This window comes from Petromyzon marinus, chromosome 4, assembly GCF_048934315.1.
Source record: "Petromyzon marinus isolate PM22_M1 ecotype Great Lakes invasive population chromosome 4, UKy_Petmar_22M1.pri1.0, whole genome shotgun sequence".
In the NCBI taxonomy this organism is placed as follows: domain Eukaryota; kingdom Metazoa; phylum Chordata; class Hyperoartia; order Petromyzontiformes; family Petromyzontidae; genus Petromyzon; species Petromyzon marinus.
In genome coordinates, this window is record NC_133670.1 from 18287944 (window position 1) to 18562676 (window position 274733).

A 274733-nucleotide genomic window follows, 5' to 3' on the forward strand; every position below is an offset into this window, starting at 1 on the left:
ATTAGCATGTTAATGTGAGAGATTAACATGTTAATGTAAGAGATTAGCATGTTAATGTGAGAGATTAGCATGTTAATGTGAGAGATTAACGGGTTAATGTGAGAGATTAGCATGTCAATTTGAGAGATTAGCATGTTAATGTGAGAGATTAACATGTTAATGTGAGAGATTAGCATGTTAATGTGAGAGATTAACATGTCAATGTGAGAGATTAGCATGTTAATGTGAGAGATTAGCATGTTAATGTGAGAGATTGGCATGCTAATGTGAGAGATTAGCATGTTAATGTGAGAGATTAGCATGTTAATGTGAGAGATTAGCATGTTAATGTAAGAGATTAGCATGTTAATGTGAGAGATTGACATGTAAATGTGAGAGATTAGCATGTTAATGTGAGAGATTAGCATGTTAATGTGAGAGATTAGCATGCTAATGTGAGAGATTAGCATGTTAATGTGAGAGATTAGCATGTTAATATAAGAGATTAGCATGTTAATGTGAGGGATGTTAATGGGAGATCGCCGATCAGCAACCTCGAGGATGGCGCGCGATGTGGCTGTGTCAGTGTGAGAAATGTAATCTGTTTATGTAAAAATCAGAGAGCCGAAAATAACAACGAACATCGGAAGGTGGTAGGATGGGAATATCACAGCCAGTTATGACTTAAACTGGTTAATAACGTCCTTCCAATGATTGCTCAGTTTGTACCCATCTTTTTGGTTGAAATTGTGTCTGTGTCTATATATATGGGTGGCTTCATCAATGAATCTTTGTTGATAGTCAGTGGGTTTGCAAATTACCTTCGTCTTAGAGAAATCTATTTTGTGTGAGCCCACCGCATTAAAACAATGATCAGCCACGGCAGAGGTATTGGTCCTACCGTGTTTCAGATCTGCCTTATGTTCACGAACACGGTCCTAGACATTTGGGCTACGCCCTTTTCAAACCTTTACAAACAGTTGCCTTTAGAAGCGAACCCCCCTTTTCCTGATGACGACCGCTTGTGTTGCGATCGAAACGTCGTAGTTTTTTGTTATTTTTGTTATTTCTTTGAACCTACCTACGTGACTTGACCGAAAGACCCAAATAATATATTCATTAATAACCTGCCTTATAGAAAAAAATATCACACGCGACGTTTTGGGCAATGGCCCTTCTTCATTTATGTGCTATGAAGAAGGCCCATTAATTACGCAAAATAAGTATTTTTTTTCCATTTATATATTCTTATACATTGGGCCTGATATACATCCTGATGGATGTTCATCTTTCAATGCTATTTTGTGAAAACACTACGTCTCCATCACCAGAAGTGTGGTCAAGATGTAAGCATCACACATTGTGTGTGAAAACATAATAATTTGGACCTATTATTTTCATTCACATGCGAAGTGAGAGGAAGCAATTTTTTTATTTTTAAAAATGATTAGGTACAGTTGGAGATTGTTGAGAATATATTCCTTACAGCAATTTCACCTTACCCATGACACGTGTACATTGTTGTGGATAGAAAAAATAAAGTCAATACAGGAAGATAGGAGGAGTACATTATGTAATTTCTTGCTGTGACAATAGCTGCAATCTTAAAATAAGGACTGATGTTAAATTTGAGTTACAGCCAAAGGCAAATGTCATTGGAAATGAGGCCTCTGAAGTGTAATCACAGCCTCCAGAGAAACACGTGTCAAGGCTCATCCTGGTTTGTGTGTTTTACTGACATGTAAACACACACACAACACTTTTTTCGAAAATGTTTCTTTCCGAAAATGGTATGCTATATCTAACCATAATAGAAGTTTTTTTGGGTTAGATCGCGTAATTATGTGTCATTAAACCCGCCACCACCCGACACAGCCAAGTTAGTAAGGTTTGTCACATAAACAGAACATGCCAATTCGTTACTAGTACAGCACACCGGTGTGTTGGAGATATATTTACACTGGTGTCCAGTACTAGTAACGAATTGGCATATCCTGTTCACGTGACAAACCTTACTAATTGGCTGTGCCGGGTGGTGGCGGGTTTAAAGACACATTTATATTTACGCGATATAACCCCTCAAAAAAGCCTATATTATGGATGATATTTGTCGCGAAAGCCTACCTGTTAAATTATCTCTAACCGGTAAAAGAAATGTTGATCCATGGCAGAATGTTTTCAATGTTACTTATAATTATTTAATAATAATACAAACTTTTTTTTATATATATATAGCGACCCACACTGAGTCGGAGAACTCTTTTTCAGGAGGGTCATGCATTGGGTTGTAATATAAAGATTTTTTTCCAGCCACTTAATGATGAGTGTTTATGATGCGAGTGGGTGGAAACCCTAGCACCTGGAGAAAACCCACGCGGGCGAGAGGGCAACACTCTATCCCCCGTACACATGGAAACAGATGGCGATTTGTTCACTTGCTGTACCATCTTCTCCTGACGAGCCAGGCTATGGGCAACCTCGACTCCCACGGGAAGGGAGTTTCGCAGCATTTTGTGCAGTGGTTCACTATTATATTTCCCCAATTACATTCCTTAAATATTATCAAATAGAGCAGGTCAAGATCTATAAGTATCTTGGGGTCATCCTGGATTCAAAACTGATTTTTGAAGATCACATTGATTATATTGGTAAAAAGACAAAAATATAAATTGGTTTTCTGTATCGACACAAGCACTGCTTCCCCCCAATGTTCCGTTTGGAATTGATAAAAACTACCATACTGCCTCTACTTGATTACTGTGATATCGTGTATAAATCAGCCCCAAGTACTGTACTGAAGCTTGATTCCATCTATCACTCGGCCTTAAGATTTGCATTGAACTGCCCATATAGGACTCACCACTGTGATCTCTACATTGGGTCAAACTTAACATCTCTTAATGTTCGACGGCTTGTGCACCAGATCTTATTTATGCACAATGTACTTACAAAACAATCCGCAGACTACCTGCTGGATCTCCTCTCTGTTTCAAAGAACAGATTTGACCTCAGGTCTTCGCTCATTTACCAGCTTCACATTCCCTATTGCCGTACAAAAACCGGAAGGGCCTTTGCTATTGATGCCCCCAGGGTCTGGAATGCTATTGCCAATAAACTGCAACTTGAATCACTACCTATGAGATCGTCACTCAAAACTGCTCGAGAGGAGTTGTACATCCCTAGCTGCCACTGCTATTCAGTGGCCTAAAGTAAAATAAAATGTTTCGCTCCGGATGACCGCTACGAAGTATTATCTGTATTTTGATTTAGTGTGCTGATCTTAAAGGTCCATTGAAAAATGTGACACTCCCGACTGTTGTTGTGGAGTGATTCATGCAGCCAGCTATGACTCTAGGGTTTGGTGTTACATGTTATTTATGTAGTTTATTGTAAAAAATGCGTTCACAGTCCCGATGATCACTGTTACATTGCATTTATGGCTTTATTTTGGTGATTTCGAAAACGTTTTTTGGTTTGTTTATTGTAGTACGGAGTTAGACTGATGGCCTTAATCTTAGTTGTCTTGTGGTTGTTGTTGTTTGACTTGCATCCCACTGAGATTTTTGCACACAGCGTTGGTGTACGGTGCTATTTCAGGAATATTTTGATGTTTTTTCCTGGATTTTCTGTTTGCACAGTCACATAGTCACTTTAAGATGTTTTCTTGTTCATGTTTTTGTTTTTTGTTTGTTGCGGTTGCACCCGATTCAAGAGCCGAGTGGCTCACAGGGCTACAGTGAGGGAAAAAAGTATTTGATCCCCTGCTGATTTTGTACGTTTGCCCACTGACAAAGAAATTATCAGTCTATAATTTTTATGGTAGGTTTATTTGAACAGTGGGAGACAGAATAACAACAAAAACATCCAGAAAAACGCATGTCAAAAATGTTATAAATTTGTTTGCATTTTAATGAGGGAAATAAGTATTTGACCCCCTCTCAATCAGAAAGACTTCTGGCTCCCAGGTGTCTTTTATACAGGTAACGAGCTGAGATTAGGAGCACACTCTTAAAGGGAGTGCTCCTAATCTCAGCTTACCTGTATAAAATACACCTTTCCACAGAAGTAATCAATCAGATTCCAAACTCTCCACCATGGCCAAGACCAAAGAGCTCTCCAAGGATGTCAGGGACAAGATTGTAGACCTACACAAGGCTGGAATGGGCTACAAGACCATTGCCAAGCAGCTTGGTGAGAAGGTGACAACAGTTGGTGCGATTATTCGCAAATGGAAGAAACACAAAAGAACTGTCAAACTCCCTCGGCCTGGGGCTCCATGCAAGATCTCACCTCGTGGAGTTGCAATAATCATGAGAACGGTAAGGAATCAGCCCAGAACTACACGGGAGGATCTTGTCAATGATCTCAAGGCAGCTGGGACAAGTCACCAAGAAAACAATTGGTAACACACTACGCCGTGAAGGACTGAAATCCTGCAGCGCCCGCAAGGTCCCCCTGCTCAAGAAAGCACATATACATGCCCGTCTGAAGTTTTCCAATGAACATCTGAATGATTCAGAGGACAACTGGGTGAAAGTGTTGTGGTTAGATGAGACGAAAATGGAGCTCTTTGGCATCAACTCAACTCGCCGTGTTTGGAGGAGGATAAATGCTACCTATGACCCCAAGAACACCATCCCCACCGTCAAACATGGAGGTGGAAACATTATGCTATGGGGGTGTTTTTCTGCTAAGGAGACAGGACAACTTCACCGCATCAAAGGGACGATGGACGGGGCCATCTACCATCAAATCTTGGGTGAGAACCTCCTTCCCTCAACCAGGGCATTGAAAATGGGTCGTAGATGGGTATTCCAGCATGACAATGACCCAAAACACACGGCCAAAGCAACAATGGAGTGGCTCAAGAAGAAGCCCATTAAGGTCCTGGAGTGGCCTAGCCAGTCTTCAGACTTTAATCCATAGAAAATCTGTGGAGGAAGCTGAAGGTTCGAGTTGCCAAACGTCAGCCTCGAAAACCTTAATGACTTGGAGAAGATCTGCAAAGAGGAGTGGGACAAAATCCCTCCTGAGATGTGTGCAAACCTGGTGGCTAACTACAAGAAACGTCTGACATCTGTGATTGCCAACAAGGGTTTTGCCACCAAGTACTAAGTCATGTTTTTCAGAGGGGTCAAATACTTATTTCCCTCATTAAAATGCAAATCAATTAATAAAATTTTTGACATGCGTTTTTCTGGATTTTTTTGTTGTTATTCTGTCTCCCACTGTTCAAATAAACCTACCATTAAAATTATAGACTGATCATTTCTTTGTCAGTGGGCAAACGTACAAAATCAGCAGGGGATCAAATACTTTTTTCCCTCACTGTACACCAAATAAATGGAACTATGAAACTATGGAACTAACCCTCGCCCCCACACTGCGCTCAATTACAGGCGTGGAAGAGAGCCTGGCTTAAGAAGAATCATCTACTATTCATCCGGTATGCGGTAAGTTCCGTCATGTTTCACGTAATAAATTTTAATACTTAAATCAGGCTTGTGAATTACTACTCGACTCCCCAGTTTGCCAGAAGCATAATTGGATGTGTTGTGAGAAAGATTAAGAGACGATCACATCGGTTATGTAAAGTGCCTTGAGCTAACGCGCTATATAAATGTAAAATAAGATAACACTTAATATTCCAAACTTATAATTCCAAATGTATCTTGGTTTGCTTTAAGATAATGAAGGATTGCTTCTGCCACAACCACACAATGCTGCAACTGTGACATGTACACCATTGTGTCTGAGGCTGTAGATGCGGTTTATTGGCAGACATTTTTCGTTTGATTTTTCTCTCGTAAGAAATATTCAGTTGATCCTGTTTGCAGTAAGTTTTTTGCACCTTTTCTATGGATTTATGTTGCGCTTTTACCGTTGTTATTCTGTGCATTCCACCCTGCAATCTCCTGTAGCTGCCCCAATGCCGACAGTCTTGGGCTGTGGTCGTCGTTGTAAAAGAGCTCAGCACTGTAGGCCTTATCACCTGAAATTAAAACTACGAAATAACAATTTTTTTATTTTACCAGGTAAGGCCCACTGAGCTATACAGCTCTTTTTCAGAAGCGACCTGGCCACAAATGATAGGTCAATGGAGAGGCTTATCAAGTGAACATTTATTGCAGCCAAAGACTCTAAACTAGGGAAAAACCAGAGGACCCGGAAAATAATCCACGTGACCACAGGGAGAGGGACACGCAAACTCCACTTATACAGCAGGCATCAGGGTTGGGATTTAACCCACATACAGCAGGCGTCAGGGTTGGGATTGAACCCACGACCTCCTGTATACCAGGCGAGGTAGTTAACATCTCCTAGCCACCGTGACGACGCATTCCGTCTGAATCTGAAGAGCCAACGTTGTTTAAAACCTAGTCGATAACTATTGTAATAATTCCCAAATAATTATGATGATGCGATGATAACAATGTATAATTTAGATTTAAAGCTTTCGTGACTGCAGTAATTCATATTCTTAGCTCTTTCGGTAAAGTCACATTGAAGGGAAACAATAAAATATATATAAAACAATAAAAAATTCTCACGACGTTTCAACCATAACACAAGCGGTCGTCATCAGGTGTGTCGGTTTGCAATAATTTATTTATTTTGAAACGGTGTATTTATTTATAAAAAACGTCAGCGCCACGCGCAGCGATTTGGCAGTTTATTTAGAAGGACTAGTCAATCTATGTTCTGAAAAGAGGAGGGGGGAGACGAAAAATTAATGTATGCTGTCTGAAAACCACTGTAAGCGTGAACAATCAATTAAGACCTGAAATGGTTAATCAAATCTTTCCAATGATTGCTAAGCCAGAATCCATCTTCTCGGTTGAAATTGTCTCTGTGCTTGTATATGTGGATAGCCTCATGAACGAATCTCTCATGGTAGCCAGATGGCTTACAAATAATCTCTGTCTTTGTAAGCCATCTGGCTACCATGAGAGATTCGTTCATTAGGCTATCCACATATACAAGCACAGAGACAATTTCAACCGAGAAGATGGATTCTGGCTTAGCAATCATTGGAAAGATTTGATTAACCATTTAAGGTCTTAATTGATTGTTCACGCTTACAGTGGCTTTCAGACAGCATACATTAATTTTTCGTCTCCCCCCTCCTCTTTTCAGAACATAGATTGACTAGTCCTTCTAAATAAACTGCCAAATCGCTGCGCGTGGCGCTGACGTTTTTTTATAAATAAATACACCGTTTCAAAATAAATAAATTATTGCAAACCGACACACCTGATGACGACCGTTTGTGTTATGGTTGAAACGTCGTGAGAATTTTTTTTATTGTTTTATATATTTTATTATTTTATTGTTTCCCTTCAACGTGACTTTACCGAAAGAGCTAAGAAAATGTCTAATTTACCACCATTCGTCAATCCACTGCTGGATGAAGACCTCCCCGTTGAGAATTGGTCATGGAGGTTGTGTCCCTTTTTATCATCATCTCAATGTGGTTTGGTTCAGCAGCAGGGAAGAGGAGAGCTCTGGACAGGTTTAGACAATACTGATGTTCTCCACATCCTGGACTCAAGCTCAGGTTTCCAGAATCAGAGCACAGTGTGAACAAGTGCACCACCACTCTCTCCGATACCCCTTATTGTATTTAAATATCATGCACTAGCCTTTTTCCCGTTCAAGGACGGGTGTATTGCAGTACATCTGAAACTTGCAAGCGAAAAGCAGACCGTGATGTGATATTCATTGCATTAATACGTGTGCAATTAGTAAGGCCGTGGTGACACAGACCTATTTAATTTTAAGGTTATAATCCCTTGTTCATCGTGACGTCCTTTTTACTTTGATGTCTCAATAGCGTTGCGGAGATCACGTGACGTGAGGGTTCTGCCTTTGTAGTGAGGGTTGTCAGTTGACGCCGAGGAGGGGGGAGGAGGCGCCTCGCCCCCCCCCCCCATGTGGAGTGACGTCACCCGCTAATTATTATTAATGGCGGGGGGGGGGGTCCATTTGAAAGACGTCACCTCTTCATGATTATTAATGAGGGGGGCTGGTCGACGTGGATTGACGTCACGTGCGGGACAGACATTCTTGGCTTATTATAGTAATAAATGATATTTTAAGCACATGTAATATCATATACGTAAGAAGGTACGTTGTTATTTAAATTTGAATATGATTTAGGATAATTTAAATAGAAAGTGTAGTCATGTTAAATACTTTGTGTAAGGGTGGGTATGACTTTTAGGTCAGTGTAAGGTTTATATTGAATCAAGGAGTGGTGTGAATATTAAACTGCACTTAAATCAGGCTTAAGAATAGCCTGACTCCCCAGTTGTCCGAAGCATTATTGGATGTATTGTAAAAAAAGATTAAGATAAAATCACATTAATCATTGAACTAAGTCACTCTTATGAACCTCACAGACACTTAGAATCAGCCCATAACTATAATCAGGTGTCAATATTTGTATCATCAGTACCACCATGCTGTTTGGAATTTTGCACATTTAGTTTCCAGCATGGAATGTGAATCAAAAGTGTTGCGTTATTTATGGTAAATGATACATTTTACTCTCAGGATGGGGAACCTTACCAGCGGAGTATTTACAAAGCCAAGAATGTCATGTTTTTATTCAGTAATTTGTAAAAAAAAACATAAAACTATTTACAAATTAGTATCTCACGAACAATTTCAATGTACTTAAGTACACTACAGCCGCATAGCGGCAATGAGCACATGGGAATTAAACCCATTCTGATTTTTTTTTATACTATAGAGCACAGTTAAAATCCACAGAATGTAAGTTATTGCCAAGGAGGAATGCTAAATAGACCTCAAAGGACCTACGCCCATTAATTTGTGATATAATTTAGTCTATGTCTGTGCAAGCATTTCATGCACGCCAATGTTTGCACGCCAAAAGGCCAGGAGATGCCAGAATTGCACCTAGGGATTTTCATTTGTCGCTAACTCGCTTTTATGCCTGCGATATCTCATTTCGCAGTTGGCTTAGGTTTAGTATATTTGAAGTCCCAGGAACAAAGGGCCTTTCAGAGGGCTTCTCCTCCAATAGCTGGGTGGCTTAGACGACGAGGGCATTTGAATCGTTGAGCTGGTGCTGGGAGGAGGACCTTTTTGCTTCCTGCGTACCCACCACAGAGAACACAACGTAGCTGCTGTGTTGAAAAGCACGGGCACACAATGCCACGTGTGTACACTGAGTGCGGACTGCAGCAAACTTCGTGACATTAACTCCCATCTGTAATTGTGTGATCCAAAAATATCCGAGAATGCTTTGAATGTAACTATGCTTTTAACTTAACCGTTGGCATGCATTATATTTGTTTACGTTGTTTTTTTTCTGATGCCATTTGTAAATGTCTGTGGTTGTAGGTTAACTCCTTAAAAAAAAACAATGTGGCTCGATCCTAAGATTGTTCGTTAAGTGTGTGGAGTACCCTCATAACATTGGGGTGGGGGACTGATTACCCTCAAAGGCTCAGCCATCCTAAAATTGTATAGTCTTATTATTTGATGTACAAACTCCCTGCGATAGTTGGAGGGGGCTAGACAAAATGCAAGATTGTGTGTCGTGTTGTTGTATTCACCCCCTTTCAACGATGTTACACTCCTCCATGCTTGCTGCGGACGACCGGTGTTTTTGAAACCACACAGGGGCATGCATTCGGATGAACGACTTTAATTCCTCTCGTCCGGCTTCCGCCTGCTTCATTATTGGTGCGCATTCCAGTTCATGATCCAGCAAGTCTGTGAAACATTAACATCTATACAATCTTGCAAAATGCAAAGGAGTTTACACGTTTCCTTGCCAGAGAGAACTTACCCATCAACCAAGGCCTCAGCAATGTTATCTCGCCGCTGACTCAAGTCCAGATTCCCCCTTTTGGGATTGTGCCGTCGCCATCCTGGAATCTCATCCAGATCCTAACTGGCGAACTGAGTGGATCGACGCAGACGACCAGAAATAAACACGTGATTTGAGACCCACACATCGCACCTCCTGGCTTTGACATTCCTTGAAAATACGGATGATAACAGTCCACTGCATCAGAATGTCAACAGGCCACTGTGCACATCTCCTTCATGAATGGTAAACAACTAAAGACACGAGCCACAGTGCCATCGTGGTCATGTCAACCCAAACTGTTGACCATAGAGTAAACCACTGTATGTAGTCTGCGCTCCTTCAATGGAGGAGGAACACCAAAACTACACCAACTCTCTCCTAAAGCCCTCTCTCGTTGCTGGCACTCCTCGACATTGGCATTTAGTGCCTACGCATATTGCCATACGCAAGAATAGAATGTACACCCCACGGATACTTACAAAATATTTTATTATTCCAAAGTTCATTTACTTTCAACTGCTTTAAAGAAAAAAAAAGCACACCTTCAATATTGAATGACTTCAGAGTTCACACATTTGACAAATCAATATGTTAGTTTGCAGGGATTACAACAAACCCAAGCCCAGTGAGTGAGGGTGGAGGGGGGGGCACAGGCTGCAACGTGGATACAGTGCAGGAGAAATTTGGAATGTGCGCAGGGAACGTGAGCGCCACATTATGGTGAAGCAAAACAGAGCTCTGCAATTGCTTGCTAAAGCCAATTCTGGCGGGAGGGGCCTCCACTAGGGGGAGCTTTAGAGAGCCTCTGATGGGCATTTAAAACATTTAAGAGCCCCTTTTGTTTCTAAACCTTTATATATGCAGCATTGACACAACCCATTACCAATATTATAATGCTCATGATGTTTTTTTCCCCGTGTTGTTTTCTTCGGAAATGTATTTGGAGAGCGGCGGGTGGCATGCAGCAGGCATTACCACTCGGCCTACGTGCTTTGCCTATGGCAGTGAATTAGGATGCAGCCAAGGAACATCGTGCGAGTGGTCATTCAAAGCGTGTGACTCTAAGCATTATTCACATTCAGCTTCCAAAATAGCATGTCTGTACAAGTGAGTGAAACTATTTATGTCATCTACAGTTGTTTGAGCACAGGGCTAATTTTAACATACCAAAAAGCGAGGAATTAAACTACAAAAACGAGCTTACGGGTATCCAGTACATTCGTACAATGGGAATGTGCAACTTTTTCTCTGTTTCTTTTCACACAGAATCAGAATATTTATTTATCATGGAGAAATCCGTTTAGCTGTGAAGCTCTTTTTCATACATGTCCAGTAGGGGCAGGTCAGAAAGCTATAATAATAATTGCAAAAAGCCATAGGATTGGAAAATAATGGAAAGGTGAGTAAATCACTATATATAAATACATTGTAATAAAGTATATAAGTTCAAATTGCATATGAACATCAATTCACAAGCTTGGGCAAGGAAGCAAAAAACTGCAAAAAACAGTTCCCGACCACACCAAGATAACGTAATGTATCTGGAACAACCCACCGTGATTTAGTTCTTCACTTGTATCTCCAGGGCATAAATGTGGTTATGAACGTTTACCTCATTCACTTTACATATTTAATGGTAAAAAAGCCTCACAACTCTTTGACCCACCACCTCTTGTACGGTCAGCTTCCAACATCGTTTTTTTATATATATAAAGCCCTCGGCAGCGTCTGTGCCTCTTCACACAATTATAGTCCACTGGCAGCGTGCATGCTTCAGATGTGGCCATCGCGTCAGATCTCCCTTCACCGTTGATTACAGTACTTTCGAACGGATCCTCGGCCATTAGAGCTTGGGCAATTGTAGTTTTTGGTGGGGCGGATATTCCATTACCGTATGAGCTGCTGGTAAATGCATCGACTGCATTAACTTGTGACAGAAGTGCAATTAGGTTGACTTGTACTGCACATTAGCTTTTCGGTTAAATGGTGTGACTTTGATATTACACTATTATAATGGTTTTGATGGCTACATGGGATGTACACACGACATTCTCTCTATTGCAATCGTCAAGATTTTAGATATTTAAACATGTATTTACATTTGCAGAAATCAGGTTTTGGATTCATGTCTTAAACAACTCATTTGGAAATGGTTTTGTGTCTTAATGGCCTGTTAATAGACAATATTAAAATTAATCTCGAATAGACATGGCCAGTTTAATCAACCAGCATATCATTGTTTAATGGAAGGCCATATATACTGTACAGTAGTTATAATGGGTAGACTGCATTTTTGTACAATAGAATGTACAATCATTATATAAAAAGAGGACATTGTGTATTTTGCCTTGAGAGGGTACCTTAGTGGTCGAAGTTGCGTTATAAAGTGGAAGAGTAGCTGGGGGACACACAAGAGAGGAAAAAAGATAGAGAGGGGACAGTGTACAAAGAAAAAGGAAGATTGCTACCAGCAGTTTTTAATGAGAATTTAAGCACCGATCACTCCTGAGAGTTGCTGTGGTTTGCCAGAGGCGTTAAATGGGGAATGGTCCATGTAATATATTGGGCTGTTGCAGTAACTGTCCCTGCCCCCAATGGGTCTGCCAGAGCAAATGTTGTCATTTTCACTTAAATAGCATCTGCTAGACCCACTGATACTGTGCTGCGAATCCAATAACCTGTAACTTTATCTTACGCCATCTGGCCTGATCCGTACTGGAACCCCAACTCCATTAGTGACCTTTCAGACCGGCATCTGAAAGCACTGAAATCATAATTATAGTCTCAGAGAGATGACAAAAAACAATCTAGTATTATTACTGAATTATAAAATAAACCTATTTTTGTATTTTAGAAATATTTGTAAAATTTAAAGTAATGCAATACAATTATAGCAAAGTGCTTTTGTATGTTCAAATTACTTATGCTAGGTAGTTTGAAAATATTAATACAGTATCTCACATCTAAAGAGAGACGTTCGTGCTTGCAAAGATTTTTGTCATTGAAAAGCTTCACGAAGGGCAATTTACGAATGCGTGTAATACGTTATTTTCGTTCACCAATAATTATCTGGTCTCTAACTTAACAACAAGCAACAGAGTTACAAGTACTGTATACTCAGAAACAGAGCACGTGGAATGTAATTGAGCAGGGAACATCAGAAATTAACATCTGAGAGTTAAAATTAAGATACATAATAGAGGTAACAGATGTCATTTTACAAAGTGAAAGACTGCAATGGAATTGGGGAGGAGTGATGGGCAAAACTAAAAAATATTATGGAGGCTGTTCAAGAGAAAAGAGAGGTAGATGTAAAATGAGAAAGTGGAAATGGAGGAGTGCAATGGATGGAGGTGACAAGAGAGCAATGATGCACGTGGCAAGAGAAGAGTGGAATACATTAAGGAAAACCTTAGCCCAGCAGTTGAACATTAATGGCTAAGAAAGAAAGAATGGGCGATATTGGTTTTTTTATATTTAAAGAATGCTTCACTGTGCAATGATATGTTGCTCTGTTATGCTATAATTGAACATAATTAATCAGATTTTGATTTAAAGCTTTCATGACTGCAGGGTTTCATATTCTTGTTTTTTTTTCGGTAAAAACCAAGAATATAATTCATCAGGGTAATAAAAAAAAGAATGCTCAACCAAACAATCATGCCGTTGCTACTCCACAATATTCACCCAGAATTCAGAAAACAATTTCAAGTGACAGCAGCCTCACAATCCTGCTCACAGTGTATATCACATAACCCTGAAAGTATTCGTTCAAGAGGTGCCATATAAATTGGACAGAACTGATACGGCGTATTGTTTATATCGCATTGTGGTACTCTACAAAGAATGGAGACTACAATCGTAACCAACTTGAATATGTTTAAATGTAATATAGCATGTGTGTTTGATTCAGGGTATACCGATTTGGGAGCTGCCAAGGTGCAACGGTCAATCCAGAGGTGGACAGTTCGATTCCACCTCCCGGCGTGGCTGCTGAAACAACGGCAAGGTTATTGAATCACAATCTTCGTCCACGCCGCAGTATAAATGGGTAACACCACATTTAGTCGATCGGCAGGTTGATGTGTGGTGGGGTAAAGTGTGGGTATTTACACCTCTTCCAACACGTCTGGTTAGCATGGAAGAGTAGGCCAAATACACTCGAGAGCTCCCTCTAGTACTGTGCAAGCAATTGCAGGACTGACCTTTTACCCTTACCACAATTTGGCTACAAATACAGGACTGCATTGTAGATTTAAAATATAAAGTGTCGTACTTATTACTGATCCTACAAGCCAAGAGTAGACAAGTGATCCTTTATTAAAATTGAAATGAAAAAAACCCCACGTCTTTTCCAATATCAGCACCACAACAGACGACAAACATTATAACGCATATTTTAAATGCTCAAAATTACCATAAGCAAGATCTGTGCAATTGCACGCAGCTGATGAATATGCATTATCACATCTGATGCCACCATCCATCACTCCCCACTGATTAATAACTATGAGGAAGCAGAAGTACTAATAAAAGAAACCTTTTTGGCAGCAGATGTTATAGGGTCTCAATTATGAAGCACCACCTGCAAAGGCAGCTCATCTCCCATTGTTTGTTATTTTAATTATTGCTATCCTGAAAGTGGATAGCTGTGGGGTGCAGGGTGTAAATTAGGAGACTTGTAAATAACATAGATTATGTTATAGGGTGTGTTTGACAGAGTACACTGCCGGCCTAAATGGTATGCCATGTGACTTTACACTTTCTTTAAATACTCTAACCACTGCCAATAATTTTGCAAGATTGTGTGATATGAAACCTAAGACTAAATATAGGACAGGCGCCATGAATAAAGAGCCTTTGCCTGAAACGTCACCTTTTATATATTTATTCCGTTTAAGGCCATAGTGTTATTAACAAATGTGTTGAGTTTTTAATGTGTGCTTGTTCACCACTGCCAATCACGCAGTATCACCAAATAATTAGTTTAAATAAAGGGTAGTCATCTGCATAAAGTATTAAACTAAACTTTGTTTTTATGTAATCAGGTAAGGCCCACTGAGCTATATATAATTATTTTTCAGAAGCGACCTGGCCACAAATGATAGCTCAACGAAGTGGCTTATCATGTGTAAATTTATAGCCACCAAATACTCTAAAGGCATGTTTCTAAATGTGGAGGGAAAACCCAGAGGACCCACAAAAAAAATCCACGGGGAGAATACGCAAACTCCAAATATACAGGCGTCAGGGTCGGAATCGAACCCACGACCTCCTGTATACCAGGCGAAGTAGGCAACATCTCTCCACCGTGGTGCCCCGAGTAGTAACGCCTCTAAGGTGTTGCTCACTGAGGAGATAGTGCAATGAAATCTGCTCATGCACGGGTGATAGGTGGTTTACTCAATTGCAGTATCACAAGAGATGGTGATGGCTTGAGGAGACATTAATACAGCAGTGGATTGAGCACGGCTGCTGCTGATGGTGAAATGCTGAGCCATTGTTTCTGCTGGTCATACACCACTGTTGCCTCGACATTACAGTATTGAATACAAGGTAAGGGTGCAGCTCTTACAATTTTAGTTTTCATCTCGCCACTACTGGCAAAAGGGCCTCCACTTGAGGAAGCTCAAAAGAGCCCCTCTAGAGAATATTTGGCCTACTCTTCCATCCTGGCCAGATATATTGGAACAGGTGGGAGTACTCACACTTTACCCCACGTGAGAGCTGTCTCTCGATTGTTTATATTGTACACCCATGCCAATAAGTTGTTTTTGTAAAACGATCGTACAAGCACCCTACCATTCACTACGATATGAAAAATGTATATATTTTGATTGTACATGTGTTTTTTTGTAAAACCCATTTAAAATAAAAGTATAAATAAACACATCGAGAGTTCACAAGCGATGATAATATTTCCTGCTGCACAAAGCTTACATATTAATCTTTGTTCCATGCCTGCAAGTACACCTTCATATTTTCACCAAATGAACATGTAGCAACCATTATGCGTGTAATTAGATATTGCATTACAGCAATATCTAATTTAAATTAAATTTGGGAACACTGTATTTGTAAATACAAAAAAGTTGGTCTGGAGAGCCAAAAGGACTGTCATTTTACAGACCGTTGTTGCCGTCGATGTCAGCATGTTCGTAATGATTATTCATCGCACTCTACAGGAACAGCACATGAACATCACAGAGCTTATTTGAAAGCACGAAACGAGTCTATATTTTCATTAAATCATTCTACCCAGGAGGTTCTGTCAGACCAGGTATTGGTGTGCAAGCAAGGAAATGGATATGCATTGTTAATTCTATTTTTACATAGTTTTAATTACAATAAAATTAGTGGATATACATTGTTAATTCTATTTTTACATAGTTGTAATTACAATAAAATTAGTGATATTTATGGAAATGCATGTAAGGTATCTATTCACTTTTCAATTGCACTGCAATATATAGTACTCTTGATATTTACTCATCATCAGTCATGATCAATCCAATGCTGGATGAAGACCTCCCAAAGCCATCACTATCGATCACTGCATTGCCCGCTTTCAGATGCGCTTCTGCGGCCATCTTCGAACGCACTTCCGTCCAATATTAGAAAGCCACCGGAGCTATGCACTTTTAAATAATCTATATTAAAAAATTATGTATTTAAAACTGATTTTTGTGTTTAGTTTGTTGTCCTTCCCCTGTTCGCCTTTTGGCGTCCTCTGGTCGAACACTGTTTGAGACTAGGCTCTAGAGAAAGCTGTCTCTGGTGTGGACCAATCAGTTTCAAAGATAATGCATATACTACCAGAGCATGTGTTTTTTCTGCATGTTCACCACAAGTATATGTGGTTAATGCAAACATGATTCCCTGCAAAAGGTTCCAGTTTTATGTTTTAACATTTTAACACCTGTTTTATTGCCAGAAAGGGTTAAACCTATACTTCCCCTACACCTCCGATTAGCACGGTTGGCTCTGTACGATGCGAAAGAAGTTAAATATACGTACATACATTTCCTGAGATGTAACAATTCGTCTATATGTCTATGGGACCTATTTGCCAGTATCCAAAATTATGAAAATTTGGAATAGGTTTTACCCTTTCTGGCAATAAAACAGGTGTTAAGATGTTCAAGCCCTAAATAGATAACTTTTGCAAGACATCAAGTCTGCATGAACCACACATATTTGTGGGAAAACATGCAAACAACCTGTCTATAGTACCTGCACATGAGTTGAATCTCCACAGTGTATTTGTTTAACTCCTTTAAAACATAACTTCTATTTTCAATTCACATCAACATTTTCCACGTTGTTTATTTTACACGTTTTGAAACAGCAATTGGATACTATAATGACATATGACTCGCAAGATATGTCCAGGACTTCATGATCTACCATGTAGAGTATGTGACGAGCTAACCTCTGAAAATAAACTGGAGACTCCCCATCAACGAACAACAGCAGATGTGAAGGATAAAACATTATTTAGCCTTTGCTAGCCTCTAGTGGTGAAAGTGAGATACTGCTTGCGGCGAAGACGACGTCTGGCTAATTTTTGTACGGATAATTAATAAAAACTGTAAAGTACTGTATAATAACGTCAACTTGTCTCGTGCAAGTATTCGCTCAATCTCGTAGAGAGAGGGAACGACTCAAATGTGCAACGAACTACAGACAAGTAGGAAGGAAGCTACGTAACGCACCATCAATTGTCCAAGCTCAATTGCCCAAGATCTGCGGTCCTCTATATATTAAAGTGTAATCGACCCATTAATGAGTGGTTTTACATGTCGGAGGAAAAACCGGAGCACCTGGATAAAACCCATACTCGCGAGGGTGAAATGAAAGGTTGGCCGCACTACCTTCTCCTGGCAAGCCTTGGTGTGGACAACTCCTCAACGCCCAACGAGAAGAGAGTTTTGCAACATTTGTGCAATCCACCAAACCCTTACCTTCACACAGTGCTGGATTTACAGGCGTGCGCCACCACAGCCCGGCTTAAAGCAACGTCTCCTTCAAATATCGGTCCTTCCAGATTAAAAAAAATAGATATTTTTACACAACTCAAATGCCGCACGGCATTCTAGGAGAGAACAATTTCAGCAGAGAGGACCATTTATTGCCTTTAACATCTGGCGGTTCACCACCATTGAGTCAAGCCTGCCTGACTGCTGATGAAACACTTGTACGCTGAAACTGGTCCTAAGCTTGCTTGTACTGAATCAATGCTGCTGAAATTATTCACTACCAGAAGAACGACGTGGGGTCGATCGATGGGTTATTGGAAATAATACTTTTATTTTTTATTTGGATAGGCAGATATATGAGGAGACATTGTCTTTTTATCTACTTTGGTGTTATATTCTAGTCAACAACGTGAATGTTTATTTTAGTTTGGTATGCTCTCTACACATGTTGATGCTGCTATAATTCAACACATTGCCTGAGCAGTATTAACAGCAAGCAATGGCCTGCACGGATGAGGAGTAGAATGGCCCAAAATTAAAGAGACACTGAGAGCGACAGACGGCCATAGACCCAGAAGAGAGATATGTCACAGAGAGCAGACACAGAAACACAGAGTAACATAGAGACGTACACAAAGCCACATAGAAACAAACACAGAGGGTGGCAGACACAAAGAGACGCAGAACATGTGGGCCCTGACATGTGGTGGGGGGGGGGGGGAGTGGTGGTGCATTGGTGAGTACATTGTGCTTATGCATCTGGTCAGCTCACTGCTTATACCAGTGGCAAAATATATCTATGCTGTGCCAATAACACATAGGAATGCTCATTGCATCATAGGCTTGCCTCCTGCTAGACTTTCTATTTTAGCAACACAGGAGATAATATTTGACTTCATGTCAGATACACATTGCGTATCGATACCTCAAACGTCTGGTTTCTCACACAAGTGATGTAACCTAACCACTTCAGCTGAGAGTTACACTCACCACAGTTGTTTCCATTGGGTAATAGTGCAAGAGTAACAATGTCCAGCTCTACCTTCTACTCCCAACCTCAAGCACTCTGTCACCTACTATCCACCAAAGCCAAATTAAAACTTGACGTGTGGCCCTTCTGATCTAACCTCGACCTTAGGTCTCTATGCGTCTCCAGTCATCATTTACTAGTGAATCCAATATTCATGCTGAACATCCATCTGATTGCAGCACAACAACCTCCCAGTCAATCACAGAATCCATAGATCTCTTCCAACTAATCTTATATCCCACTCACTCCCATTACCACACTCACACCTCGTCATCCCCAAACCCAAGGACATTGCTTTTACCAGCATTTCACTTGTCACATTAAGGAACCAACACATCGTAAAATTGTCACTTTCCATTCCTAGGCCACTTCCTTGACAGGTCCCAATCTCCTTTTGCCCCACCATACATCCATCTCCTTTACTTCCGTCTCTGCTTCTGCATTCTGTATATTGATCCCTGCCTCATGCAATGCAACAATCCTTTAATTGAGCACTGCAATACCACATTGTCTACCGCTATAAATGATCTCATGCCTCCAAAGACATGTTGTTGACCCGCCTCTACTGGACATTTGTGGAAAAGACCCTTATAGCTCATCGGATTCCTCCAGTGTCAATACATATTCTTAATCTGATTAATGTGTACCTCTTCTAGAACCTCATTGGCCCCCTGGTACACATCCACCCTTTGTGAGCAAAACAATATATAGCTCATAGACTAAGAAAACAATAGAAACGTCCTGCCTTGAAATCCATTACCAGGCCTGGAAAGCTCACATGAAAGTGACCTCTGACTGATAACAGCCAAATCAGACTTTTACTCTGCTCTGATTTGTAAACAGTGCTGGGAGCCCTCAAACTCTTTTCAGTCTTCTAAATTCCTCTGGCTCCATCCACTACTCCCCCAGCTGACAAGAGGGCGCCACGGTGGAGAGATGTTAACTACTTTGGCTGGTATACAGCAGGTCGTGGATTCGATCCGGACCCTGACACCTGCATATTTGGAGTTTGCATGTACTCCCCATGGTCGTTTCGATTTTTCTCCAGATCCTTCGGTTTGTCCCTTCTAATTTATAATCAACAATGCTTTTAATGTATTTGGCTGCTATCCATTTCCACATGATAAGCCACTCTGATAAGCTGTGATTTGTGGCCAGGTCGCTTCTGAAAAAGAGATATATAGCTCAGTGGGCCTTACCTGGCAAAAAAAAAACTTACCTCCCATTTCCCTGGGAAAGTCAAGAAACTCATTATGGAATTCTGTATTGCTTGTTCTGTCACATAAATATCACTAAAATAACCTACAACCAAAACACATCTTCTTTCATACACAATACACCGCAAACCAAATTCACATCTCACTGCCTACCCAACCCGGCTCCCTGCATTGCCAGCTTCACCAATGCCTCCATCTTGTCTGGTACCTGTGTCTTACTCCCCACTGATGGCTGTTACTCCCACTCTGAATTGTGCCCCAGCTGCCATATGTGAACAACCCCTCGCAAATTGTATACATCATATTGAATGTTAAGAAAATAAGTAGGTTGTGGCAGGTTACGTCACTGCAAGGAATGATGAGTCGTGGTCGAAACTAATGGGGTGGGAACATTCATGAGAGTATATCCAACATTGACATGCAGCAATGAAATCAACTCATGTCCAGGCACTTCACAGATACTTGTATTGCAAGACTATGACAGATGGTGATGACTTGGGGAGGCCTTAATCCAGCAGTGGATTGATCATAGCTGATGGTGATGATAAATTCAAATTGTACTCTATTGTGTCAGGAGGTTTATGGAGGTAACCGTTGAAAGTTGCATTTTTCAGAGGAGTAATGTTATGGCAGGTTTGTGTCTCAGTGATAATTGTAAAGTAAATATTTTACACCCACATTTACATTGCTTTACATTTTTACAAGTGTTGCTCATCTAGAATCAAATACATTTAAATAGTGAATTCAAAGTATGGTTTCTAAGATGGAACTAAACCAATGTACTGGTAGTCTTATCATAATTTTGTATTACATTGGTTTTAAGCATGCGTGTTATTAAAACCAGATTTCTTGCATCTAATGGACGTCTGTGAAAAAGAGCTTTAGAGCTCATCAGATTCCTCAAATATAAATATTCTGATTCTGAATTAAAATGCATTCATACTATTGCAGTATTTAGAATTGCTTTAAATTCAGCATAATAATTTGCTGTATTTAAGACGTGCCTATATAAATCTACATCTTATTATGGGATAAATGTGCTTCATAGTATATACCTAAATTATCTGCCTGGAAAGCAGTTGTTACTACAAGGTTCTCTAAAATTAATGTTTCCGATTTCATAAACTTGCAGATGGGTGACTCCAGATGGCACTGGAGGCTCATCACCATTAGTATTCACAAATACTGCACTGCCTCCTCTCCTCTTAATTAGGCTTTGCCAAGGATTTGTTCAAAAGCATGTTTATAACGGATAGATTAGATGGCGGGTGTTGTCAACATTAAATGTCATGCGTAGGCAGCAGGAGGATGTTCATACAATGAAAAAAAAATCTGGCAAGCCATCATTACCATTCTCCTTTAAGCTGAGATGATAAAAAAGCATTGCAATGGTTCAAACACGTTGCTCACTGAGTGGGTGGGTGCGCATAATGTTGAATTCATCTCAACAAAATGCACTGCTTCGTAGTAACGTACTTACACAATTTACACATACTGGAGGTGGTTAAAACGTGTCAAGAACACATAAAAGACGTAATAATCGAAAGAATGCCCAGTTCAGTCTGAAGCACTGTTATTTTTGTTATACAAATGTGTTTTTTTAAAGTATTATAATGCATTGATTTTGAAGAGTACATGTACAGGCCGTTTTGTCAATCTACTGCTGGATGGGGGACCTTCCCAACCCGTGCGGATGAGGGTGGTATTTGACCATATTTCGCAATGCTGGTCAGTGTGGGATGATGGTGGAGAGGGGGGGGGGTGCAGAATATCCATGGATTTTGCTGCACTCCCCTCTGCTGTCCACAAAGCCTATTTATTTCACCTGTCGTTTGCGCATTGTGGTGGTCACTCATCCTAGCACTACCCAGGGTCAGACCCTGCTTATGTTCTTAGATCTGATGAGACCAGGTGCATTTCGTGTCAGTTGGTCGTAGGCCAAGAGTAATAGATACAAGTTGATGAATAGTAATACATTTATTGTAAATATACTGTATGTTATTTTCATTAACTTTAACAATGCACTACTGTATGTGGTATGCTTTTCTCAAATGTTTTTTTACTGCCCCATCCTGTATATACCATCTTAAATCAGGACGAATCTAAGAGTTTAGCCACTTGACAATACAGCAGACTCTCTGTTATGTACTATAGAGTATACAGGATGGTCCAGATGTCTTATAACCCCCAATTAACTGACCCCGAACATTTGTTTCATTTGCATATTCATTTATGTTTTTAGTAAACCTTACTTAAAATATACGTATGAAATTTTACATTATTAATTAAGTGGGGTCACAATACATCTGAACACCTTGTGGAACGTAATTTTGTGTTTATAAAAAAAAACGACACATAGTAAGACTAGTTCGTGGGCAGCAGATGACAGTGAAGTAAAATCAATTGTGCTGCACTTCTATACTCCCGCGTCTATGACTCCCTGCCTATACCATCCTGCAAATCATGTCCATGACCCACACGGTGTGGGGAGGCCCTCATCCAACAGTACATTGGCAAAAGGGCTGTACGTGCAGTATACATAAAGTATACAAATAGTACTGCTGTATTGTAATATACCTTATCGACTGACATTTCCCAGTGTCTTTCAAGGCAACCTAGCCCTTGCCAGGTGCCTTCCACCCACACAATGGTCCTCCTTCACATTCTGTTCACAGCATTTAAAGCTTCCATCTAAAGAACACTGCACCGGGAGGCAAAATCTCGAATTTATTATCTGTGTGCGAGTGTTTAAACTGTGGTGATGCTGGCACGGCTCCGAGTGAGACTCCAATCCAGTAATAACAAAAAAACTATTAAGCAATCTGTTCTCATGTTGAACGGCTACTGTTTACCTGCACCCAGCCAAGTAACGCACTTGTATAAAATATCTAGGCAAGAAAATGACTGGTCACTATAGACTTCCAATGGAGCTTGGCTCTTTTACTTATCAGCTGTCTTTTCAGTGTGTATCATTAACTTTGATAATTGATTCTTGTCAACACCACTGGGTACAAAGTTAATAAGTAACAATTTTTACAAAAATTAAACAGAAAAACCGCAAAACACACATTTAATTCCGAGATTATAGGAATTTAAAAAGTTACCTGTTGCGGAATTTGCCACTGGCTGGTTTTATCTACTATCAATTTATTATGAAAACCCTGTATATATCTCAGGTGTTGAGATGTTGAAACACCAAACTGAAACCTTTTACAAGGAATTCCTGATTTATATGGTTTACCATTTTTGTTACATTTTAAGCTGAACTTTGGGCTAAAATCCTTCAAAATGTGAGATGTTTTTATTTGTCATTATTTTATATTTATTGTGTATGTTGAGCATCTCTTTGTGAGAAGCCAACAAACGTAAACTGGCCACCATCATAAACGTGGAATTCGAGCTACAATACAGGGTGGTACAAATGTCTTGTGATCTCCATTTAATTCTCTAAAGCTTAATATTTTATTAGGAAGCTTTATTTAAAACAAAAATTAAGAGGCAAATGAAAAATATGTTAGGGGTCAATTAATTTTCGAGTCACAAGACATCAGGACCACTCTGTACAGTACTGTACTAGCTCAGGATCTACAATGGGAATAAGGCGCCACCCAGCGTTGCTTCTACAGGATCGCAGCGAGAGTTGGAATTTAACAACATAGAAACACATTTACCCCTCCCATATCCCAAAGACTGGGTTCAGTCTGTGAAGTTTAACCTGCAATTCCTACAGATGACATATTTCTTCATACATCATCCCACTGTACGTCACCAATTAATCGTGCAGCATTAATCCACAAACTGCACATCTTCTAAGACTCGATAAAGCAGGCTGTAACCAAAGTTGTTTTATGGGCCCATCGTATTGAAGCGAATTTGACAGAATCACTGGTGCCGATTAGACATGGGACATTGAAAAAAAAAGCATTGATTCATCACTCAATTTTTTTAAATGAAAACATCGATTTACACGTACAGATTCAGAATAAAAACATAAAACATTCAATGAACGATTTACAGGAGACAGCAAAGTGATCATTCAGAAGTAAAGTTAATAATCGAAAATAATGAATGATAAAATAGCCAACCATCTAATAATTAATCAGAAGGCTGTGGTTGCAGGGTCAACACAAACGGACATTACTTTTCAAAATATATAGTTAAAAATTATTATAAATGCCTTTACATAAGAAAAATTACAATGGCAAAAGGCTGTTGTTGAAGGGTCAACAATCAGCCGAAACGTAAGGTTTCCCACCCCTAGTTACTGATCCGTGGCCAAATTAGATTGCATGGGTTAAATGGTGCAATCTCGCCTGGATAAAATAAGAATAAATGATTACCCCTGGACACACAGTTTCAAATAGCCCTGTATGGTCATTCTCGGACCTGTATTCAATTGCATAATGTATGGGCAGTTTTCAACATTAACTGCAGATTTCGCGTCCGGATTAAAGGATCAGATTGATGTATGCTCTCGTGTACTGTATCTGTAATTTATATGCAACATGTACTACAGATTTAACTTTCTTTTCAAACGCCACACGATCTCACGTCTGCGTTATACAGGGTGTCCCATACATCCGGAATCATAGGAAAAATAACTAAAAAAGGTAATAATAACGCTTTATTCACACAACGTGCTCAATGTGTCCACTATTGTTCCTGATGCACAACTCCAGACGAGATACCCGGTCAGCAAACACACGGTAAATGGAATCAGGGATAACGGTGTTGTTACATGCGTCAATAATGCGCTGCCGCAAATGTTCAACACTGACTTTTCTCCGCGTTGACCGGTGGCCTTTCAAGTCACCCCAGAGATCAAAATATAGTGGCGTTAGATCGGGGCTTCTCGCTGGCCATATACCACAGACGTCCTTATCCAATGACCAGGGAAATACGAATTGGTTATTTTCCACTGTTGATTCCGGACGTATGGGAACCCTGTAGAATTCGATGCTCGTTTGCGCCCAAAAATTGGCCAGAATGTGTGCCCTCTCGAAAGCTCGGTGAAAAGTTCGAGCCTGGGGACACATTTGCTTGGATGGACGACCATCCTGCGTAACAGGGCGGGTTTTTTGTGGGCAGCAGTTGTCAGCGCATCAAAAATAGACGGTTCGATCGCAGAGCTTCTCGATCGTTCTAGATTTGAAGCTTTCGTGACTGCAAGAATTCACACGCTTTGGTTTTATTCGGTTAAGTCACGTAGGTAAAAAAAAACAAATTAAATAAAAGAACAAAAATTAAAACACGTTTCGGAGGCAACACAAGCTTCCGTCTTCAGGTGGAAACAGTCACAGCAAAAAAAATCGCTGCACCAAGTGGCGAGGCTCTGGGCACCTCGGGCTTAAGCTCCGAAACGTCGTGTTTTAATTTTTTATTTAATTTTAATGTGTTTTTTTTACCTACGTGACTTAACCGAATAAAACCAAAGAGTACTTCTCGATCGTGTTTAATTGTATACGGAGTTTGCTCGACCTTCGACGCACTGCGTGAGGCCTTGTGAAGATGCAGTGGCTGACGGATGTCTTGCTGCCGGGGAATGGGAGAGCAATGCGGAGGGGGAGAGCCGGCTCGGCCACTCAACGGCACGGAGAGTTCGTGCTAAGCCTGCGAAATGAGATTGTCGCCTCCTAATCAGAAGTTAGCAAAGGACGCCGCTTCTACAGAGCCGCCGACGCCGCCGCTGTCGAAGCGGAGGCACTTGTAGTGCTCCAGCACTTTTACCACCCCACAGTGACCCACGTCTGGCGAGGGGTGTCGTCAAATAGCTTCTCCCACGAGCGAGGGTCTCATCTAGCATTGCCTTGAGAACACACGGACCCATTTCTCACCTCCACGTATCTCCCCCCCGCATTGTCTTTATCGGTGTGTTTTTTTTTATTGTGGATTACTCGGGTCTCCGTTGCAAGAAATCCTCATTAACAAAAGAAAAGTCGCGCTAAAGTTTACCTCGTATCATATGGCGACGGACCCCGCACTCGAAGACATGTCAAGAATAATTTGGCGATTTATTCAGGATTCCATTTACATTGCGAGGGGCAGGCTTCCGCAAGTGTTTTAAGCATCTTCATAATTATTAACGGTGGTCAATCCGCTGCTGGATGAGGAACTTCGCCGCTTCCCGCCTTTTTTTTTAACACGCGCCCGTCCGCCGAATCGATTCCTACGAAATACTTTACCGCTCGATAATCGACTATGATTCATACCTTAAACCGAACCGCATACCGAGAGCCGATTTACAAAAATGCATATTCTACAAAAAAAAGCCCTATAACAAATAATTGTAAAATTTTCAAACGTGCGACTGGATAAAGGGGCTCGCGTGAATCGCCGCTCGAATGTCGTAATTAATAATGGAAGCACTTCCACTGGAAATATGGAATCGATATAAATCTGCCGTTCAATCGGGAATCGATTCCTGCGTTGCAAAGCTTCGGGGCATTTGAATTCTCTGCTTCCAGGTCAGAGGATTTTTTTGGTTTATACTTTCAGAAGTTTACAGATCGCCTTTTCTTTAACGAACAAACAAAAAAAACTCCCAGTATAAGCAAAATAAACTTTGCATTCATGAGATAGACTTTACCGGGCACGAAGCAATTTATGAAAAAAATAAGAATAGGTGTTTACCCGTTCTCGCAATGAAACATTTGTGGTAAGATGTTTAAACACCAAATATTTTTTCATGCTGGGAAAAAAAGGTTTCAATTTTGTAGCTGCTCAACCCGAGCTATACATGCTCTGATAGTGGCATTGTCTTTGTACTGTTCGCCTTTTGACGTTCTCTGGTCTGATACTAGCGATAATCTAAAGATCGGTTTCAAAGACAATGTGTATACATTATCAGAGCATGTTTGTTTGCATGTTCACCACAAGTACGTGTGGTTTATAATGCGAACTTCATTCCTTGCAATGGGTTTCTATTTTATGTTTGAACATCTTAACACCTTTTGATTTAAAGCTTTCGTGACTGCAGGGATTCATATTCTTGGTTCTTTCGGTAAAGTCACGTAGAAGGGAAACAATAAAATAATAGAAATATAAAAGAATAACTTAACACCTGTTTTATTGCCAGAAAGGGTAAAACCTATTCTTATTTTTCATACGAAGCAATTTGTTTTGCTGCCGTGCCTTTTTCTGCAGGGTTGGCTTGGGTTCTTCATCATCGTCGTCGTCGTCACGATCCATTCTTATTCTTATTATTCTTTACTTGCACACAAAAAAGACAAGGCAGATAAGCCCCGAGTTAGGCGTCCACTGCACATATCGTCATTTGTGTGGCCACTCTCCTCCGTCTTGTGTCAATGTGCCCAAGCAGGGCCACATCTTGCTGGCACCAATCTCATACCGTGGCAACCCAAGCGGGTTATACCCCGCATTCTTGTACAGGGAAATTGAGTTAACAGGTCCATAAGGCGATACAGCCGTTTCAATACGGGCAAAAACATGTTGTATTTGTGTCTGTTTGTGTTTCTCCCTTGTGATGGGAATTTGTAGGATGAACTTTGAGATTTATAGGGGGCACGGGGGTGACCAATAAGGTCTGAATTGGTCTGTAATAAGGGGTACACAGGCATGCGATCTCTTAACGTCACCAAGCCAAGCTCTGCGAGGTCCTCCTACCTCGCGGGTTGTTTATTCGTCGCCGGCCATGCTCTCTCCACCGCTGGATTCGTGGACTCTCCAATCCGTTTTGTCCTCTCTGATCCGTTTTGTTTTCTCCGGTCCGTTTTGTTCTCTCACGGTCGGCCCGGGTCCTGTTATGTCACCAGTCCGCCTTGCATCTGTGCACGAGCTGACGGCACCACTCCATCTGTGCAGAGGACGGAGGACGACGTTATCTCATCCAGCGTTGGTTTCCGTCCTTTGGCTGCCACTCCCGAATGAGTCTCGACCACCGGGAAATCCATCGCTCATTTCCCACGTTGTAAACTGCTGCCCCAAGCCCATTTGCAGTACGATAGTTGGAATTAAGTGTCAATTTAATGTCCACGTGTTTCTCTTTGAGTGAAATTCCAATCGTGCACCTCTCCCCATGCACTCATTGCAATTAAAAATATATATAATAGTATATTTGGCCCTTATTAAAGACTAGTGTTAACGTATGCAGTGAAAAATATATCTAAAATAAGCCTTGGACTACATTATATAAGATAGATTCCAACGCTATAATGACTAGTTTTCTTACAGATTACTGATGACAAATTAATTATTAAAGCATTAGATTACAGAGTAGAAAGTTGGCTTATGCACTTCACCAATAATGGATGTAACATTACCTTCTGCTTAATAGGCTGCGGCTGATTGCAGGGATCAACTTAATTTGTTTAGGTTTTTTCACATTATATTTAACTGTGATTATAATTCCGTAAAGTTTGCTCGAAGGGTACCTTATAAAAGCTGGTGTAACGTCTCAAATTTCCAAAAATTCCCCAAATTTATAAACCAAAACCTCTCCATACGTACACCGTATAGCCCTCAGTACAGTAATATACTATTTTAAGAACATTGTGACTTCTCTATGTACTGCGGTAATGTGTACTCTACTGTAATTTTGCATTGGTACTGATGCGTTCTGATCTCAAAAATAATATTTTCTAAAGTGAGCATTTAGGCGGCGCTCATCTCCTGTTTAAGAGCTCCAAGTCACGTGGTGGAAATCGAAAATGATGAATGAATGATAAAATAGCCAAACATCTAATAATCAGAAGGCTGTGGTTGCAAGGTCAACACAAACGGACATTACTTTTCAAAATATATAACTAAAATGATTATGAATGCCTTTATATAAAAAAATACAATGGCACAAGGCTGTTGTTGAAGGGTCAACACTCAGCCCAAATCGTACGGTTTCACATCCCTAGTTACTGATCTCAATGGCCAAGATAGGTTGCATGGGTTAAATACTGTAATCTCGCCTGGATAAAATAAGAATGAATGATTGTGACTTCTCTATGTACTGCTGTAATGTGTACTCTACTGTAATATTGTATTTGTACTGATGCGTTCTGATCTCAAAAATAATATTTTCCAAAGTGAGCATTTAGGCGGCGCTCATCTCCAATTTAAGAGCGCTGAGCCACGTGGTGGAAATTCCACATTACTATGGCGGGGGCAAGTAAACCCATAAAGGCAACCACTGTTGACTTCCCCACAGTTACTTATTGTATCTACCCCCGAGAGATAATGGGCTGATCCAGTCTAGGTTGTCTTCATAATTATGCCGGAAGATGCATATACAATACTTTTCGAAGCACTACCCACTATTTTTGTATGTTTAATATTTACCACCGCTGTAAATATGTAATTTTACTCAATGCATTGCTATAATGTTTTAATACAATCGTATTGTGAAGGTCGGGTCAGCATTTTAGAGTACAAGGTATTTCAAAATGATGGACCCGATTTGAAATCGCTATATCTCTGCAACCACTAACCGCCCATGAATGCAACTCTTACCACTTGAAAGGGCGGGGGATAAAGTTTAAAATAATCACCGCTAGATGCCTCTCCCAGCGCACAAACAGCCCCTAGCCTCAGCCATTCGCAAGACAACACTGCCTCAATGTTGGATAGGTCGCACGGTGCCCCAAGACTTGGCGCTACACTCTTGGCCCCCAAGATCACCCCCAGACATCATCACCACACCCTGCGACTTTTTCTCGTGGGGATACGTCAAAGATCTAAAAAAAATCTAGAATACGTCAAAGACCCGTGGTGTTTTGTGCCACCATTAGCGACTAATCTGGATGACCTCAAAAACAGAATCACGGCAGCGGTGATTTCAGTGGAAGAAGACACTTTGAGAGGCGTTTGGGACGAGTTCAACCATCATCTCGATCTTGTCCATACAGCAGGCGGAGGGCCACATAGAGCATTTATAAAATAGTTAGTAAAACTTGATAACTCGTTAAACCGTTTGTAACTTTTTTTGTGTTGTAACATGTTGCCATCGTGAAATACACTGCTTTGAAATTGGGTCAATCGCTTTGAAACAACCCTGTATTTGCGTCCTATAGATTTGCCCACGACAAGCCACTTCGTCGACCTATCATTTGCCATAGCCAGGTCGCTTCTGGAAAGGAAAAAAAGAGAAAGAACTAACATAGCCCAGTGGGCCTTACCCTGGTAAAATAAAAAAAATTAGTTGAGTTTATTAAGTACTGTGCTGCACGAATAAATCTGATGGTTTGTTTGGTAACCCCCCCAAACCACCACCACCACCACCCAGTCGCCCGGAGCTGGCATCAAATCTGAGCCACAGCGGGCGGGGACCCAAGCGGGGAGAGGCGCGGCACCGCCTCCTCCGCCTCCCCCTCCCCCCTGCCGCTCTCATCCACTCCACTCCCCTTCTCTCTCTCGCTCCTCCGCTTCCATAATCTCTCTCCTTCTCTCGCTCATCTGCTCCGTCGGCCCTTCGCACCGACAGGACTACGCAACAGTGACGGGCAAGAGACGGACGTACCGAGGTCCCGGCCCCACTGCCCGTCGAGTTGTGTTCACGCTCCCGCCCGTCCGTCCGTCCGCCCGTCTGCCTCCCGGCTTCCAGGGAGGAGTAAGAGACGGCAAACAGAGGCAGGCAGCAAGCAAAGCAAAGCAGCCTTTGGAGTTAAACAAGTTTTGTCTGGAGACCCGAGAAGACAATCCACGACTATCAACAACAACGACAACGTGACCGCCGCTGGTAATTGCTGCTTTGCACGCTGTTGACGGTTCACCCACCGCCTGTGAGCAGGTTGCAGGTGGGGAAGGGGAGCGAGAGAGAGGAGAGATCGAGGGGTTTGTTTGTTGACGATTTGTACTTTTCTTTTTAAATTATATTAATGTAAATAGGCGATGCTACTCGCTTGCACAGTGTTACGACGCTTGCGGTGCTACGAGGTCGCATTCGTAAAACAAACAAAAAAAAGCCTCTAAAGTTGTGCGTCGTGAGCAGAAACAAGTTTGCGTCGTCTGTGATGATGATGATGTGGTTGTTGTTGTTGATGATGGTAGTGGTGGTGGCGGCGGCGGGGTGTTCTGGCTCCCTTGTTTCTGTTTAATGATTGCACTCCGCGTTGTTGTTTGTAACATCTTTGTAGCCGCTACGTTGAACAAGTCGGATTGATAAGTAACTGATAACTTAGCACAAGTAGTGGTGGACGGGAGGAAGCGTGCGTGGCGTTTGTGGTTTATGTGGCTGTGTTATTGTTTGATTTTTAAAAAAATATATACCTCCTATTGTATTTTGCTGTAATTACAGTACTGTACTCTATTCGTGCGGGTAGTTGAAAGTAATGTGTATAGATTACAAGTCTATAGTTCTGAGTGAACAACTCAGAAACCTACGTGTCTTTTTCGTGGTAACGTTGACTTTATCTCCGTGGTAAATACATGTGGATGCTTTACGACTATGCTCATTTACATAGGTTTATAAGTGCTGTGTTTTACAGTATAAAGTACTACCACCGTGTGTGTGTGTGCAGACGGTGGGAGCGGTTTATTAGGAAATGTGATAGTGACTGACATATTTCTTTGCCTTTTCTACATACATGTAAATCGATGACACTCAAGCGCATGTAAAATAACTTTGCTGAATACAGTATGAGCATGTTATAATGCTTGAACAATGTATTGAGATGTTGTTTTTTTAATAATCACAATGGATGACGTGATTGTTATGGCTAGTGGCTTTTGACAATCGTCGATCCTCTGAGCAGTGTCCGCTCATTCTGGCTGACACGTGTACCATTGTTGTATTGTGTGTGTGTGTACCCGTGTGTGTGCAAGCAGGTTGTTGTTTCCCTCCCACCACCCCCCTTTAAAACTGCTGCCAAGGTGCTTACACATCTAACTTCGGTGTACACCGTACACAGAAGATTGCAACATCTTTCTACAAACACACACACACTTACTCACTGAGCGGTTTACTGCATTACGCCAAGAATGCAGTAAGTGGTCAGATCGTACACATTTGGTTATTCACCAAAAAAAAAATGCTATCGTACGTACTGATCACACACTTAAACTCACTTAGTCATATACTAAGGCGTGCCTTGATAATGTTAACTGGTTACTTGACTGAATGACCACCTCCATATTGATAGATGATTAAAAAAAATGAACGGATTCATCGCTGATGCGATTAATTACTCATCACGTACTAATCACTCATCAACAACCTGTTGTCAAGAGTGATTTTATATAATAACTTCACTGTGTAGTAATTTAATGGCGTTTACTGCACTCATTTAAACATCGTGTATTCGCGGTACAGGGGTTGCAAAATAAGTGCAGATGTATAAAAAGAGCATTGCCCAACTTAAGGAACGTGAAATTGCATGCAATAAAGTAGCAAACGTGTTACGTTGAACTGGCAATTGCAGTTACGTAGAAGTTGCGTTTTACGTAAGCATCACATTCAGCTATTGCCAGGTGCCCTTCACAAATGCATACCTGTCAACCTCTTATCAGTAGCCTACCTTATTACAGACCAAGTCAGACCTTATTGGTCACCTCGTACCTTTATAAATCTCAACGTTCATTCTAAAAAGTCCCATCACGAGGGAGAAAGACAGACAAATAGACAAAATATAGATTTTACTCGTATTGAAACGGTTGTACACTGTATGGACCTGAAAACTTCCCTGTACAATAATATGGGTAAACCGTATTGGTTGACACGGTATGCAAATGTGTGCACAACCTAGATCCATCCACAATTCCTTACACCCAACAGGATTTTGTTTCAAAGCCCTCTTTTGTTTGAGTGACCTGGAACAAAATCTGGAATGAAATGTTCTGGTCGTTTTTTTTCTATTTTGTTGTGTACGTGTGTCAGGTTTTCTCCAATCGGAGTTCTCAAACCCTGCCAATGGAAGCTGCTGCGGTGCCATCCCACGCACGATTGCCCCCCATCCCAGCTAGGTATGGATTTGTTGTTAAAGGGTACAGTACTTGTTGTATTCTTTGGTTCTTTCGGTAAAGTCATGTAGACAGAAAAAAGAATAATAAAAATAAAGTGAATAAAAATATCACGACGTTTCGATCGCAACACAAGCGGTCGTCATCAGGCAAAGGAGTCTGTCTCTAGAGGCTAACTGTTCATAAAGGTTTGGGGATGGGCCTAGCCCAAGTGTATCAGCAGCACCAGGAGCATGGGCGGTGCACCAATGCCATTGGAGCAACAATGCCAATGCAGCAGCAATGCCAATACAGCAAAGGGCCGCCAAGAAATCCCTGCACCCCGCTCCACACACCACAATGCTGACGGTGGAGGTTGATTGGCAAGAAAACTCAAGTCAAGTCATGACCCAAAGTGGTTGATGACATCTTTCCAATGATTGCTGAGTTTATAACCTTCCTCTCGGTTGAAATTGTCTCTGTGTCTGTATATATGGATGGCTTCATGAACGAATCTTTGTTGATAGCCAGTAGGCTTGCAATGTGCCTTCGTCTTAAAGAAAAATTTTTTTCGTGTGAGCCAGCCTGTATGTAACTTGTTTCGCACAGTACGTAGCCAACCGTTTATTTATCGTTGTTAAATAACAACCGCCACACCGGTAATTGTTTTCATTATCACTGGTTCCGAAAGTCAGTAACCGGTTATCGTTTAGAGTGGAATTTTAATGATTATCGTGCAGCACGTGCCAGCTTACAATACGGAACGGTGGTCTAAGCCACCGCTTGGAACATTTGTCCGGGTTTCTCAGTTTAAAAGATAAAGGTGCAACGCTACAATTGCTTGCTCACACCACTGCCAGTGTAAGGGCCTCCACTGGAGGGAGCTGTCGATGGGATTTGGTCTACTCTTACATGCCGAGCAGATGTCTTGGAAGAGCTGGGCGTACCCATACTTTACCCCACCGAACACAACCCGTCGATCGACGAGGCCAGTGGGCGAAGCTATACACCACAGTCAACTCTCTTCGTTTCTCCGTTAAAAAGTAACACTGTTATGTTTTATTGCTACACATTTATATATATGTATGGCAAACAGATGTTTTTTTTTTTCTGGCTTGCAATGCTGTTACGGGCAATGCAAAAACAATATTAACAACCCTAGATATTTTCACATGTTATATGGGTAAACCTTAGAATATGTAATTTGTAGGGTAAGGTATTTTATGCCGTTCATATTTATGTCTGTTATCTGTGTTTATATCTCAGCACATAGTTTATTTGCTTTGGCAAGTAACATGTATAAACAAACTCTTAATGCTCTGCCATGCTACAACAAGATGCCATATGTTTTGTTTGTAATGTAAACTCGTCATGCGATGAAGATATTTCTAACCTGAGGCCAAACGCAATTTTTCAAAAGTTACATTAATATCATTACTACATCCAGTGTATATGTGTGTAATGTAAGGACCCTTAAATTTTGGCTCAAATATGTGTTCTTGTTTTAATATATACGAAAGCTTTTGCATTTCAGCATGTTTCCTCACTCTTATTTTGTTTCAAAGGAATGGGGTACACTTAGAGCCCAATTCATTTGTTTGGAAATTATGCTTTTCATCCAGTTTCTGATGGAAATGTGCCGATGTCTCCCTAACCAACAATGGCACAATTCACCAAGGCAATGTCGTGGTCTGTTTAGTTAAATAGTGAATCTGGGTACTTTTGGTCTTTTAATGTCTGTGAAAACTCAAGGCGTGTTATATGTAAAGTGTCGTGTTTTGTTAATTATGATGTTTACTGATGTATGCCTTGCTATAGCGTATATATGTATTCATGGTTATGCACTTTAACTACTTATTTTATAATGACCCATTCTCTTGTTGAATCATAAGCATGGCAAACAACTGAGGACCTGGTTTTTTTTTGGATGAACACACAAGTAGCGGAATGTGTGGTATTCTCAGAGCAAGCGCTGGCAGGCAGGCAATGTGGGGATTGGGCTGACGGGCAGCATGATCTGATGGTGGTAAAGGCCATGGATGTTTGATCTTCTGAAATGGATGAGCACTGGGTTAGATAAAGGTCATTGCTACATGGAGAGTAACACTCCCTTTGGTGAAAGAGTAGGCTAGCCATGCTGTGGAAGTTTGATTGTTAACATATATATTTTATCTTATTATAAAGTACTGTATTGGTACAATTGTGCGGTGGTTAGTGCGTTGTGCTATAAATCTGGCAGTCTGAGTTTGATTCCTGTCTATGGCTAAGACCTGTGACGAGTGATACCTGAACCAGCCTGGCGCTTCACAAACCATACTGACCAGCATGGTGAAGTCGAGGCAAAAACCTCCATGACCGACATGGCGTGGGGTGGCCTTCATTTAACATCGGATTGACAAAGGACTATAAATATATGTTTAAAGTATCATAGTATATCCTGTGCTGAAAGAAAAACTGACGTGGTCACCAAAATAGAGCCACAGAAACACATTTTACAAGAATATATCCCCTATAAAAAATATTTGCAAAGTTGAACTCTGAAATATGCAATTTGCTTGGGGTATTGGCTTTATTGTCCATAAATGTAAATATTGGCATTTTAACAACTCATGGCATTAGTCGTTAGAATGTGTATACAATACACATGCCAACCTAGCTATAACATTACAATTTTTTTTAAAACTAAAAACTGGACTTGATCGCAGTAAGCTTATTCATTTGCTGTTTTATAGACAGGATGTGGTTTGGGTAGGGCTTTTAATGACCGAAAAATGTCTCCAGAAAGAGTAAACTACTTGTTCGACAAGTTAAACATCATTGTGCACAAAGCAGACATTGCATAAGTCCAGTAACATTGACAATGTTCATACACTCTGTTATTAACGCTTTCCAGTTTTAAAAACGTATACAGCACATCACAGGATATGTATACTGTATTTAGCAGCTCAATGCTTGATTGTTTCGGAGCACTGTCAGTGTGGAAGAGCCAAACGTGCACCTTTATAAATCACTGTAAAAAGTGTGGAACTTTGTTTAAATGCCTCCTGTTATTTAGTCATGGTTTGGACGATGAAGGGAAATATTTGAACGCCATCCACAATTTCGTCTTGTACTGACATTTTCAACAGAAAACAAAAATGCCCTTGTGGTGTGTGCAACTGCGTATGCAATGTAATACACCACGTTGTAGTGTCCGAGTCTTCATGTATGATTTTACTTTCATGTCGGCATACAGTTACAAGCATATTGTGCATATATTTTCATTTACTATTTACAGATAATATGCATTCATTCAAGAATTGTGACACAATTGGTCATATATTTTTCTTGACTAAATGTTCAAAGCACATTTATTGCAGTTTCCTTCCATAGTTGGTAATGGGAACATTAGACATTGTCCCAAAAATTTGACTAAATGGAACATTCGCCAACATTTGAATTGGACTCGTTACCTAAATTGCAGTGTTTTAATGCATTGTGCACTTAAATAACAGGGGTTGGTTTGTGACCAAGTGAGCCATAAAGTAATTTTGCATCATAATAATATCCACACGAATAATTGGTGACATTTCAACACAATTTGTTAATTGTTTTGAGCACTAAAGACAACTGTTCCAACATATGTATATTAGGAACGCATCTATTTTTGCCCAGCAACATAGCAGTTCATATTATAGATGTAAAATTATTTAAAACACCATAGAATTAAACATGCATTATTTATTATAATTTTGTGCTTTGGATGTGAAAATTGCTTTACAGCATGATCTGTAGTTAGAACTTTGTATAAAACAACTCTGAGAACTCTAGGCTTCTGAATATTGAATAATTTAGCTATTATGCAAAGGCTAACTAAACTAAATCTTTACATTTAGTGGCATGTTAAAAGTTGCTGGAGCCTAGGGCCCTAACTGTTATGAAAATATAAGGGAGTGCTGTGGCTGGTGTTGAAGTTTGACCTTGCTAGTGTTTACTTTTTGTAATAACTCGCTGGAACTTCAATGCAACGTTTTAAGTATTTGCTGATCCAGGGCTAAAAGAACACGTAATATAGTTGGACCTATAATACTTTTAGTGTTTGTGTAGTTGAACAGTACTGCATTTAATGTCAAGTGTTTCATTTCTGGAAGGTCTTGTACGATTCTGCTTCCATTTGTTTCATCAGTGTATATGGAATGATGTACTGTAATATAATATTGGTTTTAAAGAGCAGGCTCTCCGATACAGTAGTTCTTATTACAGATGTGTATGGTATTTCGTATTTTACTGTGAAGTGTTAGTGTCGTTTTGAGTAACCAGTTTTTCAGGTCTTCTAAAATATACACTTGGAGTACATTTTTAGCCACTGAGAAAATTGACAATCGTATTTCTAGTCAGAATCAGAACATTTATTTTTACGGGAGGAATCCAAAGAGCTCTATAACTCTTTTTGACAGATGTCAAGTAGTACTTGGTGGATTGAGAACTTTTATCACGTGCGTATCATTCGTTTTAAGACTTTATCTGTGGAGGAAACAAGGGTTGCTTATCGATTCAATGTATTTGAGCAGTTATTTATGGAATTGTCAATTCCCAAAATCATGGCATTGAAAATTTTATCCTGTTTGTTTTTTAGGAGTTATGCAACCAATTAGCATATTCAAACCGCATAATACGTTTTAATTTGTTTGGTCACGTGACAATCAATTGTATTCCATTTAAAAAAAAAACTTACAACCGTCTGAAATTAAGGCCTCACCATGCTCTGTCAGTTATGGGGATTGTTTGGTGATACTTCATCACGCTGGTCAGTGTGGGTTAATGAAGGTTGTTAAATTGATAAGAATGTTTTGCATGTTATTGATAATGCAATTTTTTAAATATATATTAACAACCCAAGAGTGAATTGTAGTGTGAAATATGTCTGCCAACAAATTAAAAGTCAGGAGTTATGGGAGTGTGGCAGAGTGCAGCGGGCTTAGCAGCTAGCGTGTGCATACTTGCCTGCTTCATTCATTCCATTTTATCCAGACACAGTAAATGGCTTCTTTCCAGCCAAGCCTGGTGAGCTCATAAAGTGCATTATGCACTGACAGGCACATTTTAACATGCAGTGCTGCCACTGTGAATTACAGGCGTGGTGTTTGTTTTGGTGCCTTTTGGTGAAATGCTACATCATAACGATGTGCAACTGGCAAAACATTCAAGACCCAAAATTGTGGGTTGTACCTGTGTGTGATGGTTTGCAAATAAAATTATTATTTGCATTATTGACCTGACACATTTAGAAAATATTACAAACAAGGGTTCCAGCGTCACACCTGTAAGTGGTGGATTGCAATAATAGAGGCTTTAAATACCCATACAAGCTGTGCAAAACAGTGTGGAGCAACTGCCCTGAGGCAGGGCTTGATGTTTTTGATCGTGAATTGTTCCAGTCTGGGTTCGGACGGAGGAGAAAGAATGCCATGCAAAGTTCAACAAAATGAGTTTACATTGACGGACGTCCAGTGCTGTCTTGACTTGTACGTCGCAGTCGTCACAAAGTGGATCAAAATTACATGTGAAACCTGGTTGTTTTTAACACTGTAGATCCAGTCTCTTCGTACAGCCAAGCATTAGGTCGTCAATTGTCAAATTAATGGAACCAGAAGCAGGTGTTACCTCATTTGTGTTGTTGATGTAAAAAAACACAGCACTTACAATGCATCTGGTGAATCCAGGATACTTTGCATTGTAATAATCAGCTGATTTTATAATGCATTGGCATACCATGAAAAGAACATGGTAGCAGAAAATACTGGATATATATAATAGTGTAAAACAAGACTCTAACTATAGATGTATGTAAAAAAATAATACCATATATGGTATAAAGAGTTTGTCTGTCAATATAACTGTGAAGTCAGCAGCCAACCAACCACACCCTCTTTCCTCTCACATTTGTTTTAAAAAGTGAAAACAAAAGTTAGGACATGTACTTATCTACCTCGTCATAGGCTACACCTGGGGAGTATACAGTTGTTTTATACTCTTAGTGGGTTTGTCTTTGAGTTTAGTGTTCCTGTCAATGTCAAAAATAAATGCAAGGGGTGAGTGGAATGGTGTGTGAGAAGAATGCTTGGCAGCACATTAAACATGGATGTGATTTGAGTTTGGTCAGAGTTTGAGTAAATGCTCCGAATGCATCAATTATTATCATTATCCATTCACTATTTTACTTTAAATGACAAATATGAAACTGTTCAATACAACAAGACCAGATTGAAGACTCCAACGTCTGGTACCCCAAATGAGCATTTCAGTATTGTGACATTTGTGAACAATGTGAATCTGGATTCATTCAGTTCAGTAAGCTATAGTGTGTGCCTGACTGTCTTGATGTATTATTTTGGAAGGTGGAAGTGATCGGATGTAAGGCGCTTAAGCTGAGTCAACGGAGCTAAGCCTGCGCTAAATTTGTTTTCACAATCTAAGTCGGGCATAGAATGGTACTAATATTATTGTTTTTTTCGGTAAAGTCACGTAGAAGGGAAATAATAAAAAATAAAACAATACAATTCTCACGACGTTTCGATTGCAACACAAGCATTCATCATCAGGTGTTAAAACCACTGTTTTCACACCTGATGATTGGTATAAAGAATGTTTGTCTGGCAAAGTGACTTTACCGAAAGAACCAAGAATATGAATCCCTGCAGTCACGAAAGCTTACATCTAAATTCAAGTCTGAAACGTTTACGATTTCGTTTAATGTTTAAAACCTTGTTAAACAAAAGTACAGCCACCATCGCCACCTAGAGCACGTGGTTTGCAGTGCATGCACACGTTAGGTGGCAAAGTAAAAACCAAAAAAACCTCAAACAATTTTTATTTATTTTACCAGGTAAGGCCCACTGAGCTACATAGCTCTTTTTCAGAAGACACCTGACCACAGGGAGAACATGTAAACTACAAAAATACAGGCGTCGGGGTTGGGATTGAATCCATGGCCACTTGTATACCGGGCGAGGCAGATAACATCTCGCCATTGGGGTGCCAGAGGCAAGATGTATTTTGTAACGGTGTGTAGGTCCATTATCCCTCTATAGCTCTCTCTGTTTTGTGTTTTTTCTTCGTGTTGTGCTTTTTCTCAGTCCGTTTTTTTGTCACTTTTGCTTTATTTTGCTCCATTTTTTTCCATTTTTTATTAATTTATTGTGTGATTTTGTATTCTTTGGGAACATCTACAAACACCTCAACAGTGACTACAGTGCAGCACAACACTACATACATATGGTACTAATTAGTTTTTATAGTGTTATTTATTTAATAACATTTACACTTTAAATATGTTAAATGGAATAGAATCTACCCTAATAGGTGCAAGTGAGAATTCTAGCAACAGCATTTTGTATACATTGGAGTTTGGAAATCAAGAATTTGGGGAGTCCTTAGAGAAGATAATTGCATTAGTTGAGTTGGGATGTACTTATGCTTTTTTAACTTCTATGTAGTCACATGCACTGGTGGAGCCAGTGGGGGGGGGGGGGGGGGGTGACACGTGCCCCCCCAATGATCCGATCGAAATCCCTAATTTCTATCGTATCATTGGGGTTTATTAGTAATAAATCGGAATTTTGCGACCCCCACTGCCACTGTGTAGCATATTATTACGTGCCAGGGACTCTATGAGATGATCGGACAATAGTCTGAGTCCATAATTGGCAATAAGTAACGGCAAAGCAGTAATAAGTGACTCACAAAATTGTGCGCAGTTGCGTATACACCACACGACTTACCTTCAGCGAGCGCGATGCCGATCACACACGGTTCGAATTCGACCCTCGATCGATGGCTGCGCCATCGCCGCACACGCGTCAAATAAAATGCAAGGCACAAGTCCTTACTTACTAACAACTCCTTACTTACTAACAACTCCTCTATCATTTTTCATTGCTGGAGGGGTTGCCCCCCCCCCCCTACCTGAAAATCCTGGCTCTGCCATTGGTCACATGTGGTAATTGGCGGTGTGATGTGGTGAATGCATGGATGTGGGTTTCAGTGGTAATGAGGGAGACACTGTGCAGATGGAGACGTGGGAAGAGAATGAGAGCTCGGAATTAATGACAATCCCAAAGTTTAGCAACATCTTTTCCAGTGCAATTTCAAGAGTTTAGGAGCGTAATGGTCAAACTGTCGTCTCGGGGTGAGGAACCTATGACTCCTAGGTCAGATGGTGTCTGTGATTAATATGATTACACTAGCCTTTTGCCCGTCCAAGGACGGGTGTATTTCAGTAAATCTGAAAGTTGCAAGCAAAAAGCAGACCGCGACGTGATATTCATTGCATCAATTTGTGTGCAATTTGTAAGGCCGCGGTGACACAGACTTATTTAATTTAAAGGTTATAATCCCTTGTTCATCATGACGTCCTTTTTACTTCTATGTCTCAATAGCGTTACGGAGATTGCGTGACGTGAAAGTTCTGCCTTTGTAGTGAGGGTTGTCAGTTGACGCTGAGGAGAGGGGGAGGAGGCGCCTCGCCTCCCATGTGGAATGACGTCACCCGCTAATTATTATTAATGGAGGGGGGGGGGTTGTCCATTTGAAAGACGTCACCTCTTCATGATTATTAATGAGGGGGGCTGTTTGATGTGGAGTGACATCACCTGCTCATGATTATTAATGAGGAGGGGGGGGTGCTACATGTGGAGTGACGTCACCCGCTCATGATTATTAATGCGGGGAGGGGGGGGTGCTACATGTGGAGTGACATCACCTGTTCATGATTATTAATGAGGAGGGCTGGCCGACGTGGAGTGACGTCACGCTCGGGACACAGACATTCTTGGCTCATGGTAGTAAATTAACCTCCCTCTGGTCATCGCACCTGATAGTCACAGTGATGACATCACCTTTATTGAATTTAAGACCGGAAACAGGAAGACTTCTTCACAATTCTGACAAATTGCCTGATGAAGCTGGTTGTAATCACCAACCGAAACGTCATACTCAAATTGTAAATGTTGTGGGTTTACTCTCCAACACACCGGTGTGCTGAAGTAGTAACGAATCAGCACGTTTTGTTTATGTGAGAAACCTTACTACTTGGCTGCATCAGGTGGTGGTGGGTTAACAACACATGTATTTACGTGAGCTAACCCAAAAACAACTTTCATGTCTGTGACTTCATTTCATATGGCAGCACCAAATGATACGTGTCCATCACTGCAGATACCTTAGCTGCACTAATTGGGAATATTTTCTACCTAGCTATACTGTGCTTCAATTATATTATTAGCCACACTCAGTCACTTAGTCACTGCAAGCATCTGCTTATGCTCAGTTTATGTGTGCATACATGTGTTGTGTTATTATATGGTGTGTAAATGTGTGGCACGCAGAAGATATTTTAAAATTCTATTTGTCCCTTAGAAAATGTTCCCCGCCACAGCTTTACTTGGTGTTGTGTTTTGGTTGATGATGAATACTTAGGTTTTGGCAATGTTTTACTTGAGAAAGTAAGAACAATCCAGGATGAGACCATGTGAAGACAGAAGGTTTAGGTTTGGTTAATAGAGTCAATGGCAACGTAGAGCTGGGTGTCGTCACTATAGATGGGAAGTCCTCAAGGATTTAAGTGGCCTATGATGTAAAAGGGAACAGAAACATTTTGGAGAAGTAATTGGGAGAGGTCCAAGGTCTTAAGAGAGAGGAAGGTCATTTACCATCTAGAGGAGAGCCGTTTTAGTAGAATGGTCAGTATAATGTCCTTGGCAACACCCATACTCTACTGGGTCTTGGGAGACCATGGAAGGAGGTGGGAAAACATAAAATTTTCTAGGACTTTACAAGACAATGGGAAGTTTGAGATGATTTAGACAATTTTCAGGGATATTGGGGTACATTGTTATTTTTTTTAGGATGGGAGTGACAGAAGCAGTCTTTTAGAATTGGAGAGGTGGGAGAACAACTCCTCCCAGGACTTTACAAGACAATGAGAAATTTTAGATGGTTTGGACACTTTTCATGGATATTGGGATAATTTTTTTTTATTTTTTTAGGGTGGGAGTGACAGAAGTAGTCTTTTAGAATTCAAGTAAGGGTACCGGATGGGATGGAGGCATTAACTAAACTAAACTGGTAATTTTGGGTGCCAGGGTTGGTAGGTAGTCAGGGATGAGCTTGGTGGGCGAAGGATTGATAAAGATGATTTTAGTGAAAATGTTTCTGGTGGTGGGCTGACGGATGTCAAGGGCAGATTGTGGGGAGATGAGCAGATAGGTAATCGGAGTACACCAGAATGGCATTGCCTGATTGCCTAGACATTTTCAGAGAACGTGTAGCATTCTCCACACTTGGCAATTGATGTAGCAGTGGAGGAAGCTGAAGTCTTGAGGTCGCCTGAGGGAGATAATAGTCCTGAAATAGAATGTAGGTTTTCCAGCACCAACTGCAGTCAAGGCAGAGTAGAAGTCTGATTTGGATGTTGCCATATCTGACTTATAAGCTTGATGTATCTGGTAGTGGATTTCAACCATAATACTGGTCTTTTGGGTTAGATAGCATATAAATATATAAATGTGTCGTTAAACCCGCCAACACCTGGCAGCCAATTAATAAGGTTTGTCACGCAAACAGAACATGCTAATTCGTTACTAATACAGCACACCGGTGGTGGTGGGTTTCATGACACATTTATATATTTACACGATCTAACCCAAAATACCTGTATTATGGATGATATTAGAGGCGAAAGCCTACGTGTTAAAGTGGATTTCAAAGCTGGATTTCTTGTAATGTTTACTATTGATTTTCTGCTCACAGGGCATGAGTTTATATTCATGGTTCTTTCGGTAAAGTCACGTTGAAGGGAAACAATAAAATAATAAAATATATATATAAAAACAGTGGTAATATTTTATTATTTTGTTTCCCTTCAACGTGACTTTACCGAAAGAACCAAGAATATGAATCACTGCAGTCACGAAAGCTTTAAAACAAAATTTAGGGCATGCGTTTGTTTAAGCAAATAAACTGCAGGATCTGTTTTAGCATCCGTGTTAGTACTGTAGCTGATAGATGTGGAGGGATGTGAAGAACATACAAAGCTGTTTAGTATAGAGTTTTAATGGCTTTAGAACCAGTGACATTTCATTTGTGACAAGTGTGCACAAGTCCCCCCCCCCCTCCAAGTATTATTTTATTAAATAATAACGTCCAGCCATTTGAAAAACTGTGAACGAATTTAGAGCCCTGTATGAAGGCGTCCCCATGGCGTCTAGTCCATGGGGATTGTTTGATCATATTTTGCCAAGCAGGCCTGTGCGGGATACTGAAGGGGGAAATGGGGTGACCAGGGCCGATCTACTGATATCAGCGATGGCCGGGAAATTAACTTAGGTCACGAGCTTCATAGTGCAGCAGCTTTTGGCTAACCATCGAACAAAAACGGCCACTGCATTGCGCGCTTTCAGATGTGCTTCTGCGGCCGTTTGGAATGCTCTACTAGAGCCATGCACTTTTAAGTCTAGATTGAAAACTCATTTCTTGAGAGCGACTTTTTTGCGTTAAATTTGTTGTCCTTTCTCATACCTCTCATGAGCATGGCTGGATATGTACGGTGTGAGAAAGGAGTTCTCCATACATAAACTGACCACTGAGTCACAGTGCTTTCCTGTAACTTCATTGTCGACTAAATGCAATGTATTGAATCAACGGTATCTGCCCAGGGAAAATGTTTATTTAATTTCTGGATAAGAAAACAGTGCATTTGCATTATGATACGATGAATACATTTAACCTTTAATTTTCCCTTGCTTGAGTGTAATGCACAATGCTGTATATCAGTACTGTACGATTATCCCAATAAGATTGGTTTTGGGAGTTTGTTGTTACAGTCATTCCTACTTGACAAAACACACAATGAAAATGTTGTGGCTTGCATCGCATGCCATGTGACTTTCATGTGCATTTTTTGTCTGTAGAACTGTTCAGATGCTTCCAACAAAACACACATTGTCTTAGTTATCTCTTGAATTCCACCAGCCATGCATGCTCCGACCACATTGCTTTAATACTGAATTCGTTTGTTTATTGGTGCGCTGTGACCAACCGGCATGAAGCCCACATGATCATATACACCCTTATTGTACTTATTAAAATCACTACATAGAGCCAACAACCAAATATTTATCCAAGTAGCTATATTGTGTTGTATATTCATTTCGGTAACCTGAAAATTCAAATCTTGCTCAAGTAGATTTTTTTTACCCAGTGGAGGGCCTCCCACTTGAGTCGGTGAAATGAGAGCATCAACTGCTGAGCAAGAAGAAAACATTTGAGTCGGTTTGGTTTTCAATAATGTAATGTGTTTACTTTTCTTAATCCACTTGCTCGTATACTTTTAACGTTCTTCTAAACACCTGAATTCCGCATTGTGATATTTTTTAAATTCAAAGTTTAATAATGGTAGTGTTGTGGTTGGCCCTGTAGTGTATGCCATTTTTGTGATGAAATCTCATTTAATTTTTTTTCATAAGAAACCATGTATTTGTCAAATGCAGGCCTGGAAAAAAATATTAGAATGCCTTCTCATTGTCACAGTTAATGGAAAATATGAGATGTGAGCTCATGTTGTGTCACGTGAGAGGGAGGGTCCAAAAAAAAAGGTCACCACCATATAGCTACATTTCAGTCAGATGACACACAGATTGGTTTGAGATGGGCAATTGTCCTTGTCCTCAAGACCGCTGCTTACATATTCAACACAGTTTCCATGATGGGGAAAATACAGCAGCTGTGCATCACGGGTTTTCCATAATGAATGATCATCCATAAAACAGCCCCGAGCAAGAAAAAACAGTGGTCGACAAGGGTAGACGTGGCCATGGCAGCAAAGGCATAGAAGAGTTCGTAATGACAAACAGGCATGCATCTGCCCCTATTTTAAGTGCTTCTGCATTTAATATTTGCCACGCTGATCTCATGTCCTTGCATTTTGTACACAACGAACTGTCCTGTGCCAATTTAGGCCAGACACTATGCATTTACCAGCGGTACCGTGTTCCATGTTACCAGATATTGTGTGCTTAATTTTTGTTAAAGTTTTTGTTACATATAAGCTGGACAAGGTGAAAAATAAAACACTGTCCTCTTGGTTATTGCCTAAATATTTCTGCTCCTACCTGTTGGAAGAAGCTGCATGCTGTAAAATTTTCACGGGTTAATATTCTGAACTCAACTGTTTAAACATATGTCCCCACATAAGCAAGTCTGAATAATACATGTTCGATTGAGACTTTTCCTTATTTATTTTATAAGAGAAACAAAATGCCTTTTCCTTTCCCGTGTGCCCGAGGGTACATTGTTTCAAATACATAATGTATAATCTTAAAATTTGAAAAATGTTTCCATGATGAAGTTGCCTTTGTTACTTTGCTTTTATGAAATTGGCTACAGAATTGTGGAATAACTCACATCATGTAATTAGGCTACAGTGAACCCACTGACTGGAAACACCTCATTGCTTGCATTTATCAATGAATTAATTACATTGATTGGTTGTTTGCATGTTTAAAAGTGCAGTAATATATTGCCTTTACAGTTAACTTAATTTTTTTTGTATGCAATGTAGTGTGAAATGTTAAATAAGCATTGTTAAAAAAATATATCCCTTTTTATATAATTGCACAACAATTTATTTCTGCAAAAATATCGTTCATGTTCTGGAAAATGCTATTTTGTTCTAAAGTATTTTAATATTATAAAAGGTTATTTTAAAGCTATGAAATGTTTTCATTCGCCAGATTGAAATATTTCACTTTATTACAGTATTATTTGTGTAACGTTTTACAAGTCACAATTCATGTGCATGGTTTGGTCATTTCCTCAGTCCGCATGGATTAACATTCCATGCATTCCCAGTGCAGCACTCTGGATATTCATTAAGTAAAATTTACTTGGCACTAAGTAAACGGTTAAGGAATAATCAATAAAGGCTATCTAACAAGCATTTAATGATCAAATAGTCTAAAGGATTAAAAACAACTCCCTAGAATTAATTTCAAGAAGCCTACTGACATCAAATACTGTATTTTAAAAAATTCTGAGAGTATTTTCATACTTTGACCATCACTGCAAGGTACATAGCAATTTGTATTACGTGTAATGTATCATGTTGTGAAACTATTTAAATAATGTACTTAATATGCAATTAAATTGTGGTACATGTCTTTGCCCTGTTTTTAAAACGCATGCTACACACTAGAATTAAGTCAAGAATTAATGTATTTGTTTATATTTTGGTGTTATGAGCCCCTGTAATGTATTATTGCTCTTGAAGAAATGAGTATGGGAACTAGGGTACATTTTTGTAAGGTATATGAGGACACAAATCCAACATTATAATTATGTTAGTCTTATAATTCGTGCTACATCGATAAAAATGTGTAAGTGGTGGCTGTGTATTATTCCGAATGGCTGGGGGCAGTGCAGGTGTTAAGGCAATTACAAATTGCAGAGCCGTGCCATGATGCTGTAGGCAAGTACAACTGAAAACAACAAGGACTACATGTGTGCACTATTTAGTGCTGGATAGTGCAATTGTCAAACTTTTTTTCATTTCACTGATGAGAATCTTTTCTAAATCTATAAAATCCCGTGTTAAGAGATGGCCGGTGCCTCGGTGGTCAGTGCTGAGCTGGCACCGCTGAAAACCTGGGTTGGGATCCAGGCAGTTGCCTGTGATTAAACCTGGTTCTCAAGTGGAGCGAAACTGGCTCGCTCCCAGTCCAGTCCCCAATGACTGGACCAAATATTATTGTATTGAATTTGGCAAAATTCCAAATCTGAGAATTTAAAGGATGAAATGGGGCGCCAAGGTGGCGAGATGTTAACTACTTCACCTGGTTTTCAGGAGATCGTGGGTTCGATATGGACCTTGAAACTTGTATACTGTACTTGGAGTTTACATGTTCTCCCTGTGATCGCGTGGATTTTTCTCCGGGTTCTCCGGGTTTTCCCTCCACATTTTGAAACGTGTGTTTAGAGTCTTTGGCTGCGAAAATGTCTACATGATAAGCCACTTCGTTGAGCTATCTTTTGTGGCCAGATCGCTTCTGTTAAAAAGAGCTGTATAGTTTAGTGGGCCTTACCTCATAAAATAAAAAAAATAGTTTAGTTTAAATATCAGTTTTACTGTCATGTGACGAACACTACTCTCATACAGAGCAAATAGGAATGTCCTGCTGCCTACTCTGGGTCCCGGAGGTCACTTGCTTGAAGTGTAAAATGTGATATCTACTTTCGTTGGTCATTCTATAATTCGATGAGTTGCTCTGCAAGAGATCTGAATGGATACTTCTCATTGTGTGATACTGCCTTCTGTTTTCTTGCACAGTATTGGTCATTGGACTTGGAATGCTGACGATTTTGATACAGTAGTTTGACTCAGGGTTGATAAATAATATGGCAGCACAGGAATATGCAGAAAAATATGAAATATAACCGTTAACAAGTGTATAGTAGTTAAAAGTACAATATTGACCTCGAAATTATAAAGCTTCGGTTAATATGTGCACGTGAGTACAAAAGTCACAAGCGCAACTGAAACCTATTACCTTTTGATTTCCTCAGGAATTCAATCTATATCTTTTCTTGTTTATTGTCCCTTGCCAATGTGATTTGAACTTTGGCCCCACATCATTCCTGTCATCCATTAATAGAGCATTTGGAATAATTCACAGTGGGAGTGCGTAAGTAGGGGGTCAACCCCACCCCACCCCCTCCCCCCCCCCAAAAAAAAAATCGAACACCTTTATTAATTAATTTTCGGTAGTTCACAATTAAGATTCAAACATAAATTAATTCTATGCACCCGCGATTCCTAATGTGACTTACAAAGCGAACCCCTGCCCCCACCCCCCCCCCGAAATATACAAGTCAAACTCCACCTGCGGAGGTCACCCAGCTCATCGTGAGCTCGCTCTCTCTCTCTCTGTGTGTGTGTACACTGTATGGTGGAGTGCTCTAACGTTGCCCGCACTTGAAGCGTCCCCACTTGTAGAGAAATTCGCGTGGCGTGTGGCCCCGTCCGGAACAGGCGCAACTCAAGAGCCTTCTCCACACACCAGAGCAGCCCCCTCCCCGCCGCACACGCCACACCACAGGGGTCTCTCTTCACTTTTAATCATCGCTCAAATGCCACTCGGTGTGCACCGAATAAGGGAATGGGGATGATGTAAGATCAGTTTACGTGCGGCCCAAATTGGTTCTTTTCACGCAAATTGTCCACGCCCTGTTGTAGGAAAGAAAAACGTGTAAGGCAACTTTTTATATATTTATCCGGTGAGCTGTGTCTAATAAAGTATGCAGTTTACAGTGCTGAAACGCTTCTTTAAAGCTTAACATTAAGTTGGTGTGTGTTTTTTAAACTAATCTTTTTTTTACTCTCAAAATTAATTTGAGCTCGATAAAAAATAATTACGGGCTTTTATTTAATTTTACTGCCATCATGCTCCGATAATAAACACCCAATAAATTCCGGCTGCCATCACAACAGAAGCATGGTATTGTGCTCCACTGTTGCTATGGCCACGGCTCTCGTTAGATGATTTTCTAAGCTGTTAATCCAGGCTGGGAGGGCCCTTCATTAGATGTGTTCTCATTGATCTTACTGTTACATGGACAATATACACGAGTGGTCATGTTCACGAGCCAACTTTACACCAAAGCATGCGTGTAGTGTTGCTGCTGATAAGTCAATTGCGAAGATTCTAAATGTGGCATTGCTATTGGCACAATTTCCTTAGTGCTTTGTGTTGGCTGACATATAATTAAAGCCCACGCATGGCTTTGTTTAGGTTAAAGCATGCACGGACAAGCGAACACATGGAGCTTGTGTTGCATTACCTATATACAATATTGGTTATAACTTTGATGGGTTTTTTTTTTCTGTTGTATGTCATAGAATTTATTTTTTTACAAATGTATTAATGCGTTGAAGAAAGTTTGTTAGTCAGACTTCGGAGAAATAAGTTTATACCTATGTCATTGATACATAGACAAACAGCTTTTTTTCTCAATTTTCAATATAGCAAGCCAACGTCAATTCTTGTAGCCCAGGAGTTATCCTGATTTATAATCCGCTTTACATTAGCACTTACAATGCAGAATCGACAATTAGATTGAAACGAGATTAAAGTAGGCTGGGAAATGTATTCAAACAAGTACTAGTTTGTCTTCTGCAATGCTGTGGGCACCCGATAAAAAGTGAAGTTATTTGAATTGTGTGCCAATGGCTGGGGTCGTTTCAATAGCTGCTGCACAGCTGTTGTGGGTTCGTTCCACTGGGTTTGAGGATTGGGGAACAGTTCTGTATCCATGGGCAGCTGGTGCATGGACGGTTTGACTTTACTTACGTGTGAGACGATTAGGATTCGTCACAGTATTGTGCATCTACAGTCGCTTTTAGGAATGCGCGTGCCTCCTTGCCCGAATGCTTTCAGAAAAGCATTGCCTCGCTATTTATTTTCCTGCAAGGGTAAGTGCAGTTAACGAACAATGACCAAGTTCCGGTTTCATTGTGTTTTTTTTGGTTGTTGTAAGGTTTGGCTTATTGTATGTGCATTTTGGGACGGAAGTTTAAATAGTAAATAGATTTACCACTGAGAGGGGCCACCTCGTCTTAAGGTTGTCTTGAAGCATTGTTTTTTTTTCGTTGGAGGCGCTTATGCAAGTAAGTTACTGGTGCTATATTCATCAAATCTTTCCGGAAATAAGGCTAGTAGAGCGGGGAAACGCTATTATTAGCACATTGCATTCAATGTAGCCACAATGGATGTTACACGAGTGAGCCGGTTTTCGCAGACCTTGTGCAAACCGAATTGTGTCAAGTATTCCCTTGAGTGTGGTGCATTACTACACGAGCAGCAAAAACAAATACATTTTTCCATGATTGCTTCCCAATTTTGTGAGGAAGGAATTTATTTCGGTTTTCCATTGTGGAGTTGGAGGCCTTTGGACAACCAGCAGATGATTTTGTAGACAAAATGAGTTTTACAGTATATACATTACATCTCACAACATCTGGTAAGTTACTTTTCAGCTCTTGATTGCATTATTGTTTTTTACTCAGTTTTAGTATTTGTTTGTGATAATCAGACAGCATTGGTTTAATGTAAAAACAATATTGGATTTTTGTGTGCTCAATTATTCGTTAATTTAACCAATATTTCGATTTAAAGCTTTCGTGACTGCAAGCATTCATCTTCCTGGTTCTTTCGGTAAAGTCACGTAGAATGAGAATAAAACAATAAAAGATGCTGCGAATCTTAGCAGCGTTCATTGAAGCGCTGTCGTCCCGACAGTTCTGTTCCTTCACCTGAAGAAGGCTACTTGTGTTGTGGCCGAAGCGTCGTGAGAATTTTATTGTCTTATTTTGTTTTATTCTCATTCTACGTGACTTTACCGAAAGAACCAAGAAGATTAACCAGTATTTTCCATCAGTGTTTTTAATTTAAGACTGAAACAGGAGGGTTTCTCTACAACTCTGGTTGTCGTCTGATGAGGCTCGTGATAATTGGCGAAAAACGTCTGACTCGTGTGCCGAACTAGTAACGAATTGGAATCTTTTGTTTACATGACAAACCTTACTAATAGGCTTAGTCGTTTGGTGGCAGGCTTAATGACACATTTACTCTGATGTTCGCTATTGGCACTATCACCCTTTCTAGTTGAATTAAACATTCGTGGCTTTACAAGTCTATACTCCTATGTATACAATTTTGTCAGTCATGTTTATCACGCAAGACCATAAGTTTACATTGTGAGTCTAAAATTTGATAGAAGCTGCTATATATGTTTTACTTAGTTTCTATATTCAGCCTTAGATATACTGTACATCTTTGTGCGTTTAAATAAAGTACTTATATTTTGTACAAACATCTCTTCAGCTGTTTGTAAAACGTCATATCTCTGAGAAGCATTTAATTTAACAGTGCCTGTTCCAGGATATTTTGAATCACGTGTGATCTTACTTCTGCGACTGCCAAATTTCCCCAGCTTCTGTGTCGGATCAAGCATGCGTGCAGATACTCACAGAATGCCGCTCATGGTCCGAATAGCCATGCATACCTGTTCGGGAACACATTCTGGAGGGCCAAATAGCAAAGCACATGTGTGCTTGTCATGCTCAAATATTTGTTTTCGGCATATATGTATTGTAGGCCCATTGTACAATTGTTATGTGATGTAAAAACATTTTTTGTATACTTCATTCACTTTGATCAGTTAGATGCTATTTTGATGCATTTTTCTTCAAATTACTGAAGGAGATGCTTTAATTTAGAAATGTATTTGTTAAAATATGTTCAGTGACAAGCATGCTAATTACAGGCGTATCCCAGCATTATCAGCCAATCCCTTGCTGGACGAAGGTCTTATGTTAAAATATTGTATATAGCCCCTTGTCCAAGGTGCTTTACACGTAATTAACAATAGTACGTAAGAATGTAATGGTGGAGATGAGGCAAGTAAAATTGATGACAGGAAGCAATGGGAAAATTTGTGATGCGTGAATTCAGTGAAAGCGAAATTGATGGCAGTATGATGGATGGATGAATGAATGGGGAATGAGTGAAAGCCATATAATGAGAATATGAAGAGGGAAAAGTAATGGTGGTGGTCATGAGGTGGAGATTAAGGGGTCTCGGGGTGAGCTCACACAGTCTTTTCTGCGATACAATTATCCACCTGGCACCTGCATGCGAGCCGATTTCATCGTTCCATCTCCGCAATGGATGTTTTCTCAAAGGTCTTCCCTCCTTTGGATAACCACTCCATTGCTAGTCTCGACCAATGCCCCTTCTAGCCGTGACGTGTTCTGCCAAACGCCTACTTTTATATACAGTCGATATGACGTCTCTCACTTGTGGATGTTCTCTTATCAATGCCTTTCTCCGTCTGTCATTGTAGTTCCAAGCGTGTACTTTTCCATGCTCGTTTTCACGTTTTTAAACTTTTGTAAAATTTTCTTCATCAGTGTCCATGTTTCCTATCCATGTCATAGTAGGTAATACATATCCATTAAAACATATTCTTCTTTAGGCACATGGGTATCTTTTTTTTAGGCACATGGGTATCTTACAAAATTAAGCTTTTCCAATAGCACTCAAGCATGTTCTTATCCACCTCTTAATTCATAAATTTGATCCTGGCCCACTTACATAGAGTTTTAAAATATGTTGCCCAGAATGTTGAATGGCTAAAATTGTATTTTTGCAGGCAATAACTAAAAATACACACTTGTGAAATACATCTGTAGGCACGTTGCTCACATCATCCAGAGCAGGTTCTGCTTTTAGGTCGGATTAACAGTGTACATGTCGTATTACTGTGGTGCTCTGTTGCCTTAGTCATTGCATGGTGTGAGCAAATGAAAGGCCTATGGGTTTATTGGGTGAGAGATGTTCGCTTTTCTGGAAACTTTACAAGAAATCTAAGCACTTAAATACATTCTCAGCAGGTGCAAAACAATTGATGCAGTGACTTGGATTTAAACAATATTCCACTTGTCATAGTTTTCATTGTGTACAAAGCCTAGACATGATGGTGTTTGAAATTCCGATGTGCTTTTCTGGAATCTGATTGGTAATATGTATGTGGTCAATGTCAGAAAATACGTTTTTGTTTCCAAACCTGCCTTGCTCATGTGGTTCATTGGCCTCGACATTTTTCTTTGTTCTGTTTGCAATGATCATTGTGAACAATGTGTATTGTACATGTGTAATGTGAGACTAATGGATAAAATACATACTTTTGACTGTAAAGAAAGTGAGTGGACCTGGGCAGGACATGTCGCTATAAGGGATGGTAGCCGGTGGGTTAGAATAAGAACTGAGTGACAACCAAGGAGGGCACACATCCAAGAGGACACCATCTGTGGAGGTTCTCCAATCAGATCAGCTCCTGAGCAGGTGCCGGGTGGATGATTTCGTTGCAGGATCATCAGGCATAGTGACGGCTTGGGAATGCCTTCATCCAGCAGTGGATTTATAATAGCTGATGATGATATGGTAGTTTCATAAGTGGACTTTTAGGTTGATATAGTGTACGAAAGTGCAGTATTCAAAGAAAATGATTTTCGTCTAAATTCTATTTTTAGGTGGTCAAATTTAGAATGCTAACCAATGTGACCATATGACATCGTATGCAACAGTATCATGGAGCAAGCGTAATATATTTTATGTTATAATGAAGCTATACGCTATCATTTATCTGACACTTTGTGGGCTATAAAGTTGTTACATTGTTGGATATGTTCCATTTATAAAATATGCGACCTGGTCGAGAATTAATTTACGTGTTATTGTTTTATAGTTCTATAGTACTTTCAAGGCCACATTGTACTGCATTTGCCAAGGAAACACAAGTCAGAGAATGTCTCCGAAGAACCCATTGTACTGGTAATCTCTTACAATCGCTCTCGTAACCACACCTTTTTTTCTACCACACTTTTTTTTACCTTCATGCATTTGCCCATGCCCAAAAACGTAAATACATTTTAAAATGTCATCCAACAGTGGATTAACATAGGCAGTAATACATTGCCATTCTTAATAATGTAAATATATAAGCTGCAAGCACTGTACATGTTGTATACACGGCTGTGTTGAGATGCAATCCACTGGAAAAGCTTCATGAATGGGAAGTGAACATGATGAAACTGAAGTGCTTAGTTTTTTTTTAATCTTCAACACGCAGTGATCAATCATGTTTTATTTTGATTACACGTATCCTTAGTTTTTAAGCAGTTTATTAATATAGTTAAGCATTGCATTAGTTTGGTGCTTGAGCACGAACGATAATAAATCACGTGTCAGATGAAGATAAAAACAGTCGTGAGTTTGTTTTTTGGTAGATAATATGCACTCACACTGAAACATGTATGATGCAGGCACCTCTACAATGTATATAATATTATCTTCAGTATCTTGATTTCATATATCATAATGTGTATATTTTTATTGAGGGTTGCACTTTTTTGTTGAGGCAAGTCTCTCATGGGGTCTCTTGACCTTTTCAAAGAGGGTCTTGCTAAGTTTTTGCAACGGGAGGCAATGATTGTTGTATATTACCAATTGAGTAATTTGCAGGGAATGTTTGAAATGTGGACCTTGACTCCGACACACAACGGCCGACTCTTGGGAATGACGGTACGGGATCTTTTAATGTCCGCTGAAGAAGACAGCGCGCATCTGTTGTAAGAACCGCGGGTTCTAATGGTGAACCTCTTACAAGTGGCAAACACGCTACTGATACGCCATGTCACCTCCCCATTTATTGAATGTTTATTCTTTTTTATATTAAGGAAATGCGCGGGCCCGTTACATCGCGTTGCGACGCACGTGTACACAAAATAACATAAACCGAACCGGTTATACAAAGCAAGGGGATCGAGAGAGATGGAGATTAAGCCCGCTGGCCCAAACTAGATGGGTCGCCGCCGAAAGGGGATAAGGGTAGTTATTTTAAGTAAGGGAGAGGGGGGAGGGATATAACCGAAACCCGCCTGAAATAAAAAAAACACATAAGAGGCGACCTGGGCGAGCATGTTTTCCTTCCACCCCTTGAATATTTATTCTTAAATGTATTGCGCAGTTTTCAAACTTTATTTTCTATTTTGTTTCCATTATAATCTGCAGTTTTCTATAACCATTTAAAACCAGGTCTCTTTTGGAAAATGTGACCGCTTATTGGGAACTTTGTAAAGGTTATCTACCATTTTGAAGTACAGTACTCTAGTGTAGTTTTAGTGAGGCATACTTATTCAACGCCTAATTATGTGTATCCACAACTATACTTGAAAAATAATCCACATGCACACACATGCAGGTGCAGACACACCCAGCCAAATTCGCCCACAATTGCTGGTTTGACTGAACTTCACATTATTATCTCATATGCAGTTGTATACACTGGTGTCTAATAGAGTTCACAACCTGCAGGGACACGAAGATAATGAAACAGCTTTTTTTTCTCAAAAATTACTATAAATGGACACGGTGGAGCGCATACAAAAAAAGTACAAATTTAATTTCACTTGATTTTAACAAACCACAGATTGTCAGAGATTGTCTCATCCCTGCCAAAGACGCAAGGACACTACCAAGATTTAGTAATTGCTATCTCCCACCGATGTCCGTTCTGGCAGCATTGTTATCTACTAATTGATATCAGTAAATGTTTGGATTGGCCATTGCTTACTCTAACACGCAGGCATCCACTGAATCAACACTTCGCAGCCATATACTGTCCCAAGTGGCCCAAATCTAATTATGTAATAAGTTCGTACAACAAACCTGGGGAATTGTGTTCGTACTGCCATTGTAGGTAGCTTAGAGGCACCTGTAGTTGTAACATGTTGAACTATTGCCCCTAAACATTGTTAAACTAACACGCATTGCTTGCAACCTTATAGGGTCCCCTTCCTCCTCTCCTCCAGTAATTGTTTAGTGTTTACATTTTTCCTTGCCTGGAATGTAATTCAAGTGGCCTAGTTCAGGTGTAGTTTGTCAAGTGTTTATATGCTGATGGGTTTGTGCACATATTGTAGTATTCTTGTTTGAGGCTTTGGAACGTTCACAACTGATGTGTGAATGTGCGGGAGCCCGGGTGACGTGCTTCCAATCATGGGGGATGCCCATGTGGTCCTGGGTCGCAGGGTTGCAGGAGTCGGTAATGTCAACCACAGCTGTTTGAAGGTATGAGTAACCTGAGGAGGTGCAGTTGGTTTCCCATCATCGGGCTGGCCTCTCTTCTTTGGGTTTCTGGTATTTTGTAGATTTTCACATTTCGTGGCCTTGTAGCATTCCCACTTTTTGTGTCGTGTGCTGGCATGAGATATCAATGGGTGTACAGTGGCGTCTGTTGGCATAACACTATTTTAAGGTGATAGACGAACACATTGTCGGCAAAAGCACAGCATTTAACATCAACAATTATATTTAGAAGGTGATCAAATAAAGACTGAGAAACAGATTCCAAGCCATAGAGAGGGAAACATGATATGAATGTGACCACTTTTAAGTATAAAATGACGAGTGTTATAATAGTACACTGAAAGCGTGGAAGAAAGTAATACAGCAAATGGAGAACAATCTTTCTGAAACCAGTCAATGCCTGTTGTAGAAGATAAGAGATCTGAAAAGGGATGGACATTCCTAAACAATGCAATACATAGGTCTGTAAAACCTTTCCGGAACAAATCGTCGAACAATATGCAAACTTTCGTGAAGAAAAAGTGCATTTATACTGTAATTGGTAAATCATGAATAGTAGCTTGTGGAGGGCAAGTTGGAAGCATAATGCATGATAGACAAAATTCTAAATCTAGCAGTGATATACTGTGTAGATGTATTTTGCCAAGTAAACAAAATTTCAGAAGCGGCAGAGGAAATTCCGGGTGTCACACTTTAAAGAAGTAACCCACTGTCTTTTGCAGTATGAAAATAGGGAAAGCTCAGACTAGGTTGAATAACCATGGACTTTATTTAACAAGCACATATTTTTAAGGTATTTCATTTGTTTCTAAACAGAAATAAAACGCATGAATTTTGTATTGATCATTCTCTTTAAAAAGGAAGACAACTGATTTGAATAATTTCAGACCCATTAGCCTATCTATCACTCATACATCACATGTTCACAAACATCATAAGAAATTGAATGATTGACGATTTACAGGCTAGTCATCCAGGTGGACAAGCTTGAATTATGAAATGTGTTTGTACCATGAACCATATATACATACTCTCAATTATTAACAGTATATATGGTTTCCAAAAAAAGTGATTGGATATATAAAGGCATGAAACATAAATGAAGATAATATTATCCACCTCGGATTTGCTGATAAGATAGTTATTCTAACAACAAAAGGAAATGATTAACCCAACATGGTTGAATACTGAATAAAGAATGCTTCATAGCTGGGCTCAAGATAAAAAAAAACAAGTAATACAAAAGTGAACAATAAGTTAATTCAACAAAAGAAGATACTGTAATTGTTGGGAGCATGACGGGATGGAATTGACATGAAGACACCTTTGCCAAACGGTAGATTAAGAAGAGCTGCATGCTGATAATTCTAACTTTGGTCAGGTTGTCAATGTTCGTCTTCGTATTCGCCCCTAATTAGACATAATTGGGCTTGTTGTCGCCAGACCCACTCGTCCTTGAACTCTGCTACTTGCTCCAATGTTGTGTGGCCTTTGAGCGCGGCGTGATGTGAGCCACACCCTTCAATACTGACGTCAGGTGTGGCTTGTGCTCGGAGCACTGCTGGCTTTCGTGTGCTCACCACATGAGAGGAAGCGCCCCACAGTGTATGTGCGTGCGTGTGCGCGCTTAACTCTTCTACAGCTTCACTGCCAGTAGGGTTTTTATTATTATTATCCTACAATATATTTTGTTTAAAGCATAATGTCCTCGGCAGATATAAATGGAGAAAACAGGTAAGGGTAAAATCATACCTATCTTAAGTTACAGCAAAGTGTTGTTTTTTGGAATTCGTATTGAAAAAAGGGCTTTTTCTATGCTATCATAAGTCTCGTGTACGAAGTGTAGCCAAATGCCGCTTTCGTGTATGATCTTATCTTTAATTGGAACTAGGCTGTACAGAGGTGCAGCTGGTTTTGGTATTGTGAAAGCTAGTCTGCTCATAGTTTCCATAATATTTTATGAAATCAAAGTTAAATTGAATGGTGGAGCTGTGTGGAACATTTGGTTGTGCTATGAACATGAGCTGGAATGCAGGCCACAGCTAATTAATTAACATCAGCTGCGAGTGATATAGCTGAACAGGTTATGGGCCTCTTTTACCAATCCACAGTCAGTTTGGTGAAGTATAATCAAACAACCATCACAGCTGACAGAAAGCGATAGGTTGGCAAAGGGCTGTAAATTTGAGTTTGTTTTAAAACTGAAAATGTTCAGCTCTGTCGATTAATTCTTAATTAAAAGATACAGTTTTAGAGTGATATTTATCTTGTTTAATTCTAACAAAAACCCAAATAAATGCTTGGGTACAAGGATTTACATGATTGTGTATGCTCTTAAACTTTGACCAAATAGTTTGGGATTAATAGGTAACCAGACAGCAAATTTGAAGAGTTTTGTGCCGGTCATGGATGATCGTAAAATATCTGCACAGCACGTGTTGCTGGTTGACAGCTGATGTGAAATGCGTCACTTTGTCAGCGTTGTGAAGAACTACGTATTAAACCGCAATCACTGAATTAGACAATCAACGAAAGCAATTTGTCACTGAAGACATTCCAAAGCAATTCCTATTGGATACGTTCCTGTATTTTGACGCAATCGCTCAATGCACCTGCTCACATCACATCTGAAAAGCTAGGTAGCGTTGAGCATGTAGATTGCTTCAATGGGCACCCCTCCGTGAATAGCACAGGCGTTGTAGGCTGCTGCAGGGCCGCGTTGTCGTCAGGGGGGAGTGCAGATAAATCCAGTCGTGTATTGTGCCATGCTCGTGTGTACGTGCTGCCCGCCTTCACTCGCGTGCACTGACCGTGGTGGCGACGTATGGTCAAACAACGCTCATGACTCGCAAAGCATGAGGAGGTCCTCAACCAGCACTGTGCATTGGCTAAAGAGCTGTGCATGCACATACTAACTTGCGTTATATTCAACATTCTGTTTTACGTCAATGTTACGAGTTCAGTATATGTCGTATGAACTTGGGCTTTCTAACTTATTTTCCTGTCCTGGATCTTTTTCAATGGCACCTCATGGTATGATAATATGATTGTGGGTTAATGTAAAACTAAGCAGTGTATTTCAAATATGCGTTGCTTACATTGGGCTTGCGATAGGGACTTGGACATGGTTGCAATCTACAAGTGCACTAAAGCATTTCTGGAATGTCTCATTTAGCCTTCTTGAATCACTTCCATGTTTTTGTTGTTTTGTTTGTTGCGGTTGCACCCGATTCAAGAGCCGAATGGCTCACAGGGCTATACCAAATTAATTAAACTAAACTATGAAACTTCTGAACCTCGAGGCCAAACTGCACAGCTGGTGTGTTGCAATGATGCAGTTTACACCACCAAACACTTGGATTCCACCAGGACCTGCAGTATATCATTAACCTGTTTCATACCGTGCTTAGATCATAGTGTTTGTCAAACAAATCGTGTTACTTTCATGGCAGGCCGGCTAAACAACTCATGTGGGTCCCTTTATGTATCTGAATTGTTCTACTTAAAGTACGCGGTTAAAAAGTTATGTTATCTGTTATGGCATTTCCAATTAAACCAGTATACTGTTCTGTACATAGTACATTACTGTATTTGTAATATAATGGTTGCATCTGCTTCATTTATATGAAATGTTTTTTTTATTTAAAGCATCATGATCATACATTACTGCTACTACCTCTAAATTGATACATTAATGTCCTTTCACTTTGTGGATATAGTGCACATGGCCATGTAATATCTGAAAGTGATGTGTGTAAGGGCAGTCACATGCCTATCACTTGATGAATTGCAGTTTTAGGTTAGGGTTACATGTAGATGCACTAATCCCGATTTGCTTGCGATCTCTTAGTGGCTGATAATTCGTTGTTCTGCCAAAACACCAGTCGATTTAATTGGAGAATGAGTGGCTTCGCCTTGACCTAACAAATGTACCTGCATTATCCCTGAATGGAAACCAAACTCCCTTGTTTATTTAACAATAAAGCTTGAACAGCCTAGCAGCGCAATGTCCACTGCTTTTTATTTTGTTATTCTGCAGCCGGAAGATGAAGCCCCGTGCACCGGTACCACCGCTGATGCGGTCCCAGTCCGAGACTGGGCCCCCAAACTTAGACCCACCAGACCATGGTGGTGGGGGTGATGGTCTCTCAGTGGAGAATGTGGAGCTCAACGTTATTCTGCCGGGTGGGGAGCACCACATGGCTCGAGTCGACGGCAGGTGCGTGTCATGTGTGCCCGGCGATGTGCATTTGGATTTCCACACACACACACACACTCATTCCATTCCTGCGGGGATCAAGTGATGGATGGGTAGGGACGTAGGAATGTACCAGTGTGAGGCGAAGTGTGCTCGTATCGAGGACAATATGAGATAGATGTTCAATTGATTAAATTCAACTCTGGCTCCTCCTGCGTATATAGTTATAAACACCGCCTGTGTGGGAAATAATTTCAATGTACACTTCAGTTTTGTGTTAACACATCGTTTTAATGTTTTTATAGCATCCTCCGTTATTTTCAGTGTCTTACAAGGTTGGATGCTAAAAAAAACTCTGCGTAAATAATTGGTGATTGTGAAGCTTAAAGTCAGATGGTGCTGAGCACATTCATATCTCTACTTATATATAAAGATTATTAAAAATAACTGAAGCTGTGCCAAAAAGTAAATTAAAACTGAAAAAATGCCTTTCAGCTGGCTCATTGGAATCAGCAAGCTTCAAGCAGCTGGTGTTTAAGAGGCTTTGTTAAGTGGAGTTGGAGATGTGGGGTAGGGAGGCATATGTTTGCCCTTTAAAAAAGGTATTTTATGGTCTCCCAAGTTTGGCACAAGCATTGAAATGGCAATTGGAAAGGCGTGAGCATGGAGTTTAAGAGTGGTGAACGTGCTGTGGGTGGGCAATGATCCCAGGAAAACTGGCTCCATGTGGAAGGTTTCTGTGCTATCATAGCGAGTTTTAAATGCATTAAAATAAATGTTTATTTTCACGAAACATTATCTTCATGGCTGCGAGGTCAAATTGCCCTCTTTGCAAGCAATTTATAATAAACTATTTTCAGTTGTCTGTAATGTGGTCATCTTTGGGTGATTGCATCTGCCAGTGTGTTATGTTTTTTTGGATTTGTTAAATGTGCAAATAATCGCTATGAATATAATAAACGCACAATTTTATTTTTGATTTAAAGCTTTCGTGACTGCAGGGATTCATATTATTGGTTCTTTCGGTAAAGTCACGTAGAAGGGAAAGAATAAAAGAATAAAAATATAAAACAATAAAATTCTCATGACGTTTCGACTGCAACACAAGCAATCATCATCAGGTGTGAAAACCACAGCAAGAAAATTATTTTATTGTTTCCCTTCTATGTGACTTTACCGAAAGAACCAAGAATATACACCATTTTCTTTCTTGGAAACATTTTTGGTCATTTTAAATACATTAAAAATATATTTTGTATTCATGCAACATGTTTAACTTGTTAAGCCGTGTTTGAAATCCATGAGTGTGAACAAAACGTATAATTGATCCCCCTCCTTGTAATACATTAGGATGATGAGTGTTTTGAAGATGCATTGTGTACGATTTGTGAGATCAAAATCAATAGGATTTAACTTACATTCCATACTCATTGCTATGGCCATAAACAGTAATTTAAATTACACTCCACATATTCAATGTAAATATGACACAAACACATCTGCAAGTGTTCATAGCCATACTGTAAGAATATTATGCTACATCTTTTAACTGTTTTTGGTTTCTAAATATCGAGTCATGCCTCAATCAGGAACAAAACATGTCCTGTGTGGTTCACAGTTTGACGTTGACTTGAGCTGTGGTCTGTGCTGCTGCCCACGTGTTGCTGTGTGTGGTGCGAGCAGCAAGCCGGTGATGGACCTCCTGATTGTACTTTGCGGTCGCTACCGGTTGAGCCCTGCCGGCCACACCCTGGAGCTGCTTTCGAGGGATAATGCATCGCCTCTACAGTACAAGCCCAACACACCCCTGGGGGCCCTTTGTGCTGGGACGGCCCTCCTCAAACCTCGGCCCGCCAGTGATGACCGACTCAAGAAGCCGATGCAGCCTGTTGTCCCGGAGGTAAAGCGTTGAGCCGTTGGCGTGGCCTCATTGTAAAATAGACTTTGACAGTCGAACACGCTAATCCTGTGTAGAGATTTTGGAGTGACAAAGCTGATTAGAAAAAATGGACATGTAAGCAAAGTGGCCCGGTTCATGCATACATGCAAATAACTATTATTAGATTAATTATAAGAGTTTGAAACTACACTTAGAGCTAGGTGTGTCTATGGGTGTATGTTAACACAGCATGTGTGTACGTTGTCAGTGCACAATTTTAGTTAAATACTCCTTAAGTACATTTTAGACGTCATTGCCTCAATTGGTTAGCTTCTACATTACGCGTCTTTCACACATTTCCTCGGGCGTGTTGTGCTTGTTTACACTTTGTAGAAAGTCGCATGTGTTGTTACAGGTAAAGGATTTTGTACAGTTTTGTATTCGGGTCCATCTGTGGATTACCATGTTATATATGGCTCTCTGATTTGACCTTTGTTTCAATGTGCTGGATTCATTTCTGAACCTTGCACGCATGCTGCGGACTACACCATCATGTGATGAGTATTATCAGAAACCTTGACGCTTCGGTCAAATCTACTTATGAATGGAAATATTTGTGAGACTGGATTGGTTGGATTTTGGTATCTTAACTAATGAAACATGATGAAATGCCATTATCACGTCATGCCTCACTGGATGCACCAGTTGGTGTTACCCGCCAGTTTACAACTACATTTTGCTTTGGCTCAGTTCGCCTGCAGATCATGTTTTTACCAGGCTATACTTAGCATTCATCCAGTAGAAAATTGATACTGAATGATGATGAGGATGATGATAATACTTATCCATGGGTGGAATATGCTATACAAACATTCTTATTTATATAAATGTTTTTTTTTACTTTTAAGCATCTTGCATAAACATTGCAACCTAATTAATTCTAAAGGAAAATATTTCCTTTCATTACTTCACCGGCTGTAATTATATTTATCACTTGCATTCAGTGAAAAGGATGGATTGCTTTTAGATCAAAGTATTTATGCGCCATACTTGGTTTTATTGAGAAAAGAGAGTTGTACCATTCTGTTCTTCTGTGCAAAGTTGCTTCGAAAAGCATACAATGCTTTTTGTTGTTAAATCTTTAAATTTGACTGCCTCATTACTTGGTAGTAATGAGGAAGTCAAATTTACTCTTGAAATATGTGAATGGTTGGAGTAAGATTTCAATTGGAAAAGGGACTGGCAGTCTTATGAATACGAAGGGCTAAGATGCAGCCACATTGTTTGACTATTTAAGTGGGACTGTGGTCAGGCAGAGTTAGAGTTGATCAGTTTAACACGTAGGCTTTCGCGACCAATGTCCATAATAGAGGTTTTTGGGTTAGATCGCGTATAAATATATAAATGTGTCGTGAAAACCGCCACCACCCAACACAGCCAACTAGTAAGGGTTGTCACGTAAACAGAACGTGCCAATTCGTCACTAGTACAGCACACCGGTGTGTTGGGGAGCCAAGCCACAACATTTACAAACTGAGTAAGACGTTTCGCCAGTAATTACAACTAGCTTCATCAGGTGACACCCAGATTTGTGGAGAAGTCTTACTTTTTCGTTCCTTATATAGAGGCGTAGATGTGTTTACTTTTGATTCATAGCCAGGTCAGCCTATACTGTCATAGTTTTATGCAACTGTTTACATGTTTCCTACTTTATTGACACCAACACAAGTACAATTCAATTCCAATAATGAAATGCTCTTAAACAGAGGTATGCATAGATACTGGTAATTAGAGACATGTTGTGTTTTCTATGATATTCAAATCTATTACGTATTTCCAATTCGACTCTGCATTGTTTAGTCTGAAATATAATTTAAGCATGCTTAGCAACTACAGGTACTTTAATCCTGGGGATCAGTGAACAAGGTCTTGATCTTCTCTCCTGTGGTGGCTTTGCATTGTATACCAGGATCAGAGGCTGGTTTAGAATGTTTAGTGAGTATGTAAATGTTGTGAAGGCCCAATTGTACCAGAGGCCATGGTACCTTAGTTGCTATTCTACCAAATGACAAAATGTCTTAGATTTTATCTTGTGATGGTTGTTTATTGTACGCTAGACACAGAGGCATATAGCTGGATACAGACAGATAACCTTTGGTGCATTTATTTTCATCATACAAGTTTAACACGTAGGCTTTCGCGACCAATATTATTCATATTGAAGGTTTTTGGGTTAGATCGCGTTATTTTTAAATGTGTCGTAACCATTATTATTAAAATTAAATATATTACAACTACAATTCCCTATAGGGGAAACTACTACTGATTAATAACAATTGAATAATTACCAATCTATTATATAATTACAATACCCTCCCCCTCTCCGCCTCAAATCACTGCACCAGATTGGGTTATATGATGACGTCACCGTGCTGCTCTATTTTAGACCGGGAGCAAGTGGAGGGCTTCACCATTCTGGCAAATTGCCCGATGATGCTGGATGTAATTACCAGCGAAACGTCGTAAAAAATGTTGTAAATTATGTTGATTCACTCTTCAACACACCATTGGGCTAAAGTAGTGAACTTTTGTAAACGTGACACATGTTTACTGTTTGGCTGTGTCGCGTTACGACACATTTATAAATAACGCGATCTAACCCAAAAACCTTTATTATGAATCATACAAGTTGCACGATTAATTTGCTTAGTTACAGGCTCTCCCCAGGGGTACAAATGCATGCATCCTGTAAACCAGGATATATGGAATATTACACAGCAGCATTTGTTAAGTAGGTTATATACTAGTGATGTGACCCAGAATTTCGAAACCAGCTTACTTTCTGAAATCATGGTTTGTCTGCACTGCTGGAAAATATTGGTCTGGAAGGTCCATAGGCAGAATGGATGAAACATCATTAAAAAAGGTTTTTGTTGCGACTGAGCACGACCCCAGTACAGAGCACCGGTCACAGTACAAGGGGGGAACAGAAAGACAAAACATAATTTTTCAGTCTGTTTATTATGTATTCATTACCCATGATCCTCCACCACAAACTGAGTTTGTGTATAGTTTTTCTGTTTTCTGCTGCTGAATCCCGCATAGCTTTAATGGTGCTGTTGTTCATAACAGCTGGAAACACAGCATTTGTTTAAAAGGGCTAGCTCTGCTGATGACATCCACAAGGTTGAAACTGGTGCAGAGTTTTCCTGCAAAGGCAAAGGCCCATTGGGTGAGAGACAAATACAATAACATTGTAATTTGTGTGAAGAGGCGGGCTTCCTGTCCCATTGAACCTCCACTACAGCACATCGTGAGGTTTTATACTGTAATTCAGACAAGTGTAACCCAGTTTCAGTCCCCCTTAATCCATAGCCTAGCCCAGTATGTCATTTTTAAATGGAGAAATTTGATAAACGTGGACAGCTGGATCCTAAGAGGGTAAACAAAGGCAGGATTTTTAACTACAGCATTCAATTCGTCGATCCTCTACTTAAATCTCTCTTAATTTGTTTTTCAGCAAACGGTGCGGCTGATGGTGAACTACTTGCGAACGCAGAAGACCATGGTTCGGGTGAGCCCACGTGTGGCCCTGCAAGTACTGCTGCCCGAAATCTGCAACAAGTGCGAGTTTAACGTGCCCCACACCACGCTGTTCCGGGACGCCAGCGAGACGGAGCTGCTCGATATGTCGTGCTCGCTGTCTGAGCTCGGTATCAAGGAGGTGTACGCCGTCGACAGAAGCAAAGGTTTTTTATGTTACTTTTGAGCTGTTACTTTTGAGCTGAAAAATAGTTTTTTTTATCACAGCGGTCCTTTATAAGGCTGGCTTAAAGCCTACCTTCCCTGCAGTTTATTTTAGATTTGTCAATAGAACCTCCTGGTTATTGACCTAGAATTGTTTATTTGATCAGTATGACTTTTAAGATAACAATTTGTTTTGGACGTCTGTATATATGTGTGTGTGTGTTTATGTGTGACTATTTTGTACATTACAGGCCTATATATAACTCGTAAAATGGTTTCTTATATTATCATGCAATATTTTTTTTTACATTTCATTTTGATGCTTTCCACACTACCCTGATATATCTGGAAATAATTCTGTTCTCGTTTCAATCGTTATGATGTACAGTCTATGGTCTGTTTATGGCTTTTTTCTGAGATTCCAAATGCAATGACATTTGTCTTCCTTTCACATACTTTTATCATTATTACAGTTCATTTGGAATCGCGACCCCATGTGGTGATGGTTTAAACTGTGTGCACCTTCTGAAGTTTTAATTTTTGATATTCTACTCTTTTTTTCACCTCTAAAGTTTTCAGACATCATCGCACGGGTTCTTCGGTATCTTTTGGGTTTCAAGGTATTTTACTTGTCAGTGTCCTGGAAATATGCCCTAGTCATCTGACTTTCAGTTTTGATACCCCCCCCCACTATAATAAATGGTCTCGCTATCCACGTAGAGGTCTCTTACAAGTATATTCTAGTTGCTGTGCCTACTTTTAACAGTGTTCATAACTACTAACATTTTAAAAGTAAATAATGCACATGGTACTTGCACAAATATCTCTAGTAGATGCTGATGTGAGCATTGCTTGAAATCAGTCCCCCAGCATACTCTCTCAGTCTAGTTGCCTCTGCCTCGTGCTTTTTTGTATCAGTGGGCAAAGCGCATAAATTGGCTTCGAACCTAAAGCCCCCGTGATTGGATTTCTTTGTCGTTCCTTTGGCTACCCATGCATAACAATGCAGAGGATTGTTCGTGCTTTGTGTGTGTGTGTGAGTTTATGAGCTGCATGTTGGGGCTTGCTGGCTGCTGGAATCGAGCACGGAATGTTTACATGTCCCATGTGCAGCCACCATGTGGGTAAACTGACTTCTTGGCCGCATTAATAATGGCTTGGGAGGCTAAGAATGTACGTGCTTGGACAACTCCATGGTTTCCGTGACGGTCTGCATGTTTCAAACCCTTTGCACAACCAGCGCCATTCTCTGCTGCGTGTTTTGCTGCATTTGTGTGCCACCAGCGCCCCCCAGTGGGAAATTAAAGAAGTGTAAAATATTTTTCTTTTTTTTACAATCCTGCCATCTAGTGGAGAAGTATTGTTACAATGAACAATGTGAACGCTCTGTAGAGGTGTACTTAAAAATTATGTACACAAGTATGGTGTAAATATGCATGTTTATATCAACATTGAATAAACACCTCAATCATTTTGGTACGTGTATGAAAATAATTAATACAAAAAATAGACCACGTACTGACCGGCTTAATTAATTTAACTTTGTATTGCATTTGCAAAACTATGGACCATTCACTGTGAAGCGAATGCGCTGCGTGTCATCCCTGTTGCTATTGATATGCATATTAACGCTCAGGTAATGGAAACCATCACCTGTGGATGTATTGAGTAGCTCTCTTTGTATTACAGAGCTGAGCCATGGCCTTAACGACAACGCAGACCTTCCTGAGAAGGAAAACAAAGGGCTTTTGAGCTTTTTGCGGCCAAAGAAAAAGAAGGTAAATACGTAATATACCTGTACCCCTGTGTATTTGCGATTGAGCAATGTTTTTCTTGCTGTGGTGTTCTCTTGTAACTTTATTAAATGGTATATTATTCTCTTATCGAGAGGAGTGTCATATGTAGATACACGGAGACATGTTTGTAACAAGTTGGTGTGTTTATAGTTCAAATGTATTGTGGAGGCATTTGCTTTTTTTTAAATATATATTTCCGCTTATATTTGAATATACTAACACGTTGCATGCAGAAGCTTGCTTTGAACGCTGTTGGGACATGTTCTTGCTGTTGATACTAACGCATGTAACTAGCTACTTCTAGCTGTTCCCTGTGCGCATTGTTGAGTTTTTGCTGTCTTTGCTTACCCGTGTGTCATGTCCTCTTTCTGCTGCTATGGCTTTCCCAGAGTGATGATGATGTTTCCGAGTGTGGTTCCAACAGTTCAGTGCATGGTGACAGTAGCAGAGACGTAAGTACTAACTCTGCTTACAGCCCTGCTGACGATACTAACAGCAGTGCTAACAGAAAATCATTCCTCATGCTTGTGCTCACAGCAGTAAATGTCGCACAGGCCCATCACTTTTTAGCGCTAACCCTGTTCACTTTTAATACTCAGTTGCCCTTGAAGAACTGTCTTGAATTATGGTGCTATGATTCAAATTAAAGCTTGCACTCAGCGTGTATGTGGAGGATGAATAGTTTACTTTGATGTTTAGAAGCCTTTGGCAAAAAAAACCTTTAAACCTGTCAACATGATATCATAGCTTCAAAGCTAAAGCAGACTGTCATTAAAATGTTACGCTTTGTTTTGCACATCAAACTGTTGAAAAAGATAATTTTCCATCATGCCGACCTTATAATTCAATGTGAAAGACATTTTTTTTTATAATAAAACACTCATAATTACCCTTTTTACATTTTATAATGTGGCATTGATATTTTGTGGGGAGCTTATAAGGTCCCCACAAAAATATCAATGTGTTATGCAGTGTAGTCCTATAGTTCGTTATCTTTGTTTTCTGGTTCACTTTATTGTTACAATCATATTGGAAAATAATTTTAGTTATCAACTAAATCAGTTAATGCCATTGTCAGAATTTGTGTAAGTTATCTTGGTGGAATAAGTTGTATACTTCCCCCACTTTTAGTGAAATTAGTCGCATGTAGTGGACAGGTGTAAATTGCAAAACAACAACTTTCCAGAAATTATTCACTGGTAAAACATGTTTTAGACCAATTTACCTGACAGTGCACCCTTTTGGAAGAATTAGCAATTTATTTAGCTGTATCGTATGATTCATGCTGATTCCATTGATGTTGAGAATCATCAAATTCAGGTAAGTACTGTTAATTCAGTGATCACTGTCCAACTGGATTGTTGAATGATTAAATTACAGCTGATCTTTAAGTTTATATTTATCACATACCTTGATTTACTTTTGAAATGTTTAAATTCAAATGTATCAGTTTATTTAATGCAGATGTATCGTGGTTGCTGTAGGTGTCACTCAATACACGTTTAAATTGTTGGTGCAAAATGTTTTTGCGTTATTACAATGTACTATTTAAAAGTTTAACACAGTGGTTCTCAACCCGGGGGGGGGGGAGGTATGCCCCTCTATGGGAAGCACAAAAGACTTTCAAGGGGGGTGCAGGCTGTGGCATGAATACTGTGCATGATAAATTTATCATGTGCAAGGAGAGGAACGCCATCGCCATATTTGCAGCAACAAAACACCAATACACAACATGAAACAAATGCTTTACCAACCCATTGACTAGAGGCCTCGTCGATATATGATCTTCCTATCATGGCATTTGTATACGAAGTTGTATTTTTGGGGCAAAGGGTGTGGGGACCATCGGTCTTAATTGGGTGGCCTTCATATTCTTAGTTCTTTCGGTAAAGTCACGTTGAAGGGAAACAACAAAATACCGAAAGAACTAAGAATATGAATTACTGCAGTCACGAAAGCTTTAAATCAAAATTTGGGTGGCCTTCATTTCAAAAAGGTTGATAACCACTGGTTTAAGACATCGAGTCGGCAAATTCAAAGTTCTTGATGTAACATGGTCCCAGTTGATGCACTTGTAGTTTTTAATTTTTAAACACTGGCTAACTTGTCAACGTTTTCCACAGACTTCCATGCCTGGAACACCATTAATGGGGCAGCAGCACCATCAGCGACCCATGAGCATGCCGTGCGTGCCCTCCCCTATGCTGGGCGCACTGCCCAGTGGCGGTGGTGGCGGTGGTGGCGGTGGTGGCGGCAAGGGGCCTGGCAGCGTGTCGGTGTGCCCCGAAGGACCGAGGAAGCGGAGGGCCCCGGCACCCCCTGTCTCACCCACCAACCCCCTGGCCACCACACCCCCCATCCCTGAGGACGGAGAGCCTAACAAAGACAAAGAAAACCTTCCGTCCATCTCTCCTGGCAGCCAGGATAGCGGTTTCGAGCAGGTGTGTCGGGATCACTTGCAGGTGATGCATTCGTTTTACATTAATGTTGTATGCATGCAGTACAATGTACATTTCAATTAAAAGCATGTGCATGCTTTTAATGCCAAGATCTATCTGGGTTCTCCAGTTTGTTATTTACAGAACATGACACAAACTGAGACTGGTGCAGTTTTAAGTCCAAATTTCAGAATATGTTTGAATTTGCTGTACTCTGCTCTCTTACACTTACTCTTGTATTTAGTGTAAAAGCAGGAGACTTCGTAGCAGCATATCTCCCTACCCCCACTACATTATAGCACGTAGGCCTTTGCACTTCAGTTGTAGGGTGGGGGCCATGTAGCCAGGTGCCACTTGCCCCACCCATCAGAAAAAAAAGTGAGTCATGAGTAATACTTTGGTAGATGTTATCATTGCTGACCACTAGCAATCCTGTTTTTAAAGCTTTTTCTCGATTTATATGACATTAAGTATTTTTAATGAGCTTTTTTTGTACCATCCATTTCAGTTAACCGTTTTAAGTAATAGCCTTTGCTTTTTGGAAATTATTAATAACCTTCGCTATGGTTGCGCTGCTCTTAAAAGTAAGGTCGTAAAAAAAATGTGCATGGGTCCACCAGCAGAAAAGGAACCTTTATTTCCCCACATGCCATAGATGAGTTGTGAGCTGACTTTTGTTTATGTTGCGAGCTGTTAATAAAACACCTCTTATATTTGCCCTCCAGCAAGATTTTTCAACGGTGACATAAAGAAAGTAAATAGAAGGGCAGTACAGTATCTTTTTTCTGCTTTGACTGTGTACATTGGCTGAACAAACAGCACTTTAATCCTGGAGGTACATGCAACCCCACCCCCCTGTATAAAGCATGACACAACTTATCGTGCTATTCCAAAATGAACTATACAATATCCCATACTGCTGCATCCCAAGCTATATCATGCCGAATAACTTTCAGGGCCTTCTAATGCTGTGCAAACATGTAGGCGACGGAATGGGTAAAGAAGCACATCGGCAAACGAGACTTGGGCAGCACCACATCACGAGGGGTGAAGGGGCGTTTGGCATGAACTTTATTGTGCAGTATCGTGCCAAACAATGCAGATCGGGATATGAAGGGGTAATGCCATTGTTAGCTTGCATTAGCTGTACAGTCACGGTATGGATATACAGTATGCATATAAAATAAACCTAAGGCTTTAATTGCTTAATCTCTTTGCTTTGTTAACAAAATTGTTATCGCAAACACACTTCAAAAACAAGCTTATGAAGCCTTTTCAGGCTGCTTCAAAATTTTTTGTGGCATATACATGTTCTTTTATTGTAATACTGCATATGTTTAATGTATTGGAAGTATGTTTAACGTCTTTCACATTGTGCATAGCCAACCAATAACGTAGCGTCTGGTATATAAATAGCTTCCATTATTGGCATGATACTCGAGCCTGAGTATCATGAAATAAAAGACGTTCTTTGAAAATGACGACTTCTTTTATACCTCTACCTAATATTTAACATCATTAAAAAAATTAAATTTCACTTAAATTCATCAATCCCCACTGACCAGCATGGCAATGTATTACACTAGTAAGAATAATTACATATTCAGGAAAGTCGCACTGAGTCTGAAGACTCTTATTCAAGAGGGTCCTGCATAGGGATGTTTGGCCAATAGCTATGACATGTACGGCTATTTTAGCTATAGTTCCATTAACTTTCGTTCTTCACTTCCTGACCTCTCTCAAAAAAATAAATTTCAACGAATTAGTTCTTGTATTTTAATAAAGTTCTTTGTTACATAACACACCACCATTGGTAAATAGTTGTACAGTATTGTGCTGGGAGACAGGTTTGGCTTTGTCGGATATCTCTGAACAACTTTGTGTTTCTTGCTCAGAGCTCTCCAGACCAGCCGCGCCTCGCACAGGAGGCCAGAAGAAGCCGGTCTCCCCCTGCTGCACCATTGGCCTCATCTTCGACTGAGGCCGCTGGAGCTACGTCGCCACTCGCCATGCTGCAGCATCGCACCAAGCGCCGTGCACCTCCCCCTCCCCCATCCACAACCGCCCAGGGTACGCAGGCCGCCGCCGAGTCGCCGCCGCCGTCGCCACCTCCGAGATCTGCCCCAGAACAGGCCTCGGCAGCGTTGTTGTTGTTGCAGCCTGGATCCCCTCCTCCTGTGCAGCCAAGCGTGGAGAACCAGCATCGAAGGCGGAGCAGCTCCACAGGTGAGAGAGCTCTCGCGTGCTCACATTTTCAACTTCGATTTTTTTTTTTTAAATCAAGTGCTCATGTAGTTGTATCGATTCAAGACTGATTTATTTTTTGCGATGGGAGTGCTTTTGGCTCTGTTCAAATGTGGGAATTTTAGCCGTGCCATCAACCAACCAACATTTTTATTTAATCGAAAAAGTATGTTTGAAAAGCTTCTGTTCGTTTAGTGCTTGGTGACAACCTGCAAGCATCTTGGGGAGCAAAAGTGAAATTCCATTGCTTTTAGTGCAGTAGAACTGCTTAGGCACAATACCTAAACTTAATCATCACCTAGCCGATTTGTCAAGATCATGTTTACACAGGGGAGAAGGTACGCAAACATGTTCCAATTGTGCATGCAGTTTTGTTTGGCTTCAACTGTCTTCTTTCAACAAGACCTCTGCTCCTATGGCATTTGCCTTGTGAGTCCCACTATGTCAGTTGTCAGTCAAAGCACCTTTTATAATATGATGAAAAGGTGAAATATTTAATTGGCGACTTATTTTTGAGGACATAAACATAGAATACATTATCATTGTTATGCTGAATGAAGGGTGAAGTCGTGGAATGTTAAAGTGCCTACCCAGTAATATTTTGGTGTTTAAGAGATTTGGCCGGAATGAATTGTTCATCGACTAAACAAAATTTGTTTTTTTAATTGTGAAGAGATACACTTGGCAATTTTGGTGCCATCAGAATCTTGATTTTAGACTGGAGGAATCCGATGTGTTTGAAGCTCATTTTCACAGATGGCCAGTAAAAGGGATGACATTGTCGTAGTGATAGATTACACAGAAATTGCCGCACAATGGCATCATACCATGCAATGTGTTGTGATGAGGGTTGTATATTGTCAGTTGTGTGTTTTTTAGTCAGGTAACGTCACAATCCAACAGTCATCCAATCAGTGAGCAAGTTGGTCTAGTGAGCATGTAGATAGTGTGTATATATGTGATTATGAGTGAGTGTATGTGAGTACTTATGTATGTGTGCGTGCATGCATGTATGTTGGGATCGATAGCAGTGGTTATTGCACTCCACTATAAATCCAGTAACCTGAATTAAATTCCCAGCCACAGCTAACATCATTGTCAGATCATGTTTAATTCAGTCTGAGGCCTTCCCCATGTTGACTCGGCATGCAAATAAGTTCTGGTGTGGTGTGCGAACATCATCACTGGAACAACAAATGTAGCTAGCCGTGGTTCTGGCCACACCACACCCGCTCCTACACTGTTCCGGCCTTCATAGGTACTCCCCAATAATAATAATTGCCTGAACATTCTGTAAAAGGCTAAATGGGGGAGCTTATGTGTTTGTGGGTGTGGATATGAATGTGTGTGTGCATGAATGCATCTTTGTGTGAGGATGCACACACATACTTGTATATACATATGTGTGTATATGTGTAATGACAGTGCGGAGCGATAGCGGGACAGTGTGGCTCCCCGTGACCATGGTTACTAATGGACGAGCTATTAATGAGACGGAAGCCAATGGTGGGGAAGGACGAATTGGTGAGGATTCATGAGACGGGATCCAATGGTGGGGAAGTGTGAGAAGGACGTGAGCGGCAGGGCCAGGTGAGGTGAGGAGGATTGAGACTTAGGGTGTGGCCGGAGCGGGCGAGCATAAATAGCAGCACGAGTGGCTGCTTGGTGTGGGGAACTGCTGTCGTCGTCACCTGGGATCGGGTCGTCTCCATCGTCCGCAAGTTGTCTGGAGCTTGGAAGCTAGGATTGTCTCCGAGTAGGGTTGTGTCTCATCACCCAAGTGTACAGTCACTCGTGTTACGTGTTGAGTTGTTGGACTTTATTCTTAATAAATATACGGAAGACAAGACGGCGTCTCTGAGAGCTACATTACATATGTACAGATGTGTGTCTTTCTTGTTTTTCTGATTCATACCATCCTCTGTGGTAGCACTTTTGCATAGTGTTGCACCTCGGACATTTTCTTGAAATTGATTGAGTGCAATCCAACACAATATGGTCATCCCCATATTGACTGTACTAAAATAGCATATTGCATCTAGGCCTAAAGACATTGTGCTTTGCTCCTAGTTCCTATGATAACTGTCATGTGAAAATGCAAACCTTTTCGTAGCGAATGTTATTATTTGGCATTCCATTTTTCATGTTTTTTTTATGCTGTCGTTTGGTGATGCACTCTTACAATTACTCATGCGTGGCTGTACTTTGGCTCTATTGAAAGTTTATACATTATGCTTACATCTTAGATGTTCAGACAGGAACAAAAAGTAATTCCCCGGACAAGTCTTAGACGTTCATAACTGAAGAGCATGTTTTATATTAACAGCCAGCTGCTGTTTGAACCTTAAAGAGTTCACTTGATCAGTTATGGGTAAGTAAAATCTGCTGATGCTAATGAATGCCATTCATATGTATGGAATGTTGTTGTTTTTCTCAGCCTCCACTCAAAGTTCTGGGAGCTTACCGTTAAAGGATGAAAATAAAGAAGGTAAATATTTAAATCATACTTGCACAGATGCCACCATGTACAATATTAGTCATATGTGCTGAATGAGTATCGATTAAGGATACTGTTTTTATTTTATTGGAATGTAGTAGTCACCCTTGGAAGTGCTAGATCCCCAAGATTCTCGAATTCTAGAAAGTCCTTGTGCCAACCGCCATCAGGATTGAGCGAGTTGCATTTGTGGCTTTGTATAAAGATCAGGGGGGCAACCATCTCGCCCAATAATTAACAGATTCCTGAAAGGAGCCATTTTTAAGATTCACTACATTTGGATTCACGTTGCCCATAGTCCCTGATGCTGTCTATGGGGACTCGACTTGAGCCCATAGCCTCGATGAGGTTTGCATTTATAGTATGGAAAGTCACCCTGATTTTGGCATTTACCTCTGCAAAAGAGGTTTGGCATTTTGATCCCCAAAAGCTAATATTGACTATCTTGAATGTGGTAGTTTATTCCAAGTTGGACACTGGTCTAACTTCCTGGGTGGCTATCTCTGGAACGTAAGCATTTTGTTGTCTCAGTAAGTGTTGCATACAATTTGTTCGGGTACTCGTCGCCTCCTGAAAGTTGTTATGCTAACACAGAGACACCACAATGTGCTGAGCGTCCATCCACCGGACACCTGGGTTTGTGGGTATGCGTTTGTGAATTTACTCTTGCAAAGCAGGACACGTGAGTTGGTGACACGATGGGCTTGTGCCCTCCAGTTGGCTGGACACCTTTGAAATTAGAAATCCTTTGTAGTGCTCCAGTAGCACTCCAGTTATGGCACGGCTCTCATAGACAGGTGATCTAAGTTGTGTCCGCTCCTGCGGATTATTTTGGCATAAAATATTTACTTGAAAATAGTTTTAAAAGCATTATATAGCAATAACCAATGCTGCTACAACTTTTCGCGTACTGTACATTGTGGCGTCTGTGTTAGTTGAGTGGCAGCTAGGGCCCCAACAAATGTTAAAAGAAATCTGCATAAAGTAATTTCTGTGGAAATATTCCAAAATAAATTTGCCTTGCGTTTACTTTGGGAACTTTTTTTTCCTCACAGCCTGAAAGTCCCGTGTGATGTACATACATGTTAACGCAAATAACTCAATTATTGCACATTCTACATACGATGTGTCACGTGTGTGGATTTACATTGCCTTCACAATAACGATATACTGCAAAACAATTCACTTTGGCGTGTACTACCTCGCGTTCATCAATATCAATGTTGCCACAACCTTAGGAGTAAGTGAACGGCCTACACCTGTAAAACCCCCACGCGGGTCCCAGGCGTCCCCACCTCTCGTGGTTCCCACCTCGCCGCCACCCGGCATCGCACGGGATCCTCCACAGTTCCAGGCACCCCCTCCTCCACCATACCCTCCTCCTCCTCCTGAGCCGACCACTCCGCCCCCTGAACCTCCTCATGCCGTCCCATCAGGTGAGGAGGGTCTGTGTAGCTCCTCGTCATACCGCACTGCCGCCCCACTTGTGTTCCCACACGGCTATTCAAAAATCATACACACACCCCGTTTCCATTTCAAGCCAGATGTGTGTCACGCGGTGTAGCGGGTAATCATTGCAGGGAGCTGTAAAATGCACGGCTTCATTGGAATAGATGGCTGTATAAGCAGTATGGAGGCCAGAAGTAATTTTAATCCAATAAACTGTTTCTTTAAATGGTTGTTCATTTAGATATCTTGTGATCAAAATTGTAATCATGTGCCGACAATTGGCTAATTATTACACTACTTTCATAAAATATGTTATTTATCAAGAGTTTTAGGCACGTTAATTCAGATATAAAATTTTCTTTCATACTGTAGAATAATGCTTACAAGTTGAAACAACTGCATAACCTTGCAGCCGGGGCACCATTTCCTTTGAAAGTGTGTGGATTAAATGAAGGGTCTTTTTAAAGTCCTTTACCCTTCATGGTCCTCATTTTCCATGAAAATGTTGAAAGGCTGCGTAGCAAACAGCTTGCCAAAATATAAAAAAAAATCTAATTTATGATTTACATAGTATTATTATTTTACATATGTTCCATGCAAATTCAGACTAACTTTATTTCAGCTGGTAAAACACCACGGAGCTAAGCAGCTCTTTTACAAGGACAACCATTGACTTTTTCTCTCTTTTTTTATTTGGCCTGCACATATAACTGGCTGTCAAACATCTCTTGTGGAATTTCATAAGATATATCTTACAAACTGTTCATACATATGTTGAACACGTACATATGGTGTGTTTTAAACTTATGTTTGAACTGTGAATCTTTGTTTAAACGGCAATTGTGGTGCTTATAACGTAACATTTTCAACCTGTTTAAAGTGGTAGTGTGAGTGTACCCATATGTTTGCATGTTATAGATTTTTGAATTAAAGCTCTTAGATACTCCACCAAGTGCTCTACTTTTTAATTTCATTGGCTACCTATGTTCTAAACGACACCCATACCGTATTGTTTATTTGTTGATGTTTTGTAAAACTGGAATTTGGACTTCCAATGGACAAACAAGTCGAACTTTGTATGTTTGACATTAACGTGACGTTCTTTAGTATCTAAACAATATTTAATGTATGTATGTTGAAATTAATTCGCTCCGTACGGAGCCAGGCGTGATAATGTGAGGTGCTAATCAATTGCGCTTTTGATGAAAGCATTATTGATTTAAAAGATAACAAGTAAATTCTGAAATCTTGCACAAATCAAATTTCAAATGCATATACAAGTTTATGTTTATTATGTTAAAAACTCACAAGCAATTTCTTCTGCCAATGTTGGACTAATACTCTTGCTTACTGTTCATGTAAGGGACTCTTTCATCCACAATTTGTACATTTGTGCAAGTCTGTTCTCACCAGATATAATCTTTGGCTATGGTGTTTATTCTGGTTGTTGTACAGTATATGTCTTCTGTTGGCCAAAAGCTCTTTTTGTTTAACAAAAACTTCACACAAAACCCAGAGCAGATGCCCTGAGATTACGGTGGGAACGTCTTTATGCGTCATTCATGGAGCCACAGCCTTGCAGTATAAATATTGCCTCGCTGTTTACTTTTCTCAAAACACCTGCGCACTGATGACACGTATATGTCGGAGAAAATCCATTGGTTGCAGATACTTGCTCATGGAGGAGATGCAGAACAGTACGGTGAAAAAAGGGCATTCGTCTGTGTTCAAAAATACTATATGCTTCACATTTTGTGGTTTTAATAAGAAATCTCCGTGGTATTGAAGACATAAATGAAAATAACCCTATTTTTTCCCCCCAAGTGCTCTTACATACCATAATAGTTTGAGTGAACTTTCACTTTTGTCTGAGAAAATGGATTCACGTCACTCGTAAAAAAAATAAACATTGTTCAACGTTTTGAAGTACATTATGGTGTTCATATCCACAATGTTTAATGGACCTTATTCATATGTTGTTTGACAGTTATTACTGCTGTAGAAAAAACTTTGAACGAGGGTGGTGGAATGGGCAGTGATTCCAATGTCACAAAGCAACAGTGCATGCCTGAAGCGGCACCTCGTAGGCTTGAACAAGGAACCACCGCCAAGTCTGAGACACAGAAGACTTTCTGTGGCGCATCTCAACAAGCTCAGTAAGGCATCGTAACCCATTGCTCTTCGAACAGATATGCTATTTTTACATGTGACACCTTGCTTTATTTTAATTTATATGCGTTGAAATGCTCAGTTTGTAATGTCAAGTGTCCTGTTATGCTAAAAGAACACGTTTCCTATGTAATTTGTGCTGTTTATTAATGTTGGTGCAGGGCCTTAGCTGATAACATGGTGCAAGAATGCTCATCAGACCTGGTACAGGCTGACAATGATGCTGCAGCAACTGCTGAATTCGATGAGTTAATTGCTGAACTTGAAATGGGGCTGACGGGTGAGTGCTTTTATACACAAAATGGTTAGTCATGGAAATAAGAATAATATAGCACAATACTTAACATGTGACAAAATTCTGTGTTATTCACAAAGCGTGCAAGAAGTGAAAAGCAAATTAGTGATAATATAACCATTTTCAGAAATATTTCCGTGGCATAATTGGTGTGGAATTTGTGATTTAAACATGTATGCTTTTGTCTTGTTTGCAGATGATGACTTGAAGTCTAAGAGTAGTCCCCCCAATGTGGAGACTGTAAAAAATATTAAAGCAGAGGCTGACGTTAATTTTATTGTAGAGCCGGTTAAAAAGCCAGAGCCAGCCCTTCCAGATTCAACAGTGATAAAAGCCACTGCAGACAGCACCTCCAATAGTACTGATAAAGTAGATATAAACAATGAGACAAAGTATCATGTTTTATCGGCAAATGCCAATGTGGCAACAGATGTCAAAAGAGGACCTTCAAAAAAAGCTTTGCAGTTTCTCAAAGCTTATAATGATATGCAAAAAAGGGAAGCAGCTGATAGAAACAAGGCTGGAAATGTGCAACAGGTTTCTGATAAGCCACCTGTTACTCAGAAAAAGGATGGTAATGAAGTAAAAGTCGACTTTCTTGCCAAGGTTCAGAAATCTGCCTTGGCCCAGCAACGTGACAATAAATCCAAACCTACCCTTTGTGGGTCTTTTTCTGGGGCCACTGCAAAAGCATCTGGTTATGTAGTGGGTGAACAAGACCCCAGACATAAAAGGTTATCTATGGCTTTCCCTGACATATCCACCAAACCAAATAGTGAGTTAAGCAGGGCAGAAAGGCATGGAGGAAGCCTAAAGTGTCTAGATAAAATGCCTGTTAAAAACGAAACCTTTCTAAATGCGCATGTGGAGAAAATCCCTGTAGTACATGCCAAATCTGTGGACAAGCAAGTAAATAGTATACCTGTGGAACGACAGAATGCATCATCCGAACAGTATAAAAAACAACTGGTAACACAAAAACACAAGACATACGTGGAAGAGTCTGTAATGATCCAGCCAGTAGAAATCCATAAAGAAATTGCAGGAGCTATAGAAGAAATAGTTGAACCAAACAAAGTTTGCAAGGTTATTGTCGAAGAAAGGCCAACTAAACCATCAGAAAAATTATATCTTTCAGAAAGCATTAAAAGTGAAAAAGTATATAAAACTTCACAGCCAGTAATGGACCAGTCAAATGAGCCTGAGGCTTTGATGCAAAACAGCATTTTTTACAAGACACCATCAATTTCAAAAGAGACATGTGCACCTGAAGTTGAATATCAATATAATTCTGCTGAACCATCTTCTCCAGTTCTTCCTATCTATAAGCAACCTTCAGATCGGTGGAGGTCCACAAATGAAATCACCAGAGATTATCTTCCTAAAGTGGGATTGACCACTTACAGAATTGTTCCTTCCAAGCCAGTCATAAGACCAAAACCTGAAACAGCTGATGTCCCATTCCTTCTACCACCTTATGAAACAGAACCCATCAAGACTGAGAATGCTACTGCAACCGATACTACAAAAGAAATCAAAGAAAAGTTTAAATATGACTCAACAGCGAAGATCAGTGACATTACAGCCAATCCACAACAGCATACAGCACATCAGTCACCAGTGATTTCTCCACCATTAATTCCCCCACCATTGATTCCTCCACCATTGATTCCTCCTTTATCAGGGCTCTCAAATGTGGCTCGCCCATTCCAGAGGTCCCATTCCCTCCAGTGTACTACAGAGACAATATCTCAGCAACACTCTGCTGCTGTTAAAGCCACCGAGCCACTTGCCAGCATTGCCACATCTCCACCATCTAGCTCAAAGCAAGATGCATTTTTCCGTCCCGGCAGGAGAACCTCCAGCCTCTATGTGGCATCTGCCATTGCCAAGAAAACAGCCTACAAGTCCATTGATGCTCCAAATGAACCTTACAGTGGCACAACCACAATAAAGACAACACCTGTGGATGCTTTGCCACCACTTCAGGTAAATTGTGAACAGGATGAGCTCATAATTCCACCACCACCACAGTTTTCTACAGAAGAAAATGCCAACATTCCAAATGCTCCAGGTGACCCAGGGAAGGTGATTATAATTGAGGCACCACGAGTTCATCAATGGAAGCCAAAACTATTTAGACCAGTCAGTTTCCCAAGCGTCATGTTCAAAGATGACAAACCATCTAGCATGAGTGTAGCGTCGAGTCATTTAGAGTCTAAGAACACCGTTTTTCCTGTCAAGTCACAACCTCCGGTGATTTCTCAACCAAGTAGTGGAAACCATTTTAATGTAAAATCAGCATCTAACTCATCTCAAATTCAGTCTGTTCTCAGTTCTCCAAAATCCACAGATGCAAGTCCTTTCTATCAGCCTCCCACAGTTTTAAATACCACTGGAACTGCACTGGAAAGTCCCAGTCTTATTTATGAGCAGAGAAAACCATCAGGTGAAGATACTGGTCTGTTTGGACCGATGCTGAAGTTAAAACCTGTGGTGCAAAAACCAATTCTGAAGGATAACAATCCACATAATTCCCTAATGGAAGCGCTTCAGTCTACAGACAACATGGGCAGATTGAGAAAGGTCAGACTACTTTGTCTACATCGTCACGTTTAAAATATTGTAATAAATATGGAAAATTTGTGTCTATCGTAAATTAAATGTAATTCATTTATTTTAAAACGTATTTATAGAACATGCATTTTTAACTTATTGCATATGTATAATTAAAGTTATCTTAAACATTTACCTTGCTAATATAAAACGTACACATTTCCATAAATGTTCTGGTTTCATTATATTCTAGGTTTCAGGTGAAAATCTGCAGAAAATACCAGCAGCTGTTGAAAGTGAGACGGAAAGAGATGTTCTCATGGCCGCTATTCGATCAGGCGCAGGAGGGAAACGACTGAGAAAAGTAAGTGGGAATGCAAGTGACAACTGTGTATTTAATTTTGCAGATAATTGACCTTTCAAGAGGATAATCATTCATCGTCTTAGACGTTCATAATTCCTTATAATGGTCTGAACAAATAATATTACAACAATTCTTTATTACTTTGACATCAATTCCCATCCCAATAGATGTCCTTACACATCTTCTTTCATATCTGTGAAATGTTAGTTGATTTGTAAAGCTATACATGCTGTATAGTATAAAAAGAGATTGTTTTTGTCTCAGCAATACTGTTCTTTTCAACCAAATGATATTAAACCTCACCATCATAGTGAGGTGTCTGGACTTTTCATATTGCAAATAGTTTCTCATGTGCCCTCTGTAGCTTGAACGACTGAGCCACATTATTGACTATTCAAGGCACTTATTTTTACGTGGCGATTAGTAATTGTAAGCATCACTAGAATACTCCTTAAATATTACTTGCAAAGAAAAGTAACTTGCCTGTTGTGAACAAAAAATTACATTTAAAATGTGTTTTTTCACCATCCTCTTGTGAAATCAATTAAGCTATTTGTAGCAATATTTATGAAGTATACTTTGCATTTGTTTTATTTCATTAAAGTCTACACACCTTGGTAACTGGATACTGGATGAAGTGCCTTGAACGTTTGATAGGTCAGTTTCATCTGTATAAACATTTTGTGACCACGCGACAGACACGTGCATGCACTTTGGGGGCTGTTCTAGGAATTGTTTATTTGTATTTTGGTTTGGTCCCTATGACAACAAGAGCCACGTCTGCTGTTGCAGTATCTCCTGCACCAAATATTTAACAGGCATTTGCATTTGACGGGATATACACTTATTTAGACCTCTTTCACCTTATTTATCTATTGGTACTTATGAAATCCAGTTATCCAGTTCACTTTTGCAAAAAAACCTTTGTTTTCACAATTCAGTAAATAAAAAAAACATCCAAATTGGTTTAAATTAAGTTTGTGACGCGTAACCTTGTGGGCCAGCATCTAACACTGCAGATGTAGTACTTGCTTGTTAAAATAATAAAATTACACATTATTGAGGTGGTGACATCTTGGCAAATGGCTTACACAATTTACCTTGATGTATGCATTCATGTAACCCAAGCTCATATCGTGACGACTTTGAATAAGTTCAGCTGTTAAGGTTTCTTGGCAGTGCAAACCTGCAAAACCTAAAACCAGCTGTCACCTACCCCCCCTCCTCAATCCCCCTGGCTCTACAACCAGTTCTCATTTCGTGCTGACACTTACTAGTTGGGGCTTTTTGCTTCTTTGGCCTCTTGCAGCAGTAGTAATTAAGGTTGGATTAAATTCTGTGTTTGTAGAATGTTGACACATGGATGCATTTATTTTAGGGAGGACTGATAAGGTTGTTTAAACATCCTAAGGCCAAAAGTAGGGTGGGCAGAGTCTGTGGGAAGAAAAAGCGCCAGTAAAGTATACCCATGGCGCCAGTGGGACAGTGGTGAAGGAAAACGGCATGCCTTAGGATGGTCTATGAAGCCATGTTATGGCTATAAACATTAACAATGCTCCTCATTCCCATTATTTTCTCCTTTTATTTTTTTTCACTAAATTGTTTAATTTTGTGTTAATCAAAATAATGAACTAATTCTGAACTTATGGTTTTCTAAAACCTTTGCAATTATTATTTAGCAATGATAAACTTAAGATTTGTAAATAGTACATCTCGTAATTTGTCAATCAAACATATGCACATTTTAGTTATATTTTATCATTAGACTGCCCACTTCGTTTTGGGTTAATAAAACTATTCAGTGATACTGCATTGCCAGTAGTGCACAAGTACAATTAACAAACCCTCCACATTAGGAAATAACACTGCCTTAAATATATGTAATCAGCGAAGTTTTGCTCAATGGCCCTTCCTCATAGTACATAATTTATTCGCTATGAAGAAGAGCCATTGCACAAAACGTCGCCTGTTCCACATTTAAATTTCATAATTTCGCAGTGACATCACCTTGACGATGTCACAGTCACACTTTCCTGCCAAAAGTGCTGTAACATAATGTAATGTTTGCTTAAATTAGAAAATATGAAAATCTTCACTTGAAAATTATTATTTTACAATTGGAACTGTATGTTAAAATAAAAAAAATTGGTGATTAATATTGAAAGTAGTATAGATTATTAAATGAATTGCATAAACAATGAAAAAGCTTCACATTTAATATATTTAAATAAAATAATGTTAAATACAGTCCTGGAATAGGCCTAAAACCCCAAAAATCGGATTTCTGACCAATGAAATCCGAATCTCATGCTTGATGTACGTATCATATCTCATCATCAACCATACGCCTTGCCAAACAATTTTGTTTAATTTAAATTCAAGCTTAAGCTGTCCTCTAGACGCACAATATTTTGTATTTACTTTTACATGTTTGCAGTTTTTTTTTAAAGTATGCCTCATCTTATTCAAGTGTTGCCATTCCATTTTTGGTAATAAGTGTTTTTAGTTTTCAAATATTTTCACTTCGGCCTTCATTTATAAAAACTTGGATTACTTCATCAATTCCTACTAGGTCAAATGCCTCTTCATCGTCTACACAGGCTAGCCATTGTGGTATTTGGTATTCATTAGTCTTTTCCAGAATCAGAATGATAGTATAGGACTGTGCGTTTAATGTTGGGAACCCATATCGCAGATCTTATTATCCGAGGGGTTATCTGCGATTTTGCCCCTCTTATCCCCGAAAAATTGTGGCTTATAGAAGTAATGACACAGTGCATGCTGGGAAAGTGACTGGTCAGTACCTGCGAATAATAGGCTGGCCGGGCAATTCCTCTTGTCTGAAAACAAATCTAAGCTAATAGGAGTATGTGAGGGGTGGGTCGTCTTTAAAAAAACATCAGGTGTTTGCGTACGCTCACACGCTTGAAACACATCTCTGAAGTATCTCTGTACGTCTGCTGATCTATTTATCACTTTGTGTGTTTGTAATGTACTTTCCCCTGTCCCTATCTTCACCTATGTTTGTATGTACAGTGCACGTATCTCCATGTGTTTCTGTGTCTGTCTCCATCACTCTGAATCTCCAAGTCTTTGTGTATCTCCCTCTGTGTGTGTCTTCATGTCTTTGTGTCTCTGGGTGTGTCTCTGTCTTTGGGGAGTGGTAGTGCAGCGGTTTGTGCGCCGTGCTGTGAACCGAGATACACCAGTTAAATTCCTGCTCACGGTCAAAACAAGTGACGAATATTTAAACTGGTTCTGGGCATCTTCTAGGTTGACTCGGCCTCAAATGAGTACCTGGTGCGGTGTGTAAACATTAGCACGAGGGAGACAAAGGTGGCCGGGCGTAATGCTGGCCACCCTCGTGTACTGTTCTTGCCTTCATAGGTGCTCGTGCTAACATCACTTGCTCCAAGAGTCAGTGAGAGCTATACAGGGTGGTGGGGGGATATTTGTGTCTCGTGTGTGTGTCTCGTCTTTGTTTTTCCATGCAATGTAAAACAAAGCAAGTGGCATCCGTTAATTTGCTTTGGCCAAAGTGATTTTTTAAAAATAAAAAGTTTCGGATAATAGGATGTATGTGCCGTGGGACTCTTATCTGCAAAAATCTCAGATTATAGGATGCCATTCCGCAATGACTAATGAAAAAGTCGGGGATAATCGAGGATAATAGGAAGAATAGGGCCGTGGATAATGGAACTTTTGTGAACCTGACAGCTGTTGCAAATTATACAAATCACGGATATTAGGGCCTATTTATCTGCTCCCATTAATACATACATTAACAAAAACATCCTTTAATATATTTATCTTGAGCTTAAGGATGTACGTTTTTACAGCATCGAACAATGGCACGATTTGTCTGAACTTGAAGAGTGTTACCTCAGCACACTTCTCGGTGTCTCATTCACTGGTGTGTTCTACTGTCTTTTGGTTTTCATAGACCTCATCTGCAGCAGCAGAAGAACTGGTGTCTCAGCAGTTGAGAGAAGCTGACTCGGGCGATTCAGCCACAGTGCGGCCACGGCTTGCATCTGTGCATTCTCCTCCGGTTCCCATAGCCCCACCTCCTCCTGTCATCCTTATGGGTAATGGGGCCACAAGTACAGAGCGTAGTCCCGAGGATGCACGTCTGGCCATGCTTGATGCCATCCGATCCGGCAGTTGTGCTGGCATGCTTAAGAAGGTGGGCACAAGAGCTCAGTTGATACACATGCATACATATATATTTACTACACACACATTTTTTAATTTCTTATATGTGCATTGAAGTTAAGGTGGCAAACATTTTAACTTTCAAAAAATTTCCATTGCCGCATTGCAATATAGAGAAATATATACTGTATTGCAATTAAAATATACAGGTGGTCCTCAACTTAAGTCCGTTCGACTTGCGTCGATCCGCACTTATGACAGGTCACCAATTGACACCCTTGTTACTTTCGGCGGTCAGTCCCTTACATACGGCGTAATGCTGACTCAGGTGCTGGTTCTGTGCACAAACAAACAATACAGTACGTCACCCAGTCAGTCAGCCTCCCAACGTGCTCCGGTGCTAAACCTCTGTGCATTCTTCGTGCTGTTGAAGCATTTTTTTTATTATTTGATTTATTTCATCCTTTAAAAAAAGGTAAGAACTTTCTAGACACTAATATTGTACTTTATATATAATTGGTAGTTGATTAAATATGCTACTTGTATTCATATCTATTAAAAGTGGCATATCGGATCCTTGGTCAGGAACGTGACCCCCTATTATATCATTGATTATCTGGGAAAATCTGTCTCGGCATATGTCGCTTCGACTTGCGACACCTTTTCTAGAAATGTGACCTGATGTAGATCCGAGGACTGCCTGTACAATTTAAATGCGATATACCTTTCCCCCTCCCCCCCCCCCCTGCTCGATTTCTATAGGTGCCAAAGTCTGTGAAGACCATCGAAGTAAATGGAAAGTCAGGAACCATCAGGAGTTCATCGTCATAGGAAGGCGATTGACACATCCAACCTCCCATTGAGCGCCTTACTGTAGACATTAGGAGCACTTTGCCTTTAGACTGTGGAACAAATACAACATGAAAGCCTACTGGAGACCATATTGTTCATGACCAATGAAGTACCATGTGTACTGATGGTTGGTGCTTTACGTGTGTATTTTCTTTGTGCAAAATAATTATGCACACCATTAAATGTGTGCAAAAGAATGTGTACACTTATATTTTGTATTGACACCTTTTTATTGCATATTCGACCTTTCTAAAACAGGTTTTTTTCCCCCCCTGGCAGCTTGTGTTTTTGATGGGGAAGTAATGGGGACTCTTAAAATGCCTCTTGATGCACATAATACATGTTATGTACTAGAATTTACATGACATTATTTCTCATATACTTACGTGCAAGTTTGTACTTTGTCTATCAATAGCATATAGCTGGAAAAGGCAGTAATTTTGCTTGGAGCATTGTGTCAAAAGATCGGTGGGAAACTGTAAACGTGGCTCCATTAAATGAGATGTGTGCCTTTCCCCACGTTATTAGAGCAATTGAAAATAATTAAACATGCTCGTGATTATCATTGTATATTATGAATTAACAAATATTACTAATTTGATGCAGTTGAAAAAGCCGATGAGGAATTCCCGCATGTGTACCAGCATGCAATGAGCGATCTATTCGGGGACAAATTGCACTTCTTGCATGGAATAGAGCCACGTTGACAGTGATGCAGGTACTCGAACCTAGCAGATGGGACGGTTAAAGGCTGAATGGCTTGTCAATGGATGTCAGTATTATTGTTGCCCTTATTATTCATTCAATGGTTTGCTTTGTTTCTGTATTTCTTTAACGAGACCAGCGTCTCTTATTTGTCATTTAACCACTGCTGTTCTAAAATGTACTTTGCACAGTATTTTGTTTAACGTCTGACATTCCAATAAACGTGTGGCATATGTTATACTGAAATTGCCATGAAAAATAAGTATATTTACTCCGCAATATTATTTCGAGAATGGAATAAAATAACACTGACATGCCACTGTTTATAAGGCAAGCAATGTAATGTAATAATAGGCGTTCTTGAGCAGCATACCTTGATGGCCTTTGTGCTAACTACTGTTTTCTTGTGGCGGTGGCAGCAACATGACTACATTTATAAAAATATGGAAGATGTGTCCATTACGTTATACTATACTTATATTTTCAATAGAAAAAATTGGGAGCACTTGTCTTTTTACATTCTGGAGGTTTAATGATGTGTTTCGTGTTGATGTACGAATAAACACTTGGTGCAGCCTGTTTTTTTATGCCCTGTATGTCGGTGCGTATAGAAACCAGTGCGTACGAGTATTGTACAGTATACCCATTGCAGAGTACAATGTATTTGCATTAAGCGACAAAGTTGCATGTTCATACTGTTGAACATATACGGCAATGCAGATATTGGGGATGTTTCTTTTTGGGTGCATCCGTGTGTAAATGTTAGTGAACTGGCACACAAGCATATACGCAGTTCTACAGTATTGCATTTGCCACTGAACTCTTGGAACGCCTGTGACTCCGGCAGCAGTCTGGAAATACTAAAATGTCACTTTTGTAGCTTGAGGGAAGGAAATGGAAATGGGCAAGGTGTGTTTGCAGCCCACGCCTCGTCACTTTGTCTCAGAGACAAGCGCATGCTAGCAGCACTGAGTCCTCGCATCTGTATGAAGACTTGCAATGCACAGAGTATATTATAGGAATCGAAGGAATGATAGAACTTTAGTACACATTGTCATGGAGTTTATATTGTCCAATGCCCGACTGTACTTTAAATCCGCATATAACCTATTGCGTTTTCTTACGCTGTAGGTGGAGGGTGGGCATGCATTTAAATGTCCCGCGTCTGCTGTGACGTGTCGGCCCCTTGGCACACAAAGGCTCTTTTGTGTAGTTGACCTTGGCGTTGTCATGCTTTAGCCGTGCCCTCACGTCCCCCTGCCTCAATACGTTAATTGGGTGTGGAACATTATAGCTCGCAATAGGTTTTTTTATATATATGGTTTTGTTGTACTGAAGACGAGGAAAAAAATATTTGGAACAAGCTAGACTCGATACAAAAATAATCACCTGTGCTTTTGCACAGGACGGAGCGTGCAACGATCGGCGTTAATTGTTCCAATTAACGCATTACCGTAGGCTCTTACGTCAAAGCAAAGTGTCGCTTTTCATTCAGCACGGGGTAGTTATTTCGGTGTTCGCTCGGTTTGCAGACACCCCCGGTGATGGCTGTCGCTCTGCGGTTTGCACGATCACGGGACGCTTAATTCCGGTCAAAATGTACACGTTTACCCTGCAATTAAACAACCATAGGTGTGATACATGGAGACTTAAGTTTTACGTGTAGGGCATGCGCCCATAAAAAAGGGGTAGGCAGAACAGAATGTCCTTTTTATTGCGGGGTGTCGCAATTGCCACACAGTCGGTGATTAATGATTTACACCGGGGGGCAGGTTTTCTTGTTCTGGCAACTTTAAGCCCCTGAACATGTGGTTGCTCTCTTTCTCCAGAGCACCCGATAAGCCGTGACAATGATGCAACAAGTACACCGCGTGGCGAGGCGGAGAGTTTGACCAAGTGTCACTTTTATTGCCGAGGCAGACACGGGCAATGAAAGGCCCACCGGGCGTGTTGGGAGTGCCACGGTGGCTAGGAGATGTTAACTACCTCGCCTGGTATACAGGAAGGTCGTGGCTTCGATGCCGAACCTGACGCCTGCTGCTGCTGCTGTATATTTGGAGTTTGCGTGTCTCTCTCTCCTCCCGTGGTCGCGTGAATCTATCTCCGGGTTTCCCCTCCACATTGAAAACTTACATGAATAAAAAAAAACTGGCTTCTATAAATGTCCACGTGATAAGCCACTTCGTTGACATACAACGTGTGGCCCCAAGTCGCTCTTGAAAAATAACTATATATATAGCTCGGTGGGCCTTATCTGTTACAATAAAAATAGTTGTAGCTGCAGCAGTGGCGATAGACAGCGGGTTGGTGGTGCTGGGGGGGGGGGGTCGAGTCGGTTTGTTGCGCACGCAGCGAATGAAACGACGCGAGTGAATGAGCGACCCTACCGCTCTTCTTGCATCATTCATCGTACCTAAAGCAAACAGCAAAGTTAAGGGGGTGGGGGGGGTGAGTGGTTGGCCAGGTGGGACAAGCCGAAGTCGCAGAGGGAACTACTTGAGCGTGAAAAAGTATAACAGAGGAGTTTAAAGGAACGCGCGCACGCGCGCACAAAGTCAACCGCGTGCTAATGAAGAAGTGAAGCTAACCCGTGTACCGCCCCACGGTAAACACTGCTGATGTCATGCTCTCACGCCCCCCCGGTACGCGTCTCGCTCTCTCTCTCTCTCTGTATGTGTTGAGTGTGTATAAATGTATGTGGCGTGTCCGTATGCGTGTGTGTGAGTGTGTCCGTGCGTTTATCCGGCCGCATCGGGGTCCACGCGTTCCTCCGCTGTCGTGGGGGGTAGTGGTTGGGGTGGCCAAGCAGAGCAAGCAAGAAGGATTCGGCAGTGAGTCGCTTGCTGCTACCGGCGGCGGCTGACCACCAGCGGTGCTAAAGCAGTCCCGTCTGACTGACCTCCTCTGGTTGACTTGTGGAAAGGGGTAAGTTCAATCCGAGGCGATGTTTAGCCACGGCAGACCACTGCTGCCTCTGACCCAGCTCGCGTTTCGTTGAGTCCGTTGTGCGACACCCGGTGTTTGCTGATCCTGGGACTTTGATGCCGCTGCTGCTGCTGCTGCCGCTGTTGTCCTAACTCGTAACTTATTGTGTTTAAGCGAATGGACGCGAGTCGTCGGTGATTGACGACGCGTAGAGGATAACGCAATTCTCTTGACTCTGCTCGGCGTGTCGGTCACGACGCGCATTGTCCGGTTGCTGAGCTTGTCAGCCGCAGCTCGGCGTGAGCGGTATAAGCAATGTGCGTTGTAAAGTAACGTGATTTAATGTACACTACAAGGCCGTAGCCATAGAGTCAACTTTGGGGGGGACCAAATCTTAAAGGGGGTTTGGGGGTTCCCCCCCCCCCCCAGAAAAAAATATCTCTATTTGAAAACGAATTTCCTGCCTAAAATATTCTAAAATTCACTAACCTCTTATTTATTTTACAATAATGTCTAATAGTGTATTGTATTACATTGTTCTGTTTAAAAAAACATTTTTTTACCTTTTCTTGTTTCATTGTATGTAATGGCAGAGATTAGGGATTAATAAAGTACAACCATAACCACAATCATATCAACCGAAATCTGTGTTATAGCAATATATTGGGGGGGACATTTTGAGCATATTTGAATATTGGGGGGGGGGGGGAGCATGTGTCCCCCCCCCAATATATTATAATTACGGCCTTGCTATACTATGTACTCTGGTGGGAAACCACGTTATAGCGGTGTAAGTACACACAACACTGGTGCTTGCGTTGTGACGAGAATGCGTTTCACGCGTTTGCTTTTACTCCCAGTTTAAAGATCCGAGGCTTATTGACTATTCACGCAGTTGTCACCACCGCGACACAAGAGAACACGGCGATAATAGACAGGCGCCTGCTGCTGTCGACACGAGACAATTTGTAGTGTTTGTGCACACGGACTTCGGGGGGGGGGGCGGGGGGGGGGGTCGCCTCTGTTACACTCAATAACTTTTACAATCACAGTCGTGTCTCGGTTTCCAAAGTCATAAAACAAGTCACGGAGCATCCTTTCCACCCCCCACAGAACTACTAGGGTACATTCAAACTGCTGGTCCATGTCTTGTGACACCCCCCCCCGCCCGCCCCATGTAATTCTGTAAAACGTAATATATTTTTAAACGTGTATATGAAAAGGATTAACAAAAATGTTAGGAGCCAATTCATGGGGGGGGGGGGGGTGGGGTCACAAGCCATATTGGACCATACCCCTTGTAAGTTGCCATAAAACCAATGCTCATTGCATCTCCCAGCCATGCGAGTTTAAATTTCGGGGCTGGAGGGGTGGATGAGCCCCCCCCCGCACCCACCACCAACCCCCTCTAAACGATTGTAGTCAAGTAAAAGAATGTCAGCAGAGCTAGAGGAGCGTGCACGACATAGGTGGGTGGGTGGGGGGAAGGTCGTTGTTCTGTTTAGCGTTCAACGTTTGCTCAACGTTTGTTTAACATTGTGTGGTGCCCCCCATCTCTCTCTCTCACCCCGACCTCCTCCTTCCCCACCCCCGGAGTTCGTGGGGGTGCCAGCTCTTGAAACAAGGTCACGCCACGGGGCTGCCAGATACCAACGCTATTACAGTTTCTACAATCATTAAACGGGGCAGCTCATTTCCCCCAACACACACACACACACGCATTATACGGTGTGTGCAACTTAAGCGGAATGCTTCGTCCTATGCTACCAGGTGTAGACCTACGCCGTTCCCCGGGTCTCTTTAGCACCGAGGCAACCGCACACTTTCTAAGGGCGGAGAGGCATTGTTGGCTTTGCTTGCCACGTTCCTAAAGCGGTTATGGGACGGTCCAAGTTTTAGTATTGCAGCACCGGTAATGAAAAGTAAAAGGTCTGTTAGCTGCGGAGTTGGCGATTCCCCTCTTCCCACGTCTACTGAACGCGTGTGAAAAAGAGCGTCGGAGCTCGTCGGATTTCTCCAGGGTGAACACAGATTCTGATTCCAACGTCGATTAATGTGACCGTACGTGTGTGTAGACAGACATATGTAGACACTGCTAGATGAGGGCTTTGCCCGCGTCGTGTGGTAAATCGGCGTTATTTGGCCATACTTCTCATCGCGTTGGTTGAGTGCGGGTTGGTGAATCAAGGGGACATAGACGTTGGACAACAGTGTAGCACAACTATGGATATTGGTGCACTGACCCCTGTTGACAACGCAGCCCCCCCCCCCCCCCCCCCGCAGCAGCCTATAGCACCTGCTTGATGCTTGGTGATCGCCCATACACGCGCTGTCAGACCTGCTTCACCTTCCATAGCCGAAGAGATCCCATGTCTTCCCAGGTGATTGGAAGAGCGAGACAATACCGCAATCTTTGCAATGCAACTCGTGTGCTCACGCCCATGCATTTTATATAGAAAACAGTTTACTGGTGCCGTGCAAAACAAAACGGGACGAAGCATAACCTCGGACAAGGTCGCTTATGAACGCATAACTGAGTGAAGGTTGTTTAGACGGACGCGTGAGCTGTAACATGCACTGTTTGTTCACTTGCTACTCGCTCCAGGCTCCAGCAAGCAGCTGTGCGATATTCATATCAACATGCACCGCCAATGGAGTGTCTGGTAATCGGTAAAGAGCCCTTTAAACTGTAGCTGAAGCGGTGCTCGGTCGCGCACCTTCGGTGGACAATCAGGTCCAAAGCTCAGAAAGACTGGTCAGTAGACGTTTTCATAAAACCACCTTAAGTGATTTCCTCCTCCCCCCCACTCCCATAACGTGTACAATACCAGAACTTACAGGTCGATCCAGATGTCTTGTAACCGCCATTTGATTATCTAAAACGTGTATATATATATTTTTTGTTAAAAGTGAGGTTTATTTAAAACAGAAATGAATATGCGTAGGGAGAACACACATTTTGATTTAAAGCTTTCGTGACTGCAGGGATTCATTTTCTTGGTTCTTTCGGTAAAGTCACGTATAAGGGAAAAAAAATATGTTTTATTATTTTATTGTTTCCCTTCTACGTGACTTTACCGAAAGAACCAAGAATGAGAACACAAATGTTCGCGGGGGTCAATTCATTGGGGGGTCGCAAGTCATCTGTACCACCCTGTACATTACTGGTAAGTACACCTGGTAGTACATGTTGGTGTGGTAGAGCACACGTTGAGAACCCCTTTGTTTTGAGCTTGGCTTGCAGAGAGTTGACAAACTTGCCAGCTGCAGACTCGGCCTGGACCGTTCGGGTTTGTTTGTAACCCTCTGGGACCCGAGACGAAAACCAGGTTCCTGCAAGTCAACAGTCACACTAGCCTATCTCGGTGAGTCTGGTTTTTTTGTGCTACTGTTTATGTAATGTTGGTTTTACCCAGATCTTCCTTGAGGACCTGCATATACCAACATTTGCTGTGAAAGCTACAGTACTTTAATAATAAAGTGAGCACTTAACATACAGTAAACTATTGCTTACAGGCACTGACTGGCGAATTGCAGTAATATATGCAGTGTGTATCTTTTTAGAACGAATACACGTTTGTGTAAGTTCAATCACTGATGGGCAATTAATGGCATGTGTAATTCATGTTCCGCAAAGCATGTGGAAACAAGTCATTCGAAGTGATGATGGCATTTAATTGGTATATTGTTATATTGTCCACCCACCCAAAATGTCGGGTTAATAGATTACTTTTCTAAGATAGGAGTGTAATAAATGTATCATTTAACGATCGTTATATACACTTTGTACAGACTATCAGTAGTCATTTGGCCATTGTGTAGGCAGGTCTTATGGACCGCCAGGTTGTGAAGGTTGTCCAGGGTTTATTATTATTATTGATCAAAAGACAGCCCGTACCTTTAGGTTCTGTTGATTTCAGTGCCGGAAACAGATTGGGAATTGAGTTGCATAACACCAAAAATCAGGCACAGGAAAGCAATGATAATGGCCAATGTAATTATTTTATGAAATAGTTTGGAACATTAAATAGTACTGCAGATAAACACTCCCTCCCATACTTATTGTAACGATAAGACAGTAAGAGAAACCAGATTTAAAAAGGCAAAGCACGCTCAACGCATGCGAGGGTTGTGAATGCCGGAGTTCATTTCAAAGTTATTCCGTATCGTGCAAGAGCGTCTCTTAGAATGTTGACTGCTCGTTTATTGGAAGACATAATTTCTAAACCGATGTTGTGAGTTGTAGGAAAAAGTGTGGCCTGTGTGGCAAAGTTTCACTCTCCGAATGACTTGTCTGGTTGACCGTTGTGCGGCACGAGGACCTCAAAGAACTGTGAGGCCAAGCCGCAGATATCCTCGTCACTTTGCGGGGCTGTCTAGACAGTCGACTCGCGTGTTACTCAAGCATGCAGGTGCGCTCCGTTGTCAGTCCCAGTGTCTCACGCAGATATTTATACTGGTAGGAACCTCCTGGTTCCACCAGCCCACAGGGGATTATTGTGTCCGTCCGTTGTGCATCCAAAAAGGGGAGGGGAGGGGTGGGGCTGGGTGGAGAGGGGAGGGTGGGGAGGGGCTTGGTGGGGAGGGAGGGTGGGGAGGGGCTTGGTGGGGGGAGGGAGGGGTGGGGCTGGGTGGGGAGGGGCTGGTCACCCCGTGGTGCCCTTATAAAACTCAACGTTTAACCTACTCACGCCGGCTTATGCCCGCCCTCACAGTCGGGCATATTTGCGGAATACACCACGAGGTGGTGCCACCGTTGACCCTGGCCATTGAGCGAGCAACCCAACGTTCCTACCAGCTCCCTCCGCAGGAATATGTTCTCTTGGCACGCGGAATCTTTGTAAAGGTAAGGAACTCTAACGTCACGCGCTTTCGACAGAACTCGAGCAGATTGATTGAGTGTATGTTAGTCACGAGTTTGTCCCGTGACATGGCCCAGCGGCAGCGCATTTCCCACTCGTTGCAGTGTTCCGCGGTTCCAATCCCTCAGGCTACCCTGGTTATTACTGTGGGTGTAATAACCACACAGATATACGTCGTTTGCTTCACAGCAGACGTTTAAGACCCCGTTGATGTCATTCCAAATGAGTAGGCATATTTGTGCGATAGCTTCACGGTCCAAATTTGAAAGTTGCCTACAATTGGGAGTACAAATAGCAACATTGCTGGCTGTTTACTGGCAGACTATATCTGTCTGTGAAACATAGCGCCTTTGTGATTGCTAGATATGAAATTGATTACATTATTTAGTAAATTATTTAGATTGCTCACAGCTGCTGTGGTCCATTCATGACGATGAGATCCAATGTCCGAAAATCGTGAAAATGTTTCATGAAAACATTAAGGTAGCATTTAATTACACTTTGCAAAAGAATTACAAAACATGTTAGCAAACTAACTAGGCAACCTCGTTGAGTAAGTTCACGGTCAGCTCGTCCTGATATGTTAATTCAACAAGCTATATGTCTCGACGCTATAGTTTTATACTGTACCTAAAAATTGGAAATTAAGTAGTGTGCCTTATGCACAAAACGTTGAATAATGTTAATAATCTTAGGAGTATCTAAGAATACTGCCTTATTTAAGTACAGTAATACATATTTAGTTGTCTCAGTTTATTTCATTTACAGCTTTTTGTAAGTCCACTCCTGGATGAAAGCCTCTCCATGCTGCGTTGGTCATGGAGATGGTTTGACCATACTTCTCCACGTTGGTCACTTTGGGTTTGATGAAGCCAAGTGGGCAATGGTGGGGGAGGGGAGCAAGACTCGATTCATGCATCATTCGGGACACTTGATGTTAATTGTGGTCAGGAATCGAACTCGGGGTTACTGGGTTCGTTTGCGCAGGGCGTGAACCACTGTGCCACCTCTCTCCTACTCCCTCCTCCAAAAGAATGTCTTATAAAAGTCATAAATCTCTCCTGCGTATAAACCTTTAATTGCCCGACATTGAGACCCGTGAACAGCCAAGGTCTCGTGTTTAAAAGAGAAACTGGTGGCACGTAAACTGTAACAATGTTTTTTTTAAATATACCATACCTAAAAAGAACAGCCAAACCATAAAACAGAGGAGTGCCAGTCTAGTATCTCGACCTGTATTACGCAAATCACTCACTACCTTTCTGCTATGACCGTCTCCCCATAACAAACATATATTTGCCGGGACATGCAGTTCCATTTTAATCTTTGTACACACATCTCTACATACAGTATTTACTCGAAATCGCTTAGTAAGCAAGTCATACATTATGATACATATTCCAATAAGGCTCCCATCCAACGAAGCTTTGTTTTAATATTGTGAATTGTGTTATTTAATTGCAGAGATGGAATAATGAAATCAGCTCGTGGACAGGTGCTAAGTGGATCGTTACATCGCAGGACCGTGAGAGATCCAACTGCTTGTAGAGGCCCTTAATCCAGCAGTGGATTGATCATGGTTGATCATGGCAATAGTAAACAATTATTTTTCTAGGAAAGCCTCATTGAGTTTGAATATATATATTTTCAGAGGGTTCCTGCAAATGGAATGTTTGCAAATTTGATTTTATGAGTGTATAGCATGAGGGAGGAAATCCATACGCATGAAGCAGCAACGTTCAAAAGTCTGCACAGATGAGTTCACAAATACGCTTTGCTGGCCGCCTCACAGCTCCAGTGCTATTTTCACAAAATGTGTGATCCACTGATCCTTGTCTCCAAATGTCGCACTGTATTTCAGAATGTTTGTACAGAAAAGCCATATATGTAGGCAATGCCTTATTAATCAGTAATCTGGGTGTTTATATAACACTCTAAGTTACCGATATACTGTGTTTTTTTAATGAGGGTGGTGACATGACCCATGGAGCGTGACGTTATTTGCAAAAGTAGGCCATTGTGTGCCGGTGTCTTGGTCCAAATTTGAGAATTAACCTTCAAATTACTGAATTAGGATCATCGCTCCTACTACTGAAACTTGTCACGACCCTCCTGATAGAATCACGTGAGACTCGGTGACGTTTTCCTGGGTAAACAAATGTAAAAACATAATAATGTAGTCCTTGAAATAAAATGTAGTTCCAATTGTATTTTTTATGTTTACAGTTTATATACTGTACGTACAAATTAGTTGTAAAAAAAAAGCCAACATTTCCCACAGACAATAGTTTCAGCAATCCTTTGCCAATTTTCATGACAGAAAGGTGATTGTGATGTAGCTGCCCTAAGACATCTGTACATCTTCCCAGGACTTTAAAAGTCACGATTTCTGTCAGTCATGTAATAACATATCTCTCAAGACAATGCAATCACGTGTATTTCTCTCCTCGTCTCACGTTGAGAAATAATAGTCCTTCTCGTGATGTGTCCTGGTTTTTTTTTTACACCTTAAGAGGTGACAATCGTATCACCCCATGGACAAAGGCCAATGATGAATCTCGATTTGAAGGCTTGCGATCTGAACAGATGATTGTTGTACGCTTATTATATATCACAGAGTTGCACTGCATTTGTGACTTCTGCTTGTGTTGATAGACCTAGGTGGGTGGACAATCCCATGGAACCGTGCGACACTTATAGCCGGCCATTTCCTGGAGTAATGAAAAAGAAAAGATTGAATCGTAAAAATAGCACTAAATCAATTGGTGACATTCATCTGTGAAATTTTAAATTGGAGCAACAATTTATGGCTTGCATATCAATGCCCTTCATAACTTTAGGGAATGCGGAGTTCTCTGCCTCTGAAATTATGTTTTATGCTTGAGTTTCCCTTTGTATACCAGCGTCATATCGTGCTGTTATATAATATAGTGTGTGTATGGGTGGAAATGTACGTGTTGCGTGCTATGCACACACATCAGTTTAACAATGTTTTTTTGGCAAGTTTTCAATCGTTCTTCATAACTTGATAATGGAGCTCCATAACAAAACTGACAAACTGTAGTAGCTGCTGATTGCATAAAATACTTAGGGCTCAGTTTTCTTTCTCGAGCGTAGTTTTATTTTTTTTAAAATCAGCATTTCTCGCCAGCCAAGAAAACACACAATGGGGGATGTCTAAAAAAGACTTGCACCATTTCACCTGTTGCGCCAGAGAGCTTGCGAGTCCAGTGTGCTCACCATTACACAAAGGCAGCCTCCCTCCACAGTGTACATTCGTACCGATTTAAAACATTTCATGTGAGATATCAATCTCCTTGTGTTTCCAACCAAGACCAAAGAAGAACAAGACCATAGTGTTTAGAAACACGATTACACAAGAACCAATTTCATAGTGCATTAACCCTCATAAGGTTGGTAATATGCTTTTGCACAAGAGGTGTGCTTTGTATAAATAGAATATATAATACTAATTTAACCCTTTGTTAATGCAATGCTGAACGAAGACCTCCACACACCGTGTGGTCATAGAGATTGCATTAACATACTTCACCATGATGGTCAGTGTAGGTTAATAATAAGGGAAGGAAGCCCATGACCGGTCTAGATAGACATTTTTCACTGATGTTAGCCATGGCTGGGAATCGAACGCGGGTCACTCGATTCGTAGCACAGTGCGCGAACCACAGGGCCGTTGCTCCAGCTGATCGTATAAATACTTAATAAATACTCTATACTCTTTGGTTCTTTCGCTAAAGTCACGTAGGTAGAAATGAAATAAAACAAATCACGACGTTTCCATCGCAACACAAGCAATCTTCATCAGGTGGAACAACCACAGCAAGAAAAATGCTGAAGTAGGCGAGGGAGCTGCCGTGGCTAGAGGTTATATAGGTAAGAAAAGGGGGAGGAGCCAGGGGGGGGAGAGAGAGAGCTGCCGTGGCAAGAGGTTATATAGGTAAGAAAGGGGGGAGGAGCCAGGGGGGAGAGAGAGCTGCCGTGGCAAGAGGTTATATAGGTAAGAAAGGGGGGAGGAGCCAGGGGGGAGAGAGAGCTGCCATGGCAAGAGGTTATATAGGTAATAAAAGGGGGAGGAGCCAGGGGGGAGAGAGAGAGAGCTGCCGTGGCAAGAGGTTATATAGGTAAGAAAAGGGGGAGGAGCCAGGGGGGGGAGAGAGAGCTGCCGTGGCAAGAGGTTATATAGGTAAGAAAGGGGGGAGGAGCCAGGGGGGAGAGAGAGCTGCCATGGCAAGAGGTTATATAGGTAAGAAAGGGGGGAGGAGCCAGGGGGGGAGAGAGAGAGCTGCCATGGCAAGAGGTTATATAGGTAAGAAAGGGGGGAGGAGCCAGGGGGGAGAGAGAGAGAGCTGCCATGGCAAGAGGTTATACAGGTAAGAAAAGGGGGAGGAGCCAGGGGGGAGAGAGAGAGCTGCCATGGCAAGAGGTTATATAGGTAAGAAAGGGGGGAGGAGCCAGGGGGGAGAGAGAGAGAGCTGCCGTGGCAAGAGGTTATATAGGTAAGAAAAGGGGGAGGAGCCAGGGGGGAGAGAGAGAGGGGGGGAGGGGAAGGTGGGCTGGGTGAGCGCTAGGGGGAGAAGTGAGACTGGAGGGGGGGGAGTGGGCGGGGATAAAAAATAAATGTACAAAGTAGTAGTTGAGTAAGAGATTCCATTGGGCAAACAGATGAATAACATTTAGTTTGATAGCAATGCATTTCCAATGCACTTACAAAGACCCATAGTGCTCGACTCACAATCAGAATATTAAGTTGTTCAAATCCCAGTCCAGGTACAACTTGGCCAATTGTCATCTGTACATAGTTGATGGAATGAGTGCCACTTTGTGAGACGTCAACAGTGGTCACCCAGTTGAGAGACAGCCATGGGAATGTGGAATTTCAATCATGGGCTTAGGGAGATGAGTGCTGCCCTATTTCCTGTTTAAGCAGGGAGACAACAATTAAAACATTGAGTATATGTTCAGTAGCTTTTGCTTAAGGGGTTGTTTGGTTTTCACAGAACATGATAAAATGTATATTTAGGCACTAAGACAAAGATAACCTCTTTGACCTGGATGGATTATTGCGATATGTGCTCTCAGCAAATATCTGTTAAAGCTATCTTGGCATACGAGAGGTGATGAGGCCAACAGCACATCCGCATGGCCACCTGTGTCTCTCCAGTGCTAATGTTGACAAATCACCAAAGCATGGTATGTTGCATGCACATCGAGCAGACTGAGACCAGTTGTGCACAGCATTCGCCCTTGATTTCCATGGCCAGGAATGAAACCAAGGTCACCGAGAATGTAATGTTCTCACCTCGTCACCAAGGTAAGGCCCACAGAGGTAAACAGCCATTTTTTCAGAAGTGAGCTGGCCACAAAATGATGGCTCAAAAAGTGGATTATTATGTATACATTAATAGCAGCAAAATACTCTAAATGCATGTTTCTAAATGGGTCACGTGGATTTTCCTCCAGTGGATCTGGAGGAAAATCCACGTGACCACAGGGAGAACATGCAAACTCTAAATTAACAGGCTTCAGCGTTGGAGTCGAACCCACGAACTCCTGTATACCAGGCGAGGGAGTTAACATCTTGCCACCTAGTGCATATGCATGAGCATATATACTCGCCACGTAACAATGGATGGAAACATTGATTACATTTAATTATGGATTGAGACAAAGAGAAACTGCAATCAACTTCCTGCTGCCTCCTGAAGGCAGGAAACCCCCTACAAGCCACACCCAGTGCGGCGCGGATGATGATAACGATGATGTAAACAAACGCGTGCTCATCACCTCCCATGCAGTGGCACACGTGTGGACAGAGGTGAGACATTTTTCCAACTATTTTTGTATTAGTCGAGTAATCGAACCGATGATCGACTGCGTAGTCCATGAGTTAAACAATAAGATGACTCAGCTTTGGAGATGAAAAGAGGGCAAAACAAAGCCTTGATGAATGGAAACCAGTTGTGCATGCAACTGTTGGATCAGACCTTAATCTACGCGACTTAGAGGTATGGGTCACTGTGGAACGATACAACGGAGCTGCTCAATTCGCTTGCATTCGTTTGCTGTAGTTGTTTCCAACATAAACAGTGCAGTGCAATAAAACGGTCTGCCCAAATATTTTCGCCAAACAGAACTTTTAAAATGTCTCAGAGAATAAAGTGGTGACTCACGTTTTACAATCCAGAATAAGCAAGATGTGCATGATTTAGCAATAATGCTCAGTACAATAAATAATGCTCGGCTTTGAAAACAATGACTGTACTGTATATGGTTAAGTAATAAACGATGGACAAATGTGAGGTTGTTGGTGGAACATTCATGGATATGTAATAATCATAAATGTTTAGCTTTATATTTTGCGTCATTCATGCAAACTGAATTTCGCGCAATCTGCATCTCGCGATCACTGTGGAACTACAGACAAGCAGGAAGGCAGCCAAGTGGCCAACGGCCGCCAACAATTACCCAAGCTCTGCGGTTCTTTTTTTATTGAGATGTTTTGAGCCATTGAATTTGTTTATACATAATAGATTGTATGCATTTTTCAGTATTAAATTGTGTTGACTTGATTATAGCCATTCAGGAACCTCTGAATGGATCAATACTATGGCCAGATGTTGCACATTTCAACCAAATTTGCCCTTGAATATATCCCTGCTTACATGAACGGAACACAGGGACACTGTCGTAGTGTAATTGAAACAAGTTAAACTAGCAACCCAAAAGTGGTCTAAAGGTTAGCACACTGGACTTGCAAATAGAGGTTGCCGGTTTGATCTCCAGGCATGGCAGTTTAAATAAATCCCCCTGCATACTGTCCACCCAACAGTTCTGGTAAAGTGGGGAAAAGTGTGGATACTTCTGCCTCCGCCAAGGAGTCTGACAAGCATGTAAGAGTAGGTCAATTACAGTAAAGAGGAGTTCTCTAGAGGGGCTCTGTATAGCTCCCTTGTGAATCAGTGGTGTGAGTAAGAAATTGCAGGACTGCACTTTCACCTTTTACCAGGATTTAATTTCTAAAACAAATTTGGTCAGAAGCAGAGCGGATGGGAGCGGCCTCTTCTGTTTTATTAAGGACACTCCGGGGTCACAATTCAAACACACAGGGACGCTCTATTTCCTGCATTGGGGAAGAACCCCTTTCACGCAATTTCGAGTCGTGTTGGAGGACATGGCGTGTTCTTTTGTTGTTGCAGATGAGCAGTTAAACAAAATATCGTATGAACAATCGGACCTGGTACCTTAACATTTGGACTTTGCAAAATCTAGAATTAAAACTAATTTCTTTAAAGCGTATTTTTGTGTTTAGTTTGTTTTCCTTGCCCCGCACCTCCGATTAGCAGGGTTGGCTACGTATGGTGCCAAAGAAGTTCTAAATACAGTACATACATTATCACGTTCTTATTTGCATTGGAATTGAGGTAGATAATGTAATAAATCTTTAGTTAATAACTAGAAGTGGTAGATGAAGTGAGGGGGGCGGGTGATGGAAAAGGAGATTTAGCATTTCTTGGGATTGTTAGTGGGTCACCATCTCATTTATTTGGAACACTTAAGCCTTGTTTCCATGGGTATGCAGTTGTGTTCTAACCTGCGTTAAATGTGGGCCAAAGGCAAGCCAGCTCATTGCCCCTGCGTCAGCCTCCAAACACCTGATTGCACTTCATAGCCTCAACACAACCAGTCTCTCTGTAAATGCATTATGATATATCAGCCGTGACGTGTCCACTGGTGGATGGAGCCCCACGCAGGCTGGCTCCATTCTCTCACGGTCCTGCCTGCGCACGATCTGGCACCATCGCTCCGTCTTCACGGTGGTCGTGCTATTATATTCCGTTGAGAATGTATACAACGCAAACCGACGGCGGTACACAAAGGGGCAAAAGGGGACGAACGGGTGGAGGTGGAGCAGCTGTTAGTGAGGGAGGTGACGGAACGGACGGAGGGACGGTGGCTGGGAAACGAGTTGTTATGTTGCAGGGGTAGGGAAGGAGGAATAAGGTGGAGTGTGATGGTGATTGAGGGTGACAGATGGGTGCAACGTGAATGAGAGGCAGCGGGGTATGAGGCACATGCGTGAAGTGATAAGATAGGTATTTCTTGCTGTGGTTTTCACACCTGATGATGATTGCTTGTGTTGCAGTCGAAACGTCGTGAGAATTTTATTGTTTTATATTTTCATTATTTTATTGTTTCCCTTCTACGTGACTTTACCGAAAGAACCAAGAATAAGATAGGTATTGTTGGTGGACATGGATGAGGGTAAGTGAAGGGTGATAGGTAGAATGTCTCATGCATTATACCCTCCTTTGGATGCCATTCAGTCACCGGTCTTGTCCAACAGCCACGGTCCCTTTTAGCGATGTGTCCTGCCCAAGCCCACTTGGCTTCCTTGACAGCAGCCAATATGAAGTTTGTGTGTATTTGTGTTTGATCCCAGAAGCTTGAATTAAATTCTCAACATGCACCACCAAGTCGTGCTTCTTTGCGTAATTTTCCGCAAACATTTTCTGTCTTTCTGATCAGTACGTCATGGCTGTGAATATGCGCGGATTGAAAACATTATTCTTTAAGCGACAGATTTGAATCCCTAGAGAAGGAAGTGATGATATATGATGTCACCACTTTACAGCATGAGTTAGCTAGCATTGTCATAGAAGGTTCACTGAAAAGTGGGGGCAAAGTGATAAAAAAACAGATATCAGTTATATGATACCACAAACATCGTAATGAAAAGGACATATAAGAAAGGGATAAAACATACCAAACAAAAATAGAACTTAAAGAATGTTATTCAACCATCAAGAAAGGAATTAGAAGACAAATCAGATAACATAACTAAAGTGAATGAAGTGTAATGCACATTGCACAGTTCTGTGATCAATCCTTGTGTTGAAGAGAGACACATTTGACATTCTGAGGTTTGCCTCGAAATGAAATTGATTGACCTTGATACACTTTCTCCATACAGTCTTTTTCATGTCCATTTCATTTACATTTTACAACAGAGAATGCAGTGTATGCTAATTTTGTACCAAATTAAGCCCATCCGCCATGCACCATTATTTAAAGGTGTCATGTTCTTTGTCTTTTGGTGAAAATCAATGATCTGTCACTTGTGAAAGCATCTAAAAAAATATGAATAATGTCTGGCCTCTATATAAAATGAATGTTGCCTTGGAATTACAGTGTTTTTGAGTTCATGAGTGTTAATTGTATTTACCTATGTAACTTCATCTAAATTTTCCACCATTACCGACCCCAGCACATGGCTGGACACCTGTGCTTATATATGCTTATATATGGTTCATCGCGTTCCCTCTAGCATACATCAAATGTCTATATCTACAGCTTGTAATAGTTATCACGTTGGGTAACAGGTGACCTGAACTATGTTTCGTACGTTTGTGCATCCCTTTGAATGGACAAGGTGACGTAAAGGCTCACCTGACGCCACTCACCGGTTTACACAACACGGTGCGGAGAGAAAAAGGCCACCGAGAATCAACGGCTCTCTTGCAACGCCTATCCATTGTGTTATTTTGAAACGGAGCTTGCATCACGTTCTGGGCTTGTGGGTCCTACCTTGGTTGGTGAGGCAGTGAGCCCAATCCCCCCCTACCCCCTAAACCCAGGAGTTTTGAGTCTCTGGAACTTTTGCCCGTGGAGTTTCTGCGCCCCCTTCCAATGTTGCGGTTAGTTGAGTGGATAAAATGGGCTGAGGTTGATAAACCGAATTATTAAGATCAGAGTAAAACAATATTAATATGAACTTAATTTGTACAACCGACATATCATAAAGCTTCCAAAACTACACCTCATCCATTGAAATTGGTGGAGCGGTCTAGGAAGAAGTTCAGCATGCATATATAGGAGGAGTTATCTTGACAAAGATACAAGCGTAGTACAAATTAGCCACTTATTAATAGGATTCTGGATTACATGTAAATGTGACTACGTGGAAACATGTGTTTGTTCCATGACCCAGATTAATCCTTGACCTCGACTAAAAGTGTATCTGGACTAATCCACGTCTGACAGTTGTCCAATGGCAGTGTGCGTTGCGTGACTCCCCAGTTTCCACACAAGAACGATACTATCGGTTTAATGGGAAAAACGTGAGCGAGGCACCCTGGACTCCAACATACAACGTAACTTAGGGGTCTTAAAGTAAGATAAATGGTGATCGTTATGAATGTTATCTTATCGTTAGATATGTACAGTCCAAGACAAACTTCCGAAAAATAGACCGCTCAGGACTATGCAAACCGTTTGTTCATTTCGACACATACACTGCAATATTTGATGTTGGGGTTGATGGAAGTTAATGTTTTTCACAATGGCAGGTAAAATATTTCCTTTAAGCATGGCAGGTTTTTGTTTATTTAAGAAATCCATTTGTAAATCAAATAAAGTAATGGGTATGGGTTAACATTAAATATTTACAGTGGTGGGTGTTGGGATGTGTGACCACGTGGAAACTGTGCTGAATAATGGTTATGTCAGGAACCCTGCTCTATATATAGCTGATTTACAGCAGCTGTCACTTGGCCTCGTGTCCCCTGTGGGTAAGGAAAAAGGTATGTCTAAGATCGTATTTGAAATACCCACTAACATTTTTCCAAATACCTCTTTTTTTAACCACTTTCTTTTTTAAGCACGTGGTTTTACAGAAAAAAACTCCTCTTATCCGCAAACTGCAGCTCCTATTATCTATGGATTGCTGTAGGGTGCGTTAAATCGATTTATCTGGGGCCCTATTCTTCCCATGATCCTCGGTATATTTTTGTCCCGCGTTGCAGAATGGCTTTCTATTGTCCTATATTTTTTCATTGATAAGTGGCGTCATGCAGCAAATTCAACCAATTGTCCACGGGTTATACACAATTTCCTTCCGTGGATAAGCAAAGTCAGTTATGCCGATGACATCACGGAGAATAGGATCCATGATGCTCGTCCCATGCATGGTCGCAGATAAGGGCTCTGCTGTATCTGAAGTACTTGAAAGGTTTTCACATATACCGTTTAACATACAATGAAAAAAATCCTTCACCAAAACTAGATTTCCACCTTCCATGAATGATGAATAGGCGTTCGAATCGGTGGAAACTGATGCGGGGCTCACACTATCAATTCACTCTGCTTGGGAATCCGCTTTGATTGTGAGTGGCTGCCCAGACTCGACCTTGGCTCTGAACCCCTGACCCCTGAGCCACCCGGCCACCTTTAATACAAAGTAATTTTTACATAACTTAATTTATTACAATTTACAACTCTTATTACAATATACAGTACTGTATACCTTACATAGACATTTTTATTTTGTAAGTATGGCAGGGAGAGGGATTAACGAACGAAGTTGGCAAGTAAATAGTAATACCAAGTGGTGTAATGTTTTTTCCGCCCCCCCCCCCCCCCCCCATTGAAACTTTTTAAAATGTCTGTCTGCTGAAGCAGCATATGGAATTGCACGTTTATTTTTTAATGCTTCGTGTGTTATTTTACACTGATTGCTTTGCTTTTTGTTTTGGGGCAAATGTCTGCCTTGTTCCTTTGCTTAGGGACGATGACGTGGCCCAGCGGTAGCGCTCTTCGCAGACGTTCACGGTTCTAATCCAGCGGCCGCCCTGGTTATTACTGCGGGTGCATTGACCATAACATTGTTTGCTTCAAAGTGGACGTCAATAGATCGTCCCGTGACGTCAATTGTAAGAGTAGGTCACTGTGTGCCGGCTTCATGGTCCAAATTTTTAAAATTACCCGCAATTACAAAATTGGGATTATACGTTGCGATCACCGCCCCCTACTGCAGAAACTGGGCAGTGCCCTCCTATAAAATAGTCATGAGACTCAGTGAGGCTTTCTTGAGTAAACAAGTTCAGTGATAATAATAATGCTATTTCCTGGTAATTACACTCGTACCCGATGAAAGTCTACTTAATGACTGCATTACTCTATCACGTCTCTGTTACGAGCAACATTATTTACTCAGCTGAATCACATGCATTAGCTTCTCAAACGTTTAATTCAGTATTTCTTGTATAACAAGTTAAAATACACTAAATACACTTGTTTTACCCATGCTGCATTGTTAATATGCTTTCTATACTGATTCAGTAACACACTTTTTTTATTCGACTTTAGACATTTTTTAAATTAATATTTACAGTACATTGTCAGCCCACTGTGGGATGAAGACCTTCCAACGAGGGGATGTTTGGCCTTGGCCATACTGGTTGGCAAAGGGTAGTGAAGGGGTGGGGGAGCAAGACTTTTTCAAATATGACTTCGCCACTGATGTTAGCCGTGCCTGAGAATCAAGCTCAGGTAGCCAGGTTTATAGCGCCAGTGAACTCACCATTGCACCACCACCTCCCACCTTGCCTTTATATACGTGCCTTCTTGTTCTAGCAACAGTATGAGAGCTGTGTGTGTCATTTGGAAGAGCTGGAACGAGGGCTGTTCAGGGAGAAGGCCAGAGCACATTTAGCTCTATATTCATGTTCACACAGCAAAAACGGCATCATAATTTCCTCTTCCATAGCTAAGGCAAATCTAGTGTACAGCATTCTGAAACTAAACGTATATGCAATAATTGACAGCTCTTTGCTTGATGATGGCCTACTCACACAGTGTGTCGCTCATTGCTTTTCTTTTACCATACTTCACCACGCTGGTGAGTGCATGTTGGTGAACAAATTGGCTGTAGCCGGGAAACCAACTCGGGTCACCGGGTTCATAACGCGGTGCGCTTCCCACCATTGTCCCTCGAATACACTCTGAAACATTCCAGTGCAACGTTGAGATAAGGACCATGAGGCTAAGCCCTCAACTCCCATGCAGTTAAACTCAAACACTGTAGTTAATGGAATCTATTTTTCAGAGGAATGTAATCAAAATGAACTTCAGATAGATTTGGTTGGGATCCAAAAGTCATTGGTTGCCAGTTTTGTAACCTTTTTGAAAAGAAGATAATTTGAACTGTTAAAACCTTGGACAAAAAAAGAGTTGAATGACACATGTAACCAAAGAGAAAATCCAATTACAATACCTAAAAGTACATCGCATTGCACGTCCACAACTAAACTGCGTTTCTATCAATTATGTCATGGGGAGTGCACATCAGGCAGATTACATTTATAATAATGAACTGTTGATCTTCCTGACCAGGCCTTTTTGGACAGCTAATAAAGATCCAAAGATCTGGATTCAACACACTGTCTTCATACATTTTATCCTGTCAAGGAAGAATCAATTGCAGTACCGTAAATTTTAGCAGCAGCCTCTGCATTTGTGTCCACCGATCTCACTGAATGGAATTTGGTTGCTCAAGGTAATGGTCATCTGCTACGTTAAGCGATGCTGCTGTGGTGCAATGCTTTTTCTGATAAACGTAACTGACTGAATACATTTCCATCCCTCTCAGATGATACCCAACTTCCCTTAGATGGTAAATGTATGTAGAGCTTCTTTTGCACCGTACATAGCCAACCGTGCTAACTGGAGGTGCGGGAGAAGGACAGTGATCTTCCTGTCCCTTATCACCACTGCGTGGTGACAAGAAAGACGATAATGAAATTGGCTCCAAACTTGACAGTGATCGATCACCCCTCGTTTGGGGGGGGGGGGGGCAGGTGGTACAGGATGTGAACCAATTCTCCAGCTTTTCCCAAATATTACTCTCTTTAAAGAGGTGCTTGTTAGCTCATCTCGTTGATAACTTAGCTGTACTGAAATTGGCTGAAACAAAATTGGGAATTCTGTCAGGCCGAATACTTACTTCCCACTCAGATTCGGAAAATATGGGCAGGCAAGATTGCTGGATGTAGTGAACGTTAAATGGGTACAGTCGTTAATCTGTCTTCGGCGGGTTTTGTTGCACGTGGATGCTTGGCTGGATATTAATGGACAGTCGTTTTCTTGTCGGTGGCGAGTTTTCACAAATGAAACATACACATTTGAAATCATGTGGATGTTAAGCTCATGGCAGGATGTTTTTTTAAATTTTCAAATAATGTATTTGGTCTTATTACATGTGGAGTGTTCTCAACAACAATGTAAATGCACATGGTAGAAGTGGGGGGGGGGGGGGGGGGTAACGCAATATCGTGGTAGAGCCCGGAACAAAGCAACTAGGGCCTAGCACCAGTGAGCCCCAGGTACAGCTGGGACAGCCAGGGCAGTGACAGTGAATCCCAGGTAGGGCCAGGGTAGCAACGGTGAATCACAGGTACAGCCAGGGTAGCAACAGTGAATCCTAGGTACAGCCAGAGTAGCAACAGTGAATCACAGGTACAGCCAGAGTATCAACAGTGAATCCTAGGTACAGCCAGAGTAGCAGCAATGACTGACAGGTACAGCCAGAGTATCAACAGTGAATCCTAGGTACAGCCAGAGTAGCAACAGTGAATGACAGGTACAGCCAGAGTATCAACAGTGAATCCTAGGTACAGCCAGAGTAGCAACAGTGAATCCTAGGTACAGCCAGGGTAGCAACAGTGAATCCCAGGTACAGCCAGGGTAGCAACAGTGAATCACAGGTACAGCCTGGTTAGCAACAATGAATTCTAGGTACAGCAAGGGCAGGGACAGTGAATCCTAGATACAGCCAGGGTAGCGACGATGAATCCCAGGGCATCCCCTACTATTCTGCGGCATGTGCACTGTCTTCCCCTGCCCAAGTGCAGCGATCAGTCGGAGGTGGAGTGATGAGATCAGTCCATGTGCAAGAGTGATGTAGATTGTGCCATCGTTGGACCATGAGGGATGGCCACTTCGTCGGAGGCCTTCATCCAGCAGTGGATAGACAATGGCTTATGATAATTTTGACAGAGGAAGGCGATAAAGGTGACATTTTTACCACTGCTGTGGTAGCCATCACTGCTCATGAGTGCCACAGAACACAAGACTGCACGATTAGCACGGTTGGCTACATGCGATGCGGTGCGAAAGAAGTTCAACATACATACAAACATTTAAAGTCTACTACACAACGACAGCACTTCCTGTTACTCTACTTTTTAGTGGATTCAAAGAATTCGGTGGCAAATTCATCCCGTCCATGTTTTTTCTACAATTAAGTACAAGGATAAGAGGAGTACTTTTGTGGAGAATAGAGAATATAAGAGTAGTATTTGGGTCTTTCGGTAAAGCCACGTAGATAGAAAAAAATCTAATTCACGACGTTTCGATCGCAACACAAGCAATCGTCAGTGAATCCCCCTCTCTGTTTCACCTGAAGACAATTGCTTGTGTTGCGATCGAAAGGTCGTGATTTTGATTTTATTATTTTTTCTATCTACGTGACTTTATCGAAAGACCCAAAGAATATGAATTCCTGCAGTCAGGAAAGCTTTAAGTCAAAATATAAGAATAGGTTTTCCCATTTTTCCTGGCAACAAAACAGGTGTTAAGGAATCATGTCAGCATTAACCACAGATACTTGTGGTGAAAATACAAACAAAAAACATGCTCTGATAGTATATGCATTGTCTTTGAAACTGATTGGTCCACACCAGAGACAGCTTTCTTTAGAGCCTCATCTCAAACAGTGTTAGACCAGAGGATGCCAAAAGGCCAGAAAAAAGTGGAAAACCTACTCTTATATTTTGACACTGGCAAAAGGAGGTCCCGTGATGGAACAGCGAACTAATTTGTATCCACAAATTTGCACATCCACCAAAAAGCTCCGTTAACTTCAATGCGCACGAGAGGAATTTTACCTCGTAAAGAGTGGTAAGTAACCCAATGGCCCTTCTTCAGAGCAGAGCGGAGGGGTTAGCCAGTGCGGTGGCGTGGCTTGTGCTCGCATGACATTGTTAACTTCTGCCTGACCCCCCCGGGGCTTCAATGTTATGATCTGCACGACGATTCTTCATGCTTCTGTGAAGTTATGTTGATAGAACGCATTGTTTGATGTTAAATATGAGAGTGTCTGTTTTTGAATGCCGTTGAAAGCCGTATTGACTCATCGCCCCTTGCTCCCCCGGATTCACTACCAATTCGTACCATGTGCTTTAGAAACATAATTGATGACATCACTGTTGCCATAAAACGATAAAATAGAGGCCCTAACATGGGTTAACTCGAACCACGTGTCACGTTGAGAAGCTCTTGCGTTGCATAATGATGCTGTGTTGTGTTTCTCCCGGGTAAAGTCTCGTAAATCGAATGACCTTCAGCCGTGATTGATCTACTGCTGGATGAAAGCCTCCCCAGCTATCGCAATCTCTCACGATCCCAACACAGGATTCTGGGACTTGAAAATCGCTCCAAAACAAGTAACAGAAGTCCCAATTGATCGTGTTCTCAGATAAAAATTGCCTGAAAACACTGCGATAAAAAGCTCTACAAGCAAGCGATCCGACACGTGGCATAGGTGACAGCTCCAATATCTCTCCCCACCACCGCGGCAGCTTCTGTTGGATCAACTCTCTTACCAAGACCGGCCAATGTCACATCCCCCATTAGTCAATCTCCTTCGCTAGCCATCTCGACTTGAGAGCTCCGCTAAGATGGATCCTCTCGGGGCCATAGAAAGTCAAGTCAAAGCGTCTCACTGCTCGAATGACTTTAATTAGGTGTACTCATCGACACTTTGCGGTTCTGAGCCCGTGGTGAAAAATCCACATTTCTATGGCTAGGACCACCATACTTTCAATAAAACAGACACTGCTGACCACTGATGGACAAAATGTATCAATTTGATTCCAAACTGAGATGCCAAGCTCTCTTACCACAACACCTTGATCGGGAAACAGATGTGTTGTTGCCGGTAAAGGTTTTCATCGCTGTTGGGGGTTTGTTTTCTACTGCACACTGAACTAAAGTTCAGATAAGAATGAAAACACGACAACTAGTGTTTTAAAATTCTCTTTTCCAAATATCAATACAAATCTGAAATAGAGTCGAAATATATTTTAATTTAGTGAGAGGAAAGTACTCCATTGAAACATATAAGAGCCCATTCTTGTTCACTTTATATCTAATTTAAGCTGTAAAAAGAAAATTAATCACAAAATAACAATTGAATTACGTTGCAGAACATTCACCAGATAATATTTTTTTCTTGCACAACAGCATTACTAACTGGTCACATATCGAAAACATTCTGGAAGCAGTTATGGCCATTTCAGAGAAAGTGTTTTTTGTTTGTGCTGTCGAGGGATTTCCTTGCTGTCTGTACCGAGTGAGGCTTCCAGTACTCTGCGTGAGAATAAGGCGCGTGCATTCATGAGCATTATTTTTGGAATGGTCACATGCCTGACCTGTTCCACCAACACCCATCCTACCACATCACACTCCCTGACACAGCTTGCGGCGGGAGAGGCTCGTGTAAAGTTACAAGCTGAAAATACCGCGTAATGATGGCGCGTGTATTGCTCTCATGCTGCATTGCAGCAGTGTAGTAAACATTAAAAACAAATAGCACAGGAGTAAAAAATGTTGATCTTAGAGTCTCATTCTACCGGGGTAAGATATCTATGACACATTATCGCATAACCGTACTGTAGCTTAGGTTGATGTCACTTAGTGCAGGTGGTCGTGAGTGCTGTGATATCATGTTATTCCATTGGGAATTAATTTCAGTACATTACTGTATGTTGACAGTGATATAAAATGTAGTATTACTGGAATGCCATTGTCGGTTCACATGCCTCTGCCCTGCTTGATAGTATACTCACTAGCTCATGCTGATATACAGTGCAATGAAAACATAGTCTTAGGATGCTTCTAGAAGAGGCCACTATTGTAGTCAATGCATAACGTGGGTAGGGTTGAGTTTCTTGCAATGGGAGAAACTATTTCCCGTGATTATTTTGAATCCTCATCAAATCCGGCTGATTTGGTACCACTATATTAACGAGGCTCACCCTCGTGACTATAGCTGGTACTATCTGTATCTGTCACTTCCTTTTGTAACACATATCCTCGTCTGTTTATATACTTGTACAACAATAATAATAATCCTAATTCCGATTTGAAGTTTCAATAACTTTAATTTTGAGTGTTAGAAGTATATATTTGTCCAAGCAAACTTTTGTTCTTGTAAACATATTTATCATTGCTTATTTTTGTGCACTTTCTTTGGTTGTTTTTTCCCCCTCCCAATTTCTATTTGGTTACTATACTCTGCTTTCTACTCTATTCACTTCTTTACTTTATCCATTTTATTTTATTTATTTTATCCTTTTTCAGACCTAGGACACTTGGTCTGTTGAGCTCTGGTTACCTAAACGTGCGTTTACTTGTACATGCTGCAGCAACAATAATAAATTAACTTGCCGGGTAATTTTACTTTCTAGGAAAACATCATTTTAGGAGTGTCACCTGCAGCAGAACATGGTTACCTTTAAGACAATGATGTATTGCGTACTCACTCATCCGCGCGAGGCACACTGCGGTCCCATTTACATACAAGGTGCTGCACGTGTGATCCTCGCCAAAAACGTACAATAGTCAACCATAGTAGGTAACCCATCATCTTCGTCATCAGTTATCAACTGCAGCCTTTCAGCATTTCATTCTAGATATGTTGTTCTATCCAGCACCTTTGTTCTCGACGATACAAGTGATTAAATGCACGGTAGGCTACGCGAACGAAGTTCAACATACACACAATGCAGGTGACCTACATGATCATAACACCTGGGAAACCATTCAAGAAGGGATGTTAAACAAAAGATGGTGCAGCGTTTGTATTAAATTAATCATCATCATTTTGAACCGTGGTTTATCTGCCGAATGATGAACGCCTCTCTGACACCATCTCTTATGAGCCTGTGATGCCTTAATTCATTGTCCTCTTGCACATGAACTGGGAAATAATTTGTCATGCGTCAAATGACTTGTTTTCCTATCGATCTGTGTAAAACTCCTCCACTCTTTGTAATTCTCTATCCTGCATTATATGTTTTACTTGCCCCACAAAGAATTAACATTTGTGATTTGCATGCATCCTTACTGCTTGCAATCTTCCATTGTTTACCATAAGGGGCCGTCCATAAATGACGTCACGCGATTTTGGACGATTTTTGACCCCCCCCCCTCGTCATACGGCGTCACAAAAAATCAGACCCCCCCCCCTCAAATGTGACGTCACAAAGCTCTGCCCCCCCCCCCCCCAATAAATAAAACATGCTTCAAATCGCTTTAAACTATTATCATTGTAGTGCGTATTTAATGTGGCGCTGCACTCTGATGTTGTAGGAGTGTTATAACAATTAGTTTTATAACAATTCTATATTTATTTAAAGTTGCGCATTTTGATGTGACGTCACATTTCTCAACCCCCCCCTCCCCTCGTCACACATCGTCACAAATGTCTGACCCCCCCGCCCCTAGGTGCGTGACGTCATTTATGGACGGCCCTTAACATATTATGACATCTTCAATCACTTTGGAGGTTTTGTTCTCTTGATTGATTAATTATTACTAGACGCTACTGTCCTGTATTAGTAATAGCAATTACAAATGTACGTGACAGAGAAATGTATATGTACGTGGCACAGAACGAAAGGTTAAATATCGGTAAAACCAATTCTGAATTGTGAAAGTCGGGTGCGGCTTACGGTAAATAATTCAATTACCCTATACAGTACTGGATTGTAATTCTATTTTGGGCCACACTATTGCATCGGTATTGGGACATTATGGTATTTCTCACTTCATTTCAATAAGCTCAAAAATAGATCCTAAAGCGATGTTCTTTTTGTTTTGTCTGCGCAAAGTCTGCCTTTAGGTATTATGAAACTATCAAGTTATCAGAAAAGTATAGGGCACGTTGCAAAGATGTAACCGATGTGCTGGGAAGTGTAAAGGCGCGGTAGCGAGTGCGCATACGCACGCGGGTTCGTGTTAAGAACACATCTTCGGTTCTGCGTTCAGCGTGTGGATATTAAACCGCGCTGCATTTGTACTCCTTGAATAAGCGCAGTATCATTACCGTCCTCTGTAACTCTCAGTCGCGATTCGAGGTTCTTCCAGCGTGATCTCTCAACGGTTCTCTCTGGGTACTGGGGGAGCCGCTTGTCGTGCCAGGTATATATATAAATGTCACAAACAACGCAAGTCAGGGTCACGCTCAGCGGGGTGCGACGGAGTGCATCAGCATCGACCGACATCACGGCGCAATAACGAGGCGATTGTGCCCGACGGCGATACGATCGATAGAGCCCTCGATAAGATCGCACCAACATCGCAGAGCGCGTCCAAGCCCCAAAGACTTAAGCCGCTTTCATTTTAAATAAAACTGCTGTGCATTTTACAGCGTTTCATCGCTTGTAGTTTCGACGTGAAAAATGTTACTTGACCTGCGAAAGTTTCACGAGCGCATATGCATCAGGCGTACACGCCTTTAACGCACGTTGCGTTATGTAATTTCCGGCGTGATACCGTCTCCTCCGAGTTTAACATCACGCCGTGCAGACGTTGTGAATTTGTTTTGGCGATGTAAAAAAAAAGGGGGGCTTGTTTGGATTGAAAACTTTTAGATTACCCGTACATTTTTTTATTTCATGAAAATGTTGGAAGCCTATGGTCACACACAAAGTCCGAGAGCACTGTATGTATACGTTCTTGATCAATAAAGAATGGAGGAAATAGTAAATTTAAGACGTTTTATTTATTTGTCTTCAGTGCCGACTTTGAGCCTATGGCATTTGATATGGGAACAAGTGTAAGTCGATCATCGTTTTCCCCCGTGACCTAGCAGTCTTATTATTTTTCGTCATGTCTCCTGTCCAACCTATATGGTCGTTTCCCAATGGTCTCCACAGGGCACTGCTTCCGGTGTTGGTATTGCCAAATCTTGAGGAGTACAGTGGTGCTGCAGGGTATCTCAGGAGATGATCCATGGTTTGCTTCTCCTGACAAGCACGCTAGTCGGTTGTGTAGAAGTCCCCCCCCCCCGCTATGATTTACACGCGAGACTTGCTTCTGCCGAAACTCACTCCTAGTCTATTTAGGCTCCGCCACGTGAGACGTGGAATCGGGAGCCAGATGCGAGCTCCTCACTGAATGTGATTCCTCGCCGGCTCCATTCAGCAGCTTTGTCGCTTGATTTTTCCCATTCTTTTTGCCAGAGGGAAGTTCTGGCAGATTCCGGTGATGTGGTCAGTGGAACGGTGTCTTGGTGCTCGGTGGCCGTGATCTTTGAGCTCTTGGGGGACTGTGAGCGAGGGTAACGGAAGGGTCATTTTGGATCAGGTGCTGCCAAGTCATCCCTGCCACTCTCTTTGTAAACAGAGCCGTGCCCTATTATTGCATTGTTGTGAAACCTCTAATCCCACTTAAACGTGCGGTTGAAACTCTGCACATTAAAGTGGTAAATGTGGAACACTTCTGGTGGAACTGGGAGATAAATAATGTGTCGTGTTAAAGTTTCTGTTCACGTTATTGAATGAAAAACTTCTACCAATAATACAGCAATCTGTATTATTGGTACATAATACAGCAATCTATAATACCTTACTATGTACGATTATTGCAGTCCTGGATTATTTAACGTACCGGGGTGACACAGTTGGTTATGAAGATTGATATTAACCTGATGAGTTAGATTCTGGACGCAATTATCATTTGTGACGAATGATATCTAAACCGGTCGTGCACTCCCCATTGCACTGCCCACGACCTCCTCACTGACCTGCACTATAGCAGCGTGGTGAAGTATGGTCAAGCAACCCACATGACTGACACGGCGTGGGCAGGTCTTCATCCAGCAGTGAATTAATAAAAGACTGAACATCACTCTTATCACATTGTAAAAGTCATTCACCTTCGAAAAAATATATTGTGACCTTTATTTTACATGAAGGCAAACTATATTTGTCATTATTCCTTAATTTTTCGTTACCAGCAACTACCAGAATTAGTAAAGGGAAAAAACAACAATGACATTAATGAAGTTTAACATCCTCGTACTGTTTGGATAACAATGTTCTTAGTTGGAACACTACAGTCTACATGTACATGTAGACTGTAGTCTACATGTACATGTAGACTGTAGTGTTCCATTTGCTATAAGGTTTTATTTGCATTAATTGGCCATGTGTGTTCATAAAGTACACTAATTGCTACCCGGGCACGTAACCGCTCCCTAATGACCCCTAGTGGTCACAATATTACGTATGAAATGTTGACCGCTGTTAATGGACATTCCAGGTGGGAGGGATTGGGGTGGGAGCAAAAAGTATTGGGGTGACATATTGTACCGCTGTGCTGTCTGTGTTTCCTTAGAGGTATTTGAGGTGGTGTCAGCATGGAAATCTCGCCCACGTACGATAAAGTGACCGAGAAAGTGCAGCCGGGAAAGGTTGCTCTGCCAAGGCCCTACTGCAAGGTAGGCACTCCCATAGTGTGTGCATGTTGAACTTATTCCGGGCACCATACGTAGCCAGCCGTGATAATCGGAGGTGCAATGCATCCCAAGTAACAATGCACTGCGACTTTTTCCGTTAAACAGGTTCTGTCATTTATTATTTCACGAGTAACTATTTATACATTTTATAACAATTGCACAGTTTGTTGAGTCAATGCTAAAACAAAACTTAACTTACTAAAATTAAGCGATGGTTATTGTGTTTGAAAAACTGCAATTCGATACTGCATGTATGATTCCTGAAGTATATGACAATCTGACTCCTTTAATTACGCATATGTGTAGTCCTAGCATTACAGTAGACACAGTGTTATCACCAGGGTTGTCACCAATTCTTGGTTTTTCCAGGATTGTTCTCTTTTTGAAGTAGCTGTCCTGAGAAATATGTAAGACTTCGCCGGATTGTTTAAAATCTCGGTTTTTGTCAGTTCCATAATAATACTACACCTCTAAATGATGGCTTTGCATGTAGATCTCTTCTCTTCTGGTATTTCAAGATATTTGTCTTCCCAAGATATGTGTCCTTTTTAAAAAACACTGAGATGGCAGCTCTAGATATCACCGTATAATTTATCCTAAAATCTATGTTACAATGAAGCAAATGTTGGATCATAAAATCCAGTCTTTATGTTTGGTGGCCTAAAATTTTATTTTTGTGATACTGTTAGTGGGTTGTCTTTGTAGTTTTATGATTAATGGCTTTCCACTCAGAGTACAGTGACCAAATGTAAAAATAGCATAATGTGCAGAAATTCAAAAGCTGTGTTAAACTTCACCTTGCCAGAAGGCTGAGATATAAATAACAGTTTAAAAATGTCAAGAAATTCATGGGTCAAAAATTACTTTATTAAATATACAAAGCTATAACAAGGGAGTCTTGTAGAATGACTTGGAACGTTTCTCCTGGTAGTCTTAGCATCTTCATTAACTTTAGCTTGTTTGGTTTTTGAAGCCATTGAAATATGCAATGAACTTTAATAATCTTAACATGGTCTGTTGTAACTTAAGAAAACTTTAAGCTATCCATTGTTCTTCAAAACACTTGTTGCTATTTTTGTACAGTAGTGCATGCCAATTTTCTACAATATAATTGACTCCAATAACAACTACTACAATTATAATTGAAACAATATAATTACCGCTCTTTGTCAATAAAAAAACCTCCAGGAGCCAAGCTGTGTCGGTCATGGAGGTTGTTTGACCATATGTCACCTTGCTTGTCAGTGCTGATTGATGGAGGGGTGGGGATCCAGGACTTGTTTAAATATCACTTGCCACTGATGTGACCCATGGCCAGGAATCAAACTGGGGATGGGCTGGGTTCATAGCACAGCACATTAAACACTGCGTCCTTATGTCACCCCCAATTACTACCAGAACAACTACAACAGTGACTGACTACAAAGTATTACCGTATTTACAATTTACTACAGTAATTGTACAACAATCACAACTACAATAGATGTGCTCATACAATAGGTTGCAATGGGGGCACGCTCATGCTGTTGACTTTTTCTAGGTGGTATATATATTGGTATATATGTATTCATTTAAAACTGCAAATTTTTGATAGTTACAAATATTACGTGTTTTTTTAGTTCTTGCATAGCTTTAATGTCCTGCCAACATTTTATGGTGCGGCTTGTGGTTGAGGTGGAGATTGAGAAACAGAGAAATATATGTATCTGCACGACCAATATTAGTAACTTTTACCCCTGGGGAACATTCGAAAACTGACATGTAAATCAACTTTTCCCCCATTGGGGATTGCATCAATGCTGTGATTATTGCCCTATGCCCAAGGGGTTAGCTGGCATTATAATGAGCATTAACTTGTATAGCAACGAATTTCTCAAATTGTGCTGAACCTTGGCCTATGATTTGCCCTTTGCTGTCAATCTCACAGATTTGTTCTGCACTTCATCCGCGGCCACTTTATAAAATGCGTTTGACATGCTGGCAGACCTTTTTTAAGTAAAGGTTACACAGGGCTCAGCATATTAGAGATTGAAGAGCTGTTTCAAACAAACGGAGCCATTAATCTGGCGGAGCGGCCCCCACACCTCAGTATCTGTCTAGGATCAGTGGTGGATGAACTGGTTTGTAAACAAATCTGTGTTTTTTTTAACACGGATATATTTTCACTCACTTGCCAAGGTGGTGGTGTGGTCGTCTCACTGACTGACATCTTGGTCCGACGAATGAGAACATAGAAATATCAGTTCACTTTGGGGATGTGGCCATTGCATAAGGCCATACATAATATGAGACTTGCTAATTCATTTACTCAAAGCTGTTAATAATAAATAATAACGTGTAACGCTACGTAAACATGCACACATCTGCCAAGCAAAAGTGTCACGTAATTGCATTTATTTCTTGCACAAAATTGCTATGCAAAAGTGCCACGTGATAGCATTGATTTATTTCTTTACCAATTGAATTACCTCTGGCCCTGATTAATGTTTATATCTGTAAAAGTTCCGCAATATTATTTATTATGTATTAAAATTATAATACAAACACACAAGCGTGGCTTGTTCACCAGAAAAATACATGGTTCAAAAGTCAAGTGCTACCAAATGTTTTCAGACACTATTCTACTACTGTGTGGCAGTTTTAATAAATCAAAACATCCCCTTATATAAAACAAAATTCACTTTAAAAAATATACAGCCGTTTGATGATGCACTGCTGGATGAAGGACTCCCCACACTGTGTAGATCATGGGGGTTGTTTGACCATACCTCGCCTCACTGGTTAGTGTGGTAGTTGTGGGGTGGAGGTGGGGTGGAGGGGTGAGTACAGGTTGAGACATCACTTTTCACTGATGTCAGCCGAGGTCTGAAATCAAATTCACATTGCTGCTTCACCAGACTGCACTCAATTGCATGGTGAAGTACAGTAAATCAGCCCCGCGTGACTGACACGGCATGGGAAGTCCTCCATTGAACAGTGAATTTACAAAGCACGGCATGCGATTAATTTATTTAAGGTAATACGCACGATGCAGTACAGTACTTTAATATCGCAACATATCACCAACCTATAAAGAACCCATATAAATATACTTATTGTTGCTGCTAACCGGCGACCTTTGAGTATTGGGTATCAGTGCCGTGACTGGCCAGTGTGTGACCCAGAAATGCACGTGCTCGCCAAATGTCTGGCGTAGCACAGTGGCCGATCACCTGTGGATGGAAGGCATGTTCTTAAAAAGGAGTTTACCGCTTTCAATACAAAGTTGCATGGTGTGAGGTCCAACCCTTGCATCACTTTTTGCCAAATGATGTGGAGGTACTGCGATCTTCTCTCTGACTTGGTGAAGTTGCTGGGGTGGTTTAAATACGCACGTCATTGGTTGATGAATCGAGTATGCTTGTTTTCATATGGCACACTGTTGTGCAAGTCATCACACTTGGTCGTGTTAAGGAACTGCAACGTCATATGTAAATAGGCTTAAGCTATTTGTGAGCTTCATGAGGAAAATTTTACGTTGGTAAAATGGAAAAAGGTGCACTAAACTGTGCGTGCGCACCTCATTGTGAAAGACTAAATTCGTGATGTGTCTAGGATGCTGGACAATGTGAATTTCCGTTTAGTCCAACGTGAAGCATGCACCAAACCGCATTTGCTGCTGATATCTAAATACCTTCATCAGTCTTAATTCGACGAAATTTGTCTGGAGATGCTCGCCTTGTGTGTCACAATTTACACAATATGACCCCTTAGGCAGGTTCAGGACCTATTAATCACATTTTAAATATTGCCGATTTAAGTGAATGCATGTGTAGTGACGTAGAATTGGTCACTACATAGCATAGCGCAGGCTGCTGGCAGGGAAGGGGATCTGCAGCTTGTAGCAGCCCTGACTAACAGCAGGCCACGTGGTAGACCCGAGAGGGATCTAGGATAAAGGTTATAAAAGGGGCACCTGAGGGGAGCGCGGGAATCCGCTAGTAGGTTCCAGAAGGGAGGCGTGGCCGGGGCGGAGCGAGGCCATGCTGGGAGGGTAAAAGGGGACCCCGAGCGGGAGCTCGGGGCTGTCATTTGGAGTGGGATCCCTGTCATCGTTGCTGCTAAAGATCGTCACCATCATCGCTGTCGTCTCGTGCCTTCGTCGCTGTCGTCTCCACTTGATAATTGCGCTGCTAGACGTAGTTTGCTGTCTTAGTTCAGCGCCGTCAGTGTCAGACGGCTAGCGTTGTGTGTAGGTTAGTAACAAGTGTAGAGTTGCGTATAAGCGAGAGACAGAGAGTGTGTAACAGTGTCGCCCTTGCAAGCATCTACCGCAGGGCCGTATTATCCAACAGGCACAGTCGGCGCTGTGTCTGGGGCCTACGAAACTAAAGGGCCTACGGAAAAATAATTTGGCCATGTTTTTGCGTGTGATAAAACATCTCGCAAATATGTCTTCTTAAATACATATATTTCTATAAGATAGGCACAGTATATACACAAAGAGACAGAGTCATGTCAATCGGTTTTTATTTCATAAGGTGAGATAAATTAACAGCGGTGATTAACTTTTCGAGATTTTTTTCATCGCAAAATTAGCAATAACATCTTAAAATGGCGTTTTTCGCACAACAGAGAGTAAGTGCAAGGGAAGGCAAGCGTTATTGTCCTCCTGTTGATCGGAGACAGCTTAAAAAAAAATTCAGCTGTAGCGAATGCCAGCGGCAGTAGTCGTGACATGAGGCAGCAGCAGCAACTAGAGAAAGTTACCACCGAAGGCCTACGAAACAGAAGCGCCTGGGGGCCAACAAGAACCCTAAATCCGGCCCTGGGACACCGCACTGGGAAGAGAGCTCCGGCAGACGGCATTGGGCTGTGGCGAAACCCCGCTTATTATTATTAATTATAATAATGCGTTTACAAAGGCCTGCGACGTGATTACACTGGGTCATGTCTCCAGAGACATGACCCATCTCTCCTCTCTCTGTCTTCCCCCAACATAGAACTCCACCCCGTGTGGTGAAATGAACATCGGGTTTCCATCACGCAAATATCATTACAAGTCACCGCTAATTTGATGCATTCACGTGAAATCATTTGCCTCGCAGCTAAGGTATTACTCAGATTTATTTCGAATATCGGAACACGGTTCATCGCATCTGGGTGCCGCTACATTGTAAGCTGCTCTGAGCCGAACGGTTTCAATCGCAAACCAGTGCTTATCCACTTTGCCATCACGCAATTCCAGCACGCTCGTCACTAGAGGGCACGATACTGGGCACAATTTGTCACAAAATATATGCAACAGTACACACACACACGTGCATAAACCCACGTTTTATGCACGGGCAGTGAGCACTCACAACTCAGCAAGTGCACAGAGATCATTGTATGAGTCCATCAGTCACCAAGCGAGGGTTAAAATATGTGGTCTTCCGAAGGACTACAACAAAAGTATTTACCTGTCATTAAGTGATGACCATTTACCAAGTCATCCTTGCAAACTGGATAATGCATCTCATTTGGCCCCCACCTTGCTAAATGAAGGACATTGGAATAGCTTACTCATCCTATAATTGCTTCAGGGGTGATAACACGAGTACCATTTTGTGGTTTGTCCTTATGATAAACTAAGGGATGTGGAATTTCAAACACCAGCTCAGGACCACCAGGAGAGATTAGCTCGATTGTGCATGTACTACTGCGTTGGCTCTCACATGGGATGACATGGCATTGCGGGCTGGTTGGGTACATAGCGTTCCTGCTGGGATTAGATCAGGAGAGCCCCACGTGGCGAGAGGAGTGGTATTATTGATTTGGGCTCGTGTTGGCCTGGAGGGTTGGCAGAGCAGCATGCGGCGTGTGGGTGGAGGCCGTTATCTGAGTGTTTTGAAGCAGTATTTTTGTTGTAGGGAAGGTCATGTGGCAGTTCCCAGTTCTTGATTTATTGTTTTGGTTTCACGTCGGCGATGCACCGCTTGCACTTTTTCCAGCGTGTGGCTTTCGCGGTGTCGCCACCTCCCAACTATAATGCAGTGTTTTGATAAAAATAGCCCCGTGCCAAAGGCCCTGTGCCCTGCAGCTGGTTGCGGCCATGGGCCAGCAAAGCAAGGCGAGGATATTTGAGCACATGAAACGTGAAATAGCGACTAATAAATAATCCATGCAGCGTTTTTAGTTTTTATTTTGGCCGTTCTATAGTTATGTTACAACCACCTTTCTTGCTGAAGTAAATGGGTACCTGGCTTATACACAAAGCAGTCTGCTCACTCATCTACACAAAGATAACATTAGAAACCCAGTGTTGATGCATTACATGTCCTTTTATAGCCCTATCTTTTTGGATATTCCAGGGACTTATCTTGTACACGAGTACATTATTGCTTTTTTTACATTACGTTAATAACTTTTTACGATTTCACTCTGTAATAATTGTATTACCAATTCCTATATCCACCATTGTTCATAAATTGAAATGTGATGCAATTATGCTTTTTTTATGTACTGCCCTTTGTTTATCCTCTGTTGGATGAAGGCCTTTCCACGCTATGGCCATTCCACGGTCAGTAGGGGGTGTCTGACCTGACTTCCATTGCCTTGGTGACGCGGAACAGGGGGCGTTCAGGACCGGTTTAGATATCACTTGCCAAAGACGTTAGCCATGGCCGAAAAACGAACTCTGGTCGCGTTCATAGGGCAATGCGCTAACCACTGCGTTACTGCTCCACCCTGGCTATCTTCTTAGAAACTATAATCAATCATTCTGTCAACTATGATTTACGGGATGGTATATATATGTATTTTGACCTGCTTAGCACTGTACGTAGCCAACTGTGCTCATCAGAGGTGCAACGATCCTGGTATCTTGACTTCTCACCTAGTTAAATTAAATAAAGTTAAAACTTTTTATTTTTATTTCCACTTTGACGTGCATGAAATGTGTAGTATAATCTCCCAAGTGTGAGCACTGACTCCATTGCCCCGTACGTCTGTGTCTATCTCTCCATGTTTGCCTCTTGAATTCCCACTGTGTGCAAAGAGAACCTCATTGGTCAGAGACAGCTTTGATATTCCCATCATTGACACCATTTGCAGCGCCGCAACCACCACACCACAGCCAAAGTCATCACTATTACACCACAGGCACAAGCAGTACCACCACAGTGACCAACTGCCATGTGCGAGGGGCTTATAAATAGCCTTCATGGACCAATGGCGGAGCCAGGATTTTCAGGTAGAGGGGGGTGGGCAACCCCTCCAGCAATGAAAAATGATAGAGGAGTTGTTAGTAAGTAAGGACTTGTTCCTTGCTTTTTATTCGATGCGTGTGTGGTGATGGCGCAGCTATCGATCGAGGGTCGAATTCGAACCGTGTGGTGTGATCGGCATCGCGCTCGCTGAAGGTGAATGCCTTCAGGGAAGTCGTGTAGTGTATACGCAACTGCGCATAATTCTGTGAGTCACTTATAACTGCTTTGCCGTTACTTATTGCCAATTATGGACTCAGACTATTGTCCTCGAATCTCATAGAGTCCCTGGCACGTAAGAATATGCTACACAGTAGAAGTGGGGGTCGCAAAATGCCGATGTGTTACTAATAAACCCCAATGATCCGATCGAAATCCCTAATTTCGATCGGATCATTGGGGGGGCACGTGCCACCCCACCCCACTCTGGCTCCGCCAGTGTCATGGGCCACACTGACTGCCCAGCATGGGTGATCCATAGCTACTTGTTAAATGTCATCCCACGCCTCTGTATCAGGAGCCAAAAAAGATACCTAAATCCTCCTACACTTAATTAAATTCTCTACCAGAGGGTGAGGTAGAAACTTAATAATAATCGTTCAAATTCTTTGGGTCTTACGGTAAAGTCACGATCCTTATGACGAACGCTTGTGTTGCGATCTAAACGTCGTAGTTTTTTGTTATTTTCTTTGGACCTATCTACGTGACTTTACCGAATGACCAAAAGAATATGAATTCCTGCAGTCACGAAAGCTTTAAGTCAAGATTTAATCGTTCAATGTATAATGCGCTTTCCATCCTAGGACCCCAATGTTCAAAATAAGTAGTCGAACTTGATGGAGATGTGCTTTGTAATTAAATTCAAATGCAGCGCAGTATTTGATTCACTTCCGTTTCCATCACACAAGACACTTGTTTCACTGGTTCAGCTTGCAGATAAATTGTGTTATTGTTAAAACGTTATATACAGTACTGTACTAGCACATGACCGTATTTTGCAGTGGCAGCAAATCGTAGTTACAAAAACGTATTTGATTTCTATATTTTTTACAACAAATACTCATTTAAGTTACTTAAATTTCAAAATCAATGTCCATAGAATAGGCAAAAAAAATATCATTGGCCGATTCAATCCACTCCCCTCCCCCCTATTTAATGTGGGCTTCATAGCCGCAAGCCAACCATCGCCCCATGGCCAAACACAAGTCGCCGTTGCAAATTAAATTTGAATAATCACATCCACTTATGCAAATAGCCTTCATCGGTGCTCATCACGTGCCTTTTAGTAGTCTCTGAGAGGAAATAATTCATGTTGGTGGCGGTAGCAATGATTGTGAGAATACTCGTGACGGTTATTATGGTGATGGTAGCGGTGTTTGTTACGATGGAAGTGATTTGATGGTGTATTAGTGATAAACTGAAGGACGTATTTATTGTAATTAGTTTATGTATTGTGCAGTACTCTCTATCCCCCCCCACCCGCCGTTGCTGGCACCAAACTTACCAACATGTTGAGCAACTTTAAATTTTGATTTAAAGCTTTCGTGACTGCAGTAATTCATATTCTTAGTTTTTTCGGTAAAGTCACGTTGAAGAGAAACAACAAAATAATAAAATATATATAAAACAATAAAAAATTCTCACGACGTTTCGACCATAACTCAAACGAGTTATGGTCGAAACGTCGTGAGAATTTTTTTATTGTTTTTTATTGTTTATATTGTTTTTTATTGTTTTATATAATATTTTGTTGTTTCTCTTCAATGTGACTTTACCGAAAAAACTAAGAATATGTTGAGCAACTGTTGAATTGTGCATCGTAGACTCAGTTACGTAAGGTTTATACTAATTATATGTAAATAGATAAGAGCCAGAACAATTATGTTATACATCAATTAAATTAAAACTTTAAATAATCGATAATACATGCATCGAATCATGTATAGAGCGTCATTCATGCACTTGCATCCCACAACGCCGCATCATACATTAGCCAGTCCCTTACACAGATGACACCAAAAAAACCCCACTACTTAGCAAATAAAAAAACTAAAAGATGAATACATAAATAGCAAGACAAAATGCATAAAATAAGAAAATTGTCATCATAGAGAAGATAAGTTAAAATAAATAAATCCGTTCGGTCTCCATACCCCAAACGCCAATCCCAACATTTCACCGGATTTAGGAGAACTTTCACATGAGGGATGGTGGAGTGGCCAAAAAGTTATGAGCCAGTTTTACCATAATATAAATGCCTATTTCCCAGCATATATTTCTGGGCAATTAATTAGGATTTTAGGTCAGATTTGAATAAGTTCACTGATTTTATTTGTCGGACGTGTAACGGGAGAGTGTTCCAGACTGTGGGGGCTGCACACGTGAACGTTCGTCCGCCAATCGATTTGTATAAAAACAATTTTGGAGTGCCCAGCAAACCCCTCGGTGGAAGAAGAGTGGAGACCCGGAGCAGCGGGCAGGGCCTACTAACAGTGGGCGGGGCCTACGACCAATGGGCGGGACCAACATCTGACCGGAAGTCCCTCCCCCTGCCTGTGCGGATGGGGCTAGTGAGTGGGTGGGCGTGGCTATGGCAGAGGGGCTACCCACTCACCGTGCATCCCAGTGGAGCTACCCAGACATATATTGGTAGCCTTCAACGGGTATGCATATTTACCTGTGATTGTGTGTACAGCATGTTGAAGTTCTTTCGCACCGTACGTAGCTAACCGTGCAAATACTAGGAGGTGCGGGGCGTAGGATTAAATCTGCAATAGCAATTCGTCCTCATGTGTTTTTGTCAGATTGATTGGATAATGAAAAAAAAACTAAGTGAACCAAATGACCCGATATGACCCACGCTTAGCAGGACACTTTATTTGTATTAAACAAGTATGCTTGTGTGCAAATGCAGACATTTACCAGAGACGGGGGGAAAAAAAAACCTCGTTTACCGAGAGAACATTGGCATGACTGGCGAGTGTCATTCTACTTTTCTGTGCCATATCCTGCAGTGATTCCTCTTGGAAAACGCTTGAGATGGATGCGTTATTTTTAAATGCCAAATTCGTTGACAGCGAGGTGAGAACCTGGTTACACTGGAGTGATGGATACTCATGCGCCCTGCCTCGAGATCTCTGTTTTGTTTGTATTGATTTCAGAAACGCAGTACACAATGTCGTTTGGTTCAAGACGTAGGCTTCCGCGACCAATATTATTCATAAAGGTTTTTGGGTTAGATCGCGCAAGTATAAATGTGTTGTAACCCTCCACCAACCGACACAGCCAATTATGGATTTGTCACGTAAACAAGACGCCAATTAATTACTATTTCAGCCCACCGGTGTGTTGGAGAGTAAATCCAAATTCATAATTTAAGTAGTACGACGTTTCGTTGGTAATTACATCCAGCATCATCGGGCGATTTGACAGAATAGTGAAGCAATCCACCTGTTTCCGGTATTATGAGTATGTCTTCTGATTATTATTAAAATTGTTCATGTATATAACACTACAGTACTGCATATTGAGTTTTATTTGTAGTTGAAAAGTGTTCCCTTGGTTTTTTTGGTTCTCACGATAAGCAAATATTTTATAAACACTTTATATCCTCTGGGATTGAGTACTGACAATGTAAATAATCATGTGCGTGTGTGTCTGGACACGTTTAAAGTAGCTTTTGTGAACATCTGTGTTTTTGTTTTATGGTTACAATGCCCTTTATTGCACTGTTAAAGACTCATAAAACTGGTACTACCAGACATACACATAAAGTACTACTCTTTGTTTTTTTCGGTAAAGTCACGTAGGTAAAAAAAATCAATAAAATAAATTAAAAGAACTAAATCAAATCACGACGTTTCGGAGGCGACACAAGCTTCCGTCTTCAGGTGGAAACCGTCACAGCAAAATTGCTGTATCAAGTGAAGAGAGCTCTAAGAGATTATATACAGGTTAAGGGGGGGGGGGAGCCAGGGTATCTTAGCTCTTCACTTGATACAGCAAAATTGCTGTATCAAGTGAAGAGAGCTCTAAGAGATTATATACAGGTTAAGGGGGGGAGCCAGGGTATCTTAGCTCTTCACTTGATACAAGAGAACTCGAGATTAAATACAGCAATTTTGCTGTGACGGTTTCCACCTGAAGACGGAAGCTTGTATTGCCTCCGAAACGTCGTGATTTAATTTAGTTGTTTTCATTTATTTTAATGATTTTTTTACCTACGTGACTTTTTACGAAAAACCAAAGAGTATGAATCATTGCAGTCACGAAAGCTTCAAATCTAGAAGTAAAATACTGATATCCATGATACATAAAAATCTAACCTTTTCACTTTGTCGGAACAAAGTTGGCTTGTCAAAGCTTGATAATATAATTGAAGGACTAACTTAGTAAAATTACATTGTTGGATTTCAGCCAATGAAATCATTGCAATAGGTAGTTTACAAAGCATGCATCCAGCTTTGTATGTTTGCAGGATTGCAAACATACAAAGCCACCACGCTAAGACACTCCAAGCATGAGCCTATAGATATGTATGAAGGGCTACACTTTGTGAATAAGAAGACATTTTTACCTAATTCACAGAGAGGAAACACTTTGGTTAACCACGTATAGTATCTCCCTGATAATTGCGGATAACAGGATACATTTTGCCGCAGTGTAGGAATGTGCAGTACTTCAGGGCTTTGGTGGCAACTGTGGTGATGGGGAGACATCGCACATTCCATTTGGAAGCCTTTTCTGGAGCCAAATCTAGTCCTAAATTCACTTCACTGTAAGTAGTTCAAATTCAGGACCAAGCGGAAACCACTCTGAGCCAAAACGTCAGACATCATGCCAAAAATCCATCATACAACTGCGAAAACTGATCCGGTATTTTCTTTGAACCTTTCGATGTGACTATACGACGTTTCACATTTTCCACTGAAAGCATAATATAAAGTTTAAGCTGAATCATAATATAATGCAAAATGTTGCTTGGGATCCTTCAGCCCTTGACATTTTGTCTACGTTTGCCACCAACGAAAACATCCTACTTCGAAATAATACATCTGTGAGTGCTGTTTTATGCTTAACAATGTTGTTATGTTTGAAAACTGCATTAAAATGTACGTACAAAGCTGTAAAATAACCATTATAAGAGCACAAAGAGTGCCGTAGCTGTGATTGAGCGAGGTAAAACGCAAATTAAGAAACAAAGTTTAGGGCCCCAGATAGCTCAAGGGGCAACGGATTCATGAAAGAATAGGGAGGCGCCAAATATCAGCTGGAATTCAGAGCTTAATGGGCATTGACAGCCAACTCCTTTACAAACGAATTGACGTCTAATTTACATTTTGTATGCAGCTCTCTTCTCTCATCTCACTTAATTTGTCTCATCGGTATCTCTTTTTTAATGACACCACTTTTTTTCGTCCACAATTCTCTCCTCTCTTTAATTTTTTTGCCTGTTTTGTATTCATCTTGTCATTTCACTTGGATTGGAAGGGAGGGTTCCAAAAATATATATATTCTACTGAGGGCCCCCAATGAGCCATCACCACCATCACTGGTAAACGGTAACCATACATGCATTTCCTGGTGAGGTTCTTAGAAATATCCTTTGCAGCAGTGATATGTCACACGGAGGCACGGTGTGGTTGCAGTTAAGGGAATGCATTGCCCTGGTACATTCTTCGGGGCTAGAGTGTCTGTAACTACAAACCAGCATGCACCACGTGCGGCAGTAAAGGCCGGTTTTAAGGAGCTGTTTATTAAAAGCCCTTTTAACTGTGTTGTCTTAAAACCCCAATGAGGCATTGAAAAGTCACCGGTGGTGGAACAGCTGCTTGGAAGAACCTCGCCATACTTGGCTGCGACAGTAAATTATAGTAGTTACCATTTTAAGTGAGAATATTGTGAAAATGTAATTTTGTGACTTACCTTTTGTTTGACTGTACATTATAATAATTTGACATTGATTGCAAAACTTTACAATGACAAGTGCTTTCAATGTGAGGTCTAGTTTGCCAAGATATAATTTAAAGCAAGAGTGACCTTTTCGTTGTGGTCCATGCAATAGTTACATCACGTCTATTTGTTTATGGCCTAAAACCCTTCAGTTCAATGAGAGCTGGACACCCATTCAAAAGATCACATATCTCCGGCCCGTCTAGAGGAGATAACTGGATGTGAGATCGTAATGTGAGCCGAGCCCTCTTGTGTTTTAAATCCTGAAACACCAATTTGTAAACTTCAGGGCCCTGTTAAGCGATTGTTTAAAAAAATAGATTAAGAAACCAGTAAACTATTTGTTCATTTTGCATTACATGTCTTTAAAAGTGCAGTGTCACAACCTAAATATTGTACCAATTAAATAAACTGCAGGGATAAAGTGAAATAAACTCACAACGTTGCCTTTTAGCCTCTTTACAATTGAAGTGTGTGGGATTTGTCTTTAAAAAGGGCACTTCTAATGGGGAGGTAAATCAGTGATGCCAAGGTATACTGTCTGTTCACGGGGGTCATAATGAATAGACCCTTTTGTACAACTTGGTTATACCATGACTTGCTAGGTGGCTATGTAGCCAAGTGGTTAGCTCAAGTTGCCAACTAGGCAGTTTGCACGTAGTGGACACTCAGTCCCATGGGTGCCCCTCTAATTCAGTTGGAGCATTCAAAATAATATGACTACGTAAGAAAATAGTTACAAATGAAAACCTTCGTCGCACAAAGTCAAGGAATGAAGACGATAGTGCTGGTCTCCCCCAGCTCCAGTGGGTGCGTGAACACCACTCATGCAACCCCCGCTGACTTGGCTGCCCAATTGAGGATGTCCAGATGCCAGAAGCAGGCGAACACACAGATTTATGTGGGCCATCATAAACCGACCCATTTGTCCTGGCACCGATGGGTGTGGCAGCGTGCTTGGTGGACCTCGCCTGAAGCTCCATGCATGAAAAAGCAATCCGACCCAATTTGAAGTGCAGCCCCAGGCAAGCGAAGCATTTGGGTGGATTTGGCTGCTTTTTGTGATCTGCCACACTCGGCACACTCTCGCCTGCCTACCTGTTGCATGCTCCGGTGTAACAATTTGACACGGCGTCTTGCGCTGAACGATTTCCTCCGCCACAAACGAAGTCCCATCAAAGGTGGAAAATGTGCGCTGTGATCCCAGCGAAAATATAACACCGGCGAATAAACAGCAGCCACTTAAAAGAAAAACGTGGCACTCACTTCCTTGGAGCACAAATAAATATGTGGAGCAGATCTCTAGAACTGTTTTTCGTGGGAGCAGTATGGAAGAACAGGATGTATCATTGTTCAGGCGATGTAGAGACAAAGCTGTCAAACCCTAGTGCCTTGACCATGTGCAATGAGAATGATCACTTTGGTTGTTATTTGCTTTGTAATAATGTGGTTGATCATTGCTGTCGTGTTTGTTTTGTAACCTTCTGGATGCCATTTCAAACCCATTGGCATCTGATTGCGTGTACTCACAAGTGGGAGTATCATTGGCCAAGATTATTTTACGAGCTCTGTAGGCTGAGTCTTCCCACAGCTAAGCAAATAAACTATCCCCTTGGTGTGTGCAGACAAGGAAACATATTTGAGACAATTTTTGAGTAAAAAATTACTGCAATGAGTTCCTTCTTAAAATGATACATTCACTGGATTGACGTGTATCGTGTGTCGACCTGTGTGTGTGTAGTGACATAGAATCGGTCACGTAGCAGCTTAGCGCTGCCTGTTGCCAGGGAAAGGGATCTGCAGCTTGCAGCAATCCTGACTGACAGCAGGCCACGTGATAGACCGGAGAGGGATGTAAGGGAAAGGTTACGGAAGGGGCACATCGAGAACCCGCGAGTAGGTTCCAGAAGGGGGATGTGCCTGGGGGGCGGAGCCAGGTCGCGCTGACAGTATAGGAGGGGCCCCGGGAGGGGACCTCGGGGCTGTCGTTTGGAGTTGGATCCCCGTCGTGCTGCTGCTGGAGTCTTCACCGTCGTCTCCGTCTTCACCATCTCGGCGTCGCCAGTCAGGCAGTCTGCCAGCTGTCCTGACTGGGAACTTTAGTTACTAAGTGTTACTGTCAGGTCGTGTTAATAAACCAGAGTGCCTACTACTCTTAGTGTCGCTGAGACACTACATGTGTATAAATTCGCGCTTACGGCCAACACCAGTGACGATTATTTTATTCGGTCCTGGGTCTCCCCTAGGTCAACTCAGCATCAAATGAGTACCTGGTACGGTGTATAAACATCGCCACTAGGGACACAGAAGTGGCCGGGCGTGGTGCTGGCCACCCACCCCCTCGTGTGCCATGCTGGCCTTCATAGGTGCTTGCTAACAGCACTTTCCCCAACAGTCTGTTAACGCTATACGGGGTATCTTTGTCTTTGTATAGACAACGCCATGTATTCTGCAGTGCCCCACAGCTGAACAATTTTTTGCCCATATATAAATATGGTACAACCTCACATGTCCATCCGATGATCACCACTCTCCAATTCCCGTAGTGTGAGGGCGCATTTAAACCCAGTTTCAGAAACAGCTGCAGTGGGGGAGTCCACTAGTCAAGCGTTACGACATCAGCTGATGACCGCAGTGGCAGCAGGCAGCAACAGCAGGCACCTCCCAATCATGCTGTCATCCGCCCACCTTACCATGCACCTGCGACTGCACCAGGTGACCTCCGCGGCCACCAGCTGGAGCAGAAACAGCTGCAGGCACAGCAGAAGCAGTCAACTCACCTGCCACAGTCTGCTCCAAGCAATCCGTGTTCTGTTCGCAGTGCTTTTCTCTGAATGGCGCCACTAATTTGTTGAACGTTCACCCTTGCTGTATTTATCTGCTTTCGCAGTTTTCAAATTTCTATATCTTGCAATTGATCTTGATTTAAAGTTGCAACCTCTACATCTTCCGCTGTCAATACAGGTCTTCTGGCTTCATCAGCTTCCCATCTCTCTCCAGTTGCTCTTCTTCGTCCTTGCTGGAGGTGGTGGAGAGAAGTTGGATCTAAGGCGCTAAACTCAAGATCAAGCGAGACATGGAGTACACACGATAATTTGGCATCCTGTACTCCATGTCTCGCTTGATCTTGAGTTTAGCGACTTAAATCCAACTTCTCTCCACCGCCTCAATTTTCCTGCTTTACCCGATGTGTGTTTTTCCCCCATTGGTCACAACAGTCTACTTTTCCTCTTAGAGTCCTGATTGCCTCCACGGCTGTAATTCATGACCAGATGAGATCACTCTCCGATTTCCATGACATCATTCCCCATGACATCGCGTACCTTCGACGTCATGTCGTCATCAACTTGTAATGATATTTTCAGCTTGGTTCGTGAGAACCGATAACCATTCCAGTAACGCTCGACAAGCAGCCAATGTACTCGTTTTATAGATGGGTTCGCGGAAGGAGGCATCACAGAATTGCTTCTGAAATTCTTTAAAGTGACTTCCTATCTACACTAGGGGGCAGCACTTTCCCATCTGCCCTGCTTTAGAGGACTTCAATTTAACCAAGTTTAGCAGAAAACCATGGGTGGAGTTTGGGGGGGGGGCAATAATTAATAAAGGTGTCCAGTTCGGGGCAATACCCCCCAAACTGGGCACCTTTATTAAATTATTTTTAGCCGTTTACAATTAAGATTAAAATAAATAATTTAATGATATGCACCCGCGATTCTTCATGTGAGGCACAATGCAAACCCCTGCTCCCCCCCCCCGCCAAATATAGAAGTCAAACTCCGACTATGCAGAAAACCACATTTAAAGCTTATTTTGTGTGTGAAGGCATTGGTGCGTTTTTTGAGCAGTCACTGGTAACTGGGCTGAGACCATTATGTCGCAAACACTGGGAACTTGGTTTAATCGGAGGCTCCTGCCGAGATTCGAACCGAGAATTTCAGTGTTGCCAGCTCGGCACTCTTAACCTCTAAGCAACCTGGCCGCCTCATGAATTGAAATTTACGTAGAAAATAAACAAACACCTTAAATCAATCAGAGTACTGTACAATATATAAAATTGAGTGTATAAATCCTGCTGGCAATTTCCATCATGCATTAAATGCACAGTTGCTGCTGATGGAGCACACACGCTAGATCTGCAGCATGCGTGCTGCTTATCTGTCAACCTCGTCCCACGTGCTTTCCCAAGCACCGCAGATGTGTGCCACCAAAGTAAAAGCGCATGCTTTCAAAGTGTGCGCTTGTGGATTCCACTTTTAATAAGATACGACACTGTACGGTTTAGTTAAAGTTAATCTAAACCCGAAGCAGTAACTTTTATAAAAAAGTAAGTACGGTATTTGAAATATTTGATTACATGTGGTCAGCATCGCGAAAATGTATTCACACGATTGCCGCTTACTCGTGCTTAGGGTCGCCTGACATGGCTTAAAATAACCTTTGGGGATTAAGCATTGGGATGGCAAGGAGAGAAGGAGAGATCACGTGCGAGTGTAATTATGGGATAAGGTTTCCGGCGATTTAAGTGTGATATATTCATTGTCTGGGGGGTCAAGTGGTGAACCATTGGTGGGTGTATAGTGCTACAAACCCGGTGACCCCAGTTCGATTTCTGGCCACAGCTAACATCAGTGGTAGATGGTATCTGAACTGGCCCTGGGAGCCCCTAACCTCCTATCATTACACACCCGTACTCACCAGTGTGGCACTGCGGTGAAATTGTGGTCCAACAACCCCCACAACTGACACAGTATCGGGAGGCCTTTATCCAGAAGTGGATTGACTAAAGGTTGTAAATAGTTTTCATTGTTTATATTCATCTTCTGTATTTATTTTAGACGAGGTAGGCTGTGTCATAATAAACTTCTAAATTACATTGTTTGGCATGTAATGCTTTTTAAAAAAAATTGGTACACTTTAAAAAATACAGTAACATACCGTACAACGTAAATTTAGATATATTATGATTTCATAATAAAGTATTTTGTACCTAAATTTCCATTTAAAGCTTTCGTGACTGCAGTAATTCATATTCTTAGCTCTTTATTGTTTCCCTTCAACGTGACTTTATCGAAAGAGCTAAGAATATTTTGTACCTGTTCACTGAGACTGATATTGATATGACGGAGATGACGGCACTTTGAAGATATGGAGGTTGCCTTTTATATTTATCTCACAGTTGCGTCTATTTTTGCATCGTGACTGCACGGTACAAAAGTTTTTTTTTAAACATTTTATTTTCAAATCAGATTATGGTCATGGAAATGTCTTCTTTCCTGACGACTGACGAAGCACTCGCACCGCACTTCAAGTGTAGTCCTCTTGCCATGTTGAGTGCTTCATAGTGATGTGTGTCTTCACAGGAGGATGCCGGTGGCATGTCCAGCCAGCCTCCACGCGCCCTTCTCTCTGTCACCAGCTGCTTCGAGCCCTCGCCACAGCACAGCTCATACGGGCAGCCAGGTGCGTTGAGGGCCAGATCAAAGTTGGATGGGCGCTGTTATAATTTTAAGTGCCCATCGTTGTTTACCATTTAATCACCACCCGTACCGCATGCCAAACATTGTTAGTGTTGTTGTTGTTGTTGTTTACTTTGGTTATATCAATTTTGCTTTTTAAACGTGATGTGCAAATTGTAAAGCTAAGTCAAAGTTAAAATGAGCAAAACCTTGAATTTAGGCATGCAACTGATAGGCACGAGTAATACACTTTATTGTGATGCTACGGTTTTATTTACCAAATTATTCACGAGGAATTTCCAGTGCTACAGTTTTGCGCTTCAGCCATTGTAAAGCAGTATACGTTTTTGTGGGCCCTCAAAAACCCGAGGCCGTGGGCTGAAGCCCTTGAAAAGCCTCTCCATTAACCCAGCCCTGGTTGTGTTCCTCAGTCACTCCATGCCACTACCCCGCTACTTCCCACCCCCATCGTGTACACTCAAACCCCTATCAATATTGGCATGTGCATATTGAACCACAAAACATTTTTCACCACCTTGGATATTGGTTATCTTCTAGACTCTGCAGCAATGATGCCAGCTGTGTAACCCGGACGAGGGGTAATGGAACTTTTTTTTTCTTATCACAGTGGAAGTTATTTTAATGTGCCCTCAAAAAGCAAAATTATTTTTGTGAGCTGCAGGACAATCTGCAGCCACTTCAAGTAGCAACAGCATTCCACTCATCCTTAGCATAAATGTAATGTTGCTACTTGTGTGCTGTCTGCTTTAAAATATAAACTTTAACAGGGAAGAGGAACACATTAACAATGGACATTTTAATAACAGACCCATCGATATCCACCTCTGCGTTTACCCAAGTCTGCTTACTCGAGCACAGACACCAGAAGTAATTTTGTGGAACTCTATACGTTCTTTCGCATGCACCCCACAGTCCAGTGTCCCAGGGGCTTCATCAATGTAAAGTTGTGGGAACATGAGGCCACTTTCAGGATCAGTGGCTTGAAACTTGGTTGCAGGAGACCAAGTTTCAGCCAGATTTGGTTTTGCAAAACATTGCCAAGGTACGTAAATGTTCTAGGATTTAGTCACGTGTGTATCCATCAAAGTTTCCAGTGAAGATCATGATGCCTGCAGTGGAGTTTTATCAGTTAAAGGGAGTATGGGTCTATTACATACCTAAATCCATGCAAGTTGATTTATTGGTGAAAATATACATTGCAAGCTGTTATTATTATGAATGATTTGTTACCATTTACTTATTTTTTTTATCACGAATGCTGCACATGGGCCCATAATGCAAAGTGGCCAGGAATGAACAGCACTCTTGAAAGCATTATACATAGTTTGTGTTTCTTGAATCGAGCAAGATTATAAGAACTTGGAGAAAGACAGACTATGGGGAAAAGGATTCCAAGGTTGAGCATTGTGAGGAATGTTTAGTCCACAATCTAAAAACCACTTTTCTTGAAAAGTGTCATGCTGTATCATGGCCCTCTGTTGCATTTGCTCGAGGGATGAATTGCATGATTGTCACGCCCATATAACCGTGCATGTGGTAACATAAAAATTTCAACTGCGTATGTCAGTGAAATGGTGACTTCAAGCACAATGGTTTCAAATGATACCTCAGGACAGGAGAGATCAAAGATCGTTCCAAACCATTAACCGATCATTTTTTCACAATTGTCTGTAACCCGTATGACAAGACAATTTCCGTTCAGTTTTACGAGCATCAAAATGACACGGGCCTCTCATACCAGGCAGAGGTGAGAATAATTTTGCAAACGAGCTCTCAGCAAGGTCCTGGCCTTAACCACACTTTAATAAATGTGTTCTTGAAATACACAAATCTTACCGATACATTAGTTGCTGTAATTTAAGGGGGTACAGTGTATTGAACATTTTATATCGCCCATAAACATTTATCACGATAGGCACGTTGTTAACAAATTAAGAGTTAAATCATGGTATTATGGATTAGAAATATAGCCTTTCTTGAAGGCACTGCTGGATAGTACATGTTGAGAGTTAGGTGAGAAAATACCTTAAACAGTGCTAAATGTGTTTCCCTTTAACTGTCATTTTAAATACCATGCGAGCATCTTCACAGTGGTTAGTGACACTCCAACTTCAAAGCCTGGAGGTCTCGCCTCCATAGCCTTCCCAAATGTCACCCGCGCTGCTGTAGTCAACGAATGCTGTTTGTGCGACACAACCATACACAGTGACATTTACAGCGGTGACAAGCCTCCGATGTGTTTTCGAGTCGAACTGTGCGTTTGTTCGGTACGTCGTCTAACGTTTCGCTCCAATGCGTGCTCGAACCGAGTCGGTTCAGGAACTGTGAATTGCTCCAAGCTCTGAAGCAGCTCCCAGCGTGTGGGACCAAATGTCGGGACATTATTCCGAGCAACAACACCGGGAACAAGCTTAGGAGAAAAAACACATCAGAGGACCACACAGCACAACCGTAAAAGAAAAACCCTACTACAGTAATTTTACTAGAGCGATGCCAAATGGTACTACATTCTCCCAAAAAATATTATGCAAAATTGACCACCCAACATGTGCCCTTACACCAACACATCCCACTTTACAAATTATTTACTTTTAATTTAAAATGTTTTTTTTACAATATTTAACTCCGAGCTGTGTTGACAACGTTACTTTTGCTCAGTCGTAATTAAAATGCAGCAGTTTCTGTATGATGAGAAAATCTATCATAACAGGAATATGCACACTAATGGTGTGCTCATAAAGCAGGAATGCACAACTCCCATCATGCCTTGCATGCATGTTATGATGTGATCACCACAAAGTATCCAAAATACTATCAGCCTTATGTAGGCCACCATCTCAAGAGCTGAAAGTGGGATCAAATTAATAGTTAAGACCCTCAATTCAAAGGGTTTTAAAAAAAAAAATATGCAGCCTTCCTATGGCATGGCAGCCGATGGTCGAGCCTAACGGATGGAGTGGCAGCCAAAGATGTAAACACAACTGAGGCCATTTCCACCGCAGACATGGAGACATGAGTTCAACGGACAGGCAGAAGGGATGTGGATTGTTGTACTTGTATGAGCGTGATGCGGTGGCGTCGAATCGGGTAGGCCTTCATCTAGCAGTGGATATATCTTGGCTAATGATGATAATGACTACACTATAGCATCATATTTTTCATGCTTTAGCTGTACAATGATGCGAGCGTTTATTTCAGCAGCATAGGTAGAGGAAAACGACTTTGGTTACTACTTTTCACGAGGGAGACACACAGAATGCAGTATACAGTATGTCAGAGGTTTTTTTTTCGTTCACATGAACGCCACGTGTGTATGTGTCGGGGATAAACAATTATCGAACTGGATTTTAATGTTTAACAGCAAGTTATGCATTTTAACTTGGCCACACACTATACCCACATGAAACATTAACAGAACATTTACTCGGACTAGGGTTTACAGAAATATTCTACGTGTCTTGGATAAAAGCCAAACACTGAGGATGGAAAAGTACCAGCTATCTTATCATTCATACCAATCTCAATTGGGCTCATTCCAACCGACCTGCTTTTACCTCTTCATGACCTACTTCTCTCCCATTTGACATGTGTGCACGCCAAGTCAAAAATAAACTGCCCGTGCTTTTGATTCACCTGGCGATATGAATACGTGATGGCCATCGACTTAGCACAACATTCAATTGTGTCCATTGTCCAGGCTTGCTGATCCTCTGAGGCCGGTGGGACAGGCTTCCAGAGACCATACTCCTCGTTCTAAGTCCAGAGGTTGCAAATGTAAATGTTTCCTGTAAATTTTTACTCATTAACTTTGCATCATAGCAGTGCAATACAGGGTTTGGGTTTATTCAAAATCAGGCGAAAGGAAAATGCGATGGCACGTCATCCACTGTGGAATGGAGCTAAGGATGTGGTGGGAGTGACAGACTCGAAATCTTTCACGGAGTGCAAGCACTCATCCACTGAGCTGTCGACACCACCTGCATCCGACAGTGAAAACCATGCACTTTGTACGTCAGCTCAGTTGTGGACGAGTTAAAAAAAACTCTTAATAGAAACTCCATCTGCATATATGTAGGCAGAAACGATTATCGAACTATGTTTTAATGTTAAGCTGCATGTTGCGTCAAGACCCTAAACAGTTACTGTAAGTATTCAGTGAGTTGAACATGTAATCAATGTAATTAATTTCTCTCCTGTAGTTCCATTTCTCTCTCACCAAAATATTTGTATTATCAAAAGAGTCCTTAATTTTGTAGTTTGGATGTGCAGCTCATTAGATCCCGCAAATGGTTTGAGTGGATTTAGATCGTACTGTCGTGTTACTTGAAGCATCGATGCATCATCTCGTGTTACTTTAAGCATCAATGCATCATCCAGTGGCAGAAGCAGCAGTAGTAGCAGCAGCGTCACATCATCATCAACTGCATAATTGTCATCATCCGTCAAAATCGACATCCCAAAAAGGGTGATTGATATGATTCCGCAATTAAACGGAAAATGTACACCATCATTACCTCTGCTTTGACCCCTGCTCATTTTGCAATGAACAGTTCGACCGAATTGGTGGCTTTCTGTGTGGAATCCGTTGCAGGTGACAAAGGAAATGTGGATTTAAAAAAAAAAGTTGATTTTGCAGGAAAATGGCCATGATTCTCCCAAAAAGGCTTGGAATGATTTCAGTTTATTTTATTTCAGTTTATTTATTTGGTATAGCTCTGTGAGACATTCGGCTCTTGAATCGGTGCAACCACAACAAACAAAAAACAAAAACACGAACAAGAAAACATCTTAAAGTGACTATGTGACTGTGCAAACAGAAAATCCATGAAAAAAACAGCAAAAATATTCCTGAAAAAGCACCGTACACCAACGCTGTGTGCAAAAATCCCAGTGGGATGCAAGTCATGTCGCTATTCTGATGATGATCAGAATAGCGACGTGAATCGGGTCTTTCATATCCCTTCCATCCACCGTTGTTTGGGATGAAATAGATCACTATCAGTGGGTGGCAGTGCTTCAGCTTTAAATGAAATGGCTTCATATTTCCATTCACAGTACTTGTACTGTAATGTATGTTGAACTTCTTTAGAACTACGCGTGCGTAGCCAACCGTGCTAATGGCAGGTGCAATGCATCCCAAGTAACAATTCACATGTTTGATGCACTGCAACATTTCCCGTTAAACAGGTTGTGTAATATGTTATTACAGAAGTATATATTGATACATTCTAGAACAATTGCACAATTGTTTGGTCAATTTCTAAAAACTTAACTTGCAAAAATTAAGCGGTGGCTATTGTGTTTGAAAAACTGCAATTTGGTACTGCATGTACTGTATGACTCCTGGAGTAACTGAGAATCTGACTCCTTTAATTACGGTACCTGTCAACTCTCCCTCACTGATAAACCAATGAACAAAGATGGTCACTGCATCGCACGCACGCTTTCAGATGCGCTTCTGCGTCCGTGTGGAACACTCTTCCTTCCGATATTAGAGAGCCACTAGGGCTATGCATACTCTTTGGGTCTTTTGGTAAAGTCACGTAGATAGAAAAATAATTAAAAAAAATCACGACGTTTCGATCGCAACACAAGCAATCGTCCTCAGGTGAAAAGGACGATTGCTTGTGTTGCGATCGAAACGTCATGATTTTTTTTCTACCTACGTGACTTTACCGAAAGACCCAAAGAGTATGAATTCCTGCAGTCACGAAAGCTTTAAGTCAAGATAGAGCTATGCACTTTGAAATGTAAATTGAAAACTCTTTTCTTTCAAACTACTTTTTGTGTTTAGTTTACTGTCCTTCCCCCGCACCTCCGATGAGCACGGTTGACTACGTACGGTGAAAGAAGTTCAACATACATACATTAAAAAGGTTACCACATTACATTATGGGATTCTCTCTTTGTTCTCGTATTCTAATTGTCTCAAATTGGCGGTGCCTCGAGAACGAGAGGAGGAGTAAGCCTCACCACTCGTCTCCTTCTTTGTTTTTATTACTAAATGTTGTGGATGTCCGCCCCTGTGCAATGGTCGTGGATGGCCAGGGATGGTAGCGAATGATGGGATCCGCGGATTTTTGGGAGTGTCAATGTATGTGCGGTAAACTCCAGTTGAGTTGTTTGTGCTTTCTCCGGAAGGATTTTAGTTTTTCATAGATGAACATGCCGTTTGTAAAAAATACATTCAATGATGAACATCACATTTACTTCACATAAATATGAATTACGCTTTATAGCATTGATTGTTGGCATAACACTTTGTAGATGGGACTGATTATTTTGCAATATACAAGCATGTTTAAATAATTATTTACTTGACTCTGCTCGTGATCAGTTCCTAACTTACAGGAAAAGGTGCAGCCCTTGAACTACTTGCTCCACGAGCTAGAGCCCCCCTAGAGGGTATTTGGCCTACTCTTCCACACCGGCCAGACCTCTTAGAAGACGTGAGAGTACCCGCACTCTTCCCCCACCACGCATGACTTACCAATCAACAAGAGATGATGGTGCGGGCGGGGGGGAGGTCATTTATGAAATGTGTCCATTGTTTCAACTACAACCCAGGAGCTTAAACTAAACTTTTTACTTTACCAGGTAAGGCCCACTGAGCTTTATAGCTCTTTTTCAGAAGCGACTTGGTCAACAAAGTGGCTTATCGTGTGGAAATTTAGAGTCGCCAAATACTCTAAAGGCGTCATGTTGATTATAAATATGGAGGGGAAAACCGGAGAAAAACCACACGACCCCAGGGAGAACATGCAAACTCCAAATATACAGCAGGCGTCAGGGTCGGAGTCGAACCCACGACCTCCTGTATACCAGGCGAGGTAGTTCACATCTCGCCACTGTGTACTAAGCATTACTACATCACTGCAGCGGCTTCTCTTCACTTATAAGACTGCGTATTCCACCCCTTCCCTCCCCTTCCTTTTACGAATCCCACGTGGGCGCTTGGGGGGTGATGGGAGGCGGGGGGGTAGGATGATAAGTGGTGTGTCGGCCGTGCCAAGTGGCTGCGGTGTGACACCACCACGCCGTCCGAGTTTCTCCCGTCTGGCACCGAACTCGGCACTACGTGGCCTCACGTACACACACCCACCCCCCCACCAACTCCGGTACGCTCCTGGCAACTGGATCAACTGTAACCCGAGAGCCCCACGTTGGAGGTGTACCTTCACCTGAAGGCGGAGCGCTCTGTGGTGACATGTTCTCATGGCGTCACCCTGCGAACAGTGATTGACGGGAATTGTGTTTTCTTTATTGACCTCCTCAAGAATGCCGTCTTGTTTAACTTGCCCGCTCTAGAGCGCCTGTCTCAGGATGCAAATGTTGCATGTTTGCACGAGGTGCGTGTATGACACCTTTTTGTAAATTGCATTTTAAAAAGCGCCTGCACCAGCAGGATTTTGTGTTTATACTGGATGTGGTATTTTGACTCGAGGTTAGTTTGACAATATTGGAGAACATAAACCATAATAATAATGTTTTCATGACTAAAGCCACGGGTACCAACTGTTGCAACAGAACCACCAGTGGAATATTATTCCGTAGGGACATTGCTGTACATGTGAATTCACGATTGTGTTTCATGGCGTCTGCTTTTAGATTTTACAATGATATTTTTAGATCTGATATAACTTAAATGTATATTTGTGTAACTTTCGTGTAATTTTATTGCTGTAATCGTGTTGCGAAAATGTGCGATTTAAATGTCAACTTGAATGAGACACCAAGACGGCACTGGTGACAAGTGAATGTTTAAAGTGAATGTGTAAAGCAATGTGCAGTGGATTGCAAAGGTTTGCAGCAAACAGCAAAGCCATTGCATAGCAGCACAAGGTCAGGGTAGATCCTTTGCATTTTATACTTTCTCACTGGTGTATAAAATTAATTCCCTTCTTACAACTTTGATGTCCTATTTGGATTCATCTTCCATTGCATTTACATTTGTAAACATCGTTTACCCAACTTTGAACCATTTCCACCCCCAAACTGTTTACCACTGGCATGCACACAATGGATGCATTGGATACAGTGTTGTCTATTTTAAGTAAGAGCCCATTGCATGGTATTGTAATTACAGCCGCAATGGCGAGGCTGGCTTTTAGCAGATTATGAAGACCTCTTCTTTGTGCTGTGTTTTATAAAGGAAACCTTTATCCCCCACGTAATAGCCAGGCCACCGTCTAGCCAGGTCGAACGCACCGCCACTTTTAAGGGTGATGGCGCCAGTGTGGTGCCGCTCACAGCAGCAGCAGCAGCGTCTGTCTCAGCCCCATCCCAAAAAAATGAGGATAATGCAATTGTATACGTGTCTCATTAAATGTTGGGTTGTAAATGGCACCAATTATGCTATTTATATTAATGTTTGCATGTCCTAAGCTCTCTTTGGAGCCGTATACTTTTAAATGTGTGCATTTCATTTACTTTTTTTTGCCGAGCAAAGAATATGGGACGCAGATGGTAAAGTATTGTACTGCAAAGTTTTGACAAATTAAAAACAATTCCGAACAGAGCACTAATCTCTATTGATATAATTTATGACTCTAAATGGCCCGCGTAAAAAAAAAAAACTACACTTTAAAAACTCCACGTGGCACTGTAATAATAACAGAGGGGTTAGTACTGTTTAGGCCTGCCACTTTCAACGCCGAAACCGCCGCTCTCCCATGCTCACGCGCAAAATATTTTTGTTTTGTTTTTGCTAACCATTCCCTCAAAAGCTCACGCAACACGCGAGCGTTTCTCGGCCAAAAAACTACTATCCACACTTAACCGGCTAAACGCGGACCGCCGCTCGCTCTCCCGCCACGCTCGCATGCAAAACGCGCGCGCCAGTCTCGCGCGTTAGCACGAGCCGTGAACGCACAACGGCGCTCGAGATGCTGATGGCCCAAACTATTCGCAAAGTGCCCCACTCCCAAACTCCCCCTCCCCCCCCCCCTTGATTTGTGTCCCTACTGCCACTGATGGGCGCAGGCGGAGGTGCCGCCTTTTCATTGGCGAGCACCAGACTTGACAGCTCTTCGCCACCACCAAGGTGTACAGAGTGCCTGTTGTGTGGCGCTTTTCGCCTCGGTGATGTGTGCGCCAGCGTGCGTGTCTATATGTTTCACACCAGATTCTGGGAGCTTCAATTGAGGTCAGTGGAATTCAGTGGAATTCGATCTCCGCAGGCGCTGCCAGCACGCGATGCGAACTGACGCTCATGCTAAACAACATGCGGCACAACCTGGCGACATCCGATGGCTGCACAACACAACCACAAAATCATACAGAGTAGAAAGTACTGTTATGTCCCACAGCTTCCGAAGTAAGGCGATGCAACCACAAGTTTTCATCTTCTTTTGGTTATTTCGGTTAAAGTCACGTAGAATGAGAATAAAATAAAACAATAAAATTCTCACGACGTTTCGGCCACAACACAAGTAGCCGTCCTCAGGTGAAGAAACAGGACTGTTATTTTATTACTTTAGTCTCATTCTACGTGACTTCACCGAAAGAACCAAAGAAGATGAATCCTTGCAGTCACGAAAGCTTTAAATCGAAACACAAGTTTTCATTTACGATACACTAACGCAAACATCCTTGTTTCGTTAAAAGTTATACTTTTTACAATACACTGCACGTTGTATACACACGCGATGGTTTGCCAATTGTTTACAATATATCAAAGCTTTAAAATTCAAATAATGCACATTATTAATATGGCTCCAAGTAAATTTCCAGCTAAAAGTAATTCTAAAAGTGCACACCAAAAAAAAACACCCGTCATGAAATACGAGTAGTCCATTGTTTCCTAAAGCCGATCGTTAACGCCGAGAAATGAAGTGCAGGTTTCAATGGAAAAACGTTGGTATAAATATGATGAGCAATGTAGGAGACTTTTACCCATGACATACACGTGCCATGCACCCCTCTGGGCTGTCTTTGCCCCTTCCTTGTGCTGTGTCTGGTGGGGAAGCGCAGGCGCTCTGTGGGTGTGGGCGGGGGTACAATAAGTGAATCTCTCCGCCGCCGCCTTACGAGTTGTGTTTCATTTCAGCTGGCGCCACCCGAATGCGCGTGTGGGTTTCCGAAGAGCGCGCAACGCGTTCAATTGTGTGTACGTGTGCTTGCGCGCGTGTGTGTGGGCGCGTGTGTGTGTGGGCGTGCGTGTGTGTGAGCGTGTGTGGGTGCACGTGTGTGTGTGGGCGTGTGTGCGTGTGAGCGTGTGTGTGAGGGCGTGTGTGTGTGAGCGTGTGTGGGTGCACGTGTGTGTGTGGGAGCGCGCGTGCGATTTGTCTCGTACTTGCAACGGTTTTAAAGTAGGGTCGTAAAAATAGTATTTCTTGATGTTGTTGCTGCAGCACCAGCAATACCGGTAGCCGCGTGAAGAAGGGAAAAAAAACACCGCTCAATTTTCCGCACATATAGAAATGTCTCCTGCATTGGACTTGTAATCCAGAGGTCGCCCGTTCGATTCCATCACCCCGCGCCACAGTTGAAACAATAGGACAAGTTTTTCAAACTCCTCGTCCTCTGCATGTCAATGGTGACACCACGGTTTGTTTGTGGGGTCAAGTGTGGGTATGCCTATCACCTCTTTCTAAAAAAAGTTCCGCAGTAAACGGTTACCGATTACTGACTTTCGAAAACCCGTAATCGATGCTCAAAAAGATTTCCGGCTAACCGGTTACCATTTAACTACTAAAGTCGAAAGTGCTACATTTGCTCAAAACTATTGGTTAAACTTATAGTGAAATTGAGGCGTCGTGGTGGCGAGCTGTCAACTACTTTACCGAAAGAACCAAAGGAGTAGGAGATTGTGGTTTCAATCCCGACCCTTACGCATGTATATTTGGGAGTTTGCGTGTTCTCTCCTTGGTCGTGTGGATTTTTCTATGTGTCCTCTGGGGTTTCCCCTCCACATTTAGAAACATACGCTTAGAGTATTTGGCTTCTATACATTCCCACACGATAAGCCACTTCGTTGAGCTATCATTTGTGGCCAGGTCGCTTCTGAAAAGAGCTATATAGCTCAGTGGGTCTTACCTGGTAAAATAAAAAAATAGTTTAGTTTGTCTAGAGCAGCTGTACTTTTGAGCTTTGACTAATCGCCTACCGGATAAAGTTTGACGTCAGAAGCAGAAGCGTGCTAGGTTTTCAGTGGCCGGGTGCACAGGACAACGATGTTAGGTCAAGTCCTAAATGCAGGGCTGTAAACATTAATCTGCTGTAGAGTCACGCTCCTATGCGGTCACCACAACCGCACATTAAAGAAAGAGAGAATATTGATAAACCGGCTCAGAAAAAGTGAAATTTTATGGAAAATTGCATTTCTCGTGGAATTTGCAATGGGAACATGCGTGTGCATGGTTTGTGTTTGCACAATATACAAAATCAGCAGTACGGGTAATATAAAATATGACAGAGTACAGAAGTGTGGGTGATAAATTTGTTTAATACCCGAAGAGTGGGTTACTCTAGGGCACATTAAGACTACGTATATAAAAAAGAAATACCTGGCATTGCAACACACCCAACGTATCGGAAAATAACCAAGTTGTTCATGCGTCTCTCAGTGTTATGGGTACTTGAGGCGGGTGTTATACGTGTGTGCTGGTGCAGATGAATCGGTGTTTTGTGATTTCACGCACAGATAAATATGTGCCAGTGTTAAATTTCATTTCACAGTGGTGGCAACCATGCAGTTCTTGTTGAGCCACTTCTACAAAGCACTTTGATTGTTCACTTGCTGCACACACACCATTCACTTGCTGCACACACACACATCATTCACTTGCTGCACACACACACATCATTCACTTGCTGCACACACACACATCATTCACTTGCTGCACACACACACATCATTCACTTGCTGCACAAATCATTCACTTGCTGCACACACACACATCATTCACTTGCTGCACACACACACACACCATTCACTTGCTGCACACATCATTCACTTGCTGCACACACACACATTCACTTGCTGCACACACACACACATCATTCACTTGCTGCACACACACACACACATTCACTTGCTGCACACACACATTCACTTGCTGCACACACACACATCATTCACTTGCTGCACAAACACATCATTCACTTGCTGCACATACACACATCATTCACTTGCTGCACACACACATTCACTTGCTGCACACACACCATTCACTTGCTGCATACACACACATTCACTTGCTGCACACACACATCATTCACTTGCTGCACACACACACATCATTCACTTGCTGCACACACACACACATCATTCACTTGCTGCACAAACACACATATTCACTCGCTGCACACACTCACATCATTCACTTGCTGCACACACACACCATTCACTTGCTGCACTCACATCATTCACTTGCTGGACACACACACACATCATTCACTTGTTGCACACGATTCATTCACTTGCTGCACACACACAAATCATTCACTTGCTGCACACACCATTCACTTGCTGCACACACACAACTCATTCACTTGCTGCACACACCATTCACTTGCTGCACACACACACATCATTCACTTGCTGCACACACACACACCATTCACTTGCTGCACACACCATTCACTTGCTGCACACACACACATCATTCACTTGCTGCACACACACACACCATTCACTTGCTGCACACACACATATTCACTCGCTGCACACACACACATCATTCACTAGCTGCACACACACACACACATCATTCACTTCTATAGGTTTTCCCTTTATATTCATATCGTTTTTTCTAAATTTTCTTGAAAGCATGTCGTATATGTAAATGCATGATATTTTTGTTTCTATTTTAGTTTTCCGCATGAAAATTAAAACTTTCTTAATTCTATATAGGGAACTTGTGTCAAATACATCAGATTAATGAAAATTGATAATGTGATCGAAATTATACTAAAACTATTAATACGTTTACAATGTAGTACAATAAATCAATTTAATTTTAATGCAGTAAATGCATTATGAAAATGTTATAACGTATACGTGCAGTGTATTTAACAAACTTTTGCCTATTGACAATGCAAATTTAATTTAAGAAAATAACAACATACTAAATTGTGGGCTGTAGATATCTGTTAGTGGGACACAACTGAAAGACATACCAATAAATATACACCTAGGACAGTTATTGAAGGATCACTGGGAACAAAGTGAGGAAATAGAGACCGGTGAAAAGCAGGTTGCAGTGCTTTTGGAAAATTCCACTCGATAATGAAAAGCAACATATCACAAGACTATATATATTTTTTTAAAGTACAGACACCTGTTGTGACAAATGGATCAGAAACGTGCACACTGAGAAAATGTAACTAAAGGTTCAAAAGTTTTCAAAGAAGTGTGAGCAGTGCATAGCCTGCAATTACAAAAATAAACAGAAGGAAAAACACGTGAAAGTAGAGTGAATGCACTTTAGAGGACATTGCATGTTGAACTTCTTTCGCACCGTACGCGTGCAATCGTGTTAATCGGGACTGCGGGCTAAGTACAACAAACTGAACACAAAAAGCAGTTCTGATTTTTTTTAAAATCTAGACTTATAAAGTGCATTGCTTCCAGTGGCTTCCTAATATCAGAAGGAAGAGCGTTCCAGACGGCCGCGGAAGCACATCTGAAAGGGTAATGCGGTGACCATCTTTGTTCGATGGCTATCCAAAAGCCGCCGCTGCGAGGATGACCGGAGTTCACATGATGGTTTATGCTCCTTGATGAGCTCGCAAAGATATTGTGGTTCGTTTGTGGCAAGCACTTTGTGTGTAATTAGTGCGACCTCATAATGTATTGGATTATATTGAGAAAGCACGTGGGCTTGGTGATGACGATGGCTGGTGGTCCAGTCTAATGGAGTGGCAGCCATAGGAGGGGTCTCACCTGAGAGGACTTCGACTGAGGAGATGGAGCGATGAAATTGCCTTGTGTGCAAATAGCTAAATGGATTGTTGCATAACAGGACGTGAGCAATGGCGGTGATGTCAACCAGCAGTGGATAGATCATGGCTCCTGCTGATAATGATTCGTGCAGTTTGCCTGTCCAAGTATAAAGCAGAAAGTTATGATTATATTTTTGGCACACAAGGTGTACAGTATGAGCATTGGCAATACTATATGCCATTGTTATGGGTGATGTTGCGCTCAAACTTAATCTAAGTAAAGAACAGATACGAGATCTGTGTCAGCATTTCCATGCATAGCTCCTCAAGGACACAATATATGTTTATATCTTAGAGCGGTGGTTGACAGATGGATTGGCTCATGAAACAGTCCATTATAGCACCATAAAGGTATACAAAAGTTTTATGGGGATAAATAAGAATGAATCTGAGTATTTAAAGGTCTTTGCAAATCTGCTTTATAAAATAATATCATCGAACAGCTAATCTTGCTTAATCTTGCTGCTAACGTCTCTTTTTTATTTCCCCCACAAACGTTTACTCACGCTAATATTGTTTTGTTCAGCCAGAGGATGTCTTCACATTACTGCAACTCATCTGAAAGTGCACGTTGTGTTGGCTCAGCTGTGGATTTAACCTCCTTCAAATCTGGTAACAATGGTCAAGCAAGCTGAGAAGGTTTGCTGAGAGGGAACGGATAAAGGGCCTTTCCTGAAGGGGGCAAAGATAACATTTGGGCTTCACTGTGTGTGCATTGCTGGCAGCAAGAAGTGGGATCAGCCCAAAAAAACGATGCCCCTTAAGCCAGTCCTGAAACAGACACTCGGCAGATCTTTTGATTCGCTCCAGTGTATTAAACGTAGACTCCTCAAAAGTTTGAATGTGATGGCAATGCTTGTACATAGTTCTAGTCATGCAATTTAAACTATTGGACCAAAAAATATATTTTTGTTGAATGGAATCCTGCTCTTTACTATTTGCATGAATTCTAAGTTATGTTATTGATTGCCTCAAAAGTAGTGGAGACAAGACGGCTGTCGTAAGAAGACAGACCTCTTAAAAAAAAGACCACACACATGTGTGTATGTCTTGGAGCAATGCCTAAGATATCAAACGTGATTTTAATTAACTTAAGGAGCGCACAATGTGCATACCATGTGTGCTATAAAGTTATGAAGTTTGGAGCCCTGTCCATTATACTCACTCCTAGTCGGTCCATATAATAATACTGTTAAGAATTATTTTTTTTAGAAATGGCAACAAATAATCAACATATCCTTAACTAAGATAACTTTTAATAAACTGGCCTGGTGGTGCAGTGGTCGAGTGTGCGCTTCGCAATTGGGAAATTGCAAAGTTCAAATCCTATTGGGGGTTGACTCAGGCACTCAGCCCTATATCCGTCTGGTCGAAAAATAAGTGTGACCTGGTGAGGAAGTAAAATAATACTAACCCCTGCCATATGAATGGGGAATTGTTTCAACTGGCTCAAAGCTGTAAATAGGAGATAAGCAACAACTTACACTCAATCGAGTGAGAAACCACCTTTATCTTTTGTGAAAAATGCTGGAACCCTGAACTGTCTTCAATCAGCAGCTGTAATTTCTGGCTGTTGTTGAATTTAGCTTTATTGAGGAGTACATTTACAACAATTGTGCCATGCATGTGGCATGTATTGATTTGGTAATGGTGATATTTCTTTAGTGTTCTAATTTACACACTATTGTAGACTGTAAATTATATTTTCCCACGAACAACGGTGAAATGTAGGTATTTTGTCATTGCAGTCTGTTCTCCTAGAACACGGTAGTTGCGTTCCTGAAGAACTCCGTGTTATGCAATAATTGCGTTATAACATAGGGTAAAGCACAGTCCGAGATAACACGTGAGATGCATATGCAGGCCGAACAAAGACTGAGGTGCGTGGGTAGCATCTAGAAGCATCCAGCAGCATCCCGCCTTGCATGATGTTATGCCGAGGCAGTTGTAGAGCCTTATATTCCTACTTGCATGACATAGTTCTGTTCATTCAATTGCGTCGTATTCAATTCACGTGCGCGTTATACAATAATGTGTTCCCCCAATTCATTCATCACGTTATATACAATTTTTGTTATGAAAACACGCATTATAGGAGAACGGACTGTACTTTTTGTTGCACGTTGTATTATGGGTGTTAATGTTGATATTTAGTGATTTACTTTAATTGCAGTAATGACCAGAACTTCCGCTTGGAGCATCATGTTGTCTCAATTGGCTCAGAGATTTGTTGTGGTTGCTTGCGAAGCAGCTAGGGACGTTTGCAACGGCCATCCGTTAGTCTGCGGCTCTGCAAAGTTTTTCGTTTATGCAAGGCATCCAAGTGATGACTCGCTTGCCAGAACCGCTGTGCTCACGAGCCGGGACATTCTGTCGTCTCAAAAAGAGATTCATGGGACCACCAAAGTGGCACTCGTCTCTGTGTTCAGGGGAGACGTCGAGTCTGCGCCGAATATTCCGCGGACCGCTTGTCTTGCAATTCTACGAATTCCGTGGTGCAACAAGGACACCCAGAAGAAGACTTAACATTTCCTGTCCGATGTTCTCACGGATAATTGAGCACGTAAAAATGCCTTTCCTTCCGTTAGATGCATGTGACTTAATTAAACTTTCATAATGTTTCAAAACACAACACATTTGTCAATAACATTGCACGAAAAGGGAATATATATTTGGTGACATTTAGGGACGAGAGATTACGTGCAAACTGAATATTGCCTGAAATGTCACCTATTATATATTTTCCTTTTGCTGTTGTGTCGTTGATGAATGTGCTTGGTTTGGTGCTTGTGCACAAATGCAGTGTCTCGATTTGTTTTGCATGTTGTTTGTGCCTCATTGGAATGAAGATGATGGGTGTAAACTAAGAGCATGTAAATAAGAGATAAAGCCCTTTTAAAAATCGAAGATGGAGCATATGAAATGTTTGCACTAGTGCATCACTAGATTTTTTGTTTCTTGGACCGTGGGGTTTAAAAATTGACAATAAACATATCACTCTTTGGTTCTTTCGGTAAAGTCACGTGTAGACAGAAAATGAATTAAATAATAGAGTACGACGTTTCGATTGCAACACAAGCAATCGTCACCCTCTGTGTGTCTATATTGTCTGTCTCTCTCTCTGTGTGTCTCTGTGTTGTCTCTCTCTCTCTCTGCTTGTGTGTATGTCTGTGTGTCTCCGTGTCTGTGTTTGGTCTCTCTCTCAAATTTGGCAATCTTTGGAAGAACGTTAATCAGCCAGGTAAGGTGCTGGCTGTTGTGTTAGCCGACTCTCTGTGTTGGATTGCATTGTATTTCTAAGTTCACTAGCTTGGTTTTCTACCCGATGACGATTGCTTGTGTTGCAATCGAAACGTCGCATTCTATTATTTAATTCATTTTCTTTCTACACGTGACTTTACCGAAAGAACCAAAGAGTAATTCCTGCAGTCACGAAAGCTTCAAATCAAGTTTCATAAACATATCTTCAAGGAAGCAGCCGGTGCAGGAGCCACACGTGCTGCAGACACCTATCACAATATTCCCTGGGGTTTCTCATTGTTCGTTAACAAAAAACTAATTAATTGTTTTTTTTTTATATAAGTTGGACAAGTAAAAAAATGTAGGCATCGTTCCAAAATCTTGTCCTACTTGTGGACACAATAAAAGATGTAAACATGTATATTTATGACATAAGTGCATTTTGGATGCAGTTCTTGTATTTTAATTAGAAATGTGCCACGCTTGTCGAATTCCGTCCAGTTGTGATTTAAAGATACTGCAATACGCGCACGAACAGTAACTGTTCAATTTAGAAAAATGGCATGTCATTTATTTTATTCAAACCAAAACGGGGCAATTTTGATTAAAATAAATTCATTTCTACTCTGACTTCTCAACACAAACTCGAGTACCTGCAAAATGTTGCCTTGGTCTCTCTATTCCAGCCACAATTTCCACGTCTACAGATTTAAGTGTATAACAAGAACTTTTATTTTTTTATTTGAAGCTTTCGTGACTGCAATAATTCATATTCTTAGCTCTTTCGGTAAAGTCACGTTGAAGGGAAACAATAAAATAATAAAATATATAAAACAATAAAAATTCACACGACGTTTCGACCATAACACAAACGGTCGTCATCAGGTGTGAAAACCAACGGCAAGAAACATTTGAGAATTGTTATTGTTTTATATATATTTTATTATTTTATTGTTTCCCTTCAACGTGACTTTACCGAAAGAACCAAGAATATATCTCTCCCCATTTATCTAACTTTTATTGTTTGTGGATCGCATTTGTGGCTCGTTTTAAAAGGTAAAATCAAGAACACGTAAACTGTATAATCTGTAATGGTTTAGATCGATGGATTTTCAAAGCAAAATTGTCCTTCAACTCTTTTGGCATCGTGGCATAACCTTTTTTTCCAATTGCATTTCAAAATCAAAATTACATGTTTTCAAGGTTGCCCCAATTACAGTAATCAGTGCTGGAGGATTCAGCATGACACTGGAGAAGTACAATTAAAGAAGAGGTTAGATATCACACGCGTTAATTATTGAGGAATAATACATTCCAAAATATAATATATATATCCCTATGGTTAAATATTACATTCCGCATTGTACATACTTATAACGTACATTATTCGCAAACATAAATCACGTGGTCAGCGTTAAAATATACAATGAGCAAAGTTGTACGAAATTAATTGAAAAATAAAAAAAAATCATGTCCATGACAGACGCAAATCACGATTTCATACCATGCCTCCACTCTGTTTTACACCACTGATAAGAACAAAAGAGTTATTGTACATTCGTGTTTGGTCATATAACGTCAGACTATTCAGACAAAGATCCCCCATATAGCCTTAACAGACTGCTGGGGGAAATGCTATTCGTGAGTACCTTTGAAGGCCGGAATGGTACACGAGGAGGTGGGTGGCCAGCACCTCACCAAGGCCGCTTTTGTCTCCCCAGTGGTGATGTTTACACACCACACCATGTACTCATTCGAGGCTCAGTCGATCTAGGGTAGGCCAAGGTTCGGTTGAGATATTTCTCACTGGTGTTGGCCATGAGCGGGAATCGAACCCGGGTCGTAGGGTTCGTAGCGCAGCGCGCTAACCGCTAAACCACCGTTCCCCGTCAGAATATACACACACACACATTCTGGCATTGAGCTAGGCGACGAAAAATGTTTTTTTTCCCCATCATTCTTCTGCTTGACTAAATGTTTACTTCATTAACGTTGTGTTCAATGTGCATTTGTAACACGTTAACCAAACAAACAAATCCTTGACTGTCTATAAACTATGTCAGGCTACATCACGTGTAGTGTATGGCTATTTTGATTGGACTGTGATGCAAGATGGACAATGGGTCCATTGTTACAGAGGTCAAAGAGGTTTCTGTTGTTATGACACATTCTAGCAGATGCATTATTTTCAACAACTCATTAAAATAGGATTTATCTGTCATGTAGTGTACTCTAAGCGGACATGAGACACGCATTGATTGAAATATTATGGTATACCTTAATGCTTATCTTTGCTCACCATGATTTGTATTTACTTTTTATCGTGAAGTGGGATTATTTACTGCAAATTAGTAATTAATAATTTGACCTTTAAACATGCCACAAGTGAGGAATTGTGTTCATACAGATAAAGTGATCATGGCTTTAAAAGGTTGCAATTATCGATGATTTAATTAACATTTTGATGGGATTGTATATGATCACTTTACCCTAATTTCATCCCAATTGTGATAACGGTGTCATATTGTGAGACGAAGTATCCTTTCGGATCTCTCCAGGTTAGTTAAATTCTTTGTTGGAGATTTACCCGCGGAAGTGGCTATCACAGAGCTACCTATGAGATTCCTCCAAGCGAATTCTGGTCCACACACAGCATAGGGCAGCACTTCTCACTCGCTTTGCATATGGTAGTTGAACCAATATTTTAATTTCGCAGTGTGTGTTTAAAGGTACACAATCAGCTCCATTGATACGATGTATTTTTTTATTCATCGTGGAAACAACGTGTACTTTGTGGCATTGCTTGGCCTGAATGTACATCAAAGTTAGAGCAGGAATGGCATCATTGGCACGTGTAACCATACTTGCACACCTGGTAATGTGACCAATGTACACAGACAGGTACAACACAGAATGTATTATTGTAACATCATCTCATCCTCTTAAAAGATGACATGTCAGTCAAAATGTAGACTTTAGAATTATTTGCTGTAAATTAATTATATATTGGGAGCGGTGGCGTAGTAGTAAGTGCACTTTGTGCTTTGTACCTAATTCCTCGCCATGGATAAAATCAGTGGTGAGTGATATTTGAACCAGTCCTGACGCCCTATTTCACCAATCTGCATTGCCCACTGTGGTGAAGTATGGTCAAACATGAATGGAAGGTGTTGGGAGGTCTTCATCTAGCGGTGGATTGACAAAGGGCTGCAAATTATCATTCTGAGAGTTCGAATCCCTTTTTGTAATTGATTAAATGATGCATCCTCATAGCCATCGTTGGCTAAACCACTCATTGTCTATGCAGTTACAGTATTTATAATACAATTAAAATGGACCTTGTGATTTTAATATTTAAATTGGATTTCAATAGTAACTTCTGCTTTCAGATTACTATTTTCCTGTCATCAACGAAATCAGTAGAAGTTAAATTTTAACCGCATGTAGTTACTGACTGACTCTCTACAGACAACTGTATGCCCACCGTTTCTAGACATGTGGCCCCTTTTAGGTTCTACACACATCCAAATTGGACTGTGTTGTATTTCGAAATAATTTCTAAAACTGCAACCCTGAAATTGTAGATTTTTCGGAAAGCGCTTTGGTCCGTCTTGAGATAAATTTAACTGCAGTTAAATTTTTTCGTGAATTGCAAATGCTGCTTGTCGGCTACCACACCGCAATAAACGTCCCTGAGTTTGCACATTTTGACAGTTTAAAGTTCTTTTATACGACTGCTATTTGCGGTCATGCAACTGATCTTCGGATTTGTAATCAGTGAGGTAGACTGCAAACGTAATAAAAACTCAAAATGTAACCACGATATTAATCGTAGCATGGCGCCCTAATATCTCATTATCAATCGCCACTGCTTTTTAGAGACTATGGCGAAAGCCAACCCTAATTTTTTTAAAAAATATTTACGATTCATCATACCGCATTTCACTCCGTGCTCAAACAATAATAAAATGCTTCAAAGTCCACAAAGTGTTTTCGACAACAATGTCAACCTTTCTTGACCGTAACAAAGAGAGGGGACATGAAATGGTGCTGGCAAAGAGCTCTTCCTGATGTAACCTAATTTTTAAAAGCATTGACAAAGTCTCACAATTTCTTGCATCTGATATTCCGATATTGCAAACATTCAAAAACATCATAACTGTATTTCAAACTTCTTCATGCAGAACAACACTTGATTTAAATAGCCTTACTATACAGGGGATGCGTGTGAAATGAAAGGGGAACTTTTGACTAAGTGTGTGAAATACCTATGCACGTATGTATTAGACACATTTTTTTTGTCAATTGTCTTTAATTTCATCCCTTCAGAGCATATTGTTTCCATGTACATTTGTTTTCTATTGAAATGTAAATGATGATGGTTTGTCCTGCATTGATAAATATTTAGTTTTGGTTCATAATAAACATAAACTATGTATGGACACAAGAAATGTGAATTTTAGAACACTGATATAATCGTACATTAATGCAAAATTAAGTCATCATGTACATGTTGAACTTCTTTCGAACCATATGCAGACAACCGTGCATGGCCAGGGATCGAACTTGGATAGCCAGGTTCTTAGCACAGCGTCAATCGCAACACAAATGTTCCCCCATGTAATTAATCCTCATATCACCAGCAATGTCAATCCACTGCTCGATGAACACTTCCCCAAAGCTGCCACTATCACTCACACAAATCCTGTCATGTAATACCGATGTCATCAGTAACCAGTTTAACAATTGAGTGTACAATTGAACTGACATCTTCGTGATGTGGTATTCTCGTCCAATTGTCATGCATCTGTGTGAAATCAGTGCACTACCTCTGGTTTTATTACATACATGAAGGTGCTTTCTGTTACATTGATTTTGAGCAAAAATGTATGGCTTTGTGTATCAGATGACAGAAGATATAAAATATCAGTTATGAAATTTTGAATGTCCCCAGTGCCAAGTCTCTCCATTAAAATCCTGTGTGTAAGCAGTGACAAATATGCTTGGAAAATACCATAAATGTAGGGTACACTATTTACAACTATTTTGTTCACATATATAACCACAGTACATGTTTATAACAATGTTTTGTTACCATGGCTAGAGTGCAACATCCGCAAATAATAATATTGTGCATTGTAGATTTAATATAAAGTGGCTTTGTGCCAAAATGTATTGTTCTGCAAATTGTCACAAAATATATGTGATGCAGGCTGCACAAGGGATGCTTCAGTGGCCTTTTTTCTGCCCACATCGCAACATGTCATGGCTAGGCATGAAAACTGGGGCAAAAATTCCATGAGAGTGGATAGAATCAGGTCATTGCTCACAAATATTTTACGATAGTGTCGTGAAGCTGATGAAAAATGTACCCTGGTTGTAGAAATGTCACATATATACACACACACACATACTGTACTGCTCTGTACTATAAAATCTAGCACAGCAAATATTGGCGAATGTTGTGACTCTAGACCAGCTGAGATTTCACATAAAATTTGAATGAAATGGGTGTACTGCAAGCTTAGCCGTATAAGGCACAGTAGACTTGGTCCCATGTGATGTGTTAAAACGAATGGCACCAAATTGTTATGCCCAATGACAGTGCATAAATGAGAAACATTAAAACGTCTCAAATGCAAGTGTATGATGGTATAGACTTTTATTTAGAATACTAATTACATATTTGCTAGCTCAGTTGTTATAGAGAAAGAAGATGTATGCTCTGGGCCCATGGAATGTGTGGTAAGGGAAATGAATATGTGAATGAAATGTTAATATATTGAATGAAAAATCTTTCTAAGATCAGTTATTGGGAAGAAAGGCGTCTTCGAGTTGTTGAAGATAAGGTGAATTAAACATATTTTTACAATCGTTTTTTATTTCACTCACATCCCATAACATATTTTTCGAATACACATTGATCATGTCTCTGAGTTCCGCAAACTGTGCATGTTTGCATGTATTTATTGAAATTTCCATATATGGTTTTGCTTCATTTCACAATTCAGTGATTTGAAATGGTAACCTCATCTGCTGGACATTCCCAATGCTATCATTTCTTTTTCACAGATGCAATCAATTGGCCCTAGTACACTTGCTGAGAATAACTAGTTTTGTAGCAATAAATCAGGGACTTGATGTAACAACTAATTCATTACGAATTTGGATTAATTGAAGCAGGATATGGAGCCTCTTGTGACTACGTTCCAACACCATAATAATCTCGCAACCTCCGATTAGCGTGGTTGGCTACGTACGGTGCGAGACAAGTGCCGCGTGCATACAACGTACAAGCACAAGCTATTGTTCGTAATCAAGTAGTTCCGATTGGCGAGAGGACACAAGGGGTGTGTCTGGCAATTTCATCCACCCATCCATGCCCCACCCATCCTTCCCGTGAACCCTGCATTATCTTTGGGTACGTCGGAGCTCACGCGTGCAAGTGCTGCCATTGGGTGAAGGCGGTGGTCACGTGAGTTGCAGCAATCTCTTGTGCAGTAGGTCTGCGTGTGTCTCAGGGTAGTTTGACCCAGAAACCATTTAAACGTTCAAAACCAGATCAACTGTGCACAGCGTGGCTAAACGCCTCTTTTGGGATGGACTGATCTGTAAAGTGTTTTAATGCAACAATTAAGGTTGGTTATATTTCATGTTTGCTTTATAATTGTCTTCCTTTAACAAAAAAAATGTGTTGTTTTTATCAAAAGAGTCATTTGAAAATGTAAATTCCACATTGGTGTAAGAGATAGCAGAAAATGGACAATAACATTCATGTAACAATATACCCTAATTAGATATTGAAAATACTTTTTAAAATGTAAATTTGGATAATAAGCAGCAAATTAATTATTTGCAAATGAGAAAACATGTGTTCAGTAATCCAATTCCACTTGGCTAATCGTGGGCTCACTCCTTAGCATCGTATGTATGTTGAACTTCGTTTGCACCGTACGTAGCCAACTGTGCTAATCGGAGGTGCGATTAATAAATGATTGCTGGTTTCACAATAAGGGCTGATTTCTGGAGTTTGGAATGCAGTGATGGTTCTAGTCGATTAAGGTGATCGATTTATGTTAGTCCATTACCGTATATCAAACTGCAGACACATTAAATTGGATAACGGGAGGGTGATACTTTCTGGTCAATTATTGCCTTTACTGCTCATAGAGCTTCACATGAATGTTAATTTCCCATTTTCTATAATCGCCGTACAAACAGCCTGGAACAGTATCTCGAAGACAAAGAAGTCCAAGATGCTTGAGTATTTAGTTGAGGGATGTATGTTTTGTACATTCAACCTGCGGCAATTACGGGACATTCAAAGTGGTCCGTTTTTAGAGACCTTTAATTCGCCGTTTAAAAAAAAATCACAACGTGTATACTCATAAAAAATAAATAGTGTGCCGCATAAAAAGAATGCCGTTTCTTTAAAACTCTTCATTAACGATTAATGTCATTGCCTACCTTATCACTCCACTATTGCGTGTTTTGGAAGCGCGCGTGGATATGCCTCGTGGTCCACTGACTTAAAATGTGTATTGAACCAATGTGGCAGAGATGTGCAATATTTGGCATCTACGGGATAGTCCAAGGTGCCCTGATTTACGATCGCTGGTTCTTTGCTTTGCGTGGAGTGACTTGCTGCCCATTCATACCTCGAGCAAGGAAGTTTCAGTTTCTCCTTGCGTAGGGATATTACCGCAGTCACTTAGGGTTACATTTTAACAAGTTGGTGAAAAAAGCTTTCCCCCAAAGAGACGGGTGGTGGGGGGATACTGAAGGTAACAACACAGCACACTCCTTCGAATTGAGCACTCTCGTATGTGTGTGTCATTGACGTCCTTGTAAGTATTACGGCTCAGTGACGAGGCTTCCCACAGCTGTCCCACGCATGTTGGGTCGAACACGTGGAAACTTGGCCGGGAGGGTAACGGCTTCCCACGCGTTTTACGTGCCTCCCGCCCCGCAAGGAGTGGGTGGGCATGCTGTTCCATTTGGCACTGTCGCTGTCTTGTCAGCACCTAGTTCGACGCGAATTAGTCATAAGCAACTGCAGCGGTAACATCAGATTGTGAATCATTGACTTGACACTGCTGGTTAAGTTTAAAGTGACTTAGTTGCGGCCGAGACGGTGTGCCAGCATATTCGTCTTTTTGAATGCTGCACAATTTGTGAGCACGCCGTGTTTCATCTGTGAGTGATCCGTGTGAGCTCTGCGCCATGAAAGATGACAAAAAGTAACATTTCAGTGTCGAGATGTTAATTACCTCGCCTGGTATGCAATAGGTCGTGGGTTTGATCCCGACCCTGACGCCTGTATATTTTGAGTTTGCATGTTCTCACCGTGGTCCACAACCAGAATTCTGGAAAAATTGCCCGATGATGCTGGATGTAATTACCACAAAGTGTAAATTTCGTTGATTTACTCTCCAACACACGGGTGGGCTGAAGTCGTAACTAACTGGCACGTTTTGTTTACGTGACAAACCTTACTGTCGGGTGGTGGCGGGTTAACGACACATTTATACTTACCCCAAAAAAAAGCATCATGAATAATTTTGGTCGCGAAAGCCTACGTGTCAAAATGGAAATGCCGGTTAAGTTGGCCGTTGGCTGAAGTTTTAGGGAGAAATCAGGCCGACTCGAGTTGCCTGTGGGAAATTAAGTGTAAAGGCTGAGTTTGAGGCAGTCATTTCCTCCTGCCCATGTGTGATTTGCTCCCTCCCCTGCAGCTCACCTACCCCACAGCATTAACCCTTCCACCCTCCCCCCATGCTTTGCCAAAGTGAGCACATGTTTTGCAAACACAGACCGCTGAGGTTGTGCTCCTTGCATGGGTGAATGCTATTGTAAGCAGTCAACCTTGAATGCCTAATGGTGCTGTTTCTTGCATGAGTTACAACTTGTAATTTATGTTTAACAGACCATGTTAAACAAAACAATCATATACAATGTAGTTCTGGTTTAAATTTCTTCGTGCTGTTTGCGCACTACTGTATAATTAGTATGGCCGAGGGATTATTTATTTAACCTCACAAGTGGGTTTGCGGGACAGACAGTGACCACGTTGTTCTCTTCTCTGGATTGTGAGTGTGATGGTTTAATACCTCTTGGGATTCATTCTGGAGAAACTAGAAAATAAGCTGTTGCCTCCTGGCAACTTTTGCAAAGCACAATCTAGTTTTGTAAACTTGAATTTTGGAGGTCAATCAATAATCTAGGTTGAATATCTAAATAATGCAAGGCGTCAATCATGGTCAAACTACAGCCCTGAAAATCCTAGCTCACTCCACTGCTGGTCACTAGACAGAGCTCTCGAGAGCCCCTTGATCGGGTATTTAGCCTACTTTTCTATGCTGTCCAGACGTCTTGGAAGAGGTGGGTGTGCTCACACTTTACCTCTTTTCATATCCTATCGATCAAAAGATAGCCGTCCCTTGGTGTGGACCAATCAGTTTCAAGGACAATGCATATATTATCATAGTATATTTTTTGTTTGCATTTTGACTGCAGATATTGTGGTTAATGCAGACATGAAGGTTTCGGTTTTGTTGCCAGAAAAAAGGGGAAAAACCCTATTATTAAACCTTGCGGATTGTTTGAATTGCCCCACCGGGTGATCAAATCAATCCAGGGACCTGCGGTGTGCTAACCATTACGCCACGGCAGGATACCAACTCATGGCTATACGGCACAAAACCTGGTGGTCTCATAATGGATCGAATAGTGGCCATCTGCCAAGAGGTTATTTCTAAAAATGCGTAGGTTCATCAGACAAGATATTTTCATCTGCTGTAATCATCTTTAATGTGCCGTCTGTCAGAGACTTAGAACTATTTTAAGCCAGGTGAAATTAATGAATGCAGCCAAGGAATTTTAATAATAATGCTGGTGCTGGTAAATTGTAAATCTGTGTGCTCTCAAAATAACTGCAACTGCCCCCCACCCATACATGAGGTGGTACAACATGTTCTGTAAACACATTTGGGAGCATACAATTGGCACATTGTACACAGAATCGCAGCTACATAGCTTCATAGCCATAAAGGCCATATTACATAGGGTTGCGCATTAGTTGCATCATGTGCCGCCTGTGCATAGCCTAGAGTAACAGCGAGCAGTTACTGGTTATGTGCGGCTTCACATTGCCAACACTTTGATTCTAGACTCTTTTCAGGCTTAAATTAAGTTCACATGACTTATCAGCCAATTGACACACGTGGTGATGACTCGACATTGTCAACTCGAAACAATATGAAATGACAGAATAATTTGGGAGAAATACAGTGTTAATAAAGCATCATCATTCAATATTCATCATCAAACATGATAGATCCACTGCTGGATGAAGGCCTCCCCAAGTACTGGTCCTCAGACCACCTTGAATTAAGGATACACCCTGCGTGGACATTCCTGGTTCAGGAGGACCTGCAGTAGCAGGTCCAGACTTCAGGCATTTTCAGTTGACTACGTAGATGTTTAAAGGGTAAGGTTTACCAACCGGGGGTTTTATAAGTAGGGCCTCCTGCTGAAATCAAGGATAGCATCCACATACAAGGTCTATGCTAGCCATTTGAGGTCTTTCTGCTGTCAGTGCATCAGGATGGGACACGATCATTTGTCATGCGGGTTACCAGCTATCGCTCACCTGCAGGAAGAGTTTGAAGGTGGTGTCTCCTTTTCATTTGCAGTCGGAGCTGCATTGTGTCCGGCTTTATTTGTGTCGGATACAGCAAGAACTCTAAAGTTATCTCTCCAGACAGTGGGCTGGTGAGGATCTCAGCGGCTGTTTGTTTTGTACAGGAACGCTGTCCCGGTGAATGCCTCCTCAAATCTCCGGATATTGGACTGGCTGAGAGAACGCATCCGACATTGCTACGAGTTAGTCGAGAAAGTTTCCCTTAAAGGTTTAAGGGCCCGTTTCCCCTTGAGTGGTGGCAACATTGTGGACTCAGGGCCTCCCGCAAACATCCTAGCGGAGGTCAACTGCAGAGCAGCGACTTGGAAGATTGCGGCGCACGTTTGCTGGACACTACAGACTGGACACCTTGGCCTGCTTAGGTGGGCGGTTATATCGGCAGTCGTTTAAGGAGTGGCCTGTCCCTCCTACAGTTTACCAGATTTTGGTATTTTTCTACCCGTTAAGACTAACTAGTAACAAGTGGACAGCAGTGTAGACTGAAAAAAACATGAATTTTTCTATTTATTAAGTGCAAACCCTTATTTATGAATATTTGGGAGAAAATCAAACCAGCTGGAGAAAACTGACGCATGCAAGGGGCAACACTGTCCGATACGGATGGGGCAGACGTCGATTAGTCCACACTTGCTGTACCATCTTCTGGCTTGCCAGGATATGGCAATTCGACACTCACAGGAAGGGGGTTTCACAACCTTTGTGTGATCCGCCAACCCTGTATCACCGTCCTGGAATGTAACATTTTCCATTTTTTGAAGGATTCAAATGAGAGAGTAGTTTTGAACGGTCTAGTTAAATGCCTTTGTTATGAAAGCGATACATTGACATATAAATGTCCAAAAAACACCAGAAAGCTTGAGCAACTTTCATCAGCACATAACAGAAGCGTTCAAAATGATCACGCAGTCGAGATGTTTGTAAAATAACCGTGACCCTCTCAGATGTCGATGCAATGTGGGGGTCACCAACGCCACGTCGGAAGCGTAGAGGTTTAGAGCAATGAGACTTGTACGAGAACACCACTCGTGTGACTGTAGTTTGATTGACGTAGCTCAAACTGCTGTCTTAATTGTAATTCTTTAATAGTGCGTGATGGGGTGGAGCAGTAGGCACAGTGGTTAGCGCTACTGCACCGTGACGACGCAGCAACTTTAGTTTTAGATTCCTGGCCAAGGGCAACATGAGTGACGAGTTCTGAGAATCGATCCTGGGCTTGCCCACTTTACCAACCCACACTGACCATTTCGGTGAAGTATGGTGCGGTGAAGTATTTTTCCAGCAGTGGATTGACGAAGGACTTTACAAGAATGCACGCTACCTTTCATCGGCACCCTGTATACGGCACTAAAGCTCACACTACAGCCCGTGAGTTCGCGTCAGAATGGCGTGCTGGCGGCGTTAACTGAAATGATAGGTGGTGGTGCGACGGGGGGGGGGGTCAGAGGGAAATTGCAGTGGCTGCAAAGCTGCCTGCGATATTATAGCTGCAAAGCAGCTTCTGTGCAGCCTGGCTTAAGAAGGCCCTCATACACGGTCAGTTTACTTTGTGTCCCAGTGCACAGTTCAATAATGATTTCCTTCACTCGGGTTTCTTGACCTTTTCCCCATCACGACTCGCTGGAATGGCTTTGGTCACAACTAGCGAGATGAAACAGCTGTTTCAAGAACCCCATGCAGGGTTTTAACATTGAGGTGCATCTGTTTCAGTAAAAAAAATTATGTAAATTGCTTTTTTAGCGCACGTAATATCAATGCATACATTGTACTGCGTATGAATTGCTAATTCCTCTGACCTCCCCAGGGTAGGTAACATGTATGATCAGTTACGCATGCACGTGTGTGTTCTCATGGGAAAGGTGGCGTAATGGTAAGCACACTGCCCTATGCTCTCAGTGACATGGGATTTATTCCTAGCCAATTATAACATCAGTGGAATTGGGTTGTGAATTGGCTGTTGCTTTCTCCTAGATCAACCTGACCTCAAATGAATGTCTTATATATGATTTGGTTAACAACAGCACTCAGATGAGAAGGTTGGCCAGTTATGATATTGGCACCCATACTCCTTGGTGTGCTTTACGAGCATTGATACAATTAAAATTTAAGGTAAATATACAGCCCTTGTCTAAATCCACTTCTGGATGAAGACCCCCCCCCCCCCCCCATGTCGTGCTGTTTGACCACATACTTCATCACACCATGCGGTGCAGCTTGGTGAAAGGTGGGGGAGTGGCCAGGACCGGTTGAGATATAATTCGCCACTGATGTTAGCCGTGACCAAGAATGGAACTCGGGTTGCTCGTTGCATAACGCAGTGCGCTAACCACTGCATCACTGCTCGACTCCCAGCAGGCTGAATAGGTACGAACAGTGCTTTGCACTCGTTACATTTTAACATATGAATTGGATATATGATTAGTAACTGTATTACGTAAAAATACGAAATTGGTTATTCATGCGTTTCTAAGGTATTGGTGCATGCCAAAGGTTCAGAGTTCAAATGCGATTTAGGGGGTGAACTCAGTCCTTCACCTCGAGTGTCGATAGAATCAGCATCACTTTGTGGCCAAGTCAACAGTGGTTGTCGAATAGGAAATACTAACCCCTGCCATAGGAATGTGGAATTTCCACTACTGGCTCAGGGCTGTAAGGAGGAGATGAGTGTCGCCTCGGGCTCAGTTGAGCTGGAAGCCTCTCTTGTCTTTCAAAGAACAACGGATATGCTTAGCCTGTGCTTAACACAGCTGCCAAGTTCATATTCCATATGCTGTATTTTCTTATACAATGCATTCCAATGGCACTTATCTGTAGATTAGTTGCATTTCTGCTCGTGGCAGATTTGAAGAGAAGCTACATGAAGAGCACAAAGTCCCCTCCCGGAAAAGGTTGTGTAAATAAATAAAGACAAGTAATAGTATACCATGGAAACAAAGACAGTTAACCCTTTCAAGATTTATATTTAAAAAAAAATTAATGAACCATAATTGAAAGGAATAAAAAAACTCACCAAACACACACATGCCTCATCTGTCATTTCATGGAAGATTTTGGGGAAGCTTTAAATCTTTCAGCAGAAGTCTGAAAAATAGAATCGCACATTTCACATGTGGAATAACTGGTCTTGTAACCCAAAAGGAAAACAAATAGTGCTCATAGTTACAGCCGTGTAATTGAAATAACCCTCTAAAGTGCAAGGGAACTGCTTAAGAGAATTGGTTCGTCTCTCTCTCTCTCTCTGTCCACTTTAACATTGCACTTTCATGTCTAATCGTTTATTTTTGTAATAATTCAGTAAAAAAAAATCTTCGTTAAATTATGATTGTTAAATAAAATTGCGGTATTGTACAGAACAATTCAGGAATGGTCTTGCTCAAATATGATGTTGAATCTAATTGTGCACATAGATATGAGAATAAGGTGTATTGTTATCATTGACAATTGCATGTTTTTGCTTACAAATGCTGATATGGTAATTAAATGTATGCATTGGATACAAAAGAAATCTGCTACAATTTTTGCATGTGGTACATGGCACCACGATGAAATCAGAACGAATTATTAAAAGTTCAAACAGCAACTCTGGTTTCATTCGACCTTTTATCGGCGTCAATTTAAAAAAAAAAACATATTTTGGCTCTGCCACACGTTCTTTTGTTTCAGTTGCATTCAACTGTAAATACGTTACACTCATCCAAGAATGTTTTTCCTTAAAATGTCGAAATATTGTTCCTAGAATTTTGCAAATGATATTTGACATATTTGAATTATTAACACACCGCACAATGGCTGAATAGAAAAAAAAGGCCAAAACATGAAATTCAAGTAAGGACAGAAGCAGTAGTGTTTTGCAAACCCACTGTGTATCTGGAGGGTGTTAGTGGCTATCAAATGGCCACCCGGGCCTGGATCCCAGCCCACAGTTGTTGCATGACACTCGTGTCTGATGTCGCTGTCGTCATATAAATGCTCTCGTTTATATTGCCCGTTGCCCGGGAAATGGGGCCCGCGATGCTTTTTTTTTTGCATTTGCATGCCACGCCGCGCCGCCCACTCTGGCCGCGGTGGCGAGCGGCCTGCTGTCTTTGTCACCTTGGGCTTGGCACGCGGGTTGTTCGGTGTGAGGCACGGTCACGCGTCCCAGGGGCGTGTAAGCACAATGCGGCCGTTTGTGCTCTGCTCGAAGGTAAAAAAAAAACCACCCCACCCCCCCCCCCTGCAAAATGCAAGCGGTGCTTTGGTTGGGTCTTTTGTGAACGTTTTAGCCGCCTATTAATTTCACGCGGCCTTTTGTCAGAGCTGAGAGCGACGACGCACTTTCATTCACCCAGGTTAATTTATGTTGCTGCGGGGATGGGGTGCTCACGCTGGAAAATTGGATCGATTTATATGACAATTTTAGAATGTTGTGCAGGGGTGTAGAATCGCATTCTCTCCCACGAATGCAGGGTGATGAGTTTAAAAAATAATTTGTATTTACGTAAAATTGCTATCTCTGTGTCTGTGGTTTGTTATATTTCGCTCTCATATTTTGAAAATGTATTGAGTGGTATAAAATGCGTATATTAGTCTTCATATGCAAATAATATAATTTCTGTACGGGATTTCAGTGCACGTAAATTAATGGGAACAATTAATGCAGAATGAATGGGTATTTCAGTTTCCATGTCCTTTGAATGCAAACGTTTCACAATGCTGGAAAAACCCCCAATGAATTAATTAGTTAATTAATTAAAAATTCAAAGCAGCCCGACAGACATCAAATTCAACATACTGCAAAATCCAGAAATGTTAGCATATATTTTATACATCATCATATGTGTAACCATCAATAAGTGTAAATATAAGCATTGATAGTCTGACAAAAATCAAACCTCAAGAGCAGTTGCAACAATTCCCTCTTACGGTAACATCTGTGACAACTTTGATTGTGCCGTTCGTTGCTTGGTTCGAAGATGTTTTAGGCCACTGGGTCTGTGCTTAGTAGTTGTGTAAAAAAACCCCAAAATACACATTCATTCCCAAACATTACAAGAGCAACACATACAAACACCCCCCCACCCCCCAACTTGTGTCGTTCAATGTCTCATATGAATAAGCCCGTCTTCTTCTGCCCAAATTCTACAGATGATGATGTGGACCTGGAGAATTTGGTCAATGACATGAATACGGCGGAGTCAACGGGAAGCACTTCGAGCAGCCCTGCCGACTCGGTGCCTCTCCTGCAGCCCTGCGCAGGGCCTGACGGCAGGGAGACGCTCGCCCACGCTCTGCCTCCCATCGCCGCCGCCGCCGCGGCCGCCGCGGCCGCCTCTTCCGCCGTCACAGCCTCTCGCCCTGGCATGTCACGTGTCGCTCCGCAACCGGGCGACGCTCGTGAGCTTGGGGACACCTCCTCCCTGCTGCACCAAGGCGTCCGTCGTTCTCAACCGGTCCACATTCGAGCAGTCCGGTATTCATGCTCATATTGCACAAAAGCTACGGAGACGTATTTTTTCTTTGCGGTGTGCGTCAAAACTAGGTAGTTTTTTTTTATCAACACGGGTGTAGGCTACGTGTGTACGGCAAAAAAATAACCACGTAATATTTGGAAAAGGGATATTTACAGTGTGCACCGATTGAATTTGGTTATATAAGTCATAGAGTGGTAAAGAGGCCAGTGACTTTGTTATGACTGCACCTGTTAACAAAACCAAGATATTTATTTGAAACTTCCTGCCGATGGCTACCAAATGAAACACTTCCTCTGCTATGGTAGCAAAACTTTAATTATGGAAGTTGATTGTGACGTTATATCTCTGCCGACGTGGACATGGAAAGTATTTATCGCAACGGAAATGTCAGGCCGTTGTCCTCTTGAACCTTTGTCGGCCTTCCATCGGTGTACGGTGACACGTAGTTGACAAATTTCCAGAAAAAAATTGCCTGCATTCGAATGCAGGCAACGTTCACAGATGGAGTAGTTGACAAATTGTTTAGGTTATGGGTCAATAGTTGCTTCAGAGAGCTCTCTCCAATAAGTGCATGTACAAGGTTGGTTTCCCATGTATCTCCTTATTTTGAAGAAGTAGTATGTTCATTTATACATTGCCATGAAACAATCACATATGCCGGACAATAAACTTGTCCAGATGTATCTTTCTCCTCCTCTTTAATCCAGGGCTTAAGCAAATAGGGGAGGGGTGCTTGTGGCAACTCGCAGATGATGGTTAAACCACAGACTGTGGTCAGCCTTAAGTGGATGTTACACAAGTTTCCAGACTTAGAAACGGCAGGATTTGTAATAGATTTTCATAATCTCATTTTCTTTTCAAGTTTCTTTTTACGTCCACTATTGCAATTTATGCTTTAAATTTCACAGTAAGGCTACGTTATGAAAAATAATAATAAATAAATCTATTTTAAAACGTAGTAATAAAAAGGACACGTGTATAGCCGAAATGCCACCTTTATACATTCTGCATTACCTCCAACTAGACCAGTCACCTGCCAAACATACACTCAAACTTAGTGTTCATCTGGAAAAACAAAATATGAATACTTTTGTAAAACTATATCTATTGACAAATTCCACTTTATTAGAGGCTGCCATTATTTTGTGCCAAAAAAGTCAATGTGCTTCCTCTTACCACAATCGGGCATTGGATACAAACTGGAATTTTCTCATCAAATAGTCTCTGTTGCAATGAGGCCTTTGGCAGCGGGGATGGCCGACATTCCCCGGAAAGTATTAACAGGGATCAAATTTGTTGTTCACCTTTGGAGCCATTTCCATGAGAAACACATGTTAATACTGTACGTCCTTACTATGGTAATTATTTTTTATTCAAAATAGAATTTGAGGAACGCGTTAAAAATAACTTTTTTTCCAAGGTCTTACATGTTAATTGAAGGTGTTACATGTTGCCATTACTATCTGTCCCAATATGTGGCATCATCATTCTTAATGGTGTAAACTGAGTATGATGAAATGGACTAAATTACTTAGTCCAACTCTGTTGTTGCTACATTGCTAAATTCTTTAGATCTCAAAAAGGATTCAATTACAATTATAATTTATGATCTGAGCATATACCCTGGGTGTATGCTTGGCATGGAGGGTGAAAAATTTCATGGATGATTACCTCTCCATCTTTGGTATAAGGCTTACTCAGTCTCTTGATCTCGTGTATACAAGAATTTAATATAAACTATCGGAATCATTTAGTTACATATGTGACTAACATAGGATACATTTTTGTACGTATTTACTTTTTTAAAGTTTTACATGACTTGTAGATTTTCATCGGAGTACCAACTGCTACGGTTGTAAGAAGGTGACAGAAATAAATTAACTCCCTCTCGTATATGAATAGGAATGCAGTAATGTACTGTAGTAGAAAGTTACATGACGAATGGCAAACACAAACCTTCACTGATGCAGTGAACTGGCAGATTACATGGCTGCTTTATATTGAAAAATGTTAAGTGACTTGAAAGGGGATCTTTGATGTTGTGTATATTGTGTGCAACTATTCTGTTATCAAATGTAAGGGCACTTCAGACCAAATGTTATGTTTACACGTGCATTCCTTTTTGTAAGTACTGGATGAGGGTTGATGACGGTGGGGGGCACAGACGTTGGAGCATAGTACAGTACAACTATTGATTTTACTGTACTGCCGTCTGCTGACGCAATAGCCTCACAGCGGCCCGCAACACCTGTTTAATTCCATAAATATTCCAACTTTTCTAATTACTATATGGCAATGCAAGTCAAGCAATTGTGTTGAACATTACATAATTGGCTATGGCTTAATGTCAATTTTTTTTTACCATTTAATTTGCTAAAAGATTCACCACTGTGAATGGCATGAGGTTCGTAGGTAAAGCAGGATTTACCTGTTGGTGTGTGTGCATATTTTAGTTCAGTGTGCACACATGCACACAAGTGTATGGTTTGCATGCAGCACGTTCGTGAAGAAGTCTTGAACACCATCCGATGCCTGTACCCAGGAAACTAATAATAATACTACAAACACAAGCTCCTCCAGCGCATCATCACATACACAACAGCCCTGTCATGTGACCCCAGTGCAACCATCTTCTCACTATCACAGGGACATGTTGCCAACTGATTAGCACGGTTGGCTACAGAAGTTCAACATACATACGTTAGGATCGAACCCACAACCTCCTGCATACCAGGCGAGGGAGATAACATCTCGCCGCCGCCGGCACCCTCGGACACCGTTGACTATCGGAAAAGTGGCCAACCAGCATGACCACCTCTGTCGTGACCTTTGTTACTGGTTAATGGAAACCTGTCCAACTTACGTTCAGCGCATGTTTAATAGAGAGCTTGTCATCACGTTGCTCACCTACCCTGCAAAATGGTCATTGTTGAATTTGGCTGAATCAGAGATTGTGCGGGGGATCTTTTCTGGTAGACCTACAGTTGGTTTAATGGGTTGTTTGTTTCCATTAGTTTTCCACGGTAGGTGATTTCAGGTGACTGTTGTATATGCCGGGTCTTGGAAATTTAATGAAAATAATAAAAATTAAATGAAACTTGGAAAAATGCGTAATTATCCGAAATTATGTTAATTGGTGCATTTATGCACATAAATTATGCTAATTGGGAATGTTTAATCGTATTAAGTTATGTAATTGCATGCGATTATGTTAATGACCACCGCTATGATAATTAAGCCCTGCATCGTTGTCGAGGATAGTATTATCAATCGGGATCATACAATTGTATGAAGTTATGCAGGTGTGCTGTAAGTAAGCTAGATTAAGCTCGGCTTCGTTGTCTAGGTTTATATTATCAATCGGTATAGTACAATTATTCTCGCTTTAACATTTACTGATTATGTATTAGTGTGTTTATGTCAGGTCTCCAAATTCAAATCTCACCGCAGGATACAGTTCTTATAATTAAGATTATTATGCATGAACTTAGGAAGGCACCACTCAGACACTTCTGTGTTAAGCAATTTTAATTTCTAAACAAAACCTTAACACTCTAATATGCGAACTCTTATGCTTGGAATTGTCAACACAGTACTCCTGGAGATGTTCCCCTCATTGATCCATACATTTAACCCTCAATGATCACGTTTGTTAACTGGGTAACAGAACAATTGATGACTTCCTCAGAGTAACACCAGCATATACGGCGATAGGAACAAAAAGTCCTTAAAAATTAATGCAACGATATTCATACGAAGGCAATAAAGAAACATGTCCCGAAGGCAAAAGTATACGGCAGTTAATTAATGGGCAAGATTACGTAATTAACTAAATGTTTGGAACAATGGTGTGCGGCAGTACGCCTCCTTCAGCAATTACCTATCAATTGGCTAAGGCTTCAATAATTTCGCAGGCAGATTCTGTGATCAAAAGAAAGATTTCAACACAATAATCTCCCTGTGAGTGTGTAGATTCGTAACTTAGGTTTATAAACGTTTAGTTTTCATCGATGAATTCATTGATAATATTTATGCAAATCAAAAGAAACATAACTAGTAAAATACTTCTAAACGACCGTTTCCCCGTAACCCAACGGCAGCCGTGTTCTTCGTTATCAGTTGATACTTGACGCACTTATCATGAGTCTTCTTATTAATTTTCGTTCGTGTATGTGTTGAGTGGGGGTGTTATTTGTCTTCTTGATCAATTATTTGCGTTAAGCAGACGCCGAGGTTGGGCATCCCTTGTATTAAAATGTGTTTGTTCCCTGCGGAGCGGTGAGGGTGTGAGGGTGTGAGTGTATCATACGGGCAGCTTGGCACTCCCTCTTTCACACGGGCGGCCACAGTTTCTGTCCCCAGCTGGTTGGAAGAGTCAGCACAACGCTCGCCGTCGGTGCGCGATGATCCCGTCGTCACATAGCGCCTGCAGCTCGTCCGCTCGCTGGCAGCTGGCACCCTTGCTTGGTGACGCTGGTGGGAGTGTGGGTCGAATCCACAGGGCTCTCGCCGGCGTTCTCCTCTTCTTCACGGGCGGCCGGTCAGGCTCTTTTCCCTGCTGGATGAGCCGAGTCGGCACAACGCTTGTCCGCTGGCAGCTGACACCCTTGCTTGGTGGCGCTGGTGGCGCTGCTGTGCACTCTCTCTTGCTCCGTCTCTCTCTGGCGGAGCCGATTGCGCGTGCAGCTGGTTCTCTGCAATGCTGGCTTGGTCGATGCTTGGCCCTCTCCGCCCTTTCTCGAGGTTGATTGCTTGACACTACTCGCCAGTTCAACTCGAGCTACAGCAGCTGCACGTGGGAGCTGGTACTCACTATAAAGGTGGAATAACTTTCAGCGATACTCTATCGGTCCATGCCGAACTCAGCACAGAGCGTCACCTCGCCCCTCTTCTCTTCGAGACACAGCACCCATTGTTGATCTCGAGGCCATGCCCCGGAGCCTGCCCGTCGCAGTACTCGTCCTTGTTCGCAGCACTTCGATCCTCGCAGAGCTGTCCCTTGCCGAGCTCATGTGTTGAGTGAGTGTCGCTGGTTATATGTGGAATTTCACCCACCTCGGCTCGCCTTCTCACAAAGGACCGGAACTTCCTTTGATTTCGCTCTAAGCCTGTGGGAACAGCTGTTTGTCCGGCCTGTGTGTGTGTCATATTTATTGAGTAATATAAGTTTCATCAAGGCATGGTTCCTGTCGCCTTCCTCAAGCCATCCCGCCATCAAAAGGAAACAGATGCTCTAGATTGCCCCTGAGTGCGTCCTTCTTCTCCACCCTCTGCACTATTGCCTCTCACAAAGGGTGTGTTGAGGCTTTTGAAGTTAAAACATTTTATTTTACCTCATAGTTTGATACCGTACCACTTGTAGTTATGATTCTGTACGTGACTCTAGGTATGTTGTAGTAGTGTTTCCATCGTGGTGTTTGATTTTTATTTTTAAGAGGAGATGCCCTCTGCCTGCGTGTGCAAATTCTATCACGTGCTGCTGGAAGATAAAGGCGGCCAGGAGGCTCTCTTTCTCTCTGGGATACATTTATCTTGGTCACGTAATCGACCCAACTCGCCTAATCTCTTCTGGCTGGCCCCCCGGTTTAATACTTCATAATTATTATTTGGTTTATGTTTCCCAATATTCGTGAATAACTTTAGTATTAAACTCATATATGAGTGTTGATAACCCACTACTGTAGATTGTAGGCTGGTTCTTAATCGGAGTGAGTGTGTTGGTCTATGATGATAAAATAACCAAAAACGTGTCTGTTAATTACAATAACCAAAAACTTGTCTGTTAATTAAAATAACTAAAAACGTGTCTGTAAATTAAAATAACCAAAAACGTGTCTGTTAATTAAAATCACCAAAAACGTGTCTGTTAATGAAAATAACCAAAAACTTGTCTGTTAATTAAAATAACTAAAAACGTGTCTGTTAATTAAAATAACCAAAAATGTGTCTGTTAATTAAAATAACCAAACACTTGTCTGTTAATTAAAATAACCAAAAACGTGTCTGTTAATTAAAATAACCAAAAACGTGTCTTTTAATTAAAATAACAAAAAACGTATCTGTTAATTAAAATAACCAAAAACTTGTCTGTTAATTACAATCACCAAAAACGTGTCTGTTAATTAAAATAACCAAACACTTGTCTGTTAATTAAAATAACCAAAAACGTGTCTGTTAATTAAAATAACCAAAAACGTGTCTGTTAATTAAAATAACAAAAAACGTGTCTGTTAATTAAAATAACCAAAAACTTGTCTGTTAATTAAAATAACCAAAAACGTGTCTGTTAATTAAAATAACCAAACACTTGTCTGTTAATGTAAATAACCAAAAACTTGTCTGTTAATTAAAATAACTAAAAACGTGTCTGTTAATTAAAATAACCAAAAACGTGTCTTTTAATTAAAATAACCAAAAACGTGTCGGTTAATTAAAATAACCAAAAACGTGTCTGTTAATTAAACTAACCAAAAATGTGTCTGTTAATTAAAATAACCAAAAACGTGTCTGTTAATTAAAATAACCAAAAACGTGTCTGTTAATTAAAATAACTAAAAACTTGTCTGTTAATTAAAATAACCAAAAACGTGTCTGTTAATTAAAATAACCAAAAACGTGTCTGTTAATTAAAATAACCAAAACGTGTCTGTTAATTAAAATAACTAAAAACGTGTCTGTTAATTAAAATAACCAAAAACGTGTCTTTTAATTAAAATAACCAAAAACGTGTCTGTTAATTAAAATAACCAAAAACGTGTCTGTTAATTAAAATAACTAAAAACTTGTCTGTTAATTAAAATAACCAAAAACGTGTCTGTTAATTAAAATAACCAAAAACGTGTCTGTTAATTAAAATAACCAAAACGTGTCTGTTAATTAAAATAACTAAAAACGTGTCTGTTAATTAAAATAACCAAAAACGTGTCTGTTAATTAAAATAACCAAAAACTTGTCTGTTAATTAAAATCACCAAAAACTGTCTGTTAATTAAAATAACCAAACACTTGTCTGTTAATTAAAATAACCAAAAACGTGTCTGTTAATTAAAATAACCAAACACTTGTCTGTTAATTAAAATAACTAAAAACGTGTCTGTTAATTAAAATAACCAAAAAGGTGTCTGTTAATTAAAATAACCAAAAATGTGTCTGTTAATTAAAATAACCAAAAACGTGTCTGTTAATTAAAATAACCAAAAACGTGTCTGTTAATTAAAATAACCAAAAACGTGTCTGTTAATTAAAATAACCAAAAACGTGTCTGTTAATTAAAATAACTAAAAACGTGTCTGTTAATTAAAATAACTAAATGCTTGTCTGTTAATTAAAATAACCAAAAACGTGTCTGTTAATTAAAATAACCAAAAACGTGTCTGTTAATTAAAATAACCAAAAACGTGTCTGTTAATTAAAATAACCAAAAACGTGTCTGTTAATTAAAATAACTAAAAACGTGTCTGTTAATTAAAATAACCAAAAACGTGTCCGTTAATTAAAATAACCAAAAATGTGTCTGTTAATTAAAATAACCAAAAACGTGTCTGTTAATTAAAATAACCAAAAACGTGTCTGTTAATTAAAATAACTAAAAACGTGTCTGTTAATTAAAATAACCAAAAACGTGTCTGTTAATTAATATAACCAAAAACTTGTCTGTTAATTAAAATCACCAAAAACGTGTCTGTTAATTAAAATAACCAAACACTTGTCTGTTAATTAAAATAACTAAAAACGTGTCTGTTAATTAAAATAACCAAAAACGTGTCTGTTAATTAAAATAACCAAAAATGTGTCTGTTAATTAAAATAACCAAAAATGTGTCTGTTAATTAAAATAACCAAAAACGTGTCTGTTAATTAAAATAACCAAAAACGTGTCTGTTAATTAAAATAACCAAAAACGTGTCTGTTAATTAAAATAACCAAAAACGTGTCTGTTAATTAAAATAACCAAAAACGTGTCTGTTAATTAAAATAACCAAAAACGTGTCTATTAATTAAAATAACTAAAAATGTGTCTGTTAATTAAAATAACTAAAAACTTGTCTGTTAATTAAAATAACCAAAAACGTGTCTGTTAATTAAAATAACTAAAAACGTGTCTGTTAATTAAAATAACCAAAAACGTGTCTGTTAAATAAAATAACCAAAAACGTGTCTGTTAATTAAAAGAACCAAAACGTGTCTGTTAATTAAAATAACCAAAAACGTGTCTGTTAATTAAAATAACTAAAAACTTGTCTGTCCGGTTTTCGCCGCCCTGGAAGCTGGCGAGGCTTTGAAGCCGTGTTGGGATTTTTCCAGACTCTCATTAGGAATTCACCCCCCCCCCCTCTCTTTGTTTGGGTTTTATTACCTTTTATGGCTTACCTCCGGTTGCCTGGTTGCGTGTGAGGGCTGGGGTGTTCACCTCACCCCCTCTGGCCTCCAAGCGACACCACGATTGATTAAAAAAAAATATTGGCAAAATCATTCTTGGTATCAAAATGGAAAAAGGCCTAATTATATACAACATGACTCCAGGGTTGTCTTTGGCTTGGATAATGAAGTAGCTTGAGATGGCAGCTCCATTGTCATTTGATCGTGTATTTATGCCCTATGGGAGTTTTTTTAAGTTAAATTTTTGGATCCAGACACTAAATAGTCTTCACATATTCCTGATGAGCGTGTCGATGGCCGCCTTCAAGGCCTGGGGATAACTTAAACGTTTAAGCCCCGATGTCCTGCACGTCCCTGCTTGCGCGTGCATACAAATGTGCTCCGTGTGATCACCGACTTTACAGTGCTTTGAACCTTTTGCCGTTTTGCAGGACCCCGCTGGACAGGAGGGCAAACGAGGAGGAGGAGCTGCAGGCCGCATCTTGGCCCAACATCCCCAACCCCTTTCCCGAGCTGACGAGCCCAGCTGGTTCACCAGTGCTGACGGGGACATCGCTTCCCCCGAGACAGCCCGGCGCCAAACCAGTGAGTTCCACAGACCCCCCAAAAAAAGTATAAATAAAAAAATAAGCATTCTCATGAGCACGCGCATGCTATTAACATATGTCTTGACTGTGACAGCACAATTTTTGGTTTGCTGCTAAAATCCAGTCTGCTTCGTGGAACATTCCATATTTTTTTGTTTGCTATATACTTTCTTTTGTTTGGCGGGTCTTATTGCGGCAGAATTTGTGCTCATAAACTTCGGTGACCCTGATAGAATACTTAACTCAGGCACACATGTCGTCCCCACCGTTTGGGGTGGGGGGGTGGGGGCGTTTGACTGCCTTTCAGTGGCACAGAAATCGAATCTGTATTCCTTTCCTCCAGTACTCGAGCATGCCAGTAATGCCAATGATTTTTTGTTTGTAATATGTTAGATTATACTCGTTTATTAATTAAAACCACGCTTGTGTTTTTGAGGATGTGTTTTTTTTCTGCTGGTTGAGACGTATTGTGGACATTTAGCCCTTGCCAGATTCCCAAAAAACAAAAACAAAATTGAGCACGTAGATAAGCGGACACCGTCACCTTGTGCCGGGGATCGCACGTGCCTCGGGGACGTGCTCGCACGCACGTGCGATTGCACTGCGGTGGCCCTCTTGGGTTCCTCCTGTCAGCTTTGCCAAGTCACACTAAGATGGGCAGACAGAGACATCGCGGTGGCGAGGTAACGCTATTCCCACAGCAGAATGCGTAGTGAATAGGCCACATCGGGTTACATTGTTTGCCCTCTTGGAATGCTGTAAATGGAGCAAGTGTGCGGGGACCTTTGGGAATTTGAAACCCCTCAAACCGACACTTGAGGCATGTCATGGACTTAATAATGCACTCGCTACTCAGGAATGTTGTCGAAAATTTGTTTTACCGCATTAACATTTCCCCCCTTAAATGTTATTATTACACGTATTGCTTTAGAATAGCGTGCTTCATCCAGCCTGGTTGTTCAGTGGGAGAGTGAACGGCCACAATCGGAATGTTGCAAGTTCTAAGCCCGGGTTCCCGATCGGCTTGGTCCATCATCCCTCTGGAGTGTATAAAATGGGAAACCACTGTGTGAGGCTGTCCTGTGGATATGACTCACCCCGCTGCGATCGGCTTCGGGCTGTAGAGGGGAAATGAGCACCACCTTAACGCTCATTGAGCAAAACAGCTCCTTAAAATTGCATACAGTAATTTGCTTCGGTAAAAGTATGATTATATTGGCAATTTCAACATCCCAGGCTGAATATTTTAGATGAACATTGAATGTTTAATGACTAAGTTACATACCATATTAAGCATATATCATATCTGTTTTTTCCTTCTTGAAAAAAATAATCTGCTCTTTTGCTCTGAATGACAGTGCTACACTGGAAGTGTAATACACCAAGTTTCCGACATCATCTTCATCATTAGGGCATATTTTGTTTTTACTATTACGGCCACTTTTGAAACGAAATGTATTTTCACGCACTCCCACAGTATGCGATGCTGCCACGTGCAATTGCAAGCTAGAGGTCGCCAGTTCGATTTCATATACCGTACTCGTGTGACAGTTAAAACAATGGCCAATTTTCTGAAATCCCTGCTCCCCCCTCCCACCCTGTCTTATAATAAAAATGGGTTCATCACAGTTGGTCATTCGGCAGGGTCGGCAGGTCCCGCGTGTGTTGGCTGTAAAGTGTGGGTATTCCCACCTCGTTCAAGACCTCTGGCCAGTATAGAAGTAGGCTGAAAAAAAAGAACATCTCGAGGGATTCTCTAGAGTGGCTTTGTGGCGTTTCTCTCGAGTGGACGCCCTTCCGCCAACAGTGGCGTGAGCAAGTTATCGCAGGGTTGCACCTTTACCTATTTCACCCCCCTGTATGTGTGAATCAGACAAGAAGCCCTTCCCAACCCTAGGTAATGAATTGCCTTGTGTGCCTGCAGCAGGTTGCTATTGCAAACAATGTCCCATTGTTGCCGGCTTAAAAAACTAAAATCTGTGTTTGCAGCATTCGCTTGAAGCGGGCTATTAGGTGCTTGTAATTGAGGTGGAAAGTAACTTGGCACTTGGGAGCCTATTAGACGACCGACCGTTGCTTGAGCTGTGGATTAAGTTACACTCCCAAATTACTCAGGATTTCAGCTTAGGAGTCCATGGCCCTTTGAAAAAGCAAAAAAAACCTCGTAAATGATTCTTGTGTATTAATGCTTTAAAGTATTTTTCAGAAATTCTTGCAGGATGTGTTTAGTACCTTGATTGTCACAGATATAGATTATCATACAGTATTGTAAATAACGAATGGTAAGAATAATATCAATCATGATTTATATAGTGCATTTTGCATGAATAATGGCATCTCAAAATAGCTGCTAAATAAGGCAATCACACTCAAAGTTTAGCCCTGATGGATTTAATATTGTGTTGGTCTATAAGCATCTCCAGGCTACCTCACAGCTTAACCCTGTTTCCAGGTAGTCTCCAATACAAGTGAAGTACTAACCAGACTCAATGGCATATAGATTAAAAGATGTACACTGATGATAATTGAGATGTGTTTATAATATTCCTTCATAGTTAACTTTGGTTACAAAGCATGCATCTATATGGCCTCATGAACTTTCACTTGACAAAATCCCATGTGCTGCAACTGGACAGTTGCAGAGGTGTCATAATAAGTTATATGCGCACACACACTGGAAAGTGGTGCAATTTCTTTGGAAAAGATGCAGTGGGCAAACATTCCACAACTGTGCTCTTTTGGGAACATGAGAACAGTCTATGGGGACTTAGTTATATGTATTTGAGTCAGTCCATTGGTTGTGAAGTGTGGACAAACAATAGCCACGACATGGTGCGTGGAGGCCTTCATCCAGCGCAGTGGATTGACAAAGGGCTGTAAATTACAAAACATTCTTACGTGAGTCAAAAAAGTCAGCAGTGCTGCGGTGCCATGTTTATGCTGCTAACAGCTAACACGTGCATCACTATAGCTGTATGGCAGCTGAGGATACAAGAATGCGGAGTCACAATGTTGCTTAAAACTTATTTTCACGAGACCAGATATGAAGCCCCAGGATGCCAAAGCAAACACTAGTAGCTCAGTTCCATGTAATTATAAATGATGCATTCTACATTTAAATGTCCCTACAGATCATAGCAGCCGCATATTATGGTGCAATATTTGAAGGGCCCATTTAAATGGGTTCAATGGATAAATATAAAGCACTATATTATTCTTCACTTATTACATGACATCATTGCTCTGGTGTCTAGCACAGTGCTCGGATGCATTTTCCAAACAATTATTACCATGATAATTGTATATATTAATGCCACTAATTAACAACAACAACAATAATAATTCACTTAACCAGTTAGAATATTGAGATTGTATAGTCTGGCCAGGGCGCACTTGATCCAATATGCATGTTTTACCCAGGACACCTCACTGGGTCTCTTGACTCTTTTCAGGAGGATCCTGGCCAAGTTTTTTTCATTAAGGGGTAATGATTGTTACGTAGATTCCAAATGGGTAGTTTGCAGATACATTTTTGTTGTAAAATTTGGAAAGTTTGTGCCGTGACGCTGGGACACAATGGCCTACTTTTGTGAACGGTGCCCTGGTCTTAAGAAGGGTGGCAGTAAGGAGTGGAGCCAGGTTTTTGACTTTGGGGGGGGCTGACTTCAATATTCTGAGATATCCAGTGTTTATCTTTTCCAATGGGCGCCACAAATGTATAAACCACATTTTATTGGATTTGAACGCGGAGTTTATTGATAGGTCGGAGCCGCTGATGTGGCTAATAATTTCGATAAGTTCGAAAGGCTGCCGCTCAAGCAGCCTGCAGGGCAGCACAAGGTGGCAGCCTGCATTTTGCAGCAGCCGGATATCCGGTTATCCCGATTACCGATTGTCCCAAAATTTCAGGGGGGGGGCTGAGCCCCCCCCAGCCCCCCCCTGTGGCTCCGCCCCTGGTGGCCGTTGGCTTTGAACTGTGAACTTCTGCAACAGGCGGCAGAAGCACTACAGCTAGGCCATGTCACTGCTAGTTGTGTGCTTTAACCACGTTATTCTTACCACTCTAAAATAAACATATTAGGTGACAACTTTGGGTCTGTAATTTCAGACTCAGAATCTGAATATTTATTCATACTGGAGGAATCCGATGAGCTATAAAGCTCTTTTTCACAGATGTCCAGTCGGGGCGGGTAAGAACGTTACAACAACCAACAATACAAACACGATAGGAGTGCAAAGTACAAGAACGGTAAACAAATCACCCAAACACGTACTAAACCATCCTTATTCTACCAGACAAAGCCCACTGAGGTGTTAACTTATTTTTCAAAAGCAGCCTTGGCCACAAATGATCGCTCCAAAAAGTGTCTTATCGTTTGGACATTTCTAGCAGCAAAAAAATATCTAAATAGTCTAAATGCAGGTTTATGACATATTAATAATCAATTCAGCCGGACAAATGTAATTGTATATATACACACAAAATGTGTGCCTTGTGATGTAATGGCCTACTTCTGTTAAACGTTTGCTGAAACATTGAAGAAGGTTTAATGAAAAAAAAACCGAGCAGAACGCAGATGTCGCATTCATCATTGGGCAAGTTGTGTGAAGTTTTGAAACTGACATAAACAGATCAGTTTCAACACATTGGTGCAGCATTCACATGAATGCTTTCTGGTAATTAAATGATTATTCACCGTGCAGTCACACATTGGCATTTTCAACATCATTTGTCACTGAAAAAGCAGTAACCAGCCATACGATGTTGCTAAAACTAGACCGAGTGACTGGCATCCATCATTCGCGGATTTGAGGCTTTGCATCTAGATTTGGAAATTGCATGAAATACAATTTTAAATTCAGCAGTTTACAGAGGCTTTATAGAGACGATACTTAGATTATTATACAAATCATGTAGAATTAGTTTTGAAAATGTATGATGTTTTAGTAAATACTTTTCTAAATTTGTTTATATTTTCGTCCATTGATATATACATTTTTTTAGAAACCCAGATATGAAAATGGCTCCTTGGCACGGTCATGTTTTATATTTACTTGCTCCTATCATGCCTTACATGTCACAATCATGCATGCGGCTTTGTATTGTGGCACATTCTCACCCTTTTAATGTTACACTTCACGAAGCGCATTTCCAACAACCTGTAATAAATCAATCACCACACTCCTCTACTCATAACAATGTGAATAAACCTAGAGTGCAATGATTCTCAGTTATACAACACTGAAACAATTCGATTCTTATTATTGTTATAACCATGTTATATGAAGAAAAACATTACGTCGTAAAAATGTGGCTTTTACATGCATTCAGATTTGTGCAAACATGCTTCCATGTCATGTGTTTGAGTTAGTATTTTCAAGAACCTTTAAAGCTTCAGCACTTGAATAATAACCACTTAAATTTTGATTTAAAGCTTTTGTGACTGCAGGGATTCATATTCTTGGTTCTTTCGGTAAAGTCACATGGAAGGGAAACAATAAAAATAAAATAATAAAAATATAAAACAATAAAATTCTCACGACGTTTCGACTGCAACACAAGCAATCATCATCAGGTGTGATAACCACAGCAAAAAATAATAACCACTTGTTAAAATATACTCACCATATTTATACTACTGTCAATTATTATACTTATAGGTTAATTTGATACAATACAGTGAGGGAAAAAAGTATTTGATCCCCTGCTGATTTTGTACATTTGCCCACTGACAAAGAAATGATCAGTCTATAATTTTAATGGTAGGTTTATTTGAACAGTGAGAGACAGAATAACAACAAAAAAATCCAGAAAATCGCATGTCAAAAATGTTATAAATTGATTTGCATTTTAATGAGGGAAATAAGTATTTGACCCCTCTGCAAAACATGACTTAGTACTTTGTGGCAAAACCCTTGTTAGCAATCACAGAGTTCAGACGTTTCTTGTAGTTGGCCACCAGGTTTGCACACATCTCGGGAGGGATGTTGTCCCACTCCTCTTTGCAGATCTTCTCCAAGTCATTAAGGTTTGGAGGCTGACGTTTGGCAACTCGAACCTTCAGCTCCCTCCACAGATTTTCTATGGGATTAAGGTCTGGAGACTGGCTAGGCCACTCCAAAACCTTAATGTGCTTCTTCTTGAGCCACTCCTTTGTTACCTTGGCCGTGTGTTTTGGGTCATTGTCATGCTGGAATACCCATCCACGACCCATTTTCAATGCCCTGGCTGAGGGAAGGAGGTTCTCACCCAAGATTTGATGGTAGATGGCCCCGTCCATCGTCCCTTTGATGCGGTGAAGTTGTCCTGTCCCCTTTGCAGAAAAACACCCCCAAAGCATGTTTCCAACTCCAAGTTTGACGGTGGGGATGGTGTTCTTGGGGCCATAGGCAGCATTCCTCCTCCTCCAAACACGGCGAGTTGAGTTGATGCCAAAGAGCTCCATTTTGGTCTCATCTGACCACAACACTTTCACCCAGTTGTCCTCTGAATCATTCAGATGTTCATTGGAAAACTTCAGACGGGCATGTATGTGCTTTCTTGAGCAGGGGGACCTTGCGGGCGCTGCAGGATTTCAGTCCCTCACCGCGTAGTGTGTTACCAATTGTTTTATTGGTGACTATGGTCCCAGCTGCCTTGAGATCATTGACAAGATCCTCCCGTGTAGTTCTGGGCTGATTCCTCACCGTTCTCATGATCATTGCAACTCCACGAGGTGAGATCTTGCATGGAGCCCCAGGCCGAGGGAGATTGCAGTTATTTTGTGTTTCTTCCATTTGCGAATAATCGCACCAACAGTTGTCACCTTCTCACCAAGCTGCTTGGCAATGGTCTTGTAGCCCATTCCAGCCTTGTGTAGGTCTACAATCTTGTCGCTGACATCCTTGGAGAGCTCTTTGGTCTTGGCCATTGTGGACAGTTTGGAATCTGATTGATTGATTGCTTTTGTGGACCGGTGTCTTTTATACAGGTAACAAGCTGAGATTAGGAGCACTCCCTTTAAGAGTGTGCTCCTAATCTCAGCTCGTTACCTGTATAAAAGACACCTGGGAGCCAGAAATCTTTCTGATTGAGAGGGGGTCAAATACTTATTTCCCTCATTAAAATGCAAATCAATTTATAAAAATTTTGACATGCGTTTTTCTGGATTTTGTTGTTGTTATTCTGTCTCTCACTGTTCAAATAAACCTACCATTAAAATTATAGACTGATAATTTCTTTGTCAGTGGGCAAACGTACAAAATCAGCAGGGGATCAAATACTTTTTCCCTCACTGTATGTTCCCAGATATATTTATACTGGTTTGAATTGCAAACAAGCATGTAAAGTTTAAATATAGTATTTGAAGGGGACAATTTTCCGTGTAAACACGCAAGCAATCTTCCTTGCTTCTGTTTATAATAAATGTTCAGTGTTATTTTCCCTTTTCCCTTCCAGAAAGATAATTTCCTGCTGTTACAACATTTAATATATTACATTTAAATCGAATTAATACATATCCCCAAATAAGAAGACTGCATTTTCCACAAACTTAATTTTGCTCAAATATTTTTGTTCAGGTTATGGAAATACCTACATAGAAGTCGGTATTAATGACCATGTAATTCCAGTTTGTTTAGTTTCCTAATGTCTCAGAGTTATTACAGTACACAACTTAATTTACATTTCCGAAAACACTTGGTGAGTTCCAAGAAATGTTATTGCGAGAGTTATCAGAAGAAAACCTCTGAATGTGGAAAGGGGTTTAAGCCAAAGGGAGAGATGTTATGTGTGCCAGTCAGCGTTGGCATCCTACCAAAAAAATAGAAGACATTAAAAGAAACACAGTGTAACATAGACTGCCTTTTATATTTTCAGATGGTGCTGCCCGAATGAATGTTTGGATTTAAACATTATTTAATAACGGTAATATTTACTAATATATAGTGAAATCTAGTGTGTGCAGGGACCCGATGTCTTCCAACTTCATAGTGAAAAAAATTAATCCTAAATGGAAATAGAAATTACAAGCAACAAGAAATACAGCAATCAAAAACGCAGTGCAAACTGCATCAGCCAAGCCATGCATGCGTGATGTCACAACCAGCTTTGACGTTACCGAGCAATGTAACATTAATGAGCACAGGGTGTGTACACCCTGTGTCACTCGTGGGCGTTGTGTGAGCATACTTCACCACGCTGGTCAGTGTGGGATAGTAAAAGGGGAGCCCCAGTACCAGTTCAGATATCACCACTGATATAAGCTGTGACCAGGATTCAGACTAAGGGCACCGGCAGGTTCATAACACTGTGCCACCACTCTAAAGTTTTCAGAACTTAAGAATAAGGCCACTTGTTCAAGCTTGTTAATATTTTATATTATTTGTTTTTTTTATGGATACGTTCACTGAAGCAGCCAATTGACTATTTACATTTGGAATGTATCTTGAATAAGTATTAAGGGCTGGTAGTCAAAAGTTTTAATTATATTACAAAAAATCCTTTTAATGAAATATTATTAGTAAAACAAAAAATTGCCATGTATTTTTATACGTAGTGTTACACAGATTTAGCTTTCCTCTTTAAAAAAAAAGTAAATTTCCATTTTATTTTCAGCAAGTGGCCTGGTCTCCAGGTTCCTGGAACCCAAACGGAGGCCTTGGTACATCTCCATTATTGGACGTTAAGGTAAAGCACTTCATCACATGATACCCTGTCAATATGATGTACTTCAGTGGTAACAAAACAGAGAGGCAAAGGACCTTATTAATGGCCACTTGTGCGTCTGCATTCTTCCATCAGTCTGATGCCGTCTGTCTCCTATAGTAACCAGACATCAACACTGCGGTCACCTGCTGTTAATTGTCGGATGTTAGTGATTGCTTCGGACACAAACGAGCTGGGCTAGTATAAACATATTTATTTAAATCTGCATATTAAAGCAGGCTTTTTGTGGAAATAGCTGAAATGTGGGTCACGGTAAAAAAAAACCATTGAATTTTTTGGCGTTCAGGGCTGCAGCGTGCGCTCGTATTGTGTAGTTGCATGCCGATTGTATGTTTTTTTTTCGTAAATAAAAAAAATACCTTGACAATGCATTTAATATTTAGATTTTTTCCTCAAAAGCAATTCTATATTTTTACATTTGTATTGTGTGTGTTTTGCAAAAGTAAGCCACACGTAATTAATGAAACAGGGACATGAATAACCCAAACTTGTTGCTACTGTGCGCTTACATATATATGCTGTATTGAATTGTATGTATTTACATATTGCTTATTGCCAAATAATAAGGTATTACATCGGCAGTAGTATTAAAACACTGTCTACTTAGAAAATAAATCTAATTCTATTTTATTAAACTCCCTCTTATCCTTGCATTTGCTATCCTTGATAAGACACCAATTATAGAATAAATTTGGCACGATGTACGGTTCAGTGACTTATCTGTGGTAACCATACACAATTCTATGTATGTATTACAAAGTACAGCGCTGCAGTGTAGTGTAATACGCTGTACCTCTTGGCTATGGTAGATGACAGTGGAAATGTCTAAATCGTCAACATCAATCATCGCGCTTGTCATAATTTTCTTTATCCTCTTTAGCAATAATTAATCCGAGATTATAGGATCCATTTGCAACACAGTGCAACGTACTGTGCTCTCTGGTGTGTTTGTCGGATAGTCCCTTGTATTGTTTGGTATGATATTAGACGTTTCGCTCCACATGCCTCTTTTTGAATTGAGTTCATTCAGAATCAGAATCTTTATTTATCCTGGAGAAATCCGACGAGCCATGAAGCTCTTTTACACAGATGTCCAGTAGGGGCAGGTCAAAAAGTCCAAACAACAAATCTTCAGTACCTGAAAAGAAGGCCCCAGCGTGTGGAGTGAAACGTCTGACATGCCGAGCAACATGCGGTAAAACACGTCAAAGAGCAATAGCAGTTCAAGTGAGAACACTTGCGCAGAAAAGTTTCACGCGCTTGCGGTGACTTTTTTGTGTTTTTAAGAAGATAGCAGTAGAGGAATACGACGACTTGGGTGTCTTGAAGGAGACATATTTATTTTGGACACAGTGAGCTGAATTAGGCTTTATTCACGTTGCCATCTTTGTCAGGAAACCCACATTTTATTTTGACTAATTACATTGGGTTATAAATCAGTGAGAAATGGGTAAAAGTGGCTTATGTGCAAAGGCGGCTTGCGTGGCAACACGGCGGAAGGCTGGCAGTGCCAGCCATCACATGTTGCGTGGGTGACTGGGTTTTGCCTTTCAGCCCAAATGCATCATGTTGCAGTGCCCGCAAGGTTAATTATAGTGAGGAAGGGCATCCCAGTAACTGGATGGCGTGGGTGTGGGATCACTTCCCAGTAACGAGGCCAAGAATCTGTTTCGTGGCTAGCCGACTGTTTTTAGTTATATAAACCAAACTCGCCACAAGTGTGTGTTTGACACATTTTGACACATTAGTTAAAATGTTATTGTTTTTCGGGTTTTTTTAACTTTCATAACAGAAAACCTGATCTTGACAAAGTATGTAACCTTTTTCATTAATCAACAAAGGAAAGTTTGTCATTTTAGATTAGCTTCAGAACGTTGAAAATGCTTCAGTTACAAACATGTTCAATTGTGCTGTTCTAAAACATTTAGTTTATCTTCTCTAACTGTTTACAATCATTTAGAAATGTAGGAGTTTTGACACTATCGCGTTTTCGACATGGAACCGAATGACCGAAAGGAAAATGGTAGTTTATTCTAGCATACCTTAACTTGAAGTGAATTGTGAATACAGTATAATGTTAAGGCCATGTCACCGTGTCCTGATTATCTATATAACACTAGACTATCCATACACTTTATATGCAATGTATTTCAAAGATGAAGCATTGCAATTAAGACATTACACTGCATTTAAGCTGTGCATAATTTAATAATGATTCATAATAGAGTTTTTTGGTGAGATCGTGTAAATATAAATGTGTTGTTAAACCCACCGCCACTTGGCACAGCCAATTAGTACGGTTCGTCACGTAACAAAACGTGCCAATTCGTTACTAGCACAGCCTACCGGTGTGCTGGAGAGTAAACCCACAACATTTACAATTTAAAATCTACTCGAATTGTAAATGTTGTGGGTTTACTCTCCAACACCTCTCCAACACACCGGTGTGCTGTACTAGTAAGGAATTGCCAAGTTATTTGTTTACATCACCAACCTGACTAATTGGCTGTGTCGGGCGGTCACGGGTTTAACGACACATTTAAATTAACGCGCTCTAACCCAAAAAACCTCTTATGGATCATATTGGTCACGTAGGCTTAAGTGTTACATTTAATCATGATTGTCCGTTCTTTGTCAATCCACGGCTGGATGAAGGCCTCTGCACGTCACGTTGGTCATGGGGGTTGTTTTTTGCCATACTTCATGCTGCTCAGTGTGTTGAAGGGGGAGCCCAGGACCAGTTCGGATATCGTGTGTCACTCACGTTAGTGCAGCCAGGAATAAACAAAAACACAGATCGCCGGGTTCATAGTACAGTGCGCTCACCACTGTGCTACAGAGCCACATCTGTTGATAAACAAACTACATTAAACATATCGTAGTTAACAAAAACATTAAACAAAACACATTTGATTTTAGTAAAATAAATATAGTTAACCTTTTATTTCCCAGTTCAGGGGGGAAAAAATCCCATAGTGGATCTTCTGCGTACAACCATCTGGTAGCTATTACCATTGTCAATACACAAATAATTGTTTCTCTCTGTCAAAAATATGTTTTCATGGCCCAGGGTTGCCTGCCCTAGGAAAAACAATGTAATCTGCTAGTGTTCTCTGGGTATTATCACCATCATCAGATTATTTCTGGTAATGGTCCCCTGAAGGGCTACACCAAACCCTAATTAATGCCTACCGGTTTTTCTTCCTCCCAAATCAAGAGTAACATTTCAAGGTCAACGAAATCCCAAGTTGATTTTTGCAACTCCATTTACACAATGACAACGCTCTTAACTCTGCCAGTGAAGCCTTCATTCATGGCTTTACTCGTACAGTACGAGTGTATATTTGGCTAAACAACGTTTATTCGGAGTAGACGGAGGGATGACTTCTACCGGTTCCGAATATCTTGGGTCCCAACCGTGGATTCGCTCGGTTCACCCGGGGGGGGGGGGGACGTGACCATTGATAACGCGCCCCCCCCCCCCCGCCTGATAATTGGAAGAATTTCCTTTAATAACCCTGTTTATCTGTGGTCCCGACCCCGAACGTTTGGAAGTGCCTCGCTCACCTGAGACGTGAAAAAAACGCCACCAAATGGCACGCTGCCAGCAGGCGAGGGCACGGAGGACCCTCGAGGGCCATTCTGTGACAAAGTTTACGTCACAGAGCAAGGTGGAAAACACCAGGCGCTTGCCCCTCAGGCACCAATCCTACTGGGTCTCTCCTAACAAGATGGCAAGCAAGCTCCCTCCTCATACCCGTCCCTAAGATACTTGAATACAGCAACGTGCAAAGCACTCGGTGGCACAGCAGCATTCTTTGTTACCATGTACAGCACTGCATGATATATTCATTTTGACAGATTTTGTGGAATAACTCTGTTTATCCATGGTCCCAACTTCAGGAACGTGTTAGTATTTGCTGAATAAATCCGTTTAACCATGCCCCCAGATATTTGGAAGAGAGAAGTAGGTTTTGCCGACCCTGGATCAACAAATTAATGGATAATCAGGTCACAGATAAATGGAGTTTGACTGTAGCTGCTTTTTGCATTAAAAGGTTACTCTGACGTGCAGTGTCCAATCTGTGATTTAAACCTACATCCCAAATCCACTCGAATGTCTTTAAGCCCGCAAAGCAAAACATCATACTCTTTGGACTACCTGCAAAAAGGGTAAGCGATTCATACACAAATCAGTCACACTTGTACCAAATGTGGATTATAGCAGCTACAGACATCTGACCTAATATCCCCCCCACCCGCACTGCAGTCTGAATGTGGCTGCTTTGTCAGGATTTGCTCATTTGAAAGGATTATTTATAATTATACAGCTGCTGGATCAGCCTTCATTCTTTGAGCACTGAGGGGAAAAGGTGGCTTTAAATCCCGTGTGATTGTATAAAAAATATATAGGTGGCATTCAAGACTTACTGCTATAAGAGTGGTTTTGATGACATAGACAATGTTGGAATCAGTGCCCTTAAAAACCTCGTTTGGCAATAGTGGTGTAAAGTTATCTACATCATAATTTATTGTAAAGTTATTGTACAATGAGTCTCAAAACATTAATTTTCTAGTTCGAAATCAATATTTCTTTTCATGATTTGGTTACATTTAGAAAACAAATGTAAAACTGTTTTTTGATGGTGGACGGATTTAGCATTTAGAGTTTTCCTGTAGTTTTTAGGATGTATTCATTAGTATATTCCATAGATATGGGTTCTTTGACGATTTTTTTCAGTGGACCACAGAGTAAAATTATCTTGTCCTGGCGGGCCTCATGAGGTCTTCCGTCACGTGTACAGGTGTTATGACGTAAGGTCATTTGACCACTAATCTCGGCCACTTGTCTCCAGGTCGCTTATCTCAAATTCGTTATCACCCTTTCATCTTGCAAATCTTTATCTCTTGCCGACCACTCTCTATTATTGCTCGTTTAACTCGGATTTTTTTACTCACCAATACGTACATCTATGTCTCAGTTATGGTAAGGCCATGTCTCTCTTGGGTCACAGCAAGAACATTTGTGAATCTAATGCCTGACGAACCCTGCTGTTGTTTATTTTTTTTGGAGGAAAAATAACGTAAAAATGAATTAAATGTAGTCCCCTGCATAGCTTGAATAAACAGTACCTTTTATTCGAAAGTTACACTTTTTTGTCCAAAAAACTTACTTCATAATATTTAAACAACGGATATTAATCCATAAATATACCTAGAACATTATAAACACGTAATATTAAAATAAACATGGTTAATCAATGCATTACTTCATATTTACTGTACCTCCAACAGCCCGTTGTTAGCAGGGGAATGGTCGGTAAGCGATCACATTGGGCTCTATGGAGACCCATCGGTAAGCTTTTTGTCGTTAACAGGGGTGGTCGTTAAGAGGGGGTTCGACTGTGCGTCTAATTTGAAAGTTAGTGGCAGATCTCGCCTTCATTGGTGGCCCTGAGTTAGTGGAGATTCTATATTTCCATGGTGGGGTACCACTTTATAAATAACAGGAGCAATAAACTGCTGTACCAGTTACAATGAGCAAAACAATGGGTGCATCGTCATAAAGGGGCCATCCATTTAGGACGTGACGCTAAAATCTGTCAAAACTTGACCCCTCCCCGCCTCCCTGTACACACGTGGACTTTTTACACCCCCCCCCCCACCTGCGTACGTACGCCTGACGCACCCCCCCCCCCCCTTCGAATCCTATAGAACGGCCGATATTTAATCGACGCAGAAACGATCAAGGATGAATAATATTAACGTGTTTAAGCAAACAGATAGTTCACCTATCTAACTCATTTGAAGGCCAATGTAGACAAATTATTAGCAATGCTTCACCCCCCCCCCCCCCCCCGTTTCCTATGCGTACATAACGTGTCAGTAGACCCCACCATACGCAAGCGTACGCATTTGGGTTAACCCCCCTTCCCCCCTCCATGTGTACGTACTAAATGGATGGCCCCTAAGCCTTGGCCAATCCACCACTGGATACAGACTTCCCCAAGCCACTGCCATCTTTCGCAAATGCAGGATGTTACTACTCACCCACCAAGCGCCTGGCACATGGGCTGATTTCATTGTTGCTTCTCCATGGAGGGCATAATCTCAGAAGCTTTCCATTCCTTATAAGTGCAATCTTTAATATGCACATATAATTCCTTGCATGCAGGAAAAATTATTCGCTCAACCTACGCTTGCATTTATATTTATAGAATGAATAAAATGTTGTCTGCAATGCTGCCCAGCAAGTTTGAACAAACAACCCTTGTATGCCTGCTCCGGTAACGCCCTTACACACTGCTATGCTAGGCTCTGCAGAAAGGATTGAGGGAGTGGCTGGCCGTGTTAGATGCTGATCCAAAGCATGGTTAAGTTACAGCTTACCATAGCAACTGGACCTGGGCAGAATGATGCAATGATTTCGGCAGCAGAGGGTGATTTGAATAACAGAGCATTTATTTTACAATCGTAAACAATTAATTACTGTACATGGCTTAACCTTCATAATCGACCAGATTTGACAGTTCAAAATAAAAAATATACGTATGATTTACGCAGAGAAAATGCTATTATGATGGGGCACTGCACCACCCAGTTATTGAGAACAGTAATAATGACTTATCCTTACCGTACAATAATCTTGTCAATGCTTCCATGTACATGTTATGCAACCTCGCAGTAGCTTACTTTGAATAAAGCACACAAAGGTATACAAGCACTTACTGTGTATTATAGGCTATTAAGCTGTTGTGTACGCTGCTCGATGTGCATACCAAAACCACTTTCACTCAACAACAAATAAAGGTTGCATTTACAATATGGCCTTTGCCTGGCTTTGGAATAGTCGGTCAAACATTGTCGACTTGTACTCCACCAAAAAGTATTGGTATGCATAGTTCTCGATTGCAATCTCAACATCTATATCCCCTGATGATTTCACAACATAAACGGTTAAGCCATCAAAAGCTGTGCCACATCCCCTTGCCCGTGTTGAGGGTGTTTAATAATTAAACCTTTTCTTATAAACACGGGCAAAATTCCCCAAAGTCAGGCTGCAGACGCGTTGGTAAGTCTGACATCAGCGCGAACTGGGCCGTCTCCAGTGCCCCAGTTATGTTTTAAATTAGTTTTTATTTCTCTCTCTCCATATCTACCAAACGTTCTTTATGTTTAAGTCTAAATATACGGTGTGCATTTTGTAACATCAAAGGCGGATTGTCCGATTTCCATAAATCATTGTACAACAATGATGCTATTCAGTTAACAGGTAAAAAAAATGCATTAATCATTGTAAAGCCAGTTGTTAATTGACTTTGACAAGAAGAGACAGACGTAGCGTATACTTGAATCTAGGCAGAAATCCCCATACATTTTTTGAGTTGTCTCAAGGGTTGCTGGAGAGTGGGTCATCCAGTCACCCATCAAAATCACCCCAACTCTAAACGAAAGGCCTAAGGTAGAAGAGCCCTGCAATTTCATTCTCACGCCACTGTTGGTGGAAGGGCCACCACCAGACGGAGCTCTGGAGAGCCCCTTAAGATGGTATTTTGTTGTACTCTTTTATGTTGGCCAGACATCTTGGCATAGGTCGGAGTACCCACACTTTTATCCCACCACACACACACACACTCTGCCAATTGACTTACTGTGGTGGTGTACCCATATATATACACTGCTGTGTGGACAGGCCTCTGACAAAGCAAATACTGGCACAAATAAAATAAAAACTCACCGTTGACAATGCCTTGCAACAGAAACATAACACGGAGTAAAGAGGGAGCATAGAGATTTACAAAATGTAGTATGCATTGGCCTTATAAAGTCTTCAATAAAACCAAACAAATGTGGCCCTGTTAATGCACTTTCACTCCTATTCAACACATACAATGGAAATTGTTAGTACTGTAGGTAAATTCACAACTATGAGAAGTTACTTAAAATTTGACAAAGGCCTACATTGTAGAGTGTGATGGGCAGGTACCCTTATGCCTGCCAGCCCTCATCGTCAAGTATTTTACTTTCTGCCAGCACTCAACCTCAAATTTCCGACTCTCCAGTTTGATGTCTCAGCAAGTCTGCAGTTAACGGTCACATCTGTGTATATAGTGTAGATGATCCACCTTTATCTTGAATTATTGTTGGGGGCGCTGCGGTGGCGAGATGTTAACTACGTTGCTTGGTATACAGGAAGTCGTGGGTTCGATCCCAACCCTGACGCCTGTATATTGCGAGTTTGCATCTTCTCTCCGTGGTCATGTGGATTTTCTCCCGGTCCTCAGGTTTTCCCTCCACATTTCGAAACATGCGTTTAGAGTGTTTGGCTGCTATAGATTTCCACGTGATAAGCCACTTCGTTGAGCTATCATTTGTGTCCAGGTCACTTCTGAAAAAAATCTACAGTATAAGGCTCCGTGGGCCATATTTGGTAAAATAAAAATTGTTAAGTTTTAATATATTTAGTTTCTTGTCTTGCTTTCCTCAATGTAGATTTTAGTTAATTATTTCTGCTTAAGGGGGGAGGAGCAGTGGGACAGTGGTTAGCGCATTGCGTTATGTGTGCTATGAACCTGGTCACTGAGTTTGATACCCGGTCTTATCCCTTGTCACATCTTAACCGGCCCAAGTCCCTTCCACCCTTCACCAACTCATACTTACCAGCGTGATGAAGTATCGTCATATAAACTCCTTGACCAAGAGTGTGGAGAGGCTTTCATCTAGCAGTGGATATTATGTAGTTATTTGTATATTTTTACGTATTATTTCAGGGTATCTTACCTCTAGTAAAACATAAACTTTATCACATTTGTGATAAAGCTAGCTCAACAATGATAACTATTAAATTTAGATTTAAAGCTTTCATGACTGCAGGGATTCATATTATTGGTTCTTTCAGTAAAGTCACGTAGAAGGGAAACAATAAAATAATAAAAATATAAAACAATAAAATTCTCACGACGTTTCGACTGCAACACAAGCAATCATCATCAGGTGTGAAAAACACAGCAAGAAAATTAAATAAAATGCAATTACAATGGCTGTATGTTAATAAAATAAGTTATTATTGGTGCAATAAATAACATGTTAATGAATGCTTTAACAGGGCTAATCATTCATTGCTGTTGTCAATTATTAAATCTACCACAAGATAAATAAGAAAATCTATTTATAATTAATATTGTTAACGCTGAGTGCTTTCTTCATGCATGATTTGCAAGAATTTAAACTTTAGTAACATGTTTTGCACAATGAAGTGGTGCCGTGCACCCAAGTTGGTACACTGAGAAATAAACTCACTGACGTTAGCTTCATTCCTGGAAACGGCTAACATCAGTGGTGAGTGATTTCTGCACCGGTCCTGCCATCCCATTCTGCTACCCGTATTGACTAACATGGTGAAGTATGGTATAAAGTTTCTAAACATTATTAACATTTCCTACTAGCACATGCCAATAGGACAACACTGATGACAAGATTTGAAATGTAATTCCCTGTATTTATAAAATGGGCCATGTCACTGCTCATAAAACATAACCTGGCAAATTTGTGTTGCGGCTGGCAGTAGCCAAATTGTCTGTTTTTCATAAAAATAGTGTTTAATACACCGTGGGCTATTGAGATGTAGTTTACGTCAAAAAAGCATTGACGCATAATGCCATTCTTGTATGCATATACCCTGCGCAGTATCTATGGTGCAACACACTGATGCCGTGGGAGCGAGAAGTATGAGTGTTCACATGCTTATGGCTCGGATAGCCCAGATTACCCCCACAGCCACGTTCAGGCCTGATTCACCATGTGTCGGCACATGCCTTAAATGTGCGATTTTATTTAGTTTGAGATACCAAAATGTACATGAGTGTTTGTTGCGCAGTACTATGGTGTAGTGTGGTTTGCATGGGCCCAGGTTGAAGGATTAAAATGGAGGCCACCCGAATGTCCAATTCCCCTTCCCCTCTTCCTGAGCTGATGCCAGGGACCCTCCAGTCCATTGCCTTCGGTGCAGTTGCACCGCCCGCACACTCAACATCTACACCACTGATGCAGTTCCGCTTGAAAGTTTACACGTAGGTGAAGGATGATTTAGCGACAAAATATTTGCATTGCTAACATCGCGGCGCCATCACACAATGACTAGATTGGGAATAGTGCCATGGAGCTGTTGTCATCTGCAACCGGTTAGGAAAGCAGGAATTTGGAGCTAAGGGCTGTTATCTGGTGCATGTGTAGCGAATGTAATTGTGCATGCTTACGAATGCCCCGCATGCAAGTTTAGTGTCCCGAAGAATTCCGTTAAAGGGGCCAGCTGTCGGGTGCAAGCTTAAATTTAGATAGGCAACAGGCACTGCAAATGGTTAGCAGTTAACTCTGCACGTCACACACCTTCAAGTGGCTGTGTGACCAGGGGCACACAACTTTCAAGTGGAGGCTATGTGCCCTCCCTTTCTCAATGTCTACAGTATAAATTAACATTACACTACACTCCAGGCATTCCCAATTAAAGCCAGTCGATGAAGGCCTTCTTACCACACCTTGGCTTCATCTTCTTTGGTTCTTTCGGTAAAGTCACGTAGAATGAGAATAAAATAATAAATTAATAAAATAAAATAACACAATAAAAATCTCACGACGTTTCGGTCACAACACAAGTGGCCTTCTTCAGGTGAAAGGAACAGACCTGTCGGGACGACAGAGCTTCAATGCATGTTGTTAAGATTCGTAGCGTCTTTTAAGCTGGTTTAGAGAAGTGAGGCACCTTGACAAAGGGGTTTACATATAAAACAGGAGAATTTATCATTGAAATAGCTGAGTGATTAGCTTGTGACTGGTCATAGAAATAGCTATGTTAAAGTCAAAGCTTACACATCCACAAATTCACACCTTGGCTGTTATGTTTTTTGTGACAGTGCTATGCAACATCTCAGACCGTGCAATGCATCGTGAACGGCTGCCCAATCAGATCATTCAACGGCGATCTGAAACAAATACACGTGGCTACTCCTGAAGCAGTCGAATGGATGTCAAATCCCCAACATCAATATGTAATCTGTTGCGATCCCCCCAAAATGCCGTACGAGAGAGGAAGATTTTTTTTGTTCAAACATACCTTTTATCACCTGGTCAGTGCAGATTGGCGAATGAAGAAGGAGAGAGCAGGGTCAGTTTTGATATCACTTGCCACTGATGTTAGCCGTGATCTGGAATTGGGTTTGCCGGGTTCATTGCAAAGTGCACTATCCCCTGTACCACCGCTCCTTGTATCCTTCTCCCTACATATACCTACACAAATGTTTGCCGTAAACATATATGCATTGATAACAGTAATTTGCATTTTCTTGCTTACGCATAGCAAATGCACATTCTCGTATTTTTCCATGCAGTTTTGCACCTGTCAAGTTGAGTCACACATACATTATGTAACACTAACATTTTGCAGAAATATTCAAAGTGTATTATAATAAACATACTGTACTGTAGTAATATTTCAGAGGAAAAAAAAATCAGGTCAGTAATGGTACATGTTATGCGTTGTATTATCACACTTGTCACTGAATGGAGTGCATTCCTGATGGATGGGGTTTACACAGAAGTACAGTAATACAGTCTAAAGATGCATTGGTTTGTGGCAAAACCTTTCTCCAAAGTGTACATGGATGATTTAGACTGACACCTGATCTCTACGGCTCGTGGGGACTGTATTGGCTCAGTGCACCCATGGCAGCTTGGCTGATCCCATCCCTTGTCTTCTAGGCTCATGTCACGGCCCGAGCCACACACTTACATTTGCACGACTGCTGGAAGTCATATCCAGCCTGGGTTTGCAAAACCCAGATAGTGGGCATGGCCCGGATTCCCTTGGCAATCTTACCATCTCATTCAAGCTCATAAAGTGCAATGCACAAACTCCCACAGCAGTATAATGGCTAAATCACTCGCATGTGAATCTCTGATAGTTTCTCTTTGTAGGCCATATGAAAGTCTAATAAGATGTGGGGAGAGCAGTTAAAGCTAAAATATGTTTATTTTACCAGGTATGGCCCACTGAGCTATATATCTCTTTTTCAGAAGCGACCTGGCCACAAATGATAACCCAATGAAGTGGCTTATTGTGTGGAAATGTATAGAAGCCAAATACTCTAAACGTATGCCTCTAAATATGGAGGAAAAAAAGGGAGGACCTGGAGAAAAACCCACACGACCACAAGGAGAGAGACACGCAAACTCCAAATATACAGGCATCAGGGTCGGGATCGAACCCACGACCTCCTTTATGCCAGGTAAGGTAGTTAACATCTCGCTACAGTGGTGCCCCTAACAATTTCTAAGCGAGATGCATGCTTTCGCCTGGGCCGCCCTCCAAAACAATTCAATAGGCCGAATGGCCTATAAAGGTGAACTTCAGTGCTCTGTAAAAAAAAGTGTGGGGATTGTATAGGCCAATACAGTATAATCCAACCTGTTTGCTGCGGGGGGTAGAGATAGGGGGCATCAGCAGAACAGAATGGAACTGGGATGAGATCCGTGCCATGTTGTTGATCCTAGAATAGTCCAAGTGAACCACTGTTCCCACCTGCTAGTGGCCATGGATATGCAGCATCAAAGCTGGGTCTGTTCCAGTCATTGTTCTGCACTCTATGTGGAAGCGAGACATGTACCATGATGTTACGTGATTGAACTAACTTCCTGGTCACGTTAGTATTTAAATACATCATGGCAATTTGAAGAGTATCATTGCTCTTTACATCGAATGGGCTTACATAGTTTTTACATGTGTAGTGTACTAATTCAGAGACACTAGTAGGAGGCACTCTCTCTTGTTTATTCCGGCCTTCACAGCCATAGGGGATAACTACATACCGGGTCAGGCCAGCCAACATGCTGCCAGACCCACAGCTTGAAGAGCCGAAGACCACGACGATGGCAGCACGACAAGTTCCACTCATGATGGCAGCAGCCCTGACTGTGAGTCGGAGCTCGCCTTTTATCCTCCCCAGTATGGCCAGGCTCCGCCCTGGGCCACGCCCCCTTCTGGATCCCCAAAAGGCTCCGGGCTTTACCCACGGGTCCAACTGGTAGAACGGGGTGCTACCTCCAATCCCATTGTCTACCAGTCCCCAGCGCGACGCGCTCCAGTGAGTCATTCTACGTCACTAGACATGGAATGCTCATGCCAGTAATATGGCAATCCAGCAACATAGGTTTAACAAGCCTGACATTGCTGATAAGACCCAGAGTATGTAAATCAATTCAGGGGTTGCTCACTTAAAGAAATGCTGATCGACAACATTGGTCTGGATATCTAATAGGCTGATGGACTAAAATGTGTTTCATTATACTGTATGTGAAGAGACAGGATGGAGGTCTGCTTATTTATGATTTTCCTCATCATGCTCTAAGGCATCACATAATGAGTTTGTGTACATGCCGGTATTGGGTCATTATTGTGCTGGTGGAGCCCAATTCCCAGTGGAAACAATGCCAGATATGGTGCTGTCTCTACTGCCCTCTTGTCTTCCCACATGAAACTATATAGGTGATCACTCACACAGCACTAACCGCCATCATATGTCCTAACCAGTTTAACAAGAGTGGTAGCATATGTACGCATTTTGCAAATGCAGAGCTGTTCAGCAGCAGAGTAGAAACAAAGGCCATGAGGGGTTAATGTTGCAATGTCAATGTTTATTTCCACTGACATTGAGGTTCCCCACTGCTGAGCTGTCATTCCCTGTGGATCTTGGTCTGTTTACTAGCAAGCTTATCTTGGTCACATTTTGGAAACAAACACATTTTCCAGTTTATGAACCACCACCCTTAAGCCAACAACTTCGACGGTAGAACTGTGCACACAAGCGTAATGTTGTAGAAGCACAAACGTTGCAAGATGCCATTGTTGAGAAGCACTCGTTAAAAGCAGCTTAATTTCAAAGATGGTGTCGTAAGTAACAAAGTACGCAGCTTGCAGACTGACAACTGTGCAAGCTGTTCTCTCATTGATAAATGTGTATTGTGACGATGCCAGTATTAAAACTGTATCCGGTTTATATCATGGGTGCTGTGGTGGCGAGATGCTAACTACCTCGCCCGGTATGCAGGAGTGTGTGGGTTCGATCCCAACCTTGATGCCTGTATTTTTGGAGTTTGCATATCTCTCTCCCCGTGGTCGTGTGATATTTACTCCGGGTCCTTCGGTTTTCCCCTCCTAGAAATTTCCACGTGATGAGCCACTTTGTCGAGCTATCATTTGTGGCCAGGTCACTGCTGAAAAAAAGCTACACAGCTCAGTGGGCCTTACCTGGTAAAATAAAAACGGTTTAAATATATCATTAGACATCCTTTGCCAGTACCAAAATATAATAATAGGCTTTTTCCCCTTTTTTATGGCAACAAAACTGAAACCTTTTTACGAGGATTCATGTCTGCATTAACCAAAAGAAAGCCGTCCTTTGGTGTGGACCAATCAGTTTCAAGGAGAATTCATATATTATCATAGTATGTTTTTTGTTTGCATTTTGACTGCAGGTATTGTGGTTAATGCAGACATGAATCCTCGTAAAAAGGTTTCAGTTTTGTTGCCAGAAAAATTAGGAAAAAAGGTTTAAATATACTTTTTTAAGTCCTGGGAGGCTAAACTAGGACATGGTGAACTGATAGCCCCTTCCTCCATCAGCCCCATCCACACTTTTCCGTATCCAAGCCCAACCCAGTCACGAGCCCTGCCCATTATATTGTGACCTTGCTGTTTCCCATAAAATAGGATTTTTTTTAATATCGCAAATCTGTACAAAAAACGTCACTTGCAATTAATTAGAATTTCAAATTTTCATAATGAAATGTCAAGATCTTGTCATTTGATATACAGCTTTTGCAGTATTTATATATGTGGATGAAGGAGATTGTATCTACACATTTTTATGATCGCCGACTGAATATATATGAAACTCCTTACGGGAATTTTTTTTTAAAAAGGGCTCAAATGTATAAAATGTTTGAGTAGTTGTGTTTTATAGTGGCCAGAATGTTAACTCCTGCATTTTGTCACAGACTGAGAGGAGGCACTTTGTGGACATATGTACCGTATACAGTGCTGCATTGAATTCGTGTATGTTTGTGCACATGTGGTAAAATAAATATTAAACACTCATCTTTTATTTACGTAGGCTCACAAATAGAAACGTGAGGTTACTTTATTTTTTTGCAAGTGGAAAGAGTGTTACATGGCGTTGGATTAGTTCTGGGTCATCCACAGTTTATTGGTCAGTTTTCAGAAAATGTCGGAGCATAATTTGAAATTGTCTTGAATAAACCAAGATTAATTACATCCATTAAGTATTTTTTAAATACATAATTCCTTCAAGATCCCAATAGCTAATGTACCTTGAATGCAGAGGAAAACAAATATATTTAGTATGAATCATTGTACAGCATACATACTTACTGTAATACACACGGAGGCTTAAAACAATGCACATATAACAATGTTTTCAATCATCCATACCAGCTGTGTATGCACAGAGTTTGGATGATTTTAAATGGCAATTACCCACCGTTTGCGCATATTTTCGTTGACAAATCTGCTTACCGATAACTGTCCCGCAGCATATTAGCCAAGGCAATGCTTTTAGAACTGATTTGCTAAAAGTCAAGTCAGCTATCCTGATCTGGTCAGTTCAGCTAACATTGCTCAAAGAGCCATTAGTTAATACCTCATTCGCTGGCATGCTGCCTCTGTTTTCTTGAACACAGTTATTACATTTCTTGCAAATGTTTTTACTCGATGAGGACTCAAATAGTATGCCTTGAGATTGACATGTAATAGACAGATGATTCTGTGCATTGAGAAAATGATTATCTTCATGTTACTTTTTATTTAAAGCTTTCGTGACTGCAGGGATTCATATGTTACTTCTCCAAAAAAGTCCACATTGTTGTGTAAAACCCATACTGTATTCATGTTTTTCTTCAACCGGGAGCGTGTACATTTTCAGCAACATCCAAAGTATTTTTATAGCAATGATACGAGAGAATTGGAGCCTTGGGAGAAACAGCCATAAACTGCCCCATGTAACCGCCTTGTTTTAAGTGAATTCAATCCCTTCACTCTTTCTTATTTGCCTCATGACTTTGTTACCACTGTACCATGGATTACTATAATTTTGTATGTTCCTTTACTGTGCTTCGTTTTTATCAAAAGAATACTTTAAAAAGTCTTCATTCCAGGCTTCTGTAGATTTGCTTTGCATATAATGTTTTAATAATGTGTAAAAAAAAGATGTAGCTGTAGCTGGCTTGATATTGCCGTGATGAAAATTCAGCAGCTCAAGTTTCAAGTTTCATTTATTAGGTATAGCCCTGTGAGCCATGCGGCTCTTAAGTCGGGTGCAACAGCAACAAACAAAACTCAAACTCAGTAACAAACAGATGGGGAAGTGGCCTTGTATTTTATTCATATCTTGATTAAGTCAAGCCTGCATTTTGACGATGAACCATTGTTGCAAATGCACCGATATTATGCATTCCCATTGACACAGTTGCTAAGGCTTCGTTGTCGAGAGACTAAAGAAACGGAAGGAAAGAAAGAACATGTGATTAAAGGAAAAAATATTCACGGGCATGCCTTGAAGACTTGTTAAAGCAGATTGCACAGGAGCTAATTGGTAGCACTGGTGTGAGCAGAAAGTGCCCATTACGGTATGTGTATATATACTGTACTGAATACACATGTGTGAAACAAGCAAGATTAGAAACATAATAGATGACGATTGCCTGTGTTGCGATCGAAACGTCCTGATCTATTATATTTTTTTATCTACGTGACTTTACCGAAAGACCCAAAGAGTGTGAATTCCTGCAGTCACGAAAGCTTTAAGTCAAGAATTCAGATGAGCTCAGTCAGTCCAGGTCTGCTCTTAACTTGCTCAAGACGTACGGCCATGCAGCGCCCCTTCTGTCGCATTTTGCCGAGGGGGGCAGTAGCTGCGATGCAAACTGTGAATACATAAATAAATCCCACACAGGATTTTTAATCGTATACATTTGAAAATGCATGTATAAGCTTTATATCAAATGACATCGCACTTGGCTGCACTAAGTGCTATGCGTGACATCCAGGCTGCAGAATTACTCCTCTACAGCATGGTTGTGTCTAGGACTGTTGACAAAGCCATTGCTAAGGTGACACATGCACATAAATACTATGCAGTGGTACATTATGGTAATCCAACAGTATGTATCTCAGCTAGTGACCGCCTCATCAGCAAATGCAGCAAGAAAGGGGTACTGTGTGCATTGCAGACACTTTGTTTCAGCGGCCTGGGCGCTTGCAATGCAGGGTTTGGTTCTGTTTATTGTCGTAAATCCGAAAGAGGGGAGTACGTACACCTTCGAGTCTCAAGAACTCCTATTATCGGCATTCCAGTGTGAAAAGCAGTGCAGAACAAGTCATCCTGGCAGCCAGCCAGCCAGCCAGCCTTGCCTGGCTACCATAAATCTTTACACAGACAGGCTGCATCAAAAGCGCCTAAACATGTATTTAATAAATACTTCAGACGCGTAAATAAATATGTACAGTCGTTACCTCATACCATTCATCAATATACATCACAATATTTATTAATCTCAAGGTTTTCAATAACATCAGTGTTAAATGGCAATACATTTTAACATGTAGGCTTTCGAGGCCAATATCATCCATAATACAGGTGTTTTGGGTTAGATCGCGTAAATATATAAATGTGTCGTTAAACCCGCCACCACCCAGCTAGTCGTAATTAGTGGCGAAACGTCGTACTCAGTTTGTAAATGTTGCGGCTTTGCTCTCTAACACACCGGTGTGCTGTACTCGTGACGAATTGGCCACGTTCTGTTTAGGTGACAAACCTTACTAGTTGGCTGTGTCGGGTGGTGGCGGGTTTAATGACACATTTATATATATTGATGCAATCTAACCCAAATAACATGTATTTTAACCATGTTTCGCTCCATTTTTTTTGTGACTGCAAAGAAGATAACATTGTAACAAAATTATAATCTTTCTGATGAAATTACATTTTCCATTTGATACAACACAAGTGGATATTGTTGGCCATAAAATATAAAACTGCTTCACAAATACTGAGGTATTTGACACCAACATTAAAACAAATATTGGCACTGGGGTGGGGTTTAGTTGCATTTGATGATGTTGCATTTTGGAGTATGCTTATTGCAGTTCTTTACGACCTCGTATTTGTATTGTGCTGCGTTGTCTACCAAGGGTGGGTCGGAGGCTGAGAGATTGGGCTATACGCAGTGTTGACATTTGCGCGTCTAACCCGGCGTGCACGTGAGCGTCCACACACGTGTCTTTGTGAGATGATGAATAATAGCATGCTGACACAGAGAGTCGATTCCACAGGTGAACCTGAAAAGCCTGTGGCCTCAATAACACTCTTAAATTCCCTACACGGAGACTGGCTATCTTCAGGACCTAAATCCCTTGTTCCACCCATTAACAAAAAAAAACAAGCAAGGGACCTTCTGGTAATTCCCTCTTCCTCATTCAGGGGAGGCTTTGTATCGAGGCACATGTGTGAAGATCAGTTATTATTTTTACATGCTGTTACAATTCCTTTAAAAAATGTTTCAGCATTGCATGCAATTTTAATAATGAAGTTGTGTTTTTTTCCTGGAAATGGGTTTCAAAATGAATTGAACTGAACTGAGATGGTGCTCGCAAAAAGTTCACGTTTTGTATGTCCATACATTTCCTTGCACCTCGTTGCTCCAATTGGCAGTTGGGAAAAAAAACCCCTAAAAAATGCTTATCCGTTTATTAATCCACTGCCATATTAAAACCTTCCCACAGCCTTTCGTCTTGGGGGGTTGTTTGACCATACTTCGCCATGCTCGTCAATTTTGGTGTGTACAGGAAACATTTTATGAAGTTCCTTGCTAGCTTTTCACTCATCAAGAAAGTGAAAACGTTCCAGAAAAAAACAAGCTTTGCTGTATTATATAGCATGATATATGTTGCCATTTGTCAAGGAGAGGCTAATATCAGTCATTGTGGTACTGTAATTTAATGCATGCCATTTTTTTACATGTGCAATTTGTAGCATCGAAAGATGCATGCTGAGAAATACATTGAGAGAGAAACAGAGAAGCACATGGATTAGGGATATATAATCAGGTTCAAGACATGGCCTTGGGAATGACACGTCGCTAGGAAGGGATTATGGCTGGTTGTCAAGACTAACGACGGGAGTGGCAGCAAAGAGAGGGAACGTTGTTGATAGCACGCCCACCACAGAGATGGAGTGATGAAATCAGCTCGTGTACAGATCCTGGGTGAATTGTTACATCGCAGGGCAGAAAGATAGCAGTAGCTCGAGGGAACCTTCATCCAGCAGTGGATTGATGACTGATGGTGTATGACGTTTCACTCGGAGCTATTAATGGGAGGACAAACATTACCTGATATAGCCCACTAAATATGTTCACAAGTAAATAACAACACATAAACAAAATGTGCAGATTTGAGAGCATGACGTGTTTTATTGCCTCCAAAATCCCCGTGTCAGCAGAATGAATAATTATTGGTTAATTCCACCATGTGATTAGCAGTACCTGAAGGACCCCCAAGAGAAAAGTAGTGCACTTAATAGCTCCACTTGCGCTGAATGACAGCTCAGAGGAAAACGGTTTAGTGAGGGGCAAAGGGGTTTGTGTTACCATATGCCTTATTTAACAATTTTGGGCACATGTGTCTCTTGGGGATTGAATAGACATTAATAATATTTACTTAACATGCTGGGAGTTAGTTTTGGGGTGGAAAAAACTCATGCAGAATTGAGACCTGGGAAAATGAAAGTGTCTTCTTTGTATAATTGAATCATGCTGACAGCTATAAAACATAAGTGTAATCAACTCAGTGCAGTGTTTAACCTGAGAAAGGAAAATACTTGAGAACAAAAAAAATTGTTTTTTTAGATTGAGCTTTGATCCCCACTAGGGCTGTATTTATTCAGGGTTTGTCATTTTTTTAAAAGTCAGTCGTAAGTAAACTATATAATTCGTGAAAAGTATAATTTTCCTTTTAAGGCAGTGTTATTGAGAAATATGGTGTACAGTTTTGTATATTTGCTTTTGGGCCACTGCCAATGTACTATCACCAAACAATTTGTTATCCTATCTGTTTTTGGCTTGCAGAAGACTATTTTCTGAATCTCATTGTCATGTTTAGTTGATATGGCAGCCAATTAAGGAAGTCACTATGCACATTATAATTCACTGGACAATTACATTTTAATATGCCAATCGTATTTTACAAAGGAACGTGTACAAAAATGTAACAATGTAAGAATTGAGAATGAACACATAGAAAACGTGTTTTGATTGCAACTTTTGAATTGCTACACTGAAAATGTGAAAGTTAAATTATGCTACATGAAGGAGATAAAAAAGTACGAGGTCAAAACCAAACCAGTTGAAAATATCACAAATACAAGCAATTGCTGCAACGTGATCCTATTTCCTCTTTTCCCACAACTCTCATGGGAACTGACAGCATTGCAGCTGAGCATTTGTAATACAACAGCTCATTTTAACCATAGCCTCGCAAAAACCCATTTAATACAAGACCGTTTTCCAGTAAAAGGTGAGTTATTAGAATCCGCACTGAAGAGATCTGACAAAAATGTTCTTAGGAACGAGGATTAAAGGAGGTGATTTTTAAGACAGGGCTCTTTGCCTGGCCATGGTTGTGGCTTTGCTTATTTTGCATCCCACTGTGCCGTACGTAAAAGCCCTCACTGCAGCAGGACAGCTCAGCTTTTCTTGGGCTTGGCCTCATTTCATTGTGCTGCTCGGCATGGGGCAAAGAAATTCCCGTCAGCAAGTCATTGCAGACTCCGGTAATGAATGGTCTGTTGGGCTTTTTTCTAGAATATTTATTTTGTTCCAAATCAGCACTGGCCTTTTGTCCTGTAGTTATGGTCTCTCAGAGGTTATTGGGGTGGTGTTGGGATGAGAGGTCTCACAGAGGTGTGGGGGAGGGGCGACGGCCTTTTAGTGCCTGCAATTGCTCTGTAAACTCTCTCTTGGCTTAGCAAAATATTTGTAGACTGTTTGCTGTACCCCTCCAGTGCTCTATGCCCTGCTTTGCTGGAACATAAGATTTGCCTGTTGGTTTCTCAAGCTGCCTAATGGAAGGGTTAAAGTTATGATTGCCAACAAGTTATACTGTCACAATGTGCACTGATAAATTATAACATGAATATGTGCGCTGTAATCCAAAGTACGAATATAATTGTGTTACTTTGGTTAGCTGGTCGCGTTGGATTGCAAACCTTAATTATGCTAAGTCAAAATGGGGCAATAACATAATGCAGAGCAGAGGGTAATTGGAGACAAATACACAGATAAGGGTTGGGCATGTGGAACCCAGTTGTAAATCATCTTGAACAGGCGCTTTTCAAACGAGATACTTGAGCTCGTACTGTTTGCGTGTACGGGATATTAAAAAAAAGACTCAAATATCACAGTCGTTTGATTTAATTCACGATTCTCATGTTATATATTCTTAGCTCTTTCGGTAAAGTCACGTTAAAGGGAAACAATAAAATAATAAAATATATATAAAACAATGCAAATTCTCACGACGTTTCGACCATAACACAAACGGTCGTCATCAGGTGTGAAAAGCAACGGTTTGTGTTATGGTCGAAACGTCGTGAGAAATGTTATTGTTTTATATATATTATTATTTTATTGTTTCCCTTTAACGTGACTTTACCGAAAGAGCTAAGAATATGAATTACTGCAGTCACGAAAGCTTTAAATCAAGATCCTCATGTTTAAAAAAAAATGCACTTCACCTGTCATACCATACGCATGAAGTGTCAGTGTCCACGGGCGTTACATTCATAGCCAAACATTGTTGACGATTCGATTTTATTATTTTTCAATCCACACTGCTCACCACTCCCATAACCATTACTAACTCTTGTATTGGCCTAAATTGAATTTTGCATTGGCCATCCTTCAGTTTTCTATAATAATTGTTCTGAAAATGGGAATTTGTCAGTGACTGGCAAAGGTTTTCACCCTGCAGGTGTCACAGAGACCAGAGGAGAATAAAAGACAACTGCCGCTTTGTGCAGTGCACTCTGTCAATCCATAGGTTCTGGGATTCCGCAATAGTAACCAATGCTTGAAATGTAGCGCTAGTGTTAGCTGTGATTACAGGTAGATATTGTACACCAAATAATGTGCGTGAATGTTCCTTCATTACTAAAGAAGGCAATATTGTGGTATTACAAAGGAAGTTTGTAAATGGGCATTTTTAAACATGCACATTTAAGTATAATTATGCATTGATTCATAAATTAATATTCTTAAGCTGCTGATATAGCCATCAAATCACGTGTGCAAGAATTCATGTTTTTTTAAAATTTCTTTTCGTTGTATGTACTGTTAAAATAAATGCATCTATTTTTTAATCACAGCTTGACCATGATTCGTAGTTTATAAAATCGCTCTCCTGTACTGTACATCAAATGTTGTTTGTGTTTATTTTTCAGGTAGCCAAACTTGTTCCCTGGTGCAACATAACTTTAAAAAAAGATTTAAACAACGCACATCAGTTTCTGCACTGGCATACTGTTATAATTGACCGAAGCTGTGTGTGGTAAGTTGTTTAAAGTAACTGCAGGCCAGTTAGAAATACTCATAAATTGAGGTAATCAGTACTGTTAAATATTTGAACTGGTTGAGACTAGGGATGAAGAAAAAATATTTCAATGCAAATAAAATTGTCTCTGTCATTACCTGTATGGAAATATAAACCATTTACGAGGACACACATGTTTATGACTAGCAGTAGAATGCACTACATGCTTGGATTTCATATCACACTTTCATTCCAATTTATTTGAACCATGTTAAAATATAAAATGAAATCTGCTTTCGGGTAATTGAGAACAATTAAACAATTAATGGAGTGCATCCAGAAAAGTTCAACATGAATGCAAAGTAGTAATACTAGATTACTTGAATCTGGGTCAGTTTCTGGGTCAATCTTCCTTTGTACACAAACTGGCAAACATTTACAGATACAATACTGGATCTGTTGTAGTTCTGAGAACTGAGGGAAAACATGTTGAGTAATTTAGGAGTGGAGGACTTTATATGATTTGAGCAAACACATAATTTGGTTTAGTTTAACAGTCATGGGGCTTTTTAAGGACAGTCATGCACTTTTTTTAGCCAGGTACAGTGAGGGAAAAAAGTATTTGATCCCCTGCTGATTTTGTACGTTTGCCCACGGACAAAGAAATGATCAGTCTATAATTTTAATGGTAGGTTTATTTGAACAGTGAGAGACAGAATAACAACAAAAAAATCCAGAAAAACGCATGTCGAAAATGTTATAAATTGATTTGCATTTTAATGAGGGAAATAAGTATTTGACCCCTCTGCAAAACATGACTTAGTACTTGGTGGCAAAACCCTTATTGGCAATCACAGAGGTCAGACGTTTCTTGTAGTTGGCCACCAGGTTTGCACACATCTCAGGAGGGATTTTGTCCCACTCCTCTTTGCAGATCTTCTCCAAGTCATTAAGGTTTGGAGGCTGACGTTTGGCAACTCGAACCTTCAGCTCCCTCCACAGATTTTCTATGGGATTAAGGTTTGGAGACTGGATCAGCCACTCCAGGACCTTAATGTGCTTCTTCTTGAGCCACTCCTTTGTTGCCTTGGCTGTGTGTTTTGGGTCATTGTCATGCTGGAATACCCATCCACGACCCATTTTCAATGCCCTGGCTGAGGGAAGGAGGTTCTCACCCAAGATTTGACGGTACATGGCCCCGTCCATCGTCCCTTTGATGCGGTGAAGTTGTCCTGTCCCCTTAGCAGAAAAACACCCCCAAAGCACAAGGTTTCCACCTCCATGTTTGACGGTGGGGATGGTGTTTTTGGGGTCATAGGCAGCATTCCTCCTCCTCCAAACACAGCGAGTTGAGTTGATGCCAAAGAGCTTAATTTTGGTCTCTTCTGACCACAACACTTTCACCCAGTTGTCCTCTGAATCATTCAGATGTTCATTGGCAAACTTCAGACGGGCATGTATATGTGCTTTCTTGAGCAGGGGGACCTTGTGGGCGCTGCAGGATTTCAGTCCTTCATGGCGCAGTGTGTTACCAATTGTTTTCTTGGTGACTATGGTCCCAGCTGCCTTGAGATCATTGACAAGATCCTCCCGTGTAGTTCTGGGCTGATTCCTCACCGTTCTCATGATCATTGCAACTCCACGAGGTGAGATCTTGCATGGAGCCCCAGGCCGAGGGAGATTGACAGTTCTTTTATGTTTCTTCCATTTGCGAATAATCGCACCAACTGTTGTCACCTTATATTCTTGGTTCTTTCGGTAAAGTCACGTAGAAGGGAAACAATAAAATAATAAAAATATAAAGCAATAAAATTCTCACGACGTTTCGACTGCAACACAAGCAATCATCATCAGGTGAGAAAACCACAACAAGAAAATTTGAAAAAAGTGGCGGTTTTTTAACGTTAGCACCACGGATAGCGATTTGACAGTTTGTTCAGATGGACGAGTCCATCTATGTTCGGAAAAGAGGAGGGGGGAGACGAAAAATAATGGATGCGGTCTGAAAGCCACCTTAAGCGTGATCAATCAATTAAGACCCGAAATGGTTTATCAAATCCTTCCAATGATTGCTAAGCCAGAATCCATCTTCTCGGTTGAAATTTTCTCTGGGTTTGTATATATGGATAGCCTCATGAACGAATCTTTCATGGTAGCCAGATGGCTTGCAAAAAACCTCTGTCTTGGAGAAGTCAATGTCATGTGAACCTACTGAATTATAACAGTGATCTGCCACGGCCGAGGTGTTGGTCCTACCGTGTTTCAGGTCTCCTTTGTGTTCACGAATGCGGTCCGAGACATGTCACCAAGCTGCTTTGCAATGGTCTTGTCGCCCATTCCAGCCTTGTATAGGTCTACAATCTTGTCCCTGACATCCTTGGAGAGCTCTTTGGTCTTGGCCATGGTGGAGAGTTTGAAATCTGATTGATTGATTGCTTCTGTGGACAGGTGTCTTTTATACAGGTAACAAGCTGAGATTAGGAGCACTCCTTTTAAGAGTGTGCTCCTAATCTCAGCTCGTTACCTGTATAAAAGACACCTGGGAGCCAGAAATCTTTCTGATTGAGAGGGGGTCAAATACTTATTTCCCTCATTAAAATGCAAATCAATTTATAACATTTTTGACATGCGTTTTTCTGGATTTTGTTGTTGTTATTCTGCCTCTCACTGTTCAAATAAACCTACCATTAAAATTATAGACTGATAATTTCTTTGTCAGTGGGCAAACGTGCAAAATCAGCAGTGGATGAAATATTTTTTTCCCTCACTGTATATGTTTCAGGATTGTAATATAAATTCAGTGTAAACCCAACAGTAATTTACTCCATAATAATTTACTACTCTATTTACCCAAGAATGTCAGTGTTTAACGCACGTGACGTCACTCCACGTCGACCAGCCCCCCTCATTAATAAGCATGATCAGGTTACGTCCTCCACATGGACCTGTCCCTCATTAATAATCATGAGCAGGTGACGTCACTCCACATCGAACATACCCCCCTCATTAATAATCATGAACAGGTGACCTCCTCCAAATGGACCCCCCCCACCGCCATAATAATTAGCGGCTGACGTCACTCCACATGGGTGGGGGGGCGAGGCGCCTCCTCCCCCCTCCTCGGCATCAACTTACAACCCTCACTACAAAGGCAGAACCCTCACGTAACACGTGATCTCCGTAACGCTATTGAGACATCAAAGTAAAAAGGACGTCGTGATGAACAAGGGATTATAACCTTAAAATTAAATTAGTCTGTGTCACCGCGCACTTACAAATTGCACACGAATGGATGCAATTAATATATCAAGTCGCGGTCTGATTTTCGCTTGCAAGTTTCAGATTTACTGCAATTCACCCGTCCTTGGACAGGCAAAAGGCTAGTTAATAGAGAATGTACAGTGCCGTATTTAAATCATGTAGGAGAGTAGAGGGACAGTGCTTGGTGCAGTATGGCCAAAAAATCCCTGTGATCGACGTGGCATGGCTTTCATCCAGCTGTGGATTAACAAGAGGCTCTAAATTATTTAACATTCTTTGCAATTGAAATAATACTGCATTTAGAATTCTGAACATTTAACAAGTAATGTTTAATATTTAATCCAGGAGATACATTTTCAAGAAGCTGTTCGTTTAGATGCCTTTAAGCTATCACTTTAGAGAGCTTGGCTAAGAACATTTAGGTGAAAAAGTGATATCATTTGAAGCGCCCAGTGTGAAAAGAATGAAATAAAATACATTGTGTAACATAGCCCTTTGTTTGGATTGATTTGCAGACAAATCAAGAGTACATGTATTATATTTGAAGAACGCTGTGCCAGGCTTGTGTAACATAATATGCATCAGTTACTGAACGTTCTACAATGAACGCCCGTTTTAAAAAGTTTATGGGTCATGAAGGGGACACTTAGCCCATCAGTTGGCTGCACCATGGCTTAAAGGCCAGATTCACACGAACATTACTTCTCACGTAAATTATTGACTGTACAATCCATTTCAACCCATGTAAAGTAGAATTATGTACGCCTTATAGCTCTATACAATTTAACTGATGCTACCATAATGTACGATTAAATTACTGCATTGTCTACTACGTTGTCCATTGAACCAAAATTACACTAATATTGAGTTACTATAGATCATTAATAGCATATAAACTCATATTTAGGTATTATATTATTAAACTGCTTGAAATGTTTGATGTTTACATCCCAAGTAAAGAAATGTAAATATTTTCCAAGTTTCAACAACACTTGTAAATTGGGTATTTTCATGGGATACATTCCTCGTTTCAGATTATATCTGAGGCTTAAATAACCATGCAAAAAAAACACATCAGTATTAATATGTGTGTGGTTATGAAGTTTACATCACATAATATAGACCATCTGTAATGTACTCTCATACCCAGTTGTGCAACAGCTGAAACATGCACTAGAACTCTCCTTTAATTTAATGAACACCATAAAGCCCTGGCACTGTTATTTCTGAGGCCTGGACGTTTGTGTGTGATTCATTCATGTGCACAAGCCTATAAGATTTAGCTCCCTGACTTACATCGGCAACTAACGTTATAGCCTGAAAGAAATGTCTTCTCAAGAATGCTTTCGGGAACCTGTTTCTCCAGCAGTGGAAATTTCCAGTTCGGTGGGTGGGGGGAGAAACGTGCAATTTTCTATTCACGAGCTGACATGGAAGCACACAAAATGGCCAAAGCCTTTTACAGAAAATGTTATACCTGGCACGAAACGGAGTGGGACTGATTTTCAAAAATGACAAATTCTGCAAGACATTTTCGGAAACCGTGTCAGTGGACGGGTTTCGGTTTGATGAATCACTAGCCAAGGAGACAAAGTATGTTGCCTTAGCATCAGCACTGTAAAATGCCTTGTCTTTTACGAGCTCATGCAAACTTACAGAGCTGAATAAGCCAGTGCTTTAGGCGTGGGTATGGGGCATGTCAGGTTTTATGGCCCAACAGGGAATGCTTGAAGTAAAGCAGCTTCCACAATTTAATACTGTTGGATGGAAGGTGGGGGAGGGGGTTAACTGAGTTGGGGTTGATCGAGGTGGGGAGGACAAGGGATAAGGACATGATTGTAGGGGGAGGGGTAGAGGTGAGAGGGTGTGCAGAACCATTCCTGAAATTAAGCTGTGGGAGCTTGGCGTTGCATCATGTAGGGGCAGTGTCCGGGAGGGTGAAGGGTGAAGGGAGAAGGGTGGGAAAGTTGGGGAAGGGGGGATAAGGTCCAAGTGGAGAATAGGGAATGAGTGAAGGAAGCATATACCCCAAGCCTGATGGGTCTTTCTTTTGTTTTATTAAAATAACACAATAGTTCCGTTTTTGTGTAATAGTATTTACAGGATTTAGTAATTATGCCTACGTTATTTGTGAGAAAGGCTCTTATCCTTCGTAAGTCATTACTAAACTATTAGTTTAATGTTATTGTTAGGAGTGTTAATTATGGAGTGATGTATTATCAATATGTATAGTACTGTATATTGTTTCAGTGTTTTGCAAGCGAATGCGGTTCGATGATTAAATTACACTTGGCTTTAATGTATTAGAAGGCCGTATATGCTTGAAAAAAAACGATTTGGTCGATGTTAACTTGTGACTTTTTCATGGAAGTATGTATTGTTCATTGTATTATCTAAGCCAGGGAATAGTTAACCGTTTTACCTAACGTTGCCTGGTTTGGGGAAATCACCAAAAGTAAACTGTGTGCAAAGAATAATGGCTGTAAATGGAACAGTAAAGAACGCTGGCAATAAAAGAACGGTGATCTATGCGTTCAGTAAAAAAAAAACACCCAAAGCAGTAAAGCATTTTTATAGGGGTGAGAAGAAATCCAGTTCTGTCGCATTCACATTGCCAATTAGGAATTGTTTAACCCTGGAGGCCCACTAATGGTTACAAAGGCTGATTAGTTTCATTGTGTACAATTGAATCTAATCCTTCAGCTTAGCCAACCAGGGCCGTGTGTTGTGTGTGCGTGTGGGTCACACAGCTCCACTGCTTTCCAGTTGTCCGGCCACAGCTGGGTCCACAAAGGCCTCGTGCTTAAGGGTGGGTGGGGATGGGTGGATGGGGCCCTCTTTTGCCGGAGGCGTGACCACTCGCCTCGCTCACTCTCTCTCTCTCACGTGGCCTTTGCTCCCGAGGTGATGTCACATCGCAGCTCGTGGATTGGTCGCAAGTTCCCCCCAAAGGGGGCGTGGATATCGTAACGAGGTGGAGGAAGGGGGTGGTGAGGGTGGTGGTGGTGTGGGGGGAGGAGGAGGAGGAGGCGTCAACTTTCCGACGCTCAAATAGCCCCGCGACTCTGCCCCCACCCCCAGCAGAGCCGCACTCCCCAACTCGTGCGTGCGTTCGTGAGCTCTTTGCTCGCTTGCTCGCTTGCTGCTGCTGCTGTTGCGTGTTGGCTGTAGTTTGTAGTACCAATAATAAAAGTTGCATTTTTTTTGTTAACATTTTGTCAGGCGGTGGGTTGTTGTTGTTGTGGTTCCTGTTCATAGTTATGGAAGGACTGCTGTGCATGTAAAGCCACCTGTCGTCCAATGGGGAATTTTTTTTGTTGTTGAAATAATTTGACCCGTCAGGTGTATAAAGTTTATTTTGTGCCGTCGTGGTTGGGCAACTTTGAATGGTGAAATCTCGGCAATAAAAGGAAGGCGAGCGTGGTTTTGGCGATTCATGTGACCGGGGGAGGGAGGGAGGGAACGCGTTCGCAAGTTCCCATAAAGACTACAACGCAGGGCTTTGCCTTGAAGCTTGGTAATGACTTTAGAAACGAAAACTTCCGCAGACTCCGTTTCTCCCACGAAACTCTCCAAGCCCGGATCTATGGGGTCCTTGTCCTCACCTTCCAAGACACCCACTTGGCAAACAGACATCCCGAACGTGTCGCTTTGCCCGTACGATTGCAGGGCATGCGAATCCAGTAAGAAGCAGCAGCTCAGGCTGGTAGGTAACCTACCGACTTCACCACCACCATCATCATCACCACCACCTCTAAGATGCCTCTTATTCTATTTGGCTTCGCTTCATTTGCCGGGGCTAAAGTTATTGCGGCGCGCGTTTAATAATTTACATGGTTCGCTTTGCACAATAGGGGCGCTGTAAAGCGATGTCTGCAGGTGGCACGGCGTATATCTTTATCTTTGTTTAGTACGTATTGTCGATTTGTATTGATCCGGATCCGTTTGATCCCGTGTGTGTGCTGGGAAGTCGAGGACTTTGAGGTTGGGAACGCCGCTGAGGAGGTGTTGAAATGCATGGGGTTACAATGGATGTTGTGTGTCTTTGTGTATCGATATGCGGGCCTTCTTGCAAACGGAGTGCGTGCGTAGCTGATATCAAATTTTGCGCAATGCATTTGGTGGTCGAGCTTTTTACTCGAAAGGCAGTCGGGGTTTTTCGTTGTTAAATACAGCTGTGGGCATTGAGTTAAATGCATCGCGGCTTGTATGAAGGGACGTACAGACCAGAGAGTTGTGTAATACGGCATTTTTTTTTAAACCATAATTTAATGAGTAAAACATGAGTCAAAACTGTACAATGTCAGGATACATCTTCTTTGGTTCTTTCGGTAAAGTCACGTAGAATGAGAATAAAATAATAAATTGATAAAATAAAATAACGAGACTGTCTGGTAGGACAACGCTGTCCTACCAGACAGTCTCGTCCCTTCACCTGATGAAGGCCGCTTGTGTTGTGGCCGAAACGTCGTGAGAATATTGTGTTATTTTATTTTATAAATTTATTATTTTATTCTCATTCTACGTGACTTTACCGAAAGAACCAAAGAAGATGAATCCTTGCAGTCACGAAAGCTTTAAATCGAAATTTAATGTCAGGATATTTCGCTATAATACAGTGTAACAATATTATAGTCCATCATAATTTGAGGGTTTTAAGCATAGTTTTTTTTTTGGTGGGAGGTGGGGTGGGGGCATTGTTTTAAACACCAACAATATCTTTGCCGTATTTTGTGTGCGCGTTCAGTAAACGCATCGAGTACACTGCGCACTGCATTTTAGTTTGTCGTCGGTGTATTCAATAGTCTATGACAGGACCTCGTGTGTTTGACATCTTGGGAAGGCTTTTAACTAGTGGATTAACACATGCCCGAGTATCATTCCGGATAGTGTTTATAGTAATTAACAAATACGGTAGCCTGGTATTTTTGTTTTTCTTTTACCCCATTCCGACACCGATTGTGATGTTATGAGTCGAGGGAATATTCCTCCACTGGGATGATTTAATCGCAGGCATCAGCCTGGATTTTAACTTGGGGCTCTCTTGTTGTGTGGCGTGTGCCCGGTGCTGCTCTAATCACTTAGCCGCCTGGTAATTGTAAATATTCATCTCCCACTTTCATTGATCCTGTATGTCAAGACGATTTCGCTTCCAGCATCTGGTAGATTTTCACATTGACGTGTGGACGTGTTTGTACGCCAGTGCCTTGTAGCATCGCGGTCTTGTGAATTGTGTGCTGTGTCACGACGAGGTGTTCCTACACAATACCTTGTTTTCTTGCCAGCGCATGAGAGATGTGTTGTGGAATAGTGAATTCCTACACGGGCATGGTGCCGTGGTGTAATGGGTTAGTTCTTTGGGCTTGCAAATCCAGAGGTCCCGCCGGTATTATTCCATTTGCCGGCGCACCGATTGAAGCAATGGGAGAGTTTTCTAAAATCCTTCCGCTATCCATCCACCAATATAATTTAGTAGCCCACAGTTAGCCAATTGACAGGTCACACGTTGTGTAGTAAAGCGTTGGTAAGACGTCTGGCACATGTGGAATGAGCCAGTGCCGGATTATCCTCGTAGCAAAAGTAGCTACATATGCTACGGGGCCCTTCAAGCTAACAATTCCGGTTCAGCGATTCTGCACTTGCTCTATTACTCTAGTTCTATACCGCCTTCGACTTTTATGAACGACGACTGGGTGTTTTAAGGCTAGCGATTGGTCGTATTATCTGGCTGTATAGCAAATGAAAAAATACAATTACTTTACTATGCAAGTAAAAAAAATGTGTGTTTGAATATTTGTGGGTTTTTTAAAAAAAATTAGGGCCTCTTTTTAACATATGTTACAGGCCCCGCGCTAGTTTAAAACGGCACTGAGAAAGAGCTCACCAAATTCCCTCTTTAGAGGGAGCAGGGGGGGGGGGGGGCTTTTTAGAGCTTCCTCGAGTGGGGGAGGCCCTTCTGCCCGCAGTTGGTGTGAGCAAGAAAAATGCAACGCTCCACGTTTTGCCTAACTTGCCAAATGCCCCCCCCCCCTCCCACCGTGTGTGTGTGTGCTTTTTATGATTACCAGGTGGTCAAACTGTTCAGCGAGGATGGCACAAGCAGGTCACTGGAGATACCGGCGGGGACGAGTGCGCGTGACGTTTGCCAGTCGCTGATCCTCAAGAACAACTGCGTGGACGACAACAGCTGGGCACTCATAGAGCACCTCCCTCATCTCAGCCTGGGTATGTGTGCAAAATAATGACCGCTATATTTGTCATTTTGACGTCCTTTGTATACAAAACCCCACTCCTCTCTCCTTTTGCTATTCTTCAGCAATGTCTGTCTAATTTGTCACAAGTCTGTACGTTATTATGATAGTCTTGTACCTTTATCTCCAAACAGTCAAAATACTGCAGGAGAGTGGTGGACTAGATACATTTGTATTTGTTTATAGGCTACAGTGAAATAATAAAGATGGCCTTTCCATTTCACAGTAGACACGTTGAACATTTAGCCTGGCTTGTCCTATAGAATGCATTTTTTTTGGTATAACTTCTTCCACTGGATGGCCAGGCAAATGGTTATCTGTTCAATTTATGAGTCCTAGAAAAGTAAGTGTACAGTGAAGAGAAGAAATGTAAGAATGGACAAGAGAAAATAATTTATTCTTCCAAGTTTTTATAGATAATACTGGTTTTACACATTTTGTTTGCACTATTATCATCCACCATACACTATCAACTGCTGGATGAAGGCCTCCCCAATTTAAGTGTTTTATTTTTCAATGCACGTGAATAAGTATATGTGCATGGTGAAAATGTGTTATCTTCATCGTTTGATGAGTAATTATTTACTTTGTACTCATGGGTGGTTGATCTTGACGCATTAGAGAGGACGTTGGAAGACCATGAACTTGTGGCGCAAGTTCAATCTACATGGGGCATTGACTGTGACAACAAGCTTTTCTTCAGAAAGAATTACGCAAAATACGAATTCTTCAAGAACCCCTTGGTAAGGAAAACTGCCGATGTACTTCAAATAAGTTACAACATCGCAAAGGCATCTGCATTGTATGTTTTTTTCATTATTTGGCAATGCTATTTTTTGTTAAAGCTATGTATATTATTGACATAAAATCCTGTCTCACATTTAGTGTTTTTATATATATACAGAATTGTCCTTACAATACTATAACTGCATATGCTTTACTAAATATAGGCATGCCCTGTGAATGTTGTATGCAAGGTAAATTAACAGTGATTTTCTTCTGCATTTTCTTCAGCAATTTTTTCCGGAGCACATGGTCTCCATGCCTTACGAGTCGAACGGCAGCATCCCACACTCACAGCTGATCCAGGTACTGTCTCTACTGTTTTGGCTCACGTGGCTTTGCACGTGCTAAATTAGTTGGGTAAGGAGTTGACTGTATTTTTTTATAGCGCAAATGCTGTTGAAGTCATTACAAGGGGTGGGAATACACATGTCAAATTATCGCGTGTCTATTTCACCTTCCTCCCCCACCTCTCCCCCAAGCCCTCAACCCCCTCACGCGCGATGCAGCTTACGTGACTAACCGCACGCCAGATTTTAATGTGGTGTTTGCTCACATGTAGGAGTGCCAACTTCAGGACGTGTGTGTCAATGGAACTCTTAAATCGCATCGTCTTTACAGAAAATTCCAAGCTGTACCGTTTTTGCTCATGAAGGACTAAATAATGTGATGGATTTGCATTACAGAACTTCATGAACTCCAGCAGTTGTCCAGAAATCCAGGGCTATCTGCATGTGAAGGAGCCCGGTAGGAAATCGTGGAAGAAGCTATACTTCTTTTTGAGAAGATCAGGGCTCTACTTTTCCACCAAAGGCACATCCAGGGTGAGCCTTGTTTTAAAGGTTGTGTACATTTTTTGTTTGAAATTGTAAAGTTGTCAGCCCAATTTGTAAAAAAAAATTAAGTTGTCTACTTTCTAGACACTGTTAAATCTCAAACTGCTGGCAGGGTTTTAGAATCACAATGAATGGGGAAATGGCAGAACATAATTAAAGAAACCCATTGCCCAAATCTACCACTCATCACTGTGTATATATTTAGCCTTTTATGTAATCAGATATTCATGTGACATTTACAAATTTAGATGTAACCTGAAAACATTTTTCAGGAAACTGTTTGCAACATTGTCACATTATACCAGGAATGTGTATCTTTGTTGGGTGACCATACTTTACCGGGAAAGAATGGCGGTTTCTGAGAGGGGCCACATTTGAGGCAACTAAAGGCAACATACAGTGATGACTGGAGGGGCAGATGCAATAGTAAGGTGTATTTTATCTGTGCAAGGCTAGAGACTAACTTCAACCTGATAAAGCCTGCAGTATGAACTGAGAATGGATTGTAGTAATGTTGTTGCAACTGGATTGCTGTGTATACATTTGGGTTTCCTGTACACCTCACAGAATGTGTTTATTGATACATTGCAGCATCAATGGCTGTTGGAGTAAACTATCTTTTACCAGTATTTAGCTTGAATCGACACACACCCCCATTGTTCCATAGACTTTGAGCTGCAATCCTGGAATGTGTTAGTACAGGATCTAGTTTCATCTCTCTCAGTTCCAGGAATGAAAACCATGGAACAATCAACAAAATCAATGAAATTATTATTTTGACAATTTTAATAAATCCCATTTTTATAGGATAAATGTCCAAATTGTGTAGGGGGAAAACGCTATTTTTTAACTAAAATTGCTCCTGAAAATATGTTTGGCAATAGCATGCAATAGTTTAGGGAAAGTGACACTAAATATATATTTTATGTGGACGTGCAAATGTTTTTTCCCCCCAACACATTTTAATATGTACATATAATATAGTAACAACACAGAAATACATGATTAATTTAGTTTGTTATTTTTCCAAAGTCATCCATGAATTACTTAGGAGGTTATATGGGGCAAATCAAAAGAAATATCAGCAGTGACAGCACAGTTTTTTCTCTAGTGGAACAAAGATTTTCTTGTTAATGACAATGCAAACAAAAGGAGAGGAAGTGAGGTAGGGGCCTGGATGAAATTCAATCAGTTCCGTCTTTGTTGCCTTTCTTTTGTCTCTAAAGGAAACCACTTTGTGGGAAAATCCTTTCTTACCATCAGTTTTAGGCTATTGCCCTGTTGTGCCTTGCACAAACAATGAAAATCTGTTTTTGGTAATATATTCATTTATGTAAATTGGGACAAAGGGGATGACTTTGAATTTGTGCATGCCATATAGGTCATAACAGTAGGATAGTGTTACTGATCTAGTGTCCTCGAATGTGCAAATATGTTCCAAATGTCATGATGCCACTGGCCAAACAAATTCAGCCACGGGACGGTATAGTACAAAATAAAGGGTATATTTCACGAGACTTTTTTACTCGATGGAACAAAACGTGCGGCATTATTTTATAAACTCTAGCCAGAAATCGATCAGCTTAGACCAATATCTCCTTGTCATTCACTAGCATTTAACCTTATTTAAAGTCAAGTTTAATGTTTTCTAGAAGTTTATATGCACAATAGTATTAAATAGTGTTAGGTCAAAATTACATGGGTCCTTTTTAAGATAAAGCATTATTTTTAGAAATTTGAGGCAAAAATTAAGTATTTAATTGTACACAAATTATATAAAATGGGGATAGTTAAGATTGGCAATTATATATTTTATAAAAAAATTGGTACAACTCGTTTAAATACAAAGTCTCTTTGTTTTATAACTATTATAGGTACTCATTATGGTGTATAATTAACATAAACACATTTTACATAATTTGAATGGGTTGGGAAAGGGGCGGGTAGGGTGGTGCTACAGCATAAAACCCAATTTGCCTGTCATTTTCTGTAATGGAGGATGGAAGATGTGGCTTCCAGGGTTCACCAAGAGGGCATATGAATGGCATTTAGCATGTGACACAGATTGTACACACACAATGTTTGTTCTGTTGGTAAGGATGCACAGTGGCTGCAAAATAATCAATATTAACAAATCATATTTGCTCTTAATATGAAAATCTGCTTATAAAAAGTAGTAATTTCATACACTGCACCATTAGCAGGTTATGAAAACACAGGCATAAGCAAATGTTATGTGTTCATTTATAAAAGTCTTCTAGAGATTACACAATTTTTCATAGTTTGCAATAGTGTCGATAGGGATTACATTTTAAATAATCTAGCTCAATCCGTGTTTTTTTGTAAATGGTGGGAATGGCATGAGATAACGACAATTCGAAGCAAGTGTTCTACGTATTTTTTTGCACTTGGTGGGCATATTTGGTGTTGGTCATAAAACCGGACCATCGCTAAAGACCTGACAAAAATATTCATTGTTCTTACTACGACATAGAAACGCACAACTTCAGTTTTACATTTCGGAGGGAGAATGGAAGAACTTTGTAAACAAATTATTCCTAAAAAACTGACAATAAGCACATTTTTAATCACACTGTACTTGTCACATTGAATTGGAGAAGAGATAGGATGCTTGAGGTGGGTGGCAAGGGGGAAGTCGGGGATTGAGAATGCTGGGGTTATTCATCCTGCAATTCTGAACCCTTGGATTAACCCCTTTACATGAGAACATTCTGCACTTTTAAATTGATAGCAAGTGCATTGCACTTAGATGCTGCATAATTGTATTTCTAGTGCTCAATACTATATATATTTTTAAATCAATATAGGCATAAGCTTATATCCTTCCCATCAATTAATAATTTTGTTTTAGGAGGGAAGATTATAGGCCAAAGGATACATGTATTGGGAAAAAAGCATGCATTTTCACACACCTATAAACTTACACGACTGGAGTGGTAATTGTATTGCTTATAATCAATACAATTCCAGTTGGAGCCAGATGTTGGAGCACATCTCGGTTTGGTTGGCAAACATATCCCATCTGTTTTAATGGTACGGTAATCACGTCACCCAACATGGTCGTTTGAGTTAGAGCTATAAGAGGCAGTGCAGGCATTTATTTATCGTGGGGTTAAAGGGGCTATTGCCCTCTTTGACGCAGCATTTCATAACCTCTGATCTTGCAACATATTTACAAAAGCAGAGACGCCCCGTATAGCCGATGATAGACTTGTGGCAAGTGCTGTTATCGAGCTCTTTTTAAAGTCTGCACGGCACATGAGTGGGTGGTGTGAGTCCCATAGCATTGTTCGCTAACCACTATGCCACCACTGCCCACACACACACATGCGTATACACACTTCCGAGGTAACATAGCTCTTCAGAAGGGTGAAGAACTGAAGGGCAAGCATCACATTACTTTACCTGTACACATGCTACGACTACTTGAATAGGGAATAGAAATAACATTTAAGTTTTATTCCGAGCTTTACTTTTCATACCTTTTTTTAAAAATCATTGCAGTCTTTACAGCTCGTGGATTAAAAAGGCAGCCAACTATGCAACGATCATTCTTGTTGCCTTGTTTTTTTCTAGTGTCTGAACATTATTTAACTGAAGGCATGTATTCTGTTTTGTTTATATATATTTGAGGTGGCTTTTGTAAGTAAAACAGAGGAAGCTGACTCAAGAATATATTTTAAATTTCACAACAATTGTATTGTTAGGCAGATGGTGTGTGTGTGTGACTGGATGCATTGTTTATTCTGTTGTGAATTAACAAACATTGTTTATCATTAATAGTGATCTTTTAACGAATAGTTTATTCTTCATTTTTCATTGCTAAACATTTACAAAACCCTCAACAAACATTACGTATTTAATGGTATTAAAATAAAAATGTTAAATAACATTCAAATGTTGCACTTGTCACATGTGAATTAGTCTCATGTTTATCTAATAGTAAACCAAATTCACTGTGTTCAAACAGACCTTTAAAAAGGTGTGTTTAAACAAAAAAAATTGATTCTTAAGTAGGTAACTTGAAAAAAAAATGAGTATCCAATTAATTCACTGTTGGGGGATTGTATGTCGACAGGAACCGCGGCATCTGCAGTGTTATGCAGAGCTAAGTGACAGTGGTGTGTACACTGTTCTTTCGGGACGGAAGATGTACGGGGCACCCACAGACTTTGGATTTTGCATAAAAGTAAGTGAAGCTTGTCATGATGGTGGCTTTGCAAGTACGTATTGTAAGGCAATGTGTTCAGGGTCAAACACAGTCGTGGTTTACTACTATGCTGTGATACTTGAATATCCTGTGTCATGAACCTTGAGAATAAAATGTGCAGTACTGTATATAGATTTTTCTGAGAGCATGGCGTTTGTGTGATGTATTGGTTATGAAAGGACATACTGCATGACCTGTCACTTTCAGTATAAATAAGGCTACTCTTAGTCCTCTGGGATAATTTAATGACCGAGTAGGAATTAAACGACTGTTTTATATCTACCATAAATGATTCTACAGAGGTAGCAATAATGCCATGTACTATATTAGGAATGATTGAAATTTGGATAATAAAATTGCCTGTCACGACGGCGTGTGCAGATATGTATGCACATGCATAAGATCTGCGATTCGTTCATCAGCATTTTGCCCAGAGTGAGTTTTCTGCACACTTTGGCGTAATTAAAGGGCACAATTGTAACAGAAAACCCTAATTAATGGATTGGCTATTGTGCAGTCCAACAGGGCAAGTAGTGCCAAGGAATTGAAGCTATTCTGCGCCGAGGAAGAAGCAAGCCGGACCTGCTGGATGACTGCAATGCGGCTCTTCAAGGTGATTGACACGGTGCAGTGTCACTTTGCCCCCACAATTCCTTCCTCTTGCTCATTTTTTAAAGGAAGATGTCACCCAAAACACACATACACACCACCTCTCATAATTTAGGTACGTGCCCAGGAAGCATGTATAACCATTCACCAATTCAAAAATTCAAATAGATTATTACGCTTGTGATAGATGCATATAATATTGAGTGTGAGTCTTGGTTGTGTATAATGTACGCAAATGACATGTCAATTATATGCTCGCATCACATTTGGGTGAATTGAACAAAAAATATTGTCACAAATGAGATGTAACAGATGGGAAACAATTCAAATTAGATGGCAACAACAGGATTACAAATAAGAATATTCATAAAATTTCTCCGAGGGTGAAGTTGCTTCATGCTTATTATCTTGACTGTGCCTCCTCAGGCTGTTTTTAACATGAGTTTTGAGACAATTTGGTCTGCTCATGAAATATGTCCACTGTGCTGGACAGCTATAAAATATGACTGATGTCAAGTTATACAACATTTTTCAACATATTTGGGGGTTGGGGTGGGGGTGGTTCCTTTGATACCCAAAATGGCATTAAACTCAAACCGTTTTTTCATATTTTAAGAATTCGTGCATGAGGGTTAAGGAACATGTAACGGTTGCTGCAGTGGCGACATAAAATGTACATAATTAAATACTCCTGTGTCGCTGATGCACTACAGATGCAGTGATGTTACCGATTTTATATCTCTTTTCCACCAACAAAGCTTCATGCTTGTCGAGACAATCTGGGTTACAGCCTATACAGATACATAGGCTGTAACCAAGATGAGCTATCTTAATATTTTGGGGCATTGTCTTCCTTTAAATATTCTCCACCTTCGCTTTAATCTAAACTGACACATTCGCCCATGTGACTCAGCAGTCAAAATTCTAGGTCAACACTGGAATGGGAGATATTTTATTGGGATAATTGCCACTTCCCTGGGCCGCTCTTAATGGATGATGGTGTCTTCATGTTGCCAAATGTGTTAGCCTATGCTACGTATGTTGAAAGATGTCAGCCGCCGGTATGCATTAGACAGCTCCCAATTCCCCCACCCATTGGTGGTCGGGGTCACAAGCGTTCATGTTAGTGTATGTCAGTGATATTTAATCCCAAAAATAGTTCACACATTTTCGTGCAGTGATTTAGCGCACTGCTTTGAATCTGGTGACCGGAGTTTGATTTTCCCTCCACATCCTACCAGTAACAAGTGATGTGTAAACCAGTCCTGGGTGCCCCCTCCACTTTCCTCCCCTTCACCAATTAGCACTGATCAATGTGAAGTATGGTTCATTAACCCCTGCAACGATGGACAATGTGGGGGGCAGGTCTTGAGCAGTTGACACAGGGTTGTAAATCCAATCAAATTACAGTGCTTACCATTTTCCAGTTTCATTAGAGCCGTCGATGCATTTCGCGGGCGCTTTTGAATGAAAGAGCTGGGCCTAAATGCCTAATTGTTCTTGGTGTGTTTTTCTTTTTGTTTAATCCAGCATAGCGTGCAGTTGTTCCAGAACTACAGGCTACTGCAGCAGAGACGAAACCACCTTGGCCAGCTGAATGTCACCCCCATGGTATGCTTAATTCCCTTCATGTGCTTCACACATGCAAAAGCATTGAGGCAGCTTGCACTGTTGGTGTTCAAACATTCCATAACCACCAAAATAAATGAGGCCATACAGCATTCGCACATTTTGTAAACTGTATCCTTATTTGTTTCATTCAAATTCAACATTTGAGAAGTTTGGCTTAACTAAACAAGAGTGTACATTTAATAACGAATCTCAACATAGTTTGGCCATACCTTTCACGCTGCACTCTCTGATGTATTTTGGGTTGTACCGTGTGTTGTCCGACGTTTTGCTCCACGTGCTCCCAGCATGTGCTGCGAAATGTCGGACATCAGCACATGTACGTTAGAGCAACAAGTGGAAAAAACTGGAACACGGAGCGCTATGCAAAGCAACCGCGAAAATCTATGCAGTAGATATGTTTTCATCTTTTATTCCCTGCTTGCTCACAAGAATACGGAGTAACATACTGTTTCTATTTGGCAGAGAAACATCTCCGAGAACACACTGGTGGCGATGGATTTCTCTGGGCGCAAAGGAAGAATCATTGAGAACCCAGCAGAGGCCCAGACGGTGGCAGTGGAAGAGGGCCAGGCCTGGCGGGTAAATGTGCAATGCAGTCATGTTTACTAATTTCTACTTGTGGTTTTCGTCAGCCTACATTTCTTTTTTTGTGCTTCTGGGGAGGGTGGTGGTAAATCCTATGTGCCTGTTGGCATCTCTGATGTGAGATTTCATGCGAGTAAGTTCTCCCTCCTACAGTATTATATTGTGATAAAATGTCTAATCTGTTTTCGCAGAGGAGAGGTTGCCAGAGACTTGGTGTGGTGGGAAGCCCCAGCCCCTGCCAACCATCTGCTATGAGTATAGGTATGCTGAGACTAACAGAAAAGACTATGATCCCCCTTATAGCCTTAACAGACTGTTGGGGCAAATGCTGTTAGTGAGCACCAATGAAGGCCGACAAGGCACACAAGGCTGTGGGTGGCTAACATCATGCCTGGCCGCTTTTGTCTCTCGAGGTGATAATTACACACTGTAACACGTATTAATTTGAGGCTGCGTCGACCTAGGGGAGGCCCAGGATGGGTTCAGATAAGTCACTGATGATGGCCATGAGTGGGAATCGAACCTGGGAATCTGGGTTAAAAGTGCACCACGCTAACGGCTACACCACCACTCCCCATTAAGAGCACACACTGTTACACACACACCACACTTTCAGAGAGATTTTACCGTGAGGTATGTGCATTATTTATGTACGAAATGGTATATTTTATTATTCACTGCAGAAATTTCAAACAGATGTGAGCTTGTTTTTTTTATTTTCTTCTTGCAGCGATTCACAAGACACAGCCGTGGTTCCATGGACGGATCCCAAGAGAGGAGGCACACAGGATCATCTCACAGCAGGGCCTTGTTGATGGGTACAGAGATTCAGATTTAATTGTACACGCAACATATATTTGTATCATTAGTCTTGCACTCCTGAAGGGCATGAAAATAACTTTCACGCAGTGTGATCTAAACGAACGTTACAACAAAGCATCCTGTAACATGGTAAACAGATTTTGCATAAAGTGAAACATTGTTATTAGCAGTTTCAGCTTAAATTATACAGAATATTCAAATATTTGTTGATAGCATATTATCACTGCTTAATAAGTCAGTAATTTCAAATATTATACAGCGCATCATATACCTTTTGTCTGCCACAAGAAGTAATTCCAGTTTTCTCCTTCTGATCATCACAGGTTATTTCTTCTTCGAGACAGTCAGAGCAACCCCAGGACATTTGTGCTCTCTCTCTGCCATCATCAGAAAATTAAACACTTTCAAATCTTACTGGTGCGTAACAGTTAACATTGTTGCTGAAGGAAAAAGCACTTTACACTTGAATATTATGAATATAACTTGCATTTAAAAAGAACATTGCATGTTATTATTTGTTTAAACTTGCTTTTAAATATACTTGGTGCTACTCTAACGTAAAAAATCTGGCAGCACTGCAATAAATTCAAAGCGATATAAAAAGAGGGGAGGGGCAATGGTGCAGTGGTTACCACACTGCCCTATAGACCATGCTTCCTGAGTTCGATTTACTGGCCACGGCTAACATCAGTGGAGACTGACATCTAAATCGGTCCTGACCACCCCCTAACCCCCCCTCCCCCCCTCACAGCCCCCCCCCCCCCCCCCCAACGTTCACCAGCTCCTATCCACCAGTGTGGTGAAATTTGGCCAAATAACGTCTGCAACCGACATGGTGCGGGGAGACCTTCATCCAGCAGCAGATTGATTTAAATGATTGGTGTGTAAAATTGTATAGAGAGAGTACTTATCTCTTTCAATTAACTTAATTTACGTCTGCGATTTCTTGTTTTTTCGATGTAAGTGCAGTTTGAAGAGGACTCAAAAATGTTCTTCTCGCTGGATGATGGAAACACCAAGTTCTCAGACCTAATCCAGCTGGTGGAATTCTATCAGCTCAACCGTGGAATTTTACCCTGCAAGCTCAAACACCACTGCAGCCACGTGGTGCTGTGAGGGGCGGCAACGCATGGCTTCACTAGCCGCCTGCCCCGATTGCTTACATGAAGTCATCTTCGGCATTGCTGCACTCGCGTGTCCCCCTGCTTTAAACTCCATGTGTGTCGATTTGATTATTTAAGTGGAAGAATGTCTTTTTTTAAAATATATAAACACTGAAAAGGAATGCAGACCGGAGATGGGGGATCCATGTTTGCGTTGTATGTACCTGTGGGTACAAAAAGAAGACAAAATGAAAATCCACAACTTGAATTCTAATGCAACACCTCCAATGCCCCAAATGGCCTTTTAAAATAAAAAGAGAGCAGACATATAAAAAAACAAAAATATTGAACAGTGCCGAACCGGGAGCGCCTTGTGAACTGAATGTGACTGATCAGAAGCTCTAAGGACTGCAAACCTCACTGTGTTCTATCCACAAAAAAGTGCAGACTCAATCTGCTATGCAGAACACATCTCTGGCTTTAAACGGCAATTCAAAACTCGAGTTGCCTCAAAGCTACACACCGAAGATGACCAGATGTGACAGAAAAATGTAACAACGTGCACTTATTTCTCTGTATGCTGTGGATGAACAAAGACTGTTAATGGGACTCTTGAAAGCCTTTTGTACAGCCAGCTGTGTTATATTGAAGCATTTAATGATTTTATTGGTTCTGTTTTATTTTCTGGTGAAGTTATACAATATTGACGTTAAGGTTATTATTCACAATGAATTAGATGAAATATAATGTTTTATATGTAGCTGTATAATGCTTTCTGCACAAATGGATACCCAGTGCAAGTAGTCGAGTGATCCACATGTCATGTACTTAAACATTTGAGTTAATAGTAAACTGTGTTAATGTTTTTTTTCTTCACAAATTAACTCCTTAACCGTAACATTCTGCGCGTGTTGGAATTTCCCAAGCATTTGCTCCAGTCCGTGCTGTATGATGTGTTGGCCCATGGATTGTATGACGGGATTGGTTGGGGAAGGACACTGGTTGTTATCCCTTGTTCAGCGTGGTCAGTGAAGTGTGCCTGTTCGTTTTCTGTGAAATGGGAAGAAACATCTCCATAGTTACTGGATGTGATCATCAAGCAGTGAATATGCAGTTTCCTATGCAGGCCCCCCTTTTCCAGAAAGATTGCTATGGCATGTACAGTATTCACGTGCATTAATCAATTTGTCCCTCGACACATTGTGTGTTCTTCATAAAGAAATTGATAAAAACCATCGTTTCTCAACAATATGTCGTTGATAAAGAGCACCACACTTTGGAAGCGTTCTGCAGTTTCTGTCAATTGATATTAACGTTACTGCTTAATATCATTAACTGCATCAGAATATAATGTGTTAAGATGGTTCAGAAGTCTTTAGCTTTAATTTTACCACATGAATTGGCCAAGTGTAAAGTACATTTGTGTAAATTTTAATTCTGTCTTTCACTTTACAAAGCACAAGTAAAAAAAACAGCGTTAAAAAGAATGCTGTTAATGTTTCCTGTTGGCTGGCACTGCATGAGTGACCAACTGCTTAAAGCCTGTCTTTGTTTTATTATGCCTTTGGGAATTCAGTAATAACTGCCAGTACCTATAAAGAGGGAATGTTATACTTGAAATAAGATATTGCAAAACTTAAGATCTACGTGTCCTGATTGAAACTGCTAAAAGATTTAATTTAAAATCTTGAACCGGAAATTTAATGGATGCCTGTTGTATCTTAAGTTTGCCTATATGTATTAGGATTTTTAACGGATAAGACTTTTTTTCAAAGACAGATTTATTTGTACTGTGTAGTGTATTTATAAGTGGGTAATTTATAAAAAAAATCATAGGTGATTTGTCTATATAAGCTCTAAAGAATGCCTTAAATTTAGCATGTACACATAGATACATTGTTTTTTGAAAGCAAATCTTAATGATGTGCATTTGGCTTGCTTGTTTGCAGCACTGTTAAAGAACCTAAGCACGTTACAACATACTGGAATCTCTGTTCTCAGGACGATTAAATAAATGTATCCCATGACTATCCACAGTTATGCTAACGGAGTCCAAAAAGTACAAATTCTGAAAATGCATTTACAAAAGTAGTTTTTAAAGAAGCAAACGGCAAGAACCTAGCAAAGTATACATGTTCAAAATAATTTTACGTCAAAATACAGAATACCCAAAGAAGTTCAATCAAGAAGGTAAAATGGACTTTTGTAACCTTTAAATGTCAACCCCATATCTCAAAAATAACGGCAACAAACACCTCGATCAGATTTGAACATTAGTGGAACCAAATCTAAAACCATGAAAGTTTTAAAATGTAGGGCATGGATATTTTGCGAATGAATTGTTTTTGTAGAATTTTGTTATTGCTTTTTTGTAAATAATGAGCTGTAAATATTTTCTGAAAGATTTACGGGCCTTTTATGGTTTATTGTTGCACAAGCTGTTTATATATCGCATGTGATGGAGAAAAGAAAATAGATATTTTTTTTGGTTTGGCTTTATGACATTGTAATTTGTAAATACATAAGCTTATGAAAGCTGTATACTGTATACCTGTCAGGAATGTTTTGTATAAAATGAGGGAATTCATTTACTGTTCATATTGATCTTGGGAAATAAAAAAACCAGGTGTTTAGTTCAGCTGTCATCTGTTTCCTAGAATAATAGTGGAACAAAAACTACACTGCTGTCTTTCTCTTACATCTGCCATCCTGTGACCCCCTTTTTACGGAAGACATTCGTCTGAATTTGATTCATTGGCTGAGACGAGTGATAAGTCCTGTTAAATCGTGAGTCTGGAGTTGACTCAAGCCAAGGTTAGAGTTTATCCACGAAGGTGAGAAGGGTTCTATTTTGTAACAGTAATACATGAGGAAATATACATCTCTCTGTCGAAATTGTGTTTTTTTTTGCAAGACGTGCTAATCATTGCAAGTGTTTGCTTAATCAAGAGCTATTGTGATATCCAAATGTGTATTATCCAAAGGCCACGGTGTATTGCATGGGTCATGACACCCCTGCCCACCACCTACCCCATGAATGATACATATTGGCACACCACAGGCAGAGGCGTTACAATGTTTTGAAACAACCGCGAATATCACGACTGATGATGCAACCTATAGTGCTAGTGACATCAGCCTGTGGTCACTGAATAATATTCTCATTTCATGTCCCTTTGCTTGTTGCAGCACGAAAACTTACGAAGATTATACTCTTGTCGTTATCTGCGTGTGACCCGTGACATGTTCAACAGTGATGGCACATTCAGTTTGTTTAATGGGTCTATTGACTTTTGCCCCCCCTCCCTCGTCCTTGCACCATCAATACCCATCGTGAAGTCTGGTGTATTGGCTCAAAGCCCTCGTGTCAACTCTTTGAGCCACGACTTAATGAAGCAATAAGTGGTCAATGCTAAGCAACAGACGATGGAAGGGAGAGGAAAGCTTGTAAGCCCGAATTTAGCATAGTTGTCTGCGGCCTTAATCTTGATATATTTTTTAAAAAAAGTTAATTTAATTAACATTCAATTTGAGTTTTGTTGACCCCTATGAAGCCCGTTAAAATTGTATTCGCATGTTTATTAAACAATGTTTTAATTGGTGCTGTGCCATGAACTCAAAAACTACAGTCCAATTCCCCGCCATCGAGAATGAGTGGCATCCAAGCGGGCTCTGGATCTCCTCTTTTAACCAATCCACAGCCAAGTATGTAAAGGTATAGTCAATCAAACCCCATGTCTGACGTGACATGGGAGGCCTTCATCTAGCAGTGGATTGATGGGGGCGTACATTTATTGAATGTATTTCATTTACAGCAACCATACACTTGCTTTAAGTATGATGGTTTAACGTAGAGGTAAATGATTTGGCGTTTATAGTTAGCCATCTGAAGGGCATTGCTCACCAGCACAGCATTAAAATCCTGAGAGCGACTTGGTATAATTAGAATCGTGCAGCCCTTAAATGTCTCGTGTCCTTTCCCAAAATTTGGCGCTGAGTTCTTGCACGTCATATGTGCAAGAAGTTGGTGAACTTTTACGATTGCCAAAAAGAGTTTGTATCGTGGCCCTTGTACAGAAGAAAATGTATGAAGTGTAAAATTATGCCACGGCAATGAGTCGGTCTGTTTTGACCATAGGATGTGGATGATGAATAGTGGCGCCCGGACCATGGAGCAGTGAAAGTGACAGAGAACTCTCTTCGTGGAGACATTGGCGAACGAATTTTGATTCCTGACTTATATCTAAAGTGTTTTAATTCCCCAGGTGATATAAAGTGTACGCACATAACAGTCACACTTGTGCTGTGGCCTACCTGTCGGGTATTCTTCCTGCAGTCACGAAAGTTTTAAGTAAAAATTTACCTGTCGGGTAACAATTGATTGTTTTGGTCGTAGGTCTCTCGAAACTCATTTTGACGCATGTATGTGCTTGTGTTGTGCCAGTGGGGAGCACAGGTGGTGCATCTGGCAGTCATTTTAGTTAATCCACAACAGCTGGAGCTGTCCTGTGACCTCTTGCCAGCAAGCTTTTGACACTTCACATTGCCTCAAAGTGCACCAAGCCTGGTGCAAGCACTGTGGTGATGTCACCATCACTTAGTTGTGAATGGCAGCTGTTCAGTGTCTCCAGTGGTTCGCGGTGGTGCAGTGGCAACCCGAATTTTGAACATCAGCGGCGAGTGACATCTTGAACTAGTTCTGAACCTCCCCTAGTTTCGAATCGCCCTTAATTGAACAGCTGGTGCAGGCGAGACAAAGGTGGCCAGGCATAATGTTCACTACATACTCATCGTGCTTGCTAATAGCACTTGCCCTAACAGGGTGTAAAATAGTATACAGGGGATCTTTGTCTTTGCGGTGTCTGCAGTTTTGTTTTCTCGTGGGTGTGTGTAAAAAGGTGTGTAATGTAACCCAATATGCACGCATATCTGCAGTATATTATGTATAATACATTTACTCTTGAACACCGTAGGCCAATTATTTTCTTGTAAATTAACTAATTATTTTCTTATTTTACGTGTTGACACATGTCACAATCCGTGTTTCCCAGCTGAAAATAGGCATTGATAATGAAATTATGATTTCAAAGTACGATATTTCGATGACACATCTTGTAAATGCTGGGGATGAAATAGGAGTTGTGGTTTACTTGTTAACAGTGCTGCAACATCATTGTTTTTTTGTTTATACCTGTTGCTGAGCACAGCTCCAAAGGCTTAAACCGCAAAGCGACCAGACACCAAACACCACTATTGAAAATGTAAACGGTATAATTATACGTTGTTTAAATTGAGCAAGCTTATAGGAACTTTGGAAAACCCAACCTACTAACCTTTTTATTTTACAAGGTGAGACCCACTGAGCCAATTGCGCTCTTTTTCAGAAGCTTATCGTGTGGAAATTTATAGCAGCCAAATACTCTAAACGCATGTTTCTAAATGTGGAGTGAAAAACCCGAGGACCCGGAGAAAAATCCACGTTACCACAGGGAGAACATGTAGATTCCAAATATACAGGCTTTTGGGTCGGGATCGAACCCACCGACTCTTGTATACCAGGCAAGGTAGTTAACATCTCGCCACCGTGAGACAATGGGAGGGAAATCCACAGTGAAGCAGTGTGAGGAAAGACGCAGAAAGAGAACGGCGTTTTCACCTGCAGTGTGGTGATTTCACACAGGAGGGATAGATAAGAGGAGTAGAACATGGGCGGAGGAATCGATGAGCGAAGTTCATGGTAACAGTAACCATGGTACCAGTAACAATGGTAGTAGTGAGAGAAGAGTGATAAGCGACTGACGGCTGGTGCACGAGTGACTTGGAGTGAATCCGTGAGTGCTGGATCCAACAATCAACTTGAATGCTCTACGTGGAAATATCTCAAGAAATGTTGATATGAAAAAAATCCTTGATGGTATGGATGATTCTTTGTGTTTAGTTTGTTGACCTTCCGATTACCACGGTTGGCTACAGAACGGTGGGAAAGAAGTTGAACATATTCTTGGTTCTTTTGGTAAAGTCACGTAGAAGGGAAACAATAAAATAATAAAAATATAAAACAATAACATTCTCACGACGTTTCGACTGCAACACAAGCAATCAGTCGAAACGTCGTGAGAATTGTATTGTTTTATATTTTTATTATGTTATTGTTTCCCTTCTATGTGACTTTACCGAAAGAACCAAGAATATAAATCCCTGCAGTCACGAAAGCTTCAAATCAAAAGTTTAACATACTGTACATTCTAAAAATGTAGAAATGACATGAAATTTTACCTCTGCTTCTGAGAGCTAAGAAAAATACTGTCAGTTACGACTGAATAAAATGTCTACCAAAGCTAGGCATAATGGTATTTAAAACATAAAAACAATTCATTTCTAGAATCTCATTTCTACATTTTGTTATTCTAAAACCATGTTCATGTGGTTGGTTGGCTTTTTAAATCGTCCACGACAGTATTTGGTTTCCTATGATTTCACGAACAATCTATATACGTGTGACCGAAGACTCATGGGTTTGTAATCATTGAGATGTTTTGTCATTAAATAGAAGGATGAGGCATCAATCCACGACTGAGATACTGTTTCGTTGCTGCATAATCATTAAATAGGTCCACTGATGATGATGCAACATCTGGCCCCGCTTTAATAGTGTCCACAGTTATTCTATTTAGCCTAGGAGATTTCCCTGTTTTCAAGTAAGACTGTCTCCCTGCTTAAACAGGCAATGGGGCAGCACTCATCTTTATTGGTAACCCTGGACCAGTGGTGTAAATTCCACGTTCCTTTGGTGAGGGCCACTTTATTAATAGGATGACCACTTGGCATCCCACGGGTAGGCGCTCCTTTAATAATCATAAAAAAAACAGCTTCGAGGGATATTGGACCTTGTCGACCCTTGATTTTAATTTAAACTTGAAACCTTCCATAATAGAGGTTTTCGGGTTAGATCGCATGAATATAAATGTCGTTAAAGCCATCACCACCGGACACAGCCAATTTTTAAGGTTTGTTATGTAAACAATGCATGCCAGTTCGTTACGAGCGCAGCACACCAGTGTGTTGGAGAGTAAACCCACAAAATGTACAATTCGAGTATGACGTTTCGTCATCAGGCGACAGCCAGTTATGGAGAAATCACCCTGTTCCGCTCTAACCACAGTGCCATCTAGCTAGATACAATACGACAAATATTTCGTGCTGTCTTTAAAACAAAAACAAAATTGGAAATGAAAAATATCTGTAGATGAGAAATTGAGCTTTCAAGTGCAGTAAATAAAAAGCTCACGTGTAAGAATAGGCCAAATACCCTCCAGAGGGGCTCTCAAGAGCTCCCTCGAGTGAAGGCCCCTTTCTACAGCAGTGGTGTGAGCAAGCAATTTCAGGGCTGCACCTTTACCTTACATCAATAGCATGCATCATTGTTTGTTGCCAAGCTTAGTGTCACGAGTCTGAATCCCATGGTCAGTCCTGCCCTGCCAACCCAGTGAACCGACTGACAAAACATTTGCTTGTCTTGATCCATGGATGGCAGAAACTAATAAACACATAGGTCAGTCGTGGTGTGCGAGAAAGAATGCGAAATGTACTCTTCTCTTAATCCTTGTATACGAATGGCTGACGTGAGCTCACCTGAGCCAGTTCACCAATCATCAGTGCCAGCCAAGCGCCGTCATGTTTTGCCTGAGCTCATGTTTGCTCTGTCGCAAGATGCGTGAATGTATTACACCTATACATTTGAAAAGATCGTTTTTGTTCTCGGTTTCCCACCAAAGGAATGTGGAATTTCCACCATCCGGCTCGTTAATACACGCAACAGAGACATGTGCTGCCCCAATACTTGTTTGAACAAGTGGACACCTTTGTCCATTCTTAAGGGAATTTGTCGATATAACTGTTCCGAAATCTGGAATTTGACTTTTTATATCCATTTTATAGCCAACGAAAATATATCCACAAACATTTGCAACACTGCACAGACACTTTGAGTAACATTTGCGTTATTCAACAATAGGTTGTTGTGGAACACACACAACTTGCGCACGCGTTGGGTCTGTACGTGGCCCTGGACTCCTCCGAGCATTAGATTTACAGGTGTGTTTAAAGAGCTATCAGTCTCTGTCACTCAAATTACACACTGGAGGTTTGCCGTACTAGCAACAGGAAATAATTTATGTCTACAATAAATATTGTTGTTTCTAAGGCAGTAAGTGTGTGTGAGCTTTTGCAGAGTTGAGAACGCCCTTTATACAATAAACCTAACATTTTCATTGTGGCTACACAGACATGGCCTCGGGAAAGAGGACTAAAATAGATACTTGACATTTGGTGACTCATCTTTCTTGGTAAAGACTGCCCAACGTATGTACCTATGTTCAATTCCGAGTTCTTGTGTGTTACGTTTCCCAGTGGGCAAATTTTTTTCCCATTTCAGGGGATTAACTCCATCATATTGGAGTCAAAGTCATTGGTTGGAAATTAATTACTGTGAATCTATTAGTATCTTGGAAAGGTTCTTGACTCTTCACACATGGAAGGTATTCCAACGTAGGTAAATTTTTTTTCTAAACTTTATACGTCAAATAATGGAAACATTTCTTTGTACCATACATGGTTATGAAATGTGCATGCCGGGTATAGTGCTGTGTTGTGTAATTACAGTATTTAACACTGCATATGATATCATGCACGTGTTTAATCATTATTCATTTAAACCTACACATTTTGGATGTGATCATTGAGTGTTTAATAATAACCATTAACTCTATGTTATAGTCTACATTGTGTACACTGGAGATGACATTTGCCGAGAAACAGGGACTCCTCTACTTGCGAACATTCTACTTACGAACTTTCAGATGTACGAAGAAACCAGTTCATATGCCCAGTTAGTTGCCTGTTCAGACCGAGAATCGTAAGTTCAACTGCCGCACAGTAGATGGCGGTGGTGGCATCTACATCTGCAGAACATTAATAATTAGTAACATCTACATCTACAGGTATTTAGTGTACATGCCGTACAACATGTTTGGAATTGACAGTAGTAAAGTTGGACTTCCAAACAAATCTACTTGCGAACAGACCTTTGGGACATTGTTTGTTCGTAAGTAGAGGAGTCCTAAGTTAAACACATTGGTGACTCAGTGCATACATAGTTTAAATGTCATGTACACTCGGCTGTACAAATCAATCCAACATGGGCATCTGGGGAGAAACAACTTCTTTATTAATTTGATAAAGTGAAATACAAACTCATTGGCAGAGGAAAAGAGGAAAGTCTTGACCCTGGACATGGGTAGGGGAAGGGAGTCAACAGCATGGATCGCTGGAATGTGTTCCAGAGAACAAAGGGCAGCGGAACAGAATGAGTGACTATCCTATAAGGGAAGGTTGACAACGGGGATTTTATAGAGGCCTGTTTAGAGAGAAGAGTGTACGGGGGGAGGAGAGCGAGATGAGAGAGCAGAGGAGGCAAGGGTGAGTCTATGGTGGATCTTAACAAAGGTGAGGGCGATCTTGAAGTTGAACCCCGATTGGATTTGGAGCCAGTGGAAGGATCAGGGTATTGAGATGATGTCACATTTACCGGTGCCGTTGAGAAGTCTGCCATCAGCATCATGAGCACCTCGAGAGTTTGGAGGTGAGGAAGCAGTAGAGGAGGGAGTTGCAAGTCGAGTCGGGATGTGACAAACGCACGAATGAGGTCTTATCAGTAGCTGGGGTAAGGATCCACGAGATATTGCACAGATGGAGGTGTGTGGTCCTACAGACTTTAGATATGTGGGAAGAGAGTTAAGAATCAATGGCAACTCCAAGGTTCTGCAAAGTCTTTGCTATTGTAATGTCAGAGGTAAGGATGTGTGGATGTGTTTCTAATTGAGTGATTAGGTTTTTAAAATGTTGATCTGTAAAAATTAGAACCAATTAAATTCGAGACTGCATGAAGGCAGGATGTATGGACAGCGAGGTTGGTTTCATGGAGTTCGTGACGATGTATAATAGTTGGGTATAATCAGCACAATCAATATGAAAACAAGATATGCTTTTTGCCAAATGGGAGGAGATCTATTATTTGGGTCTTTCGGTAAAGTCACGTAGATAGGTTCAAAGAAAATAACAAAACGTAACAAAAAAACTACGAGGTTTCGATCGCAACGCAAGCGGTCGTCAGGAGGTAAAAAAGAGAGGAAAGCTGCTGAGGCAGACTGTTTTAACATGATAATTTCTCTCTCATTAACATAGCCACCTCTCGCTCTCATCGTGGAGGTCGTCCTCCGATTTTACATTAACATGCTAATTTATCTCACATTAACATAAATAGCCCCGCCCATTTAAAACCTTTAAAAGAGTCTGCCTCAGCAGCTTTCCTGTCTTTTTTCCTCCTGATGACGACCGCTTGCGTTGCGATCGAAACGTCGTAGTTTTTTTTATTTCTGTTAAATTTTCTTTGAACTTATCTACGTGACTTTACCGAAAGACCCAAAGAATATGAAATTCTACAAATATTGTCGTGTCAAAAAGTGACGTTTAACCAAGAGGGCTCCGCAATGTGTCGCAAATGTTAGTAATCCTGGGTGTTCTAAATGATGCACATGGCGTGTGTGTCATGACAGTGATTAATGCTTGGTCATTCTTCGCGTTATTGGTATTAAGCGTATTAGCCACACCTGACGTGGGTATTGCAACGAGTGGAGTTTAATTTTGAGGGCAGTACTGCATACATGCAACACCCATGAATACAATACTGTGTCAAAACTAGCATGGCACACACGTTACACATTGTGGTTTTATAGATTATAAACGAGAGATGGGTTCCTGCTTTTGAGATGAATTCGAGAAATCTGAAAATTGGGTCTAGATAGGACATTTCTGATGATCCCAATATTTTTTTCAGATTTATCTCTTGGTGTCAAGTCATGTCTTCACTTTTCCTGCCAAAAGTGGTGTCACGTGACAAATGGTGATGTAACCTTTGTTAACACGAAGACACTGTATACTGTTACAAAAATGAACCAGAAATGTGTTTTTTTTAAACCTCCAAAAATAAAATCAGAAACTCACACTACTTTAACATTACATACTTTGTATGTGCTTGCACAGTAAGAATATTCTGTACATTTTGCTAAAAGTTATGTTACCTTACAATATTTGGAAACTCATAAGGATGACAACTAGGAATATGAGCCGCATGTGATCGCTTACACGTAAAGTTGTATTGCTTTGTCATTAAAAATTATATATATAACCACGCTGTTAAGCTGCGTGTGTGTGTGGAATGATGAGGGCAGATAGGGGAGTGGCGGGTGTTGGCAAGTGGCAGCAATAGCATTCAAGCACAGCTTATATCTCGTGAACAATTACATTTAGTTGAGTCATGATGAATTCAGCACAGGTATGGTTGACATTCAAAGCACTTTATACGCAATTGCTGCATGATTGCATCAGGCATATTAATTGTACCTGCAGTGGTGCTGTGTTCACCTTTAACGCAACTCCTCTCTGCTGAAAGCAAGTACCGTAGCCATGCTGCCAAGACAGAGCATTGGTGATGTATCAAGTGGCTTCTTCACATTGCCGTGGCAGTGTGATGACCCAGTAACATATGCCTAGAATACCAGATAGCAAAATATTTAAGTAATTTGAATTTTGAGCCATTCCAGTTGAACACTGTTTTGTACCACGGATAATACTGTCGTGTTCTTTTAAAAGAACATTGTGTGCCTTTATAAAGTTCCCGCAGCAGCAGATCACGTGAACTCATTGCATAAACATCATCAGCCATGACCGATCTACTGCTGGATGAAAGCCTCCCCAAGCCATCGCCATCTCATTTTCCATAATAATCTACCGAGCATCTGCACACAAGCTGCTTTCCATGTCCTGGTTTGATATCTTCTCATCCCTTTACGTCTCATAACAGTTTGAATTTTGTCCATAATCCACATATTCGTCTTAATGTCTCTCAATTTAATTCTAGGCATGCACCTCTCTGTGCTTATTTGCAAACTCTTCAGTTTTTGTTCCATTGTTATTAGTTGATTAATCGACCAAAACATAGAATCGGCTACTTTTTGTGGAAGGTTACTTGGGCCACTAAAAAAACATGGTAGCCAACCCAATGTCCTGCTTCATGAAGGTGGGAAACCCCAATTAAGCCACGCCCAGCGTGACGCGTTTGAGAATGTGAATGACGTCACCAAGCCCCGCCCGTCACCTCCCGTCTGGCACCACGTGTGGGAACAGAGGTGGAACCAATTGTCTTTTTCACAGTTGGTTTTAAAGTTATTCAAATAGTCTAGTAATCTGCTCGTCAATTGGTACAGTGATCGATTACTTACGTAATAAGGAGAGCCCAGCTCTACCCGTGTCTATTGGATGTGCCGACAGAAAAAAAACTCTTATGTGGATTAACGCACTATGACATTTGGTTTTCATCCTTTTTTTGGCTACTCTACACCTTGTTAAAATTAGTTTTCAACCGAGTAACCCCCCACCCACCCTTGCCTGACCCAACATGGTTCTGAGAAATGAATGTATGAAGAATCAACGTCAGTAGTTTAACGAAGTGTGCGTGTTGTGAGGTATCCCTGCTTGCCGGTAAGTGCAAGCCAATAATAAAGAAATTCAGCGGACATTGTTTACAATTAATGAGTTTAGAAAGGTCTTTCATATCGTTCTAGGTTACCATATTGATTTACATTTTCATCGTAGATATTTTTTTATTGGCAGATTCATACGTGATTATTCACCAATGACTCTCACGTGTGATTTCATTTTACACGTTTATAAATCACCTAGCGTACCCCCCCCCCTCCCCCGTTGAGAACCACTGCTCTATGATGAGTCACGTGAAGCCTGTGGGGAAGGCCATTTAGTGAAGGAAATAAGAGACATATGTGCCACTGGGGTTAGTGTAGCAGTTTCCTGATAGCAAAGTCCGAATCATGCATTCATCACAGATACATAATGTACCAGTGGCCTATTTGCCTAACATATTTAGTAACTCTATACACACATTATTTAAGGAGGGAACAGAATGTTTTTACGTCAATGAAAAGAGCATTGTACTGATATGTATCACGCTTGGCTTAAAGTCTGAGATCTCATACATAATCAAATAGGAAAGTGGGTTACAAAGAATACATTCAAATCTTTGCCCCTTGAATATACTATACTGTTTTGTGTTTCCCGTAATTGAAATATACTCATGACACCTCTGGATTTTAAATTCAATTACGATTGATTTCAGTAATTTCTGCACACTTAGCAATAACGTTATGCAGATAAAAAACACGTTATTGAATTATGTGAAAATGGTAACTGCGTCATATTGGCGAAGTTGTAGCAAATGATGTAAGGTTGGTCACCTACAATTTGTAATGCAATAGTAAAATTACACAATGCCCACATTGGCATTGCATACATACCTGTGCACGAGGGTGCACAATAAGAGTAAGTGGTAAGTGCTCCCTCCATTTGGTAATTACGCTGTCCATGATTTGTCCTTAATTTCAGGAAGTCACTACATTCCGAGCAAAGCATACCATGTACAATGAGGACCGTGCCACCGCTGAATTTTGCACTGAATGTTACAGTTGTCTTCGACAATCATCCATTCATACGATCCCACTTGTGCAATGACCAGCTTGAGTGCTCTCACTTGTGAACGCATGGCAATTTTCAAGGAATGCTAATGACGTTGCGAGCATGAGGACAACGTCCCGGCAAGATCTACTGCTTTTGTATGTTGCCCTGATATATTGGATTGAGATTTTTTGTTGTTGTTGCAATAATGTAGTTTGAGTTGTTCTTTTGTTAACAGCGTTGCGAGTAAATATGTAACAAAAATAAAAAAGAAGCGTCAGATAATTTTAAATGAACTATATTTAGGAGTTTTAAATTTTGATTTAAAGCTTTCGTGACTGCAGTGATTCGTATTCTTGGTTCTTTCGGTAAATAAAATAATATATATTTTATTATTTTATTGTTTTCCCTTCAACGTGACTTTATTTTATTGTTTTCCCTTCAACGTGACTTTACCGAAAGAACCAAGAATATATATTTAGGCGATTCATGCAAGCCTGACAATGCTAATGAGACACTGCATGTCGAAACCAGTCCAGAGTTTGCTTGTATTAAACTAATGCTCCTGAAATTATAGACTCCAAGAAGACAATGTGCTTGATGGGAAGTGTAAACAATAATTGTATTGTAAGAATAGGTTTAACCCTTTCTGGCAATAAAAACAGATGTCAAGATGTTAAAACACCAAACAGAAACCTTTTTGCAAGGAATCCTGTCTGCATTAACCACATGTACTTGTGGTGAACATGCAAACAAAAAGCATCTGGCCCTCCACGTGAAATAAGTGTATTTTAAAAAGTTTTTAGCTTAACATACATCAGTGCTTTCTTGACTTAAAGCTTTCGTGACTGCAGGAATTAATATTCTTTTGGGTTTTTCGGTAAAGTCACGTAGATAGGTTCATAGAAAATAACAAAAAACTACGACGTTTCGATCGCAACGCAAGCGGTTGTCATCAGGCTGAAAAAAGAGAGGAAAGCTGCTGAGGCAGACTGTTTTAAAGGTTTTAAATGGGTGTAGCCCAAGGGTCATAAACAAAGTGGGCGGGGCTATTTATGTTAATGTGAGATAAATTAGCATGTTAATGTAAGATCGGAGGGCGACCTCCACGACGAACGCGCGGAGGTGGCTCTGTTAATGTGAGAGAAATTAGCCTGATGACGACCGCTTGCGTTGCGATCGAAACGTCGTAGTTTTTTGTTATTTTTGTTATTTTCTTTGAACATATCTGCGTGACTTTACCGAAAGACCCAAAGAAGATCAGTGCTTTCGTTATGATATTTGAATTGTAAATCGATGTTTTCGTTAAAAACATTGAGTTTTCTATATATATCAATGCTTTCCTTTTGATGTGCCACCCCACAACAGCACACTGCACTATTGTAATTACAATAGAGCCTGCATGCGGTGTGAGTGGACTAGTGGCCAAGGGAGGTAATGACAGGGGAGTCAGCCTGCAGTGCGAATGCACTAGTGGCCAACGGGAGGTAATGACAGGGGTATCAGTTGTAAGCGCGAAGGGACTTGTGGCTACGAGAATGATCGAGAAGGGAGCGTGGTCAGGTGACGGAAGAGGACGGTGGAGTCTGCCGGTGGAACAAGCTTCCAGAGTCAACGAGAAGGTTCTGGAAGTGGGGCGTGGCCTCGGTTGGTATATAAGGGAGATGCCTGGGAGACTCAGGGCTGTTGCAGTGGGGTCTCTGCCTGATGTCAAGTGAACGTGCCTTCAATTAAGTGCCATCTCAAGAGAAGTGTGTCCAGTCGTCATTACACGATGAACTCAGCGAGCTGAGTGCGAGTCTGAGCTGCCCCTGGTACTTCCCCATTCACCAAGCGTTGTTGTTAAGTACGGCCACAACCTCCATGGCCCGAAGACACAGGGAGGCCTTCATTCAACAGTAGATTGGCATACGCTGTGTTTAAAAAAAAAAACATCGCAAAAAAATGAATGTAGCATAGGCAATTTTGTATTGCCCATAATACATTAACATATATGCATACAAACTAACTTAGGCGTGGGATGACTTAATTATTGTATGTTTAGACCAAAAAAATGTGTTACTGTGCAAAGAAGCATGGGAAGATGTATGCTTGGAGTTACAAGAAGAGACAGAAAGAGGAACACGTGGATTATGGACTTGGGCAGGACATGTCCCAAGAAGAAATAGCTCATGGTCAATAATAACGGAGTGGCAGCCAAGGATTGGAACATGTACAAAAGGACTCCACTGTGGAGATGGAGCAATGAAATCAGTTCAGAATCAGAATATGTATTTATACTGGAGGAATCCGATGAGCTACAAAGCACTTTTTAACAGATGTCCAGTAGGGGCGGGTCAGAACGTTACAACAACAAACAATACAAAAACACGACAGAAGCTCAACAAAGTGGCTTATCATGTGCACATTTATAGCAGTAAAATAATCTAAATGTATCGTGTGCAGGTGCTAGGTAGATTATTATCAAGGTAGTGGCTTGGGGAGGCCTTCATCTAGCAGTGGATCGGGCATGGCTGATGATGATGATGAGTTACCATGCTTGAGTTATTTACCTTTGTACTTTTTAATAATAGAAAATGTGTTATATAACTGTGAGGCTGTAACATCATTGAAGAGATTATTGAGTGTAAACTATGGAATGGCTTTCAAAAGAACATCTTGTTCAAGGTTAAGTGAGCATCTTATGGACCACGAGGTTTCCTGGTAGTGGGCTGCAGACTGGTAAAACCACCTCTGGGGGGGGGGGGGGGTTACAGGTTGCATCTGATGTCATTGTTTTCCCCTTGAGTCCATTAGTGACGCGCCGAGTATTTGATTAGTGATGAGTGCTGTCACTACTCATGTGCTCTGCGTGTTCTTTGGGTTTTGCTCAAGAGTGAGGTCGTTTATCGATGCCAATCTGATACAGGGACTCCTCTACGTACGAACGAGCTAGGTTCCATAGGTCTTATCGTAAGTCGATTTGTTCGTCAGTCCAACTTTACTCCTGTCGATTCCGAACATGTTGTACGGCATGTACACTAAACACGGGGAATTGCTTTAGAGGTTGTATAATCTCCTGCAGATGTAGATGCCACTGGTTCTTCAAGTGGCATCTAGATGACATACAGACAGGCTTGTTCGTATCTCTGAAAGTTCGTAAGTAGAGGAGTATGTACATACGTCATTTTCAAGGTTCTTCAAAATCTATATGTGGCGCGTGTGTGTATTTCCCCCCCTGTGGGATATTTTCACACAGCGTTGGTGTACGGTGCTTTTTCGGGAAGATTTTGCTGTTTTTTCCTGGATTTTTCTGCTTGCGCGTAGTCACTTGAAGATGTTTTTTTCTTATTCATGTTTTTGTTTTTTGTTTGTTGCGGTTGCACCCGATTCAAGAGGCGAATGGCTCACGGGGCTATACCTAATAAATGAAACTGAAAAAAAAACTGAAACTGAAAAACTGTGTAACTCAACACTGAATACCATGGACTGATGTTGAATGGCCTGTTGGTTTCAAAAGACACTTTTGTTGAAAGAGCTCACATGACCACCTTCGAAACATAAAAAAAAAATTTGGCTTTATATATAAAAAAAAAGAAACCACCATTTCAATTTAGAATATGCTAGATGCATTTCTCGTCTTTTAAATATCACAGTCAGTCAAATTCGGACTGTACAAACAATTATTTGTATCAGTTGAGTTGAATATTCATTGTTAATTCGTTATTAATATGAATTAAATGTATTTTATGCAGTTGACTCGTCTGTGTGCTCATGATGTGTGAATGTTTTACTCACTGAGGGCATCATCCATCAGGCTTTTTTTTTAAAGGCCAACGCCGCCACTCGATACGACCGAGCCCCACACCCATACTAATGTCACATGCAATTGCAAAAAGAGACAACACACTCGTCAAAAATACTGTAGCCTTAAGGGAAACATTCATTTAAGTAAATAATCGTCGATGTTTTGGGCAGTGTCCCTTTTGGGCCAATGATTATATATTCTTATGTTTATTTTAAGGCAACGGTGTTGTTAAGGAGTGTGTTGAATATTTCGTTAATCGTGCTTTTGGACCACTGCCCAACGCAGTATCACCTAATAACTTTGTTTCGTTATGGACAGAGCTTATTTTCCAATTTGACCCAAGGAGCGAGTTGAGATGCCAGTCCGTAGATAACGCACGGGGAATTAGCATTGGAGCCCTTTCGCATGAGCTGTTGCAGCTGGTAGCCTGTCGTGATGGTGGGGCATTTCAGACTGATGATGACGATGATTGCCTTACTGTCGTTGAAATATCTCACCCGTCAAATAATATAATATTGAAGGCTGGTGTGGACCAAGCTGCCGTGTTACCTTAACACGCAATAGGCTTTCGCGACCAATATTATTATCTATAATAATAGCCCAGAAATGTGTGTAACGCACGTGACGTCACTCCACATGTCGCACCCCCCCGTCATTAATAATAAAATAATCATGGATTTTTACACTCACGCCGAAGGTCGAGCGGAAATACATTTTTTTCGCAAAGTCGCTTCAAATATGACGTTTCTTTACAGGGGCCGTCCATAAATGACGTCACGCACCTAGGGGGGGAGGGGGGTCAGACATTTGTGACGATGTGTGACGAGGGGGAGGGGGTTTAGAAATGTGACGTCACATCAAACTGCGCAACTTTGAATAAAAATAAAATTGTTATAACAATACTAATTTTGATAAATTTTCATTATTAACTATTTGATTATTTAAATTTACTAAGGTCACCTTTTATTTATTCCATGAAGGAGCATTTGGCTTCTCCATGGGAGAATGGAGAAGCATACATTTTGAACATTTTTTGAATTATTGTTATTAAACATTTTGATTTTAATGATTCTGCCAGGGCTTTTCATTCTGTGGAATGAATATATGATTGTTATAATTGTACTCTCCATTTTTCTTCGTTCTACTACAAAGTTTAAAGTATTTTTTATACTTATAATTACTTTTAATATTTTACAATTATAAGATAATTTCAATATAATATTCTGAACATTTGCAGTTTTAGTTAGACGTTGAATATTTTCAAGTGAATTTTATGCTAAATTTAAGCTTTCCAACGCCTCCTTTTTAATACGTGTTTTCTCCTACAACATCAGAGTGCAGCGCCACATTAAATACGCACTACAATGACAATAGTTCAAAGCGATTTAAAGCACGGTTTTATTTTCAAAATGGAAATGTGGTTTTGGGGGGGGGGGCTTTGTGACGTCATATTTGAGGGGGTCTGACTTTTTGTGACGCCGTGTGACGAGAGGGGGGTGGTCAAAAATCGTCCAAAATCTCGGGACATCATTTATGGACGGCCCCACAGAAAGTCAAAAATAAATCTACGCAGCACAGTGCTACATCCGTACGTGACGTCACTGCAAAAGAGCCCCCCCCCCCTCCCGTCATTAATAATCATGTGCGGGTGGATTTTTACACTCACATGCCAATTGGTTACCAGTTCAGCACACCGGTGTGTGGGACAGCCTGATGATGCTAGTTGTAATCACTGGCGAAAAGTCGTACTCGAATTGTAAATGTTGCGGTGAGCTGAACTCGTAACGAATTGGCATGTTTTGTTTAAGTGACAAAACTTACTAATTGGCTGTGATCTAACCCAAAAACCTCTATTATGGATAAATGTTACCATTTGTGTTATTATTTGTGATGAGTAGCCAATGTTGATAGTACTTGGTACTACTTTTTAATCTTGATTTTATAACAAACTCTGAGATAAAAAGACATGCTTTTTGGATTTTTTTTTAAAGAATAGCATCGTTATTTCATTGAACATCTGATGCAGAGAATAGTAACTAAATGAAATAATTTGAGGTATCAGGATTAGCTGTTGACATTTCCAGAGATGAACATGCTGCAGTTGGAGAAGTACAGTATCTCTCGATGAAATATTTCCTTGTCTGTAATTGTTTGGTATTAGATCTAAATTCCAATAGCTATGATTAATAGTTTTTAATCTTCCTAGTTGCAGACCCTGTGTGTGACGTAAACAAGGAAGCTGGATCTTCTTGACCTGTTGATAGAACCTTGAGTCTCAGCTCCTGAGTACCAAGGCAAGTGATATCAAGGTTACTGAGGCAGCACAGCTAACCTCTTCAACACTTTATTTTTTCTGGATTGAATTTTTAGACTGGTAACTCATTATTGTCGGTATAACGTAATCGACAATTATACTTTTCAGTTGCATACAGCTAAATGTTCCAACGAGTGTTCATTTGCATGTTCAAATGATGAAAGGGGTGTTAAATAATTACGTCCATTGAAGGTATGAGTATAAAGGAAATCGCCTGAGTACCGTACACACATGTTGTACCAAACATTTCATGAAATACATACAACAATGCTAAGGTTTTTAAACTCATTTTAGCCCTGTTCTTTTTGTATTGTGTAAATCTGTTTTACTTAATTATTCCTTCATTAGTGCACTCTACCAATAATCCAGGAACCTCAGTTTGATTCCTGGCCATGGCTAACATCACTATAAACTCCTCGAGAAATTACAAAACACATATTTGGAAAATATAGTGAGATTGAGGACAAAAGATAGTGGTCCAAAGATAGAAAGCTGTAGACAAGATACAGTCATTCGATTTTTTTTTGTAAGCGAATTGCATTTTTAATGTAACTTTATTAGGATCTGAATTGTCGCTGATAATCGAGGCATTCATTTTATTAACGAATCTGGGACACCTACAGATATTTCGGACCGTACGCTTTTACTTTACGTATGGTGCTCATGGCTAAGCGTCCCCACTTGCTCTCTTGGCAGCAACGAGTCAATGGGATGATGCCATGAAACTGCACAGTTTTGAGTTTTCTGTTGCCCTCTGATGGAAAATACTGAAAACGCAGTCGTCGTGAAGGTCCACCAGCAGAGGGCGATAATTTCCGTTTCATTTCAACCATAGCCCTCATTCATGTGGCACATCATGTCACCAGGTAAACTGCAGACATTAATACTGCAAATATTGCAACTACTCTTTAATAGGCGTAATGCTTATTTTTTTTTCACAATGTCACACACACCCTGGGCAAGGCCTTGCACATAATTAATTCTCGCAATTGTTGCCGCCTGGATAGGATTTTATTTTTTTAAAATACTACCCACCTGCTCGATGATTACACCAGAGCTATTGTGACTGAACAGGTGGTGCTGGAGTCACGCGTGGAGTCGGCCACACACCCCAGCTATACCGTCTCACTAATCCAACCTTTGAAGCGTGGTAGGCGCTATTGTTGTACGATGCAAGTCATTTTATTTCGGGTACTGATGGTATATTTCTGTGTTCCGTTGTTACATTTTGTAATTCTTATTGTTGAGTGCAGTATTTCATGAATAACGGATTCAGAACTCCGCTGCTTATTTTGCTTTCGCTCGGTAACTTCTCTGTAGTCAAATTTGTCTCTCCCCTCTTTTCATATTTAAAAAAAAGATCAAGAATTACAAAGGGGCTGAGATAGAAAAATAATTTGATAATTGTCGGATTCTAAAAAAAATAACATAATTGTGAGCAGAACTTTACCCTTATTGGGGATTTAAAAAAAATATAATCTTTCATACGTTTATCCTCAACTCAATGCAACAACACTGCATTAAACATATTGCACCTGCAACGCCGCATAGAGGCAAGTTTGGATTATAGCCGTTAGGGCATTCATTCTTAGGCACAGTATTTAATGTTTCACATTGATAAAAACAAGTTCCATCAAATAATGATGGATGATTATACCAGAAAACATCTGTTTCCAAATGAAATATTTTACGTCACTTTGTGCGATAAAAAAAAATTCCTATTGATTTGTGTGACAGATTATGTTTCATTCTCTTCAGCTGTACATAATTTAACCGACTCGGGACTTCAGATAGTGGCTAAAAAAGGCCAAACACAGGGAAAAAAGGAAACAAAGCAAACATTTTTTTCTGCCAGATAGCAAATGAGACAGGATTGTGTCTCTCGGATTAAAAAAATAAATACACTTCACTGGATCAACATTTGGATCCAAACGTGCCTTAGACAGACTCGGCAGTGTTTGCTCGGCTGCTTTGCACACCTGACCTTGAGTCGGGGTCACTGGTGCCCCAGCCTCCAGCCCCAAACGGTACATGATCGATGCACGCTGGACACCGCCCCCTTGCAGGTTCATGTTTGAGCGGTAGTGGAAAATAATTAAGGGGGCCACGAGGAGAGTGAGTGGTTACGGAAAGAGGATGTAAGTATAACTATTACGATGCCATTGCAGTGGATGATGCGCTTACAAAAATGCTGCACAATATGGGTGTACTGTATCTACAGTATCGCTTTGCTCTATTTTACAAAGCCTAAAATAGGTGGATATTTGCACTGCACGAGTGGAAATTAACCACTCATCGGAGTGCAGAAAAGCATTGTAGAATTTATAACCTGGAAGAATGGTTTACCAGGTTGTCTTAAGAGGGGTGACGTCAAGCAAGCATTCAGAAACCGACAAAAATACTAATAAAAAAAGTAAATTATTGGAGATAATTTTGAGATTTTGCCGATTATTGTACTCAGATTGGAAAATAAAACAGAGGCAAGGCCAATCACTTGCGCTGCTTCGTAAGAATCAAAATACTGAACTGTCACTCATTGGTTTTTTCGGTAAAGTCACGTATGTAGAAATACAATAAAATTATATTCTTCCAGGTTATATCTATGCTGGTATGTGCAATCCAAAGGTTGAAGACGAAATTTAACACTCTTCTGAAATTCGTGGTCCGCCAGGAAGTGTCTAACTGTGTTGTTGGCCTGACTGGATGTGCTTCACATAATGTTTTTTCAGGTTTGTTGAATTCTCGTCTCTCATCTTTTTGTTGTATTTACCTCCGTGATTTGTTCTTGACACCTGATGAAGATCGCTTGCATTGTGATCGAAACGTCGTGATTGTTTTTTGTTTTAATATAATTTTATTGTATTTCTACATACGTGACTTTACCGGAAAAAAAAACAATGAGTAATTTTATGCAGTCACGAAAGCTTTAATACTTTATTATACTGAACTGTGTATGGTGGATGCTTGTACAACTGTACTCGTCTGTGCCTACTACTGTGGCTGATTTCCATCAGGAACCATTTCCATTCACATTCACATATGAATAATAGACATCACTGTCTGTCAAATTAAACATTATGGTCTTGAGGCCAGCTGTCAGATGAAATATAAATTACAGGTGTCTTAGAGGTAGAGTGAGTGGCTTGCAATCGAAAGTTTTCTAGTTCAAATCCTGGTTGGAGCTTGACGCAGCCCATTATCCCTCTAGGGCAGATAATATCGGTTCCACTTTGTGAGGAAGTCAACAGTAGTCCTGTGGAGAGGCTCGCCATTGCCATAAGAATGCAGAATTTAACACCACTGACTCAGGGCTGTAAACATGAGATCAGCACTCCATAAATGATCATTTGAGCAAGAAATTACTTTTGACTTGGCTCTCAATTTTAATAATAATTTAGTGGTTTATAGAGGTACAGGAAATGTAGTCGAGGTATTTTGAAATGTATTGTGTGTGTATTAATGTCGTGTTGCTGTGTTAGACTTGGTTATCCATAAGTAACAAATTACTTCAAACAATACACCACCATAGAGCGTAATAATGTGTGATTGTTTCTGCAATGTGCTCACGTGATCTTACCTATAAGATGAGATACCCCAGCAAGCAGCATTTGTTTGGCAGTCCACACTCCACTGATGAGACCTAAATAGTTGAAAACAATGCTCACTTTGTCTGCTTTAACACATTTACTGCTGGGAAACGTATATGGCAAAAGTTCCATAGGCCTAGGACAATTTTTTTCTGTTGCTAAACAAACCTTTATCTTTTATTTTACTACCCGTAACTGTAAATTGCCCATTACCAAATCAACCAGAATTTCACCTGGTGCCATCAGACATCGCAAGCTTATCAGGCTTAAGTTCGGATAGTGCTTGAAATAAGCCAACCATAATTAAAACAGGTGTAGTAGGCATTGTGGGCAGTAGAGGACAGTGCAGCAACCACCACTGCTTACCTTTATTCTCTCCACCTTTACCATTCCCTCTCGAACTACCGTGGTGAAGTATGGCGAAATAATCCTCACTGCCTGCACGGCGAGAGGCAGGCCCTCGTCCAGCAGTGGATCGAGAACAATCGGCTGTAAATGTACCCGAACATTAACTCTAATATATCATGCAAGTAGGCCTTCAGTAATAGGGCCGGTCCACCACCCATCCCCGCAGCATCAACATTTAACAAAAAAAAAGATCATTGTATGAACGGCACACAATGCCAAGGGAGATAACTCGAACCAAGAGAACGTTGTTACATCATAGGGTTGCGAGAGGTGGATCATCATGACGGCACACATTGGTCACAAATCGGCGCTTAAGCTATACTCTGCAACTGTCAATAGGTGGCAGTCGTGCTCCAAACTTTATTTTTTACAAAGATTTTATTCAGGATTCGCTGGTGCTCTCTGGAGGACAAAGCAACGTTTCAGAAAGAGTGCTTGTTGGAATTATATTAATGTCATGGCTCATTCTTATCAGTTCAAGAATGGAGATTGCAACATTAAAAACGGAAAGAAATCGACATTAATAAACAATCCATTGTCCGCCTGGTGGAGCAAATCGACCTGCGTTTGACAACATGTCAATTAAAAGCAAAAGACGTGTGCCGCAGCTTAAAAAATAAATACCCTTTGTGTGCACAAGCTTTGTTGCAATCTAAGCATACAACATTTGTAAATAAAAAAACGCAAATGGTTAACACCATTCCGATGCCTCTTGACAACCATTCGAATATGCATCGATAAGAACGTTAATGTAAGCAATGATTCACTTGGACAGTGGCACCCCTTGGATAACTATGGCGAACGAGCCATCAAGATAATAATTATTTAACATTCGTAAGCTGTCATTAATCAGTACGCGCGGACACGAACAAGGGTTTTTTTTTTGGTGCCAATACAAACACTTTCTGTCCCGCGCGTTTCAGTCTGCGAGCGTTACACACTGCTTTTTTGTTCCTGCAGTGCCGAGCGTCGCTCTTCATTCGGGCCCACTCGCTCGCAACCTGCTGGGTTTTGATTCAGAAGTAGCGGTGCAGGGCAAGGCGTTGGGGTCCGTGCTTTTGGTCGTAAACACTCCCGCTATTGATCAGGCGCACAGGGAACCCTCAAAGCTGGCTTTAGCAGCAGCAGCAGCAGCTGTGAATGCCGGGCCAGATTAAATTGAATATCACCGTGAGAGCTGGCGGACTTGGAATTCCATTAAGGGGCCTGTCAGGTTTTTACACAAAAGTAATTTCAGCATAGATGTTTTTACTTTAATAAAAAATAAAACAAATACTCACTCCAGTTTTTTTGTGATTCATATGCATTTTAATAGGTCGATGTGGTACAGCTGTTACACTGTAAATAGTATTACGTATATGTTACAAAAAAAGCTAAATAAAAAGGAAAAGAATACAGAAAATTGTACACGTAAAAAAAATCCTGCCTGTAACCATCAGTGTGTCATGTGGTGTCTTGAGAAATAAAGGCAGCTAATTTTTTTTGTATGTTGCTTTTTAGCTTAATCTTGGTGCACCCGTGTTGGCAAGCACATTCCACTTGTTAACAGTGCACACCCTCCATTGACGATTACATAAAGGGGATGCTACATATTGACAAACAACCGGACATTATCCAATTAACATTGAGCATAGCTTAAAAGGTGTAAAATATGCACTTGTAATTACTAAAAGAAATCATTATTTCCCAATCAATTTTCAGCATTGGCTTCAGACCAATACTGACGATCAATGAACAAGACTGTTTAGAAAAGGGGGAAAAAGGTTAGTGTCAGAATTTGCTGTCTGTATTGAGGATAAGCTATGCAGCTAATGCCGGTCAAATGTTTAACCCGAATGGAGCTTTGCATCCAAAATGTGAGGGAATTTATTGGCTTCTTCTGCATTCAGAAAAGCTCTTGTATAGAGCCTGTAAGTGGTAGGGTTAAAGCACACACGAGTACACATCAGATATACACAGGAGTTCGCATTGCAGTATAGATAATCCTTTTCCTGTAATTAACAACCCTAATTAATTTGAGTGACTGTAAATTTTGACCGAAGCTGTGGATTGGGAGCTGATGAAAATGTTCTGCTTGTTGGAGGTGAGTGTTGCTTGTCTGGAACCCATTAAATTAGATTATATTAATACACAATTGAATTGATGAAAAAAATGATTTTTAATTTGAATTGTTAATGTGTGTGTACATTGCATACTGATTGTCTGGGTTTGTATAGTCTTCATTGATAATGACGAAAATTTAATATATTTGCTTTTCTACACAAACTAATTTCCTTAAAACAAACACGTGTGGATTTTTGATTTAAAGCTTTCGTGACTGCAGGGATTCATATTCTTGGTTCTTTCGTGTGGATTTGCTAACAATCTAAGATAAAATCAATGCTTTGTTATTCTGTCATCCTCATGCCATTGTGACTTGATGACAAACTACTAGTTCAAAACACATTGTTTTAATGATGTGTTTAGACCAAACAGCAGTTCAGTAACTTTTGGTTACCAGACCGCTGTACAGCAAGTTCAAAAGTCGTTCATCAGTTGTGTTTGCTCTATTTTGACAGCAAAAAGTGGCCTTGTTAGAGCAGGAAAGAGAAGCCTGGAGCAGAGTCGTCAAAGCCAGTGCGTGCTGGCCTGCAGGTGGATGATTTCCTTGCTGAGAGACGTACCAGACATTGATATAACGATGTAAACAAAAGTTATTTAGCAGTGTTTTTGAGTCACAGGAACTGCATATCTCAGATCGTAATTGGACGGCACTGTTTTAAAAAGTTTTCACAGATAAATGTCAACATAAAAATAGAATGTTTTTTCACACAAATCTTTAAGTTGCAAAAGACAATATAAATAAATGAGGCACTCCCTTAATAGAGGACAGAAAACATACATAAAACTGATCACAGCACTCTCTCAAACTTCCAATGGATAGCAACAGAAGTGTTTGAAATTGTCCAGCGATGCATCAGAATGTAGATAATTCCAATATTTTGCATTTGCAGCTGAAACAAATGGGCAGGTTATTTGTTGTTGTTGTTGCTGCAATGTCTTCTTTTATCCGCTTGGTTGTTTAATGTTGGACTGAATGTTTCTCTTCTGATTAATTGGGTGCCTTATGGAGAGGGAGTTGGCAGTTCGTTTCCTAACGTGCGGCTTTGCAAGGGACCAGCCAAGAGGCACGCAGGAAATGATGGAAAGGGCCGGCAAGGTGAAACGTGGTGTAATGCAGCCCAGGAGAGTAATGAGCATGGCTCCTAAACTGTCACACAGTGCTGTTTGTACACACATGGGGAATTGATTATGAGGGGCGAAGAGAAGCTCATGAATGGCTGCAGCGGGCTCAAAAGGGGATTCATCCGCCGTGATTTAAAACATGAAAAATACAGCTGCTGTTATGGGCTCTTTTCAACCACTGGCTTCAATAGATGATCACATTTTATCTTTCTCCCCTTTTATGTGGTGCGTAAGTGATCGATCTTTCCAAGGTGGCTTATTTGTCAAGAAGAAAATTCCCCCCAAAGCTGCTTTACTTGAGGTAACTGCCTCCATGTGGATGGACGCCCCAGCCGTGCCCGTCAAAGTCCCCCGGTAATTATACTACACATGCTTGACTTTCAAGCGGCTGTCCTTCCAAATCACATCTCTGTTAGTCCTTTGGACAATAACACTCCTCTTGCATGAGTGCCTTATCCGATTGTGAAAATGCAAAGTAAAATTTAACCCACAATACCTCGGTATTAAAGTAATTGTAAGCATAACGGGCAATCTATTTACCGAGCTCACTTGGGAAATCATAAGCAAATGGAAAGTGCATTGTTAGCCCAGGGTAATTACTTTGCAGGGATGGGTGGGGGAGACGGAGGGAGGGGAAGAGGTGGTGCAGAAGGGGGGGTTTGTAGGCTGGGGGAAGCTCAGGGCACAACAAAAAAAACTGCCGAGCAATTTTTTTCCAGGTGGTTTCAATCACACGAGGTAACGGCAGAGAGGCTGGGGCAGGTTTCTAGTCATTGACACACACACACGGTACCTATCATAACCGCCTTCTTAATTAGGCGTTGCGCTCCAAGAGGAGCTTAACTGCAAAGATTTGTTCAGCTCAATATATTTTTTTAAATGCACCTTGTTTATTAATGAAAACTATATGTTTCAAGTGAGCATTTTTAATGATGGAGTTTAAGCACTGAGGCAGATTGGGAAGTACACATTACTGTATAATGAATTGCCAGTACTTAAAATTAAATTGGTGCATTTGTCACGTGAAGCGAAATTATTTTGTCAAATAGTTTGGTTAAACATACTTTAATATGGATCGTTTTTTTTAAATATTAATCCATTACTTTACGAAAGGGGGTGGAGCGGTGGTGCTACGGTTAGTGCACTCTGTAATGAACCCAGAAACCTGGGTTTGATTCCCAGCAAAGACTAACATCAATAACGAGTGATATCTGAACAGGTCTTGGGTGCCTACTTTACTCACCTGCATTGACCAGTATGGTCAAACTACTATGGTGTGGGGACACCTCCATCCAGCAGTGTAATGACAAAGGGCTGTACATTATCCATTATATTTTCACAAACACAAGGTTATGTACACGTTCTAGTAATCTTTAATCATCATCAACAGCCAAAAACCGCCAGCTGAATTTGATGCATTTCTAGATTTCACGTTCATACCGAGGTTATGCAAAAGCGTGAAAATAAAATCTACAAGAAGCAGGTTTCCTGGCTCTATCATGGATTATGTTTTACCAATCGGCAGCTTCCTTTTGCTATTTCATGTTCCCACATCTTCGTTAAAACTTGCTGAACCATTCTCTCATTATATTACCAATGGATTTGGAGAGTTCTCCGTGTCTTTTGTTAAGTAGTTACAATGTTAGTTATTTTATTTATAAGGTGATGGAAGCCGCTTGCTCATTTTACTTCTCGATGGATTTTAATCCATTCCTTAGAATATATTAAAATGTGAAGTTAATATTCAAAGTAGTGAGTCAAATGTAACATATACGTTTTAGCAGCCAATAATTGATTTTTGGGTGAGGTCAAGTCATGATCTGGCCAAATATATGTCGTAAGATCCTCCACCACCTTACATAGCCAGACACGTAACATTGTCATGTGTATAAACTAAAAACGATTAAACTATATTTTTTCTTTTACCAGGTAAGGCCCACTGAGCAATATAGTTATTTTTCAGTAGCGACCTGGCTATCTCAAATGCTAGCTCAAAAAAGTGGCTTATCATGTGTAAATTTATAGTAGCCAAATACTCGAAGCGCATGTTTTCTAAATGTGGAGGGAAATAAAATCCACATGAGCACGGGGAGAACACGAAAACTCAAAATATAAAGGGGTCTGGGTTGGGATCGAACCCACGACCTCCTGTATATCAGGTGAGGCAGTTAATATCTCACCACCATGGTGCTCATTAGCATTTAATGCACTAATTATTATTTTAGCTCACTGCTAGGTAGTAAAACAACCTCACAACCAAATTATTATCTCTTTAAATTCAGAATTATGCACGCGGGAGTCAAGCGGATTTTTCCCCTGATCGTGAAGAAATTATCGTATAACAGTAAAACTTGGTACACGTACCAAATAGTTATTCTTAAGTATTCAAGTGAAAATGTGGAGCTGTGGCCGTGTGGTTAGTGCACTGCCCGTCAAAACCCGAGGCTAACATCAGCCGCTCCCGATACCTGGATTGGTCTTGGACTTGTGCATTCACCAACCCGCACTGACCGGCATGGTGAAGTATGGTCAAATAACCCCCATGACTGAAAAGTATGGAGAGGCCTTCATCCAGAAGTGGATTGACTAAGGGCTTATACTGTACATACGTCTTTGTCCTTTCGTAGAGCATCACAGTAATTATTGTGCAGCTGGAGAAGGCTCCATTTTTAGGGTTAAATCCTGGTCTCAGAGCCAAAAAGTTCAATTTTCTCGATTCCAATGTCATCAGAAAATGCATCCACCACGGGGGGGGGGGGGGGGGGGGAATGCATGACACCAGTTATAGAATATATAGAAAAGGAGCACGCAGTGATGACACTCGTGCCTCACAGTAAGAAGGACCTCGGTGCTATTCCGAACTCGGGTGCTTTTCTGTGGTGGGGTTTGTATGTTCCTCCCGCTGGTCTGCATGGTCTTCCTCCCGGCTCTCCGGTTTCCGGCCAAAGCTAACAAAAACACCATACAAAGTAACTGGTGTTGGCCAAACATCCCAATACTGAAAAAAAAACCCTGCAAAAGACTCAATGAGGTTTATACATAACAACACACTGCATCACCGTTGCAGGACCCTGCTGAAAAAAAATCTCTCGAGACTTAGTGAAGTTTTTCTTGGGTACACAAGCATAATAATATTCGGTGAAGTTTCGCAGGCACAGGATCATTCATTCATGCTGAAGGGAAAACACGTTTTGAATCTTTGTTAATCCACTGCCTTCCCACACTGTCAGTTGTTTGAACGTACTTGACGGATTGGCAAAGAGGTGGGGGGCGGGGGGGTGCCAAGGACCGGTTCGATATCATTCGTCAACTTGTTAGCCGTGCCTGGGAATCAAACTCGTGGCAGAGTGTGCTCGACCACGGTGCTATCGCTTCCTTAGTCCCCGTCTCACGGGTTGATACATATTGAATTCCCTTACGTGACTGGTATGTTTCTTCCACTTAAGTTTGTGTAACGCCCCTGGTATGCACGTTGCACATTTTACAACATCCAAACAACAATACATGAATGTTACATGACGTCTCGTGCTCAAATTTTATGTAAATTTCCCTTCACAGTTCATTGCGATTGTATGTGTGTGTGTGTGCTTCAAATGAGTAGCAGGTGTTATGTGTAAACATCGCCATTTGGGAGACAAAGACGGCCGGGACTGATGCGCCCCACGCCACAACCTTGCGTGCCGTGCCGGCCTGCATAGGTGCTCGACTTGACCGAACAGCCCATTAAAGGCTATAGGGGGATCTTTGTTGTTGTTCTGTTTGCACGCACATATGTGCATTTAGGGCGTATGTATGTGTGTGTGTTGAACTTCTTTCTCACCGTTCGTTGCCAACCGTGCTAATCCGAGGTGCGGGGGAAGGACAACAAAAACTAAACACAAAAAGCAGTTCTAGAGAAATTAGTTTTCAATGTTTGTCTAAAAGTGCAGAGCTCCAGTAGGCTTCCTAATACGAGAAGGAAGAGCCCTCCAGACGGCCGCAGAAGCGCATCTGAAAGCGCGCGATGCGGTGACCATCTTTGTTGGATGGGTAGCCAAAAGGCCGCTGCTAGGATGACCCAAGTTTGCCTGATGGTTTACGCTCCTTCATGAGATCAGCAAGGTGTTGTGGCGCGCATACACGATGTGCCGAGATCAGTAACGTGCTTCTGGCCACTCCGTAACTAAATTCCCTGGTCGCCTACGTTCAGGTTTCCCACACAATGCACATCGATGGCACCGTCGGCGTGCGCCTGGCGTGCGAGCCGTGGCCACATTGACAAAGCCATGCTGCGGCACGTCCAGCACTCTTCTCGTGTGCATGACGGCGCTCGCCACAGGTCGTGTACTGTCCGCATATATACACATCACACACGTCTTGGACGTAAGATACTTTACATGCTAATGTTGGACTGTAAATCCATGAAATGAACCGCACTCCATAATTAATTCTCTCACCCTATACCCCCTCCACGGCTCCCCCACACCTGCTATGTGGTTTATTTAAACCACAGTCATCTTTGGCCAGAAAAAAAAACACACACACACGCAATTGCGTCTCGTGAAACGACGCGACCGTTTGTTGCTTACCAAAATTCAGGGCCTTTTTTAGACTAATAATCATCATCATGTGTAATCTTTTGAGCGCACTTCACGTGTCGTTGCATCTCAAAGCGTGTGCAAAATGGTTTAACATGTTTACTAAATGTCCACAGAAATGTATAAAACAGCAACAGTGGGGCCTTTTTTATATATATATTTTTGCAGCGTAATAGGCAAAACTCCATGGTAACTGTATACACAAGTCCACCCAGAGACCTGTCCGTATTTTGTGTGGTAGAGGTAGCAGCAGGGTTATGGCTATGATAAAACACATTGCTGAATTCAATGGCACGTTGCAAGCCACAATGAAACAGTTCTGCGTTGATTTCACTCAATTGGTTTTTTTTCGCCCGTGACCAAGCAAGCACCCCAGTGCTTTCATCGCCTTCAGAAATTCCTCCCCCTTTTATTTGTCCCCTCGCTGACGCCACGACACCTCCTCGGTCGGCAGTGTAAACCCGCAGCCGCGACGCAGTTTGGGACATTGTCTCTGCGAAGGGACAATCCTACCTAACTTAAACCTGACGTCGCAGGTAATTATTTGACAGCATCCTGCGTTTCTCGTCGCCAAAGTCAGTTTTTGAGTACGTGCAGTGGAAAAAAAAGTAATGTATTTACAAACCATTGTAAGTTTAAAAAAAGAGAGTTGCTTTATTTATCCACGTTCTTATATATATAATACTACGGTACAATCAAATGTATAAATGCACACAGTTTGAATTGGAGTGGATCGATCTGGACTAAATATCCACATATTCTCCGCTTTGAGTCTCTCTCCGAGATGTATTTTCTAAACCTCATGTGTAATTGTGTAGATTCCTCCCCCCCCCGCATTATTATCTCTGAAACCTTAAGGCCTACAAGCCCTAAAGAAACTGAATCAAAGGCAATGCAACCGATACGGAGTGTGCGTCGGAGAAAATAAAAATTCTGCAGGAAAAACGTTTTTTTTTAAAGAGAAAATTCTATTTATTTATAAAACACGGGTATCAAAGAGCGGTGTTGCTGCTGCTGCTGCTGCAGCTAAAAGGGGTGCAGCATGGCAATTACTCTCAGGGCATGCGTTGGAATTCATCGCACCGTGATGTATGGTATTACACCGGGACCCGCAACCATTCCGTTTGTTCGTTCTGTGTGCGATCCAGCTCGTTTGTGTGTTGGGAGCAACAACGAGCGGTAACAAATGCTCATATATAAAATAAATGTTGGGGGCAGGAAAAAAGAAAATTTCGCAAGAAACAATAACAGTTATCTTTTTCTATGTTTAAGACTGCAATCCCTGAACCGCACCAATAGCACACTACACCATGTGACTGAAGGTAGCTGCTTCTTTTATACGAATGTGAAAGTAAATTTACAAAAATACAGTTTTCAATAAATGTGTATTGTACGTGACAAATAATCATGGGATACCACCGTATTGAAGCTAAATTCCTATGTGGCACAACATAAATTGGCACCACCCCAACAATTATTTATTTTATAGCAATAGAATAATTTGTTTGTTTACAAGGTCAATATTTGCTCTCAGTTTAGTAATTTTGGTTTGCCCTACATTTGATCACAACATAACCACCAGCTTATTGTACCCCCCTTCCAGTCCCACCGTCGTACCCAGCTTCCATTCCGCTCCAAAGCAAAGTTCATTTGATAGCCCCTGACAGTTTGAGCACAATATGGTCAGGCGTTCTCGTGAGCCAGAGGACAGCGAAGCGGCTGGGAGTGACCTTGAAAGGACTCGATACCAGCAGACGGACGAAGCAGAGTGGGCTTTGAGTGCCGTGTGTCTGCGTGTGCCTGTGGTGTGCTTGTGTGCGCGCGCACGTGAGTGTACACGTGGATCTGTACAGTGCCGTATGTGTGTATGTGTGGGGTTGGGGAGAACGGTGTTTGTGGCTGTGAACCTGAAGGAACAGGAGAAAGGGTCAGTATGATTCAACCTAGACAATAAATTAGGGCTGCTGCCCTTAATGAGCCAGAGAAAAATTGCCCCACCATTGCCTGAAGCAGTAATTGCAAGCCATATGCCCCTGCTCTGCTAATTATTTGAGATGCATCACATCTCCTTGGGATTTTTCAACTCAATTTTCCATCCGTGCTAATGTCATTGTTTTGTCAAAGTAATTTGACCGTTCCCAATAAAAGAAGTGAAACTATAACTGTGGCACTGTGACCTGTGATGACGTAAGGATACGCCGCACAATTTAGCCATACCGATCGGGCTCCATTTTTTCATTTGAGGTGTACCACGGAACACACATCCCAATCTCGCTCACCTTTAGCCACTTTGCCTGAAACACATTTATAAATAATGAAAATGCTCATTTTTTATCGAAGTATATTTTATACACCATTGAGGTTACACACACATATATACACTGGGTATATATACATTTTTCGAATTGTCAGATTTACCTAGAAAATAAATGGAGGCACAGGAAATATGAAAGAGTGTCACATCCGAGGGCTTTTACTTTCTTGCCATAATAAGAACTGGAGGCAGCGAAGGCATCTACAACAAAAGGGCCGAGGGTCGAGCCCATCTGCAAGCACTGTGCTAAGCACATGAGCCGGCCACGGGCTCGCCGCCGCGGTGCCCAGCATAATGAAATTGAAGCCGGATGAGTCCCCAGGATCTCTGTTTGCTCCCTCGGGAGCACCCCCATCTGCGCCCCTGCCGCACAGTCAAACGATATTAATCGGACATCTTTGTTTTGGTAAAGCCTTACTGGGATATTTTTTTTAGTTGTTTAGCAAGCATTACTATATTCAAAAAAATGTTGCACGGTCTACTTTTGTGTATTTAAATTCATATTAACTTTAGACACTCAAACACATGATATTGTGTGTATGCGAATGTGTGTGTGGCTTGTAAATACAGTATATATACTGCAACAAACATGCATAAATACATAAAACATACTTTATATGTATTTGTTGACATCCGGTCTGGGTTTGTCAAAACAGATAACCCATGCCTGGAATCCATACAGGAATGACTTTGGCATGCCAGAATTCATTGAGCGCTGTCATTGAAGAAGACTGCTAAACTCATAATACTGGCGCTGTGTCGTAAAACATTGTGGAGGCTGGGCTGTCATTTGCAAGTTTTTCCCATTTAATTTATTTCCCTGTATATCTATCCAGCCCACTATTTGTCTTGCTATCAGTCCGCCGTCTATCTGTGTGTTTCATTTGGTATTGATTACTAGCTTATATTCAAAATTACGTGTTGGGCCAGCATGCATGCAATATACATGTATATATGTGTCACATTAACAAATTGATGGTTGTGATTTTTTTTGACGTAACATAACTAAAATAAATGAATACTGTGTTTTTGTTTAAGTTTCTATTGAATTTGCCATTCTTGAAAACATCCGTATTCCGGGTATGATGTGCCAATATCACATCATGCATTGGAGCGAGGAAACAATACTCCTTTAAGCGGTAAGCACGACCGCTTTGTGTGTTGTTCGACGTGGCGGGACTCCGGGGCCCGCTGTGGGTTGCAGCCGGGAGCTGGCCAGAAAGCGAGGCTTTGTGCCATGGCAGATACAGATTGAGGGGAAATAGCCAGAAGGAATGTTGGTGGAAATGTGATAAGAGTACAAAGAGCTGAGTAATCGCCGTGGCATTAGCCTGACAGGCCCATCTCTTCGGAGTTGGCAGGGGAAGCCCGGGCCATGGATGGAAGCGCGGACAGCCATCAAGCGAGCGTGATTGAAACTTGAAAACATTCATAGAATTTTCCATATTTCAATTTCAATGGTCCCTTCCCGTGCCGGACTCATATAATGCATTATGCCAGCTTTGCAGAGCCATTGACAAAGCGCGCGCATACGAACACGTACGTGGTTATTATGCAGAAAACAATATTGAAACTATGAATGTGGTTTTGAAGTTATCAATATTTTATTCCATTCCACGGAGCTGCAAATGGGTTTCATGATTAATGTTGCCCCCTAACAATGTGCTCATTGTTGTTTCCAAGTCTCACACCACTCACGAATATGTTAATATATTGGCAGAAAAAAATAAAAGGTGATTATCAACAACAACAACAAAAACAACAACAGAAACTGTGACGTTCCATCATTTTGCGATGGCAAAAATGACTTTGGCACTTAAAAGAAATAATTCATACAATAATGTTCTAAATGCAGAGGCTGATGAATGTAGGGAAAAATCCCATTACATCCCATCTGCTTCAGTCAAGGCATCATGAATCATGTGCCGCTGAGCCTCAATTTGGCCTTCAACAAGGTACATTCGTCCTGATGACTAATTAGCCAGCATAGGCACAGAGAGACCAAACGCCAGTCTGCAACCGGCAGGAGCAACAACTGTAGTTGTTGCTTGCTGTGAACTACAGCTCAAATCCCCACTGACTCCCATTATCATACTGTTATTATTGAGCATAAATTGCATTTTTTTTGTAATACAACAGGCCTTATTACTCACTGTCGAGAGGCTTTCACGCACAGTGCTTCTGGCCTTGAAAACTATATTAGTGCTCGTGCTCTCACTTTTTAAATTCAGAGGGTATATTTTATACTTGAACAACAATACATTGTTACATTGCAGTAGTGCGTTTAACATTAGGAATTGGTGATGCATTTTTTAGTGAGTTTTCATGTATTTTTGTTTAGATACAGTGACCTTGTTTTGTTGGACATTCTGGTTAAGGAAGGAGATGAGATGTGAAATATTTTAATGTATTTTAGGTTTCTGAAGTGATGGGATTTGGTACACTGAGCAATACAGAGCTAGAACATTACGTTTACATGACTCAATTTGCTGTTACTTGGAATTTAAATGTTTGGAAAACAATATTAATGCATTGAAAAGCATAGGAATAGTCACATACCATATATATGGCAGAGTATATGCACAGCCTCATACCATATACATATTTTAATGAATCAATTGAATCCTTTTCTTTTGCCAAATTCAATATTGCCTATGGAATTCACATTGAAACAGATTTGTTTCAAAGCTTAACTTAGTTTGGATGCTAACCAGGTTGTAGACTAATTAGAGCCACTCTACTCGCCTAGGGGTGTGTAATTTAAAACCCTGTTTGCCAATAAATCTCTGACGCCACAAATATTTGTCCTGCCCTTTCTACTGGCAGCTTCTCACAGCAGGGCTTGTGGCTGTACTTGATACAGAGTACGTATTGGTCTTAGCCCAGGTTAGAGAGGAAATATCACGTGTCTCCACATATATGCTTCCCAGGGCATATGAGATTTACTTTTTTAAGGGCACGTGGCAGTTAATTATTTAACAAGTCAGTTAAATTAAAGAATTTAACAAGATGGCAGTATACCATTCCGAGGTGGCGTAAACATTTTGAATTGCATTATTGCACAATAAACAAAATCCTACTAATTCATAAAATTATGTTATTTATTGTAAAATGCATTGTATCTGGATGTGTTTTTAGAAGTACATTTTGTTGAGTTAATGTATTCTTTAACGAGCATCATCTGTTGTATTAGCAGATGCGTAAGACATTAATTCCTTAGAATTATATTTATTAAGAATTGTGTATGACTTCAGTGCTCGAGTATGCATGGATACTCTTTATACAAATAACTGGATGCTCCATTAACTGTATTGATATACACTTTGAGTATCGAGCACAGTTCGTGCAGAATTGTGCTTTGACACTTCAACCAGATTTTTTTGTTTTAGAGAACAGTGGAGGCCAAGAGATGGAGTGACATGTACGACTGACACCCTCTGCACTTAATAGCCGATTGTCTCTTTCACCTAATGTTCAGTCTATCTTTGATTGGCGGATGCCCCAGTACCAGAGTTGTTATAGGCTTAAAGTGCTCACACACTCACTCGCACACCTTTTGCACCAAGCAACTATATAGAGCCAATACTGCCAGTAAGAAGTACTGGAGTACAGTACTGTATAATTTTATAACTTTTAATCACACACTCCCTTGAATCCACGTATACAATGTGCTTTTGATTATATATTGATAAAGAAACATGTTTTATTATTTAAAGTTTTGAAGAAAACATTTAAACATTGAATTCTAACAAAAATTGTAATTCCTATATATTGAAAAAATGTCAAATACGAATCAAGGCATAATTAAAATTGCAAAAAAAATGTGGGCTTGTGCAGAACACGACACTCAAAGGTATGATGGCCTAAGGTCAAGAACCATGATAGAGTGGCAGCCAAGGAATGGAACATTTCCAAGAGTACGTCCACTGAGCATGTGGAGCAACGAAATGAGGCTCATGTGCACGTGCTAAGGTGGATTGTTACTTTGCAGGCTTGGGGAGGCCTTCATCCAGCAGTGGATTGATCGTGGCTCAGGAAGATTAAAAATCAATAATAATACATTTAACATGCTTAGAGAATAGGTTTGTGACTTATCCCTACTTATAACGATGTTTCAGAATCTACTGATTATTGAATGTGTTTGTTGTTGAAAACTTGGCATACATCTAAGAATATGTTATTCTATACAGATTTAAAATGGTTTACAATACTATCCCTTAATTCCACTATCACACTGGGAATAAAATATTGCTAATGAAACACATACCATGTATATCAGGTATGGTGTGCTGGTGTTATTATGTGCTATCAAAACCATTAAATATTTCCTGTAAATTGATGGGGAAAAACATATACACTATTTTGGCAAAATATATTCTCAATCCAATTTTAACAATAATAATGTACATTATTATGATTATGATCGATGTGGTACATATTCGTAAATGTTAATATACTGTACATATTAACCAATATTTAAAATTGTAATGCTGTTTAGAAAAATGTTTTAGGAGTTCTTTTTTTTTGCAAAATAAGTTTAATTATATTACCTCTTAATAACATATTTATTGTCTCTTTTTCCTGTAACCAAAGATTTTCAAATGTCAGTATTACAGGGAAAACATCTACATCACAATTAAACAAATTGATATTTTTTTATTTTCAGTAAAAAATACGTATAAAGGATAACTCATGTTCATAAGCATTGTACTATATGTCTTTCCACATGTCCAGATTAAATTGCAAAGGCAATTCCAATATTATATCCAGATGTAATTTTGACAAATTGCTTTATCTTTTTTTAGAAAAGATTTCTGTGAATCCATTTGGCAGTCAGGATAGTATATCTACAAGGAGTGCTGTAATGTACATGTGAGGGCTAGGGAAAACACCATTTAGCTGATTATTTCTTGGGTACAAGATAGAGAATTTCAAATCCCCCAAGTATCCATTTCAATTGTGTTTGTGGACCAGGCCGGTGGCTTATCTATAGAGGGAATGGCTCAAAATCCGAAGGTTTGCGAGTTCAAATCCTGGTTGGGGGTTGACTCAGCCCATCATCCTTCCAGGGTCCATAAAATGAGTGCCGCTTTATGGGAAAGTCAAGTCAACAGTGGTTGCCCAATTGATAAACTTTCTCCTGCCATTAAGAATGCGGAATTTCCACCACTTGGTCAGTATTGTAAATGGGAAATGCGGTTGCACCATCAAAATGTGTTGCCTTGGTTTTATTACTAGAGTTAAACGATTGGTAAAAGCATGGCACATTGAGACATGCGAATACAGTTGTGTAAATTAAGTGCACATGCCACATGGATGTGTATGCATGCCTGCTTGCTTGAGTGCCTTGCAGAAAATCCTCCGTGTGTATGTGTGTGCATGCCACTGCCTTGGCTTGGTACTCAATGAGTAAGAAGTTGGAGGCCAGGTGTGCTTCTGGTTCTGCTCATTCCTGTCAATGCAGTACTGGGTAAATGCACGAATTTCAAACTGATTATTGGCACTGGGGAATACCCTTGCTCAGTACAGAAACCAGTCAAAATAATTTGGGGCTTCATGTTTGGCTGGGGTTTAGGGAAATGTAATGGGTTTTTTGGGGTCTCAGCGGAAACCATTGAGGGGGCCTTCAATCACTACTTATATGGTCTGATTCACGCGTGTTTGGTAAATGTCCCTTTTCATGTGATTTCTTGTAAAAATATGTCTCCATCACCAAAATGTAACAAACCATCATTCCGCCACTTTTTTTGTGGAATGACGACCGTCTTTTGTGGAAAATATGGCAGTCATTCCACAATTTTCAATTCATGTACTGCAGAGTCCAAACAAAAACTCACCCATTCCCACCACTTCCCGCTCCAGAATTGTGGAAGGGCCCAAAACTAGGCCTGGAATTAGGCTAGAGTTATAGTGGAACCAACGATGGCAGCAAGTTCTGAAAATACACGGAAACTGTCAATCATGTCCATCACGACAGAATCATGTAAATCATTGCTTTGGGGGCATGGCCTGTACTGGGAGCACTCAGGGCATGGTGGCTTGTTCCACACAAATTCATGTGTGTGTGTATAGCACCTCAAATCCACAACATTATCTCTGCTTTTCTAAGCAACGATTTAAAGGAGGTTTTTGTTTCCCTAAACTTTTGTGACGGTTGGCAGAATGGAGGCACACGTATACATGAAGAAGTTGGCAGTGATGATGAAGAATACAAAGACACGGATGATGATAAAATGATTATGTTGATGATGAAGATGATAATTATTTTGCTATCACTGTTGTCTCTGCGATTGATACAGTGAGGGAAAAAAGTATTTGATCCCCTGCTGATTTTGTATGTTTGCCCACTGACAAAGAAATGATCAGTCTATAATTTTAATGATAGGTTTATTGAACAGTGAGAGACAGAATAACCACAAAAAAGCCAGAAAAACGCATGTCAAAATGTTATAAATTGATTTGCATTTTAATGAGGGAAATAAGTATTTGACCCCTTCTCAATCAGAACGATTTCTGGCTCCCAGGTGTCTTTTATACAGGTAACGAGCTGAGATTAGGAGCACACTCTTAAAGGGAGTGCTCCTAATCTCAGCTTGTTACCTGTATAAAAGACACCTGTCTACAAAAGCAATCAATCAATCAGATTCCAAACTCTCCACAATGGCCAAGACCAAAGAGCTCTCCAAGGATGTCAGGGACAAGATTATAGACCTACACAAGGCTGGAATGGGCGACAAGACCATTGCCAAGCAGCTTGGTGAAAAGGTGACAACAGTTGGTGCGAATATTAGCAAATAGAAGAATCACAAAATAACTGTCAATCTCCCTCGGCCTGGGGCTCCGTGCAATATCTCACCTCGTGGAGTTGCAATGATCATGAGAACGGTGAGGAATCAGCCCAGAACTACACGGGAGGATCTTATCAATGATCTCAAGGCAGCTGGGACCATAGTCACCAAGAAAACAATTGGTAACACACTACGCCATGAATAACTGAAATCTTGCCGCGCCCGCAAGGTCCCCCTGCTCAAGAAAGCACATATACATGCCCGTCTGAAGTTTGCCAATGAACATCTGAATCATTCAGAGGACAACTGGGTGAAAGTGTTGTGGTCAGATGAGACCAAAATGGAGCTCTTTGGCATCAACTCAACTCGCCGTGTTTGGAGGAGGAGGAATGCTGCCTATGACCCCAAGAATACCATCCCCACTGTCAAACATGGAGGTGGAAACATTATTCTTTGGGGGTGTTTTTCTGCTAAGGGGACAGGACAACTTCACCGCATCAAAGGGACGATGGACGGGGCCATGTACCGTCAAATATTGGGTGAGAACCTCCTTCCCTCAGCCAGGGCATTGAAAATGGGTCGTGGATGGGTATTCTAGTATGACAATGACCCAAAACACACGGCCAAGGCAACAAAGGAGTGGCTCAAGAAGAATACATTAAGGTCCTGGAGTGGCCTAGGCAGTCTCCAGACCTTAATCCCATAGAAAATCTGTGGAGGAAGCTGAAGGTTCGAGTTGCCAAACGTCAGCCTCGAAACCTTAACGACTTGGAGAAGATCTGCAAAGAGGAGTGGGACAAATCCCTCCTGAGATGTGTGCAAACCTGGTGGCCAACTACAAGAAACGTCTGACCTCTGTGATAGCCAATAAGGGTTTTTCCACCAAGTGCTAAGTCATGTTTTGCAGAGGGGTCAAATACTTATTTCCCTCATTAAAATGCAAATCAATTTATAAAATTTTTGAAATGCGTTTTTCTGGATTTTGTTGTTGGTATTCTGTCTCTCACTGTTCAAATAAACCTACCATTAAAATTATAGACTGATCATTTCTTCGTCAGTGGGCAAACGTACAAAATCCGCAGGGGATCAAATACTTTTTTCCCTCACTGTATATATAAAATAAAAAACACAGTAAAATTAACATTGTATTGAATTATATAATGTTAAACAAAATACTTTTTTCCCTCACTGTATGTCTTCTGCAGCTGTTGATGATGGTGTTGATGAAGATGATCCAGATGAGGTAGTGTTCCCAGAAAAGTCTCACTACCCCGAGTTCTAAGACTAATTTCTAAGAATGATTGGCATGTGGGAGGAAATGGCACTACGCAGAGGAAACCCATGCTTATAGGAGATCATTCAAGGGTCCATACAGATGGATTCAAAAATCCCCTTGTTGTATTGTCGTCTTCTGGTCATCTTGCAGCACAGCAGGTTTTGGAGTTTTGCAAATCTCCACGTGATCCACCCAACCATGCCTCCAAAGTAATGTTTTGAAGCACAATAAGCAGCCCAGGCAGTCATTTAAGTCTGAATTAACTGAGGAAAGGCTTAACACAGGTTTTGATGTAAATAATCATTGATGTAAATTCTCATTAATTGGCCGATAACACCTTATGTGGGTGGTGTTATCGGTCAGTGCCTCCAAGTAAATTTCTCTCTTTAAGAGTGAGTGATTATCATTATTATTCTTGGTACCACGTGCCGCTGATGTGTGCCATGGCTGGCAATGAAACCTAAGTCGCTGGGTTCGTAACACAATGCATGAAACACCGCACTGTTCGCATTTCACAACAAAAACCAAGATATAATAATAGGGTTTTCCCCTTTTTCTGGCAACAAAACTGAAACCTTTTTACAAGGATTAATGTCTGCATTAATCACAATAGCTGCAGTCAAAATGCAAACAAAAAACATACTATGATAATATATGCATTGTCCTTGAAACTGATTGGTCCACACCAAGGGACGGCTTTCTTTTGAGCCTCGACCCAATTGGTGCTTTTTGGCGTCATCTGGTCGAGCACCATAGTATTGTATTGTGGTTAATGCAGACATGAGTCCCTGTAAAAAGGTTTCAGTTTTGTTGCCAAAAAAAGGGGGAAAAACCTCTTCTTATATTTTGCTACTGGCAAAGGAGGTCTAATGATGTAGAAAATCCAAGATCCCCATTTCGCCACGACATAGGCTGTCGCGGCACCTATGAAGCACGCCTGGCCATATTTGTTTTCCCAGGACTCATGTTTTACACATCACACCAGGTGCTCAGCTAAGACTGAGTCTGCCTAGGTCACCCGGTTTGTAGCGCAATGCGCTAACCATTCAACTACTGCATATACAAAGACACAGATCCCCCGTGTAGCCTTAACAGATTGTAGGAGAAAGTGCTGTTAGCGAGCACCGGTAATGGTACACAAGGGGGTGGGTGGCCAGCACCACGCCCGACCGCCTTTGTCTCCCTAGTGGCAATGTTTACACACCGCACCAGGTACTTATTTGAGGCTGAGTCGACCTAGGGGAGGCCCGGTTCAGAACATCGGTCACTGGTGTTGGTCGTGAGCGGGAATCGAACCCGTGTCGCCGGGTTCATAGCGCAGCGCGCTAACCGCTACACTACCACTCCCCACCTACAGCTCCCCACACACGTGCAGGCACACACATTTACACGTGGGTTCATACAGACTGATAGGATATTGATAAAAGTCGCAAGGTGGTGAGCGTGAGTGTTCGGGGGCAGCACTACGCTACGAACCAGACAACCTCAGTTTGAATCCCAGCCACGCCCAACATCAGTGGTCAGTGATATCTGAAACTCTCCTGGGCACCTTCCACTTCTTACAAAAAACCACACTGACCAGCATGGTGAAGTATGGTCAAACAATCATCTCAACTGATCTGGCGTAGAGATGCCTTCACCCAGCAGTCGATTGACAAAGGTCTGTTAATAATTCTAATACGTATTCGTTGTTTTTTTCGGTAAAGTCACGTAGATAGAAAAATAAAGCGATACAAATAAAAAAAAGAATAAAAATTAATTAAATAAAACCTACTAATATAGACTGTAGCCTGGTTCTTAATCTGAGTGAGTGTACTGGCAGTCTATAATGTAGACTGTAGTCTGGTTCTTAACCTGAGTGAGCGTACTGGTAGTCTATAATGTAGACTTATTCTTTGGTTCTTTCGGTAAAATAAAAATAAAAAAACAAAAACCACGACGTTTCGATCACAACACAAGCGATCGTCTTCAAAAGGGTAAGCAGCCTTTGACTGTCAGCACTCCGACTAATGATCTAAGGGGTTGCCGTTATCCAGCCATGCCGTTTTTCAACATTTGGATTGCATTGATCTAATTCATTAACTATTGTAGAGCTCTTTGTCAAACCACTTCCTTTGCTCTTCGTGCGTATATATGGATGATGGTTGACTCGGCGCACTGTGAACTCGGCAACCTAAGCTCAATTCCCAGCCATGACAAATATCAGAAGCGCCCGTTCTGAACCTCCCCAAGGAGAACTCAGCCTTCAAGG

The 274733-nt window shown here is 41.0% G+C and overlaps 2 protein-coding genes and 1 long non-coding RNA gene across 14 annotated transcripts; 2 read left to right on the top strand and 1 right to left on the bottom strand.

Annotated features, from left to right (window-relative positions):
* Positions 1-8573: 8573 nt before the first annotated feature.
* On the bottom strand, positions 8574-29184 carry LOC142908976 (uncharacterized). The gene is made up of 2 exons (XR_012932046.1): positions 27676-29184; positions 8574-27256 (listed from the first exon to the last, which is right to left on the bottom strand). It is a non-coding gene; the product is annotated as an uncharacterized LOC142908976 (long non-coding RNA).
* Positions 29185-30360: 1176 nt separating this feature from the next.
* LOC116938550 (uncharacterized) lies at positions 30361-88598 on the top strand. 9 transcript variants are annotated; one of them, XM_032945778.2, is made up of 19 exons: positions 30361-30736; positions 31822-31869; positions 32873-32958; positions 60715-60894; positions 62557-62773; positions 66273-66501; positions 67072-67119; positions 68189-68277; positions 68685-68747; positions 70419-70757; positions 72629-72959; positions 75415-75465; positions 76713-76910; positions 78911-79079; positions 79254-79372; positions 79584-81973; positions 82197-82307; positions 86251-86493; positions 87225-88598. In XM_032945778.2, exons 3-19 carry the CDS (start codon positions 32906-32908, stop codon positions 87291-87293), a joined length of 4899 nt encoding a protein of 1632 aa, XP_032801669.2. In that variant the 5' UTR covers positions 30361-30736; positions 31822-31869; positions 32873-32905; the 3' UTR covers positions 87294-88598. The 9 variants fall into 9 exon arrangements, with proteins under 9 accessions (XP_032801669.2, XP_032801668.2, XP_032801671.2 ...); XM_032945777.2 differs by having other exon boundaries at positions 31825-31869; XM_032945780.2 differs by having other exon boundaries at positions 31825-31869; positions 70419-70736.
* A 2130-nt stretch (positions 88599-90728) lies between these two features.
* On the top strand, positions 90729-233255 carry LOC116938549 (growth factor receptor-bound protein 14-like). 4 transcript variants are annotated; one of them, XM_032945773.2, is made up of 18 exons: positions 90729-90944; positions 118067-118169; positions 136729-136828; positions 169859-170183; positions 178993-179146; positions 187745-187816; positions 219839-219995; positions 220643-220764; positions 221036-221110; positions 221491-221628; positions 225740-225850; positions 226389-226484; positions 228011-228091; positions 228575-228691; positions 228889-228958; positions 229428-229515; positions 229843-229936; positions 230489-233255. In XM_032945773.2, exons 2-18 carry the CDS (start codon positions 118089-118091, stop codon positions 230633-230635), a joined length of 2028 nt encoding a protein of 675 aa, XP_032801664.2. In that variant the 5' UTR covers positions 90729-90944; positions 118067-118088; the 3' UTR covers positions 230636-233255. The 4 variants fall into 4 exon arrangements, with proteins under 4 accessions (XP_032801664.2, XP_032801663.2, XP_032801665.2 ...); XM_032945772.2 differs by lacking the exons at positions 90729-90944; positions 118067-118169; positions 136729-136828 and adding an exon at positions 162943-168917; XM_032945774.2 differs by lacking the exons at positions 90729-90944; positions 118067-118169; positions 136729-136828; positions 187745-187816 and adding an exon at positions 162946-168917.
* Positions 233256-274733: the final 41478 nt, after the last annotated feature.

Coding starts and splice junctions, on each gene's coding strand:
- LOC116938550 (XM_032945778.2), top strand. CDS start 32,906: ATGGAAGCTGCTGCGGTGCCATCCCACGCACGATTGCCCCCCATCCCA. Junction 68,748..70,418: donor ATGGTGACAGTAGCAGAGAC/GTAAGTACTAAC, acceptor CGTTTTCCACAG/ACTTCCATGCCTGGAACACC. Junction 81,974..82,196: donor ACATGGGCAGATTGAGAAAG/GTCAGACTACTT, acceptor ATTATATTCTAG/GTTTCAGGTGAAAATCTGCA.
- LOC116938549 (XM_032945772.2), top strand. CDS start 168,698: ATGCTCTCGTTTATATTGCCCGTTGCCCGGGAAATGGGGCCCGCGATG. Junction 170,184..178,992: donor GTCCACATTCGAGCAGTCCG/GTATTCATGCTC, acceptor GCCGTTTTGCAG/GACCCCGCTGGACAGGAGGG. Junction 225,851..226,388: donor ACTTTGGATTTTGCATAAAA/GTAAGTGAAGCT, acceptor GCTATTGTGCAG/TCCAACAGGGCAAGTAGTGC.